The sequence below is a fragment of the Heptranchias perlo genome, chromosome 29 (assembly GCF_035084215.1).
Source record: "Heptranchias perlo isolate sHepPer1 chromosome 29, sHepPer1.hap1, whole genome shotgun sequence".
Lineage (NCBI taxonomy): Eukaryota > Metazoa > Chordata > Chondrichthyes > Hexanchiformes > Hexanchidae > Heptranchias > Heptranchias perlo.
In genome coordinates this window covers 28,292,134-28,580,491 of record NC_090353.1, presented here as the reverse complement: position 1 = coordinate 28,580,491, position 288,358 = coordinate 28,292,134, and the positions used below count along the sequence as shown (strand labels likewise).

Genomic DNA, 288,358 nt, shown 5'->3' with positions numbered 1-288,358 from the left:
CAGATGTGCCTCTAACACAGGTCGGTAGCACTGTGACCCCCGCTGCCACAAGCCCCAATAAGCACTTTGAAGAACAAATAGCCATTTCTCGGGTCACCACCTGAACAAGGATATAGCACTATTCTCCGCAACTCCCCACCCAGTGCCAAAGTGATAATGAACCATTCGCACCACACCAGCAACCCCCTTCACCACTGCTTCCATACCTTGCCAGTACTTCCATACTCACAACACATCACCCACAATTTTAGAAAACCCTGGAACCCTTCTTCCACTTCTCATAATCCAAGGGCTCTCATCTCCAATACTCCCACACTCCACCACTCCATCCCACTGCTCCCACTATCAAATCACATCACTCTCCTTCCTTCTTATTGCTTCCATATGCCTCGTTCCGACCTGAAATCTGGAACATTTCTGACTTTCTTTCTGTCAATCCTGGATTTTTTTTAAAAAGAAACAATGGGACATAAAATTCTATATATAGCAGTTCCTTAAATGATCATCATGTAAACTCACCAGTATTTAGACTTTGTAGCCTTAAAAGGACAAGGGCCTAAGAACAAATAGTCTCTAGTTGACTCAGGAAGGCCAAACAATTACACCTAGCAGCCTTAAAGAGACATACTAAGTTATACACAGCTGCACTGTAGCAGCAGAGTAACACATTTGGGTAGAGATTCCGCTTTGTGTGCAATCGGGAAATTGCGCCCAAAATTGGGCTGGTTAGGTTACAGTTCAAGTTTCTGATAAAATTCATTTGCATGATCACAAACGTAAAATCTTCCATGAACCAGCGCAATTGGGCAGCATAGTAGAATGTAATCGTTTTTTTCTCACCATTAAAATGTATTCCTTGATTTATTTAAGAGTGGTAACCTGGTGCAGTTTCAGTAACACAGTTGAAAATGGATTTATCACCAAAAATAAGCATTTTTAGTAAGAGGGTCCAGTCCTCCACCTGATTTAAAAATCACTGAAAATGGCTTTTAAAAACTATACTGAACCATTTATCAGTTTCTTAGAAAATTGAAACATTTTTTGATACGAAAAACTTTTAAAATATGCCTACTAGTGCCAGTGTGCCTAAGAAAATGAGAGCAATTTGAAGACCCTTTCCGAACCAGCACTATCGGCAGAAACTCGCTATGTCGACCTGGGGGTGTGGTCAGTTTTGTGGGCATTTGCCAGGTGCAGGAACAGGTGTTATTTAAATGGCAGGTTGACCCATTTAAAGTGAATGAGTTAACACTGACTGGAAAATCTAAGCTGGCAATTTTAGTGTAAGACCTCTAACTCAGAATTACACCAACTACAATCTCCACAACTTTCAACAATTCTCTGGTGCTCCAAAGTGCAGTTGGCTGAATATAGTCTGAGTCATCGATTGTCCAGTTATGTGGTCACAATTACAGTCACCGAGAATCATGTGCATCCGACCAACAATTATACCCTCACAAGTTACTCAATTACACATCTTGAATAATAAAACTTAAGAGCTGTAATTAACTAGAACATTCTGTAACTGAAATAAACAACCAGTCATTTTTTTTTACAAGAACAACAATAGACTAGAAATTATTGCTGGTGATTTTAATGGATGAACATTTGACATGTTCATATGGCATTCCTCAGCCTGCTACTTTAACACAGGCATTAAGAGATTTACTTTTAATGGGTTAATGTCTCTGCTAATGTAGTTAATGGAAGGGTGTCGTATGACTATATTAAGTATTCACTTGTTTATATCATCAATTATAATTTCTAGGCTAATGTTCTATTAACAAATATTGCTTCATAACGCAATTCATCAAATACATCCACAATTATTTCATCCACTCTTTTAGCCTTACCCTATATACATCTTACTCTAGTAACCTTCACGTTCTTTCTTTAAACAAATACTTGAATGCTCTTATGAAATTAATTTGTTGTTACTCCACTAGAACAGTCAGTTCAAATTTCTACTTCCTTTTTGTAAGAAGTGTGCTAAAAAAACTCTGCTCCTTGATCCTTTCTTTCAAAGGAGATCCATCTTACAATATTGAAGTTTGCTATTAGATTTCACCTTGTAAAAGACATAGGAACAGGAGTAGGCCATTCAGCCCCTCGACCCTGTTCCACTGTTCACTTAAAACATGGCTGATCTGTATCTTAACTCATCCACCCTCCTTGGTTCTGTAACCCTTAATGCCCTTGTCTAATAAAAATCTCTCAATCTCAGTTTTGAAATTGTCAATTGATCTAGTCTCAACAGCTTTTTGGGGGAAGAGAGTTCCACATTTCCACAATTATAATTATAAAGTATTAAATTATAAACAATTATAAAGTGGGAACTGTTACAAATTGGGCTGTCTCCTAAAACTCTTCACTCAGAACTGCAAAAAGGCGTTTCCATTAGCAGATCTTGATAATATTATCTGTAGCTTACAGGTTTAGCCCTGTCATGTCATAGAATCATAGAAAGTTATGGCACAGACGGGAGGGCATTCGGCCCATCGTGTCCGTGGCGGCCGAAAAAGAGCAATCCAGTTTAATTCCACTTTCCAGCACTTGGTCCGTAGCTCTGTGGGATACGGCACTTCAAGTGTACATCCAAGTACTTTTTAAATGAGTTGAGGGTTTCTGCTTCTCCCACCCTTTCAGGCAGTGAATTCCAGACCCCCACCACCCTCTGGGTGAAAAAAATTCTACTCACATCCCCTCTAATCCTCCTACCAAATTCTTTGAATATATGCCCCTTGGTCACTGACCCCTCTGCTAAAGGAAATAGGTCCTCCCTGTCCATTCTATGTAGTCCCATCATAATTTTATATACCTCAATTAAATCTCCCCTCAGCCTCCTTTATTCCAAAGAAAACAACCCCAGCTTATCCAATCTAGTCTCATGGCTAAAATTCTCCAGCCTTGGCAACATCCTTGTAAATCTCCTTTGTACCCTCTCTAGTGCAATCACATCTTTCCTGTAATGTGGTGACCAATCTTTTATTTCCCCAAAGACAATGATGACCAAGCTGTGGCTTGTGGATAAATTCAAGTCCTATTCGAATTATGTGGGCTTGGAGGTTTGGAAAAGACTGTGAGTAAATCCTAAGTCAGAGCACTCAAGATCTGTTCATATACACAGTTTGATATAGGGAACTGGTGCCATTTACCTTTTAGATGGGTTTTGCTTTTGAGGAAAAAGCAGCATTATGACATTTGGAGTCAAAACATGCCAAGGCTTCTTCGACAGCACCTCCCAAACCTGCAACCTCTACCACCTAGAAGGACATGGGAACAACACCACCTGCACGTTCCCTTCCAAGTCACACAGCATCCCGACTTGGAAATATATCGCCGTTCCTTTATCGTCACTGGGTCAAAATCCTGGAACTCCTTACCTAACAGCACTGTGGGAGAACCTTCACCACACGGACTGCAGTGGTTCAAGAAGGCGGCTCACCACCACCTTCTCAAGGGCAATTAGGGATGGGCAATAAATGCTGGCCTTGTCAGCGACGTCCACATCCCATGAAGGAATAAAAAAAAGATAAATATTAATATTAATAAAACTGTTTTAATGCAAAATACATGGCATGTCCTCCAGCATCTAAAAACATGAAACACCTCAGTGTTTCATTGAAGCCTTTCATCAGAATGTATGGAATAGTGTGCAACAGGACTATTGGCTACTCTTTTAAGTACCAGAGATCCATGTGAGTTGCCCACCACATGAATCAGTCCAATATAAAAGGGAGGAAACCATATTGTTATGACTCAAAAACAAAGAATTACAGCAAATAAACAGTAATACAGTACTTGACTTACACAATGTTGCACAAAAACTACCTAGAAAATAATAAATTATCCAAAATCTTAGGACTGGATTCTCCTCTGTGATCTTTCCTGAAATCGGGCAGGATAGCAGCAGACACCGAGGGAAAATTCCCTAGTGAGGTCTCACTGCTCAGACTTGGATTTCCTTCCCCAACCGTTGCATGTAAATTATGTCAGGAGTGGGACCTGGGTCCTTGATGGATTTTCCTGGTGTCTCCCCTCTTACCACCACTTGCTAGTGCCACCATGTAAAAGGTGGTGATAGGTCCTGTGAAGGTCCTCCTTGCAGTGGCCTTTAAATGGGAAAAACGGGTGGGTTGGCAGTAAAAATTTTAAAAATCTAAAACCCACCTCCAACCCGACCACCTCCAGTTTTCACAGAGGCGGGACGAGAAGCGGGCGACCAACCCGCTCTCAGCAGTCAGTAAAAGCTTTCAAGGAGGCTGCGGGCATCCATTTTTACAGATTTTTTATTTTTAATCCCTGGGGGTCGGGATTCCCGGGCCTTCCACTTCACGCCATGTGAGAGGAGGTGAGGAGGTGAGGAGGCCCGAAACTGCAGTTAAGTGCCTTTACAGCATAGCTTGTGAACCAGGAGGAGCAGGAGTGCTTCCTCCAGGGCCAACAAGCCCACGTGCAGCGACCACCCCCACGCTCTCTGACCCCATCTGATCTCCGACACCCCCCACGATCTCCGATCTACCCCCCACGATCCCTGACCCTCAACCCCGATCCCCCGATGACTGAGCCCCCTGACGACAGAGCCCCCCCGACCCCCATCGATGACTGAGCCCCACCCGACCCCCCCCAGATGACTGAGCCACCCCGACCCCTTCCACGATGACTGAGCCCCCTGACCCCCCCCACCGATGACTGAGCCCCCCCGACCTCCCCCCCCAGATGACTGAGCCCCCCCCCCGACCTCCCCCCCAGATGACTGAGCCCCCCCCGACCTCACCCCCAGATGACTGAGCCCCCCCCCGACCCCCCCCCAGATGACTGAGCCCCCCCCCGACCCCCCCCCCCAGATGACTGAGCCCCCGACGACTGAGCCCCCCGAACCCCCGATGACTGAGCCCCCCGACCCCCTTCGATGACTGAGACGCCCGACCCCCGTTGACTGAGACCCCCAATGGCTGACACCCACGACCCCCCCAATGACTGACCACAACCCCCCAATGACTGAGCCCCTTGATGACTAAGCCTCCCGACTCCCCCCGATGACTGACCCCCTTACCCCTCTGACAATTGAGCCCCCAACCCCCCCGATGAATGGGCCCCTGATAACTGACCCCCCCCCCAATGACTGATCCCCCCCCCGATTACTAACCTGCCTGACCCCTCCGATGACTGTCCCCCCTGATCCCTCGTTGTCTGAGCCCCCTGACCCTTCTCCGATGACTGACCACCCCCCCGATGACCCTCCCCCAATCTAACACTTACCAGCTCATGTCCTCTTCCTTCCTCTTCTCCCGTCCGACTGAGGCCAGCCTGTCAATCAGGCCGACCTGTCGGGCAGGAAACATATACAAAAAAATAAAACATGTCTTTACGTCAAAATTGTAAGGATGTGCGGGAAACCCGTACTTCCTGGAATTCCACCCTCCCCAACCCACCCAATAAAATCATGCCCCTCATCTCCCTACCATATGGCCACTATTTATTTTCCTTTGTAAGGCCTCAGTGTCTGCTGGGCTGCTGCTTTTCCAATCACCAGGCCTTTTCTTCCTCCATTAAAAGCCCAATTGCAGCAGCACCAGTATTTTGTGCCTGAGCACTGGTGGGCCCGTTCTTGGCAGCGGGAGTCCTGCTGGGAGCCCACTGTGAATATTGAATAACCTTCAACCTCGGGGAATGGTTTCTTTACTCTTCTTCGAAATAGTGCCATGGGATCTTTTACATCCACCCGAGAGACCAGACGGAACTTCAGTTTAACGTGTCATCCGAAAGACAGCACCTCAGACAGTGCAGCACTCCCTCAGTGCTTCACTGAAGTGCAAGCCTGGATTATGTGCTCAAGTCTCTGGAGTGGGATAGGAACCCACAGCATTCTGACTCAGAGGCGAGAGTGCTACCATTGAGTCCAGGCCGATACGTTGAGGGCTGAATATACACTACAGAAATAGCTAGATGGCACAAGTAACATAAATTGTCTGAATTTAATTTGTAATTCTTTCACTTCTGCTTTGACAATAGACAGGATTCTGTCCTGTTTTGCATCATGTTGTGTTATGTATTTCATGAATATGAATAATGGGCAGATATTGTACAAGCATCAATCTGCGATCTGTATTTCCTCCTTAGAGTGATCAACTAGCTTTGATAAATCAACTAGCAAAGTTGATTTATTTATAGAATCATAGAATAATACAGCACAGAAGGGGGCCATTTGGCCCATCGTGCCTATGCTGGCTCTTTGAAAGAGCAATCCAATCAGTCCCATTCCCCTGCTCTTTCCCCATAGGCCTGTACATTTTTCCTTTTCAAATATTCTGCTAGCAATGTTTTAGGTCTCTGCCCAGGTAGAATGGAACTCTGCTCATCAGATATATTCAATGTTAACAAAGAGGCAACTGGATCGCTGGCCTTTGCCAAGTTAAAAATAAAGTTTATAAAGTTCTAGAGCAGCCTTATTGGACTGGCTGGGAACTTCTTAAAAGTTTATTTTGTACTGGCTGCAGTTATATTACAATTGGTGCAAAGCCATAGTGTTGTGATGCTACTTCTTCAAGGTTGTGTTACAACATTCAATCTGGGTAACCTCATATTAGAATTATATCACACATATCATCAATGTGAAGTAGTTTAAGCTTTGGTTCAAACTGTGTACTAAAACAGATCTGAAATGTAACAAAGACCCTAGTGCTGCAGCAGTTTATTTAAAATAATTTAAACTGGAAGACCTAACAAAGAGTAAGTTACAGATGTGCATGCAGTTTTGTGCTGGTTTTGGCCCAGCATGTGCGTGAATAGCAAAAATAGAGGGATCCATGCACATCTGTAATTTATCCCCAGACCATTGTGATACTTTATAATCGATATCAGGCATTTTTCCTCTTGTTAACATCAATTAAAAGTGATCAGTAAGGTGTCAGAATGAATGAAGTGCACAGGTAAGGAAGTTCTTGTTAATGAAGAATATCGGGCCTGATATCAACAGCATAATGAATGTGTAAAAATAGCAGTGCAAAATTTGTAGATGATTAACCTTAAATTCTGCTGTTAGATGGTACAATTACAAGAATAACTTTTTTGAGCAAATGCATGGGAAAAAAAAATGTCGCACAAATAACTGGGGTGAAAATTAATTTCAAACTGGAAGATTTGAGCACAGTGACAAGAGAGAAACCTTGTGTTAAAGCTCACAAGTGGATATTTCCCTGAAATCTGGAGTTAACATTTCATGAAATTAATCACTAACTGTGTTCTTCTTTCATGAAAGCAGGCCAGGTGGGGAGGGAAATTCTCCTGTTGCCAGCTTCTAATAAAACTCTAGCATGGTGTGCATTAAAAGTCATTATATGACTGGACTGCCTTCCACAAGGTACTAGAAATTATGACTGCAGAATGCTAGAAAGTGTATCAAAGTACACTAAGCTTCAACTTTGGATTATTTTTCACTGCTGTTTAGAGCAATCAATATATTGAAACAAATTAGACCAAACTCTGCAGGGCAAAGTTTGATTATGAATGCTTAATGTGCTCTGACTGAATTCCTGAGTCCACTATTTTAATGTAAATGTTGATTTATTTGAAATAAATCAAGTGATGATTGCATAAAAATACCATGCACAGGTACTTAGTATGAGTGCATTAAGCATTTCTATGCGAACTTTGTTGCTTGGAGTTCTATAGTAAAAACGTATCTGCCAACATTCGAAAGATGAAAAAAGCTCCATGGGTGGTTCAGTTGATAATGGATAACTGAGCCTAAAGACTAGGAGGTCCAAGATTCAATTCCTTGCCTGTGCTGAGTTAGCTGATCTCAGCCCCAGCAGCAGTAGGTGAGCTACAATTGAATTCAATATCCCTGGGCTAGGGAGAGGAAAAAAATTAGACAAGGTTCGGTGACCTGTGCTAGAAAAAGAGTGAACATCAGAAAAATATAGGATCAGACAGCTGAATAATCTGCCATTGCTCACTGTCTGTACTCATACCATGAAGAATTGCTTGGGTGAGATATCAGAGGACAGTTGGCTCCCATGGAACTGTGCACTAGCATGGGTCAGTAACTTATGGAGCGGAGGGAAGAAACTTAGAGGAGGAAAAAGATGAAAAGAATGAGCAAGAGGTTGAACTAACAATGTAAAATGCAAATACCGTGTAGCTCTTGGGGGTAATTTTGACTTTGTGCGACAGTGTAAGACGGGTGATAGCGAAATCAGCAGCTCATTTTACACCTCTCCTGATTTTTTATTTCTATTGACTTCAGTGGAAATAAAAGTCGGGAGAAATGTAATATGGGCTGCAGATTCGCTATCACCCATTTTACACTCTCGCACAAAGTCAAAATCTACGCCTTTGAGAGTTAATCTGTGCATGTGGAACACTCCCTGGTGCCAATCAACTCTCAAAATAGGGTAATTTAAGCTCCCGCTGGGCTCCCCACGATTTCCTGATATGTCCTGCTAACCAATGAGTCCCCATGCTGACAGGGAGCACTCATAAAATTTCCCCTACTTTTTTCTCCTTTCAACTAAACTCAGCTGATTTATGCTATTCACTACAGACATTAAAAAAGAAAATGGAGTCATGCTGGAAGCCTGCTTGAGATTCCCATGCCAAAATCGCAAAAGTTGTCAGATCCAGTTACATGAAATACATTAATTACTGTTGAAGGTAAAATGGGTAAGAGACCTGCTGACTGTGCGAAGGAGGAATAAAATGGTAACCCTTATATTCTCAGCATAATAGCTGCAATTCATTTCCATGTAAGTTTATTACATACAGTAATTCATATGATAAATATCCTACTCTTTGTTAGATTTTACAGCCCCTGTAGCAGGAATTAACTGAAACTAAATATTTATTAATTCAAAAAAATATGGTGCATCAGTGCCAGCTTATTTCAGATCAATAAATACAGTTGCTTCATGTTTATTTTTGATTTTGTTTCCTGAAGCAACAGTTCTTTCCAAAAAAAAGATGTATTAATCATAATCCAATTATGCCACATCTTATAGTCAGAATTCAACTAGTGTCTTTCTAACAGGGCAGTTTCATGCCTTTATTTTATGCTGTGTTGTCAACTACACATCAGGCATCACGAATAGATACCTAAGTAAGAGATATTTCATATAACACTTCATAGGAACCATCAACAGACTACTGAAATGTACGTAGGACTATGGTGAATATTGAAATGGTAGACATTTCCCCTAATGGCTCAGTGGGAAACTTCAAAGGATTGTGTGGTGCTAAGACATACAAACTAGCAAGTTGAATGTTCGATTCCTGGTTTGCGCTGAGCTACCTGATCTTAGTCAGGTTAACAGTAGGTACAATCCAATTGCTACAACAGGCAAGATTTGCCTCTTTCATGTGTCTGGGCTCAGCATCCCTCAGGTGCAGAGAAGAAGCAAAAATGGTGGAGACCTGTTACATCAGGTCTTTCCTTTTATTTTACTATCTTGGGATTTCCTGAGGCTTCACCAATGAATGTACCTAGATCTGCGCCTGTATTAGGCACAGGCCTGGTGTACCTACTTAAATAAGGCGGAAGAGGGCATTCCTAGCCTACTGCCTCATTCTTCCTCAGTGCCCGTTGGGTGCCCCAACAGATGGGTGCTTGAAGATTGTTGGTACAAGGTGCTGCCCACATCTTCTGTAGGCAGAAGGGTCTATGAGGGCCCTGGGCCCAGGCTGAAGATTTCAAGGGCAAGGTAAAAAGTTAAAGGTGCAGCGGGCACCCATTGAGGAAAATCTACCCTAACATCTCTGAGCTAACAGAAGAACACTGGCCAATTTGCAGTTCTTCATGCTGTCCAATGATTCCTTCTGGATAGTGTGTATGCTTGGATATCAAACAAGGACAAGGATGGGTTTGGATGCAATGGCTCCCAAGTTTGAGGAGCCTGTTGGCATTCCCTGTCTGGGGTGACATATGAAAAGGGCTACTTGGGCAAAGTACTGGAAGTACCAACTCTTAGAGAATTGGAGCCCACTATATGACAGAACCTTCAGGGGAGAGGGAAGAAGAAAAGCAGGGCAATTTAAAAATTGGTGGGCACAGAAAGAAAAATGGGAGACATGGGATGGAGATGTTGATCATGCGAAAAAAAATTAAAATTTTGAATTGGGTTATGCGGAAATGGTGCAACTAGCTGATACTTGCGTATCAATCATATCATGGCTATTGTGTGAGAAGAGGTACTGTAAGCTGAATTACTGAAAAACAGTTTTCTAGCCTTGAGTAAAGAGATGTTTTAATAGCTGCTGAAAGATAAAGTTTTTGAAGTGTTGGCCCCTTTATTATGTTTGTTATTTTGGAAGTAATGAAGGTTTTCTGAAAGAGTTGAGTTTGTAAATTGATCCATGGAAGAGGGAGTTCACCATTGATTCCAAAGATGTTGAGGAAGCATTATGTTAGCAATTCACAGCGGACAAAAGGCGGCATGATGAGATGAATCTTCATACTTTGTGCTGGTGACAGAACTTTAACATTCAGCACTCACAATAGCAAATGATGTTAACATGCCTTGCCATCTTTAGCACCTCAACATCTGTCATCATGCTTAATATTGCCTTCTGTTCTCTTACAGGGCCTTCAGCGACTGCCGTGACAGCGGAGGACAATTCCTCAGTGGACCTGCTGGCCTCTGAGGGGGCACCATCACATTTAAGCAAGCCATCCACCAGCGCAGATACAAACACCTCGGTGGGTCCCCATCCTCACTTAGTTGGGGTCGCACATGTGAGCACAAGCAGATACTGGTGGCACCACACACGTGAGCACGAGCAGACACTGGTGGCAGGGGCAGCTGTGGAGAGTCCATGTCGATGGGAGCACTCTTCTCCAGGCTCTGCTCAGCTGGACACAGATGCTGAACTCTGGGGGCAGCAGCACATTTGCCAGGTGCAGGAACAGGTGCCACACGCACTCTCTACAATCGCGCAGAGGATGGAGGAGTCCAACTCCTGCATGAGTGGAATGGTGGCACAGATACAGGAGGGAATTTCAGATTCCTCACAGGCACCAAAACCCAGAGGGCATAGGCCCAAAGCATCTAAATCAGTCAGGGCATGAACAAGAGCAACCTGCCACTACCTCTGCTGCAGCCACAGGGGAAGCACCATGTAGGAGTACTCGTAAGCATAACGCAAAGGTTTTGTGAGCACAAAGGGGATGCACAAGGGTGTTGATGGATGGTCATGTGACATTAATAAAAATAAAAACCATTAAATATTATTATTATCACCACTACTGCTATGTCTTGGCCATTCTTGACTGGCTTGTGTAATAAGTCCCTTTTGTGAGGTTCACCATGAACACCCACACTCGATGCCACCCATTGGGTCACTCTACAGTGGGGGTATGTGTAGTTGCATGACTATTTTGTGCAGGGGGCGGGGGAGGGGGCTGGTGTGGCCACTCCTCTGTCCAGGTGGTGAGGACTGGACTCTTCACACTGTCTGATGTTAGGAGATCAGTTCACATATCAGTGACTTCCTGGCCTCACGAGCAGCCAGATGAGCCGCTGTTCTGCCCATGGGTTGTTCCTCCTCCTCTGCCTAATTTTCCTCCTCCTCAATATGGGTGGCAGATGTGGATGGGGCTTTCTCCAGCGGCACCTCTCTCTTATGCCATGTTGTGCAGGGCACAACAGACGACTATAATGCATCCCACTCTGTCTGGTGCATATTGAAGCGCTCCCCTAGAATGATCAAGGCACCTGAAGCGCATCTTGAGCAGCCCGATGGCATGCTCAATTGTACACCTGGTAGCGATGTGGCTGTCGTTATATGACGCTGTTGCTTAGTGGTGGGTTCCTCAGAGGTGTCATGAGCCACGTGTGCAGGGGGTATCCCTGGTCCCCAAGGAGCCAGCCCTTGTGTGTGTTCGATGCGTGGAAGAGGGGCAGGATGTTGGACTCCCGGAGGATGAAGGAATCGTGGCAGCTGCCAGGGTATCTGACACACGCGTGAAGGGATCTCTTGCGGTGGTCACAGATGAGCTGAGTGTTGGAGTGATAGCCCTTCCTGTTGATGAACAGTCCTGGCTTGTGTGGAGGTGCTCGTATTGCTATATGGGTGCAATCGATTACACCCTGCACCCGTGGGAAGCCAGCCACAGTGTGGAATCCCTCTGCCCTCTCCGTCAGGCTGAGGTCATCCATGGGGAAGTTGATATAGAGCGAGGCCCTGCGAAACAAGCCTTCGATGACCTGCCTTATGCACAGACAACTGAGAGACCCCGGCGATGTTCCCGGTGGCACCCTGGAACGATCCGGAGGCGAAGAAGTTGATGGCAGTGGTGACTTTGACAGCGACAGGTAAGAAGATGCTGCTTGGGCCAGCCGGGAGCAGCTCAGCATGAAGGAGGCTGCAGATGTCCACGACTACCTGGCGACTGAGTCTGAGCCTCCGTATGCACTGCTCCTCAGAGAGGTCCAGGAAGCTGAGCCTCGGTCTGTAGACCCTGTGGCGAGGGTAGTGCCTCCTGCGACGCCGCTCTCTCTACTGTTGCCCTCCCTGCTGTTGTGCAGGTGCCTGTGGCGCAGCACTATTTTGTGGAGCTCCATGTGGCAGAGGTGGACGGCATGCCTGGCGAGGCTGATGATGTTGCTCGTCCTCGGATGAAGTGATGAATGCAACTATGGCACCCCCCATCCTGACGGTGTGAGTTTGAGGGGGTCCGCAAAGTAGGTAAATGTGTTTGCACAGCAGAGTTTAGGGTATAAATTAATAATTTGGAGTGGAAAGACAAATGTGTTGCAGCCATAACTTTGTCTGAAGTGACAGAGTGCCCTGCTGCAATAAATGAGGTATTCCCCCCAACTGTCAAATAATCTTTTGCATCTCCCACTGGCTGCTGACTGAAACATGTCTGCTCCAACAGGGAGAGTTTCCCACAGCACGGGAAACACGCTGAAGGTCCATCAAAATTGCACCCGTTATCTCTAATTTATTTGGACTATATGTATAATAAGCATTTTGTTGCAGCAAGTGATCTGCTTTGCTCTGAAGGCATTCCCTACATTCAGGAATTTTTTTGCAAAAGAATAAAAAGGTACTCAGGCAACAAATTGCACTACAAGTGCTAAGTGTAGCCATTCCTAGGATGACACATCACATGCAAAACCATTTGCCCTAGTCATAAGTACATCTTTATATTTGTTGAGGCTGAAACTGGACAGAAAATGTTACAAGCCGCAGCAAATTTTCAAGTGAAAATCTATTAAAAAATTGGCTGGGAATCATTTTAAGATTTGGGAGTTACTATTAAAATCAGGTTAGTAAGAACTTTGGCCTTTAAATTACATTGCAGGATAATAACATACAAGTGTATTAAATGTTCAGATGGAATATCCCATGGTATAATTTGAAAGCATTTAAGAATCACTTGCAAGTGGATTGTAATTAAATAAATGCATTCTAATGAACAGAGAGAGCAAAGTCTGAACAGTTTACAAGGGCATGATTTTAATATGGAGACAGGAAGGGAGCGGGGAGGAAGATAATCGGACGGGAAACCAGAAAGTTAAGTTGGTGGTTGCGACCTTAATGAGAGCAATAAATTTTACTTCCGATTGACTTACTGATTGACAGGCTGGCTAGATGCTGGGTGGGAATCAGAGAGGAGGGAGGGAGAGATCGTGAGCTCTGGAGGACATGGGGATAGGGGTTGGGCCGTGGACTACATCGGAGGGGCTGGAGGGGCCGTGCAGGACATCACGAGCTGGAAGGTGATCAGGTCATCAGAAGATTGGAGGATGTCGCCAGGAGATCGAAGGGCATTGAGAGAAGATCGGAGGTCAGGAGAAGTCGGAGCTATGGAAGGGTCTTGGCCAATCGGGAGGGGGCGGGGCTCCACCATCGGGAGGGGGGTGGGTGGGGTCAGCCAAGGGGTTGCGATCGGCCGATGGCAGGGGTCCAATCTCACCAGGTGAGCATGTTGGGCTTGGATGAAGGACTCCTGCTCATGCTGGCCCACAAGCAGTGCAATAAAGGCACTCACCTCATGGATCCGGCCCTTCCCACCTGCTTTCACCTGATGTGACTCAGAAATGATGGGAGGTAAGGTTAAATTCATTTTACATTTGTAATACACAAAAAATTAAGTGCCTCAACTATTTGCAATGAGGTACATTGCCCCTTTAAGTATCGGTCTGCCGGCTTTAGGTGGGGACGGTACTTCCAGGTTTCTGATGCGCGTGCATCATAGAATCATAGAAGTTACAACATGGAAACAGGCCCTTCGGCCCAACATGTCCATGTCGCCCAGTTTATACCACTAAGCTAGTCCCAATTGCCTGCACTTGGCCCATATCCCTCTATACCCATCTTACCCATGTAACTGTCCAAATGCTTTTTAAAAGACAAAATTGTACCCGCCTCTACTACTGCCTCTGGCAGCTCGTTCCAGACACACACCACCGTTTGAGTGAAAAAATTGCCCCTCTGGACCCTTTTGTATCTCTCCCCTCTCACCTTAAATCTATGCCCCCTCGTTATAGACTCCCTTACCTTTGGGAAAAGATTTTGACTATCTACCTTATCTATGCCCCTCATTATTTTATAGACTTCTATAAGATCACCCCTAAACCTCCTACTCTCCAGGGAAAAAAGTCTCAGTCTGTCTAACCTCTCCCTATAAGTCAAACCATCAAGTCCCGGTAGCATCCTCGTAAATCTTTTCTGCACTCTTTCTAGTTTAATAATATCCTTTCTATAATAGGGTGACCAGAACTGTACACAGTATTCCAAGTGTGGCCTCACCAATGCCCTGTACAACTTCAACAAGACATCCCAACTCCTGCATTCAATGTTCTGACCAATGAAACCAAGCATGCTGAATGCCTTCTTCACCACCCTATCCACCTGTGACTCCACTTTCAAGGAGCTATGAACCTGTACTCCTAGATCTCTTTGTTCTATAACTCTCCCCAACGCCCTACCATTAACGGAGTAGGTCCTGGCCCGCAAGCAGTGCAATTTAGAGTAGATCCTAATGTGCCTGGGTTAAACCCGGAAGTTCGGGATGTGGTCCCGCTCTAAAAATCAACTATTTTTACTACCCACCTGCCCCCAACCCATCGGTTCTTGAGGATTAAAATTATCCCCCCAAGTATCAGCAGAAACTGATCAGTGTCTGTGGAATTATAACCCTGCAATTTCCCAGAAATTTATTTTTGTTTTACATGATACCTGTAGAATACAGATTATAAAATGTTATCAACTAGACAGTTAGCGCGTAGTAATTACATCCAGTGGAAGTGACGTATGCAAAGGTATAATGTGAATGTGACAAGTAACATGGCATTAAGTGTTTTATTTGGAATTTTAAATAATACTCCTGCATATACAGTAAATAATTCTTATGCAATTTGCTATTGTCATTAATTATTTTGGTAGTACAGTGAAGTGTCGCTTCTAATTTGCTTGCAACCCAAAACTGTGATAATAGTACTGTGAAGTGCTGATAATAAAACAGCTGTCACTCCCACAGAATGGCTCCCTGAGAAAAGAGTTTGCCTATGATTTAAAAACCCATTACGTCATAATTATTCACTTGTTTGTGGTATCTGTTACTAGGATTTTTGTAAACATTTTGATTACAAAATCCTAGTAACAATTTAAAGGGAAGCGCTACTTCTCAGAGACCAGTAGGTACTACTACGCATCTGGCTTATAAGCTGCAGGGACTCAAACCCAAAGGAACCTGTGTATGATTACAATGTTCCCAAACTGTGAACTACTGCAATCAAGAAAATAAAATAAAAATTCTCATTTTAGCTGTGTTACTTTAACCTTTTATGCATAAGTGCTCAACTAAATGACATCTTTATTTTCCACAAATTTCTAATAGTGAAAAAGTTTATAGATAAATGTCTTAATTTACTGTACTACATAGTGTTCTTAAAAGTGCTCTCCAGCATATATGTTAGTCTAGGAATTAATGTATAGGATAATAGCATGCAAAGGCTTAACACATTCATATGGCATTACTTTGGCCCTAAAATTACACTGTGGGATAGTAGCAGATGAGGACTTTGTGCACTCATTCAAAATTCCCCTCTCTGCTATTTTAAGGGAGGTATTAAAATAAATTATCCAATAGTGTGATGTCAGGGACTTTATCCGCTATTTTAATGGCAGAGTTAACCTATTTTTATTTAAATAAATAGCAAAACAATGGGCCCGATATTAGAAGGGCAGCGGGTTGGCAGCGGGGGGGGGGGGGGTCGACTGGGCGCGTTACCCACGCACTCAGTGAAATCGGGGTGCTCCGCACGCAATCGCAGCTTGATTGAAGGTACTTGCCTTTGCTTCCGGGTTTCGCGCTGGAAAGCTGCGCAGCGGGCAGACTGCGCAGGCGCATCATAGGATATCAGCTGGAGGAGCACTATTTAAAGGGGCAGTCCTCCACTGACTGATGCTGCAGAATATAGGCAAAATTACAGCATGGAGCAGCCCAGGGGGAAGGCTGCTCCCATGTTTAATGATGTCTTATTGGATGGGGTGAGGAGGAGGGGGAGGACAGAGATCTTCTCCCCGGCGGGTGGGAGGAAGCGGCCTGCCTCTGCCACCAAGGCCTGGTTCAAGGTGGCAGAGGAGGTCACCTGCACCACCAACATATTGCGCACCTGCATACAGTGCAGGATGCGCTTCAATGACCTAAGTAGGTCAGCCGAAGTGAGTACATTTACTCATTCCCCTGCACACCGTCTGCCACATCACCGCCCCCACCCCACATCTCCTTCTCCACTGCCAACACTACTCTATCACATCACTCCTCACACCCACTCAAAGCTCATCCTCATCTTACCTGCACTTACTCACCTCGCCAGTACTCATCCCACCACTACCACTCAACCCAATCCTCATACAATCTCATGGCTGTATCTCATACTCACCCTCTCATGCATCTCTTTCACGGTCAGCCTGACTCAACCTGCCACTACCTGTGCTGCAGCCACTGGGCATGTATCACATATGTGCAGTAGGAAGCGTAAGGCAAACATGTCGTGAGCATGAAGGGGATGCACAAGGGTGTTTGAGGGTTTGTCATGGTTTTTACTTGTATTTGATTTCTGATCAACTCACATTACATGTTATATTGTCACCACTACTGCCACGTCTTTGCGAATATTGTCTGGTTTGTGCAATAATGCCCTTTCCTGAGGATCACAATGAAGACCCACACCTGATGCCACCCATTGTGTCACTGCAGAGTGGGTGTAGGTGTATTTGCAGGGCTCTTTTGTGCAGACGTCGGCGATGTCCTCGGTGGCACCCTGGGAGGATGCGAAGGAGAAGTTGTTGATGGCAGTGGTGACTTTGACAGCGACAGGTAAGAAGATGGTGCTCGGGCCAGCTGGGAGCAGCTCGGCATGAAGGAGGCTGCAGATGTCCACGACTACATGTCGAGTGACTCTGAGCCTCTGTGTGCACTGCTGCTCAGAGAGGTCCAGGAAGCTGAGCCTCGGTCTGTAGACCCTGTGGTGAGGGTAGTGCCTTCTGCGACGCATCTCTCTGCCGTCGCCCTCCATCCTGCTGTGCAGGTGGATGTGTCACAGCTCTGTGTTGTGGAGCTCCACGTGTCAGAGGTGGACAGCATGGCCGGTGATGCTGTTCGTCCTCCGAGGAGGTCATGACTGCAGCTACGGCCGCCCCCATCCGGAAAATGTACATTTGAGGGGGTCCGCAAGGTAGGTACATGTGTCTGCACACCGGGGTAAGTGTGCAAGTTTGTGAATTTTATTGTTAGGAGGAGGGTGGTGGAGGCCAAACTTTGTCCAAAGTGACAGAGTGGCCTCCTGTAATGAGTGAGGGTCTCCCCCACTCCCTCCCAACACCTGTCAAATGGACCTTTGCAGCTGCCACAGGCTGATGGCTGCAACACGTCCATTTCAACTGGGAGCGTTTCCCTCAGTGCGGGAAACAGTCTCAGTTGCTTTGAAAATCCCACCCCTCCTAAAATATCAGGTCTGCAAACTACCTGAAGTACCTATTTAATTAGTTTAAGTGGCATCCCGCCGGCTTTAATTGTCACTGGGGAACCCGGAAGTGGGCGGGTTGGAGCTGAGCCACGAATCCGCCGGCTCGGGGGTCCGAAAATCGAGCCCAACAAAACAGTTTTAAAACTATAGGGGTGGATTTTCTGATCCTGGCACTTGGGCCACTGAACCACTCAATTTAGGAATGGCACACTCCATTAGATTATCTCAGCCTGATTATTTATTCAGTGTGAGCCCGCGACCTGAATTGGGTGTCATTTGAGGTGGTAGCATGGAAGCACAACACAGTTGCAGCTTAAAGGGCTCCTCCCACTTCAAATTAAAGCTGTTCTGATTTCCTTCTGCAGGAAGCAAAATAGGTGGCAGGAAATGGTTGCAGTTGCTGAGGAGTGGTGCAGCACCCACAAAGGGTGGTTCCATTCAGAGCTATGGAGCTGCGCCTTCGGAGACTCAAAGAAAGATTGAGAAGATTAACTACTGTGCAATGTGGGGAGAGACACGGTGATATAGATTTCCGCCTGATTTCACAGCCTTTGCCTGCCAGCTGGAAAATCTACTCCCCTATGCCTTTAAAGAAATTAAGAGATGAAACTAGACATATATCTTATTGGAATTGAATATGGGTGGTATGGGATAACAACATACTGAGATGACCAAATGGGAAGGTACTCACATTGGCAGGATGTGACTAGTGGAGTCCCGCAGAGATCTGTCTTGGGGCCTCAATTATTCACAATATTTATTAACGACTTAGATGAAGGCATAGAAAGTCTCATATCTAAGTTTGCCGATGACACAAAGATTGGTGGCATTGTAAGCAGTGTAGATGAAAACATAAAATTACAAAGCAATATTGATAGATTAGGTGAATGGGCAAAACTGTGGCAAATGGAATTCAATGTAGACAAATGTGAGGTCATCCACTTTGGATCAAAAAAGGATAGAACAGGGTACTTTCTAAATGGTAAAATGTTAAAAACAGTGGATGTCTAAAGGGACTTAGGGGTTCAGGTACATAGATCATTGAAATATCATGAACAGGTGCAGAAAATAATCAAGAAGGCAAATGGAATGCTGGCCTTTATATCTAGAGGACTAGAGTACAAGGGGGCAGAAGTTATGCTGCAGCTATACAAAACCCTGATTAGACCGCACCTGGAGTACTGTGAGCAGTTCTGGGCACCGCACCTTCGGAAGGACATATTGGCCTTGGAGGGAGTGCAGCGTAGGTTTACTAGAATGATACCCGGACTTCAAGGGTTAAGTTACGAGGAGAGATTACACAAATTGGGGTTGTATTCTCTAGAGTTTCGAAGGTTAAGGGGTGATCTGATCGAAGTTTATAAGGTATTAAGGGGAACAGATAGGGTGGATAGAGAGAGAGAGAAACTATTTCCGCTGGTTGGGGATTTTAGGAGTGGGGGCACAGTCTAAAAATTAGAGCCAGACCTTTCAGGAGCGAGATTAGAAAACATTTCTACACACAAAGGGTGGTAGAAGTTTGGAACTCTCTTCCGCAAATGGCAATTGATACTAGCTCAATTGCTAAATTTAAATCTGAGATAGATAGGTTTTTGGCAACAAAAGGTATTAAGGGATATGGGCCAAAGGCAGGTATTTGGAGTTATATCACAGATCAGCCATGATCTTATCAAAGGGCAGAGCAGGCACGAGGGGCTGAATGGCCTACTCCTGTTCCTATAGGACATGATGGTGTCAAAGTGGAATAGTAAAAATAAAATGTAAATATTTTAGAGGTCTGCTTGATTACCTTTGAGAATCAGTGAGTACTTATGCAAAGACTTCCCTTGGGACACTTAATAGGTGAAGTAGAGTCTACAATATGGAAGGTTGTCTATGCTCTGTTTACAAATTGGGCCTTTCTTGTTCAAAGCTATCTTATGTCCTTAAGTCTGCAAAGACTTTTGCTGGAAATAAATGTCCTTCAACATAAAGAAATCAGGCCTAAACAACAACAAATGGTACTGCACCAATGAAAAGCAATGTAGTAAGCCAAAAAAATATTTCAAACAAACTCTGAAAAGTGCTGCTTGTCTTGAACAAGCCAACTCTTAAAAGCTAGGCCTTCCAGGTAGCTATATGTCCATTTTAGATGGGGAAGCAGCATTATGGAAAAAAAAAAGGTGAAATCTGGTGTGGGACCAATTTGTAAGCTTACATAGGATGGTATAGCAACCTCAAAAGAAAACTGAAATTTGTAAATCACAAAATGTGACACACATTGGAAGAGTGGACCTTGTTGCTGTGACCCATGCTACTGACCAGCAAGGCTCTGCATTGGAAGCTGAGCAGTATAAATTAACCCTATAAATTGACTGGTTGCAATGTCTTTCATGACATTGTGATGAGCATTAGTTTCTGGGGAGCTGTGCTTTCTCAAGCTATCATACAACAATATAGCACCTTTAACATAGTAAAACGTGCGAAGGCACTTCTCAGGAGCGTTTTCAAACAAAACTTGACACCAAGCTGCATAAGGAGATATTAGAACAGGTGACCAAAAGCTTGGTCAAAGAGGTAGGTTTTAAGAACCGGCTTAAAGGAGGCGAGCAAGGTAGGGAGGCGAAGAGGTTCAGGGAGGGAATTCCACAGCTTAGGGCCTGGCTAGCTGATGCCATGGCTGTCAATGGTGCAGCAAAGAAAATCGGGGATGAAGCCGTTATGGCATCACTCCAATTTTAGGATAGGTAGGGCTCAGCGATGAAAGTCTAAGTGCATTGATTCTAGATTTGGCTGTGTTACACTGTGAACTCGGTGCCAAATTTACCCTGTTATGTGCATGAGCCGAATTACATAGTCATGGAATAAAAGCAGCGTAAAATATCTACAAGGGGTATTGAGTCCGCTCTAACTGTATGAAATTCTGTTTGCAATTTTCATAATTCAGTGTTTAAGAACACATATGGAAATTGTGGACTGAGGTTTCTAGGGTTTGTTACCTCATTTTGGATTCTTGGTTGACCTCCATAAACCAACTCAATTAAAAGGACTCATTTAACTCGACTCATCCCAAAGATATCAAAGACTGAGTTTTGAACATAACTAATAATTATCTATTTCTAAATAGTCAAGAATAAAATTATTGCTAAAGTGATCATCACAAACAGAACAATAATTTGGTTTCAGAATTACAACATATTAACTGTGTTCAACATATAACTGAATTCAGAATTGCTGTACGACAGCCTTTAGCTGGGTTCGGCTTAATATAGCATATCAATAGATTTCATTGTCAATGATTACAGTATATAGTTGATAAAGCTAGCTGTTTTCAGTTTATGGAGCAGAAGTACAGTAACCCCAGATATCAACCATGTTCCATATCAAAACACTTCCTGTTTTAAGTCTATATATAAATGACATGAAAAATGTAAACTTTCTTCTGGCAGCAGTTCTGCTGTATCAAAACAGTTCTGTCTTCTTCTTCCTTCCTGATTTATCTTCCTCCAACACCCTACACTTACACACCATACTGTACTTATGTGATGTGGAGATGCCGGTGATGGACTGGGGTTGACAATTGTAAACAATTTTACAACACCAAGTTATCGTCCAACGATTTTTATTTGAAATCTACAAGCTTTCGGAGGCTTCCTCCTTCCTCAGGTAAATGTCAAGAGCTCCTTGAAGCCTACGCATTTATACATATAGAACAATACATGGTGTTTACAGACTGCCCCTGCAACTGCCTGTTGCCAAGGCAATCACCGTGTTCAGACAGAGAGGTGTCACCTACAGAACCCTCGAATACACATTCAACAAAAAAACAAACAGGAAAAAAAACAGAGAGAGAGGCTGAAACATCCGGAAGGCAGAGAAAGCCAGCAAATGACCCATTATATTAAAAACAGATAATATTTGTTCGCTGGTGGGGTAACGTGTAGCGTGACATGAACCCAAGATCCCGGTTGAGGCCGTCCTCATGGGTGCGGAACTTGGCTATCAATTTCTGCTCGACGATTTTGCGTTGTCGTGTGTCTCGAAGGCCGCCTTGGAGAACGCTTACCCGAAGATCGGTGGCTGAATGTCCCTGACTGCTGAAGTGTTCCCCGACTGGGAGGGAACCTTCCTGTCTGGCGATTGTTGCGCGGTGTCCGTTCATCCGTTGTCGCAGCGTCTGCATGGTCTCGCCAATGTACCATGCTCCGGGGCATCCTTTTCTGCAGCGTATGAGGTAGACAACGTTGGCCGAGTCACAGGAGTATGAACCATGCACCTGGTGGGTGGTGTCCTCTCGTGTGATGGTGGTATCTGTGTCGATGATCTGGCATGTCTTGCAGCGGTTACCGTGGCAGGGTTGTGTGGTGTCGTGGACGCTGTTCTCCTGAAAGCTGGGTAATTTGCTGCGAACGATGGTCTGTTTGAGGTTGGGTGGCTGTTTAAAGGCGAGTAGTGGAGGTGTGGGGAAGGCCACACCTCCACTACTAGGCCTTCCCCACACCTCCACTACTCGCCTTTAAACAGCCACCCAACCTCAAACAGACCATCGTTCGCAGCAAATTACCCAGCTTTCAGGAGAACAGCGTCCACGACACCACACAACCCTGCCACGGTAACCGCTGCAAGACATGCTAGATCATCGACACAGATACCACCATCACACGAGAGGACACCACCCACCAGGTGCATGGTTCATACTCCTGTGACTCGGCCAACGTTGTCTACCTCATACGCTGCAGGAAAGGATGCCCCGGAGCATGGTACATTGGCGAGACCATGCAGACACTGCGACAACGGATGAACGGACACCGCGCAACAATCGCCAGACAGGAGGGTTCCCTCCCAGTCGGGGAACACTTCAGCAGTCAGGGACATTCAGCCACCGATCTTCGGGTAAGCGTTCTCCAAGGCGGCCTTCGAGACACACGACAACGCAAAATCGTCGAGCAGAAATTGATAGCCAAGTTCCGCACCCATGAGGACGGCCTCAATCGGGATCTTGGGTTCATGTCACGCTACACGTTACCCCACCAGCGAACAAAAGCTATCTGTTTTTAATATAATGGGTCATTTGCTGGCTTTCTCTGCCTTCCGGATGTTTCTGCCTCTCTCTCTGTTTTTTTTCCTGTTTGTTTTTTTGTTGAATGTGTATTCGGGGGTTCTGTAGGTGACACCTCTCTGTCTGAACACGGTGATTGCCTTGGCAACGGGCGGTTGCAGGGGCAGTCTGTAAACACCATGTATTGTTCTATATGTATAAATGCGTAGGCTTCAAGGAGCTCTTGACATTTACCTGAGGAAGGAGGAAGCCTCCGAAAGCTTGTAGATTTCAAATAAAAATAGTTGGACTATAACTTGGTGTTGTAAAATTGTTTACAATTGTACTTATATGTCACAACCATTGTTGGACTTCTCTCTTGAGTTGAGTTTGAATACAATCCAGCAATCCTAACTTACACATATCTCTCCTTCAAATTGCACTTACTCCTGAATTAAAACTTAGGAAAGGTAAAACTAAAACCTGGGCAAGAATGACGCTTCCAGATTTTCAAGATTTAAACATTAAATGAGTCAGATTGCCTGAAGTAATCACCTGTCATCAAGGTTAGACTTTCTACTAAAACTATAAAAACACGTTTTAGTACTCAGCATCAAGAATGAGCACTTAGAATGTTTATTGACATCAACGTGGTTCCAAATTTCTGCTGTTAAGAAGCATTCTTTATCTGGTGAACCCTTGCTTAACAGAATCCCTCTAAGATTAGTAATTTGACTACAACAACAAAATGTATTTATATAGCGCCTTTAACATAGTAAAATGTCCCAAGGCGCTTCACAGGACAGTTAGCAAACAAAATTTGACACCGAGCCACATAAAGAGATATTAGAACAGGTGACTAAAAGTTCGGTAGGTTTTAAGGAGCGTCTTAAAGGAGTGGGGGGTGGAGGTTTAGGGAGAGACTTCCAGAGCTTAGGCAGCTGAAGACATGGCTGCCAATAGTGGATTAAGGCCCAGGTCTCTTTCAATTCTGGTTACCAGGTTCCTAAATCTTTGCAGATGAATTAATGCTACAGTGTCATGTTAGCCACATCCTACTAATACACATGTTACATGTGTACTAGTAGGATCACAGTGCTGGAAAGGAGACCATTGAATGTTGAAGATCCTCTTAGAGGAATATTCCAGTTCTGCAAGAGATCAATGAAGCAACAAAAAAATTTTATGCATTCTCACAACCCAAATGTTCTAATGATACTATAAATAAACCTCTTTGATCTCTAGATATTTTGTAGGGGTAGATGTAGCAGTAAGATCTTTTATAATTAAGCTATGCTGTACATAGTTCATAAAATATATTTTAAATCATTAGAGATCTATATCTCAAAGGAACTATTTTGTTTTTGACTATGAAATCGCATTGCAGAGTATGCTTTGGGATTTAATCAATCTTTTTTTAAAAAAAGGATATTTATTAATTGTACACAAGAGAGGTTCATTCACAGCATTGGTTGTTGGAACTGTCAGCTGGTTCTGTATTATCACAGATACAATAAAATTAGCTAATTTAAAACTAGTTTTTCTTTCCACACCACTATTAGCAGCAGACTGAAGTCTCCTGTTTATCTTCTTTCCTTTTCTGCAATGTGTCGTCCCCTCTCCCTCTTCTGAAGGCATTGACTGGGATCATGGGGTAATATTCCATGGATGCTATCCTGTACCTCACCCAGATAAACATTTTTCACGTGTAAGCCTTGGCACTGAAGAAGTCATTTTCCGATTTTGTACTTCCAGCAGGGAGTTTTGCCAATCAGGAGCGCAAATCGTAAACTTGGGCACACACCTGAACTTGCAACAGGCTTTTGTGGATAGGGAGGCTCCCTGCTGGGAGTGCAAGGACAGAGAATTGCCCCGTGAGCTTCAACCAGTTACTCTACCATGGGAGTTATTACAGAAAAACTTGATTGTGTCCACCTCTGATGTTCGTGCATGTGCTCTTCTCACAGGGTTGCTGAGTAACAATCTGGAGAAGGAACACTGGCCAATTTCCCCCATTATAAACCAGGGGCACTGAGGCCAATTGTAGAACTCCTGATCAGCACATACTGGAGGTCCAACCTAGGGCCTTTCTGAACTGTACAGTTTAGCTATTCAAGAACTATGTTTCTTCTCTACAGGATATATTTCCACTGGGACTCCTGTATGAAGACCTAATGAACTCAGACTAAGTTCCTCTATGCATTTTTACAGCAGGCATTAACCCAATTATTTTGAATGCATTAACACCTGGAGTAAAAAAGAGCCCAGAAGATCTTAGTAGGAGTGTGTTAAACATTTGTACAGGACTAATGCTGATGGGAAAATATAGTTTTATGCCACTGTACACAGATAGAAATATTCAGCTGTATTATGATGACTTTAACATATTAAAAAGGTTAACATTTACTTGTAATCACCAAAAATAATAGATTCAATCAATGTTAAACTAAAACTTACATCTGGTTTTAATTAAATACATTTTACTATACCAATTAATTATTACTAAGGCAGTTATGCTGTCATAAAATTGACATCCTCCGTCTCTCATTCGCTCCTCTGTTGTGCATCCTGCTCATCTATTAAAATTGCTGACTACTTGTGTAGCTTTTAGAATTAAATTTATGTGTTTAAAATTAAGTTTATGTGTTCGTGTTTCATTTGGTGTAATAAAATCGCAATAAAATCTGCACTGCTTTATGGAGAGCAGATGAAGTGCATCTGTGAAACCAACCTGACAATGAAAGGTTTATGTTTTATATAGACTTTTGAAAAAAACTCAGACATGCTGGACGAATTACCACATTATATGTTAATTTATATCATTTGTATGACAATGTATCTCATTTATGAGAGGTAATATAGAAGATATTTGATTAATAATCCATAATTCAGATGCTTTGATATAATTACTCTGCAAAGACCAGACTCAACATTGTGTACACTATCTGCAGGACCTGGGAACAAATGTGTTAGAAGACACCACACTTTAAGGAATCTGATCAGGCAAGCCAATCGTGCAATGGGTAGACCCTACTCAAGACTGCATACCACAATATGTTGCTTGTCAATCTGTTCCATGTTCACTGCTCACCCATGATAGCCCTCACATCTCATACATACCCATACCACAAAAGGGCACATATTCAAGATGCAACATACAATTGAAAGTCTTGCCACACTCACATCTTCCAAGGGTGTCATGCTTCAAGTCATTTTAACACAACCTAGTTGCATAATGCATAGTCACTTATTGGCACACAGGGTTGAGTGCACGTCTGTCGTTGTAAATGTACTGCTTCAACTCCCAGCATTTCAAAATTACTTTTCTGTCTTTGACAAGATGACACATTGAGAGCACTTCTGTGACCTGGAGAAAGGTAGCCCTGGTGGAGTTCAGGTAGTGAGGGCACACTCCACCGACAGCCAAAAAGCTGTGGGTGGGGTTCATACTTGGGTAACACCAGTTTGGGGTAAACCACCTCAGATGCAGGCACTCCAGTGAAAAAGGGATGAATAAAAAATATCAAAAAATGCAAATTAACAAAGCAAGATTGACAAAAAAATGCAGCTAACTAAATGCAACAAAAAGTAGCCAGAAGAGCCAAAAAAATATTATCACTCCCAAAACAAGTCAACACATCTTTAAGAAAACTCACTGTGAAAGTCCAGAAAATGAAGCTCAAAATGTGCCTGTATCATGTTAATTGTATGGTTTATATCAATGAGTGTTAATTGTATTCAGGTGGTGGGTATCAATTGGGTACTCTTGTATCCTTTTTATAGGAGAGCTTAGGTAGGGTGTGTGTTCATAAAAATAAATATATATAAAAAAATAAAATAATATAATATAATATAATATATAAGGGCAGTCTCTATGAATAAAGCCTTGGAAACAACTAAAGACCAGGCTCTAGTATTCTATCTTTCACTACATGGCTATCCAATTTTAACATATCACAGGGGGCTTTGGGAACTTTGACTTTCCAGTACAAATCTAGGCAATTCTAATGGATATTCCTTCCTTCCTCCCTGTGTGTGTGCGTATATATATAATATAGTATATATATATATAAAATATATACATGCCAATTAGACAAAGGAGTCAGCCGAGTGTGATTTCATTGAATTGATCACACTAAAAGCATTAAATAAGCAGACTGATAGACTGGCATTTCCTCAGCATACCAATGGTCACAGATATTCAATAATATGAATTAAAATCATTTCTATATTTTCTGCATGATTAGAGACACAAGTATAATGTTCTAAACAAAATTAATACAAATTAGGAGAACTTTCAAAAAGAATGAAATCACTGTAGCCTTACTTAAAAATAATGAAATGTTAGTTCATCAGGTTGGAGGATTGCTTTTATATACCTAAAAATAAATAAGCCAAACTTTTGAAAATATTGAACTAACTGTTAGCTTTCCCTCTTTAAAATTTCAGCCACAGGACATATTAGTATTAATGAATTCCTGTTTATGCATTATGTCCAAATGCAACACTATTTTTAATGATCTCTCTTCCTTATTTGAATGATGGTACAGTCCTTGCAGAATTTCCTTCTTTTAAGTTAACTCGTCGTCTTCTCTTCTAGTTTTTGTTTTCTCTCTAAGGTGCACACATGAATGAAAGAGATTCAATTGCCCTAACCATTCACTTAATAAAATAAGCAAGCAATGCAAAAGTTTAGAGTGTAAAATTTCACTTGACAAACCTGTTTTTAACTTTCCTGGAGCAAAAATGTCCAACCACACAAAATGAAGGATATGGAGAGCCAATCCTCGCTTATATATATTTTGAGTATGTGATGAGCTTGCACTGCTAGACTGTCAACAGCCTCAACCAGCAACAGCACAACCATATTGCAAAAACCTACCACTGTGTATATGGAAGACACACTCCTTCCATTTTAGAATCATAGAATCATAGAAATTGACAGCACAGAAGGAGGCCATTTTGGCCCATCGTGTCTGTGCCGGCCGAAAAAGAGCTATCCAGCCTAATCCCACTTTCCAGCTTTTGGTCCATAGCCTTGTAGGTTATGGTACTTCAGGTGCATATCCAAGAACTTTTTAAATGCAATGAGGGTTTCTGCCTCTACCACCCTTTCAGGCAGTGAGTTCCAGACCCCCACCACCCTCTGGAATATTCCAACCATCTCCCCCTCACTGATCATGCTTATGCACAACTGCCGTAAACCATCATAAAATCTTCTTGCCGATCCCCCTGTGAGTTTTCCAGCAATACGATATCATCTGCAAAAAAGTAGCATAGCAATGCTTTCAGAAATGCCTGAATTTTCCATATCTTCTGATCTGATTAACAAGTGAAATTGGGTAGATCTGATCAGAAAACTGGGTGGAGCTCCATATTACCAGATCTCTGCTCACTTTTATCCTACCCTGTTTTATGCCATCATTTTCAGACCATCTGTTTTGGACAGTTACATGAAAATAGCATTAAAAAGGTATGATGATGTCATTTGCCCATTTTCCCTCATTTCTACCCTTCTGGTGCTATTTCATCTTCTTGCCATTTTTGGAAGGTTATTTATGTTTTTATGTCTTTGTAATTAGTTTATCTACCTCAGTGCCATATACTGCAGGGCTGCCATTCCCCCCATACTATTTCACATCGGGCATAATGGGTTCCCCATTGGGAATTCGTCAGTGTCTTTGCTTTTTGGAAGAAAAGGAGAAACAAAAGGATCCTAGTCTGGTTAGTCAGCACCAGAGGCACAAAGCACCCACCTGCTAGTAACCCCACACTAGAAGATATAGGCAGAGGTACACATACGCACATTTGTTAGAGGAACAGTTCCTGCAGAGGCTTCATTTTACAAACAAAGTCATTATTAATTTATGCCACATGCTTTGTATGGACCTACAGCACACCTCCACCACAGGCACTGCAGTGCTACTGGATGTTAAGAGGTCAAACCAGGCTGTCATTAGAGATCTCACTAAGAATAGCAAATTAGTTGTGCATAGATGCACAAAGCAACTCATGGATGCATAAAGCACTAGCTCAGCATGGCTAATGATCTACAGGAAAGGACACCTAATGATACCAATAAGTAACCAATCATATGCCTGTCAAAACTGGAGAGGCAAGCTTCTCCAATCTGGCACCCAGACCTATATGACAGCAATCTGAACAACCATGGAAGCACAGACTGCCCTTAGGGCCTCTATCATGGGGGCTTCCACTGCAGAAGTCCCTGGAGTTGCCATACACTCCATGGTGGATTGTAGTGTTGTTAAACCATCCTCTAATGTACTCTGCATACCCAGCCACTATATGCAGCACACAATCTTAAATGTCTCTTGATTGCTCCAAAGAGGTTTCAGGTTATGCTTTCATGGTCATCTGCTTTCATTATCAATTCTTTTTGTCTTTGCAGTGTTCTAAACACATAAGACCATGCCACATTACGGCCAATTCAATAAAAGGAGCAAAGCACTGGTATGCCATTAAGATAAATAATTCAAAATAAATTTTTAGTTCAATTAGTTTATTAATAATCCTTTAAATAAGATGTCAGCAAGTAAATTTTATAGTTTAAAGCCAATACAAAAAGAAAACAAGTAAATATCTTAGGAGTTATAACGAACAATTTTAATAGAGGCTTTGGTCATGGGTTTTGATTTTATTTATGATTTCTTCATTGCTTTATGAAGCCGTGGTTTCAATAACTTTCAGTCTTCCACGTGTTAACATGTTACTGAGGGGACCTGTGCTCAATTTGCCCAATTTTGCAAGGTCACCTCATTTGAATAATTAGCATAAGGTCCCAGTATAGCTTTGGTAGTTGACCCAATGGGAATACACAAAATCTGGCCATCAGTATTTAAAAGCATTTAAAAGTAAGTGGCTGCATATGTGTGCAAATGATGTTTCAGACTTTATAAGGCTTCAAATGAATTGCACATACTACTCAGCCTTTGTCAAGGCCTGGGGGAGGATGGAACGAGAGAAGTGACAAAGAAAAATGAAATGGAAGAAAAGCCAATATGGAGGCATGAAATGGTGTCTGTGGACAAGTGGATAGCTGTTTAATGGTTGGCAAAATGGATATGTAGCTGGATAAGGTGGGTGTGAGGAGTAGTGACCCATTTGGTACTTCAGGTCATCATCCCCAGAGGACAGTGATGCACTTTGCCTGTCAGAAAGTGGTAGTCAGACTCATTATATAATACATTGGCACCAAGTGTCGCATCCTGTATTCTTGGGAACTGTGGAATTTGGGAAGCATTCTGTGCCTTGTTGAGTTGATGCCTCCTTTGCACAGGGAAAGTGAGCCTCTTGCAAAGAAGACCTCTGATACTTGCTTGATGCTTCAGTGGACAGCCAACTGATTGATTTGGCATATGTCACTAGTGATGGCTTGGAAGGATCCAGTAGCATAAAAGCTTAACGCACACTGTCTCAGTGGTGCAAGTTGACTGCAGATGGGCTTTCAAGAGATGGCATAGCCATGTGGCCAATGCTTTGTGAAGAGGAGCCCATGAATGGAGTCTAAGACTGTAAATATGGGTCCTGGGGTAAGGATGGTATGGACATAACACCTCAGGTATTGCATCTATATTTGTTGTCCTCTGATCTAAACCATACAGCACTATTAGAACCTCGAAAAGAATTCCAATTCTCATCAATTTGGTGTTATTTCAATTGCAGGGGTAACTAAGAATAATGTAGGAGGATATTGACAAAAAATTAACCAAAAATGCAAACATTTTGCACTCTCCTATGTACAATAGTGATACAGGGAGCAAAATGCAACCAAATGTCAATGTTAAATGAAAAAAAAATCAAGTTTTATAACAGTAATCCTACTTTTGGAATCCACTTTGAGTAGGCCAGGTCAAATGATTAGTTGTGCTCCTCTGTTGTATGAGTGATCTCAGCACTGGAGAAGGAACAAGCCAAAAATATGTGAATTCTGGCAATGGGTCTATTTGCATCAATCTCGTGCGTCTCCCACAGCTCAATTATCTCTTTGCCATAAAATGTGGTGTGCATGCGACTGTGGGCCCATTTTATGAACACCTCACATCCTGAGGCTCCATGCTGGAATGGGAGGGAGCTGTACAAAATCAGCATAATTATCTCCCTTGATGACTCAGCTGGTTAGAAGAGCAAGTAGCTGAGTCATATAGACCAAGAAGGCTTCTGGTTTGATCATTGGTCTGTGCTGAGTTAGCTGATCTCAGCCAGGGTAGTGGTTGCGGCACTGCAATTAACTTATAAACTCCTGGGATAAGGAGAGACAATTGACCAGTACCTGCTTCTGATCATGATCCAATGATCTTTGTTGGAAATACGAGTGTGTCGATTTTGGGTGAAGACAGAATCAGGCTCAGCTGTGATGCCTCTTGTAGTTGATAAACCCACTGGCACTCTGTATACAATTATGCCTGAAGAATGGCCATTTGGGTGAGGTACTGGAGGGTGCCTGCTGCCTGTGGAAGTGTACCCCAGTGAGGAATAAATGCCTGCAGGAGAGGAGAGGAGAAAATTGGCAGAAAACAGAAATTAAGCAGACAGAAAAGATTATTGTCATTAACACTGTTAAGTCACTGTTAATTATACAGCTGTCTGATTATATTGTCAATGAACCCTGTTCATGGTTAAGTTTCTTCATGTACACTACACAGGTGGTTTGGACCCTCAATGGGGTTTACCGTGGAAAGGCAGAGTGCAGGTTCATGCCCAAATTCCTGATATGTTGAGTTACCAATTTTAATTGTCCTGTTCTGAATAGGCCCCAAGTACTTTTCCACAAGGAGGGAGAGAACATTGGAGGAACAGTTACCTGGAATGTGTTCATATATCACCAAATGGACATTTTAAGAGCAACATTGGCAAAGGTCTAGGAGCAGATTACCCTGCCAACCTTTCAGCTGGGATAGTACAGGAAGCCCAAAAAAGTGGCAGAGGAGAAAATACTTTTAAAAAGTGGTATGTTCTCTTGATGACACAGCAAGTTGATTCATTGGGTAGTTGAGCCATACTAACCTGGCTAATCTATTACTTTAGAGATATCATTAAAATAATAAATATATGCAAAACAGCACTGTACTGCTAAAACTCCTACCATTCTTCCCAACCATCAAAATCCCATCCTTAAACTGCATAAATCCGCTTACCTTAAATGATCTTTTAACAGACCCTTTCTAAACTAGTATCACCATGGTTACAGTGACGTCTTACAGGCCCCTCATACTCACAAGTACACTTTTGAACATATATCAACATTTTAGCCTGTAAAATAGATTAGGCCACTGTGGTACACAATAGGAAGTATGATCAAAGGCAGAGCTTATCTTGCTATATGAGATGAACCACCTCTGCCATCTCTGGCTGGGGTAATTGAGTCACTAAACTCTCAATAATACTTCACAATCTCTGACCATGTCTTTGATATTTTAAATGTTAATACTAGAGGAAACCAAGCTTTTTAATTACTAGTGGCGTAGCTACATTAAATATATTTCAGGCTTTACATCTTTAAGCGTTAGATTAACAAAGTATAAAATATTCATGAGCGTGAATATGTTCCATTTATAGTTCCATCCCAGAATGTTTACAATGAGATGTGCTGTTTTATTAAAATATTTCTGTTCATGAGTGTTTACTTTCATTAATCGCTTTTAATTGGGTTTAAATACAATGCCTAGCGACAAATGCAGCTGTTCCTTTAATTAACTATATATGAAATATTATATGTAACAACTTTTACCTATTTGAGGTTCCTTGGTTGCGTTCAGATTGTAGACTGACCAATCCCCATCAGAAAATGCAGAACAGGTCAGTCAGTATTTGAAAGACAGAGATCAGTTATTGTTTTGGGAGGGATAGAAAGAACACAACGAACCAAAGGACTTTACAGCCAATGAAGTACTTTTGAAGTGTAGTCACTGTTGTAATGTAGGCACATGTGGCAGCCAAGTTGCACACAGCAAAGACCCACAAACAGAGATGAGATAAATGACCAGATAATTTGATTTGGTGATGTTAGTTGAGGGATAATCGTTGACCAGATTACCTCACTTGCTCTTTAAATAGTGCCATAGGATCTTTTTACATTCACTTGAGAGTAGGCAGTGCCTTGGTTTAATGTCTCATCCAAAAAGGCAATACCTCCAACAATGCAGCACTCCCTCAGTACTGCACTGAAGAATCAGCCTAGATTACGTACGAATTTTTTTGGAGTGGTCCTGATCCCACAGCCTTCTGTTTCTGCTACCACTGAGCCAATGCTGACACTTTCGTTATGACTAAACTGCCACAGTCAAGTAGGAGAAGCCCCTTTATAGGACTAACTGACAAAAGCAAAGAGGGGAAGGAAGAACAATTTATAAAGGTCAAGATAACAGAAATGCTAATCATTTTCAAACTGGCAGCTAAAGGATTTACTAGCTGGTAAATAAACTTTAAAATGCTGGAAAGAGATGCAAATGGCTAAATACCACGTTACCACACCACTGTTAGGTATATGATTAAACAGAGTTCCAAAATGGGAAAGCAGAATGTAACATTTATATGGGGATCAGACACATTCCAATTACGCCTCTCTTTGAGCATACATGTACTGAAAGCCTTTCCATTTTAATTTTAGCTTGTAGTACTGTAGCCCATACAGTATACAATGCTGGAGGTTGTAACACTTGATTTCTATCAGGCTCTAGTAGGAGAATTTTCTAATGCTTACTACCATTTGCTACTATATATATTTAAACACACAAACACAATGAATAACATGTACATTTTATACAAATTGAGATAAACTAATTCCTATAATTTTCACTTTTGTTATCTTATTGTTCATTAATTATGTGGTTATTTGCATAAATGCTAATCACAACAATCCTTCAACAAGTGCAGGCAGAAATCAGCATTTGGTTCACACATCACAATAGCCACAATACCTCCAATTTATTCCCAGTGACACTGAACTCCTGACAGACTCTAAAACAATTTAACGACATGTCCTCAGCTCCCTCCTGCAGTTCTCTTGTTGTTGTTCATCCTTCTGGTCACTCTGTCTCACATCTTGGGAACAGTATGGAAAAAAGATGAAAAAGACCATTTGACCCATTAAGCCCACTTTTCTAGTGGGCAATTTATGCTATTGTGGACTTTTCCAACATATTTAATTCCCTGAAGTGGGTGAGTAACCAGAGGTAGTGCCACCTGGCAAAAGGTGGGAAATGGCTTTCCACAAGGATTGGTGTTGGGACCATTGTTGTTCGCCATTTACATAAACGATTTGGACTTGAGAACCGTAAGTACAATTTCAAAATTTGGGGACGACACCAAATTGGAGGGTATAGTTAATATTGAGGAGGACTACAACAATATACAGGAAGACGTTAATAAATTTGCAGAATGGGCATCTAATTGGCAAATGAATTTCAATATAGACAAGTGTGAGGTATTACATTTTGGTAGGAAGAATAAGGGGGCCATATACAGCTTGGATAATTTTTTCAAAATTTGTTCATGATGTGGGCATTGCTGCCTAGGCTAGCATTTATTGCCCATCCCTAATTGCCCTTGAGAAGGTGGTGGTGAGCCGCCTTCTTGAACTGCTGCAGTCCGTGTGGTGAAGGTTCTCCCACAGTGCTGTTAGTTGGGAGTTCCAGGATTTTGACCCAGCGACGATGAAGGAACAGCGATATATTTCCAAGTCGAGATGGTGTGTGACTTGGAGGGGAACGTGCAGATGGTGTTGTTCCCATGTACCTGCTGCCCTTGTCTTTCTAGGTGGTAGAGGTCGCGGGTTTGGGAGGTGCTGTCGAAGAAGCCTTGGCGAGCTGCCGCAGTGCATCCTGTAGATGGTATACACTGCAGCCACAGTGCACCGGTGGTGAAGGGAGTGAATGTTTAAGGTGGTGGATGGGGTGCCAATCAAGCGGACTGCTTTGTCCTGGATGGTGTTGAGCTTCTTGAGTGTTGTTAGAGCTGCATTCACCCAGGCAAGTGGAGAGTATTCCATCACACTCCTGACTTGTGCCTTGTAGATGGTGGAAAGGTTTGTGGAATCAGGGGGTGAGTCACTCGCCGCAGAATACCCAGCCTCTGAACTGCTCCTGTAGCCACAGTATTTATGTGGCTGGTCCAGTTAAGTTTCTGGTCAATGGTGACCCCCAGGATGTTGATGGTGGGGGATTCAGTGATGGTAATACTGTTGAATGTCAAGGGGAGTTGGTTAGACTCTCTCTTGTTGGAGATGGTCATTGCCTGGCACTTGACTGGCGTGAATGTTAGACAATAAGAGTCCAAGTGGAGTAGAGGACCAGAGTTGAAGCCCATGGAATAAAAGGGGCAGAGGCAGCATGGATACGAAATTGGCTAATTAACAGGAAACTGAGAGTCGTGGTGAACATTTGTTTTTCGGACTGGAGGAAGGTATACAGTGGTGTTCCCCAGGGGTCGGTACCAGGACCACTGCTTTCCTTGATATATATTAATGACTTGGACTTGGGTGTACAGGGCCCAATTTCAAAATTTGCAAATGAAACAAAAGGTGGAAATATAGTGAACAGTGAGGAGGATAGTGATAGACTTCAAGAGGACATAGACAAGCTGGTGGAATGGAGGGACACATGGCAGATGAAATTTAACGCAGAGAAGTGTGAAGTGATACATTTTGGTAGGAAGAACGAGGAGAGACAATATAAACTAAAGAGTACAATTCTAAAGGGGGTGCTGGGACAGAGAGACCTTGGGGTATATGTGCACAAATCGTTGAAGGTGGCAGGGCAGGTTGAGAAAGCAGTTAAAAAGCATACGAGATCCTGGGCATTATAAATAGAGGAATAGAATAAAAGCAAGGAAGTTATGATGAACCTTTATAAAACACTGGTTCGGCCACAACTGGAGTATTGTGTCCAAATCTGGGCACCGCACTTTAGGAAGGATATGAAAGGCCTTAGAGAAAGTGCAGAAAAGATTTACTGGAATGGTTCCAGCAATGAAGGACATCAATTACGTGAATAGACTAGAGAGGCTGGGGTTGTTCTCTTTAGAGCAGAGATGGTTGAGAGGAGATTTGATAGAGGAGTTCAAAATCATGAGGGGTCTAGACAGAGTAGATAGAGAGAAACTGCTCCCATTGGCGGAAAGGTTAAGAACCAGACGACACAGATTTAAGGTGATTGGCAAGAGAACCAAAGGCGTCATAAGGAAAAACTTTTTTACGCAGGGAGTGGATATGATCTGGAATGCACTGCCTGGGGGGGTAGTGGAGGCAGATTCAATTATGGTTTTCTAAAGGGAATTGGAGGTAAAAAATTTGCAGGGCTACGGGGAAAGGGCGGGGGAATGGGACTAGCTGGATTGCTCCTGCAGAGAGACGACATGGGTTCGATGGGCCGAATGGCCTCCTTCTGTGCTGTAACCATTCTATGATTCTATACATAAATCACTAAAAGTTGTGACATGTGTTAATAAGGCCATAAAAAAAAGCAAATCAAACACTGGGGTTCATTTCTAGAGGGATAGAATTGAAAAGCAGAGTAGTTATGTTAAACTTGTATAGAACCTTGGTTAGACCACACTTGGATTACTGCGAACAGTTCTGTTCTCTATATTATAGAAAGGATATAGAGGCACTGGAAAGGTGCAAAAAAGATTTACTAGGATGATACCAGAACTGAGAGGTTGGGCCCGATGTTGCCAGGGCTGCGGGTTCTCGGCGGGGGGGCTATCGGGCACGTGGGTAACGCGCCCGGCGAAATCAGTCAGCTCCCCGCGCAATCGTAGCATAATTGGATCCACTTACCTGCTCCTCCGGGTTCCCCACTGCTGATCTGCGCGTCGGGCGGGCTGCGCATGCGCAGTAAGATCTGTCAGCTGGAGGAGCTCTATTTAAAGGGGCAGTCCTCCACTGACAGATGCTGCAACAAACAGAAAAAATCACAGCATGGAGCAGCCCAGGGGGAAGGCTGCTCCCAGTTTAATGATGCCTCACTCCAGGTATCAATACACGGGGTGAGGAGGAGGGGGAGGACAGAGATCTTCCCCCCGGCGGGCGGGAGGAAGCGGCCTGCCTCTGCCACCAGGAAGGCCTGGCTCGAGGTGGCAGAGGAGGTCACCTGCACCACCAACATATCGCCCACCTGCATACAATGCAGGAGGCGCTCCAATTACCTCAGTAGGTCAGCCAAAGTGAGTACACTTACTCTTTCCCCTACACTCCGTCTGCCACGTCATCGCCCCCACCCCACATCTCCTTCTCCACTGCCAACACTACTCTGTCACATCACCCCTCATACCCACTCAAACCTCATCCTCATCGTACCTGCACCTACTCACCTCGCCAGTACTCATCCCGCCACTACCACTCAACCCAATCCTCATACAATCTCATGGCTCTATCTCATACGCACCCTCTCGTGCATCTCTTTCACGGCCAGCCTCACTCAACCTGCCACTACCTGTGCTGCAGCCACAGGGCATGCATCACATATGTGCAGTAGGCAACGTAAGGCAAACGTGTCGTGAGCATGAAGGGGATGCACAAGGGTGTTTGAGGGTTTGTCATGGTTGTTACTTATATTGAATTTCTGACCAACTCACATTACATATTACATTGGCACCACTACTGCCATGTCTTCGCGAATCTTGTCTTGTCTGTGCAATAATGCCCTCTCCTGAGGATCACTATGAAGACCCACAACTGATGCCACCCATTGTGTCACTGCAGAGTGGGTGTAGGTGTATTTGCAGGGCTCTTTTGTGCAGACAGCTGGGAGACGTCGGTGATGTCCCCGGTTGCACCCTGGAAGGATGCGGAGGAGAGGTTGTTGAGGGCAGTGGTGACTTTGACAGCGACAGGTAAGAAGATGGTGCTCAGGCCAGCCAGGAGTAGCTTGGCACGAAGGAGGCTGCAGATGTCCACAACTACATGTCGAGTGACTCTGAGCCTCCGTGTGCACTGCTGCTCAGAGAGGTCCAGGAAGCTGAGCCTCGGTCTGTGGACCCTGTGGCGAGGGTAGTGCCCTCTGCGACGCATCTCTCTCTGTGGTAGCCCTCCCTCCTGCTGTGCAGGTGGATGTGTCACAGCACTCTGTTGTGGAGCTCCACGTGTCAGAGGTGGACGGCGTGGATGGCGAGGCTGGTGAGGCTGGTGATGCTGTTCGCCCTCCGAGGAGGTCATGACTGCAGCTACGGCGGCCCCCATCCGGAAGATGTACATCTGAGGGGGTCCGCAAGGTAGGTACATGTGTCTGGACACCGGGGTAAGTGTGCAAGTTGGTGACTTTGATTGTCAGGAGGAGGGTGGTGGAGGCCAAACTTTGTCCCAAGTGACAGAGTGGCCTCCTGCAATGAGTGAGGGTCTCCCCCCATCACCTGTCAAATGGACCTTTGCAGCTGCCACAGGCTGATGGCTGCAACAGGTCCATTTGAACTGGGAGTGTTTCCCCCAGTGTGGGAAACAGTCCCAGTTTGCTCTAAAATCCCACCCCTCCTCACATAATCCCTTAATCAGGTCAGTTAATGACCTGAACAAGCCAAATAAATACCTTCAAGTGGCATCCCCCTGGCTTTAATTGCCTGCGGGATTCCCACCAGCGGGGGCTGCGTGCGCACGCCGGCGCGTCAGCGGGGAACCCGGAAGTGCGCGGGTTCGAGGCGGGCTCCGGTCCTGCTCCGGGATTTCCCGATTTTCGGGGCCCCCCCGCCAGGAACGCACCCAATAGCGGGTGCTAAAATGCTGCCCGTTATACCTATCAGGAAAGATTGAGTAGGCTGGGGCTCTTTTTTCTAGAAAAGAGAAGACTGAGGGGTGACCTGATAAAGGTCTTTAAGATTATGAAAGGGTTTGATAGAGTAGAGTATAGATGGTGTTTCCACTTGCGGAGGAGACAAGAACTAGGGGCCATAAATAAAGATAGTCACTAATAAATCCAATAGGGAATTCAGGAGAAACTTCTTTACCCAGAGAGTGGTTAGAACGTGGAACTTGCTACCACAAGAAGTAGTTGAGGCGACCAGTATAGATGCATTTAAGGGGAAGCTAGATAAACACATGAGGGAGAAAGGGATAGAAGGATATGCTGATAGGGTTAGATGAAGTAGAGAGGGAGGAGATTTGTGTGGAGCATTAACACTGGCATAAGACCTGTTGGGCCGAATGGCCTGTTTCTGTGTGTACATTCTACATGATTCTATGTAAGTATGTAAAAAAGATGAAAAAGACCATTTGACCCATTAAGCCCACTTTCTAGTGGACAATTTATGTTATTGTGGACTTTTCTAATTTATTTAATCCCCGAAGTGGGTGAGTAACCACAGGTAGTGCGTTCAAGAGGAGAAAACTCTTCTTTATCCTCAAAGTTAATCAAGCCAGAAACTCCAAGATATCAGTGTAGCTTTTTAACCCTGAGCTGCTGTATTCCACAGGTGACACTCCCATGGACAAATGCCATACTGCTATGTAGTTACTTCATATCCCAGGCCTACACTGATCCCCAGAACTCTCAGTCCCTTTTATAATCAGTCATTAATCCTAATCCTTTATACTGAATTAGTCAACACAGCACTGACTAGATTTTATGGGAGTCTAAATCTTTATATCTAATATCCTGAAGGAAAAATAATCAATTATCAGAAATAAATGGAGAAAAGCAAAACATTGTTAGTGATAATTCTTTTCAAGGAATCCATTTCTGTACCAATAATTAGATGTCTATTCGCCTATGTTTTGGTTAGGTAGTGAAGATGCCTGTGGGGGTAATTTTGGCTTTGAGAGATAGTGTAAAGCGGGCGATATCGGATCAGTCACGTGTTTATACATCTCTCCCGATTTTCCATTTCCAATACTAGTGTTAAACACTCAAAGCAATAGTTACTTAGCTTGTCCTTCCTCCTTTTGAAAATGAAGTGTAACATTTGTTGTCTTCTAATCCTCTGGTACTATCATCTAATCCTGTGAGTTTTGGAAGATTATAGCTAATGCAGCCCCAATTTCTTTGCCTTTGTTAATACCCTTGTCTGGAAACTCTCTGGGCCAAGAGATTTGTGTGCCTTCAATCCCATTATGTTATCCATCACAATTTTTCTGTTTACACTAGTGCATGTATGGTTCTCCCACTCACTAATCGCTAGTCTTTCCTGAACCTCTGATACTATATCCTCCTCCTCTACTGTGAAAATTGAAACAAAATGTTCATTTAGCAATTCTGCCATGTCCTGATCATCTACTATTGTCATACCTAATTCAGTTTTGAAGAGGTCCATCTCCTCATTTGCCACTTTTTCTTGATGCATTTATGGAAACCTTTGCTTGACAGCGGCATAGAGTTTGCTGTGGAGAATATCATTCACTGGGAGTTTTTAAGATGATTCAGAATTACATATGAACAGTCCTTAGCCTGTTAATTATATTCAAATACATCAATTTTTAAATTCTGTTCATGTAAAAAAAAAACTCAACTTAATGTTGCCAGGATTTCTGCAACTGCAGAATCTAAGACTCCTGCTGTGATTATTACTAGCAATAGCTGGGAACTGCAAAAAATGATTTTACAACATATGTTTTGTTTTATGTTTTATGAATGTGTTAAAACCAATTAAATTAATTCTTTTTTTACAGACTAACAGGTCTCCTGTGCCATTGATTGTGGTAAATTACAAGATACTGTTTTATAGCAACCAGTTTGTTGTAATTTGGAGAGTGGGTTATAAATGAAAACTAATTTAGGAATTGCACCAGAATTTGATAGGCCCCGTATTGAGGAATTATTTTTTAAACAGCGAGTTCTGGAATGCACTGCCTGAAAGGGTGTTGGAAGAAGATTTAATAATAACTTTCAAAAGGGAATTAGATAAATACTTGAAGGGGAAAAATTTGTAGGGCTATGGGGAAAGAGCAGGGGAGTGAGACGAATTGGACAGCTCTTTCAAAGAGCCAGCACAGGTACGATGGGCCGTATGGCCTCCTTCTGAGCTGTATCATTCTATGATTCTATGATTCTATAAGGACAGGAACGTTACACCACATAGTGTGCAATGTTCTGCCACCCAGGGGTACCTTTGAATAACATGTCCCCTTTCTTTATGCCCACAAGGCCCCATTGTTGTAAGTAAGAATATCCTGGAGTCAATTCGAGGTTAATTTCTTGTTGGCACATCTGGAAGTAAATTAAAGGATATCTTCTGTTGCTGGAAAGTTTCTCTGAACCTGGTCTAATTTCTCTTTTTTATATTTTTTTTAACACAAACACAGAACTCTGTATATGTGATCACTGGGTTTTTGGCTTAATGGCCTTTGTCATAGGCACTAAACCCAGTGGAGAAAATAAAAAATTCAAGTGGCAGCTGCAATCACTGTTGCAGACAGAAGTTAGATTTCTCTGTTGAGAATTTTTGTTGGTTTCAAACTTGTTAAGGCCAACATTATTATAAACCAAGCATTCACATATTACAGCAATGCCATTAGGCCTGCTGTCCCAACTTCCTTTGGGAATAGGAACTTCTGCATCCACTAATCATCTGTCAAGTGAGGTATGTTCAGCTCTGAATGCAGATGCAAATACTTGAGTAGCAGTAAGTGGGCACAGGGCATCCCTTGCAGCTTGATTGGTCCTTTTTCTTCCAGCCACCTCAGATGGGGAATTCCCATTGGGAAATCCTTTGGTGTGAGTGAGGCTTGGGGGTGGGGGGGGGGGAGGTGGAGAGGAAAGAAATTTAGAACAATTTGGCAGAAAGGCTCATGAGAACCTGAGTCAGCAGAAAAGAACGCAAAAATGTAAAGAAAAATAGTTAAGAAAAGGCTGAAATACACTTAACATTACTGTGTCCTTTCCATGACTTTCCATATATCTTGGACACCCACTTCAAATGAGCATGTGTTAGAAATGATGACCTGCATGCCTGAACGTTGGGAAATGGTGCACGGGATGACCCTGCCTTCAAATTAATATTTAAATGAAACTCGTACTTGCTTGAGGTGGCACTTAATACACTGGCTTGCCCTGTCAATGGGAAATTCAGCATGATGCAAAATAGGCGAACATGTGATGTAATGGCTGTCTGCCAATTTTACCAATAAGATATGCCTGTAAATCTGTCTGACCTCACTGGAAAATCCAGGCTTCAGTGTCAAACCTCGCACCCGAATAATGGCCACATGGGCAAAGTACCAGAGGCTCACTGAAGCCCGTGGAATGATACGCCAGCAAAGAGCCAACTCTTTCAGGAGAGAAGAAAATGAGAAACAAAATATTTCTTTTACAATGTTTTGTGAATTTTTGTCCTTATTACAGTGAGTGCTGGAAATGGAACACTTGGTTGATTACTTTTTGATCAAATTTTACACTTTTTTAACCTTATTCTTCATTTATACTGAAGTCATCAATTTTCTCTTGTTAATTAGAGTCCTGTATATTTTGCTTTCATTAAAACAAACACTTTTATTTTATGAACCAGAGCATTGATATGTTGGTTCAGTTTCATGCTTTGCTGCCTCCATGGGTGATGAAGTATTCCATCTCACTAGTGCTAACCGTGACAATATACCTTAGATTATCTTACCATCACTGAAAGGACATATTGGTAGCAACTTCCATCTCCTGCCATCCATGTTGTGCAGGAGTGTTATTCAGCTACAATGTGTAGTCCAGGTTTGTCCTTTATATTTAATCTAAAATTGAAGCAGAAATTTGTGCAATTTAACAGGTAGCTTCTGCTTGTATGTCTTGTCTTACTTTGGGCATAAAGAAGCTGAGAAGGGAATGTGATTAATCCATTTGTCACATTAGCAGTGGAAAAAAAATACTGAAAATAATCTGCAGAATATCATTTGGGGCATGCATTTATAGTCAAATCCTAAATTTAGGAAAAAGATTTTCCCCTGCTTGTCAACATGAAACTTGAAGGCATAATTTATACATTGAAGGCATCAATAGCAAGATAAAATACCATTCATATTACAAAAATTCCAATCATTTCACAAAACGGTCATAGTGTTGCAAAAATGTCATTATGTTGTTTCCATGTGACATTATCATGACAATGATGCTGAGCTCTTCTCAGAGGACTGATGATGTGGTCTCTAGGTGCTTCCTTGCCTGTGCCGAAATGAGATGACAGCACACGATTATGTGAGCTTACCTTATTTAAATATTTTAGTTGCGCTTTCGATGCATAGATCATAATGTATGGGGCGGGAGGAGGTGCCACAGGGGTCAGGGTCTGGAATATTAAGATGCTAGCAGCAATGCAAGGGCTGCTGTAGAAGGCTGCTTTTTTTATGTGGTGGGGCACAAAATTCCCATTGGCTGTTGGAGGCCAAGTTAAAGCTGGGCCACTAAGTAAGCGTCACCATATACCAAGGAAATGGAGCAAAATTTTAAATTTTGTTAGGTGGGCCTCCCCATCAACACCTGTTGAAAATGGGCAGCAAGCAATTTGAGCACTGCTCAAGTGCTCCAGCTAGATTATGAAGAGGCCTCCTAATCTAAGTAATTTTGGGGCCTTGTACACTGTCAGTACACATGCTCCTAGCATGCTAGGCATCCCCCGCCACCCCAATACACCATACGCCAAGCACATTGGGTACACTGTAGACCTCAAGTCTCTGTGCCCAATAATATGGGATTCTGGTAAACAAAATGCTGCTTTGCTTCAGGCATCTGCCACTGCATTATTGTCCCCGTGGACTCTTTCCAACCCAATTGCTGGGGCAGTTCCTATAAAAAAAATAATTGGACCAAATCAAGAATGGAGTCTCCCCAGTGACTGGCTGGGTTTGCTATTTGCAGTTGGGTTATCTGTTGGAGGAATGTTAAACTGATGGTAACAGGAGTTCTTTCTCACATTTCTCAAATGTGTTTCTTGGCTTGAACTAAAGAAATGTATTGATAGCATCTATAGAGGTGGCTATAACTTACACCATCCTATGCTGTTAACCGAGGGAGACAGCACAGACCACAAGGACGGAGAAGGTAAAATTGGAATTGGGGTGAGGGTGAGGTAAACAGAAAAATTAAAAAAAATGCATTAGCATTTGAATTGCTAATCAATGACATTATGAGACATTCAGATTTAAGGTGTGTACAATATTATTCAGTGACTGTACCAGCATACTTTCCTTCTTAAAGTGCTACTGCCGCAGGAGCAGCTTGATAGTGTAGCTTGTTGGGGTACCATGCATTATGCAATTGTGTGACAGGATAGGGGGTCACTCTCTAGAGTGATGCTCCAGTGCAGTCCTGAGGGGTGCTGCATCTTTGGATGTGCTGTCCTTTAGATGACACATTAAACCAAGGATCCATCCATTTACTTTGGAAGTTCATGTGACTGTTAAAGATCTCATCGCACTTTTTCAGGAAGAACGGGGAGCATTCCAGGTGCCTTGGCCAACATTCCTCCTTCAGTCAACACCAGCAAAAACGGGGGTTAATTGGTCATTCATTTCACTGCTGTTTGTGGGATCTTGCTGCACAGACAATGGTTGCCATATTTGCATACACAACACTTCAAATTAATTCATTGTACGTGAAGCACTTTGGGACATTTCTCAGAGGCATAAGATACTATGTAAATACAAGATTTTCCCTGGGTTCATACTTGTAATCCCACACTCTGCTGAACTTTTCTTCTTAGTTGAATTGAGTGGGGACCAGGCACTTCCACAGTAGGAGAGAGGGGCGACTGAAAATCACTGGGAAGATCATCACCAGATCACTCTTGTGCATCAGCTTTCAAATGCTCAGAGGGGTACTTCTCTTCCTTCTGGGAAGACCATTAAAAAAGAATAAATAATCTGAGCAAAAGGGTCAGATTATATCCAGAGAGAGGGGAAAAAAAATCACATGTTAAAGGATGATCCTTTAAACCTGCCTTTTATTTTGAATGTCAAAAAAATTTGGCTGCACCATTGAAATTTTCAACTCATGACTTATACAGTCTTTCCGACTTACAAAATCAAAGGTCTGATTACACCGTTAGTCATGCATTGTCATTCTTTCTCAGCTGTCAGTTGTACCATTTTCACTGTGGAAGATGGTGTCATTTCATTTTAGTAAAAATTGGTTAAAATGATTCACTGCAGCAAAGTAACACCCACATGGCATGCAGTGTAGTCTCACCATAGAAACCAAGTCAGCAGTTAGTCAGAAGTGACGTCAAGCCATTCTGTGGCTACCCTTCAACATTTACATGAAAACACACAAAAAAAATGTAATTGTTCACTTTTATTTCTTGGCCTCAGTCGCAACTCCTTGCAGAGAGAAAAAGGAAAGAAAACATTATTTTGATTTTTGACTGGTGTGGTTTAAATAGAACTGGGCCAAGGCCCACCAGCATCAATCATAGAATCATACATTGATACAGCGCAGAAGGAGGCCATTCGGCCCATCGTGCCTGTGCCGGCTCTTTGAAAGAGCTATCCAATTAGTCCCACTCCCCTGCACTTTCCCCATAGCCCAACAAATTTTTCCCCTTCAAATATTTATCTAATTCTCTTTTGAAAGTTATTATTAAATCTGCTTCCACCATCCTTTCAGACAATGCATTCCAGATCATATCAACTCGGTGTGTAAAAAGCTAATTGTTTTGGAGTGAGTGAGGGAGCACGGGGTAACAGCTATCGACGGAGTCTGGTTTTAACAGAGACTATAATTGGGAATTTGGTGAGTGAGGGGATTTGGTGCAGTAAGGGGTGAGGTGCATTTGATTAGTTAGCGGAGAGGAGCGTCCCGAGAGCGGAGAGGAGCGTCCCGAGAGCGGAGAGGAGCGTCCCGAGAGCGGAGAGGAGCGTCCCGAGAGCGGAGAGGAGCTTCCCGAGAGCGGAGAGGAGCGTCCCGAGAGCGGAGAGGAGCGTCCCGAGAGCAGAGAGGAGCGTCCCAAGAGCGGAGAGGAGCGTCCCGAGAGCGGGTCACAGCAATAACAAAACAAAACTGCAGTGTGACGTCACAGGTAAGGCAGGTCGGTGGTTGGTGGTGAGTATCTCATCTTTCTTAGGACTGTGAGCTAAGTAACTTATAGCATAAAACTAATTTTAAAAAAAACTAAACTTAATTTAATAAATTAAACATGGCCAGTACTTGGTTCAACCTAAAAATAATTTGATTGGCATTGTAGTAATCAATTAAATAAATAAAATAGTTATGACAGGGCAGGAGATGTGTTGCAGCTGCAATATGTGGGAGCTACTGGACAGTTTTGTTCAGGGCGACTACATCTGCGGTAAGTGTCTGCAGCTCGAGGAACTTCGGCTCCGAGTTGAGGATCTGGAGTCTGAGCTGCAGACATTGCAATGCATCAGGGAGGGAGAAAGTTACCTGGACACTTTGATCCAGGAGACAGTCATGCCCCTTAGACTAAATACTTTAGAATTGGCACGTGGTCAGGGACAGGAGGGTGCGACTGCGAGTGAGGCAGGGTACGGGGATCCAGGAGGTAGCATTGCAGGAGCCTCAGCCTCTGCACTTGTCCAATAGATATGAGGTTCTTGCAGCCCTTGTGGACGAGTGCAGGGACTGCAGGGAGGATGAGCAAACTGGCCACGGCACCGTGGTTCAGGGGGCCATTCAAGTGGGGGGAGTGAAAAGGAATGTAGTTGTAGTAGGCGACAGTATAGTTAGAGGGATAGACAATGTTCTATGCAGCCAAGAGCGAGAGTCCCGAAGGCTGTGTTGCCTACCCGGTTCCAGGGTTAACGACATCTCCTCAGGGCTGGAGAGAAACTTGGAGTGGGAGGGGGAGGATCCAGTTGTCGTGGTCCACGTAGGTACCAACGACATAGGTAGAACTAAGAAAGAGGTTCTGCTGAGGGAGTTTGAGCAGCTAGGGATTAAATTAAAAAGCAGAACTACAAAGGTGATAATCTCCGGATTATTACCTGAGCCATGAGCAAATTGGCACAGGGTAAATCAGATCAGAGAGATGAATGCGTGGCTCAAAGATTGGTGTGGGAGAAGTGGGTTTCGATTCATGGGGCACTGGCACCAATACTGGAGAAAGATGGAGCTGTTCCGTTGGGATGGGCTTCACCTGAACCATGCTGGGACCAGTGTTCTGGCAAACCAAATAACTAGGGTGGTAGAGAAGGCTTTAAACTAAATAGAGGGGTGGGGCGAAGTTTAGATTGATAAAGAGAAAAGACAAGGAAGTAGTACAGGAAAGTGATGGGGGTAACGATAAACAGAGTGTGTCAGGAAGGGACAGAGCGTACGAACATAAGAGTGCACTAGCAAATGGGGCCGGGGTAGGAAAGAATGGTAAAAAGACAAAATTAAAGGTTCTTTATCTGAATGCGCGCAGCATTCGTAATAAGATAGATGAATTGACGGCACAAATTGAAACAAATGGGTATGATGTCGTGGCCATTATAGAGACGTGGTTGCAAGGTGACCCAAGGTTGGGAGCTAAATATTCAGGGTTATTTAACATTTCAGAAGGAAAGGAAAAAAGGTAAAGATGGTTGGGTGGCTCTGTTAATAAAGGATGAAATTGGTATAATAGTGAGAAAAGATCTTGGCTCAGAAGATCAAGATGTCGAATCAATTTGGGTGGAGATAAGAAATAGCAAGGGAAAGAAATCACTGGTGGGAGTAGTATATAGGCCCCCTAACAGTAGCTACACTGTAGGGTAAAATATAAATCAGGAAATAAGGGGGGCTTGTAAAAAAGGTAATGCAATAATCATGGGTGATTTTAACTTTCACATAGATTGGACAAATCAAATTGGCAAAAATAGCCCTGAGGAGGAATCATAGAGTGTATTAGGGACTGTTTTTTAGACCAATACGTCGGGGAACCAACCAGGGAACAGGCCATTTTGGAACTGGTAATGGGTAACGAAACAGGATTAATTAGATCTCAAAGTAAAGGATCCCTTGGGAAGCTGTGATCATAACATGATAGAATTTCACATCCAGTTTGAGAGCGAGGATCTTGGTCTGAAACTACTGTATTAAACTTAAATAAGGGCAATTATAAAGAAATGAGGGCGAAATTGGCTAAAGTGGACTGGGTAAACAGATTAGATGGTATGATGGCGGATAAGCAGTGGCAAACATTTAAAAAGGTATTTTATGACTTGCATCAAAAATATATCTCTATGAGGAGGAAAGACTCCACAAAAAGGGTGAACCAACCATGGCTAACTAACGAAGTCAAGGATGGTATCAGGTTGAAAGAAAAAGCATACAGCATGGCAAAGATTACTGGTAAGCCCGAAGATTGGGAAAACTTTAAAAACCAGCAAAGGATGACTAAAAGAATAATAAAGAGGGAGAAAACAAATTATGAGAGTAAACTAGCAAGAAATATAAAAACTGACAGTAAAAGCTTCTACAAGTATATAAAAAGGAAGAGGGTAGCTAAAGTAAACATTGGTCCCTTAGAGGATGAGACTGGGGAAATAATAATGGAAAACAAGGAAATGGCAGAGGAATTGAACAAATATTTTGTATCTGTCTTCACAGTAGAAGACACTAATAACATACCAATAATAGTAGAAAGTCAAGGGGCAAAGGGAAGGGAGGAACTAAAATCAATCACTATCACTAGAGAAAAAGTACTAGATAAACTAATGGGTCTAAAGGCTGACAAGTCCCCTGGACCTGATGGCTTGCATCCGAGGGTCTTGAAGGAAGTGGCTACAGAGATAGTGGATGCATTGGTTGTAATCTTCCAGAATTCACTAGATTCTGGAAAGGTCCCAGCGGATTGGAAAACCAACGTAATACCCCTATTCAAGAAGGGAGTGAGACAGAAAGCAAATAACTATAGACCAGTTAGCCTAACATCTGTCATTGGGAAAATGCTAGAATCCATTATTAAGGAAGCAGTAGCAGGACATTTGGAGACTCATAATACAATCAAGGAGAGTCAACATGGTTTTATGAAAGGGAAATCATGTCTGACAAATTTATTAGAGTTCTTTGAGGAAGTAACGGGCAGGGTGGATAAAGGGGAACCAATGGATGCAGTATATTTGGATTTCCAAAAGGCTTTCGATAGGTGCCACATAAAAGATTACTGCACAAGATAAGAGCTCATGGTGTTGGGGGTAATATACTGGCATGGATAGAGGATTGGCTAACTAACAGAAAACAAAGAGTTGGGATAAAAGCATAATTTTCAAAATGGCAATCTGTAACAGTGGGGTGCCGCAGGGCTCAGTGCTGGGGCCTCAACTATTTACAATATATATCAATGACTTGGATGAAGGAAAAGAGTGTCTTGTGGCCAAATTTGCTGATGATACAAAGACGGGTGGAAAAGCAAGTTGCGATGAGGTCACAAAGTCTCTGCAAAGGGATATTGACAGGTTAAGCGAATGGGCAAAAATTTGGCAGATGGAATATAATGTGGGAAAATGTGAAGTCATCCACTTTGGGAGGAAAAATAAAAAAGCAAAATATTATTTGAATGGAGAAATACCACAAAATGCTGCGGTACAGAGGGATCTGGATGTCCTCGTACATGAAACACAAAAAGTCAACATACAGGTGCAGCAGGTAATCCAGAAGGCAAATGGAATATTGGCCTTTATTTCTAGGGGGATGGAGTGTAAAAGCAGGGAAGTCATGCTACAACTGTACAGGGTGCTGGTGAGACCCACACCTGGACTACTGCTTACAGTTTTGGTGCCCTTATTTAAGGAAGGACAAACTTGCATTGGAGGCAGTTCAGAGAAGGTTCACTGGGTTGATTCCAGGTATGGAAGGGTTGTCTTATGAGGAAAGATTGAACAGGTTGGGTCTAAACTCATTGGAGTTTAGAAGAATGAGAGGAGATCTTATTGAAACATACAATATTCAGAGGGGACTTGATAGGGTAGATGCTGAGAGGATGTTACCCCTCATGGGAGAATCTAAAACTAGGGGGCATAGTCTCAGAATAAGGGGTCGCCCATTTAAGACGGAAATGAGGAGGAATTTCTTCTCCCAGAGGGTCGTGAATCTTTGGAATTCTTTACTCCAAAAAGCTGTGGAGGCTGAGTCATTGAATACATTCAGGCTGAGTTAGACAAACTTTTGATCAGCAAGGGAGTCAAAGGATATGGGGAAAGGGCGGGAAAGTGGAGTTGAGGTAAAAATCAGATCAGCCATGATCTCATTAAATGGCGGAGCAGGCTCAAGGGGCCGAATGGCCTACTCCTGCTCCTATCTCTTATGGTCTTATGGTTTCAATACGGGGCTTATCGAATTCTGGTGCAATTCCTAAATTAGCTTTCACTTATAACCCACTCTCCAAATTACAACAAATTAGTTGTTACATAAAAACTAAAAATAGGAGGCAAGACTTCACAGTTCCCAATGCCAAAATGTACTGGGCTGTGGGTGGCGGTCATCGTCCCTGACCTGCACTAAATGATTGCCCCTCCAGAACACAAAAGTCTGTCCTCATACAGCATATTGAAAAACATAATTGAATGGGTTCATTGAAGCAAGGAGTCTAAGAAAAAGCACAGAAATGCATCAGTGCACCTTTTACAGGACCCTCAAAATATGAAGCAGTACATTGTCACTGTGGAGGAAATGTCTATGGTCATGCTAATTTTACATAGAATTAGCAGCACAGAAACAGGCCATTCAGCCTAACAGGTCTATGCCGGTGTTTATTGCCCACACGAGCCTCCTCCCACCCTACTTCATCTAATTCTATCAGTATATCCTTCTATTCCTTTCTCCCTCGTGTGCTTATCTAGCTTTCCCTTAAATGTTCTATTCTATTTGCCTCAACTACTCCATGTGGTAGTAAGTTCCACATTCTAACCACTCTCTGGTAAAGAAGTTTCTCCTGAATTCCTATTGGATTTATTAGTGACTATCTTATATTTATGACCCCTAGTTTTGGACTCCCCCACAAGTGGAAACATCTTCTCTACAAATACCCCGTCAAACCTCTTCATAATCTTAAAGACCTCTGGTATGTCACCCCTCAGCCTTCTTTTTTCTAGAGAAAAAAGCCCCAGCCTGTTCAGTCTTTCCTGATAATTATGACCTCTCGGTTCTAGTATTTTTCTTGTAAATCTTTTTTGCACCTTCTCCAGTGCTTCTATATCCTCTTATAAAAGTAATGGCCATTTAAATAGCTAAAACTATAAAATCCAAAGGTGCCTGTGTATATTTAAGGTTAAAGAAAATAGCTTTTTGCGAAGGGGTTAGTAAATCTTCTGAGGTACTGTTCACAGATACTCTGAGATCTGGAGCGCAGTTTCTCATCTTTACTGAAGTCCTCCAGCAACCTAAATGCAACAGTGCTTTGCCCAACACTGTAATTCAACAACAACTTGCATTGATATGGCACTTTTAACATTGAAAACATCCGAAAGCAATTTGCAGAGGGGGCTAAAAAATAAAAGGAACAAAGGAATGATAGAGCCATGGTGGGAGAGTTAGGGGGAGTGATGAAAGCTTGGTTACCAATTTGGGCTTTGAGAAGCTTTCAAAAGGTGGAGAGAGAAGTATAGGTGGAAGGGTTTAGGGAAGGAATTCCAGAGGGTGGGGCTAGGTGGCTGAAGGCTCCATCACCAATGGTCGGGCAAAGGCAAGGGGAAATGTAGGGTCAGAGGACTGAATGGTGCAGGAAGGAATCAAGGTTGGAGGAGGTCACAAAGATTTGAAAAGGAGAATTTTAAATTCTATGCACTGGGGAACAGGGAGACAATGAAAATTAGCATGGGCGGGACTAATGGGTGAATGGGACTTAGTATGGAATAGGATATGGACAGCTGAGTTTTGAATGTTGAAGTTAATGGAGATTAATGGAGATTGAAGGATAGGAGGTCCCTAAGGAGGGGATAAAGCAACAAATTCACTGATGTATTGTACCATGACCACACATGTTGATTGCTTGATATGCCTTCTGGCAGGTGAGGTTGCAGAGATCTGCAAAGGCTGCTTGGAGAAGCACAGTTTGTTGATGCACTGCTCTTCAAATAGATCCAAGAAGCGACTTGACCTGTACACCGTTTATGCTGGGTATGGCCTCCTACAAGGACCCTCCTCAACTGCTGCTGCTACTGCTCACGGTTGCTGAGGCTGCTGCTGCTCTTCCTCCAACTCTTCCATCCAAAGGGCAATAATAGCACCCATGATAAGCAGATAGAGCTTACGCATAAGTAAAACAAAAAATTTGAGAAAGGAGTGATCTAGAAGCTGGAACCTCTCCTGGAAATCCAAACAACACAACGGCACACAGATCCTGTACTCCAACTATCTGCAGGTGAGTGCCCTTTTAAATACTGTTCCAGTGGCTCTGAGAGACCAATCCTGATACTGATGGATTGAACGCTGGCCAGGACTTACGCGTGAAAATGGCGTCGATGTCTTATTTGCATCATAGGACCTCGATTTGCATATATATACGAGGCCACTGCCTGCCATTGGTGGGTACCTCAGCCGACAAAAAAAATTTTGCAGTTAAAATGGCGGCTGGCGGGAACGCAGCAGGACGGAGCGGAAAGTATTCTGCAATGATTTTACCCACCAGGCTTTACAAGCAATTCCTTCATCAAGAAGGCAGCCAGGAAATCTGTTCCCAGGCCTCTGACACTGCTGCTCTGCGAGTGACTGATTTTTTACCCATGCCTGCGTGAAATACAAGAACAATCATTTTTCTAGTACTCTAGCTCCCAGCCTTGTATCCAGCTGCATTTTGAGTGACTTTGTTAATAGCATCTTGCTGGGCAGAATATTCCAAACATTTAGAGAAGCTTTCTTAATATTTGCTTTAAATTTTCTTTCCCTAATTTCAATTTATGTTTTCTAACCCTTTCAGTTGATTACTCTGGAAAAATATTCTGGATTTATCTTATCTGTACACTTAATGCTATATGAGGGTTAAATTCGATAACCCCCGAATCCGGGCATGGGGGTTGCGGTGCGCTCTAACCCGCGCCCAATGTTTCCGATGCAGGCAGCACGTGAGATTCGTGCTGCCGGCTCATTTCCATGATTTGGACATGCAGCCAGGACTTCCACACCATTGAGTGGCTGCACGCACCAGCAGGAGGCCCGATATGGGGCATGGCCAGCACTTGTTAAAGGCAGCCAGCACCTCTTAAAGGGGAGGTGCACAGTCAATGCAAGCAGTGGTGGATGACAAGAAGAATGGCTGGACCGGCAAGAGAGCGTGCGTCTCGGACAACATACTGGAGGCCTTGGTGGAGGAGGTGGATGAATGGAGAGCTATCCTTTACCCTCAGGAGACCCTCCAGACACCGGCTGCAGAGGTAGGGGGAGGAAGTGGCCCTGGAGGTGAATAGCAGGAGCATTGCACCATGCACGTGGACACAGTGCCGGAAGAAGTTCAATGATTTGACACGCGTGGTCAAGGTGAGTGAATGCAAGTGTCAAATGGCACATCCTACCAACTGCACCACTGCTCTATGCACGACACCCCCACCCCGTCACCCACCCACCAACGAACGCTGCCCATCCATACGTAATGTTGCACTTTGGATGCTACATCTCATCCTCACATGACTCCTGCAATCCACACACCCACCACTGACAAGTCATATAAACTGGCAGCTATTCGATCATGACAGGCACATCGCCCAAACATCTTGCGGGATTCTCACTGACACACTTCCCACCGTCTTGCAGGAGAAGGTGGCGCATAAAAATCAGCAGCACGAAAGACCTGAGGGAGGACAGGCACACCTACACGTCCTCACCCCCGCAGAGGAGACTGTGCTGCGGATCATTGGCCGGGCTGTCGCTGCAGCCATGGCCACTGGCGGCGCTGGAGGTCCCGATGATGGGGGGTCTCTGCGTGCCTAATCCTTCCTCTCGTTTCCCACATCTCCCTCATCCCACAATGTTTTCTGACGCACGTGCTGCAGATGGTCTCAGCACACACATCTTACTTGCTCCTCTTCCCACTCCACAACTCAACCCATCTCCCTTTGTCATTGCAGATACCCAAGACCTGGAGGCGGCACCATCCGAGGAGGAGGAGGAAGAAGACACAGACAACGAAGCCACACCATCACTTGATCTGACACTTGCATCCACCAGCTCAGGTACTGACACTGCACGTCCTTTAGAGGCTAGGTTAGAGGAGGGATCTGCACATGGTGAGACACCAGGCACAAGTGCGCAGGAGTCAGGGTGGGGGAAATGGAAAGCACAGGTGCCATCTTGCCAAAGGGAAAGGTCGCACAATGGTTTTGCTGCCGAGGAGTCAAATGACGACTTTGATGGGCTAGGCTACAGAAGAAGGCTGATGGGCGTACACCGCCAAATGCTTGGTGCACTGGAAAGCCAGCCAGAAAGCCTGCGCGCAATGACAAGGAGCATGGAGGAACCTCAAACTTGGCACAGGGCTTTGTGCAGAGCTTGGAGCCCATCCTTACCCACATGGAACGGTTGGTCACCTCCATCAGCACACCTGTGGAAACCACCATGATGCAGCATCTGATGACTAATGTCATGGCTTCCATTGCAGCACCAACAGCTTCCATTGCAGCACAAACCAATGTCATCAAAGGTCTGCATGCTTCAGTTGAAGCTCGGACTGTTGCTATGGCAGCTCAGACTGCTGCTTTGGAAGCTCAGTCTGCTGCTATCATGGCTCTGGGCACCACTGTGGAACGGGGCTTCCAGGGCGTCACAGCACTCCAGCAATCCGTTCTCCAGCTGATCACCAGGAATGCTGAGGCGCCGCCCCCTGCGAGTGGCAGTGGCGTCATGGCAGTCGAACCTGCTGTCCTTTTTCCGGACAACAGCATTCCTGCTCCCATCCCTGCCATTCCGCCAGTGCCCTTGCTGTTGCCTGTCAGCCAGCCAGGCCAAACTGCTGCAGGCCAAATTGGTGCAGTCTGAAGCTGGGCCCTCCTGGCCCAGAGCTGCTCGAGGTCATCCCTCAAGGCCATCTGCACGGTCCTCCACATTGAAGGCCAGCAGCCTTCCACCACTCATGCTCCAGCCACTGGGTATGCACCTCGTAGGAGCAGTAGGAAAGGCAAAGGCACATGAAAGACAGACACTTAGGGAATGCACAAGGTCTAATGTTGTATCATTGAGTTAACGCGTAACATTATAAATATGTATTTGAAGTCGCAGTTGGTGGTGGTTTTTATGTATGTGATGAGTTGTGGGAGGAAGCAATGTGTAATTATACAGATGGCTTTGTGATGTTTGTGTGGGAGAAGATGGGTGGGGAGTGTAGGACTGTTGGTGACTTGGGAGGTGTCGTTGATGTTACTGATATCGTTCATGAATAAGGTGAGCACACAGAGCCCTGACAGACAGGGCCTGTGCTCCTTGTTGCCACCTGTGTCTTCCTCCACTTTCTCCTCCGTCTCCTCCTCCTTCTCCTCAGCCTCTTCCTCCTCTTTCTCCCTCTTCTCAGCCTCTTCCTCCTCCTTCTCCCCCTCCTCAGCTTCTTCCTCCTCCTCCTCCTCAGCCTCTTCCTCCTCCTCCTCCTCCTCCTAGTCTTCCTCTGCCTCTGGCTCAGGGTCTTGCCAGATAGGCGGTGGCAAGGGCTGTTCCCTCAAAAGGACCAAGTTGTGCAGCATGCAGCATACCATGACGAATCTTGACACCCGCTCAGTAGAGTACTGCGTGACTCCACAAGAATGGTCCAGGCAGCGGAAGCGTTGCTTTAGGACGCCTATGGTGTGCTTGATGACGTTCCGTGTGGACACATGGCATTGTTTGCCTGCTCGGCACATTTGCATGCGTCCTAGCCACCTCATGAGGGGATAGTCCTTGTCCCCAGTAGCCAGCCTTTGACTTGCCGAGCTGGATCAAAGATAGGTGGGATGTTAGACTGCCGCATAATGAAGGCGTCAAACTGCTACCAGGGTAGCGGACATTGACTGGCTTGATGTGCTGCGTGTGGTCGCACACCAGCTGCACATTGAGGGAGTGGAACCCCTTTCTGTTCATGAAGATGGCTGAGTTGAGATGTGGAGCATGCATGGCAATAAAGGTGCAGTCAATGATACCCTGCACCATGGGGAAGTCTGCAATGCGACATACCCTCTTGCTCGCTCGTTCTGCTTTTCTCTGCCAAGAGGGAACGTGATGAATCTGTTGCGAGGCTCGTACAGTGCCTCCGTGACCTCCTTTATGCAGCAATGCACTGCAAACTGCAAGGTGTTGCTCACATCGCCAGCAGAGGCCTTAAACTATCCAGAGCTGTAAAAGTTCAGCGCCACGGTTACCTTGAAAGCCACAGGCAATGTTGTCCTTGCCCTGCTCTGAGGCTGCAGTTGTGGCTGCAGCAGTTGATATATCTCCGTTGTGACCTCTTTTGTGAACTGCCGCCGTCGGATGCACTGATCTTCGCTCTTGTTGAGGTAAGAGAATTGGTCCCTGAAGGCCCTCATTGAATATGGCCTCCTGCTGAGTACCCTGCGCCTCCTCCTCCACCTCCTTCTCCTCGCAGCTTGACCTGCTTTGCGTGGCCTTTCTGTATGCTCCCAGTTGTGTTCCATGCCCAGTGGGAGTTCAAGCAGGCCACCCATGGTTGCCTGGTATTTTCTTCAGTACACTGTTGTAAATGACACCAACAGTAATGCAGGACCTGCCAAACCACTCTATAAACTATGGTAACTCTCTCCAAGTATGGGAAGCTTCAACAAACACATATAATTTTACAGCAGCCAGAAGCACTAATCCAGGAACTAACCTGCAACATCTGCATGATCCCTTAAAAAGCACTGGTGGGGAGTCCTCCAGACTGTCTAAGACATGTTCAGCTGTTCATGGTTAAGACAATGCATTGGCTGGAGCGTTGAGTGCCACAATGGTATCTATCCCTTTAAATCAGTGTTGCACGCTGATCTAACGCAAATTCTCCTTACTTTACATGATGCTGACGTTCGTTATCTGCGCGTGCGCAAACGCCTTTACCAAGATGGCGTCATCATGCTAGAAGCGTGCGTGCATTCTGGACGCCAATTTGGAACCTACAGAGGCCGCATAGCATGGCACCGCATGGCCCAATTTATAGCCCATTGTACCTCATTTAATTCTCCTTTAAACTTCTGCCTAAACTATAGAACTTGACTTTCTTCAATCATTCTTCATAGCTGATTTCCTTTACACGTGAAATCATTTTTGTTGCTTCCCTCTGCACCCTCTCCAATGCATATAATCCTTTTTGTAGCATGATGACCAAATTTGAACCAGTAAACTCCAAAGGTGCTCTAACCAATGCCTTGCAAAGTCCTAGCACAACCTTTTCAGATTTGTAGTCCATTGCTCTGGCAACAGTTTAAAAAAAATTGTCCCAACCATATTGTCTTGATACTGAGGGGGAGAAATTGCGATGCATCGCGCATGTTTTCAGGGTCCGAAACGGGCGCGATGAAGTCCAATACAGCAGGGTAACATTCTGTGCCGGAAGACCGCCGGAAGTATGCGCAACGCCATATTGGTCCAGGCACTCAATAGGCGTCTGCAACGAGCATCATTTAAATATGATAATAAGGGTCCTGCACCTGAACTAGGGCCCTTTTGTTAAAATTGCACATGAAACAAAATTTCTTTAACATGCCCAGCAAATCAGGGTGGAACAATCGGTAAGCAGCTTTCACAAGCGGTCAAAATTTTAGACTGCATGTAGGTAGCCCTGCGTGCTTCCCATTAGGAAGCAGCTCTGTTTCTCAACAGGAAGGGCTTCTATTTGCTCAATGTTCAACTTGTTTGTGACCACAGGCAGTGACTCATTCAGGTCTGTACCCAGTATCCAGTAGTCGTGATGCTTTCATATCGCGCTGGTCCTTAATACCCCCTCTGTTACACCATGACCATTGGGTAGCAGACTGGTTGTTGGTGGACAAGGGCTATCCCCTCACCAACCGGCTCATGACTCCTGTCAGGAACCCGGGCATCGACACGGAGTGTCGATATAATGAGATAATATAGCACAGAGGACTCTGATTGAGCAGACTATTGGCGTCCTGAAACAACAATTCCGCTGTCTGGACAGCTCGGGAAGGGTCCTTCAGTGTAGCCCAGAGCGAGTGTCAAGTTTCATTATTGTTTGCCACATGCTCAACAATCTTGCCAACCAAAGTGGAAGTGAAGCAGGAAGATAAAGAAGGGGATGTGTTGCCAGACGATGCAGAAGAAGAGCTCGGCCCAGCAGTACAGCGAGCGGACAGAGCTGTAAGGCAGCAAATTATTGAGGAGAGATTCTCTTAAACAATCCCTCCCCTAACCAGAGTACCAACACTCCTTCTTCAATTTGACCCAGTCCTGACACCCACCATATCAATGTTCTCAAATAGTACAAATTCATGGGTGTTCCTGTTACATTGCTAAGATTATGAAGACCAACAGCTATACCAAAACAAAACATTTTTACTTCCAACAAATTCCATTCTGGATTTCACAAATGGTTACATGGCAGTTACGTTTTTACAAATCATCCTGTGCAAAGCCCTAGTGCCTGTCTTGTGTGCTGTTTTACCTATTCTGGTGCTCCTGTGATGTGGTACCCCAATGGCTACAGCTTGGGAGGTGGAAGGCTGCTGAAGTACCACTGAGGGCACTTGAGATGGCCGTGGTGGGTGACCTCAAAGCTTTGGACCTGGCAGTCTGGCCCAGTTGGCTATCTGGCACAACAAGGCTGAGAGGCTGACAGGGGAGTGGACGTGTTGTCAACTTGAGAGAGGACAGCAGGTGCCTTCCCCATGGAGCCAATGCCTCTCTCTCGAGAGTGCAGGTGCGCTGGGAGGCTCTCAAAGCCCTTATCCATGCTCTCCTTCTGGCTTTGTAAGCCAGATGAGATGCTGGACCTCAAAACCAAGATAGCAGTAGTCTGAGTTTCCATCAAAGCTGTCACCAGAGGCTCCATCGCTGTGGGTCCCCCTGCAATACTCATAGAGTTGACCACTCAATTCATGGTTAACTGTATGGTCTTGATGCCATGCGCAAAGACAGCACACTAGTTGGAGCTGGACTCCTCCATGCTCTCCGACATTGTATGCAAGTTTGCTGGCAGGCAGCCCAGTGCCCTTTGAAATACCTATGGTTTGCCATCAGTCTTCTTATGTATGGTGGGACCTCGATGTGTTCATCTGTACCTTGCTTAGCAGGGCTAGGATGTGAGCTCTCCCTCCGGCAAGCTGCTTCCTAGGTCGGCCTATCCCCCTGCTCATGCACCTGCGCGCTAGTGCTGGGTGCATTCTTCACATGCAGATCCCTCGGACCTACCCTACGAGCTATGGGCCGTGCCAGTCTCTGAGCTGGTGTCTGCAAGTGTAAGGTTGAGTAATGGCTCCTATGGTACAGTGCCGCCCTCTTCGTCTTCTTCATCTGCCTCCTGAGGGCCGATTGGAGCTTCTGGAGCTGAAATGGATAAAAGGGACAAGAGTTAGCATTTAGTGGCATGGGTAAGCAGAGACAGATGGTTGGCTTCTGAAAGCAGCAGCAATTTGCCTTGCATCACATGTAAGGATGACATCTAAGTGAGAAGGGAAAGAGGGAAAGATGGTTTAAAACGCTGAAGGACTTCTCCTCCAGCTTCGCCAGATGCCACACTCCTGACGCGCCCCCTGCCAAGATGTCCATCACCTGCTCTTCAAGTGGGAACAGCACATGGTTGAATTGTGGCCCTTCTCCTGTGGCTGCCTGCTGTCTGTTATTGGGTATGAGCTTGTCCTGCAAGAAAGAAGAAAATGTGTCAGTGTCAGAGTAACGAGACGTTTGGAGGACATGCATGTCAGGATAGAATAGTGTCGTTGGTGTGTGAAAGATGGCAGAGGTATGAGGAGGTGAATGGGCTGGATCTTGCTGGAGCAAGGCATCTTGCGGCATGACCCGTTAGACTTTTTCTGCATCCTTCAGCTCAAAAATGATTTGCGCCATAACTTGCTGGAAGTGCGAGCTGATAACGCCGTGGTGAGGGCAATGGGGCATCTGGGGTCTTAGTGAACAGCGGGACCAACAGAGTATCTCCTTAACCAATGAGATTTAATGATTGGGAAAGAAACAGAGGAATGACTGCGAAGGAGGGTGAATTAGAATCAAATCAGGTACAGAAAGAGAAATAAAGAGAGAGAAGGAAAGATTGGATTATGAGAGACAAAAAAAAGAGACAGAAGGGAAAAGTAAGAAAAAAAATGTAAAAATTTAAAACTTTATATTTTTAAAATCTCGAACAACAATTTACCACCTGAATTAATGAGACTCCATAGTTTAAATTGTTCAATTTCTGGGCCAAAGAGGTTGATTGGCATTGCATTAACAATTATCATGTTGTTAAAAACGTACTTACACTGTTAATTATCAGACTTAACTTTCCGTGGCGAGTTTAATGAGCAATTAATCTGCAAATCCAGCAAGTTCTTAAAAATAACCGGGCGGCTAAGGGTGAGATGCCACCTGTGGGAAGCAAACGGCAGACCAGCGTAAATCGACCAGTAAGTTCTGGAGATTCGCAACTCACGGCATATCTCTTAGTGCCCTGAACTTGCTGGCCGATTTGCACATTAATAACGGTGTGCATCGTTAACACATTGATATTTTTCCAGCAAGATCCAGCCCAATAGTGAGGAGAGTAGCAGTGCAAAGTGCTGCAGTAGGAGCAGGAGGAGGTGGAGTGATTGGAGGAGAGTGTTGGTTGTCGGGGTAGGGAAGAGTTGAGAGTGCTGGGGCAAGAGGTTGTGCAAGGCTAAGCAGAGAGTAATGAGGGATATGAGTTAGGAGGCTTACCTTAGCTGTCCTTGTGAGGTCATTAATTTTTTCTTACCATTGCAGCCATATTCTGAGGACAATACTTCTGGCACTCACACGCTCTGCAAACTCTGCCCACTTGTGCTGGGCAGCTTGCCTGGATAGCTTCCTACCGCCTGGTGGATAGAATATTTATAACCTCCAGCTGCCAAAACCTCCAAGCAAGATCCGAAGACCGGTGGAGGGAAGGGGAGCCCTAGCAACTTCTGCTGTGCCTGCCATTGTGCAGAATCTTCACTGACAGTTGCTGCAGCCAAAACGCACCTTCCCTTTAAGAGGTGTAGGCTGCCTTTAAATGGCATCAGCAACGTGCAAAATGGACACCCCCAATTAGGCGAGTCGCCAATGAAGAGCCTGTTTTATTTAAATTAATGGGGGGCACAAATTTGGGGCCTTCTTTGTGGCCACATGGTCGGGTGTTTGCTCCGAGACCAGTGCTCATTCTGTGCACGATAAAGCATTTACAGCCAATTTCTACCCCTGAAAATGATGAGTCTGCTATTATCCTCGGGTCCCTTTCTAAGTCTGTGTACTCATTCTACGGCTGGGAATTTGGTATTCTCAATGCACAAAGGGGTGGAGATCCATTGTGTCAAGTCTCTGCCACCTGTGTACTGATCTGGGATTTCCCATTTAACATAACTGGGCGTGCACCTGGGCGAGGTGTATACTCATTGTTAGCAATATATCGAGGCAGGAGGGGGTGGCTCTGGCCTGTTGCCTCACCTCACTCTCCTTATGTCCATTGGATGCCCCATGGGAGGGGCACCTGAAGAATCCTGGCATTGCAACTTGCACTTGAATCCCTAAAGAATCCTGGAGTCTGAGAGGACCTCGGGGAACAGCCTGAAGACTTTGCTGGCAGGTATAAACTTCTCTTTAAACCCCTCCCCCACCCTCTACATCCAAATGATCTGAAGGCCCCATTGTCGGCAGCCAGGAAAGGCTTGCAGCTGTACACCTGTTCCCTCTCCCAAGGACCAACAACAGAGAAGGCCTGCACTGGGAGAGCAGCTATGTCAGAGCAGGAAAATTGCCTGATCCTCTGTGATGATAGGCACAGTGCACCAAAGGTTGCATGTTGGCTGTCCATGGGAGCCCATAGAGATAGATTGGCCCCTCGAATCCATTCATTGTATACATTTGTCACATACTTTCTCCCCAGTGTGTGCAATGTTTGACATTTGTCAGTATTAAATTTCCTGCCCATTTGTTAACCCAATCCCATATAAGATCTAATTCCTTCTGCAATTCTTTCACTGTTCAACTTCCTCCCTTCTATTTTCTCTTAAAAGCGTTGACTCCTTGCTGGAGTTATGACTCCAGGAGTCTACTGCTTCTGCACCCAAGTGACCACTCTTCATGTGTGAATCTTGGAAGGCAATCTGGCTTTTGGGGGACATTGCAGCTGAGCTAGATTATGTCCTCACCCAATGTCCACACATAGGTACGATTGTGCAGTAGTGATCTAGAGCAGGAAATCTGACTCAATTTCTGTTCACTAACCTATTAGCAGACATGGACAGGAAAAGGGCTAAATATATTTTTAAACATATTTTCAAAAGTACAACTGAAGTTGAACACAGAACTTCATGCTTTTGCTTTCCCTGCTGGGATGCAAATGCTGGGCCTCAAGAAAGAGATAAGCATTTGTGTGCTCATCTGTTTAGTATGAAAGGGTCCATACTTAGTCCTACATATTGCTGTGTGAAAGAAAGCCTAATGAAATGGATCCAGGGACTCGAAGGAGAAAGAAAAGATGTTATGGGAAAGTGAAAGGGCAACATTATGAGATGAAGTCATCTCACGCATGTCAATCAATAATACAACTTTACCCATTGGTTTTTTATATATGTATATATATATATATATATACATATATATAGCTTGTAGCTTAGACTGGTAGTTGCATGCCTTATAAGAACATTTCAATTAGTGATTTGTAGCTCAGAAAGGCATAAAAAGTGATGAATTGTAACCGGAGTTTGAATTCGACCCGGGAAAGTTTGCACTCAAGAGCTGTATACTTGATAGACCTCATCTCCGCGAATCAGGTTCACTTGATTTGTAAGTACTTCACCTTATTTGAAACCTTATTAAACTTTGAATAAGCAAAACCTTGCTTGTGTGCGTGTTCTTACCACCATTGAATGAACTAACCTAAAGCTAGCTAGCTAACAAACCCAAGAGCATGGAGATATTTAACAGTGAAAATGCAAAGTACTAAATTAAGAAAGTATTAGAAACTTTCTTATGCAGGATGAATTTATGTGAATTTCTTGCGTGTCACTTTTCTAGGGAATGGAAGAGCAAGTTGTTGAAGTCTAGGAGTTGCAACAGCATTTTTAGCAGCCTCTGAAATTTCGAAGGGATTATCAGTCTTGACTGCTGCAATGTGGCTCTTTGGTTTAGCAAGTTCTTGAATTCTCTCAGTGGCTGTATAGTTTAATGCAGTTTCTGATACAGGCTGGTCCACTGGTCTACTGTGAATGTAGCCTGGGTAACGTCCTTTAGGCTCTATAAAATACAAAGAGTGGCTAAGTAAAAGTTTATTCGTGTTATCTTCAATTCAAAATATATCTTTTAATTGCCAAACTCACTTAATACAAATAGTTTAAAAATGCTATCCTGGTTCTCTATACATTATGCTGTAATCAAGTTTGGAGATTTCCTGTTTGTTTCAATTCTACTTGCTGTGTCACAATTTGACTGTCACACAATTTCAGTCACACCTGGATGTCACTCCTGGCTGTTAGTTTTAAGATGCATTTTAAGCTGTAAAACCATACTTACAATTATATTTACCTTTAAGTCCTCCAAAAGCTAGGTTGCACTGTAGTGTTATGTGCCACAGAGTCACCTGCTTTACTACATTTTTACTGTGGCTACGTGATCCAGGAGCAGAACAGTACACAGAGAAGTGGAAAATGAAAAAAAGGGAGCCACAGAGAAATAGAAGAACAGAAAGAGATCAGAAGAGAAAAGGGGAAAGAGAGAAATCAGCAGAAGCAAAAGCTTAGAGACAGAAGCAGAACAGAAGAGAAAGACAGAGATAGAACCATCAGATGAAACCAAGATAAGCAGAAGAGGAGATAAAAAGAGTGAAAAGCAAAATAACAGTCAAAGACAGAAGAATGGCAGGCAGGTAAGAAAAAGGCTTCTCAGGCTCACCATGAGTAGTGCCACACAAGATTAATTAGTATACCCATAAAAGTTTTGAGACATGTCCATTGCAAGGTGTCACACTTCGTCACACATGCAAATTTCTGTGTCACTCTCAAAAAAATGTTTAGAAAAGGGAAAGAAAACCAGTCATTTCTTGCTACTTTCAGTGAAACTTTTGAAGCAACACAAAATATTTTCTGAATGAACTAGAAGCACACAAGAAGGCCCACCATGCCTGTATCAGTTTTAACTCTTCAACTGGATCCCCATCTCCCTGCCCTTTCCCTGTTTCCTCTTTTATTCTTCTTTACAAATGCACATTCATAATTGCCTTTTAAATTACATTGTCGGGGCTGAAAGTCCTTGGATGTGAGATCCAGGTTGGGCACTAAAGGTCCAGCTGAGGTAGGAATTTAAGTAGGACTTCTGGTCTCCACTCAGAGTCCTACAACCTCCCAATTTGAGAGGGGATTTTTTTGTTCATTCCAAACATGACCCTGAGAAGGTGGTAGTGGACCTTTTTGAATCACTGCATTGTAACAGTTTGATACAACTGAGTGGCTTGCTAGGCCTCTTCAAAGGGCAGTTAAGAGTCAACCATGTTGGTGTGAAAACAGAGTCACATATAGGCCAGGTTTCCTTCCCTAAAGGGGATGAAGATTTTTACAACAGTCCAGCAGCTTCATGGTCATTTTTTACTGATAGCAGCTTTTTATTTTCAGATTTTTATTTTATTAGACTAAACTCAAATTCTCAAACTGCCATCCATCTGGATTATTAGTCCAGGCCTCTGGATTACTAGTCCAGTAACATAACCACTATGCTAACAAGCCCCATGACATAGAGATCCGACACAGGCACTGCCACTTCCTTTCCCATGGTCCATGATGTTGCATGGGATAGTTTCTTCCCGGTATTCTAATCTGGACCAGCAGCATTTCAGTCTTAAAGAAGTTAAATGCTCGCCTGTTTCCTTCTTTAGCTCCAGTCATATGTTCCAAAAGCCTGCTCAGCCCATTAAGTGCATGTAGCCCTTTAAATATGCAAGCTGCACCCTTCCACTAACCCCTTCCCAAATTTTCTGCCGTTGTCCCACCAACATTATTTAAATTACCTGATTTTGGAAGGGGTCATAGGTCCCACACTTACGCTGACACATCATTAACCCAGGGAATTAACACAGGGTTCTGCCTCAGAGGCAAGAATGCTGCCAACTGAGCCAAGCCGATACTTCTCAAAACTATTGAGTGAACTAACATTTTATCCTCTTGACTGGATTTCTACGATCTGATCCACATATGGGTGGATTATACAATTGATATGCATATGATACAAAATTTAAAGCAAGTTTTTTTTTTCATTCTAACTGTTAAGTCTGTGCTGCATTAAAAAATAAGTAACATTTTCTTAGTTAAGCGTTAAATTAGCATTCAAAGTAAAGATCTTTTGCATTTGCCCGTTTACTTAAGTTTAGTAATTTCTTACTTGCTAATTCTAGAATCCTATCGGTTGGCGTTCTGGTTTTTGCTTCTTCAGATATCTCATTGTCCCAGAAGGGGTAGTCCCACAGATAGGATTTCCGGGCAGGTGGATCGATGTAGGTTTTATGCCGAGCAAGCTCATCGGATCGAGGTGAATTTGAAGCAGTTAGGACATCCTCACTGATCTGATTCAAAGATTGCGACATAAAATATAACTAGAATGAAAAGGCTCAGAACTCGATGCTGATGATCTCAACAGAGAACATGCAGTAGGTGACCATTAAACTAGGAAAATATTCAACAAGTGACCGAATGTCAGAACTTCCAAGCTATTAGGGGGTTAAATTCCATTGCGATACAGGCAGCATGTTAAATTTGTGCTGCCTGCTAATTTTAATGATTATTGCATGCAGCCAATGCTAGATGCATTGTTGATTGGCTGCACACATCAGGAGGGGGCCGGATATGGGGAGGGCACAATGCTATTTAAAGGCAGCCAGCATCTCCTAAAGAGGAGGTGTATTGTGGCTGCAAATGGCTCTGAAGGCAATCTGTGGTTATATGTTGAAGAATGGCAGAAGGTGGTTGAGATCATACACCAAGATTCTCCAATGCTGCACTAAAGGCCTTTGTGCAAGAGGTGGTAAGGAGGAGGGACATAGAAATCCACAGGGCAGGGTGCAGGTAGCCTTCCAGGCACATAATGAGGAGGCAGTGGGAGGAGGTCACCAGAGAGGTGAATGCTTAAAGCATAGCTCCTCGTACCTGAGTGCAATGTAGAAAGAAGTTCAATGATCTGACAAAAGTTGTGAAGGTAAGATTGATCTACAAATGACATTTCATAACAGCTGCACCGCTAGCCTCATGAACTGTTGAATTAACACCACCCCATCCTCCACCTACCTACGACCTCAGTACTGAACACTTCAATTCATATGCTTAACCTCACCCTCACACACTCAGCAGTATAGAAAACTGCACAGCTACAATTCACATCTCACACACATAGTGGCAGCTGTTCAACCATGACAGTCACATAACCCAGACATATTGCAGAACTCTCACGAACACACTTCCCTCTTTCATGCAGGAGAAGATGGCGCATAATAGGAGGCAGCAGACTGCAACTGGTGGAGGAGCAGAGCGTCTTCATGTACTCACCCCCCTGGAGGAGACCGTCCTGTCCATTATGGAAAGGGGCTGAGTGGAGGCCTTGGCCATTGGCGACGCTGGGGGGATCACTGAGCAGAGTCTCTTCTCACTTCTTCCTTACCCCATAGACTCTGAATGAGAAGCTGCAGTTAGTGTCAGCACACACTCATTCCTCGCTCCTCTCCCCTCCCCACAAACATTCATTTCAGATCCCCAAGAAGTTGAAGCTCCTCAGTCAATGGAATAAGAAGAGAGCGATGATGAAGACGCACCATCACTTGATCTTACTCTCGCAGTCACCAGCTCAGAGACTGACACTACGCGGATTTTAGGTTAGAGGAATGATCTGCAAGTGATGAGTCACTGGGCACAAGTGTGCACGATCCAGGGCGGGGTGGAAGGACACCACAGGTGCCAGCTCGCCGGAGAGCAAGGTCGCATACTAGTGCTGTTGCAGAGGTCTCAGCTGCTGACTTTGATGGACCAGGTTACAAAAGAAGGCTCATGGACATACGCCAAGGAATGTTTGGTGCACTGGGAAGCCTGCCGTAAAGCCTGTGCACAATATCATGGAGCATGGAGGAGTTCACCTTCAACTTGGCGCAGGGCTTTGTGCAGAGCTTGGAGCACATCCTTTTCAACATCGTATGGGTGGTCACCTTGATGAGCACAGTTGTGAAACCCACCATGATGGAGCGTCTGATGCTGCCATGGAAGCTCAGATAGATGCCACGGTTGAAAGGGGCTTCCAGGGCATCAAAGCAGTCCAGCAATCAACTCTCCAACACTGATGGGTTACCCTCCTGATCACGTCGGGTATCGGACAGCCCGCCCACCTGTTGTGTGCAATTTCCGGGGTGACTCTCAAGACCTATTTAAAGTGGGGATGCACCTCTTAAAGCGAGGTTGCATCCTCTGCTTGGAGTTTTCACTGGAAGATATCCTGGCTACTGAGAGGACTAGAAGGTCTGTCTCCCACTTTCCTGATGCCACCCTGGAGGTCCTAATGGATGAAGTCAGGGCACGGATGGAAGTGCTCTTGCCTAACAGCCACAGGAACGTTCCCAAGGTCACTATCCAGCAGACATGGACAGAGGTGGCTGATAGAGTCAGTGCCATCAGCGTCACCTCAGGATCTGGAATCAATGCACAAAGAGGTTCAATGACCTCACAACAGCAGCAAGGGTGAGTACGGCTCTTTACCTTTTCACCTCTTTCAACAGATCTGACAACATTCCTTTCACCCCCTCCCACACCACATACAACAATTTCCCCCCGCCCCCCATCACATCCTTCACCATACAATCACAAGAACACACTCTTTTTCTCATTCCAAACACACACACCTCTTCCCTTCCTCTACTCATACCACACTCTAACAGCATTCTTTTGTCACATCCTAGATATTTGCAAACCCACCAACTCCTCCCAGCACTCCTTTCTCATGTCACAGTCCACAGATTTAGCTTTACACTCATCACCCATCCTCATTCCATCTTGCTTCTTCTCCAGCTCTCAGCACATGCATTATATGCACAAGCCCTACACATTGTAGGAACAGTACCCCATAAGATGTGTGAGGGAAATACCCTGTAAACTGCCTGAGGATGCTCATATAATATGGAGTTCAGCTGTTGAACTGAGTGTTGGGAAGTTAACAGTCAGTACAGGCTTTTAAGCAATTAAGCCGTAAAGTCATCATCCCTGGCTCGAGTCCAGGGAAATAGCACTTTCCCACATTTTCATCACTCCATCATTGGCAGCCGTGCCTTCAGCTGCCTAGGCCCTAAGCTCAGGAATTCCCTCCCTAAACCTCTCCACCTCTCTCTTCTCCTTTGTTGCTCCTTAAAACCTACTTCTTGAACTAAGCTTCTGGTCACCTGTCCTAATAGCTCTTTATGTGGCTCAGTGTCAAATTTTGTCTGATAACGCTCCTGTGAAGCACCTCAGGACATTTTTTACTACGTTAAAGGCGCCATATAAATGCAAGTTGTTGTTGTTGTGTCGTAAACAGGACACAGCTCCTCATGTTTGTGTGAATGATTTTGATACAAGTAAGGCTGTAAGGTGGGGGGGGGGGGGGGTTGTAAAAGTGGAGTCCACCTGTCTGGAAATCCATGCTTCAGTACTGACTTGTTGGGGATGATTGACATAAAAAGGGACAAAGCCTTCTGACACATGCCCCTTTAAGTACTGTTGCAGTTGTTCTGAGACACCAATCCCGCCAGGATTTTACTGGCGGGTCCAGCACTGGGCATCACTTCTGCAATTTTCAGTTAAAATGGCGTCGGGGTCCTAATTGTGTCATTGGACCCTGATTTAAATGTAATCATGAGGCTCCCGCCTACCTGTGAAGGGCATCATTCCTTAATAAAAAAACTGCGCGGTTGAAATGGCGGTGGATGGGAGCACGTCAGGGAAGTGCGTGACCGCCATTTTAAGCACCCACCTGCCCCATTCCCACCGGGCAAGTAGGATTAAAATCTGGATTTGAGTATTTTATATATCCAGCATTGTCATACTGCCCATGTTTGGTCCATGAAATTATTTCCACTGCTAAATTCTGGATCTTTCAGCCACTTATTAATTTTATTATGTGGGTATATATTTTTATGGAGGTGGCGCATTAACCGATATTGATTGTTTAGTCAGGTCATTTCTCTAGAACTTTTTTTTTTGATTATCGTGGTTATTTCTGGATGGATGGACCAAGATGGGCCGAATGTGCTCCCTCATCTGTAATTATCTTGTGATCTTCAATAATCTCAGGGCCTGTTGCATTCAGTAGAAGTCATTTTCATACGCACACATATACTTTGCAGTCCCCAGTAAATTATTGCAGAAATCTAGCTTTTGCCAATCGTGTGACTTTTTACAAGTTTTAAATCAAGAAAAGAAAGACTTGCATTTACGTAGTGCCTTTCACGACTTCAGGATGTCCCAAAGTGCTTTACAGCCAATGAAATATTTTTGAAGTGTAGTCAACGTTGTAATTTAGGAAATACGACAGACAATGTATGCACAGCAAGGCCTCACAAACAGCGATATAATAATCTCTAGATAATCTGTTTTAGTGATATTGGTTGAGTGATAAATATTGATCAGGACACCAGGGGGAACTTTCATGCTCTTCTTAGAAACAGTGCCATGGGATCTTTTACATCCATCTAAGAGAGCAGACAGGGCCTATGTTTAAAATCACATCCAAAGGACAGCACCTCTGCCAGTGCAGCACTCCCTCAGTACTGCAATCTATATTTTGTGCTCCAGTCTCTAGAGTGAGGACTTGAACCCATAACCTTCTGATTCAGAGGTAAGAGTGCTACCACTGAGCCACGGCTGACACCTAATCTTTTATTGAGATACTGAGGTAAGTAACCAAGACCTGTGGTGTAAAACACCACCAAGGTTGAAACAAGTAAAAGGGAGGACAAGGTAAATTAAAAAAATAGTGACTAGGTGGCACCAAACTTAAGGTTTCAAAGTCTGAAGATTGTGTGAAGAAGAAAAGACTGAGGGAGGTAAGAAGTTCCCAGTTGGAATGTCTGGGAATGAATGAATTAGAGTAGGAGAGTGTACACTCCTATAATATTCCAATAATGCTAAACTGGCAGTTTAAATGTTTTAAACCAACTAAACAGTTTATGAATGTCTCAGCTGAAATGAGAAAATGTGGAAAACTTTATTTAAAGAATGTTTCAGTCTATCTCATTGGAAATAACAAATGTTGCAAGCACTGGGGAGGAAGTTCAGGCTGTAATTTAGGGTTCTGTGGTCGATGATGTTCATAAAGCCCTTGAGTTCTGCTGTCATGGTTTATGAATGTTATCAAAATCCTACAACTGAATTATAAACTTAGAACTCCCTAGTCAGCTTCCATTATTGTTCATGCAATATATAATTTTCCTCTCACCAATTTCTCAATTCCTGCCTAGCGATGTTACTGCAATTCATTGCTGCATTTGACACTTTCACCTATGGCGCAGAAGTGAACATGGCTCCTGAATAATTAAAAGCCTGGGGAATCATGGCTATCAAATCATGAAATAGTATAGGCATGTGAACAGATAGCCACACACTTAATTCATCTGCATTATACTTCCCAGTCCTGATATGGATAACGGTTTGTGGCAGGAATGTGCAAAGCAGACTGTTTATTTTCAATTTCAGACTCATTTTGGTTTCATTGCATTAATGATATTTGTATTCTAATATTGCACAGCATGACCAGCATGTCATCTGATCTCAATGACATGATTAAGCCTGTCAGTCATAATTTCACCTATAAAGCCCCTGGAAATGACTGTTTTAAACTTTGGTATCAGTTTGCACATTATTTTGGTCATTCATCAGTGGTACCGTAAATGTAGATCATAAATCTCTAAAAGAAAATGTCAACTTTCAGAATGTACGTTGAAATCTAGAGACCTACAGAGGGCTGCTACAAAAAGAGGAACAAAGGCATGTGATCACAAATGCCTCAATGGGTAAAGACTCTATTCAATTGTGGTACTGATCTGTACAGACTAGGAAGACCCCAGGTTTGATTTCTGCTCGTCTCTACTGATTTAGATGATGTCAGCCGAACCAGTGGTAAGACCAGTAAAATTGGCCTCAGTGCCCCTGGGTGGAGGAAGAGACGCATTTGCCTGGGTTTCTACTCCTGATTACAATCCAACGACCCCTGCTGTGTATATAGACATCAGATAAGGACATGAAAAAAAATCTAAGCAATATACCCAAAGAGTACGGCCTAAATTTCCGTTTGTGGAACTGGGGCACATCTCCCAGTGCGATGAGATATCTGCCCACTACAAAATGAGCCCCTAACCCTGGTCGATCTTCTAGCCTTGGAGTCATTAATATGGGGTCATCTGGGATTCCAGCAGTTGTCGTAGTGGTGCTGGCAGCCTCTGAGCTGCAGGTGAACATTTTTAAAATTATAGAACCCCCACCCCTAGCCTATGCCATTGATTGCTCTGCTATTGATAGGCCAAGCTTTCTGCTCTTTAAAAATTCAATAGTCTCCCTCTGCTGCCATGGCAACATTGAACACTGGGGACCAACAGGCATCCCTTGGCGTCCAATGTTGCTACGGTGCAAACAACACAAAATATGTCGGAGGATGTCATCCCCTCATTTGCTTATGCCTACAATATACGGGTGAGCATATTGTATGCTATCGGAGCGTTACGAAATTGGGAAGGATGTAAAGATGAGCAGTGCATCCTGACCCATTTTCATCAAAGATTTTGGAGGGAGAGCAGGTAATCCCAGCCCATGCCTTTAAATCTCAACTAGCCTACTGAATAGGAAGGAAAAGGTTATTGGCACATCTTATTTGAAAGGGTCCAAGCTCAGACCCTCTTAAGACGATAACCCTACTGCCCGCAACTGTTGAAAGCCTGCCAACACTCCCTGTGTAGACTCACATGTATAGGATGGCTACTTGGATGAATTACAGGCAGGGGTGGACTTGCCATATAAGAAATCGGGGGATTTCCCGAGTGCTCCCAGGAATGGTTCCACATCATGGTATTATCTTTCTTCCTGTGAGAATCCCGCAGGACCCCATGCCCTTTTGGGCAAATGAGTTTGGTCCCTGGTTACAGAATAACCGCTAATGCCTGTAGAAACATACGCTAGCATGAATCACTGCCTTTGGGTAGGGGGGAGGGAGGGGTGGGTAGGGAAATCATTACAAATATCTACATGGGTATGAAGCCACCTTTATCTTAATCTCTATTTTATCTATTAGGATAACTGCACCAGCAGACAATAACGAGGCCGGTTCCATGGACTAGTGTAGAGGCCCAGGGAACACAGAACATCCTCTGCTTTGGAGCTAAAGGGAGTGAAATTCATCTTGTGCGATAACATAGAATGGGTGATAGCGAAACGACAGCTCGTTTTACATTCAGCCTCATCTTTTTTTCCATTGGAGTGTAAAACAGGCTGCTGATTCGCTATCGCCCATTCGACTCTACCGCCCAAAATGAATTTCACCCCCAAACTATCTGTTGCGAAGTATCCATGTGTGTTCACAATCTCCTGGTCGCTTTAAAAAGGATTTTCTTTCCACCTTTTTCCTCTCTTTATGGTCCCAAGGACAAACCATAAAATCAAAAAAAGGTCTAAGATGCTTTTGTTTTGACTGTGTATTGACCTCATAGCCTAGTACCTCCCCTCAGAGAATTTCTGATGGCGCTGGGTCTGACTAACTTGTTCTCAAGAAGCAGAAGACCTATTGCTTATGTCTAGAAAGTATTTAGCAAAGGTTTTGACATCTTTCTCAAGCTGGTGTAATAAGACCAAGGTGACGCTTCTTTCACATTTTAACCTGCTTACATGAAAGTTTTAGGAAGGAACTTCACATGAGCTTAACAAACAAAGGGGGTAATTTTAACCTAACCGGACAGGTGGGAAACAGGCGGGTTTGGATTGGCCACCTGTTTTACACACTCCACCTGGTTTCATTGTCCATTGAAGTCAATGGATGTAAAATCAGGTGGGGTGTAAATGGTCATCCAACCCGAACCTACCCGTTTCTCTCCCAGAAGGTTAGGTTAAAAATACCCTCAAAAAATCTGAGCATCCTTCATTGGCTATCAAGAATCTATATATAAGCTTTTCAAAAAAACCTAAATGCAACTTACAATGAGGTGAATTGTAGTCCCTAAATACAATATCAATCTATGATTGGGCTTTTGTGGATCCTCCTAGTGAGCCTCTCCTGTTTATTCAGGTTTGCTGATAGTTCAAACCTCCGCCAAATGCTCTTCCCTTTGAATTTTTATTTGTAGGTCTTTCGTTTTTTGGATGTGGGTTGAATTTTTGGGATAGATGTACGGTGAGGGATAGTCACATACCTATTTCGGTTTTATCTAATTTACTACTCTTATACCTCTGCCAACAGTAAAAAGATAAAGGATAAATGAAACTGGAAGATATACGAATAAGATAAATCTTCTGCCTGGATGGAGATGTAATGGAGGATACTCAATCTGAATGGATCAAGGATTCTCTCCAACTCAGTCCGGTAAAGTTCATGCAATGTAGCAGTCTTTCCTTTGCTAGGCTATGGGGCTGATGGTTTGGTGTAGATATGGTCCACCTTTGGTTATTATTATGGATGTGGGTGCCCTTTTCATCCCCTCCCCTCTGTAAACTTCCCATTCCTTAAGTTTGCTGATTTGCTGCGTGGGTGGTTTTTGTGATGAACCATAGCAGGGGACCTTTGTTTTGGATTGTCTCTCCTTTACTTATAATGATGGGATTCTGTTCTCCCCATTTGACCCAACAGTTGTTCTGTTCCTCAGATCTTCCATTAGTTTCTTATAACCTTCTTTATGCTTGCTGCGCTCTGCAGTATTTTTCATTCTCCCAGATTGTTCCAAATAGGAATATCTTGATAACTGATGAGAAAATATTTGTGCCTTGATTGTTAATCTTTAAATGTTTAATTGTTTTCTTGTTTGAATTTGAAATTTGCTTACTTGCAATGTTGGTTTTTGGGCATCCGTGTTTGTTAGTATTTTATTCCTGCAAAATTCTTTGGAAGAAAGAAAAAGACTTGCATTTAGTCAGACTAAATGACCTTAGGAACGAACATTCTATATTTTGCACCATTAATTTTTATTAGCTCCCTCCCTGGTTTTTCCTAACAGTAAGATCCTGTTTGTTTCCTTCCAACATAATTTTCATCTCCAAAATGCTTATTTTTGACCTGTCACTGACTTCAACGAGTGTCTTGAATTGTATGTCCACTTTTGGTCTTTGTCCATCGTTTATGATCTTAGCAGGAGTTGTGCCATTGGTGTTCATAGTTCTTCGTTATTCCATTCAGGACCTCACAGAAATGTTTCAAGCCATCCTTATTGGACAGGCTGTCAATATTACAAAAGAAAAAGGTTAGAGCAGTATTGATATTCTGCCAATAGATGTCACTAGAACACTTTGCACAGAATACATATTGTGGTGAAATTACTCTGTGGGTTAAGTGTGTGTTAATGTGTAGTAATTTGGTAGGTTAGCATTAATAAAGCATTATTGCATTTTTACTCATGTTACCAAAGTTCCTCCTGTGACTGACCTGGATTAATACACATTAACACACAGGCCTAGTATTAATCGTTTTTTTTCAACTTGTTAAGCACCAATCTAAGGGAAATGTGCAAATTTATTCAAGCTTTCACTCCATTTGACAGCATGGAGAATGAACAGACATCCTGTATGAAGCACAGTAGAAGATAATGTAATATCTTAAGGGGCTTTTAGTTTAGGTTTCTTTCTTCTAGTCTGACACATTCCAAATAGCCTTTCAGACTCTCCTGATATGCAGATCTCATGTTCACCACTTTTCTGTTAGCATCCACTGTTTGCTTCATCCTCTAGGCACTGGTAGCAGGTCCCTCCACTGCACTGTGCCCTCACACCATCTACCGTGATCAGCAGATCTTGATCCATAAATCTTGCCATGCGTCTTTCTGTGCTTTCCCTCCATTTCTCACAAGAGGTTGTGCACTCCACAGAAGGAATGGGCCACAGAGTGCCATGTATAACAGTTAAGTTGCTCTTTAGATAGTTAAGCAGCATTTTTTGAGGTGCTTTTTAATTGACTATTTGGTTATGCAATTTATTTTAACCACATCGTAATGCACCCAAGCTACATAGAGTAAAATTGGGCGTTCTGTGAATGTATTAAAAAAGGGCAATGTTTTAATTCCCATTTAACACATTGCCTATGCACTGAGTAATTTCACCCCCATCATTATTCCTTCTCAACCTTGACAATTGGGTACAATACTGGCCTCTTGAAAGCTGATTATGGGAGTCTAAATAGACTCCTCAGTTTCAATATTCTAGATCCAATAGTGAATTGTGGTGAAGCTTTCATGCACTAAACTATTAAGACTTCTTCTGGGCACCAATATTTTGTTTACTTAGTACAGATGCAAGAACAACGTTTTTGAGCTACCCATTATTGGTCACGTATTTGAGGTGCTCCAAAAAACATGGGATTTTTCTAAAGTGCATCATCAAGAGTTAATTCCGTATGTTGGATTTTTAACAGACCATTTGTTGCGAAACACAAAGAATTTGGAAACAAGGAAGGAAAGTTGGAGTTTCTTCTCAGCACCTCCATGCTACCCACTATTTGTCAAGCAGAGAGAATGGCTTTCAACCCATTAGAGTAGAGCAGCGATTGTTGCAGTTTAACACTGTAACAAGAAGGAAAATAACTCTGAACCTCTTGAGCATTATGAGGAATGAACATTTCATGAATACAGCTATGCTTCGCACCAGCAATAAACATGTTGGACCCCAACACTGGATGCAGGCTGCACTACAACTACAGTAGGGTGAAATCACTTTGCGCCGATGCAACAGTTGTAGTGTGAACGCAATCTAAATCCAATTCATAAATTTGGGGGTCTTATGTCTTTCTTCATTTGGGATTGCATTAACTGAAAACAGTCATTGGGCTTGTAAAGAATGATTTTATGTTCAGGCCGCCTTTTGCATCATGATCTATGTCTTGGCGATGTTCCCTCGTGATTTCTGATGAATGACCAGGCATGCAGAGATTGATACCCAAGTTTGAAATGATTCTATTGAGAAAATTGACTTACCCATCTCTAAATGAATGGCAAACTCAGTTTTCTATTTTTATCCCAGGCATGCTTTTTGAATAATTATCTAAAATTCAAGTTGGATTATAATTCTAATCAGAGGACGCCTAAACTAAAAGCCCTTGTGGTATTTTAAATCTTTTGGAAGCTGTTACTGTGGAATAAAGCACTGAATCCTTTTCAAATTTAACAGACATATTACATGCTATGATTAAGAAACAATATTCTGGAAATTACTGAGCCATGTTATGGTCCGAATGTCTACCATGCTCATAGCAAATTCATCTTTATTTTAACAAAGGCATTAACCTTTTAAATAGATCAACACTTCAGCTAAAATAATGGAGTGAGGAATTTCAGATAAATGTGTCAAGCATTTATATGTTAGTATTCCACAGCATAATTTCAGGGCCAGTATGTACTAACGAGTTGTGGTAAGAGAATTAAATCAAGTTGTGTACACCTACCGTAGAATAAGGTGGTCGGCTTGGCCGCCAATCCTTGTGGAGCTGTTTTGGTTTGGCTAGTTCAAGGATTCTGTCAGTGGGCGTAGCTCTCATTGTTCGAGGGCTCACAGGCCAGATAGGTGAAGAGCTACATTATAAATGTTCATGTTAGCTTTGGCTTGTTCAGAATATGATGTAATCAGATATTGATAATCTCAAATACGATCTCAGCACAGCATCTGATGGTCACTATGAAAATCTTAGATAACCAAAAAACGAATGTGTGACCACAGGCACACATAAAAACATACACATGCACACATACACATGCACACATATATAGTACAAATTATAGGCATACATTGTCAATCTATGTTTATCTGTTATGTATGGAATGGAGGGTCATAAAAAAATCGTGTTATTCTGTTATCGGTTGCTAAATATAAATCTCACTTCTCAATAATCAACCAAGTTTCAATAAGCAATTACATCTGATGAGTTTATCAGATTTTCATTCAGTTGCTTTTCAGGCAGCCACTTTACATTAAAGTTGCTATATGGGTAGAATGTTTTGTAAGAGAATTCCATTTATAAACATAATGTGGTCGGTAGCTGTCTGTCTGTTGGAATGACCATGACATCTTGATAAGATCACCCGAACACCAGGGATGTATCTCCTCTCATGAGCTCCTGTATGGCTCACATGTGTCCTGTTGCCTTATATGTATGTTGGATTGATTTTGTACATGAGATTTTAAAGAGAATTTATACCATTGAAAATTGCTCGAGGTGGGGGCAGGGAGTTATCACTGCAGCAGAGCGTGGTTCCATATTAGCAGATTCCATCTGCTGTAGCACAAAGATTTCCCCGAGGATTATGACAGCTTTACCACACAGGCTGTTCCATGAGCCATCAACAAAATGTATCTTTTTCTCATACCTGGGGAGGCTGCTATGTAGCATCTCTCTTGCACTCTTCAACAGGATGCAGGAAAAAGCTTATCAACTGATAGCCAATTCTTCTACCGGTTCTAGCTTCACAACCTTACCTGTCTTTCTGATTCATCAATGCTACTTCTACCTCTGTTTCTCTGACCTTTCATTATATGATGTCCTACATGTTGTCCCATCCCAGACTGTGTGTGTAAAATTCCCAATTTTAACCGGGAATGGGAATTGGGTGGGTGTGGTGCTGGATGAGTGCCAACCCCACCCTCACCGACCTTGGCAGCATGAGGCCTAGGAGATTTAAACTCTCAGGCCTCATCTGCTTGCCACCAGTCAGCTGCCAGTCCGACAATGGCAGGAAGTGGCAGCTAGCCGGCAGGCCGGAGCAGAATATCGGTGGGCAGGAGGCAGCCAGCTGGCAACAAAGCAACAATCACAGGCAAGAAGATAATTCCCGGAGAGGGGGTTTAAGGAGGGTCTCGCGGGAGGGAAGGAGGGAGCCTTGGGCAGGGGAAGTCTAAGCTTTCCTTGTGATGCCTGGAGAAGCACTCTTCATCATCCTGGCCCCAAAAGGAAAGTAGCCTCTAACCTCGGAACCTCTGATGACATCATCAGACCTCAATCTGCATATTTAAAGAAGGATCCCGCCGGCTTCAGGAGGGTTTCCTTGCCACCTGCTCAGAAGAACAGGTTAAAATAGAAGATGGTGGGATGGTATGGTATATCGGTGGATAAGTCACCCTGCTGATTTTAACTGCCCGCCTGCCTAGTTTCCACTCGGCAGGTAGGGTTAAAATTGCCCCTTAAGACTCATTGCAACATCTCCTAATCTAATTCTTTTCTATGACCTCAGAACTTTATGTCCCTTGACTTTCCCTTCCTTCTACAATGTACAAGCTTTGAAAACCCAAACGCGGCATCATCTAAGCACTCGTTCTTGATTTGACTCATCTCCTCACCTACTCTTTTTGACCTTCGTGGTTTCCTAATTATGGCCTCAACCTTTCAACTATATTTCTCAATTAGAAAATGCTTTTCAAAGATTGTGACTGGGATCCTTAACTTAGGATGAGTGAGGGGGGGGGGGAGACATTAATGTAAATCATGCTTCCCTGCTAGTTTTACATTGCCATTGGTCAATACTGAAAACAATTAAGAGTCTACACTGGTTCTTTTGAGAGATTAAACAGGGCAGGTTAGGTATAGGGGAAAGGATATGGCCAAACTGCCAAATAGATATGGTGTATTCAGGTGCCAATAGTGCTGGATGGAGGTGTGGCTAAAATTGATTCAATAGAAATGTGCAGAAATGATTTCTAAGATTAAGGCACCCAAAGTTCTGATACCATTTATCCCAGAATTCTGATGGAAATGGGAGATCTATGATGTGAGTCATTGGCTCATATATTCAATAACTCTTTGAGTTCTGAGCCAGTTCAACTGGACTGGAGGGAGGCTCATGTGATCCAATTATTTAAGAAGTGAAAGGAATCAGATCCCGGGAATTATAGGCCATTTAATTTGACATCAATTATAAGGGAAATGTTGGAAGGCATAATAAGGAACGTAATTTATGTTCACGTGGAGAGTTTGGCAGTTATGAGAGAGACCCAACATGGTTTTATAAAGTGCCTCATTAACATGGTTGAATTTTTTAAAGAAGTAACCAAACAGTGGTTGATGGCAGTCCAGTAGATGTTATATACTTTGATTTCCAGAAAACCTTCAACATAGACGGCAATTGGATAAGGTTACATCATGTGAAATTTGCAATCAGATATTATTCTTGATAAATGACTAGTTACAATCTTAGGACCATAGGAACATAGGAACAGGAGTAGGCCATTCAGCCCCTCGTGCCTGCTCTGCCATTTGATAAGATCATGGCTGATCTGTGATCTAACTCCATATACCTGCCTTTGGCCCATATCCCTTAATACCTTTGGTTGCCAAAAAGCTATCTATCTCAGATTTAAATTTAGCAAAGGGTTGTCATCAGTGGGAGTAAATGTATATGGGGCCAGGTCACAAGTGGAGTCCCACAGGACTTCATGTTGGGACTATTGCTGTTCATCGTCTTCATTAATGATTTGGTTGAATGTATTAATGGGACCATTCACAAGTTTGCAGATGACACACAATTGTGCACAAGGATTGGGAACTTGGACTTGAACAATAGATTGCAGTCCAATTTAAATAAATTAGGGGTGGGCCTGTGTGGCAATGTGAATAAATACAATATTTTACATTTGGGTTTGGGAAACTCCAAGCATATGTAGGGATACAACACACATAAACACAAAATTAATTTTAGCTTGTTTGCAACAGCAATATAAGTATCATTTAACACATATAAAATAATATATCTTTTTCAGGGTTATGATAAAAGTGTAATTTTGTCAAAAGGAAATAATGCTGATTGAGGTGATAGTATTGGACAATGGAACACCTTCTATTTTTGGGCACATCAGCATCCAGCACTCCAGGTTAGATATGGCACTGTTAAATACGGAGTAAATTCCCTCTCATCTGACCAAGAATAGCACCAACACTAATCTGAGAACAGCATCCCTTACTGCAATAGTTTGGTATTTTTCCATTTCTATTTCCCAGGCATGCTGTGTTCTCTCTGAGTAAGACTGATAATTCAGCGTCATTTAATGAGCTTAGTGAGCTCAAATCATGCTCTCTAAGAACTGGGCCGAGACTGTTCAAGCTCATTTCACATAGGACCCTCGTAAACAGGAGACAGACAAAATGTTCACTATTCAATTTGGAATCAGTTTGAATGTCAACCAAGAACTGAAAGGCCAATACCTAAACCACTGCACCATCCAATCCATGACCATTTTAAAAAATAGTGTATCAAAATAAATATGTTCTTGGCTATAGCAGAAAAGTTAGAACAATCAAAATTATGGAATCGGCCAATATTTCATGTGCTATTAGTAAGATTTTATACCCATGATGCACATAAGACTAGTGCCTAGAAATTGGTCCGTGCAGTGCCAATTTTTCGGGCACTAGTCGAACTACTAAGGCCCCAATATGGCGGGCAGGAGCATGCGCACAGTTCCCGCCAGAAATGTGCCGCTTGCCAAGCTGGATGAGGACAAAAAATATGTGTCCATTACCCCCGCCTGAACCAGGCGTTAGGCCCTTTGCATATGCAAATAAGGGGCCTGACACCTGTTTGAGGCTCCCTCTCCAAGATTGGTTTGCCCTGATGCAGCCTGCGCTAGCGCCAGCTGCACTCAGGGAAACCAAGAGTAGGGATTGCCTGCTAGGGCCAACCAAGAAGGTAAGTAACTTAGCTGAATGCCTTCCGACCCCACATTAAAGAAACCAATTGCTGCCGCTCCCCCCACCATTGCCGCCGCTCACCCCCCGCCCCCCCACTCACATCGCCGCCGCTACCAGCCCCGACTTCCGATCTGCCCCGCTCCCGGCTCCAACCTCCCCACTCCCAACCCCGACCCCCAATCTCCTGCCCCTCCCCCGATTCCCGGCCCAACTTCTGGTCCGGATCCCGGACTCGACCGCGGTGCTAGCGGTGGCCCAATCTAATACCACTTTTCGCTGGCAAGCTCTGAGACTGTGCTGGCTCCACTATAATGAAGCCTGAGGCCCAATATCTGGGGAGACTCATGCCTCACCATTCAGACATGACAAATGTACTTTCCACTCGTACTTCTGGGCCCTCGGGTTTGGTGTCAGAATGAGGGTGGCATATCACCAAGTATATTTGCTTTGATAAAAACTAGTTTCAAATAGAAAAACATTTTTCTCTGAGACAACTGTCCTTGACCATGATTCCTCAAATTAGAAAAACCCCCCCACAGAAAATGGGGAGAATGGCTAAGTGGGGGGAGGGGTGATTGGGTTACATGCAGAGCAATAACACAAAGTAACAAACACACATGATTTCTGTGCACCAGCAACAGTAAAATTACAACTGGAAAATTGTGCCCTTTGGGTTTGCGAAAAGGATATGGCCAAGGTGCCAAATAAATACTTTGCATCAGTAGTATTTAGTGCTGCTAAAGTTGATTCAGTGGAAGTAAGTGCAGAAATGATCTTAGGTAGGATCTATTGTTTCCTACTAAATGACTAAATATATTTACCTGCTTGACACGTAACCTTCAGCGAGCTTTTTGGGCTCACTGAGATAAACGAATCTTGGTACGTCAGCTGAAGGGAATAAAATTGTTCAAATAAGTGAAACGAGCAAATGCTGACTCCTGCCCTACTAGCTAATTTAACAACATTTTTAAAAAACCATGTGGGCGTATCTTTTCCATGGAAAAGAAAATCGGACGGAGGGTACAGTGGGCTGTCAATTCACCATCGCCCAAGACCAATTTCAACCCTCCATATTTTTCTTTTCTGGCTTAGCCCAATGTCACAGATAGCAATGGGCCTATCTCAGGTCTCTTTGTTGGACCCTTTTGCCAGACATCCCTGCTGAAAAGTGCCTGTGTAGGTGGGAACAGATCAGGTTCGGCTGCAATGTTGAACAGCCTCTCAACACACATTGCCTGTGCTCCGATACAAAGAAAGGCTGCTTGGGTAAAGTATTGGGAGGGCTGGGGAGGAGACTACAGGATCTTCATTTTTTTTGTTGGGGGTCTTTTACAGTAGCGTGATGCTCAGGTTCTTGTTAAGTCTGTCTCTTCTTCTGGGTGCAGATGGAGGGAGGTGAGGGCTGTTGCTTTGCTGAATTACTGAAATTGTCTGCACCTCATGTGAATCTTACTGAGGTAACTGCAGATCACTCAAGCAAAAGCCCCTATAGAACCATAGAAATTTACAGCGCAGAGCCCATTAGGTTCATTGTATCTGAGCAATCTAAAGCTAATCCCAGTGCCCTGTCCTCTTCCCATAGTCCTGTAAATTCCTTTGTTTCAAATATTTAAACCAATTTCTCCTTAAAAGATACAACCTCTGCCTCAACTATTCCCTGTGGTAAAGCATTTTCTGCTCCAATGACCCTCTGAAATTTCTCCTAATCTTTCTCCTCACTTCCTTAGTGACAATTTTAAATGGATGATCCCCTTGCCACTGATTCTCCAATCAGAGGAAATAACCTTTTCCTATTCACCGCAAAATCCTTCATAATTAAAAAAAACTATTAAATCTTCTCTGATGGCTTGTCTATTCCTCCAGTGGAAATAGTCCCATAATCTCAGGTCTTTCTTCATAAGTACAGTTTTGTATCCCTGGCATCATCTGGTTGAATCTATGCTGTATGTTCCCTATGGCTTTTAATATCTTTTCTAGAATGGGACATTTGAAGATGCAATCGGTACTCTAACTGTGGCCTAACCATTGCTTTGTACAAATTTATCATTACAAGAGGACTTTATGTCCCTGTTTATAAAATCTAAAATGCTGCTGAAGAGGAATAACTTGATTTGAAAGCTCTGGTAAAAGACCCTGCCATCAAACGATGATTACATTATGAGAGGGGGCATGCTGTCATCTCATACGGCAGCCTCACTACAGATTGGCACTGACACTATTTTCTTCACATATTTAAGATTAATTGATTGACTCCCATGTTGAATTTAAGCAGCATCCTCTGAGGCCAAAGACCAGAGAAAAACACTTGTGTATTACTTAAAAAGTATTGGTGCTACCGTAATACCGCATGGATTGTGGAAACTCAGGAGAACAAATTGCAATATATAACCTCAAAATGGATGACGTACATGATAAAGGTACACATTGTGGGGGGGGGGGGAAATCCAGATTAACTATCTACAACACTTGTAGTTCCTTGCTGTTTATTTTACTCAACTATTCACCTCTATGATTTATGTTTACTTCCTTCCTGCCTAAGCACGGCCATATAAAGTTAAATTCATCAGCCCTAGCTCCCAGTGGGGATTGCTGCAAGAAGGGAGTGTGGGTTGAAGAAGCACTACAGTGTTGTAACACTACCTCTCCCTTTGAGCATGGTCTCCCGGTGGGAGCGCACGGTTGGTGAATTTACCCCATTGCTCCTATGAGCTTCCAATAAATGTCACCTCACCAGAGACCTATTTTTAAGTTTAACATAATGCATTTATTATGTCATTTATCTGTCGAGTGTGCAGTATGCCATGCAACCCCCAAAGTTTCTCTTTGCTAACATACCATAAATGATGGGTTCCTTGTTGCTCCTTGATGTTTTGCCTTTGGGATATCGACTGTTAAAACAGGATACAGATTTTAGAGAAGAATAACAATGCCAGAAAATATTGTCAATCAGTAACATTATCTGTTCAACGTAGACAATAAATTTGTTAATTGTCTCGACCTTTACCGCTGCTTTCCGGGGCCTATCGCCATCTTCCCTATGGCAACTCTGGGAACTGGTGGTAAGTGAGGCGGGAAATCTTCTGGGGACCTGGGCCTTGCCCCTCCTGCCACCATTTGTATTCGGTGGGCAAGGAAGGCAGTTCCAGCAGGGCAGGAATGTCCCAGTCAGGTGGGTGAGGTGACGGTAGGCCTCATTCTCTGATGAAATCTCTTCTACAACTGCACTAAAGTGGGATAGTCTGGATAATGCAGGATTTTTTTTTACTTGTAGCCTTACTTATCAAATCATTTGGAGCCATGCAAATTTGTCTGAGATCATGGTGGAGAATGAGGAAAAGTTGGGGTGGTGAGGCCCACTGCCACCGATCTGAGTGAGATTTGCCTCACCTGTTGGAACTGCCTTCCCTGCCAACCAATTACAAATGGCAAGAAGAGGCGCAGGGCCCAAGAGGTTCAGCCTCCTGCCCACCCTGCTTACCTGCTGTGGGGAAGGTAAGCTCCGGAAAGCAGTGGTAAAGGTCTTGAGGTCCCCCTGTGGGGGAGAGGGCCTTGTAACAGCCTCGTCTCCCTCCAGTTGTCCCCAAATATTTACCTGCTGAAGGCCTCAGGCTCAGCCGAGTCCTTCAGTAAGGGCCTTGATCTTCGGGGTGCTTCTGCCCCTTTAAGGTTCCTTGCTGCATCTTCTGGTGCTACAGTGGCAACCCCGCTGCAGCACCATCGGGATATTCTGCCCTCGTACTGGTGGACTCCCTCTTGAAGGCACGAATCCCGCCAGGAGCCCACTGTACATACAAGATGAACCCTCAACCTGGAAAATGGGTTAGGGTTGTGGCTGACCTGGAGGGGAGGGTGGAACTCCTGCCCTGCTGGAATGCTGCTCTGAGGAGCAGAATCCTAGCATACGGAGTCCGGTCATTTATAACTTGGGGACATGGACTTCAAGCAGAAGGCCAGTCTTTTCTAATTGCTCTCACCAACCCATTGCTGGTTTGCCCTCTCACACAGCAGGTTCTGCTGCATCCACTTGATATATTCCTGTTCCACCAATGAGGGAAATTTAAACACAAAATAAAACACACAAAGCAGAAATCTATAGATGTGCCTGAATGTTATAAAACAGCTGTGTGAAAGTGGAAACAGTCTTGAAGCTACCCCATCATACAAAGTGGGCATTTTCATAAAATAATAGGTAAATGCACTTTGGATTTGTCAGCATTTGCATCAGGTATCAACCTACTAAGCACCCGGAGTCGACTGCCACCTATGTTACTGTGCAAAATTTCCAAGCAACGATACATGTTGCTGCAGAAAAGACAATTAATTGTGAAAATGTCTAGAATCATCGGTTAACTTAAAAGGGTAGCACAAGGCACATAGTGAGTGAGTCAGGTGGTATCATAAAAGTTTGAATTGTCTACCTAACCCAGCTGAACCTCAAGATTGTATGAATGCTTTAAAGTCTCTCAGCTTATTACACTATTTGTGATCGTGCTAATGTTAAAGACCTGGTGAGCGACTGACTTATCTCAGAGCTGGCCCAGTTGCTTAAGATGAAAACAGAATATTACAATGTTACATGTTACAAGCATCTATGATGAAAGAAAGTGGATTTCAACCATTAAATAATTCCTTCATGTTTACAGAGAATAAAAAGTTGCATAACATTCACATTCCTTATCTATTTATAGAGTGTAAATACTTTTTGAATCATTCATACCTACTCCTCCATCACACAGCTGTGAAGCTTACAGTTTTGGACAATTCTTGTGGGGAAAAAAATCACAGGGCAGATTTTCAACCTGCCGACTGAGCATAAAACTGGCGTTGCAATTTGGGCAGTTTCTATATTGGGCAGCAATTTGAAAAGCTATCCTATGTCCTTTTTTGCACTAGTACATTTTATTAATTGTAGGTAATGAACAAATGTTAATTAGCTCTTAGTAATCCACACTGTGATCCATCACTTAAGAAAAGTCTTAAAATTCACTCTTAAGGGACCAGCATAAACAGATTACCACACTGTAGATGCTAAAGTCCCTAATGCCTCATTCATTCCTTTAGTGTGCAAAACAAAAGTGGTATTATAAAAATGACCTTTCTATTATTATATAATACAGCAGCTCACTTCACTGGATCTGGACCCGAAACGCAAAGTGATTTTTGCACTGTGGGTTTGAGGTAGCACAGAGCTACTGTGCAGAGCTCATTCCTGTGGCTTCATAACAGACTGGATTATCTGAGTCCTGTCATGCCCATAGACACAAAGGGCCCGCACCAATGTCTTTATTCCACCCTGTTTTATGGCTAGTTGCTCTGTTTCTTCTCTGGCAATGTTACCTTCCAGGAGATTTGCCAGGTCGTTCTTGGAACCCATCCTTCTCTGCTCCATTTGGCTGCCATTAAAGTCTTGCATGCTAAGCACGTGACCCAGTCAACTGAAGTGTATTTGCTTCACGAGTTGAAGACTGGATTATAAATTAATGGTTTATTCCAATATATTTCACTTTAAATGAATCTGTAACTTTCCTCATACCAGGAAAATTAAAGCAGTATCTGGAGACTGCATTTTAACATATAATTAATTTTATATATCTATACATATCTTACCCATCAGCAGCCTTTGACTGACCCTGGAAAAGAACCGTGAATTTAGTTAATGATTCAAGTAAATGTTTTGTTATATTTTATGGCTTAAGTTTGTTGAAAGCCATGCTCTACCTCAGTGTGATTGAGGTAGCTTTTTCAGAGGCTACAGATGACGCATGAGGTGTCATCTAGCAATATGGAGACATGCAATTGGGAGCTAACAGACATCACGTTTGCATAGCGATTTTAAATAACATGCCACAGATCTGGAAGTGCATGCATGTCATTTCCAACTGTACTGCATGGTAATGATGGTATGCACCCTATGCTTATGCATCAGATCACGTCAACAATACACTTAAAATCTTCATAATTCATCTCCAGTAACACCATCTTCTTGAAAAGGTTATTGGCAAACCACTTTGAGAGTGTTTGCAAACACACGACACAGTGATATAAATAATACTGAAGAGCATATACATCAACGTGACAAAATAACTGTCCACTGGTATCATCACGTCTACATGTATCAGGATGGGAAAAAGAGAAAAGATGCTCAGGCAAGAAAACGAAATATTGTTAACTAGCAAAAATCAACTCCCTGAATTAATTTCCAGTCTGGTCTCATCGTTGAGAATGAATTGGTCCAGTCACTATGACACTGTAAATGGATCCATAAAAATTCCCTCTGGCTGTGATTCCTGGTGAAATTGTAAGCATTCTTTCTGAAAATATTTATGATTCCATTAGAAATACCGATCAGGGAAAATCTTCATGAACATACTTATGAAGGGGTAAATTTTTGTCTTCTGCATTCCTGGATGGAAAATTAGGGGTGGGGGGGCTTCATCCAAATTCATGATATGTATCCCCAGTGCATGAATCTTTGTGACAGGAATGGTCCATACGAACATTTACCCAATATCACTGCACATACTTACAGAGTAATTCTTCCCTCCCAGTGCATAAACATTGACAAGAAAGAACATTAAGAAGTACGAAATGAGAAAAGTCCATTTGGAACTTGCTCTTTCCATTTATCATGTACAACCTGCTCTCTCAAGGACTTTACTCAATCATGTATTTCAGAAGAAAGTGTCTGCAACTCTATCTTTTACAAAGTTAAATCAAGCAAAGATAGAAAGTGTCCAAAAATCGCCAGATCCACCATGCCGACTAAAGTGCAGGAGTCTTACTGACCTCAGCTTCTCACCTTACCAGAGAATCCAGGATCAGGGATGGGGTCATCTCATTTGAATATTGCTGGTGGGTGCCCATGTTAGAATGAGCCACCCACTGCGGGGGACTTGGAAGATGTGGCATCGACGGTTGCATGGGGTGTCACTGGCAGTTCCCTATCCCCTAAAACATGCAATTCTCCCTTGGTAAGAGAGCTAATGAAAAAGAAATTCAGGGACCATTTCAGGTCCTTGAGGCCATGACCTCAACCAGGAAACCTTGGTAGGCCCCACTTCCAATCAAGCAATAGTTTGTTTCCAGCATCTAGATTGCAGGGTAGAAAGGAGGTAGAAGCCACAGGAATCCTATTGATCACACATCCTTGTGATGTCAGGGACCTTATTTGGACAGATGGATCTTCTGTCCATCCCAGACCCCATTGGAAACAGGCTGCTGAGATACTTCTAGGTGGAGATCTGACATTTTCAGGTCCAACCTGATTTTCCTTCTCCTTGGGCCTCTGGTGCTAGTTTTACTCTGTTACATTGCACGTCAGATCCCAGTGAAATTCATAGCCAAATATCTAACTAGTTGTACATCCTCATTACGTTATTTCCTTATTTGGCTGCTGGCAGTAAAATTTCCATGTTCCTACAAGCTCAGGAACTACCATGTTCCACATAGCATCTATCCCTATTTATCCTTACATCCCTGTGCCACATTTCTAACCAGATATTTATCCAGTTCCTTTTTTAAAGGTGTTAACCAATTAACTACTTAAGGGAGTTTATCTCAAGTATCACAACTCTGTGGGAAAGAAACCCCTTCCAATATATCAAGTCGTATTGAAGGCTTGCTGCATATATAGTCTTGTTCTCTTTTTATGTCCACAATGCAAGTTACATTAGGTGTTTGCATCTACTTGTCCAGGATCAAGTTTTCCATCAATCTATTTTTCTCTAATGTAGAGCCCCTAAATCTTGAAATTATCCTTATTGCTCTTCCTTCATCCTCTCTAAATCATCAATATCCTTTTCAAGGTAGAGTGCCCAAAACTGAACACAATATTCCAAATATGATCCCACCAATGATCTTTTTAAAGATTAGAACAGCTTGTTTGACTTGTAAAGTTAAAATCAACAATACCATGCACCCAGTGGATAGCCATGTTTGAAAGGGTCAGAGAGGGTTATAATCCAACCTGTGCTCCCTGTGAGTGTAGTTACCTACTATGAGCGCATGATTACTGAATATAGTCAAAGGCCCTTGTGATGCATGATTAGCCTTGCTGATAACAGCTTGGGAGTGGTTACTGCATACTTCAGCCCTTTGAGGACAGTTTTTGTTGTTATTATTGTTGTTGTATGATTATCCTATTCTAATCCATGCTTTTGCTGGTTCAAGAAAGATCATTTTACGAGGCCCCATTCCTGGTGTGAAGACTCACTAATGGCAAGCACAGTTTTGAAAATTGGGCTATGATGCTGTAGCCTAACTCAGCTCCTTTGCCTGGAGTAAACCTCATAAAAGTATCCCCTCTGTCTTTCTTTATTTGGGTTTCATTAACTGTGAACAGCTGAGAGAGAGATCCTAAAACAAAATTTTGCACACAGAATATGTTTCACATCTTCATCTATGTAACCTTCCTTGTGGATTTTTGATGAATGATGAGGTGCATAGAGACAAATACCTAAGTTTAAAATGATTCAACAGAGACTTTCTGGAGAAATTTGATTTACTCAGTCACAAATTCATGGGTAAAGTCAATTTAAAAAATTTTTATTCCAGGCATGCATTTTTGAAAAAGTAGATTTAAAATGCAAATAGGATTATAATTGTTAACCAGAGGAGAGCTAAAAAATCTTGAATTTGTAGGCTTCCTTGTTAGTTTGGAGAAAATAAATAATGCAAACAAAACCTAATAGTTTACAGTGACAGTGTGAAATAAAATTGCACATATTTACCTCAGTGTAAATTGATCGCTCTGGCTTTACGTCTTTATGAACTGCTTTTGGCTTAGCTAGTTCACGAGTTCTGGGTGTAGGCTTAGCTTTCATTGTAGCAGGTTTCACTGGCCAAATGGATGGTCTATATTATAAATGAAAATGTTAGTTTTAACTGTCGATTACACATTACAATAAAATCTTTTTAAAGGTATATATAGAATAAAATACTGACAGTGCCATTCCTAATACAAGCACAGCATGGTCCCTGATTGTCGCCATGGAAATCTTAAACAAAAACAACAATTTGCTGATAACACGCCCGTTTAATAGATATATGTTTCCAATCTATGCCTGTTTGTTATATTTTGGGAGGAGGTCAATTATCTCACAGTTGAACTGAATCACAATGGAACCAGGGTGCTATCTGCAATTACGTGTTGATTGGCAAAATACTTTTTTTTAACATTACGGATGCTATGGTGTTTTCCTAGAAAGTTGTGTAAGACAATTCTATTTATAAGTCAACTCCATTTATAAATGTGCCACATACAATAAAGTAACTGTTCATCATGGTGCCCTGCATTAAATGTTGATTGATTTCTTTAAGCAATGGGAAAGAGAAATTGTACCAGTGAAAATCACTGGAGGGAGCGGGACACTCTCACTGCAACAAAAGTGTGGTTCCATATTAATAGGCTCCATCTGCTGTAGTACAAACATTCCCCTAAGGATTATCACAGCTTTACCACACAGACTATTCCACAAATGAAGTCTATTAGCAATATACCGTCCCAAGAGAACATTCACACTAGGATTCTTACTGTGTTAACTTATAGATCAACGGGAAGGAAAGTTAACTCATGCCTACCTGTCATTTTAAATGATGCATGATCAATATATGGTCTACATTGTTCAACTGGGAATTCTACAGTAACAACACCAATAACTCGTATTTATACAGCACCTTTAACATAAAAAAATCCCAAAGTGCTTCACAGAGACATAATCAAAAAATGGACACTGAGACAAAGAATGAGAAATTAGGAGGGGCGACCAAAAGCTTGGTCAAAAAGGTGGGCTTGAAGGAAAGTCTTAAAATAGGAGAGGGAATTGGAAAGGTGGAGGAGTTTAGGGAGAGAATTCCTAGGCGGCTGAAAGCACGGCCATCAATGTTGGGCTAAAGGGAAGGGGGAACATACAAGAATCCAGAGTCATGGTAACAAAGAGTTCAGGGAGCAAAGTTGTAGAGCTGGAGAATGTTATGGAGATAGGGAGGTGCTAGGCCACGAAACAGTTTAAATTTTAAATTTGAGGGACCGGGAGCAAATGTAGGACCGGGACTTGGTACAAAGCAGGATACGGGCTGCAAAGTTTCAGATGAGCTGAGGTTTACACAGGGTGGTGGATGGGAGGCTGGGTAGGAGAACATGGAATAGTCAAGGCTGAAGGAGACAAAGGCATGGATGAGGGTTTCAGTGGTATATAGCAGCACTCATCCCCACTAGGGAATTGTTACGTGACACTATTGTGTGAACTTGCACTGCCTTGTTTGTTTCTTGAAACACCTCCATCTTTTTGATACTGGCTGTTAATCCGCCATGTGAATCTGATGATCTGTCTAGATAGGTCGGTAAGATATTTCAGTGAATTCCTACTTGGAAACATTTGAGAACAATTACAAAAATCTGGGCAGGATAGCTCATTAGCCCTAAAAGGGCTGTTTGGAAGGACATCCAGCAGGCCATTCCTGAGTTTCCCCAGCAAGTTTGCTTCAGGGGGATTTTGGTGTTCAGGACCTCTATTAATCCCAGTATACCTGAATACTGATAGGTCTGTTTTAGTGATTGGGGGACTTGTGCTTCTATTGGAGGGATTTCTGACTTTCTATAGATAAAATCCCACCAGGGCTCAATGTTAATTTTTGAGGTGAAGTGGGTCCACGGTGTAAAACTCAGCTTAAAAAGAATTTTGTTAGAGCAGTAAAAACTGTACTATCATGACATTTATTACACGGTTTTAATGTTTTAAAAACATGTGATGGGTTTCAAACTGTACAGTAGAATTGAACTCCAGATATTGTTTGTTTTTTAAAAAATTACAGAATTCTAAATAATTAAACTATCTTTTACTGTAAATGAAAGAACACAGCATAGATGTTGCTGGGACTCAGGGAGCCGATGGAGCTTGGCAAGAATGGAGAAGATGAGGTGTGTGTGACTTTGTGCGGGATTTCTGGATTAGCTGCAGTTTTTGAAGGGTGGAGGCAGGAAGACTGTTGAGGAAAGTGTTTAAGAAGTCAGTTTTTGAGTTGATCAAGGGATGGATTCTTTACAGTTCTTTCGGTGGATACTACTGCACAGGTTGGGAATGTTTGATTATATGCTTGTAGAAACTGCTAATTCACTAGGTGCCAAAGTACTAATCACCACACTAATTATATGGTATCAAAATATAGTTCTATATAGAGGCCAGTTAAACATTGATAAGGACATGATTTTGTTTTAAGTGAGTATATTTAATGGCAATACAAAAACCTATGTCAGCACAATTACACTGATGAATATTTCTATGAAATATAACAGTTGCAAGTTGCTGTTGTGCCAGCTATTCACATCACACCACATATTGTGATCACACATACATATGAACGTTACCAACCAGCACACGCACAAAAAGAACAAGTCAGCTTATGAGGGTTGTTTGGCACAGGATGTTGGAAGACTGTGCTTTTAGTGATGCAACATAACACTGGCAGAAATGATAAAAATTATTCCGGAGAGACTTCATGAAGATCTCATGAGGCATGCAAGTGCCCAGAATTTAGTATTAATTTACACTAATTCATCAATCTTGCTGTGGAAAGCGATATGAATGCTGAATGTGTTGGATAAATAATTATTAGGGATTGTAAGGGAAATATAAGTGACCTAAGATGTACCTGATCTATGAGCATTTTAAAATAGGGCAGAGGGACATCTGATAAAAGTCGAGTGGAGTAGTATCTGTCAAAGATACGGAAACACTACAACTATAGCATTGTATTGGAATAGAAATACTCAAATACAGGATCACAAATGCTTAAGAGATTTGTATAAGATTCTCTGATGAGATGAATGGCAAACTACTGATCTCAGTTCATTGGCTATGCTTGAGAGACTGCCTATCAGTCAACCTTCAATAATCAGGATCTTTTAAATCATAATCAGAAATAGTTTTTGAATGTAGTAATATGAGTTCTGCCACTGTCTGATATTTTGGCATAAGGCTATGTAAAAACTCAGTTTTGTTATTTTACCGAGGCTTTCTGTCAATGAACATACCGTACCATACAATGGATGGAAACCTGTAAGCCTGCAAATCGGACATGCACCTGAATTGTTGATATGTGATCCTGCCACGTGATGCTCTGTGCAGGAAATACTAAAGGTGACAATTTAGCCCACTACTGATTTTCGCCAATATAACCCCAATTGTGCTATGTAATACTAAACAAGTTTTAGTAGAGTTGCAAAATTTAATGTAATCTATAAATTGCTTTTTAATTTACTTAACAGCTTCACATAAATGTCCTTGAGTGCTCTGGAAGAGTTAAAAGTAAAATTATGAAATGGGCCAGTGCTTTAAGTGCAATGAATATTATACCTCCAGTGCCATTGCTATTTTTTCCACATGAATGTATGAGACCATGAGATAAAATATCTGTGGGGATTCTCCTGATATCCCTCTGTAACGTTGGTGGAAGATCTACAGAAACCCCAGAGAAACAGTGTAAATGGCCGTTCTGCATTCCAATAACAGTAGCTATAGTTATAAAAATGTGTTAATAAATTTGTGTCCTTTGCTGTACATCTATTTTTAACTGCTAAACAGCTTAAGTATTTACCTGTTTAGTTGAAAATTTTTATTGAGTTTTTTGTGTTCGCTGAGTTTGAGGTATCTTGGAGCATTGCCTGAAGGAAATAAAATTGTTGAATTGAACAAAATCCCTGGCTAACTTATAATTAAATAAGAAACTGTAAACCTATGGATTAATTCACTGGGCTAGTACAATGACATAAATAAATTCTGTCATCCATCTCTACAGAAATTTGTCCCAATATCGTTTTTTGATGGCAGCACTAGGAAGCCAGATTTGGTGCTCTTCAGTGGGACTAAACTAATGCCCTTAGTCTTGCATACTTTTTTTTCTCTCCAGAACAGCTGCAATGTCAATCAGACTGGCAGACAAGGTGTTTGAAAAGAAGTTACATTATAATTCAGGTTTTAATTCTTTTCAATAACTGTCCTGATGGTTTTCTAGGCTGTAAATGCATCATTACCTGTGGTAGTGAGGAATCCAGATCTGTCGACCCAGGTTCGATTCCCAGTCTGTGCTGAGTTAGCTGATGTCAGCTGGGGTTGCAATGAGAATGCTACAACTGACCTTAGCATCCCCAGGTGGAGAATAGACAATCAGCCAGTTTTCCCACCGTTGGGATGGGAATTTCCTTGGAGCTGCTCTCATTCCGATGCCGTAAGTGCGGCGGAAACCCTGTTTAGGTGCGCAATTGGGGCTTCTGCCACACTTCCGTGAAATTATGGCAGTGGAGTGCGAGCAGCTCCAAGGAAATTCTCGGCCTTGATCACCATCGAGAGATCCCTGTTGGGAAATGTATGTGTGTGGACATTAGTTTAGGACAGGATTGGGCTTGGCTATAATGCCCTCCTTAGTCAACTAGACAATTGACACATACACATGAAAATGGGTCACTTGAGTTGCTGGTGCCCATGAAACCCTAACATGAGCCCATGTTCTGAAAGGATGGCATAAAATTGGGTGGGGGGAATATTATTGTGCTTGTTTTTAGAATTATACTATTACTGCATTTTTTCTTTTTTTTCCTCAAAAATAATGCAAATCAATCATCACCTTATTGTATTAGATTTTTACTGATGTATTATTTCCTGCCAGGACAGAGTAAATATCTGTATCCATATTATTTAAAGTGCATTTAAATTCTGGTTGGGCCTGCGGTCAAGTGCAAAACCGAAGGGAAAAAACAGGTTGAAAAAACACCTGTGAAGCTGGGTATTCTGCGGCGAGTGACTCACCTCCTGACTCCCCAAAGCCTTTCCACCATCTACAAGGCACAAGTCAGGAGTGTGATGGAATACTCTCCGCTTGCCTGGATGAGTGCAGCTCCAACAACACTCAAGAAGCTCGACACCATCCAAGATAAAGCAGCCCGCTTGATTGGCACCCCATCCACCACCCTAAACATTCACTCCCTTCACCACCGGTGTGCACCATCCACAGGATGCACTGCAGCAACTCGCCAAGGCTTCTTCGACAGCACCTCCCAAACCCGCGACTCTACCACCTAGAAGGACAAGAGCAGCAGGCCAATGGGAACAACACCACCTGCACGTTCCCCTCCAAGTCACACACCATCCCGACTTGGAAATATATCGCCGTTCCTTCATCGTCGCTGGGTCAAAATCCTGGAACTCCCTTCCTAACAGCACTGTGGGAGAACCGTCACCACACGGACTGCAGCGGTTCAAGAAGGCGGCTCACCACCACCTTCTCGAGGGCAATTAGGGATGGGCAATAAATGCTGGCCTCGTCAGCGACGCCCACATCCCATGAACGAATAAAAAAAAATTTAAAAAATCAGCAAGAATCATTGGGGATTCTTCAAAGCTCTCAAACTCTTCACTCTGCCTAACTAAATTGACTGGAGGAGCAACTGCACCCGTTTTATATGGGTCTATCTTTCCCAGGCAGTAGTGGCGCAAAAGTAGGAAAGTCTGAGGCACAGTGCCACCAGGCATGCTCCGATGTAAATGGGCCTGGCGCGGTTTGGTTGGCCAGGTCATCAAAGCTGACAAAAAGATCGAGGAAACTCATGTCTAGCACATTAACGTCAGATAAGCGGCTAATGCGCCAAACACGAGTTTCCTCACCTGTTCTAGCGCAATTACAGCGTAAGTGCTGAAGATTGCAAGGGAATTCAGGGCCATGGTCATGATATCATTACACATAACCATGAGAGTGATTCATCACCCCACTGGGATAGAATTTCTGCTGTGATTCGCCTAATTGTTAATAATTCGCCGAATCCCCCACCATCAACATCCTGGGGGTCACCATTGATCAGAAACTAAACTGGACCAGCCACATAAATACTGTGGCTACAAGAGCAGGTCTGATGCTGGGTATTCTGCGACGAGTGACTCACCTCCTGGCTCCCCAAAGCCTTTCCACCATCTACAAGGCACAAGTCAGGAGTGTGATGGAATACTCTCCACTTGCCTGGATGAGTGCAGCTCAAACAACAGTCAAGAAGCTCGACACTATACAGGACAAAGCAGCCCACTTGATTGGCACCCCATCCACCACTTTAAACATTCACTCCTTCCACCATCGGTGCACCATGGCTGCAGTGTGCACCATTTACAAGATGCACTGAAACAACTAACTAAGGCTTCTTTGACAGCACCTCCCAAACCCGCAACTTCTACCACCTAGAAGTACAAGGGCAGCAGGCACATGGGAACACCACCACCTGCACATTCTCCTCCAAGTCACACACCATCCTGACTTGGAAATATATCGCCGTTCCTTCATCGTCGCTGGGTCAAAATCATGGAACTCCCTATCTAACAGCACTGTGGGAGAACCTTCAGCACACGGACTGCCTCGGTTCAAGAAGGTGGCTCACTACCGCCTTCTCAAGGGCAATTAGGGATGGGCAATAAATGCTGGCCTTGCCAGCAACGCCCACATCCCACGAATGAATAAAAAAAAATTGTCCATTGTAACTCCGGTAGAAGATCCACGGAAACCTCTGAGAAACGGCATAAACAGCAACCTAAATTATTGGCAATTGTTTTTACCTATGTTTGCAGCACTTTGAAGGATCAACATACAGCAACATCATGTACAGAAGTATAGAATTGATTTCTCCACTCCAATGCATTCCTAATTTAAGCAGTGCTTATGTGAGGAGGCATCAAGCACAGGACAAAGCACCTCCTCCCAAAGAAATGGGAAAAAATTGGGTAAGACATTCATAGCAGGCTACTGTCAGATGTTTCCAGACAGTGATAGTGGTAGTGGTCTGGGACTAGGCTGCTCACAAATCCAAATGATTGCAGGAGACATAAAGCCTTGTAGGGGCTGGTAAAGGGGAAAAGAGCATTACCATATAAACTGATATACTTACACAGCTCTGCTGCAAGCAGAGAGGTTTACTGTAACTGTCATAGAGTGCATTTTGCTTGTAGGCAATTTTGACTTTTCCTACCTTGTTCATTAGGTGTCCCACATGGCTCATAGAATTCTGTGATAAAAATGACAATATACTTCTGTTATTTCTGATCTTGGAACATTCTACTGGACATATGCAGACCATGTTGCCCTCCAGAGGCTAAGGGATCTAGTTCTTTGTGCTTGGCTGTTGATTTACAAATGGTGAGATAAAACTCATAGGGGCAGAAATTGGACCTTGGTGTGCCCATTTTATGCCTGTAAAATGGGCGTAATGAGTCCCAACTTCTGGACCAATGTCCCATGTCCAAAGGATGCCTGAAAGACGTCCGAGCTGATATCGAGTCGCGCAATTTTTCAGGCTTCGCTGGCAGCCACTGCAAACAGGCATTAGACCCCTTACATATGTAAACAGCAGAGGAAGGAATTTTAGAAGAATGCTTTAAGCATTTGTATACTGGTATACCAAGGCAATGAACGTTTAATAATGGGTTAACAATTTTTAAAATAATGCATGACTGAATTTTTCTTGATGCTCTGAAGACACTGACATCGCCGGAAGAGGCCACCACTGACATCATTGGCAGACAGAGGGCACACCACATTGGAGATGGCCAAGCTGGAAGCCAGGCACAGCAGGGTGTTTGGACAACTTCCCTTCCTTTTCTCTTTCTACTTAACTGTCTCACACACATACACACACACACACACACACACACAGCATAACAACCTGTTGGTGCATTGCACTGCCACTCATCTGCTTCTGCTTACCCTTGCCATGACGTGCTGACCCTTGTTCCCTTTTTCTAGGTCCATCAGGTGACTCAGATGTTGTAGTTACACAGACTGAGGGGGGAGAACCCTCCAGAAGATAAACCATCACTCACTTTCACCCTTTTGAGCACCAGCACAGAAATCGACACCCCAAGTGGCATTGATAGTGAGTTAGAGGGGATCTGCACTGGGTTATTCACCAAGCACCAGTGTGCAAGAGTAGGAAAGTACGGCCAAGGTAACAGCTGATGTTAGCTCAATTGTTAATTTTAAATCTGAGATTGATAGATTTTTGTTGACCAAAGGTATTAAGGGATATGGGTATATGGAGTTACGTCACAGATCAGCCATGATCTCATTGAATGGCAGACCAGACTCGAGGGGCTAAATGGCCTACTCCTGTTCCTGTGTTTCTATGACTGCAGGGTCAGCTCACGTCCTAGTGCAGCTGAAGAGGATAGAGATGCAGACTTTAGAGACCTAGCCTTTAAAAGAAAAATGATTTCATGTGCACCACCAAATTGCTCAATGCATTGGGTTGCCAGCCAGGGAGCTTCAGCAACATGTCAGAGAGTGTGCAGGAGCCCACCACCAACTTGTGTGGGGTTCTGGTGCATGGCATAGACACTCTGCAGTCAACTATGGAGCATGTATGTGGTCACCTCAATGGATGCTACTGCAAGAATCTGTGGCACCAGTATTAGCATCTCTCAGGGATGCTCATACCAGGGCGGTGCAGGCTTTGGTTCAACCATTTCCTCCGTCTTGGACAGGATGGAAGACTGAATGGATAGAGGCTTCAGTTTGATCACAGATGTCCAACAGTTTGCTCTCCTGCAGATCAATGGGAGTTCTGAGCTGCAGCCAGATAGCAGGGGGCAGTCATGCAAAGGGAATGGAATATGTTGTCATCCCCCCAATGCCTGCCCTGGTGCCAGAAAGCCAGCTGGACCAGATTGCCCCAGGAGATGCTGAGTTACTGCAGTTTGCAACCGGGCCCTCTCAAGCCCCTAGAGGTTACTGACCCTGAACTCCTGGAGGTCAGTGTCCCATGGTGTTTGAATACTTTTGGAATCACTTAAATCTACAAACTTCAACTTTTCTATTACACACCTTCAACTCAGATAAATATAACAGAAATTTTAAACATTCTGAATCAGTTATATAGTTTTCAGATAAACACCCAGCCTCTTTGTGGCACATACCAGTATTCCTGGACAACCTGTTCTTTGCAGATGTTTTGCCTCTGCGATTTGATCGTCTATCAAAAGACGATACAGATTTTAGTAGATAACAACTTTGTCAACAAAACATTGTCAATCACAGCCTAAAAATTATTGCCTAAAAATGAATGTTGGTGATATTAATGGTCAAATACTTAATGTGTGTCCATGGCACGTCCATTGTTTTAAATGGGTGTTGACCTATTTATTTTAACCCGCTGCTGAAACAGCAAACAATGGAATGTTATATGAATGTGTTGAGCACTCATTTGCTACTATCGCCAACGGTATTTTCCAAGCTAATTTGTTCCCCGCATACGATAAATTGCTTTATGCATTCATGCTTGGTATTAATTGAAATAATGAAAGCTTTATAACAAAAAAAACCGGACTTTGTCCTTCACTAAAACCTAATCAGAATTCCACTATCGATGAACTAATCGTTCTGGTGAAAATTTTAGGCATAGGTAAATTTGGACAAATCCAAAACCTGTTTTCCTTTTTCTCTCCAATTCTCGCTGCTTCTCTCCAGGTCATTGGTTTGCTAGGGTACAAGTTCTGTGGGCATATCACCCAAGAGGCCATTCTTTATATGTGAGCACAGGCAGTAAGTGCTGGTAAAGTTCCCTGATCAGCCAAGCCCGATTCATTCCTTATCAGATGTGTATAATTAGGGACTTTCCATCAGGAGTCACCGCTCAGCCTACAGGAGTGGGAGCCATGTCTGATATTTCCCTTCCTAGGATAGGGGCTCTGGAGTCAACAGCATTGCCCTTGCTGCCTGAGATCAGCTAATTTACCACCGACAGAGGACTGAACGTGGGACCTTCTGTACAGTAGAGTTTCACACTGAGCAGTTGATTTATGAACCCGAACTACAGGGGCAAGCGGCAAACTCAATTTCTTGCTACTAACAAGCTGATTTTACAAATTGTGCATCTGCTAGGACGGGGGCCGGTTTGTAACATGTGTAATCTGGTCATTGTTGAACAGTACCTGAAGCCCCACACACTGCAAGCAAATAATCGTTCACATCTATTAATTCACCTTCCCACACAACAGGTTTTGCCATATCTATTTAATCTATCCCTTTTCTACCAAGAAGTGAATTTAAAACTGAAAATAAATTGCTCACTAAATGAAAAAAAACCTATCCACGTGCATGCATTATGCAAAGAGGAAATGTTGGGATTTAAAAGTGATCATGAAATCAACCCATAGCATATCAGGTCAGTTTCATGAAATAACAGGACGTGCTTATAAAGTTTGTCACAGTTTGCATCTCACTCAGGGCTGCTGCAGTCAAAGGCAACTGCAATTTATGAGTAAACCTTCCCCCAGACAAGATTATTGATTGTGCTACAAGATATGTGTAGAACTAGAAAATCCGCGGGGGCACGATCCTGGCAGTTACGCAGGGATAGAGCCCCTTCCCTGTAGAACTCCGCCGCTGATCCAGCGGAAAATCACATTGTCGGGAAGAGGACTCCATGAGCAAGCAATCAGTGGTTTGGGAGTGTATCTGCCCAGGATCCCAAAATGCTCCCGTAATCTGGTTGCGATGCACCCCCTGGTAAATTAACCTACTGTCTAGATTAACATATAAACAATGGCAACTCGGTTGAAGTAATTTCCCAACACGTTGGAGAGCAGTGAGAGAGCTGGCGGGAAGGGAAGAGAAAAGGATAAGGGCGATTTTTTATTCTCCAGAGGGATCATCTAGAATGGACTGGGAGAGTCAGCCAGTTTGTATAAGAAGGATTGGTGGGAGGAGATTTAACATCAATTAAGAACAGGATATCACAAGGGAGAGATATTGATATTGATAAACTCGAACCACCTAAGATCTTGTCTACACTGACGGAAAGGATATGTATTTCAGAGGTGAAACCCTCAACTGCTGAGAGATTCAGTTTGGACTGTGATCTGACTCCGTTAACAATGACCAGATTACACATATTACATATTATATATATCGCAATGAAGTGGAAACTGCTTTGATGTTACACTATAGTTGGAGTATAAACCCACTTTGAGATTCTCTCTATACCCTTTTAACAATTCAATTTATAATGGTGTCGATGTTTCACAACCGTTTCTGTTCTTTTGGCTGAATACAGTGCTAGGTGATGGAATTTAAAACATAATACACGCATCTATGATGTAAGAAAATGCAGCCCAACCCAAAATACAGTGGATTACATTATAGTTCTCTTATCTCTGTAGTTTTACATGCCTTTTTGAATCACTCAGGTCTAATTGTACTTTGCAAAAGTATAGCACTTTAAAGCTTATCTTGGACAGTAGCTGTAGAAAAGTGCACGAGCACTGGTTAGTCACCACTAGGCAATAAAGTAAGCAGATAACACCAGTTAATTATTACTAGTGGTCTGGACTGGTGTGCCACATTCAAGAAACACTTAAGACCCACTCTTGAATGACCTTGGACCAGAGTATGGAGCGGTTGATGCTGCATTTACTATTTATCTTTCACCCTGACAAAGACCCTCATTCATTTCTCTTTCACGCCTGGTGCTACGGTTCCAGTGTCATATACTACTTATTTGCAGCAACAGGCTAGGGTGGGGATGAGGTGGATGTTTGGTGTACTTTAAATGCCAAAAAAAAACCTAACGAAAAGATAAGCAATTTCGTTCGTTAGACAGAAGACTGGATTACGATTAACAGTGCAGGCCGTTAACTTTCATCTTAAATCCATGCATAACTTTCTTTTTGTTTTGGAGGGGGAAGGGGGTGAATTAATAGAAGTAGCTGGGGCTGTTGTACTTTACTTATCTCACCCATCGCCAGTCAGCGGGCAATCTGGGCGATCGGTCTGAGTGTCCATTGGCTGCAGGAGTGACTGCAAGAAACAACAACCGCTAAACGCGGTTACTTCACAGATGGAAGTCAGCTAAATTGTTTTTGATGCTGTAGGAATGTTCATCCCTGTCCGTCGCCTCTGGGTGACTGATGTAAGGCGGTGCAGACACTGCAGATGATGCATAGGTGTGCTGCCTAGCAACAGGAAGACGCACCGGGGGGGTTGCTAGGTAATGGACGCTGAAAAGGATGGTCACGTCAAAATTTAATAAGCCGGTTGTTTTTGAAGCCTGCAAGTGTCTTATTTCCAGCAACACGGTAGGATGGGGATGAGATGGATGTTTGGTGAACAGTACTTCAAATGATCAGGTCAGGCCCGCAGCACGCTTCAAATCTTTAAAGTTGATCTCCAATAACACTCAGTTAAAGGGCATTGTGGTGTAAGAGTGATTAACAAGCCTTTTCGTGTATCTTTGCAAATAAAGAAAATAAAAAGAAACAGAGAAATAGCGCCTTTCACGAGGTCCCAAAGTGCTTTGCAGCCAATGAAGAACTTTTGTAATGTAGGAAACACGGCAGCCAATTTTTGCACATCTAGGTCTCACAAACAGCAATATGATAATGACCAGATAATCAGTTACCCAGGACACTGGGGAGAACACCTCTTCTTCTTTCAATAGTGCCATGGGATTTTTTACCTTCACCTGAGAGACTGAGTTGAAAGACAGCACCTCTGACAGTGCAGCACTCCCTCAGTACTGCACTGGAGTGCCAGCCTAGATTATGTGCTCAAGTCTCTGGAGTAGAGACTTGAACCTACAACCTTCCAACATCAGAGGAGAAAGTGCTACCCACTGAGACATGGCTGACACCTAGATGATGCAGCAACATAATCCATGTCAAAGCAAGTATGGTAACATTATTGCATCGAAATGATGCCAAGCAGTCGGATATCACTCCCCCTCTAAGCATATAAAGACTTTAATTAAGAGGGTGCTTTTTTAAAAGCAGTTTACATATTTTTATAGCTTTATCGACTTGTACTAGAACTAGGGGGCATAATCTTAGAATAAGGGGCTGCTCTTTCAAAACTGAGATGAGGAGAAACTTCTTCACTCAGAGGGTAGTAGGTCTGTGGAATTTGCTGCCCCAGGAAGCTGTGGAAGCCACATCATTAAATAAATTTAAAACAGAAATAGACAGTTTCCTAGAAGTAAAGGGAATTAGGGGTTACGGGGAGCAGGCAGGAAATTGGACATGAATTTAGATTTGAGGTTAGGATCAGATCAGCCATGATCTTATTGAATGGCGGAGCAGGCTCAAGGGGCCGATTGGCCTACTCCTGCTCCTATTTCTTATGTTCTTATGTTCAGTGAATTATATTTTTGAACTCCTAGATCGCTTGGTTCATCCATATTCTTCAGTGCCTTTTCATTGAGCGTATATTGCCATTCCTTGTTTTTCCTAACACTTATCCACATTAAATTGAATCTTTCATCTGTCTATGTCTTCCTTTTACGGTCCTCCTCATTGTTTGTCAAACCTTCTACTGGGGGTTGTCCACAAATTTTGAGATTTTGCCTAGGGAACACCATTTCCAACCCTTCTCCAATCTGAGCAACACCCATTTACACTAACTCTTTGGTTTCTTCTCTGTCAACCAATTGTCTATCCATGTTGCTATATTTCCTCTTATACCATCTGCCTGAATTTGTGTAACAAGCTTCTTTTGATACACTTGATCAATCGCCTACTGAAAATCCATATACACTATATCTCCTATATTCTCTCTATCCATCCAATAAGTCATTTCTATTAAATTTGTCAAACATCACTCTCTTTGACAAATCCATGCTGCCCTTAATTAACCCATGCATTTCTAAATTCTCATTAATTTTATCTGATATTAGACCAACTGGTCTATAATTACCAAGTTTATCCTTCTCTCCCTTCTTGAACAAAGGTGTTACATTGATGACTCACCAATCCCATGACACAATTATGTATGTTTAAGAAGGATTGAAACATTCTGGCTACAGCCTCTGCTATCTCCTTTCTCGCTTATTCAACAGCTTAGAGAGCATGTCATCAGGGCCCAGTGATGTAGAGCTCTGCTAATTTATTCATACCAAATCTTCCTTGATAACACACACTACAATGCAAACTTGCCATAGCAACCAACATAGTGGAATCACAGCAGAGTTTTTTTGGAGTCAGCTGCTTTTGAATCTGAGTCTGCTCTCACACTACCCAACATAGCAACACCACCCCTTTAAATACTCTGTGCAGACATGAATTTCTGAATGGGCCATCTGTGGAATTAACAAATGTGATGGAAATAGGCTGGACTATGAATTTTCTAATAAAAATACTTTATAGATATTTTCAGCAGTCTTTATATGGATTTAATTTTCAGATCTGGAATGCATCTCACAATACTATTCATGCTTTTTGAAAGGAACAAATTAGATCACTTGCCTGGGAAATGCTACACAGTTATTGTAAAAGTTGACTGAAAGAAAGTTTTAAACAAGTGCCTTTAGTCAGATAAAGTTTGATAAGAAGGTAACAATGAAAAAGGCCATTTAACTCCTTTAACTTGTCCTTCATTTAGAACCTGCACAAAGCATTTTTCTTCTTCCTGAGTCTCTAGCACCAAGCTATGTATCCCTCTGAAATTACCCCTGGCTTTTTCCTTTTTCAATACAATCAGTGCACTAGGTGGCAGTCTATTCCATAAATTAACAATTTAGTTATTCAGATGTTGCTCCTTAAGGAAGGGTAGGGGGTGTTGTTTCTGCACAGGTGCTATCCCATCTATTTTGTTTGAAATAAATTCCACATATCTCCTACCTATTAAGACATATCCTTTTTCTTAAAACATTGTATTTTCAGTCCATGTGAATCTCAAGTGGCTCCATTAATTTATAAAGAGCCAGCACTTCAAACTGGCCTGCTGGCAATTTCAAGCCATCTGACTCTGGAAAAACCACTGGCTGAATATGCAGCAGCATCCAGACGATAGTGATTCCTCCAGCATATAATTTCAGTCTCAAGTTTTAAAAATCATACTTAAAAAACCTGAAATTCCTCTGTGATTGCATCGTTGTCAATACTAATCGAGTAGATCACATTAGTTTCACATCAGTATTGTATTACTTTAACAAAAGGAGGGATAAGAATTCCTTTGGTCGATATGTGTAGAAGCATTGTAAGTGCGTTTGTGTAGGTTTTTGCTGTCCATTGCTTCTTGTGAAATTGTAAGCACCTCCCAAAAGATTGTGTTTATGAGTTGTTTAGAAATACTGAACAGCAGTCTTTCCAATACTTTTACCATAGCTACACATAGCAACCAGAGGAAATCTTACCCCAGAAAGTTTTAAACCCTACTTCAAATGTATCTTATCTTGGACATGTCTAATGCACAGTAAAATTGTGTCAAATTGTAGAAGCGATTACTTTAGTCAAGTCCTGTCTGGCCAACAATCATCCCTCAACCAACAACACCAAAACAGATTAATTGGCTTCATCTCATTGTTATTTGAGGGACTTTGCAATGCTCAAATTGGTTGCTGTGTTTGCCTACTAAACAACAGAAACTACACTTGGAAAGTAATTAATTGGCAGTGAAGCATTTTGGGAGGCTGTGAGGACATGAAATATGCTATATAAATGCAAGTTCTTTCTTTTTTTAATTGGTGTTTTATACATTGCCTGATAATGCGTTACTGTTGTTACTAGTTAGCTGCAGAAAAATAATGGCAAAAATGAGATGAATGCCTTTAATAATGATTCTGCTACAAATGCTAATGATTGGTAACATTGCTACAGAGAGGACAATTCTACTTCATTTCATTGTTCACCACTATTTTATCCATTAACCTAGCTGTATCCTCCACCACTTTGGAAGTTGGATTGCTACATTTTTCTACATTTATCTCAATATAATCAGAAGCAAGATTGGGAATGCTGTTAATATTTTCTATAGTGAATATCTTTTTACACATGAATAACTTCAAAGCATCTGTCCCACTGTTCATCTTCCACTATTTTACCCTTTAGTACACTTATGCTCTTTATTACCTTGCCTGTCACAAACATACCACAATAATTTATTTTTAATTATCCCAATGCCTATTGCAATGTTCTTTTCTCTTGATAATCTCTTTAGCCTCTTTTATTTTACTTCCATATATCTTCCACTCTTTGTTCTCCTTTTCTGTTTTCATAATAAATTACTTAAATATAATTGTTAGTTCCTTTCTGTTTACATCTTCAATCCTCCTTCTCTGTGCAGAGTGCTGATAGCATATTTGCTTTAGGTAGTGAGTGAGAGACATGACTGCTGATTTTCCTTCCTCCACGTGGGAAGGACCAAGCCCCTGTTTGGCATCTCCCCTAGTGGTATGGTTGAGATAAAAATGCATTTGTTCTGGGAGTCAGGTGAAAATCCCATGCCTTGCCTTCTACACAATGCAGGACTTGGAGTACCAGTAAGGCGCATCTGGTACTTTTTTCTTTCACTTCCCTCCACCTTTGCATCTTTCGCATTTTCAGTGTTTTCTTCTCCTTCCTGTTTTATCATTGTTTTGGTGTCTGCCTGATCTTTCATCCTCTTTTCTTTACTTATGTCCCTTTCTCATCTTGTTTACCAATGTAACAGCACTCAAAGTGTTTTGTTCAAGAGTCAGCACAGTTGGATGTTGGAGAAAGCAGTTTCAGTGGCAATATGCATTACAGTGCTCAGTAGGGTCAATTTTCTGGTCTTTGCCTATATAAGGTACCTTGCCATGGACCAGGACTTTGACAAGTTACCTAGTAGATGAGCAAACCAAACTGATGTATCACAGGGCTGCGGGGGGAAAGGTTTGTGCCCATAACTATTAACACTGTTAGTTTTCAATCTCAGCCAGGTCTTTAGGGTAGATGCAGAGTGGATGAGAAGCAATTTGGCAGTGGCATGGAGATGCAGTGGGGAAAGTCAGGATGTGAATTATTTTCTAGCAGTCAGGATAGCATTGATGAAAAAGCTGTGCTTTTTCTGAGGCGCTGACACTGAAGGGTATAAATAAATGAATGAGAAAAAATATAAATTGCAATACACTTAAAAAATTTAAAGAAGAAATAAGGCTTACAGCAGCTCCATCAATTTAACACTCCATTTTGGAGGGTTCTGTGCATACATTCCATTTTAATTCAGGGTGAATAATCCAAGAGGCAGAAGAAGGAACCTGTGACAGTCCACCATTGGTGACCATGCCTTCAGCTGCCTCGGCCCTAAGCTCTAGAATTTTCTCCCTAAACCTCTCCGCCTCACTACCTCTCTCCCCTCCTTTGATGCTCCTTAAAACCTACCTCTTTTACCAAGCTTTTGATCACGTGTCCTAATATCTCCTAATGCAGCTCAGTTGTTTGATAATAGAATTAAGGAACAATAGAAGAGCTATTATGCTATTGGGTCTATACTATAGGCCACCAAATAGAATCACAGAATCATAGAATCATAGAAAATTTACGGCACAGAAGGAGGCCATTCAGCCCATCGTGTCCGCAGCCGGCCGAAAATGAGCCACCGAGCCTAATCCCACTTTCCAGCACTTGGTCCATAGTCATGTAGGTTACGGCACTTCAGGTGCACATCCACGCACTTTTTAATTGAGTTGAGGGTTTCTGCCTCTACCACCCTTTCAGGCAGTGAGTTCCAGACCCCCACTACTCTCTGGGTAAAAAAATGTTTCCTCAGCTCCCCTCTAATCCAATTACTTTAAATCTATGCTCCCCTAGTTATTGACCCCTCTGCTAAGGGAAATAGGTCCTTCCTATCCACTCTATCTAACCCCCTCATAATTTTGTACACTTCAATTAAATCACACCTCAGCCTCCTCTGTTCCAAGGAAAATAACCCCAGTCCAATCTTTCCTCATAGCTAAAATTCTCCAGTCCTGGCAACATCTTCGTAAATCTCCTCCATACCCTCTCTAGTGCAATCACATCTTTCCTGTAATGTGGTGACCAGAACTGTACGCAGGACTCAAGCTGTGGCCTAACTAGTGTTTTATACAGTTCCAGCAGAACCTCCCTGCTCTTATATTCTATTCCTTGGCTAATAAAGGAAAGTTTTCCATATGCCTTCTTAACCACCTTATCTACCTGTCCTGTTAACTTCAGGGATCTGTGGACATGCACTCCAAGGTCCTTCTCTTCCTCTACACCTCACAGTATCCTCTCATTTATTGTGTGTTCCCTTGCCTTGTTTGTCCTCCCCAAATGCATTATCTCACATTTCTCTGGATTGAATTCCATTTACCACTTTTCTGCCCACCTGACCAGTCCATTGATACCTTCCTGCAGTCTACAGCTTTCCTCCTTACTATCAACCACATAGCCAATTTTTGTATCATCTGCAAACTTATTAATCATGCCTCCTACATTTAAGTCCAAATCATTAATATGTACTACAAAAAGCAAGACAAGGGATCTAGTATTGAGTCCTGCGGAACCCCACTGGAAACATCCTTCCAATCACATAAACACCCGTCGACCATTACCCTTTGCTCCCTGCCACTGAGCCAATTTTGGATCCAACTTGCCACTTTCCCTTGATCCCATAGGCTTGTACTTTTTTGACCAGTCTGCCATTTGGGACCTTGTTAAAATAGCTGAAAGGAGAGAGAAGAGCAAATTTGCAAGCAAATTACAGAAAGATGCAAAAACTATAGAGTAGTGATAATGGGGAACTTCAATTATCCCAATATAGACTTGGATAGTAACAGTTTAAATGGCAAAGAGGGGGAGGAATGTATACAAGAGAACTTTCTTGATCAGTGTGTTTCCAGCCCCCCAACGAGGAAGGAATGGGTAAGAGTGATCATAATATGATAGAATTTCACATGGAATTCTAGAGTGGCGTACTTAAGTCTGGAACTACAGTCTTAAACTTAAATAAAGCCAATCCCATAGGTGTGAGGGGTGAGTTGGCTAAGGTAAATTGGGAAATTAGATTAAAAGGTATGACGGTAGTTAAGCAATGGCAAACATTTAAATAATAATTCATAATTCTCAACAAATATACATTCCATTGAGAAATAAAAACTCCATGGGAAAAGTGATCCATCCGTGGCTAACTAAAGAAGTTAAGGATAGTATTAGATTAAAAGAAGAGGCCTATAATGTAGCCAAAAAGAGTAGTGAGCCTGAGGATTGGGTGAGTTTTAGAACCCAGCAAAGGATAACCAAAAAATTGATAATGAAGGAGAAAATACAATATGAGAGTAAACTAGCAAGAAATATAAAAATAGATTGTAAGAGCTTCTACAAGTATGTAAAAAGGAAGAGAGTAGCGAAAGTAAACGTGAATCCCTTAGAGGCTGAAACAGGAGAAACTATAATGGGGAATAAGGAAATGGCAGAGATGTTAAACAAATATTTTGTGTCTGTCTTCATAGTAGAAGACGCAAAAAATACACCAGAGATAATGAGGAAACAAGGGTCAAATGAGAGTGAGGAACTTAAAGTAATTAATATTAATAAAGAAAAAGTACTAGAGAAATTAAGGAGACCAAAAGCCAACAAATCCCCTGGACCTGATGGCTTACATCCTAGGGTTATAAAAGAGGTGGCTGCAGAGATAGTGGATGCATTGGTTGTGATCTTCCAAAACTCCCTAGATTCTAGAATGGTCCCAGTGGATTGGAAGGTAGCAAATGTAACACCGCTATTCAAGAATGGAGGGAGAGAGAAAACAGGGAACTACAGGCCAGTTAGCGTGATGTCAGTCTTTGGGAAAATGCTGAAATCCAATATTAAGGAAGTGGTAACAGGGCACTTAGAAAATCATAATATGATTAGACAGGGTTAACATGGATTAATGAAAGGGAAATCACGTTTGACAAATCTATTAGAGTTTTTTGAGGTTGCAACGAGCAGGATAGATAAAGGAGAACCAGTAGATGTAGTATATTTGGATTTTCAAAAGGCATTCGATAAGGTGCCACACAAAAGGTTGTCATACAAGATAAGGGCTCATGGGTTTGGCGGTAATATATTAGCATGGATAGAGGATTGATTAAAGGACCGAAAACAGAGAGTAGGAATAAGCGGGTCATTTTCAGGTTAGCAGGCTGTTACTAGTGGGGTTCCGCAAGGATCAGTGCTGGGGCCTCAGCTATTTACAATCTATATTAATGACTTAGATGAAGGGACCGAGTGTAATGTATCCAAGTTTGCTGACGATACAAAGCTCGATGGGAAAGTAAGCAAAGAGGATGACACAAAGGGCACTTGGGCATGGGGGCCTGGATTGCCCCGGGGCATGGGTGGGCACGGGGCCACGGGGGGAGTCAGTCATGGGGGGAGGGATTGGGATTGGAGGTCATCGCGGGGGTCCGCGATCGTTGGGGGAGGGGTCACAGATCGGGGGGTCCGCGATTTTAAAAGGGAAAAATGGGTGGGCTGGGGGTGGGGATGCATTCAAAATCGCAACCATTTTAGACCCGTCCCCAACCCACCCACTTCCGGTTTTCATGGGGCGGGACAAGGGGCGGGCGACCATCCCGCTCCCAGGAGACAGGTTGGTGATTAAAACATTTCAAGGAGGCTGCGGGCCTACATTTTTCCAGAGTTTCCAATTTCATCCCTGGGGGCCGGGATTTCTGGGCCTTCTCTTTTATGCCACGTGAAAAGAGGTGAGAAGGCCTGAAACTCCAGGTTCTGGCACAGGTTGTGGGCCCGAGGAGCAGGAGTGCTACCCCCAGGCCCAACAAGCCTACCTGAACCAACCCCCCAATGATCGCGGACCCCCCTCCCGATCAACCCCTCCCCCCAACGATCGTGGACCCCCCCTGATCTCTGACCCCTCCCCCCAACGATCGCAGACCCCCCGATCTGTGACCCCTCCCCCAACGATCGCGGACCCCCGCGATGACTTCCAATCCCAATCCCTCCCCCCATGACTGACTCCCCCCGTGGCCCCGTGCCCACCCATGCCCCGGGGCAATCCAGGCCCCCATGCCCAAGTGCCCCCATGCCCCCCCCCCCGGTGGCCCGCCCATACATACAAACAAAGACCTACCTGACCACGCCCTCTCTCTGTCTGCTCCCGTACGACTGAGGCCAGCCTGTTATTCAGGCCAATCAGTCAGACAGAACACCGACAAATAAAAATAAAGATGTCTTTACATCAAAATCGTATGAACGTAAGGGAAACCCGTACTTCCGGGATTCCTGTCTGCAATTTGACCCCCCCCCCCCCATCCCCTTCCTGGCTCAGGGTCAAAATCATGCCCAAAGAATCTGCGAAGGGATATAGACAGGTTAAGTGAGTGAGCAAGAAGGTGGCAGATGGAGTATAATGTGGGGAAATGTGAAGTTATTCACTTTGGTAGCAAGAATAGAAAAACAGAATATTTTTTAAATGGTGAGAAACCATTAAATGTTGGTATTCAGAAGGATTTGAGTGTCCTTTTACATGAAACACAGAAAGTTAATGTGCAGATGCAGCAAGAAATTAGGAAGGCAAATGTTGGCCTTTATTGCAAGGGGGTTGGAGTACAAGAGTAAGGAAGTTCTGCTGCAATTGTACAGGGCTTTGGTGAAACCACACCTGGAGTACTGTGTGCAGTTTTGGTTTCCAGACCTAAGGGAGGATATACTTGCCTTAGAACCAGTGCAACAAAGGTTCACTAGATTGATTCCTGGGATGAGAGGGTTGTCCTACGAGGAGATATTGAGTAAAATGAGCTTATACTCTCTGGAGTTTAGAAGAATGAAAGCCTATCTCATTGAAACATGTGAGGGCTTGACAGGGTAGATGCTGAGAGGTTGTTTTTCCTGACTGGAGAGTCTAGAACCAGGGGGGCATAGTCTCAGGAAAAGAGGTTGGCCATTTAGGACTGAGATGAGGAGAAATTTCTTCACTCAGAGGGTTGTGAATCTTTGGAATTCTCTATCCCAGAGTGCTGTGGACACTCTGTCGTTGAGTATATTCAATAGATTTTTAAACTTTAAGGGAATGAAGGGAAATGGGGATTGGGCAGGAAAGTGGAGTTGAGGTCGATGATCAGCCATGATCTTATTGAATGGCGGAGCAGGCTCGAGAGGCCGTAAGGCCTACTCCTGCTCCTATTTCTTATGTTTCTTATGAGCCAGTGCTGGATCTAGTTCTGGGGAATGAAGTGGGGCAAGTGGAGCATCTTTCAATGGCGGAGCATTTGGGAAACAGTGATCATAATATCATTAGGTTTAGAATTGTTATGGAAAAGGAACAATCAAGTGCAAAAATACTTGAAGGAGGGCTAATTTCAGTTAGTTAAAAAGGAATCTTGCCTTGGTTGATTGGAATTAAAAATTGGTAGGCAAAACAGTAATTGAACAATGGGAGGCCATGTTGGTGTTCCCCAGGGGTCGGTATTAGGACCATTGCTCTTTTTGATATATACTAATGACCTGGACTTGGGTATACAGGGAGTAATGTCAAAGTTTGCAGATGACACTAAACTCGGGAATGTAGTGAACAATATGGAGGATAGTAACAGACATCAGGAGGACATAGACAGACTGGTGAAATGGGCAGACACATGGCAGATGAAATTTAATGCAGAGAAATGTGAAGTGATGCATTTTGGTAGGAAGAATGAGGTGAGGCAACATAAACCAAATGGTACAATTTTAAAGGGGGTGCAGGAACAGAGAGACCAGGGGTGTACATACACAAACCTTTGAAGGTGGCAGGACAAGTTAAAAAAGCATATGGGATTCTGGGCTTTATTAATAGAGACATAGAGTACAAAAGCAAGGAAGTTATGCTAAATCTTTATAAAACACTGGTTAAACCTCAGCTGGAGTATTGTGTTCAATTCTGGGCACCACACTTTAGGAAGGATGTCAAGGCCTTAGAGAGGGTGCAGAAGAGATTTCCTAGAATGGTACCAGGGATGAGGGACTTCAGTTATGTGGAGAGACTGGAAAAGCTGAGATTGTTCTCCTTAGAGCAGAGAAGGTTAAGATTTGATAGAGGTGTTCAAAATCATGAACAGTTTTGATAGAGTAAATAAGGAGAAAATGTTTCCAGTGACAGAAGGGTCAGTAACCAGAGGACACAAATTTAAGGTGATTTGCAAAGGAACCAAAGGTGACATGAGGAAACATTTTTTTACGCAGAGTTGTTATGATCTGGAATGCACTGCCTGAAAGGATGGTGGAAGCAGATTCAGTAATAATTTTCAAAAGGGAATTGGATAAATACTTGAAGGGAAAATATTTACACGGCTATGGGGAAAGAGCAGTAGAGTGGGACTTATCGGATAGCTCTTTCAAAGAGCCGGCACAGGCACGATGGGCCAAATGACCGCCTTCTTTGCTGTAACATACTATGATAATGCTCCTGAGAAGTGCCTTAGGCTTCATATAAATGCAAGTTGTTGTAAATGCAACCCTTCCGTTTTATATAACAGACATCCTGTATAGTCTCACTAGGGGGCAGCAAGAATAAGATAATCAGGCACCTCAAATGTATCAGCCAGGTAGCTGTTGTTTCAGGCAGGAGAGCTGAATGACATGCATGTCTCTACCTTTGGACCAATTACAGCAACAAAAACAAAACACTTATCTTTTTCAATCTCAATAGCCTCATGCACTATGGACCTTGGCTTTTCTCCTTACTTTCTCAGTTAAAGAAAAAAAAGAAGTCTGTGCCCCTGCTGGATTTTCATATATCTTAGGGAGGTGCTGAGTGCAGTTAGCACACAAAACATAGCTAGACATAAAATTCTGGGCAGAAGGAATTAGACACAAAACACACCTAATGCCTACCCACTGATTTTACGATCTCCCCCTATCCATTCTGTAACTGCACAACTGCCACAGCTGAGTGCAAAATCTCCCCTTACATTCCCATGTGAACTTGTAGGACATCTTGGTTTGTTGTATGGCACACAGGAAAGTTGCTATCTACAAAATAAACCCTACATATCTCTTGTATCAAGATTCTTGTAATATTAGCACAGACCTAGAGATCTCAAAAGACCCTGGTCTTTAACAGGCCAGAAATATTCCAGCGGTTCACTTGTAGAGATAAACGGGAAAATTTAGCGAAGTTCTGCTCCAGGAGCAAAGCCTCATTAGATGGGAACATGAATTGGAGATAGGGTTAAAACAGTCCAGCCCCAATTCTCCGATCCATATTCGTGTTTAGCGTTCCTCCAATTCAGGAGCACAGCCTTTCTGAAGTTGTCCTAAAAAGAAAATGGAATGCTGGAAATTTGAAAAACAGAAAATGTTAGAAATATACAGCAAGTCAGTCAGCATCTGAAAGGGAAAGAGAGGTTAGCATTTCAGCTGCAACTTTGCTTGCCTTCACCAGAATGGTGAACCTAAAACACTAACGTCCTTCCGGGTGCTTGGACATTTCCAATGTTTTCTATCCTTTATAGCATTTCATTTGTGACCGTACTGGGGAAAGGTTAGGCAGATTTGTGTGAGGACAGGACAAATGTAAGAACTAGTTCCATTCAAACAATACAATTTGAGCAAAATGTATTTATTTTTGCAGAACATACCACCCAAACATTTTTTAAAAATTGGCAGAGGCTGTTAACAACATAATTCCACTGAAGGTAAAACAAGAACAAAAGAAATTGAAAAGATATTTCAAACAAAATTATTATGGGAAATAGTTCCCTGTGCCACGTGTAATGAAATTGTAAAACATGTTCTTTATAAACGGGTTTACAATCTAATTACTCATAACAGGCAAAGGAAATCTTGTTCCCCTACTCTCCAATGACAGTAACATGTATTTTAGTGTCGCATTGTATTTACTTCATAGGCTTGGGCCTGGTACATCAGGGAGCTGGTTCATTTCAGCTTTGTGATAGTTGGAAAGCTGCCTCAGTTTTGCTTGATTAGTAAAATTGCTGTTGCTATTTGCAGTGCTGCTAGCAGCTGGTGTAAAATCTCCCCTAGGTAGCACTAAGTGTATCAAGAGAGTCTGATGTCCTCTGGAATCCAGTGTTGATGGTGCCCTCCAGGTACTGGGAACCCCTAGAAAGCTGCTCATCCAGATGTTAGGGAATATTGGTGGTGATGTTTCTACCTTAGAATTAGCCACATCTGCCTGAGTTGGCCAATTACTGTTCCACTCTTTAATCAGAATATTTTGTCATTCTTTTCCTATGCGAAGATCCATAATGCAGGAAATAAAAAAAAAGGAGAGAAGATGAGGTAACTCGAGATGTAGTGATTAGGCAATGTCAAGCTTGGATTTTAAAAGCTTCTGGATTGTATAATAATTTACCGGCATTAATTGGATAATCCACAGTCATCTGTGGGAAAGAAAAGCAAGCATAATCATTATTGATATTATAGGTGATTACTGCAATTAAAAAGATTACTAGAATTACGGTCCTGCATTTATAAAAAGGGACTGCCTGCTTGCCTATGTAATATCTATCAGATTAGAATCAGCCGCTGTACTTCGCTTTCCTTAGTTTTTCATTCCTTCTCACATGAAGGTGCTTTTACAGCAGAGTTTAAGCGTTCCTCTTTGAGTGACCTCCGTGTGCCATGCTCCTACTATTACAATCGGCATCAGGAAGCAGTTTCCTTTGGCATGCTGAACTTTGCCAAGTTATACAGAGACCCGACTGGATTACTTAAGATGTCCATTCCTTTTTCCTATGTGCAATATATTACATTTATTCGTATTAAGTTTCCTCTGCCACTGTTATGCCCATTTATATATTTTATCTCTTCATTCTGTAAGTCCTTGGCAGTTTATTCATATTCAACTGCCCCCTTTTCCCTTTGGTATTGTATGCAAATTTGACTGATTTGCATTGAACTTCTGAAACTAAGTAACTCAAGTACATTAGAGACAGCTGAGCTCCCAACACTGATTCCTGGGGAAGTGCATGTGACACTAAGAAGGTGTTGGCTTCTTTATTTCTGACATGGTACATAAAGAGTTCAAAACCAGCTTCGCTCATAGAAGTCATAACAAAGCTTAATACAGTTGTTGCAACAATTAGTCAGTTTGTCTGAAGCAAATGTGTGAAGGCAGGTCAAGTTACCCATTTCAATTCAAATACAAACATTGTTATGCTTTTTTTTAGCACTTTTCTACTGAAAAGATGAGAAAACTAGTTACTTTTAATGTCATTTTCTTTTTGAGTATAGTATAATCAGACAAGCTAAAAAAAGGCTGGGATGATAGATAGTTAAGGTACTAATGAACTATCTTTAATGTTGTTTCCCCATAGACTGCAACTAATCAATTCCTTAGCCTGTTTTGGCAATCAAACAACACCTCACATTCATTGCATTGCAAAGTCTTTGATCCTTTTTTTGGCTATGAATAGAGAGACACAAGTTAAAGGCTGGAACACAGGCTGACTGAGAGGGCTTTTGAAACAGAACACTGTGCAGGTAGTTATGTTTTTGGAAGCAGAAATGTGTGAAGCAGTGAGGCCTGGTAAAAGGCTGTGAGAAGGATACTATGCAGAGGAAATTAGTTTGTTTGAGTTAAGTAAGATGATCCACTGATGTGGGGAAGCATAGCATGCTCATTATTTTTGTATCATTACGCATAGATGAGTTATGCAATTGAACTAAGTGAATCTAATCATAACTCTAGCTCCATATGTTCACTCACTATGAAATAAAACAGCTTACAAAACAGCTTGTCTCACCAAATGTTTGCTCAGTCTGCCTTTAGAGAGATTGAAGAAGTACACTCTTTAGACAGAGAGTGGTAAGAATGTGGAACTCATTACCACATGAGGGAGAAAGGAATAGAGGATATGTAGGGTGAGATGAAGTAAGGTGGTAGGAGGCTCATGTGGAGGCTCATGTGGAGGATAAACACAGGCATAGACCCATTGGGCCGGTTTGCCAGTTTTTGTGCTGTAAAATTCGATGTAATTCTATGTGCAAAAGATACAAATATCCAGTTCAAGTCACAAGGGGGTACTATTGTTACACCTCTGGATTACACTGTAGATATAGGGCAATGTGACTCAACTCCCATAGTAGTAAGAAACTTAGACCACTAATGGGAGTAGTTGACACCAATGAACCCAATAAGGTAACTACAGCACACCAGAATTTGTAACAAACATCTTTTGGGATTTATTCAAATATGTATTGGATTGGGAGCTTTTACTTAAATTTGTTCAGTCCTGGTCACTTTTTTGAAGCCCCTTATCTGTATTTTTCAAATTGGTGAGATTGCCTGTAGCTTTCAACAAGAAATAGTCAGGCTAGCTTCTGTAGGTGGCAAGAACAGGACATGAACCACCATGTAACAACAACCACAACAACAACAACTCCTCGCATTTATATAGCGCCTTTAACGTAGTAAAACGTCCCAAGGCGCTTCACAGGTGCGTTACAAGCAAAATTTGACACCGAGCCACATAAGGAGATATTAGGTCAAGTGACTAAAAGCTTGGTTAAAGAGGTTGGTTTTAAGGAGCGTCTTAAAGAAGAGATTTTTTAAAAAAAGATACAGGCAATGTAAGGAAATCAACATACTATAACAATCCACTGGAGGGATACACTGAATGAAGATATAGTGCTCTACTAAAGATGCTAGAAACTGAGGGTATTCTCCCTTAAAAGGAGCCAGAATCTATGTGAATTCTCCTTATAAAGGTGCTAGAATCTGCCAGAATCTGTTGGAATTCTCACCGGGAGGACAGACCCACCTAGAGGTGGCGGTACAGTGATATACAGTCAGGAGGGAGTGGCCCTGGGAGTCCTCAACATTGACTCTGGACCGCATGAAATCTCATGGCATCAGGTCAAACATGGGCAAGGAAACCTCCTGCTGATTACCACCTACCGCCCTCCCTCAGCTGATGAATCAGTCCTCCTCCATGTTGAACACCATTTGGAGGAAGCACTGAGGGTAGCAAGGGCACAGAATGTACTCTGGGTGGGGGACTTCAATGTCCATCACCAACAGTGGCTCGGTAGCACCACTACTGACTGAGCTGGCCGTGTCCTGAAGGACATAACTGCCAGACTGGGTCTGTGGCAGGTGGTGAGCGAACCAACACGAGGGAAAAACTTACTTGACCTCGTCCTCACCAATCTACCTGTCGCAAATGCATCTGTCCATGACAGTATTGGTAGGAGTGACCACCGCACAGGCCACGTGGAGACAAAGTCCCATCTTCGCACTGAGGACACCATCCAACGTGTTGTGTGGCACTACCACTGTGCTAAATGGGATAGATTCAGAACAGATCTGGCAGCTCAAAACTGGGCATCCATGAGGCGCTGTTGGCCATCAGCAGCAGCAGAATTGAATTCTAGCACAATCTGTAACTTCATGGCCCGGCATATTCCTCACTCTACCATTACCAACAAGCCAGGGGATCAACCCTGGTTCAATGAGGAGTGTAGAACAGCATGCCAGGAGCAGCACCAGGCGTACCTAAAAATGAGGTGCCAACCTGGTGAAGCTACAACTCAGGACTACATGCATGCTAAACAGCGGAAGCAACATGCTATAGACAGAGCTAAGCGATTCCACAACCAACGGATCAGGTCAAAGCTCTGCAGTCCTGTCACATCCAGTTGTGAATGGTGGTGGACAATTAAACAACTAACGGAAGGAGAACGCTCTGCAAACATCCCCATCCTCAATGATGGCAGAGTCCAGCACGTGAGTGCAAAAGACAAGGCTGAAGTGTTTGCAACCATCTTCAGCCAGAAGCGCGGAGTGGATGATCCATCTCGGCCTCCTCCCGATATCCCCATCATCACAGAAGCCAGTCTTCAGCCAATTCGATTCACTCCACGTGATATCAAGAAACGGCTGAGTGCACTGGATACTGCAAAGGCTATGGGCCCTGACAACATCCCGGCTATAGAGCTGATGACTTGTGCTCCAGAACTAGCTGCGCCTCTAGCCAAACTGTTCCAGTACAGCTACAACACTGGCATCTACCCGACAATGTGGAAAATTGCCCAGGTATGTCCTGTCCACAAAAAGCAGGACAAATCCAATCCGGCCAATTACCGCCCTATCAGTCTACTCTCAATCATCAGCAAAGTGATGGAAGGTGTCGTCGACAGAGCTCTCAAGCAACACTTACTCACCAATAACCTGCTCACCGATGCTCAGTTTGGGTTCCGCCAGGACCACTTGGCTCCAGACCTCATTACAGCCTTGGTCCAAACATGGACAAAAGAGGTGAGGTGAGAGTGACTGCCCTTGATATCAATGCAGCATTTGACCGAGTGTGGCACCAAGGAGCCCGAGTAAAATTGAAGTCAATGGGAATTAGGGAGAAAACTCTCCAGTGGCTGGAGTCATACCTAGCACAAAGGAAGATGGTAGTGGTTGTTGGAGGCCAATCATCTCAGTCCCAGGGCATTGCTGCAGGAGTTCCTCAGGGCAGTGTCTTAGGTGCAACCATCTTCAGCTGCTTCATCAATGGCCTTCCCTCCATCATAAGGTCAGAAATGGGGATGTTCGCTGATGATTGCACAGTGTTCAGTTCCATTCGCAACCCCTCAAATAATGAAGCAGTCCGAGCCCGCATTCAGCAAGACCTGGACAATATCCAGGCTTGGGCTGATAAGTGGCAAGTAACATTCACGCCAGACAAGTGCCAGGCAATGACCATCTCCAACAAGAGAGAGTCTAACCACCTCCCCTTGACATTCAACGGCATTACCATCGCCGAATCCCCCACAATCAACATCCTGGGGGTCACCTTTGACCAGAAACTTAACTGGACCAGCCATATAAATACTGTGGCTACAAGAGCAGGTCAGAGGTTGGGTATTCTGCGGCGAGTGACTCACCTCCTGACTCCCCAAAGCCTTTCCACCATCTGCAAGGCACAACTCAGGAGTGTGATGGAATACTCTCCATTTGCTTGGATGAATGCAGCTCCAACAACACTCAAGAAGCTCAACACCATCCAGGACAAAGCAGCCCGCTTGATTGGCACCCCATCCACCACCCTAAACATTCACTCCCTTCACTACTGGCACACAATGGCTGCAGCGTGTACCATCCACAGGATGCACTGCAGCACTCGCCAAGGCTTCTTTGATAGCATCTCCCAAACCCGCGATCTCTACCACCTAGAAGGACAAGAGCAGCATATACATGGGAACAACACCACCTGCACGTTCCCCTCCAAGTCACACACCATCCCGACTTGGAAATATATCGCCGTTCCTTCATTGTCGCTGGGTCAAAATCCTGGAACTCCCTTCCTAACAGCACTGTGAGAGAACCTTCACCACACGGACTGCAGTGGTTCAAGACGGCAGCTCACCACCACCTTCTCAAGGGTAATTAGGGATGGGCAATAAATGCCGGCCTTGCCAGCGACGCCCACATCCCATGAATGAATAAATTAAACCCTTGGATTTTCTCTAAATATCTATGTGCTGCTCTAGTAAATGTGGTACTTGAATAACACATAAGAGCATCTGGTTTTTTCATTGGCACTGTATGCTGTTTCTGACTGATGGCACGAGCATGCTTCTATTTACACTCAGTTCATGGGAGCATTAGCACTCTAGAATAGTACAGAGTGTCAATCTGGACAATTATCTTTTGAATGTAGTTTTCTTATTGGTTGTCTCCCCTCCCCTCCTGTCCTGAGGACAATGACTTCTTGCTTGGGTTTTGGTCACCCTCCAGTACCTCGGCAATGTTGCCATCATTCATGTGTGAGCACTCAAGTCAGTGTTGGTGGGCTATTCAACCATGGGGGTCTCACAATCAAGTTGGCCCTGTTCTCACCTAATATTTCTAGACAATGATTATTCGTGGGAACCTGATTCAATTTTCTCTTCCTCACCCAGGGGCACTGAGGCCAATTGAGATTCCGTAATTCAACGCAGATCACAAATTAATCCTGGGATTTTCCAGATCTGCATAGCCTGATTTCCATCCTAATGATTTTAACCCCCTTTCTCCCAACCCTAACTTCTGTACTGAAATTATCTGAACAACTGAGATGTGTTTAAGGGTTCTGACTAATTACTAAAATGTCATATTAATTTATATTAAATAATATTCAGGGTGGTGGAAGCAAATTCTATAGTAAGCAGATTCTAAAGTAACTTTCAAAAGGGAATTGGATAAATACTTGAAAAGGAAAAATTTGCAGGGCTATGGGGAAGGAGCGGGGGAGTGGGACTAGCTCTTTCAAAGAATCGCCACAGGCATGATGGGCCAAATGGCCTCTTTCTGTGCTGTATGAATCTATGATTCTATGATTTGTTAAAAGATTAATAGCCCGTTAAATCTGTTTCTAACACTATACTTGTAACTTTCAATTTAATTTCCTACATGTACAGTATATATACATCGACATAACTGTTTTCAATTCTTATATTTCAGACATTGGTCAATTCAATTATTGTTCCAATCCATTGCATCATCTGCCTGTGTCTCTTCCTCTGCTTTCAATCACCTTCTCTTCACAGCCAGAAGAGAAGGCCTACCAGACCACCTCTACTGAGTGCTCGGGACCAGCTGAGGTGTATACCGATTACTGAGACAAGCTAACGAGTTGCTTATAATTTATAGCATTTGAAAGGACAACATCAAAACTTAGCTCATTAGCATCCTAACCACCTTTCATTTTTATTTAAACATGTGCAAATACACTTTGCTTTAATAACTCAAAATTTAAAATTTACTCCTTTTCCAAATCTTTTCTACAGAAAAAAAATAGAAAAATGTGACAAGCGCTTTTTAGGTACTCAAGGTGTCCCAAAGCACTTCACAGCCAATAAATTATTTTGAAGTGTAGTCACTGTTGTTATGTAGTTCAACATTTTGATTGCTTCAGTCTGGGAAATTTAGCAAATGCAACAATTATTGGTATTTCATTATATTTTATGTTTAATTTTACATTATATTTATATTTTGTTTTTATACTAAATTTAACTTTTCTCCTCTCCTCCTTGGTCCCTCATATCCCCCCTCCCCACCACCCGACCCACTCCATGCATCAGGTATTATTTGCAACTGAAAGGGTAAGCGGTAATCATTCCCTACACATTTGTCAATATTACTACTGAGGCAACCACTAGGAGCTTTGTGATGGCAACCTGGTCCCAGCCAGCATTTGTAACCATCCCTTTACTACACACTTAAGATCTGGAGCCTGCCTTGAGGAGAATCAGGGACACTAATCCTTGTCCTACTGTACTGGGGCACACTTCGCTAGAGCAACAATTTTAGTCGGGATAATTTTAGTTCAAATAATTGGGACACAAAGAGTTAAACAAATACCTTCCTGGGGATTCCTAACTGTTTTATCAGAAACGTAAGCAGAAAAAAATGTGTAGGCAAAAGGCTGTCAGCTTTCCTGTAAACCAGTCAAGATAAGATGTGAAAAATCCGCTTAAAATATACAGTGAGTACAAATAGCATTGACATTTTAGATTAGTTTTAAAATTCAGTTAAAGCATAGCAACTGTGGTGTCACCGGCAAAACCGCTGTCAAGATAATTGCCATGGCAGTGTGGGAACTTTGTGAAGAACCATTTCTAGGGGCTGTGGGGGGTTTTACCTGAGGCTGACTTTTGAGCGACAGACACCAACAGACTGATAAATGTGTCTTGACCGAGGCGAATGGCAACAGCAATAGGTCACAGGGTTAGATAACTCTGCAACCCCATCGCTGAGCAATAAAGAGATTTTGTTCCTCACACAAGGAATTTTTAACCTGTCACTTTACTGAGACAGCAGGGAATTCAAAGAGACAGAGCAGAGGGAAAAAATTACTGCTAATCAGTGATTAAAAAAAAGCCAGATTCTGTTAGGAGATAAAAAGAAACGAGGGTAATGATCAGAAAAATGCCATGACTTTCATGCCCGATTCTCTAGTCCACGTCTTGGTGAGCAAGGCTCTACATCTGGAGCTTCATCTCTCCAAGTTTAGCCTATAATATATAATTTATTAACTGCTTACACAAGGAGTACCACTATGTAATCAAAGTGATAACTTACTTACCTTCCAGGCAAACCCCACACTATAGATATAACTGCATAATGTAAATCCATCCCAGCCATCAATAAACCATTTTGCCCCTAATTTTATCATTGTACATTGTGCATAAATTCAAAATCAGTTCTTCACCTGATGTTGAGGTTATGCCCTCACTAGATACCATTAGGGTGAAAACACATTGTACAAAATCAGCATACAAATACATTCAAATGAAAGTCTGAATGTAGACATAAGTAATTTCATTCTGATTTGGAATCAGATGATTGGTGATATTTGTTGAGGGAGGATTAGTCAGGGAACTGAGACTATTCCGTGCTCTTTCAAATAGTGCCTTGGGATCTTTAATGTCCATCTGAACAGGTAGGGTCTTGTCCGAAGGACGGCACCGACAACAATGTAGCACTCCCTCAGTAATGCACTGGAGTGTTAAACTAGATTACATGTTCAGGTCCTGGAGTGGGACTTGAGCCTACAATCTTCTGGCCAATAAGCAAGAGTATTACAAACTGAGTCAAGTTGATATTATATGGGACAGCGTGCCCCAGGGTGAACACTGAACCTTTACACCTCTGCGTTATATTGGAACAAATACAGGATGCCACTGTGTACTCCTGATAGCCCTGCAAAATGGAAACACCCTTCACTGGCAGATCACCATTGACCAGAAACTTAACTGGACCAGCCATATAAATACTGTGGCTACGAGAGCAGGTCAGAGGCTGGGTATTCTGCGGCGAGTGACTCACCTCCTGACTCCCCAAAGCCTTTCCACCATCTAAAAGGCACAAGTCAGGAGTGTGATGGAATACTCTCCACTTGCCTGGATGAGTGCAGCTCCAACAACACTCAAGAAGCTCGACACCATCCAAGATAAAGCAGCCCGCTTGATTGGCACCCCATCCACCACCCTAAACATTCACTCCCTTCACCACCGGCGCACTGTGGCTGCAGTGTGCACCATCCACAGGATGCACTGCAGCAACTCGCCAAGGCTTCTTCAACAGCACCTCCCAAACCCGCGACCTCTACCACCTAGAAGGACAAGGGCAGCAGGCGCATGGGAACAACACCACCTGCACGTTCCCCTCCAAGTCACACACCATCCCGACTTGGAAATATATCGCCGTTCCTTCATTGTCGCTGGGTCAAAATCCTGGAACTCCCTTCCTAACAGCACTGTGGGAGAACCGTCACCACACGGACTGCAGCGGTTCAAGAAGGCGGCTCACCACCACCTTCTCGAGGGCAATTAGGGATGGGCAATAAATGCCGGCCTTGCCAGCGACGCCCACATCCCATGAACGAATAAAAAAAAAAAAAAAAAAATATTACTCAGGTTAAAACTATCAATTTGAATTTATTGCCTGGTGTAAAATTTTACAGAGTCAAGAATAATTCCACAGATAAAAATAACAATAGTACTTAATACTATTTTTGAGACAAAACAACAAAGCCTTTCCAGATTTTTGACATCCATTGATAATTTTACTCAAAGTTCCACCTCGTCAAAGTGCCTCATGTGGCTCACCTAGTGAATTAAAGCGAGTCCGCCTTTATCTTCAGCCTGGGAGGGCTTTGAATATAGAGCTATCAATCAAGCCACATTCTGAAGACACAGGAGCTGCCTCTCAGATGTCTGATATGAAGCAGATTCCCACACCTCAAGGACAAAGCAAATCTGCCACAATAGACAAGAATATTACTATTGGGACAACGCCTGGTAGGACAGCCATTGTAGATAGCAGCATTGTCACAGTGACAAACTTGCAACATTATCTGAGGAAATAATCAAACCTGATTTTGAACTGATGAGGGACTGCTTACAGACAAAGACATAAACCAAGGTGGCACATCCTCTTTGAATATCAATCTCTACTCCAGACAGGCAGGTGTTGATTACATTGTATGCAGACGCTCGCATGAAGACTAATACTTAATAGATGCAGCAACATTCATGACTTCCAATTAAAAAATCCCAGTTCCTAGTTGTAACTATTAATCCACATAAAAATGTACAATATAGAAACTTTTGTGATTTGAAAATGAACAGATCTGGCACCATTGTGTGATGTCAATGCATTTGTTTGACATTCTTCTGCAATTTTAACACGGGTATAAACCCATTTATTTTAAATAGTCTCCACTAATATAATGGGCAGAGGGATGCCATACGATCACGTTAAGCATTTTTCCACTGATATCATCGGCAGTAATTTCTAGGCTCAGATGTTTATAACTGTGTGTAATTTTATCAAGCTGCTGGAGGCAGATGTACAATTGATTACATGAACTGACTTGTTACATGTGATGGGTCTGTGGCCCATGACTGCTGGAATCTTTTTTTACAATTTACAATGTTGTTAGTGGAAATACATCCAATCTTAAATACAACCTAAGGAAGTTTTTATCGGAAACTAATGTAATCCTCACATACTCAGGGACTATACTTATAAGACTGTCTCTTGGGCTTGTCAACAAAGTGTAATTAAGCGATGCAACAGTGTTAAATCAATGAGTGACTGATTCCATATTTGCAAAACAATGGCAGGTGTGGAGTGACAGCACAAGCAGACTCTTGAGAGGTGAGGTTTGCTTGTAACATATGATACCTTAGTATTTGCCTTCTGGGTCCCATAGTGAGGGAACTAACAATGTCTTTCACTTCAAAGGTTTTAAATCATCTTAAGTTTGATTTAAAAGGATGATATCCATTTTCTGATCATTGTTGTATTCCTTCAGGTAACAATATTATTAGAGAAGAGGCCTATGGTGCTTTAACCTTTTGATCTGATTCTGAGAGAGCAACTTCCAGGAGCCTTTTCCCCCATTTATATTTGCCATTGAGTGTCAGTCTCCAGAGGCCTTCTGGGCTGTAATGCAAAATAGGAGGGTCAGTTCTAATGTGCATTAGAGGAGTGCAGAGGACGTAGACCCCACGTTTAGCTTGCTGAAGCAGGGGGTGCATATTCCAGTGGTAGATTCATAGTCCCACATTTCCTCTGCAGATCGGGTCACATATATTTGAATGCAGCTGATGACAGGATGTAAATACACCTTTAGAAGAAATGTAAAATTGGCACGCTGGTCACAAATGAGTGGAAAACTGGTACATTGGTAAAAATAAGTGGTAACCTAAAAACAATATATATGATACAATTAGTTGGGGAGCTCCAAAGGTTCTGGGACTCCTATTTTTCAACCTGTTGTTCATTGAGGAAGAAAAGGCCTCTTCATTACCAACTTTCTCCTTCCCTCATCCCCAAAAACAAAGGCACACCCATCCTACATTGCTAGCATTTCCTGCCAGAGAGAAAATAGGAGCTATAGTTAAGGTCTGAAGTTGTTTAGAGTCAATATAATGGACAGAGGGCTGCAAAGTGCCTAATAGAAAGATAAGTGTAGAAAGCTTAAAGACAGAGAGGTCAGAGTGGGAGTGGGGCAGAAAAATTGAAGTGACATTCAGACAGGGAACTCGGGGTTGCCCTTGCAGACAGAAAGGAGGTGTTCAGCAAAGCAACTATCCCGTTCACTTAATTCAGTGATGCAATTTGCAGCAAAATGCGTCATTACATCACTTGCAGCTGACATTACCGCAACAAAAAAAATGAGTATGTCAAGTGATTTGTCATGAAATACTATCCCAAAAGATCCTGGGGTCAAGTTTCTGAGTGATAGCCAGTCTTGTGCAGATAAAAATCACTTGCCCTAATAATGACCAGTGTTTCAGCTGTTCTTCCTCCTTCGTGACAAAGACAATGCCTCTTGAAGGGGTTGTGTGGAAAATAAATGCTGATCACATCTTTGGCCGAAGGCTAGGTCAATTGAAAATTTCAAAATTGAGATTAATAGATTTTTGTCAGGTAAGGGTATTAAGGGATATGGAACCAAGGCGGGTAAATGGAGTTAAGATATAGATCAGCCACAATCTAATTGAATGGCAGAACAGGCTCGAGGGGCTGAATGGCCTACTCCTTTCTAAAATGTTATGTCCTTCAGAACATCACGCTGCACTGAAAGCTTTTTCCTGTAAATGATGTGCTAATGTGACTCAATTATATTCACAACAATTCATGTGTAATTGACCAGTCGATAATTAAAATAAGGATATAGCCACATTTAAAAGTACTCGCAAAACACCAATTGCATTAGGCCAGTTAAATGCATCCAACTAGGCGATGGTTGTGGAATAAACGATAAATTACATGATGATGCTATTTTTAAACAGGATTTTATTATTTAGACTGTGAATAATGATGTGTTCAACTCGTCTAAACCAGGTTGGGCAAAGAGGCTAATAACTTGTTGAAGTGAACAGAGTTGTACAGATTGCAGAGATGAACAAACAAATGAAAATTAATTGCATCAGCATACATAAGTTTTAGAGGTAGAGGGTTTGACTTTTATAAAGGAGCTCTGCCATGACTGGTAAACCAAGCTCATAGGAACAGGCTCTTCATGTTCTCAGGGCCCTTTATTAATGAAGTGGGACATATTAGTAATGTATGCCACTACCCTGCTCACATTTATTAACAGCTGACTTTGCCGGGCCAAAAGTCATTTGTGAGAAGCGACAATTAGCAGAACATTTCCCTTGAGTACTCACTGTGTCAAGAGCACAGATAGTCTGCCCCTCCCACGCACCCACAGCAGAATTCCTTTCAAAGGTCCAGCTCCCCGAATGGCAACCGCTTGTAGCGAGTGATGCGGCAGATATATTAATTTTGCCTGATAAGACCACAGGTCTCTTTAGGGCTTGAAGATATAACTCATCTTCAGATTATTCTCCTGGGAAACAACATTTACTAAAAATGTTTAAAAGAAACATTTTGGCCAAGGTCACTGTAATCTTCTCCTTTAAAAGCAAATATTCACTCACAGGCAGCAATTACCACACTTACAACGGCTATATTTTAAAGGAAATTATTTTTCAAATGTACAATAAACTATATTTATAAATATATATATATATATATATATATATATAAATATGTAAAAAAAGGTGTATATAGTTGATCTTGGTTTTATGAACATAAGCTTCAATTTTATGAGGCTCTGCCATCCATGCAGAGTTTCGCTGCGGGTGTGCAAATCGGGCACGATTGGCCGCAAGCTGGATTTTGTCACTGGCACTTTTGGTGGGCGAGGCTGCACTACTGGCAAAGTCAAACTGAATTTCCAAGGAATTATTATTCAAATATGGTTCCACACTGAACTTCACGAGGTTTTCCTGAGCTGTGCCCAGTGTTCTCCTTGCTCACATAAGTTGGATGTATCACCAATCCACGGGCCTGGTCTGTTTTAATTATCTTCTTACAGCTGGGTTGTTGGGACAATTGGGCTTGAAAGTTGCATTTTCTTGTGTGACCTTTCATTTCAGTTGTGGTGCATTTTGTATTTAAATTTACTTTTTTGTCTGTGCCTTTTTCTATTTTTGCAAGAACAATTGTTTTGCTTCCAAGACTTCTGCAGCTTTCCCCCCTGCTGTTGCTACTACCCTTTGTAACTTGCAGCTAACAAAGTTAGCTGAGAATTGGATTTCCTTTGGATGTTCCCATTGTGACACTTGATTTAGGAACAGAGGAACAAGAATAGGCCCATTCAGTCCCTCACGCCTGTTCTGCCATTCAATTAGATCATGGCTGATCTTATCTCAACTCCATTTAGTTGAGGAAGATAATTTCAGGAGGGAGCATCACATTCAGGTACGATGACACCTCAGGAGGTACTTATCCACTCATCAATACTTCCACATCCATATTTATAGATCCGACAATTGTACTCGGACATGTCTGAGGAGACTTGCCTTCACCACCTTTGCCTTCTATGTAGGTTGTGACAGAGCTATGCCACCTGCTCCGGGTTGACCTGCAGATAATTTCAAGAATGGGATCACTCTTTACATAGCTGTGTAGGTCACCATTAAGCTTCTATGCTACAGGATCCTTTTAGGCCACCACAGGTGACATCTGCCAAATCGGCCAGTCTGCTCTCCATAGAAGCAAACAGCAAGTGTCAGAAACCATGTTTGCCAGGGTAGATATCTTCATAACTTTCCCCATGGAAAGCAGACAACAATTGGAGAGGGGACGGAATGTTTTCAATGTGGCAGGTTTCCCAGGAGTCCAGAATGTTATAGACTGCACCCATGTGACCAGTCCACATCCCTCCTTGTGCAAGGGCATTGCAATGCAGCATGCATGCTCTTTCTGATGGCAGTACTGGATCACAGCAAAACTTTGAACACTGTGCTGCAAACAAGCTGTTAGGAAGCCCCATTGGAACTGTGCCCTGCACCTTTTGTGGAATAAAAGTGTTGGGAAAGGAAAATGGTTATCTCTGTGTTACGTCCCTGAGGTACAGCAACTCACCCTATCTTTCTTTGCCTCAAAGAAAAATTGGAGACATTTACTTTATCAGTCCTTCTGATACCAGCATATTTTTACTTCATTTGTGCCCAGGTCCTCAGTGCGTTAACTCCATTCTCGCAGCTTGCACCTTAACTTTTACAGCAGGGTGGCTTTCTGCAGCAGCACGGCCTCCAAGGTGCTCTTTGTAATTGGGGGAAATGTTTGTATAGCAACCACAAAGTGAGCTGTGCAGTAACAACTGTGTTGGCACTGCAGAAACTCTCTTTCCATTTAAAGGTGAGCAGCAGCCCTTTAATGGCAGCAGCTGCCTGACCGGATTTCCTATTCCCTAAACAATGCCCTGCTGGCTGGCATCCCTGTGCCCATTTTTCCTGCATTAGTGAGCCCATTACAATGAAGGGTGGGCTAGCCTCGTAAGATTTGGCAACACCAACCCTCTTCACTCCCGGCAGAGGTGCACAAATGCCACAGGCAAGTGCAGACCCAATTGTGTCAGTCTCCCAAAATTTGGGCTACATTCTTAAAGCTGCTCAAGCGGATTTTGTATTGTAATGATTTAAAACTTTAACATTCTAAGACTAGAAGTGTAGCCACAATTTCTTGATATCCACAGCCTGTGGATGAGACTCCCCACTGATATTGTAAACTTGGAAAATTAACCATGGTAACCACTTAGAAGGTGGGTGCTCTTCAGATATTTGACTCATTTTGATTTCTGCTACATAACTTTTAGGGCCCATAGTATGAAATCCAGAGAGGTGGATATCTTAATCAAAGTCACACCATTTGCCAGTAATTTGTCTGCAGTGAAAAGTGGTATGCACCAGATTCAATTTGCACTGAAATCAGCAACCAGAAACCACAGTTAAACTGCACTTTGTCTTTCATTACCATGTAAAAACCATCTTGGATCGCTGCAGAATCTGCATTATAGCTGTCTTATCAATGAAAGGATACGTTTAGACTTCTAATTAACCAGAACGTTCACAACCATGGCATCCTATTTGACCCTGAGATGAGCTTCCGACCACATATCTGCTCCATCACCAAGACCGCCTACTTCCACCTCAGTAACATCGCCTGTCTCCATCCCTGCCTCAGCTCATCTGCCTTTGTTACCTCCAGACTTGACTATTCCAATAGTGGTCTCCCATCTTCCACCCTCCACAAACTTGAGCTCATCCAAAACTCTGCTGCCTGTATCCTAACTTGCACCAAGTGTTGTTCACCCATCACCCCTCTGCTTGACCTACATTGGCGCCCCTTCTGGGAATGCCTCAATTTTAAAATTCTCATCCTTATTTTCAAATCCCTCCATGGCCTCACCCCTCCCTATCTCTGTAACCTCCTCCAGCACTACAACCCTTAGAGATCTCTGCACTCCTTCAATTCTTGCCTCTTGTGCATCCCCGATCTTAATTGCTCCACCATTGGCGGCCATGCCTTCAGCTGCCTAGGCTCTAAGCTCTGGAATTCCCTTCCTAAACCTCTCTGCCTCTATAGCTCTCTCTCCTCCTTTAAGTTGCTTCTTAAAACCTACCTCTTTGATCAAGCTTTTGGTCACCTGTCCTAATATTTCCTTATGTGGCTTGATGTCAAATTTTATTTGAAAATCGCTCCTGTGAAGCGCCTTGGGACATTTTACTATGTTAAAGGCGCTATATAAATGAAAATTGTTGTTGTTGCTGGTGGAAACCGCACTGACTTGTGGGCTTCAGTGCTCTGCTGAGAACATCTAACTAAAAAGATGTGCAGCAGTAAATAAATCCAAGAGCTGCAACTTTTTTTAAAGTCTGTAACAAAGCTGAAGCAGATGTTTCAGAACTGTACAAAAATGGTAAAGGAGAAGGAAGGCTTCAGGAACACTAAACATATGGAAAATTACTGACATGTGTGCAGGCAATATGGGAAACTGTAGTACATCTTGTAGAAGAGGGTTTGGTAAGTCAAATGCAGAAAGATGGAGAGTGATGATAGTGAAGCAAGAGATTGAATTTGAGAAAGAAACTTCATGAGGTAAATTTTCATCCTCAGTGCTCTCAGCTCAGAGTGAAGTAATGTGGGAGGTTGTATTCTCTGGGTGAAAAATAACCTGTTCACCGTCAATATGTACATAGTGTCTGAGATTCTTCTCTGTGGTTTCGCCCTAATGGAGAAGCCTACTACCACCTCACTGCCCAACCTTTATTTACTTATCCCCAACAGAACCGCATCTGGCTTCTCCTGCCCAGCCCACCGCATAAAAGGTGGCAGAGCAGGGAGCATGGGACCCCAGCAAATTTCCCTTCCATTCGCCAGTGTTACCGCCACCTCTGGGGCTGCCATGGGATAGGTGGTGGTAGGCCCCAGGAAGCGGCAGTAGCAGCCCTGAAGTGGGCTGGAGGGAGAGTGGCTTGTCTCGTGACAGCAATTCTGATCTTTTGTGGACCTTCTGCTCCTTTAAGGTGCCTGCTGCAGCGCCATTGAAATCTTCCTGTTGGGCACCGGCGGACCCCCTCTTGGTGTTGGGAATCCCACTGGAAGTCCGCAATACAGCTCTAATGAGCTGCAATCCAAGGAAATTGGTTGGGCTTGGGGTAGAATTGAAGGGGTGAACAGAAGTCCCTAACCACTGGAAATCTGCCCTGAAGAGGAGAATCTTGGCCAGCTAACTTCAAATCTCTCTGACTGAAGGATAAATAGCACCGTGAACAGACTAGTTTCTCAGGCAGCCAAGTACAAATCAGGTTTATTAAGAGGTACATTTAAACAAAATCAAGAGGAAACAAAGCAATTACAATAAACAGAACAGCTGATTCTCATACAATAAAGGGAATACTTGACTTCTCAGCAGTACTTTAAACCCATTTCAAAATAATGAACATCTCCAAACTTTAATAATCTCACCAATTAGACAGGTATGAAGAAAAGCTTAAACATAAAATCAGATATTCATGGACTGTCTTCATTAGCTCCAACTCATTTAACTGCCTGGCAAGGCAGAGATTCTTTTTAGAAGCTAGATATGAGAAGTCTAAATTGAAACAAAGGCATACCAAAAGGCATCTTTCACAATTAGTCAAGAAAACTGTGGCAAAGATGTTTATAGATTAATTATAAATGACTCATTGTAAAGCACCTCCTGCAATAACAGTATCAAATTAGGTTTCACAACTATCAAGAAAGAAGTCCAGCTACTAACTTCAGCCATTTGATACCTTTACGACAAAGCAGAGCCAAGTGTTTGGTAAGCAGGCCCTTCGTTGCGACAGACAGTCACAGTTGATGGCTCTTTGAAGGCCTGGTACCATAATACGTGAAATAAAGTGTAAAATTTGGCAGGTTACAACCCATTGATACTTATTAATTACTTCGGTCACCTGGAAGGGGTGTTAATCTTCTCTCACATGTCTACTAGTCTATCTAAACAGAGGTGAGTCATCTGCCTTTAAAATGGTAGTAAGCCTACGAGCCAGAGATGTAGGTTCTCTCCATTACAGAGAAATTAAATCAGTGGAGAATTTTTACCCAAAATGCAGTTTGTAGAAGGCATTTTAAAGTGGTCAAATTGCTGATACACAACAGATTCTTAATTATTAAAATGACATTAACTGAGAGGATATACTTATTAGGAAAGACTAAACAGGCTGGGGCTTTTTTTCTAGAAAAGAGAAGGCTGAGGCTTGACCTGATAGAGGTCGTTAAGATAATGAAAGGTTTTGATAGGGTAGACGTAGAGAAAATGTTTCCACTTGTGGGGGAGTCCAAAACTAGAGGTCATCAATAGAAGATAATCACTAATAAATTCAATAGGTAATTCAGGAGAAATTTGTTTACCCAAAGAGTGGTAAGAATGTGGAATGTGCTACCACAAAATGTAGTTGAGGCGAATAGCATAGAAACTTTTAAGGGGAAGCTAGCTAAGCACATGAAGAAGAAAGGAATAGAAGGGTATGGTGATAGGGTTAGATGAAGTAGGGAGGGAGGAGGCTCATGTGGAGCACAAACGTGTGGAGCACATCGATGTAACTCGATGAAACAAGACAACAACAAAAATGACTTCAACTGAATTGTGTGAAATGACAATGGAGCACTGTCTTTATCAGAGTCATAGAAATATTATTGCATGTTATGATGATGAGGTCATTCATGATGAAAAAGGCTAATGTCTCCAATGCTAACATATATAGTAACATAGTACTGTTTTAGGCAGGATGATACGATTGGTCTATCTAGCCTATCGGTTTAAGCTTTCCATTGGGTTCCTTACCTGTAAAGCGCTGTGGGACATCCTGAGGTCATGAAAGGACTATTTAAATGCAAGTTCTTTCTTTCTTTATCTGGTTCTAGAACTAATACCTTGCATCACCTTTCCTAACAAGAATTCAATCAGCCCACACTCTCTTCACAATATCGGCAGCCGTGCCATCAGCCTTCTAGGCCCTAGGTTCTGGAATTAACCTCCCTAAACCTCCATGCCTGTCCACCTCCTTTAAGACCCTCCTTACAACCTACTTCTTTGACCAAACATTTAGTCATTTCTCCTAATAGCTCCTTCTTTGGCTCAGTGTCAGTTTTTGTCTGATTATGCTTCTGTGAAGCATCTTGGAACATTTTTGTGTGTCAAAGGCGCTATATAAATGCAAGTTATTGTTGGCTATATAATGCCTTTAATGTAGAAAAATGTACCATGTGTTTCACAAAGGCAAAATCAACCACACATCAATACAGCATAATACTTTGCCATCTATCCCATGGCCATGCACCTTGGAAAAATCAATCCGTTGTGTGAGACAATATCAGATGCCTTCCTAAAATCCAGGTACGTAATATCCACTGCCTCACCCTCATCCGCCAGGTCTGTTACCTCCTCAAAATAAATTGGTCAGACACGACAAGCCCCTTCTGAAACCATTCTGGCTCTCTCTAATCAAACTCTGTCTTTCAAGGTGAATGTCTATGCTGTCCCTCATCAAAGTCTCTAATATTTTCTCCACAACTGAGGTAGGGCTCATGGGTCTGTAATTTATCATTTGCCTTTTTTTTAAAGATGAATGGTTGCATAGGCTACTTTCCAATCCATTGGGATGTTACCAAATTCCAATGAGCTTTAAAAGATATCAGTGAGAGGATTTGTAGTACCTTGGATGGAAATTGTCAGAATCTGAAGCCTTGCTTACTTTAAGTTTCATAAATCATTCTACAAAACCTCCCATTTGTGATATTAAAGGTTCTCTCCCTTATAATAGTCTCAACTCAGGCATTCCCACTCCCCTCAAAGGTTAAAAATGATCTCTCAGCGCCAGAAGTAAGAACAGTGCCTCTAACTATGATGGCTAACAGGTACATTGCAGGCTTGTGGAATGGAAGTGGGAATTGTTTCCTGTGGTTCCCCCCAATAGAAAATCACTACAAGCAAGGTTTAAAATCAAATTGAGCAGTGAGGTACCTACTTTAATTTGGGATGGTACTATCACCTCCTTTCATAATTACTAAGTTCTATTAGGATGTTCTAGTGTCCTGAGGTGGTTACTGAGCTTTTTTCACTTTTGCTAATTCCTGTTCTCTACCCTCTGTATTTCATTTAATACCTAATATACTTCCCCTCTTATCTCTGGTCCTTTTCAAATCTAGTAGTTTTCTGCACTTGGGCTTTACCTAGGTTTTCCAATTCAAAAATAAATGCAATACTGATTCTAGTACATGCTTGGTATTATTTTACTTTCCATTGAGAATCTCATGTACCTCTTTCTGAAAAACACAAGCAACCTTCAAATCTATATTCATTTTAGGACACAGATTTTTCCCTCCTTCCCCATACATTTCTTTGTCAGCCTCATGCATACATACAGACATTGTCTTGACCTTGGCATGTACTGAGCCACAGCGAAAGTTCCTCCCTCCATCTTTCTCCATTACCAAACTTTAGTAACAAATTCTTCGCCCAAATTATAATTCAGCACCCAGCTCTAATGAAATTGATTTAATAATCAGTGACAGGATTGTGAGCAGTGGAGGACATACACTGTGTCCCTAACACTGTCAGATGTGGCACTTCTGACTCAAGTAATTAAAAGAAGCTCGATTCACCTCTCAGAGAGTGATAAATATATATGCTGATCAGACAGAGAGATATGCCCAGTAATTTGTTCCAATCTTTAACACACACAATCTTCCCTCCCCACTTTGCCTAATACAAATGAGACCAAACAATGAAGGCGTGATTTAATTTGCTAGGCATATAAAACTCTGTATTATATATGTATATTAATCAGTTTACTGGAATGATTATTTTTATCTGTCAGAAGTAAAGACATCTAGCTGAGTAGAATTCTTGATTTACATTTTCTACAATGGGCAACTGCAGAGCATAATGGAACAAATGAAGTGGGAGGAACTCACTTTCTTAACTAAAAAAATAACATTAATAAAGCAGATTCCCTCAGTTTGATATTTCAAGCAAAATCTTAGAACATAAGAACATAAGAAATAGGGGCAGGAGTAGGGCATACTCGAGCCGCGAGTAAAAGTGATCTTTTACAGTGTATTCTAATTTCTCAAGAATTACCAAAGGAAATCTTTATGAATGCATTTATGATGGTGCTACACACAGTGATCAGAGAATTTCTATCCTCTCATTTCAATGACTAGAGATTCTTGTTGGGCTTTTGGTTTTCATTTAGAATATTTCCCTCTTCTTTTCACCATTTTCTCTCCGTGGTAGCTTGGGCTGTGATATAGTTCCATAGACACTGATAGTTCTGGGATACCTTGCCAAGGAGCCATTCTTCATGTGTGCAACGATTGACTATCAGTAGACCACTCAACCATGGGGACATTACAGGCAAGCTCACTTCTCTCCTCGTCTGACAGCCAGACATACATGCTTGTCACGGTGTCACGGGATAATGACGAGTATTGGAAACTCTGCCAGTCTTTTCCTTCCCTAGCCCAGGGACACAGAGGCTAATTGTAGCATCCTCATCACTACCTCAGATGAAATTAGCTGGCTCAACACAGAATTTGAACAATTTTATGATGTTCTGATAGACTCGTATAGAAATCAATTTAAAACTCGATATTTCAAGATTTCAACTCTTTTGCTTGATATACTTATCCTTTTCAGATCCATGTCATTAAGTATTAATAGAAGTGTTTAGACTTTTTCAGATTTGCAGAAATTTCTCTGATATAAAAATTTCAGTTATCGCAATGATAAAATCTCTGTACCTGGGACCAGAAATGAGATGTTAAACTGAGGTCCTGTCTATCTATTGTGGTGATCCAAGTGAATATTAAGTTTTCTTTGTGTCCTAGTCAGTATTTACCCCACAATCAACTTCACTAAAAACAGACCAACTGGTCATTATCTCATTGCTGTTTGTGAGACCTTGCTGTATGTAAATTAGCTGTTGCTGACTACATAACAACAGTAACTACAGTTCAAAAGTAATTAATTGGCTGTGAAGCACTTTGGGATGCCCTGAAGGTGAAAAGTAATTATATAAATGCGAGTCTTTATTTCTTTAAACTGCACAAGATCATCCAATGGTTACAGAGAAGGGCCATTCGGCCCATCCAGAATGACCTCCAAGTCCACCCACTACATCATCCAACAAGTTTATCCCTTCAGACACTGCTGGATTGCAAGGATCAGTGAATATACTCATCATCAGCAGTCCTTCTGCATTTGGATCAAATTCTATGCATGAAAGGTTGACCTGGTGACATCTATGATGCGGCCATGGGCTCAATTTTAGCCCCCAAGATCAGGTGGATTGGGGGCAGGGGGGAGGTGGCAGCAGGCAAAATCGTTTTTGGGAGCCGGCAGACATCCCAGCTAGAACCCGCCCATTTTTGCATTATACTCAGACAATCTGTGTGCGTGCACACAGCAGTCGCCAGGGAGTCCCGCCCTCACTTAAATCCAGCGGGCCGATACTTAAAGGGGCAATGTACCCCATTGAGATACTTAAGGTACATTATATTTTGTGTATTGGACACTTAAACTGATTTTAACCTTACCTAGGTGGCTTTCCCATCACTTCCGATTCACACCTGGTGAAAGCAGATGGGTTGGCCAGATCAATGAAAAATACACTAATAAATTAAATAAAATGACATTTTCCATTGTAAAAAAAGTTAACAAACATTCCTGAAAACCAATGCTGCCTGGATTGCTCCCTCCACCCCCAATCTCCGATGTCTCCTGGACCCCCGCCCCCTCTGATCTCCGATGTCTCCCCCCCGATCTCTGATGTTCCCCCCCACTCCATCTCTGATGTCTCCCTCCCACCTCCGATCTTCGATGTCTCCCCCCCCCCCGTTCAATCTCTCTCCCAACGGCCAATGAGGTCTCTCTCTCTCTTTCTCCCCCCACTCGGATGTGTAGCTCCCCTCTGCCGACAGGCAGCCAGCCTGATTGACACGAAACCTGGAAGAATTAAATGATTGGTTTTGTTTAAAAAAATATAAAAATTTGTTTTAGCTGTTTAATTTAGTACTTAGGGTTAATATTAAAGTTATTCCTGATAGATGAATAGCTTTATTTCTGTAATAGAGGAGGTAATTTTAACTTTGGGCAATGCTGTAAAACGGGCGATATCGAATTAGCTGCCCATTATACACCATGCTCGATTTTCCTTTCCGTGGAAGTCAATGGAAGGGGAAAATCGAGCGGGGCACATAACAATGGGTGAATTTGGCACTGCCCATTTTACACTGTCGCCCAAAGTTACAATTACTCCCAGTGTTTTTTTTCCAACAGCACAGTTGGCCCAAGGAAACAGAAGTCTAAGGTTGGAATTTAAACTGCACTGACTGAAACTCAAACTGGTGTAAGGCAGGATTCTCACACTTCAGGGCTTTAGAGACTCATAGAGAGTGTCCTGAGTTATACTGGTACCTTTTTGCATCCAAAAGCACTTTGAATTGATGTGAAAGCAGCAGTATAACTGTACCCTAAGAATTAATACAAATGTACATTATAGCAACAGACTAATAAGTTAAGCACATCATGAATGTTTGACAAACTAATATCAGGGAGGGAGTTGGGCATGGATGCTTTACATTGATGGTTTCTAAGGTATTTTGTGGATATCATACACTATGCCAGAACTAGGTAACTGTACATAGAGTTAATTCTGCGGTATGCCTTCATTTTATCTCGTCTTATTCAGAGGCTTGACCTAATTTCAAGCCATACAATCTAATCTGCATCCCTCTCTAAGTGACAAACTGCATAGGGCAGAGTGCTGCCACTTATTAAGTACTGCAAGTCTGTAAATTGCTGTAACCTACTGACCAGCCAATTGTCCATGGTGTGCTAAGGTTCATTCATTCACAATCTTTACAGGAATCAGTGGACAGGAGTACCTGACAGTCTAATTTATGATATGTGCTGATGTGACTTTGCCAGGTTCTTATACAGACAGATTGGATTACTTGCAGTTCAAATAGCAGCCTGTGACAGAATGGAAGCCGGGCTGTAATAGCAGCCTGTGGTAAAATAATACAATAGTTACCTTAACAGAAAAGGAAACCAAGTCTCTGTAAGTAATTAACAAGAAAAAATGTGATCATGTAATGTGCTAATATAACGAAAATAAAGTAACTTTCCCACACCTCAAAACCCTAGGATATCAAATTACAAAGAATTTACAGCACAGAAACAGACCATTTGGCTCAACTGGTCTGTGCCGGTGTTTATGCTCCACACGAGCCTTTTCCCACCCTACTTCATCTCACCCTATCCCCCATCATCATACACCTCTGCACGCCATCACAGAATTGCAAGTCATGAAGAGGTGGCCACTCTGACCACCAGGAAATCGGAAATAACAACAGAAATGCTTCAGATGATTTCTTTCATCAGAAATGTCACAGTCAGACAGTAGGAGTCCCTCTACAGGGATGACTTAAAAAAAAGAGGTGAGGGGACAAAAAGAACTAGAGGTCATGAGTTCTGGGAACCAATTGACATGCATAACTATATACTGAGCCCAGATATAAAAAATAAACAAACCAATATCGTATATAGCTTTTTTTTTGGAAGTGCTGATGCCACAAGCCCACGTGACAGATGAACATTGAAAAGTTTCTGTTGCCAGACCAAAAATAAAATGGTGCTGTGCAGTTAATGACAAAAACCACAGATTGCTCACTGTTCACATCTGCTGTTACTTTCCTGAAGTACTATTTAGCACACAAACGCATTTGGTACTGAAAAGAACCCCAGCCTTGTGAGTTTTGTACGGACAGGATGCAGATGATGTTCACTCATCAAATAAAACTTGTCAGAAGGTTGAAGTAGAGATCAATGCTGGAAGTTGAAATAAAAACAAACTTCTGCTGGAAATACAATGTAGATTTGTCAGCATCTGTAAAGAGAAAAGTTTTAAAAACCCTCCGAGATCTCTGCGCTCCTCCAATTCTGGCCTCGTGCGCATCCAGATTTTAATCGCTCCACCATTGGCGGCCGTGCCTTCAGCTGCCTAAGCCTTAAGCTGTGGAATTCCCTCCCTAAACCTTTCCTTCTCTCTACCTCTCTCTCCTCCTTCAAGGCGCACCTTAAAACTTCTTTGACCAAGCTTTTGGTCACCTGTCCTAATATCTCCTTATATGGCTCGGTGTAAAATTTTGTTTGATAATCATTCTTATGAAGTGCCATGGGATGTTTTACTATGTTAAAGGCGCTATACAAATGCAAGTTGTTGTTGTTGTTGCTGTTGTGAAGGGGGGATTTTAACTCTACCTGCCCGGCGGAAACTAGGTGGGTGGGCAGTTAAAGGCCCTGGGTGGAAAGCTGCCTGGATCCCGCCATTTCCAATTTTAGTGGATGCGTCTGGACAGGCAGCTGGGCCCCCAATCAAAGCCGGTGAGGTTTAAATTCACATTTGCTAATAGGGTTGCGATGACATCAGCCTGTGTGCGGAAGCCGCCATGGTTTTCCCACCAGGTGAAGGGCAGCGTGAAGAGGATCGGGAAGCTGAAGAGGCCCTCCGGGTAATTTTTGTACTTTCTTTTGTGGGTCCAGGAGGAGGAGGACTTCCAGGCATCACAAGGAATGTTGAGACCTTCCCTCCCATGGACCCCATGGGATTAAGAGTCTGTAAAGAGCTTTTTTTAATCTGGAAAGAAACAAAAATGTACTGGATGGTGTACAAAGACATTTCAGATATTAAAAAGACCAAAGGGGTTGCACCTCTAACTCCTGATTTCAGCCAAAGATTACAAAGCTAAACATAGATGAGAGAAGCTATTCACTCCATCTAGCTCTCCTTTTAGAAGCCTACAATTCGCTCACCCCCACCATAACACCTAACTGCATCTTGAATAATTCCATAGTTTTTGCCTCCACTATCCGGAGGATCATTCAATATATTAGCTACTCGGATGTCAGCCATGGCTCAGTGGTAGCACCCTTGCCTCCAAGTAGAAGGTCATGGGTTCAAGGCTCCCTCTAGCAACTTGACCATGTAATCTAGGCTGACACTTCAGTGCAGTACTAAGGGAGTGCCACACTGTCAGAGGTGCCGTCTTTCAGATGAGATGTTAAACCATCTGCCCCCTCAGGTGGACGTAAAAGATCCTATGGCATGATTCGAAGAAGAGCAGGGGAGTTCTCCAGGTGCCCTGGGAATATTTATCCCTCAACCAATATCATTAGAACAGATGAACTGATCATTTATCTCATTGCTGCTTGTGGGACTTTGCTGAGTACAAATCAGCTGCTGCATTTCCTTACATTAAAACAGTGACTATATTTCAATAAGTACTTCATTGGCTGTAGAGCACTGTGGGAAGTTCTGACATCATGAAGGGCGCTATATAAATGCAAGTCCTTTCCTTTCCTTAGAGGGAATAGCAATCCAGGCTGCATGTCTCAGCATCTAGAGCAACACTGGCAGAGATCTGGGAGCAGGTTGTTTGCCCACCCTGTCAGCCGGGCTTGGGAAAGAGAAAGTTTTTTTAACTTGGTCTGGTAATTGCAACTTTAAAGGATTTATGCTAGTACTTGAGAAGGTTTTAAGATGCACTTCATTCCTGGAACGACTGTGATTAATGCTGGGGGAATGTTTGACAATCTGTTTGCTCTAGTTTTAAATTGGTCATAGATTTACCCTTATTTTAAATGCATTGTTAAAAATTAACCCACGACACACATGGGTTCAGTGATGTGATGTTGTCACTCTGCCCCAATGAGGTCATTGTTTGCACTTTGCTTGCAAATGGTGTGAGTTGTCTTGTGGGAAGCTGTTAAAAATAACATTTGCTTCTTTGTATTCTGACAAAAGGTCGCCAGCCACAATATTAACTTGTCTTCGCTTTTTGGATGCTGACAGATCTGCTGTGTATCTCCAACATTTTCTGTTTTTGTTTCAGATGTCCGGAGTTTTTTTTTATCTCTGGCCCCTTTAAGTAGCTGTGATATACTAAACTAAACTGACTATTTAGCAGAGGAGTATAAAGAGTGATGTGGTCGGCTAAATTTTTGTCAACTCCAAATATATTCTGTTCATATCAGGCAGCAAGTGCTAATATAACAAGTTATATTAAAAGGAATATAAAATGCCAGAGTGAAGAACTTACATTGTTGCCTAAGAAAAAGCAAAAGTTCTTGGAGCTGGCAATATAAATCTACCAGTTTATTATGAAGCTGTAGAAAGTGCAAAACAGATTTCCTAGTGTTAGGCTGAAGGAGATTAAACAGCCTGCCCCCTTGTCAACTGGTCATAAGTACCAACGTAATTGATAACTTTCCCTCATTGCCACACACAGTACCTCTTTATAAACTTAATTACCGCAATCCTTTGCAGAAACATCCATACTTTCCTTACTTAAGATTCAAATTACAATGGTGAGCAAAGGAGAGAGAAATGATGAATTGTGGCATGTCGCCCACCTTCTCATCACAGTATGAGCAACTATGACATGGCGTTTGCTCAGTTAACGGCTTAGATTAAAGTGTTTATGTTAGTGACTGACAATGATAAAATTAGTAATACAAAATCATAAAATGAAATGGAACCTTATGTAGAGTGCCAATTTAGCATTTACATTTATTATAGAAAGCAATATTTCACCACATTTAAATTTAGTTTCTTTAGTCCTCTTGGAAGTATTGTGTTTAATCAGAACAGCACATGAAAAACTATGGGCCATAAATTATACTGTGTGGTACTTAATGTGTTTCCCTAAAACTCCTCTCTCTGCTATCTTAGCAGAAACATTAAGCCCTCCCCCGCGATGTCCGACTCCCCCATGTGATGTCCGACTCCCGCCCCCGCGATGTTCGAATCCCCCCACGATATCCGACTGCCGCCCCCGCTATGTTCAACTCCCCCACATGATGTCCGACTCCCCCCACCGCGATGTCCGACTCCCCCACGTGATGTCCGACTCCCGCCCCCGTGATGTCCGACTCCCGCCCCCGTGATGTCCGACTCCCGCCCCCGTGATGTCCGACTTTGCCCCCATGATGTCCGACTCCCTCCCCCTCGATGTCTGACTCTGCCCCCCACCCCCGCGATGTCCGACATCTCCTCTGTGATTAGACACCCCCCCACAGCCTGTCAATCTGGTTGGCTGTCGGGCGCGAAACCTGTTGAAAAAATTAAAAAGATGTCGAGCCTTTAAATTCGGCAGGACGTGTGGGAAACCCTTACTCCTGTCCAAAAATCCTCCCCCCATTCTCTTCCCGGCTCCGAGTAAATATCGGGGCCATGGTCTTTGGCTGCAAGGTAAAACTCTTTTGTAGAATTGAAAGGAATGAATGGCAAAATGTATTAGCTGCTGAGACAATAAAATGTGGTCATCACATTGCGGGTAGTTTTATACTGATACTTGTTAATAGCTATGCTGACCATAGGTATACTACCAGCTCTGAATTACACTCTAGCCAGGGAAAATAGCTGTGTGCAGAGCTCCATTGATCAGCATCCAAATGCTGGTTAAAATTTAATGGTAAATGAACAGCCAACAGGACAGTCAGCTCTCTTAACGTTAAAAGATTAAAAATTAAAATTAAAAAGTTCCTGAGCTGTCCAGTTCTGGTGTGAAGCTGAAGTGATATAAAGATTACCTCCTCAAAGTGGTCTCGCACCACATGACTAAATTCCATTTGAGTGACTTTGCACTGGAATTACACTGCACAGCTCGCATCAACACAAAGCCAAAACTGCTCTGTATTGACAAAAAATGTGGAGAATAACAGGTTATAGAATATGAAAGCACTTGCAAGTTAAATACCTTTGATAATATGTACCAAGAACTTCATTATACTGTACTTAAAGTAAATATGATACTGATCTGTATTAATCTAATTTTATATGATGTGTTGGTAGAACATGTAATATTGATTTAGTGTCATTGTTACCTACTATTCATCTTGAAAACTTTGACATAATCTTGCAGGCCCAGTTTCAAACAAATTATGTGTTACATATTATTCTTTTAAGTATGATCTCCCATAAAATCAAACAGCAAATATCCTATTACATGGCTGCTGTGAAGTCAGATCAAGTTTGATGTACAGATTATGATTTGAAAAAGAAAGACTTGCATTTATATAAAGCCTTTCATGACTTCAGGATGTCCCAAAGTGCTTTACAGCCGATTAAGTACTTTTGAAATGCAGTCACTCTTGTAATGTAGGAAATACAGTAGCCAATTTACGCACTGCTAGGTCCCACAAACTGCAACGTGATAATGACCAGATTAAATCTGTTTTAATGATGTTGGTTGAGGAATAAATATTGGCCAGGACACTAGGGTGAACTCCCCTGTTCTTTGTAAACAATTTTACAACACCAAGTTATAGTCCAGCAATTTTATTTTAAATTCACAAGCTTTCGGAGGCTACCTCCTTCCTCAGGTGAACGATGTGGAAATGAAGTCCTCGAAATGAAGTCGCATTTATAATTCACAGAACAATGCTTGGTGATAACAGACAGTTTTTTCAACTGCCCGTTGCCAAGGCAATCAGTGTGCAGACAGACAGGTGTTTACAATTGTCAACCCCAGTCCATCACCGGCATCTCCACATCATCCCCTGTTCTTGTTTGAAGAAGTGCCATGGGATCTTTTACGTCCACCTGAAAGGGCAGACGGGACCTTGGTTTAAAGTCTTATCCGAAAGACGGCACCTCCGACATTGCAGCATTTCCTCAGTATTTCACTGGAGTTTGGATTCTGTGACATAGCTTCAAAGAAACACACAGACATACAAAAACTATATCCATATACTTTATTATTTGCAGTGACCGGCATTTCTATTGAACTCAGAATCAACAATAAAAGTGAATATATATCTGAGTCCTAATTTCTTTATTGTGTAACTGGATGAAATGATATTATTGTGAAATCACTTCAAGTTAGTACTGAAGATGTGAGCACCACCCTTGCTCTAGTCAGTTTAAGAGGACCAATGTCTCATGAATCAATGAAAATCCCTGTTTCGTCACAGATCTGCTCAGGAAACTAATTCTATTAATTTCACTTTTGAAAAGAATTTATTGCAGCTGAACTACAGTAAGTTTCAGGATCACTGAGGGTGAAATTAGACTTTGGCAGTAGCACAAAACGGGCAATAGCGATTCAGGCAGGTGTAAAACGGACTGCCAATTCGCTATCGCCCATTTTGCACTACTGCCAAAGACAAATTTCACCTCCACTGTCTGTTAAAAGTGTTTATGGGAGTACTTTAGATTGAAAATACTCTCATTTGAGATTGATGTAAATGCTATGTATTTATATATCAGACAGAATTCAAATTTTAGTCAAGGGATTTTGGACAGGAAAGAATAGTAAAGGTAAAATCCGAGCTTTCATTGAATTACTTTTTCCAGGGCTATCAGAACTTGTAATCATAGGAAGTTATTGGGTCAGCTTGGCTCAGCTGGTAGCACTCTCAGTCAGGAGGTTGTGGATTCAAGCCCCATTCCAAGTCTTGAGCATATAATCTAGACTGCACTTCAGCGCAATACACAAGTACTGCCACATCCTTTGGATGAGATGTTAAACCAAAGTCTCATCTGCCCGTTTAGATGAAGATTATAGATCCCATGGCACTATTCAAAGAAGAGCAAGGAGTTCTAGTGTTCTTCTCAACATTCCTTGCTCAACCAACACACCAAAAATGAACAAAAGAATTGATGATTCATTTAATTGCTGTTTGTTGGGTTGTGCTGTACAGACAATGGCTGCCATGTTGGCACACATAACCATAGTACTACACTTCAAAGTCATCAATTCAATGTTAAGTGCTTTGCGATGTTTCTGAGAAACCTGATAAGGGGGGTAATTTTGACTTTAGATGATAGTGTAAAATGTGCAATATCAGCTCAGCCACCCGTTAAACACCTCTCCTGATTGCCATTGACTTCAATGGAAACAAAAATCAGGAGAGATGTTTAATGGGCGGCCGAATCGACATCGCGTGTTTTACACTATTGCCAAAGTCAAAATCACCCCAAGGTGCTATGTAAATGCAAATTATTTTTTAACTTCTTCTGTTATGACAGTTTCAGCAGAGGAAATATCTGTAATGTTTTGCAAGGGATAGGCCTGGTTGATTTTAAATAATGCTTTTGTTAAATCAGATACATGTGATTATCCAATTTCAGTCCTATCATCAGCTAATACTGATGCTTGGATTTTCTGTATTTTTAAAAAATTCCTCCCCTGTTTCCTGTTATCCATACAAGCTGTCATAAGCCTTTTAATTAAAGTTTGCTTTATTTTCTGATCATAATTGGATTTTACATTCTTTGAAATATGTTTTCTGGAAATGCTGACACAATTTAAATAATGGGAGTGAAATTAATCTTCGGCAGTAGAACAAAACGGGCTATAGCTAATCGATAGCTTGTTTTATATTCCGTCTACTTTTCTTTTCTATCGACTTCGATGGAAAAGTAAATCAGGTCGGGTATAAAATAGGTCGCCGATTCGCTATCGCCCATTCTGTGCCACTGCTGAAGACCAATTTCATTCCCAATGCATCCACTGTAGAATGAAGGATCGGAGCTGGAAGCCTAGGCACTCCAAGATGATCTAAAAGTTAACGTCCAACCAAAGGAAAACTGCATGCTTAACACGGCTTTATTTACACTACACTGCTGTATCAGCCATTTCTACTTTGCATTGACACTAAAGTTGTAGTGTAAATCAGCGTCAGGGGTTGTTGACCTGACTCCAAAGCAAAGCATAGAGAGACTCTTTGAGAGGATAGTGTCCCAGTGCTTCAGTTTGACACTTTTTAAAAATTTCAAAATATGCTTTATTCCATAAAATTTGAAGATACACATGGTTGACATGCAGTTCAAATAAAGGGTACAAAATGCAGTACAGCAGTTCAAAGCAATACAGTGCAGATCATATACACTATGATCTCATTGTTACAAATTTAAAAACACAGTACATATTTTCTATACATTCTGTACAATACAAGATGGGGTGGCTTTACACGGTGGCCTTTCCCCATACAGACTTTGCGGAGGTCGCATCTCACTTCAGCATGTCCCGCAGCACGTACTCCTGGACCTTCAAATGTTCCAGTCGGCAACACTCGGTTGTGGATAGATCCTTCAGCTGGAAGACCAGCAGGTTTCGGGCGGACCAAAGGGCCTCCTTCACCGAGTTGATGGTCTTCCAGCCGCAAGTGATATCTGTCTCAGTGTGCGTCCCGGGGAACAGTCTGTAGAGCACACTGTGTTATCAAACTGTTTGGGATGAACCAGGACAGATACCAACGCTTCTCCCCACACCCTCTGCGCAAAGGGACAGCCCAGAAGGTAGACGACGGTCTCCTCCCCACCACAGCCTCGAGGGCAGCTTGCAGTGGCGCTGAGGTTCCATGCGTGTTGGAAGGACTGCACTGGGAGGGCCTTTCTCACCACCATCTAGGCTGCATCCGGCGATGAGATGTTTTGCTAAATGGCACCGACCGTCTGGTCGGGGAAGAAACCAATCGAGTCCGCCCGCTCCGTTCCTTGCAGGACTCTTAGAACGTTTTGTGTCGACTGCTGTCAGACGGCCTTGTGGCAGTTTGATACTACATGGAGTGTAAATCCAGCGTGGTGTCAAACTTGGTGTAAGCAGTGCCCAGCTAGTCCTTTAGACTTCTTAGACACTCTTTACACCTATGTGCAACAGATTTAAATGTTTGGACAATAGAGATGCCTCTGTCACGACTGTCTAAATAGTTAAAATTTCGCTCTGGGAGAGGAGATCTGCACATGGATGTAAGTAGAATTGAAGTACCAGCCAGGCAGTGTAAACAGGATACTGCCTGTCTAAAACCTGAACTGCAGCTGTCAGTCTCAGACCAGTCTGTAAGTGTTCTCTAAATGCACCCTGAAACTGGCTCTGACTCTGAATTAACGCTGCACTTACACTAAAATTGCAGCATTATTACATAGTAAAACTAGTGCTACAGTCACAGTTTGAATGTAACCTGAAGCACTTTTTCTTAATGGGAGAACATATACTGAAAATAATCAATATATGAAGCATAGTACCACACACTGTTAATCATTAGATTAATGATGAATAATTACTGGCCATGCAAAATATTTTAGAATCATAAATCATTGTGTAACTTTATGTATTATCTACCAATTTAAATTTTGACATTTCCCAACATATTTATAAAAAAATCAAAGCATCAGATTTGCCTTAACAAAACAATATTGTATTTATTATTAACATAATTGCTGCAGCATGTTTTAGTAGCAATAGAGGTTGTTCTATGATTTAAGTTTGCAAAACCCTGTCACTTTTCGACATTCAGTCTAGAGATTATGTTTTCTGTAATTTTACACATAAACGTATGTTGTTAATACTGCGGGAATAATGTTAAATTCATTTTTGAATTGTGCTGTATATTTAATAAGAGGATCTGCTGAAAAATGCAACCTTACCTCCAAGCTTGCAAGGAATTCCCCACCCCTTACAATTTCACTAATGAAGAGGCGGGTCTCAACTATCGACTTTTCAAAGCCACCGAATGGGAGTGAATCAGGAATACAGACAGAAAGGGAAGTGCAGGAGTTTTCTAAACACACTGGTATTTCCCAGTCAACACCAGCAAAGCAAATATCACCTCCTTCGGAAACCTGAGAAACAGCTTCAAATACCACTACACCTGATTCCAGAGTGGGGAGAAAAAGGAGTTCATCATGGGGGATTTGGGAAATCCCTGTAAAAGTAAGATTGCCTTGTTTTGTTTTCAAAACTGCCATTACTTTGCTACAAAATTATTTTTAAAAAGTGAACCCAGCAATCCAAATGAGTGCAGCTTTTTTACATACAGAGAAACAGATTGTATACTTTACATAGTTTGATTGACATGAGAATCTTTAGGATTTCAGCTGTGCTCCTTAAGTGAGTTCTCATTATTAGAAGTGTACAAGTTATTTGAAACTGTTAACATTGGTGAAATATGATCAATATAAATTTGTTTTAGAAGCTATTTTATTTGTATATTAATACTCACATTTCACTATGCTGATAATGGTTAAATCTGCATATATTCTGTCACTGGGTTATTCCTGGTATGTGTATTTAGAATCTTGATGAAACTATTCAAGACAGACTTCCATGCAACAATAAAGGATGTGTTATTTTATAAATAGTATTGCTCTAAACAATATATATTGCACTATTCTGTTGTTTGGGACCAGTGTCGGCAAAAGTTTTATTTTGTATAGCTTAAAGCAGAGAGCATTAATTATTAGGTCCAGCTAAAAAGACTGGAAAGCATAAATATTTCTTACTTTATATCATTTTGCACCTGTTTTTTGTTCTCTTGCAACTTTTGGTATTTCTTTTGATTTACTACGTTACCTTTGAAAGCACTGTGATTGTTTCATTTATATGTTTTTGATAGCACTGATTAATCATATTATTAATTTTTTTAAGCGTATTCACCAAAAAGATCAAATTACATTTTGTTGAAAGATGGTATGTATGGGGTTTGCATTGTGTTTAAAACGCTATAGGGCAAAATGATTTTTTGAGAATGAAAGGTGAAAATGCTGGGATTTTAGAGCATTGACCAATGTACACACTTGAGGTGTCCTGTCAAATCCCTAACCAGTTTACTCAAGGGATGAACAGGAAGAATCCTAACTTAAGTTCTGGGAAGCCTGTTCCTAAATTGGTTCAAATTGCACCAGTTAGAAATTAATCAATGCTTGAGATGTAAGCCACACATCACAATTTAAAATTCTAAATCAACACTGCTTAACCATTAAGACAGAGACTTCACATTTTAGTCAAATGTATATTTACACTAGATGCCATTTAGGCACACACTGTTAAAATGAATAGTTGTTAATATTAGTACTGTATCAATTGAGTTATTGTAAAGTTCCCATTGGTTTTTTTCTCTGAATTACTGATAATAATTTCAGAATTTTGTTAAAATTTCTGTCAAGTGGTTTAGGAGTTCAGGTACTTTATTCACAGAATACTAACAATAACTATAGATTTTTTGTGTACAGAAAACTGCCTCACAGCACTTTAAGGAGTGAAGAAAAGTGAATTCCAAGTAGGTGGGAAAGGGGTGAACACAGGAAACAAGTTAGGGAGTGAAGCCAAAAACACAATCATTGGGCAAATTTTATTTTAATTTTTGGAATAAAAATAGTGAGGTAGAAATCTAGGTTAATACTGACTTGGGTGCAGTTTGCATAAATCTAAATATATGTTTGTGATGATGAAGGAATTAAAGGACAAATGGTGCATCCTAAGCAGTACATGGCTAGTAGCAGTCTTAATGACATGCTGTACTGATATATGCATTTTCCAGTGCATTTCATAAGAGTCACTGACCACTGGATTGCCTTCCTCACAGGCAAATGGCACACTCCTATTTGCATTCTAGTTAGGGACAGATTGAGTAGGAGAGGCTGAATCTTTTATTACATTTATTTTTGGGCTCGGTAGATAAAGACTGTACTACAATCTCTCCAAGAGCGAGAACACAATCGTGAAACTAGACAGATGCATTTGATGCATTATGATTTAATTATGGCCCTTTGTGTTTTTGCTTTTGGCTCACCTTTATTGAAGAATGGTCATAGCATGGTCATTTCACATATTGTACAGGTATTAAGTATGAAAGCTGCATTTTAAGGGGTTTTATGGAGATGGCGATTTTTTTCATACATAACAAAAATACAAAAACAATCACTGGAGTTAAATGAGTTAAAATATCTGTTTGGCCTTGAGCTTATTATTGCCATTAGTGCCCTTTAAAGGAAAAAACGTACAAGGAGATTCGTGTCCTGAAGTTAGATGGATATGATCTGCTCCATATTGTGAAGGGGTGGAGTTTGAACAACACAGTGCAGCTTTAAACTGTGCACCTAAACCTAGTCAACCGTGGCTCATTGGTAGCACTCTTACCTGAGTCAGAAGGTTGTGGGTTCAAGTTCCATTCCAAAGACTTGAGCACATAATCTAGGCTGACACTTCAGTGTAGTATTGAGGGAGTGCTGCCTTTCAGATGAGATGCTAAACCAAGGTCCCATCTGCCCACTTAGGTTGGTGTAAGCGATGCCATAGCACTATTCGAAAAAGAGCAGGGGAGTACTATTGGTGTCCTGGCCAATATTTATTCCTCTACCAACATCACTAAAAAATAGATTATCTGGTCATCATCTCATTGCTGTTTGTAGGACCTTGCTGTGTGCAAATTGGCTGCCATGTTTCCTTACATTAAAATAGTGACTACACTTCAAAAGTACTTCCTTGGCTGTAAAGCGCATTGGGGCACCCTGAGGTCAGGAAAGGTGCTATATAAATGCAAGTTATTTTCATTTTTCTCTTTAGATGCTCAGTTGGCATGCCACAGCAGACTGTTTAAACAGAGGAACATGGATAGTTTCCAGTATAATGTTCTCAATCAGTATCCCAACTTTTATAGTGCTACAATTGTCAAAATCAGAATTGATATCAATCTCACAGGCAAAATGAAAGACTGAACATACCTGCTGCTTGCACCTTCCAAGGCCAGGGTGACTGAAAATCATTTTTCCTTACATGATGTATACAATATTTGTACCAGTACCATATAGAGTATAGGTACATTTATATATACTGCATGGTTACAGAGTACATGATTGTGTACGTGAAGGTAAAGAGTTAGTCAACTTGCTTAAATGTGACTCAAAACATATCATTGGTTCTCAAGACCAACAGGAATAATTGTAGTAAATAAGTTAATAACGATAGCAGATAATCAATGGCATCGCTCACAGTGAGTTGGAGGTTTTATTTTGGCAAAGTGCAGCATAGTGCTGGAGTGAGAGTGGGGATGAGTGTGCATGGCTGCTGAAAGGATTTGGAAAGAAGTTTTGTGAGAAATGTGCTCAAAGATAGTGAGTTGTGTTTTTAATTAGTTCCTGGAAATTAGTGTTCACTTATTAGGTTTCAGATAGATAAAGAAATCATTTTAGTCCTCTCACAGGCCACAGTTACATAAATAAATCAATCAGTGCAGGTCATAGGAGAGGGTGGAGGAAGCACTGACTTTTCACTACCAAAATGGATGTTTGGTCCTCCACATCAATTGTTTCTCTGTAGCTTTTCCATTTTTTCAGTCCTCTCCCTTACACCATTGGGCACAAGAATCAACCAATTTGGCTAACAATTTTATTCAGCTATAAAGGTGGTTTCATCGAGGCCAGCTCATCACTGTCAGATACAATATCAAGTGGGCAGAGTGTTTAAAAAATAAGCATCTTCTCAAGAAACAAAAAGTCACAGATATTATAGTAGAAGAGCATACATTTAACTGAACTGTATTACGTGGATTAAGGTAAATAAACCAGGTTACCTATTTTTTCCAAACAATCTTTCTAAACACAGCTTTAAACATTAATATTTTGCATTTCAGTTCCTTCCACATTTCCTTCTTGGTTATCAAACACAATGGAGTAGAAATCCATCTCGAGCAGTAGTGTAAAATGGGCAATAGAATTGGCCACCAGTTTTACACTCCGCCTGATTTTCTTTTCCATTCGAGCAGAGTGTAAAACGGGCTGTTGATTCGTCATTGCCTGTTTTGCGCTTCTTTCCAAGACAAATTTCTACCCCAATGTTTTGAGCTAAAGTAATATAAATTATAATTCCTTTCAAAAATGTCTATCTACAGTATCAGATAGACATATCAACCCATCTATTTGGGGTGCAGGTTTTTATAATAAAAAAATCAAGAAATATAAAACTGAAGAAATGTTTAAGCTAATTTTTAATTTTTTCTTTTACCAAACATCTCTGTAACAGTACTCGGTGTTACCGAAAGGTTCTGTTTAAATAAATGTATTTAAATTAATGGCTTTTATTCAGAATTCCCTTCCAAATTTGAATGATGGTCCATTCCTTCCAATTTTACTGCTCTTCCATTAATTGTTTTTCTGCTGGTTGTTTTCAAATTCTCTCGTGGAAACATAAATAAAAGAAATGTAGCTGCTGTAATCATTTAGAATATAATGCAAAAAGTTAATCGTGGGCAGAGCGTGCCAGAATTCGCAATATGCACTCTCGGCACACGAAGCCAAATACTGAGAGCACTAAACACAACATTTTACCTTAATGTTGCTAATGCATATCAACCAAAAGAAATATTCCCTGATAATCTTTAACACCCTTTCACTTGTGTCATAACATCTCCACCATGCTCAGCGTATGTACAGTATAACAGTTTAAAATGATTAAAAATAAAATGTAGATAATAGAACAGAGAGTTATAGATGACTAGAGAGGAGTTTGATGCAGTAATTCAATTTCAAGGTTCTTCTGACTTTCATAAATCATTTGATTGAAATACTGCTGTATAACTCACTGCCACCTATCTATCTGTCTAATTTAAGACAGAGATATGAAGGATGTGTCGTAGGCAGCAGTGAGGTATAATAAATATCTCTACAAGTGATGCTGACTAGATAACTCACAAGTAAAAATGTAACAGAGCATTATGCCCAGCCTTGTGAGTGAAGAGATTTGTCATATCAGGCTGCTGGCCATGACATATTTGATTATTATGACAGTCATGTGAACAAACAGTGGTGGAAGTGAAATTATGCTTCTACAGGTAAAATATCAGAATTACAAACCATTTTCCTAGATGACAACTACAAAAGTATTGATTGATTTTTTTTAAACCACAAGATGACATGATAGATAGAGATGAGGAAGGCCACTCAACCCATTTTAGCTCATCCATCCAAAAAGACTCGACAGCCCCCTATCGTGGCGTCCAACTCCATTTCAAATGATTCTAGGGCAATTGCCTGCACTACTCTTCTTGAAGTCCATTCCATATGTTGACACTTTTTATATGAAGAACATGCTGACATCAGCCTTAAATTTGCCTTTTACTAGTTTAACCTTATGTCCCCCTATCCTATTATCATGGTTTAGTTCAAAGCAATTAGACCAGATCTGCCTTTCCATAATGTTTGCTATCTTATATACCTTTATATATAGACTATTATATAGTCATCTCTCGGTTGCCTCCTTTCAAGGCTGAGAAATCCAGTCTTTTCTCATAACACTAGGGATCAGCTTTGGGCTTCTCTGAACTGCCTCCAGGACTTGAATGTCTCCTTCGTGCCTAGGTGACCAGAACTGGAGATAGTCCTCGAGGTGTGATCTGGCCAGAGCGCTTTACAATTTGACCATGACTTCCTCCGACTTGTACTCTACTGTTTTGGCTATATAGTTCAGCATTCTCTTTACATTATTAATTGCTGCTCCACCATGATTGGTACGTTGAGCGTCAGCTCTACTAAAATGCCTAGATCTCTTTCAATTTATCCGTAGCAACTTCATCTTTAACTATTTAAAAACTGCTCATGCAGTGCTTATGCCACCTATATTTTCTTACCAATCTATATTTGATGTGCTTACCTGCATATTTTGTCTAATTAATTTTATAGTTTCCAGGTTGTCTCCTCAGATTCAATTAGCCCTTCTAATTGTCTATGAATTAGACCAGTTTGCAACAGACCTTCTGTTTCAAGTTATTGATCTCAATTAGAAAGACAATTGAAATCATATAATAAGTGCTATAAATGAAATACATCCTGGCCAGCAGTTGTATTATAATTATTTATGGAGAGACTGTAAAGAAGAAAGAACTTGCATTAATAAAGTTCCTTTCGCGTTCTCTGGATATCCCATCACACTTCATAGCCAATGAATTACTTTTGAACGCAGTCACTGTTGTTATTGTAGGTAAACATAGCAATTAGCACACTCATGTTCTTCCAATTTGTGAACTACTTAGATAGCCTCACCCGTGGAGGTACCTAACATATTACATGGCCAACTAGAGAAATTAGTAAATGTGTCACTGTACCATCACTGGATTTTCCCAACCCTATATTGACCGTCCACCCACACTAACTGCCCACTCTACCAATCACTGGTTGCCAATCATAGCAGTCACACTGACTGTCCATATTACTGCTCACACTGATTACCAATCATACCACCATGCCATCCATATTGACTACCCTTCATATCATCCACATTGTATTCTAACCAAAACGCCTATACTGATTGTAAGCTGTACTGTCACCCTGTCCTCCCACTATACCACCTACATTGACAGTTCATCATGCCACCCACAGTGTAATCTTTCAATACCACTTACACTGACTGCTTCTCATACCACTCATATTGACTCAGAGGCGATAGTGGTTCTAGCCTCACTGCAGGACTTGAGCACATAATCTAGGCTGACACTCCAGTGAAGTTCTGAGGGAGTGATACATTGTCGAAGGTGCTGACTTTTGGATGGGATATCAAACTGAGGCGCCACCTGTATATTCAGGTGGGTGTAAAAGATCTCTTGGCACCACTCAAAGAAGAGCAGGGGAATTCTCCCACTGTCTGGCCAACATTTATCCCCAAACCAACATCACCAAAAGAGATTAACTGGTCATTTATCTCATTGCTGTTTGTGTGACCTTGCTATAAGTAAACTGGCTGCCTCATTTTCCTACATAACAACAGTGACTATACCTTTGCTGTGATTCACTTGGATTATGAAAAATCCTATATAAAGGCAAGCTTTCTTTCTTTTCTGACTGCCCAACATACTACCCACTGTGTAGTCCCACCATATCACCCCATGCTTTTGGTAATTTGAGACCTGATTCAATTAAGGTGACCAGAAAGTCTGATCTCATTACAGTGTTTTCTAAAATGTTGTACTGCAGGGGGAAATTCAGTGTCTGTATGTGTTGGCTGTAGTAAACATATTATGGATCCGTATATTCTGAGAGTCTATCCTGACCTGGAGTGGCATGCAACCTGTCTCAAGTGCGTTGAGTGTAACCAGTATCTGGATGAGAACTGCACCTGCTTCCTGAAAGAGGGCAAAACCTACTGCAAGACTGATTACTTCAGGTGAGCAATAATCTGTCATCTCCTTGTTATTATTCAAATCTTTATTAAATACTAGTCAACATCCCATAATGTTGCACATGAGGAGTCAAGACCAAGTGCAGTCTTCAGGTGAAATGGGGTTAGAGGGCAGGTCATATATTCCATCCTTATTTTTATAGTTTCATTATAAATTTCTACATTCACATTTAAAATGAAAACTGCCTATGTAAACTTGTCACACTGTAATTATACTGTCCTGCCAGTGGTGGTGCTACATAGCCTCTACATGTGAGGGTGTAATTACAGTGTGACAAGTTTATATAAGCAGTTTCCATTATAAATGTAGACATAGGAATTAATAATGGAAAAATTTAACAGAAGTAATCATTTTAATATACTATAATAGGTCGTTGCACATGTGCTGATTATGAATATGTATCACACAACCTGTAAAGAAGTTGCAGTTAAGACACAATAAATTTCAATTTGCCTTAGTGCATGCAACCCATAATGTTCAGTTCATTTATTTTAATGGATTAAAAACCATGGGCTGCGCATGCACGATTTCCCAATATGCGCTCTTGGCAGGCAAGGCTCCGTACCTAGAACATGCAAGTGGAAGATTTACTTGACTTACTTGTTGATGCTAATAATTGGTCTTGAAGCCATATTGAACATACTATAAAACTGCCTGTGAAAACCATATGGATTGTAAAATTGGGTTTAAAAATTGTACAAAGACACAATCCTGAAGGATTACCTTGAAAATCCTTTCATTTTATTCTGTATTATATGCTGCAAGTGCAAATGATACCCAGGTATCTAGGGAGGTAATATCATATAAATGTGGCAGCTATTACAAAGAATGTTGTCAGCACATTAGCCAGGTCATGCCAACCATCTATTTGGTATTTTGCTGCAGCCACATCATTTAAATGGAACTCTGGGGCTTAATAAAATGTACCAATAAAAACATAGAATCTACAGTACAGAAACAGGCTATTCAGCCCAACTGGTCTATGCCTTGGTTATATGCCACATGTGCTTCTTCTCACTCTAATTACTTCTTTCAACCCCACCCCTATATCCCTCTAGTCCCTTTTCCCTCATGTATGCATCAAGCCTCCCCTTAAATGCATCAATGCTGTTGGCTTCAACCACTCTGTGTGGCAGCAAGTTCCACGTTCTTATCACTCCCTCTGTAAAGAAATTCCTCTGAAGTTCTTTATTTGAACTGTTAGTGACTATCTTATATTTATGCTCCCTTGTTCAGGACTCACCCACAAGTTGAAACAGTTTCTCCATGTCCATTCGATCAAACCCCTTCATCATTTTAAAGACCTCCAGCAGTCTCGTCTTAGTCTTCTCTTTTCCAGAGAAAAGAGCCAAAGCCTGCTCAATCTTTCCTGATAGTTGCACAACATCAATATATGTGTAAAAATCTTCTCTATATGTATATCTATTTATCTGTCTAATCCCTTTTTCTTTTCTCAACTTATTTTTCCTCCCCTTTCTTTTCAATAAGTCTCTTCACACAACCTGTTTTTCCTGAAGATGATGAGAGCTGGACAATGCTGCTCTATGGGTTGTTAGGAAATGTGCAACAGTGGACCCAGATCATTGGCCCTCTGATCCTAGTAATGGAAAATCACTAAAATGTACAGACATGGATTTATTGCTGCCATTAGCCCATTACCATCTGCCTCGCACAAAAACAGCATCTGGAATGTTTTTCATAATAGTATTTGCATAATTATTGCATTTTTCCAACAGATGCCGCTGGGAAATGGTTAACATTTAAGCTGCAACCTTTCTGGGTCATAAGGCAATGCAGAAAGAACATTCTTATCTGAAACCATACTAGTACATTCTTCCAGATGTGGGTGGGTAGGCAGCATGTCACTAATCAGGTACATGTGCTTCTCCGGAATGTCATCCAGTGCTATTACTCCTTAGATTTGGGTCTGTCAGCAGCTAACAATAGTACATTGTAAATTGCTGGAATATATTGATGCAGAATAACAGATGTTCAGGAGTGAATTACAGATGCATGCAGCACTGAGTTAGTTTTTGGTCAGCTATTTAATCAGCTTGAAACCCAAAATCAACAAGCAACCCCATGTGTGCCTATAATTCATGCCAACCGTCTGTTATGTTGTACAGTGTGATCCGTTCATCTAAAACTACCATCATTTCAGGGCGAGCTAACTATAGAGGTGAGGATCCATGGCAATTGAGAAGCAAAGAGTATATGACATCATAAATGCAACATCAGAACAATCATCTGGTATCAGGGTATTACAGGAAAATAAACTTCACGGTTGGACATAAAACAGTGACAGAGATCTATATGTATTTTTTACATTTCGAAATAATGGAGTGGATAATGAGTCCAAGTGCTGCACCACTGGTCCGAGTACTGTATAGGTGCTATGTACGACTGCACACAAACGGTCTGACTTCACTGAATAATGTGAGGTCAGTTCATTTGCATAATTTACTGCCACTGCAGAATTGCCCGGGCCGCATTGTCAGCGTGTTCCCGGCATTGGGGATTAACTGGCGAGCAGGGGTTCTGGGGCGGGGCACAAAGCACAGGGGTGAATTATTTTCCGAACCTTTTTGGCAGTGTAACCACCTTCAAATAGCTGCTGTGCAGTTTGAGTGCTGCTTAGCCAGTTCAGCTGCATTATGGGGCAGAGACATCATAACCAAACCCAATCCTGGGCTCAAACAACACTCACATTGCTGTCTTTTTTTCCCCTTGCCTGCCTCAGGTTCACGAATGCCAATTGTAGGGTTTGAAGTTCCATTGGACATATTTTGGAGCTGAGTTGCGTTAGTTGGAGACAAAACGCTTGAATAATTTTCTTCAGCGTTAAGTAATGTAGCCTTAAGATGTTCTCTGAGACCGAAACTATACCACAGCATTACTCTCCTCGTATTTTTTTGATGTTCCTTAGAAAATTTTCTGTGAGATGTGCTCAATGTCAGGCTGGACTGTTATCCTCAGACCTGGTCCTCAGAGCTAGAGGGCTCATCTATCACCAACAATGTTTCTGCTGTGTAGCCTGCAATCGGCGGCTTCTGCCTGGGGATGAGTTCAGATTGCAATTAGACGGACCCTACTGTATTGAAGATGGCGGGCTTCCAGATCCCAGCTTAAATCAAGATGATCCTTTAAGCTCTGTATCAGACATTGGCAGCTCGTATCTATCAGGTTAGTTGATGTTTGTGCTCAAATTGTATCACACAATCCCTAGGGTAGAAAGGTAATACTAATACTAAATAATATGTGCACTTATCTGGTGCCTTGTCAAGCCCACAGCACTTTGCAGTCCCATTTGTGCCAGGTCTATATAACAGAACTGCTTCAAGTAGAAACCTTCCTGTAAGATACTTGGATTGCCTCTTTTACTGTGTTTGCCCAATTCTACAGCACCTACAACAGCACAACTGCACTTGAGGTTGTAAAATAGCATTGGGCAACGCCAGTTGTTTACAGTGGTGACATTGCTGCCTCTGGACGAGCCGTTGGATGCTATCTCTTGAGATGATTCTTTGCCGCTTGAGCAAAAGCACTGAGGCATCATTTGTATTATTGCATTACCACCAAAGTGTGGTGACAGCAATGTAGTTAAAGGAGATATCAGAGAGATGCAAGGATGGTTAGTATGGGAAATGGAGATGTGACACCAGTGCAACAGAAGGTGCTCTTCAAAGGTTGCCTACAACCCTCTAAGATCTCTGTGCTCCTCCAAATCTGGCCTCTTGCGAATCCCAGATTTTAATTGCTCCACCATTGGCAGCCCTGCTTTCAGCTGCCTAGGCCCTAAACTCTGGAATTCCCTCCCTAAACCTCTCCAGCTCTCTACCTCTCTCCTTTATTAAGTTGCTCCATTAAACCTACTTCTTTGACCAAGCATTTAGTCACCTAATATCTCCTTATGTGGCTCAGTGTCAAATTTTGTTTGATAATTGCTCCTGTGAAGTGCCTAGGGACATTTTACTATGTTAAAGGCACTATATAAATGTAAGTAGTTGTTGTTGGTGTTAAAGTGTGTTATCATAGAGTAAAAAGACTTTTATCTTACATTGATCCAGTCCTAGAGGTATGCTGATATTACAAATCTCCCTTTGCCTCAAAATGTTATTTTTTAAAAAAAAAACATTTCTGCTTCTCATTAGAGAAATTCATGACCTGTCAGTCAGCACTGCGAGTTCCAAAACACCCTGATAAGATAACCCGTGTGCGGACTGTGCTGAACGAGCAGCAGTTGCTCACATTACGGACCTGTTATGCTGCAAACCCCCGACCGGATGCACTTATGAAGCAACAGCTCATAGAGATGACAGGACTCAGCTCAAGGGTCATCAGGGTCTGGTTTCAGAATAAACGCTGCAAGGACAAAAAAAAGAATATACTGCAGAAACACACAGACCAGTGCGACAGGGACAAAGCAGTAAGTGTATGTTATCTTAATCTGTGTGTAACAATAGTATTAGCATTTTTTTTCTTTTATTCTACTGATTTGCTCCTCTCCCCTCCTTACTCAGGCACAGTTCCACCAGTGCAAGTTATCTTCCAGTAGCTAATTCAAGGAGCCATTTTTCACATGAGCCTTAACAGTGTGTGTCAACAGGCTGTTTGACCATGGAGGGCATCATAGCCGATTCCAGTCCCGTTGTTGCTTGATACCCACACATGCCAACTTCCAGCAGGGGTCCCTGATAGCAATTAGGAGTGGAAAACCTGGGCAATTTTCCCCCTCTAACACCACTGAGGACAGCTTTGGCACTCCTGCCACTGCCTTGAACAATATGTTAACTCAGCAGACCAGGGATCCAACTAGGAACCTCCGTGGTCCAAATGGATCAGCTGCTTACTGTATAAACTGAGCAAGCTATGAAGGAAGCCTGCTTTTGTATTCGCAACTTACCTTAATGCTGACATTACCACATTGCTCCATTTTCTAGTTTAAAAAAATCATTCAAGGAATTTTTTATTTGTCCTTTTTGCTTTTAAAATATTCTATAGGATAAATTTTGTGAGGCCCCATAGGTTGTGTGATATTGTCCTCACCCAATATCCCTGAATGTAGACTTCTAGCAGGAGTCACTGGAGAGCAATCACCCTAGGGAACCCTTGGTCAAATTTCCTATCCTTGAATGAGGATACTGAAGCTGGTTATAATGCCCAACTGTTGCCCCAGCTAACTCAGCACAGATCACAAAAACTTAGGACCTCTCAGGAGAACATTTACACTGAACCATTACATAGGAATGTATAATGGGGATGAAGATGTGGTTAATTAAATCTCTGGTGCTCCGATGCTGCATGGTACTAGTGCCATTATGGAATTAAAATGACAAGAGCACTCTATGTAGTCACTGATGGCAAATTTGGTAGCAAATTAAAATGTCCAGTAAGATTGTGAATTATCGCCCAGACGTACTTAAGAAAATGGCAGTACTTAAGAAAATGGCAGTACTTGACGTAAACCGGCCACATTATCTGTTGCTTTGTCCCTGATAAGCAGTTTCCAAAATAGCAGCCTGTCACTTCAGGAGAGAACAGAGTGGCAGATATGACATAATGGGAGTATTCAAGCATTTGTAAGTTTATAAAAATATTTATTAAAATGGAATGCACAATAGACGCAGCTTAAATAAACAAAATTATCCCCATAACTATTGTGGAAACAGAAATATCCAGCCCATTCCACTAGCTCAGGATCTTACTTTTGACTTGGTGGGCCCGATTTTACCAGGGGTGCGGGTTCCCGGCGGATGGGCACGCCCGATGAAATTAGTGGGTTTCCCGCGCGATCGTAGCAGGCAAACCACTAATTGGAGCCACTTACCTGCTCCTCCGGGTTCCCCGCTGCTGATCTGCGCGTCGGGCGGGCTGCGCATGCGCAGTAAGATCTGTCAGCTGGAGGCGCTCTATTTAAAGGGGCAGTCCTCCACTGACAGATGCTGCAACCAATAGCAAAGATGACTGCATGGAGCAGCCCAGGGGGAAGGCTGCTCCCAGTTTAATGATGCCTCACCCCAGGTATCATTAGATGGGGTGAGGAGGAGGGGGAGTACAGAGATCTTCCACCCGGCGGGCGGGAGGAAGCGGCCCGCCTCCGCCACCAGGAAGGGCTGGCTCGAGGTGGCAGAGGGGGTCACCTGCGCCACCAACATATCGCCCACCTGCACACAGTGCAGGAGGCAGTCCAATGACCTCAGTAGGTCAGCCAAAGTGAGTACACGTAGTCTTTCCCCTACACTCAGTCTGCCACATCACTGCCCCCACCCCACATCTCCTTCGGCACTGCCAACACTACTCTGTCACATCACCCCTCATACCCACTCAAACCCCATCCTCATCTTACCTGCACCTACTCACCTCGCCAGTACTCACCCCGCCACTACCACGCAACCCAATCCTCATACAATCTCATGGCTCTATCCCATACTCACCCTCTCGTGCATCTCTCTCACGGCCAGCCTCACTCAACCTGCCACCACCTGTGCTGCAGCCACAGGGCATGCATCACATATGTGCAGTAGGCAGCGTAAGGCAAACGTGTTGTGAGCATGAAGGGGATGCACAAGGGTGTTTGAGGGTTTGTCATGGTTGTTACTTATATTGAATTTCAGAACAACTCACATCACACATTATATTGGCACCACTACTGCCATGTCTTCGCGAATCCTGTCCGGTTCGTGCAATAATGCCCGCTCCTGGGTATCACTATGAGGACCCACCACTGATACCACCCATTGTGTCACTGCAGAGTGGGTGTTGGTGTATTTGCAGGGCTCTTCTGCGCAGACGACTGAGAGACATCGGCGATGTCCCCGGTTGCACCCTGGAAGGCTGTGGAGGAGAAGTTCGGGAGGGCAGTGGTGACTTTGACAGCGACAGGTAGGAAGATGGTGCATGGGCCAGCCAGGAGCAGCTCGGCATGAAAGAGGCTGCAGATGTCCACGGCTACATGTCGAGTGACTCTGAGACTCCGTGTGCACTGCTGCTCAGAGAGGTCCAGGAGGTTGAGTCTCGGTCTGTGGAACCTGTGGCGAGGGTAGTGCCCTCTGCGACACATCTCTCTCTGCGGTAGCCCTCCCTCCTGCTGTACAGGTGGATGTGTCACAGCACTGTGTTGTGGAGCTCCACGTGTCAGAGGTGGATGGCGTGGATGGCGAGGCTGGTGAGGCTGGTGATGCTGTTCGCCCTCCGAGGAGGTCATGACTGCAGCTACGGCGGCCCCCCATCCGCAAGATGTACATCTGAGGGGGTCCGCAAGGTAGGTACATGTCTCCGGACCCCGGGGTAAGTGTGCAGGTTGGTAACTTTGACTGTCAGGAGGAGAGTGGTGGAGGCCAAACTTTGTCCCAAGTGACAGAGTGGCCTCCTGCAATGGGTGAGGGTCTCCCCCCCCACCTGTCAAATGGACCTTTGCAGCTGCCACAGGCTGACAGCTGCAACATGTCCATTCGATCTGGGAGTGTTTCCCCCAGTGTGGGAAACAGTCACATGTTGATCCAAAATCACACACAGTCCCTTAATCAGGTCAGTTAATGGCCTGAAATAGCTAAATAAATACTCTCAAGTGGCATCCCGCTGGCTTTAATTGCCTGCGAGATTCCCACCAGCGGGGGCTGCGCGCGCACGCCGGCGCGTCAGCCGGGAACCCGGAAGTGGGCGGGATCAAGGCGGGATCCGTTTGGGATCCTGGATTTTCCGATTTTCAAGGCCCCCCCGCCGAGAACGCACCCGATAGCGGGTGCTAAAATCGGGCCCGGTGTCTCACAAGTTCTGGGGTTTACCTCAGTTCTGGAATAAACTTGATACTTCTCTGTTCCGCATTGTGTGTCCTCTACTTAACACCACAAGAATATAACATCAGCTGACATTGGCCGAGTGGCTCTTACATTCTTCTTTAATGCACTAGAAAAGTATTTTATTTTTCTCAATTGCTTGCAATTCCGAAGAATATTTGTCAAATATAGTGTGATATGTACGGTATTTGCATATTGTTAACCGAACACTAGATGACCCCCTGATCGGAGTAAGCACATTGTAGCAATTACATTTCTCTTGCTTTCCTTTGTTATTCTTTGGTGGAATGTCCAAGAGGGTCTTAAAATAAAAGTCGTTAGTTATTACCACATAGATTAGAGTGTTTCTAAGGACATAACATAGTGCAATAAATGGGAAGTTTGAACTGCTTCAAATGAGGCATCAGTGACATTTTTTCTCAAGAAATCTATTCTGTTTGATTTTTCAACAGAATATCCAGGGGTTGGTTGGGACTCTGATGGTAGCTACGAGTCCACTACCGCAGGAAGTCGATTTACAGTGCAACCCTGCAGAGATACACAGATACCGGCCACCATGGGAAGACCACAGTGACTTTACACTGCAGGTAGGCGCAACCACACTACGGGCACATTTCCAGCACACACCTGCCCCCTGTAGCTGGAAAATCAGGCTCAGCCACCATGGATTGGGTGGCCCAGGCACCAACCCCCCCTCCCCCTGCCCCCCAAGCCCAGCCAGGTCCCCTTTAGATCCCTGTAGATATATTGAGCCAGGCAAATGGGAACTCCCAGTGTGGGAAATCCCCACCCCTGGCTTTGCCCCCTGATGGCATTTGCCTTTTAAGGGCCAGGTGGAGGTTCTGCCCCTTACTAGGAATGTTGGAAAATCCCTGAAACTACAGAGATTCTGCATAACCCCACAGATTTTTGGGGTCAAGATCTCCTCGGATCCTAAATTGTGTCCCCCTCTCCCTTTTTTCTAAAGATAATCACCTCTACATTCTATAATATTTTCTTCAAGAAGGAGGCAGTGTAATCTTCTTTGTACACATTTCAGTACTTTTTTATTTTGAAGAAATTTGTCCGTTTTTAAAAAATAAATGTATTTTTTTCACAGACAGGCTTTTCTGGAGGAAGATTCCATTCAAATTGCAGTAGTAGTGAGGTCTCGTCTCTTAGTTCTCAACTCTCTGACACACCAAACAGTGAAGAATCTCAACCATCAGATCTCTGACTTAGTCTGTATCCTGCTATATGTCAACCCGTCACTGAAAAACCTACAGAATGGATTTCAAATCTGAACTTTGCAGTAAGATGAATGGATGTTCATACTGCTCTTGGCAGATTAAGAAGTTTAATTGAAAGTGGTGAAAAAGACAACGTCTTTGACTGATACCACTATAAAATGTAAAGAAAATCCCCATCCCATTCAGAAAAATTAAAATGAGGTCAATGCTACATTCTAAGATAACTTGTCCCATTCAGAAAAATAGCTAGACCAATACCACATATTATCCTAACACTGTCCTGTTCCCCACTTCTCCAGTTTTTATATATGCACATTGCACTCTTTTGTCTACAGGTTTGCATTACTTTCATCCTTCTTGTACAAATACTGTAATTACAATAGGCAGCATTCTATGAATGAAGCATAAATCAAATGGATGGAACAAAAACATTAACAAAATAATGTTAAAGAAATAAGTCAAATGACCAATAAATGTGGACTTTCTCCGCCCCTGCCTTAGCACATCGGCTGCTGAAACCCTCATCCATGTCTTTGGTACCTCCAGACTTGACTATGCCAATGCTCTCTTGGCCGGCCTCCCAACTCCCACCCTCCATAAACTTCAGCTCATCCAAAACTATGCTGCACATATCCTAACTTGCACCAAGTCCCATTCATCCATCATCCCTATGCATGGCGACCCACATTGGTTCCTGGTCCAGCAACACCTCAAATTTAAAATTCACATCCTTGTATTCAAATCCCTCCATAGCCATGTCCCTCCCTATCTCCTCCAGTCCTACAACCCTCCGAGATCTCTTGCACTTTTCCAATTCTGGCCCCCTGTGCATCCCTGATTTCCATTGTCCCATCATGGGCAGCCGTGCCTTCTGCTGCCTATGTCTTGACTTCTGGAATTCCCTTCCTAAACCTCGGCCTCTTTACCTCTCCTCCTTTAAGGTGCTCCTTAAAACCTACCTATTTGATCAAGCTTTTGGTCACCTGTCCTAATATCTCCTTATGTGGTTCGGTGTCAAATTTTGTTTGATAACGCTCCTGTTAAGCACCTTTGGACGTTTTACTACGTTGAAGGCGCTACATAAATGCAAGTTGTTGGTGTTGACTGTAGCTACCGTTTTGCTGCAGCCATGATAAATGCCACGATAAGAATGGTTTAGTGAGTTAACCTTCCACTTACAACTGAGTAGACAGTATAATGCCTGCCTGCATTTTGTGCATTCTCCATAAATTGTTTTAGACCATTGCAGAAAAATGAATTTGTCTGTAAAATTATGGTAAGAAATTTAATCCTACTTTTCAAAACAATTTGATCTTATGGATGCCTTTACAAAACCATTGGCCAAAGAACAGCAAGAAAACAATTAAAACTCAACTCATTTTATGAGTGGCAGCAATGAGCATGTCAAGAGAGTGTTGTGCTGAAGCAATATATGAGTCAACCTGCTGCCTTCTCCCACTGGTCCCAGGTTTTAAATGTTTTTCTCACCTGTTTCTATTGCATGGCTGCGTTGCTCTGACATGCAGTAACTACATTCACTCATCTGCGATGTCTTTACAGCCATCAGATCACAAACTCAATTGGTTGCACAACGCAAATCATGCAAATAAAGTTGCAGTTTAGTAACACACTACTTTCTTAGACTGCAGACACTAGCTCTTGCCTGTGGCCTCTTTATGTTTGATCATCTATTAGAGGAAGCACTGAAGTTTGAAAGCTTTGCACCAGACCTCAAGCTACTAGCTGTATCAATGCATTGGAGAGAATCTATGTGATTGATAAGTCACTAACGGGTGCAAAGAACCAGTTTCCTTATCACTCAGAAGAAGATGTTGAAAAATTAGCATATTTTCAATTATGATCAATAACTATATTGGTTATTAACTCTCTTAGGATTCATTTTCCATTGTTGTCTGTATAGTCTTCAGTTTTTAGTTTCAGTTACATTACACAGCAGGGACATTAAAGACATTTGGGTTCCATTTCCACTAGTATCAGACTGATTTACATGTTCACATAAAATTTTTTGTAACAGAGATAATAATTCTGCTTCTGTAATCCTGACACACGCCAGAAACACAAATCGTGAAGTTGTCCACCCGTAGCCCACGATTTTCCATCCATTAAAATGAATGGTAGGAAAATCATGGGCTAGCGGTCTGCAATTTTGCAATATGCATTTCTGACATGGAATGGGAGTGCAGAAGCAGAACTTTTACCTCACAGTCATTAATCTGTTTAAAATAAAATTATAATAATGGGCTAATGATGCACCACACAAGGGGATTCTATGCAAGTGAGTTAACCAGTTAGTACCAGAAGAAATGAAATCCTAAAGTGTCTTTAATGCACCTGGTTAAAATTAGCAGGTTAATGACTGCATTAAAATAGATACCAAATGGATTTTACATGAGTTTTTTAACCATTATAATACCAGAAAATATTAAACCCCTTTTTGTAGAATGTTTCCAAAATAGCATTTATTCCAAAATCTTTGTTTCATTATGGTTCTTGGATATTTATTTACTGATTTATTTATTCCCAACTGTTTCTAATTTGAATAAACTTTTGATGTACACAAGAGAATAAAATAGTTTCTGTAAGTCCTTTAAACAGAACGAAGCAGTTTGAAAACTGTACTCCTTCACAAAACTTTGAATTATGCATCAGTGCCTGTGAGATGCCCGGAGAGATGTTTTGCAGTCTGTGAATTGCGTGTCATCGAAGTGATGATATTTGGGTTCCATTTCCACTAGTATCAAAAGGGAAGTGCTGAGATCTGGAACATTTTTCTACTTTTTACACCTAAAGTCAGAATCGAGTATACTCAAATCAGGTAAGTACGAATTATGAATGGCATCACTGGTGGAAGGTATTAAAAGGTGTTATTCACTTTAGTTGTAAAGATTATAGCTAATATTTCACAAGTGTGAAATGTCTTTGCAGGGCACAATAATAATAAAGTTTTAAACACCCTAAAGGCTTAATCAAGATTGTACTCACTGATAAAACAACCTTTGCATTCTAAGATAACCTCTTGATTGGATGGCAATGTGCAGTAAGATCAAAGAAGTAGAACGGTTACAGTTTTAAGCAACTATCAAGAGTTCTGACTGCCTACATACCTGAAATAAAATTACTGATAAGCCGCGTTAATTGTTAATGGTTGTAAAGTCTAGGCTCATTTCTTCAAATGTAGTCATTGTGATATGGCTCTTGTGTCTTTATTTTAATCGCACAATAGTATTGATAACATTGTATAGATATGTAGACTTACTTTAATGAATTATCTTGTAAGTAAGTACAGCATAAATATCAGCTAATGCAAATAAATAACAAGGTTATGAATATTTTATGAAAGTATTGGATATGTGGCAGACTGCTCAGCAAACCAGGCAGTTGCTATCATAGTAGGTGTTGCAGCTGATATGTTCGTCCCTGGAGTCTGCTCCAGCTGAACTCTCCTCACATCATGTTTACAGATAATTGTAGGTTTGACTCCTCTTCAAGAAGAGAGTGCAGTCTATTTGCCATCACAAAATCACTTTTTTGTAAGTTCACTATGAATCACCGTAACTCATTTATTATGCCCATGGCTAAAAATATTAATAAGTCCCTGGCTGTCTAATGTCCAAGCATGCACTGTATATTGTGATCTAGTGACTAGGCATTTGATTCCTGGCCATCTAGATGTCGAGTTACCCCCCACTATGTCCTAGTAGTGTTGCTAGGCTGATTAGGTCATGGGGATGTTTGTATTAAATGAAGCAGTAATTATACACCCTCTCTGTATAATAACAGAGAGTTGTGTGTCCATATTGCTGGTGGCATAGATAATTTTTCACATTGCTATCAGTGAGATTGGGTTTGGCTCTGTGGCTTCAGTTTTTCTGACTGTGGATTTCTACTAAAGTACCAATATACTGCAAGGCACATTTACATCAAGTAATTCGGGAAAATCTCGACTAATGTTTGCTATCAATATCATGCAGCCAAATACCTGATTACCAATAAATGTTTACTGATCGTGTATGCAAGACCAAATCAGACAGACTATATCCTTTTGAGAGAGATAAGGCAACCGTCCAGTTACCACAGACAACAGTATGTTCTCAGAATGACAGATAGTAAGTTCTTCTCAAAAATATCCTTAAAGGGAGAGAGATCTGACCTGATAAAAGGAGGACAGAGATGATCATAAGTAGTCAAGAGAGCGAGAAGAACTAACCATTTGATGAACCAAGAACAAAAGCCATGATAAAGGAATGAAGCAAGTTGCTGCGGGCCTATATGCTGATCCAGTTTGATAAGCGTGAAACCTGCGATGAAGAACTTTTCCCAAAGAATCCATAATCTGCTTCAGATGTGCAGTATAATATGCCTTAGAAATTCTATCACTTGAGTCCAGGTCTTAGAAAACATCTCCTTGAAATGCACCAGCAATTACAGTATCAACTAACGCTGGCAACTTTAGACTAAGTGCTGTTTGAAGTCTCTGATGATGCTTTTCTCATTATTTGCTCTGATTTTATCCTCTATCGCAGACCAATCTTTTTAACACACACCTTAATACTCAAGAGGTTTGTAGTGTGCAGTTGACCAGAAGGTGGGGGTCAAGTCACAGAAGAAATGTAAACAAAACTGGATCAGACATGTTACCCCAACCGACAAGGAGGCAAACCGAAGTCAAGAGGGTGTCTCTTCACCGGTGTCAGGTAACCTGCACACAAAGAACTGACAGGAAGCTCTTGAAGCTTTTGTTGGATCCCAAGTTTTGAGTAACCGAATTAAAAGCTGACTAAACCATCTCTTTTCTAAATAAAGAGGCTCCGGATATTTTGGTCAGATACAGTTTCAGCTTTTTGGTGGTGTTGGTGCTGCTGGGGTTGGGGGGGTGGGGGCGGGGAAATGGACGCTGATGGAGATATAGCTTTAGTTTCTTTGTTCCTTCAAATTTTTATGACACCATCACTGTCTATCATTTTAAAATTAGCTACTGATATAAATTATACACAAGTTTCAATTCCATCTTTTCAACATAATTACAAGAAATTAATAAGTGAGTAAAATGTAAAAGTATTTGATTAATGTTTTATGATCTGTATGTCATATAAATGTTGATTAAAATTATTTCTAAAATTGTTTTTCTAAATCCATCCACATAAAAAACATAATCAAAATGCCTTCTGCATCAATAAGTCAAATCCTAGCCATCACAGGTTCTCTGAACCCTGTATTTCATGAGTTAGAGAAAGAAATTATTAATTTTGGGAAGGGTGAAGATTCATACTTAACAAGGTGAATGACACAGTGCTAGAGAATGCTATTTTTTTCCCCTCTTTTTGCATCCTTTGTCACCATGAATACCCAGGTTGAACATAGCAGTTACCTGCACGATAAAGCTTTAACCACACTGCCTTAAGCACAACCTTGGAAGGACAGCCCCCACTGCTCCAATATGAACATTTAATTCCCCACTTCAGGAACCTCTGTAAAATTGCCAATTAGTGTTAAGTTATGGTTAGTTTAATACAGTGAATAGAGGCCCACCACGATCTGGATTAAGGCTGTCTAAAAATGATTCGATTCAAGATTGTTACACTCATCCCACTGGGACCTAAGATCCAGTTCACTCTTAAGCAGGTTGCACACATAACAGATAGAAAGCAAAAGAAACCTGTTTGACCTCCTTGAAAGTATTGGTTGAGGGATACATGTTGGCCAAGATACAGTCCGCCTCTTCTTTGAATAGTGCCGTGGGATCTTTTACGTCCATACGTGAGGGCAGAGAGCTTATCTGAAAGACGGCACCTCCGACAGTGCAGCATTCCCTCAGTACAGTACTGATCTATCAGCCTAGATTATGTGCTCAAATCTCTGGAGTGGTACTTGAACCCACCACCTTCTGACTGAGAGATGAAAGTTCTATCACTGAGCCAAGGCTGACAATTTAGAAAAAAAGCTCTGGGAAATTTCTGTCTGACCCTCAAAGGCGATCAAGTAAACTCCAGGAGATAATGATGACTGGGAGACATGAACTGCAGTGATATACCTACTTTCTATATGTAGATATGTTAGCCACTGTCAGGAACTCATCCAGCTCTTTTCTGAATACTTGCACCGAATTCTGCACGCACTGTACATGACGGCAACTTACTCCAGAGGCTGAGAACTGCCTTCAAAAAGAAATACCCTTCATATTTAACCTAGTTCTGTGTTTACATAACTTATACTTACGTTCCCTGTTCCTCCCTAACCTATCAAACATGAATTGCCTTTTCCACTTGGACCGAGTCTAATCCTTTCATTATTTTAAAGTCTTCAATGAAATCTCCTCAAAGTTTACTGTTTCTAAAGTAAAAAAAAACATCTCTCTTAGCCTATCCTGGTAACTGAGAACTAGTTATCAATCTAGTGGCACTACTCTGAAACTTTTCCAAGGCCTGTCTATCACTCATCATGTGTGGGGACCAAAACTGGACACATTATTCTAGATGTGGCCTGACTAAAGCCTTATATGGAGAAAGGATAGTATTTCTGGCAATTCATCATAACGTCCTATTTGCTTTTACAATAGCCGCACGGTACTGGTCATGGATCTTCAATCACTCATGCGCTATAACTCCCAGATCCTTCTCCCACTCAGCAGCCTTGTACATGCAACCCTACATGGTGTAGACACGCTTGGAGTTGCCCCTGCCCAAGAGCATCAAGCTACATTTATCCATATCAAAAGATATCTGCCAGTTACAGGACCATACCCTCATCGCAGCTAGATCTGCCTGAAATTTATTTTTTTTCCATGAGAAGCATTAGAGTTAAATAGAGGGTGAGTGTTGGAGTCATTTTTTAAAAACTATTTACTATTGTGCATTTATAAATAAACAGCATTACTGAAAGTGACTATCAAATTGTATCCTGCACATTTGTTTTTCTTCCCTCTTTCCTGGAAGGCTCCAACTCATCCTGGGATATGGTTGCCTGGTACTTGCAGTTGTCCAGGTTTTTGCTCAAGTGCCCATTGTTCATGTGTAAGCCAAGGCCCTGAATGTTGACAGTGGGGGATGTCTCAGCATTGCCCAATCCTGGCCTCACCCAATATCCATACACTTGCATTTTTCAACACAGTTTACCGGATAGTAATCAGCAACTGCATCCATGACTTATCTCTCCCCTCCTAGGCTGACACTTCAGTGTAATACTGAGGGAGTGCTGCACTGTCGGAGGTGTCGTCATCTTTCGGATGAGATGTTAAACCGAGGCCCCGTCTGACCTCTCAGGTGGATGTAAAGTTTCCATGGCACTATTTGAACAGGGGGGTTCTCCTTGGTGTCCTGACCAATATTTATCCCTCAATCAACATCACTGAAATAGATTATCTGTGTGCAAAATTGGCTGCCGTGTTTCCTACATTACAACAGTGACTGCATTTCAAAAGTACTTAATTGGCTGTAATGCGCTTTGGGATATCCAGAGGTCGTGAAAGGCATTATATAAATGCAAGTTCTTTCTTTCTCCCCTCCTTACTCCAGAGCCAATGAGGCTAATTTAGTGCCCCTATTACTGCCCTGGATGAGATCAGTTAACTCAGCACAGTCCAATGATCAAACCTAGCAAATTCCTGGTCTGCGTAGCTCAAGATCACATAAGACAGATCATTTAGTCCAGATATATGAATCCTGACAGTTCTTTGACAAGAATGAAAGATTCACCATTCACAAGTGCTGCAGGCATAATGTTTTGTAACAATCTTGTAAAAGTGAAAGAAACCTTGAACTCATCTTTACAGATGATATATTCAGTTTATTTTCTAGCAGCTCATCTCCTGGTGAAACCTTAAGTACAACTTTCCTTAGGCTCATCTTTAAATGAAGTTTAGAAAAACATGCCCAGCTGAAGAGTACCAATAGTACATCAAATGCATGTGTTACCACTTGTATCCTTAGATGCAAATGGATCCATCCATAGGATAAAAGGATCTTAAATTCCACTAATAATATAATGCATATGGTAAAGAACCCATCAACTCTATAAACCATAAAATACAATCCTGGTCTGCATACTTCAGCTAAAATATTGGGCCAATTACAGTGGGGCTAATGGCGCTCGTTGTTAATTATATGTAAATGGTACAGCAATTTCAGGCGAGGAGCAGATGCATGGTTAAATGCCAATACCCAAGTTCAAGTTTAGCAGCTCCACTGTTAGCTTCGTGAAAATGGCATTTCGCTGTCTGCCTCATCATTGACATGCATTGACTGTTATGAAGTTGCTGTGTTTGCGTGGTAGACATGAACTAAACTCGCCACAGAAAGTTAAGTCTTGTCATTTCAAGTGTAAGTACCCTTTTAATGACATGAAAAGTGTTAATTACTGCCAATCAACCTCTCTGGCACTGAAAATTAACTATTATATGTGTGGAGTCTCATTCCTTCAGGTATTAATTGTTGTTGGAGATTTTAAAAATGTCAAATTTTAAATTTTTAAAAAAACTTTTCCTTTATGTCTCTTTTGTGTCTCTCTCTTAATCCAATCTTTCTTTCGCTCTCTTTATTTCTCTTTCTGTACCTGATTTGACCTTGAATTCACCCACTCTAATTTACATTTCCTTCTCAGTCCTTACATTGTTTATTTCTCAATCCTTCAATCTGATTGGTATGGGAGATACACAGTTGCTTGCCCTGTTCACTCAGGTCCCAGATGCCCTGTTCCCCTCGCTGCACCGTTGTCAGCTCACACTTTCAGCAACTTGCCACACAAAAATGTTAAAACCTAAACATGCAAGGGCATGTCTAACTAATGGCAGAGGCCGTTACATCGAAACTACAGCACAGAAACAGGCCGTTCGGCCCAATTGGTCTATGCCAGCGTTTATGCTCCACATGAGCCTCCTCCCTCCTTACTTCATCTAACCCTATCAGGATACCCTTCTATTCCTTCATGTGCTTATCTAGCTTCTCCTTAAATGCATCTATGCTATTTGCCTCAACTACTCCTGTGGTAGCACTTTCCACATTCTTACCACTCTTTGGGCAAAGAAGTTTCTCCTGAATTCCCTATTGGATTTATTAGCGACTATTTTATATTCATGACCTCTAGTTTTGGACTGCCCCGCAAGTGGAAATATTTTCTCTACGTCCACCCTATCAAAACCTTTCATTATCTTAAAGACCTCTATCAGGTCATCCCTCAGCCTTCTCTTTTCTAGAGAAAAAAGCCCCAGCCTGTTCAGCCTTACATGATAAGGATATCCTCTCTGCTCTGGTATCATCTTTGTGAATCTTTTTTGCACTCTCTCCAAAGCCCCTATATCCTTTCTATAATATGGAGACCACAACTGTGCACAATACTCCAAGTGTGGTTTAACCAAGGTTCTAAACAGGTTTAACATAACTTCTTTGATTAGATGCCCTGCTACTGCAAAATTTGTCCTATCTTCCTTGAGCATTCCTTTAATTATACCCAAATTCTCCTCCAGAGGGCAGTAGTACACTAATTTATGAAAGTTCAGGTTGGATTTCAATGAACAATAAATTCCAATTACTGACCATAACATCCCAGCACAGCAATTTCCTTGACCTCGCTAAGGTTATCTTCAGATTCTTCTGGGCAGGGACGCAGCTACTTACGCACATGGTGGCTCCACCTCCTTTTCCAGAAGGAAAGTGGATACAGTCTCCCTAATTTCAAACGTTTCTACTAGGCAGCTTAGCTCCAGGAAACCATTTTCTGGAACAAGATTTTCCCAGAAACCCTATGGCTGGGCAAGGAGGTGAACCAGTTCCTCTGCCCCCATCCGAGATACCAATAGCAGACCATGTATTTGCAGGTTAAATCTGAATTCTTCTAATAACAATGACTGGAGTGAGCAATGGAATTGGAAAAACCCTGTTCATCATTACTCAGCATTTGCTGCACCAGGGATTTCAAAACAGCTTAAAAATAATACGATTACCTACAATTCAGCATGCACGGTGTGCTCAGCCCGCAGGCTCAGCTCTAGTTTACTCTCCGCCTCTCCAAGCTGGTTCAGAAATGTAGCAATTTTTGGGAGCATTCGCCTTGTCTAATTTTAAGGCTCCATAATTGATCACAGAGCTTCAATTGTAAATTAATGTTATTTGTAAATGTTCAATTATAATGAATGAGTAAAACATGAAAATATAAGGCACTTAGCAAAACAAAAATTGGGTAGATCTTGATTTTGTGCGATAGTGTAAAACAGGCGATAGTGAATTGAGCGCCTGTCTTACATCTCCCCCGATTTTTATTTCCATTGACTTGCGATCACCCATTTTACACTATCGCACAAAGTCAAAATCTACCCCATCTGTTGATTATAAATCTATTCAATTTTTTTGTGTCTGCCTGAGTGGTCATGTGCAAGCTTTTTGATTGGTTTATTGTTTCTACTTTGAAAAACAATCAATTAGATGCTAAAAAAAAAAATCAGCTCCCCTTTTAATTGGTTGTTTTTCACAGTAGAAGTACTGGACAAGTCAGATACTGTGAAAAAGAAATTCAGCTGTCCTGTAAACATACATAAGGAGTAAACACTAATTTACTTTTATAAGACCAACCAGCATGTGCCATTGTCACCTTACTTGTCCTTCCAGTTTGCTCTGTTCTTCTTCTGAAGGGGTACAGTTCAACAGGTGCCAGCTGTACCCTTGCTCAAGAAGCTTTCCGTCATGTGTGACCTATTCAGTGAATGTTGGCAGGCTTCTTTTGTTGGAGGGCTTCATCGAGGCCAACCTCGATCATGCCTTCACCCAGCGTTGACAGCAAAGGTCACTGGATAGCAATCAGGAGCAGGAAACCTGGCTGATTTTCCACTCTCCAGCCTAGGGGTGTTGGGATTGATTATAGAACCCTAGGTGAGATCAGTTAACTCAGCACAAACCAATGGCATTACTAATTGAAAAACAAACATAACCAGATTTGATGAATAATCCAAAATAGAAGCAAAATTGCAGCTATTTTAAGTACATTTTTATCATGTTGTATAATGTAACGTATATCAGTATTAACACAGATATTCGTAGAGTAAATTTAAAGCAGCATTTTTCTCTTCAAAGAGTTTCATCGTAATTTCTAAAACCAACAACTTTTAAAAATAAAAATGTCAGCTCTACTCGCCTAAACTATTGGTGATTTATTCCATTGTTAATTTTCTGAAAAAAGTACAAATAAATGTACTATTTTGTTGAAAACTTCTAGTGGTTAGTTTTCCCCAGTCAGCTTCTAGCTCATGAACTGAGCACATAGCTACAACTGAAAACTATAATTAAAAATAACAGTCTTTAAACTCTTTAATATGCTTGAGCTGTCCGTTTTCCTCCCGATTATCTCTTCTTTCTCAGTCATGTTTGTTTTTTTTCTGCCCAATCTATCTTTTCTATACATTTTTTTTTCTCATTTAATCCTTCTGCTGACTATCTTCTTCCTTCTGGCTCCCAGCATCTATTTTAGGCCTTGAAATTATGTTAGTGGCGAGCACAGGTCGGAAGATTGTAATCCTATCTCCGCTACCTTGTTTGCACCAGTGAGGCTCCACCCCAGGAGTGCAGCCTCGCAAAATTACCCTCGATGTCTTGATCCGAAATTCCTTTCTCTATTTTAGCATTGGAACTAACTCATTTATGATAAATGGGTTATGTTTTCATTAATATAGTGGAGAGGAGAATCTCAGATGAATGTATTAAGCGTTCATATGCTAGTATCCTGAGGCATAATTTCAAGGTCTTGTAGTTTTCGATGTTTTTAATTTAGTGGTTTACAGTTGATGTTACAGTAGCAAAGCTATTCCCAACAGCTTTATTGCTGTAATTTTAGTGTTCAGTGTCAAAACTCACAAAGCTTGCTGTCCCAGAGAGACAATCATTTCCTTGAACCTGCCAGTAGTCTAGGACTTCAATGTGGATTTTCATGTGATACCTATCACATTATCAGTCTCTACACACTGGGAGGCCATATTGAAAATGGGACAGATAAGGAAGGCAACATTTGACTTGGCAAACCACAACGACAACTTGCATTTATATGGCGCCTTTAACGCAGTAAAACGTCCCAAAGTGTTTCACAGGAGCGTTATCAAACAAAATTTGACACTGAGCCACATAAGGAGGTATTAGGACAGGTGACCAAAAGCTTGGTCGAAGAGGTAGATTTCAAGGAGCGTCTTAAAGGAGGAGAGCCATGATGTGGAGATGCCGGTGATGGACTGGGGTGGACAAATGTAAGGAATCTTACAACACCAGGTTATAGTCCAACAGTTTTATTTGAAAATCACAAGCTTTCGGAGCTTACCTCCTTCGTCAGGTGAGTGAGTGAAGGGTTCTAAAATCGCATAGCATATATTAGGCTGGGAGACGATCACAGCAATCAAAGGTGTCGGTGGTGTTCAGACAGGTTAGCCACGGAAAACATTACATCCCAGTATACTGAATACACAATGGGTCAGATTACAAAGACAGAGAGAGAAAGAGACCCGAAAGGCGGAGAGAGAGAGAGAGAGAGAATGTCCAGTTTTATTAAAAAGATAACTTTTTTTTCCGCTGGTGGGGTTACGTGTAGCGTGACATAAACCCGGTTGAGGCCGTCCTCATGGGTGTGGAACTTGGCTATCAATTTCTGCTCGACGATTTTGCGTTGTCGTGTGTCTCGAAGGCCGCCTTGGAGAACACTTACCCGAAGATCGGTGGCTGAATGTCCTTGACTGCTGAAGTGTTCCCCGACTGGGAGGGAACCCTCCTGTCTGGCGATTGTTGCGCGGTGTCCGTTCATCCGTTGTCGCAGTGTCTGCATGGTCTCGCCAATGTACCATGCTCCGGGGCATCCTTTCCTGCAACGTATGAGGTAGACAACGTTGGCCGAGTCACAGGAGTATGAACCATGTACCTGGTGGGTGGTGTCCTCTCGTGTGATGGTGGTATCTGTGTCGATGATCTGGCATGTCTTGCAGAGGTTGCCGTGGCAGGATTGTGTGGTGTCGTGGACGCTGTTCTCCTGAAATCTGGGTAATTTGCTGCGAACGATGGTCTGTTTGAGGTTGGGTGGCTGTTTGAAGGCGAGTAGTGGAGGCGTGGGGATGGCCTTAGCGAGGTGTTTGTCGTCATCGATGACAGGTTGAAGGCTGCGGAGAACATGGCGTAGTTTCTCCGCTCTGGGGAAGTACTGGACAACGAAGGGTACTCTGTTGGTTGCGTCCCGTGTTTGTCTTCTGAGGAGGTCTATGCGATTCTTCACTGTGGCCCGTCGGAACTGTCGATTGACGAGTCGAGCGTCATATCCCGTTCTTACGAGGGCGTCTTTCAGCGTCTGTAGGTGTCCATCGCGTTCCTCCTCGTCTGAGCAGATCCTGTGTATTAGCAGGGCCTGTCCATAGGGGATGGCCTCTTTGACGTGGTTAGGGTGGAAGCTGGAAAAGTGGAGCGTTGTGGGATTGTCCGTGGGCTTGCGGTAGAGTGAGGTGCAGAGGTGCCCGTCTTTAATGGAGATTCGTGTGTCCAAGAAAGAAACCGATTCTGAGCAGTGAAGAAGTCGTGCTCGAACTTGTGCACGGAACACACGGAACAGCCATGGGGACCAAGTTCGCACCCCAATACACCAACATTTTCATGCACAAGTTCGAGCACGACTTCTTCACTGCACAGGACCTCCAACCAACGCTATACACCAGATACATCGACGACATTTTCTTCCTATGGACCCACGGCGAAGAATCACTGAAGAGACTACATGATAACATCAACAAGTTCCATCCCACCATCAAACTCACCATGGACTACTCCTCAGAATCGGTTTCTTTCTTGGACACACAAATCTCCATTAAAGACGGGCACCTCAGCACCTCACTCTACCGCAAGCCCACGGACAACCTCACGACGCTCCACTTTTCCAGCTTCCACCCTAACCATGTCAAAGAGGCCATCCCCTATGGGCAGGCCCTGCGAATACACAGGATCTGCTCAGACGAGGAGGAACACGATGGACACCTACAGGCGCTGAAAGACGCCTTCGTAAGAACGGGATATGACGCTCGACTCGTCAATCGACAGTTCCGACGGGCCACAGCGAAGAATTGCATAGACCTCCTCAGAAGACAAACACGGGACGCAACCAACAGAGTACCCTTCGTCGTCCAGTACTTCCCCGGAGCGGAGAAACTACTCCATGTTCTCCGCAGCCTTCAACATGTCATCGATGAAGACGAACACCTCGCTAAGGCCATCCCCACGCCTCCACTACTCGCCTTCAAACAGCCACCCAACCTCAAACAGACCATCGTTCGCAGCAAATTACCCAGATTTCAGGAGAACAGCGCCCACGACACCACACAACCCTGCCACGGCAACCTCTGCAAGACATGCCAGATCATCGACACAGATACGACCATCACACGAGAGGACACCACCCACCAGGTACATGGTTCATACTCCTGTGACTCGGCCAATGTTGTCTACCTCATACGTTGCAGAAAAGGATGCCCCGGAGCATGGTACATTGGCGAGACCATGCAGACACTGCGACAACGGATGAACAGACACCGCGCAACAATCGCCAGACAGGAGGGTTCCCTCCCAGTCGGGGAACACTTCAGCAGTCAAGGACATTCAGCCACCGATCTTCGGGTAAGCGTTCTCCAAGGCGGCCTTCGAGACACACGACAACGCAAAATCGTCGAGCAGAAATTGATAGCCAAGTTCCACACCCATGAGGACGGCCTCAACCAGGATCTTGGGTTCATGTCACGCTACACGTAACCCCACCAGCGGAAAAAAAAGTTATCTGTTTTTAATACAACTGGACATTCTCTCTCTCTCTCCGCCTTTCGGGTCTCTTTCTCTCTCTGTCTTTGTAATCTGGCATGTAATGTTTTCCATGGTTAACCTTTGATTGCTGTGATCGTCTCCCAGCCTAATATATGCTATGCGATTTTAGAAGCCTTCACTCACTCACCTGACGAAGGAGGTAAGCTCCGAAAGCTTGTGATTTTCAAATAAAACTGTTGGACTATAACCTGGTGTTGTAAGATTCCTTACATTTAAAGGAGGAGAGAGAGGTAGAAAGGCAGAGAGGTGTAGGGAGGGAATTCCAGAGCTTAGGGCTAAGGAGCTGAAGGCACGGCTGCCTATTGTGGTGCGATTAAAATCAGGGATGAGCAAGAGGCAAGAATTGGAGGAGCGCAGAGATCTTGGAGGGTTGTAGGGCTGGAGGAGGTTACAGAGATAGGGAGGGGCGAGGCTATGGAGGGATTTGAAAACAAGGATGAGAATTTTAAAATTGAGGCATTCCCGAACCGGGAGACAATGTAGGTCGGTGAGCACCGGGATGATGGGAGAACGGGACTTGGTGTGAGTTAGGATACGGGCAGCAGAGCTTTTGGATGAGCTCAAGTTTATGGAGGGTGGAAGATTGGAGGCCAGCCAGGATAGCATTTGAATAGTCAAGTTTAGAGTTAACAATGGTATGAATGAGGGTTTCAGCAGCAGATAAGCTGAGGCAGGGCAGAGATGGGCGATGTTACGGAGGTGGAAGTAGGCGGTCTTGGTGATGGAGTGGATATGTGCTCGGAAGCTCATCTTGGTCAAATGGAACGTCAAGGTTGCGAACGGTCTGGTTCAGCCTCAGTGAGTGGCCAGGGAGAGGGATGGAGTCGGTGGCTAGGGAATAGAGTTTGTGGCAGGGACCAAAGACACTGGCTTCAGTGACAATGGGTTAACAGAGTACAAGTTATTTTACTCTCTTTAGCTAGGATAACAAACTTGTCTGAACTCATTGACACCTCCTTTCCCTTTCATATGTGAGGCAATAGAAGTGCTAAGAGGATAAATTTGCAGATAATTGAAAGGCCAGACAGATTCCATGATAAAGCTTCCTTAGCAGCAAGTTAGGCCTTAAACTATAAAAAGAAACTGAAAGCTTTGCCGTCACTTGAGAGACTGCTAAAATGTGCACTTCAGTTAGGGTCAACGGGTTTAGTTCAGTTAGTTTGACAAAGGGAGTAATTTTTCTGACTTGCCACTTCCAGCAGGGAATCTCATTTGTTTGGGAGCAATTATTAGTAATTTCAGTATGCACTGTACTTGAAACCATTAATTTGAATCATGCTAAGAAAGAAAGGAAGGTAGATAGATCTCAATTCCTCTGAAAAGCTTTTTATTTCCCTCGGAGGACAGCCTATCTTCACAGCTCCACATTTGGAAGCCAGGAATAATCACTTTCTTCCCTGAATCTCCATTCAATGTCCTTTTGAAAACTGTGAACAATGTTCTAAATATGTCCATACCAATGAGTAAAATAACCTGTGTGGCAGAATCAAACGCCCTCAAGACACATCCCAGTACATGATTAGATTTGTTGACAACAGCCTTGAGTTGACTGGATATTTTTAGCGGATGATTGATAGGGAAAGAAATAAAATTATAATCACAAGGGAACTATTTCCTTTCTAACTTTGCCAATGGATTTTTCATTGTGTGTATATATATATATTTGTTTTCTCTAACAAGCTCCATTGCATTATAATTCTAAGTTAAATTCCATCTAACATTCTGTAACCCATTTACTTAAAGGGAAAGATTTTACCCAATTGTAACATGCTTGCTCCAGGGGACGGTCAAATTTCATTTCTTGTCTACACTGATACATGCACTCAAGACTCCTAGATAAGAGTTCAATGTTCTTGTCAACTTTTATTTTCTTAATGCTTCTTACATAATTGTTGAGCTTCGTTGTAATTATGTGCTAATTTGAAGCATCTGAGAGAAGCTATACATCCTCTAGGATTTTTTAAAAATGTATAAATTCCAGTTGATTTTCAACTTTTATTTTTAAGTCCTGTGAGATGTTTGAAGAAAGAAGTTAACGTACAACTTGTGTTCCCAAAGTAAATCAGACTTTTTCATAATTACTGAATAGTTTGGACTCCTCTGTATCTGGTTATAATAAGGTCATCAAAAAGCAGCAATTTCCATTCTAATTATGTTACACTACATTATTGTACGCCTGTGAGGTTTGGGTTAACACTGGAAAATGTTGGCACAGTAGAAGCATCACATGCTATTACATGGTTAGATGGATGATTTATTAATAGTACAAATCCCATTACATGCACTGAGGAAACTTGCCAGGGTCTCAGACTAGAGGCAATCATGGATGGATGAACCTTTTATTGTACTAGCATCAGTGAATATGCAACAGGGAAGGGATACCTCTGACCACAGTTTGAAAGCAATTGGAAAAGATCGCAGTTTCACTGAGGCCAGGCTGAACTGGTTTTGTTTATGCAGTACAATAATAAAAATTACAATATTTTTATATAGAATAAACTATGAGTTGGGATTTACCAAGATGTAAACCGCCGAGCAGCATCAAACTCTACAGCTTACAAGCTTGAAGGGGAATGGGTGAGATAGTCAGACATCAAGAGGTGTAACACTATTTAATAAAAGGACTCTCCCTTTAAGATGGAAATGATGAGTCAATTGGTATGATGGGTGAAGCAGTGATTCTGACTAAAGTGGGTTAAAGGCTTGAGGGTGGTTGTTAAAGAGATGACGGTACTCGACACACACACACACACACACACACACACACTTTCTCACGAGAGAAAACCCCTAAGAGAGCTTGTCTGACTTACTCAAATGGAGGGAGCTAAGACAAAACACCATAAAAGGCATGAGAGGACAAAAATCATGCTGCAAGACAATGCCTTAAGAAATTGAGTTGCAACAAGACTAGACCCAAAACCAATGATTAAACAACATGGCACTCATTCCACGTGGTATGAGGATCCATCAAACTAGGAGGTTATTTATCAAGAATATGGTACCAATTGAATGGACAGGCCTGACATTGGCTAAATATGGTATCAGTAGGTTGTGGCATGAGTATAAACACAAATGATAAATGTTATACTTTAGGAAAGATCATAAAATAATAAAAATAGCAAGCTGAACTTGATGCAGATTGTGGTGACATTATAACATCACAGAAAATATGAAGTTGTTTATAATTGTAATGGTTGTAAGTATAGAGATTTCAATAGGTTAGGTCTCTTGTTCATTGGGAGCAGTAAGAAAGCTACGGGGATGGCAGTATTCTGATTTTCTGTTGTAAATGCTTGAAGGAACAATAACTGTTCAAATTAAAATATTCAATGCTCAATATAATTTATTATACCCATATAAACAAAGGAAGGGGTTAGGTGGAAATCAACCACGAGCTTTATCTCAGCATTATTCCCAAAACGCAGCCATGAGGTCTGTGGTGTGAAGAGTATTTGGCCATTATGCCCATCCCTTCTGAAACTCTACACCAAAACCACTGTATCATGTTAGCTCTCTCTCTGCTATCAAAATGCTCCTGAAAACCTAATCCTTCTGCCACACCTTCAATTCCCCCTCAAATTCCTTCCTATCTTCACTAATCTATTTTAAGTGGGTCAGTAAATTGAGGATTTCAAACAACCAAGCTACTTTCAAAGCAAGAATAAAAATAATATAAATTAAATGAAAACAATAAACTTGGAGAAAATAACGTAAATGCATCCTGCGGTGGTCAGTGGGCAAGGAAGACATCTAGTGAACAGTAGACATTGCATGCTGGTGCAGAAGGATCAATTGGACATGAACTAGAACTCAAAATATAGACAAATAGTTAGTGGTGATCATTTGCATCTAGCAACTCTGATGGAAGACTTAATAGGCCTAGGAACAGACTCCCATCTGGAAGCTCCCTAGTTCAATCCTTGGGCTGTGCTGAATTAATCAAATCCTCAGCCAAGATGACAGTGAGAGCTCTACCATTAGCTAGTGTCCATAGGCTAAGAAGGGCGAGAAAACAGTCTGGGTAGCCACTTCTGATCACTGTCCAGTGACCTTTGCTGAAAGGTCACGTGCGGACAGGTTTAACCTCAGTTGGGATACCCCCTATGTTCAAATAATCTGCTCACATTAACTGTCAAGATTCAAGCATGAAGAATGTCCACTTGGATGAGATGTAACCACCCAAGGAAATGTAACCTGGCCTCACTTTTAGGAGAGGAGACAAAGAAAACTGGAAAAAGAAAGTTTCAAAAGTAACATCGTAAAAGATGTTTCAGAACAAAAAAAAAAATCACTACCGAGCTAAAATGCATGGGTAAATTCACCGATCCTAGCCGGGGATGCAGGGTTGGAAATAGTGTTATAGCCCTATCTCTAATTCACATCGTTATTGAGAGTGGCTCCCTATTAGAAATGGGGGATCAGTGAACTTATCCATCAGTATGTAATGAGAACTTCTGTTTCAACACAGTGAATGTACAAAGGGCCTTTACAGCATTTTTGACATTCTATTGATATTTATAACTTTTAGGGATTTTGCTATAAGTCTTGAAAAGGAATTAACCAGGCTTTATTGGTTAAGGGGGCCTATTTGATAAAACTGGATTAGGATCCCTTAACACTAAAGAAGTAAATAATTAGTGTCTGAGGCCCAATTTAATATATCATCACATATTGCAAACCAATATTAGTTTCCGTGGGGCAATTTTAACCCTATCCGCTCAGTGGAAACCAAGCAAGAGGGCAGTTAAATACGCCCACGTTACTTACCTGCCCTCAAGCTGACCAGATCCCACCAAATATAATTTTTACGCAGGCTTCCACGCCTAAGCCGTCCACCCAAAGCTGGAGATAAATATGTAGATCAGCGTTCAATAACATCATCAGGCCCCAACTGCAATTTTAACCTAGGCTAAATCGAGTCAAGACTCACAGGGAAGATTAAGCAGCCCAAATACGTAAGTTTTTTACTTTCCTTTGTGGGGCCAGGAGGAGCAGTCCTGCTCCTCCTGGCCCCACAAGGAAAGATAAGGCCTTCCCTGCCACAAACTCCTCCCATCCCACCCGAGGCCCTCTCTGAACCCCCTACCCCACACTTACAGAACGGCGGGAAGTGGATTGGCAGTATGAAGCCCAGGAGTTAAAATAGCTCGGGCCTAATTTATGCAGCGGTTCACCTCGCCAGCCTCCCACCCAAAAGCTGCCTAGGGTTAAAATCGAAAATGGTCGGGATCTGAGCGAGTAAGTAACCTGCTCATTTTTAATTACCCAACTGCCCGGTTTCTGCTGGGCAGGTAGGGTTAAAATTGACCCCTTCATTTCTCAAATAAAGAAGAAAAAATGTTAGGTGTTTTTCAATAATCTAGTAGGCACGTACAGAGCTCCATTTTCCCTGGTAAGAGAGCAAGAATGGAAACAGCAGTGCATGTCGGGTCTATCGGCCATGCTTCAGTCCATATAATCTTTAACACTGCAAATGTTGTGTGAAGGCATTAGCGGCAGGGATGTGAGGATTTTAGTGTATAGTTATACTGCCACATTTATGACGACATATAGTTTTTTTGGCACGAAATGTCATAATATAACTTGGTGTTGGATCCTGAAACAAGCAGTGTGAGAACTTACAAAAGCCATGTCACAAGTATAATGTGCTGTCGTATCTCATAAGTGCCCGGGTAGCATTGGATCTTTTTTATAAAATTATTTTTACGCACACCAAAGTGAGGGATGTTAGTGTTGGGAAATGGAACTTGTCAATGGGGATTCAGGCATCCAGTGTCAGAACCAAGCACCCCCAGGTCAGGTATAGCACAGTCAGAAGCAGAGTAACTCCCTGCACACTGCTCCTAGGAACATAGGAACATAGGAACAGGAGCAGGCCATTCAGCCCCTCATGCCTGCTCCGCCATTTGATAAGATCATGGCTGATCTGTGATCTAACTCCATATACCTGCCCTTGGCCCATATCCCTTAATACCTTTGGTTGCCAAAAAGCTATCTATCTCAGATTTAAATTTAGCAATTGAGCTAGTATCAATTGCCGTTTGCGGAAGAGAATTCCAAACTTCTACAACCCTTTGTGTGTAGAAATGTTTTCTAATGTCGCTCCTGAAAGGTCTGGCTCTAATTTTTAGACTGTGCCCCCACTCCTAAAATCCCCAATCAGCGGAAATAGTTTCTCTCTATCCACCCTATCTGTTCCCCTTAATATCTTATAAACTTCGATCAGATCACCCCTTAACCTTCGAAACTCCAGAGAATACAACCCCTGAATGAGACTGTCAATTAGTACCAAATTAGGAATTACTTTGTGCTGTAGAAATTGACACTGCCCAAACTAATTGATCTCTCATAGTCAACAGTCTTTCATTCCATCATTCAGGGCTGGATTTGAACCCAGAAGTGAAAGGCCAATGTCCAACTCATTGCACCACCCAGTTTCCTTTTAAAGCTTTTAATGGAGTAGTTTTAATGCTGAGAGAAAGTGAATGCTCCAAATCACCCTTTCCTAACATTAAAACGAATTGCCGGGGAAGTAGACCTCTGTGTGTGCATCAAGCGTGTATGTGTAGGCTGTTGTTGTTGTTCCTGGGTGAGAGTCAGACACAGGTCAACATTCGCTGTAATAAGATTCTGCTGACTATGCGTATCAGCCAGAAGGTACCAGTGTCGGGTAATGTAACTGACTTTACTTGTGTTGTCTTGAACCCCACTGAACAAAGCCATTAACACTCACTTTGCTTGGTCATCGTTAACATTTCCACTCAATCATCCTAAAACAAGAATAAGGTTGGTAAGACCAGGTAATTGTTACCAAGGTAACTTAATGCCTACTTTGGCAATAATCTTAGTTACGTGAAAACAATTCAGTACTTTTTGTTTTAAAGGCTGAATTATAAAGCCTTGAAAATCACCTTTAACAAAATTGCACAATGCTTCATTTATACTTCACTATTACATTTTAAATCCATAAGTTTGCCCTAAGCAGGTTTAATGAGTCTTACAACAGTGGAACATTCATCCACTTTTATGTGCATATTAACCCTTTCACATTTATTGTGGTATTTCCTGCATCGCTTCACTTGTCCTTGTTAGCCTTCAGGTTCATGCTGCTGCCAGGCAAACAAACAGTTACTTGCTATTTCTTTAAAGCTGTTTGAACACACTTGTGTCACAAGGCAAGGTCCCAACCTCAACTGTTCCATTGAAATAAGTGTTGAGCAGAGCTGACCTTTATCACACATACAGTAAATGGTGGGTGTGTCACGCAGACTCTGAGCAGTCACATCAAGAGCACCACTAGCCAAGGGCTGGAAGCAAGTTTTGTTGACCAGCCTTCCAGGGGCTCCTCATTCCCCAATGCACTGACTTCAAAATCTTCATCCTTGTCTGCAAAGACCTTCATGGCCTCACTCCATTTCCAATCTCCTCTGGCTCGACATTAAAGTTCACACCTTCCATTCTTCTGAACTACTATGCACCCACCCTCCCTCCACTCCACCATCAGTAGCAAAAGCCTTCAGCCATCATGGTCCTGCTCTCTAAAACTCTCTTTCTAAACCTGTCCACCTTGCTTCATCTTTCCCCTCTTCAAAAGGCTCCTCAAAACCTACCTCTATGACCTTGTCTTCGAGCACCTCCCCTAATCTTTCTCCCAATCTCTGCTCAGTGTCCAGAGCTTTTCCTCACTCCTGTGGAGTGCCTCATGTTATTTTGGTACATCAAAGTTGCTACCAAAATGTGAGTTGTTGTTGAATTTTCCATTGCAAAGAGAGGAGAGAAAAGGGGAATAAGTGAGTACAAAATTTATTATTTTTTTAAAATTTAGTCACTAAATAAAACAGGATTATAACAACAAGGTCTAGATGGAGAAAAGTACAATGAGGTCAAACATCTCATGGCAGTAGTTGTTGACAGCAGAAAAGCTATGGCTCCAAGCAGAAAGCTGACCTTCTCATGGTCCTGTAGTTAACACTGTATTTGAACTTGTACATACAAGGGGCAGAGTTCCAGGCATTGAGAGTTTTATGGGCCAAAGATACAGTGGGGTATAAATTTGTCTCAGGCAGTGGGGCAAAACAGGCGGTATCGCATCGGCCGCCCGATATACGTCTGCCTGATATTCAGTCCTATTGAAGTTCATCGAACTGCATATTGGGCGGGGCCTAGAACAGGCAAGCAATGCGACACCGCCTGCTTTGCCCCACTGCCCAAGACAAATTTCTACCCATGTGTGAAGCTTTGCTGCCAGCATTTTATTAGGTAACAAAAAGAAAGTTATGCATAGATTATGGTAACAAGGAAATAGAGCGTGAGGTCAATGTTTTCACTCCCTATCAGTGTATCGCATGTATACTGATTGATTTTAGTCACTGTTCTTTGATATTTCAGTTGTTAATAACCTGTGGCGTCTCAATAGGACTTTCCCAATATAAAGCTATCTGTCACAAAGTCACACTGGCAGCTAAACCACTAGATGGCACTTCATACGCTTCAGAACCCTGGGGGTAGAGTTTCTGCTTTGGGCGTAATCGAGAAATTATGCTGGTTAGGTTACAGTTCAAGTTTCCGATAAAAAATCATCTGCATAATCAAAAACATTAAATCTTCCATGAACCAGTGCAATCGGGCAGTGTAATAGAACGTAATTGTTTATTTTTTGTTCATTCCATTCAAAATTGCTCACTGATGTATTCAAGTGTGGTAACCTGGTCCAGTTTTATTACCACAGCTGAAAATGGGTGATAGTAACATAGTAATATTTTAAGCAGGAGACAACCATTGGTTTATCTAACCCTTCCAGACCTCCGTGATTCTGGAACTAATTGCTCTGTATCCCCGTTCCTAACAGGAATTCAAGTCCTTTTTTAAAACCTACCATGACTTTCTGTTCCACTACTCCCATTTGTCGTGTGTTCTACAATTCAATCACCCTTTTACTAAAATAATTGCCTAAAGTTTCTAATATCTTTTGGCACCTTTAACTTTAAAGATGGCAAATTGAAAGAAAAAATACTTTGGAGTGATTTTAAATGAATACTTAGAGAAAGCCACTTTTTGTGGTTGTTACTAATATCTTTTTGAATGTTATTCACAGTGCGTGCTGATGACTTCATCCAGGGATGTTGGCACAGAGCAGTTATTGAGCCTGACAGAATAACAATAGTACATTCAGGGTTGTGAGCAGTACAGATTGTCAGAAAGGCAATGAAAATGCATTTCATTACAGTCAAATAGAAAAAGGAGATGCATCAATGCAGATTATATCTTTCAAAATAGGCAGTGATGCTTGAAATATTTAATCTGGAAATGAATGTTTCCATTCATACACATGCAATTGTGCAACAGATGGAGTACAGTGTTATAGAAAAAGCTTCTTAAAATTATGTTTCAAATACGTGTTGTGTAACCTTGCTGTAGTTATCTTAATTAAAACTTGCAGTGCAGTGATTATTATGATCACCCTTGGCAGTTTATGCAAAATCATGCATGTGTAAAATTCTAAGTTGTTCTTAGAATCATAGCTGTGCAATTGGGAATTTTATTGGGGGCAGAGGGAGATAGTTGGAAGGAAAGACTTTTGATTACGGCCAGCTTGTTTCAGTTTTGGAAAAGCTGAACTTCATACAATTGAATTCGACCAATGTTAGGGCCTGAGCTGATATTGGAGTGAAAAGGAGTGAGATTCTCTGAAAGATGTAGGCCCCGATATTAGCGGGGGGCGATTGGGCGCGTGGCAAACCCGCATGATCCAAACTTACCGTTTCCGACGCGATTGCACATTGATTGATAGTGGTTTAAGTCCTCTCCAAGTTTCACGCCCAGCAGCTAGCCTGATTGACAGGCTGGCTGCCATCAAGAGCTACATTGGGAGAGAGAGCCAGATGTCATCCAGCGCTGGAACGGAAGACCGGGGGGAAGAGGGGAAGATCGGGAGGGGGGGAAGAGGTTGAGATCGGGGGGACATCGGGAGGGTGAAGGGGGGGACATCGGAGCATATTTCAAAAGGTAGGTGCATTTAGTGTTTTCACTTCATTGCATGTTTTTTTATTTAATTTATTTTGTTTCTTGTCCCCGATCCAGCCCATATCAAAAGCAGTGGGCAAGCCGCCCAGGTAAGTTAAAAATCTTTTTAATCCCTTCATTTGGCACAGGTAAAGTGCCTTAAGTACCTCAATGAGGTACATTTGGCTCTTTAACTGTCATCCTGCCGGCTTTAATTGCTAGCGAGACTTACGTTTTCTGGTCGCCCGCGTGCATACAGGTGGGTCACTGGGAAACTCTGAAGCCGGCAGGCTGGTGCCGGCTTCCGAACCGAACGGGATTTCCGCGATTTTCAGAGCCCCCACCCCACCCCCGCGTTTGCCTCCTAAAATCGCCCCCGTAGTCTCTTCTTCAGTTTAGTGTCAATTTGGGCCTTATCACCTGATTTACACGCCAAGCCCTGGATTTTCCTCTCAAATACTACCTTTTTTTTTGTAAGGTACAAGAAAATGAAAGAAAACAGGGCAGAGATGCCTCCTACTGAATGCCTACTCCTGGAAAATGGCCACAAAATTTTTTGTCCTCTACTGTTTGCCTGCCCAGCTATACATAAATATTGGCGGGAAAGTGGGATTTCATGGAGCGACCCATTTTCTTTAGTCACTGCCCCAGCTTCACCTCCCAGGAACCACAGCAACTTGCATTTATATATTTTTTTTATTCGTTCATGAGATGTGGGCAACGCTGGTGAGGACAGCATTTTATTGCCCATCGCTAATTGCCCTTGAGAAGGTGGTGGTGAGCCGCCTTCTTGAACCACTGCAGTCCGTGTGGTGAAGGTTCTCCCACAGTGCTGTTAGGAAGGGAGCTCCAGGGTTTTGACCCAGTGACAATGAAGGAACGGCGATATATTTCCAAGTTGGGATGGTGTGTGACTGGGAGAGGAACATGAAGGTGGTGTTGTTCCCATGTGCCTGCTGCCCTTGTCTTTCTAGGTGGTAGAGGTCGGGGGTTTGGAAGTTGTTATCGAAGAATCCTTGGCAAGTTGCTACAGTGCATCCTGTGGATGGTACACACTGCAGCCACTGTGCGCTGGTGGTGAAGGGAGTGAATGTTTAGGTTAGTGGATGGGGTGCCAATCAAATGGGCTGCTTTGTCCTAGATGGTGTCGAGCTTCCTGAGTGTTGCTGGAGCTGCACTCATCCAGGCAAGTGGAGAGTATTCAATCACACTCCCGACTTGTGCCTTGTAGATGGTGGAAAGGCTTTGGGGAGTCAGGAAATGAGTCACTCATCGCAGAATACCCAGCCTCTGACCTGCTCTTGTAGCCACAGTATTTATGTGGCTGGTCCAGTTAAGTTTCTGGTCAATGGTGACCCCCAGGATGTTGATTGTGGGGGATTCGGCGATGGTAATGCCGTTGAATGTCAAGGGGAGGTGGTTAGACTCTCTCTTCTTGGAGATGGTCATTGCCTGGCACTTGTCTGGTGCGAATGTTACTTGCCACTTATCAGCCCAAGCCTGGATGTTGTCCAGGTCTTGCTGCATGCAGGCACGGACTGCTTCATTATCTGAGGGGTTGTGAATGGAACTGAACATTGTGCAATCATCAGCGAACATCCCCATTTCTGACCTTACGATGGAGGGAAGGTCGTTGATGAAGCAGCTGAAGATGGTTGGGCCTAGGACACTGCCCTGAGGAACTCCTGCAGCAATGTGCTGGGGCTGAGATGATTGGCCTCCAATAACCACTACCATCTTCTTTTGTGCTAGGTATGACTCCAGCCACTGGAGAGTTTTCCCTCTGATTCCCATTGACTTCAATTTTACTGGGGCTCCTTGGTGCCACACTCGATCAAATGCTGCCTTGATGTCAAGGGCTGTCACTCTCACCTCACCTCTGGAATTCAGCTCTTTTGTCCATGTTTGGACCAAAGCTGTAATGAGGTCTGGAGCCGAGTGGTCCTGGCGGAACCCAAACTGAGCATCAGTGAGCAGGTTATTGGTGAGTAAGTGTCGCTTGATAGCACTGTCGATGACACCTTCCATCTTTTTGCTGATGATCGAGAGTAGATTGATGGGGCAGTAATTGGCCGGATGGGATTTGTCCTGCTTTTTGTGGACAGGACATACCTGGGCAATTTTCCTCATTGTCCGGTAAATGCCAGTGTTGTAGCTGTACTGGAACAGCTTGGCTAGAGGCGCAGCTAGTTCTGGAGCACAGTGCACTCAGCCATTTCTTGATATCACGTGGAGTGAATCGAATTGGCTGAAGACTGGCTTCTGTGATGGTGGGGATATCGGGAGGAGGCCGAGATGGATCATCCACTCGGCACTTCTGGCTGAAGATGGTTGCAAATGCTTCAGCCTTGTCTTTCGCACTCACGTACTGGACTCTGCCATCATTGAGGATGGGGATGTTTACAGATCCTCCTCCTCCTCCCGTTAGTTGTTTAACTGTCCACCACCATTCACGACTGGATGTGGCAGGACTGCAGAGCTTTGATCTGATCTGTTGGTTGTGGAATCACTTGGCTCTGTCTATAGCATGTTGCTTCCGCTGTTTAGCATGCATGTAGTCCTGAGTTGTAGCTTCACCTCATTTTTAGGTACGCCTGGTGCTGCTCCTGGCATGCTCTTCTACACTCCTCATTGAACCAGGGTTGATTCCCTGGCTTGTTGGTAATGGTAGAGTGAGGAATATTGGCCATGAGGTTACAGATTGTGCTGGAATACAATTCTTCTGCTGCTGATGGCCCACAGCACCTCATGGATGCCCAGTTTTGAGCTTCTAGATCTGTTCTGAATCTATCCCATTTAGCACGGTGATAGTGCCACACAACACGTTGGATGGTGTCCTCAGTGCGAAGACGGGACTTCATCTCCACGAGGACAGTGCGGTGGTCACTCCTACCAGTACTGTCATGGACAGATGCATCTGTGACAGGTAGATTGGCGAGGACAAGGTCAAGTAGGTTTTTCCCTCATGTTGGTTCACTCACCCCCTGCTGCAGGCCCAATCTGGCAGCTATGTCCTTCAGGACTCAGCCAGCAGTGGTGCAACCAAGCCACTCTTGGTGATAGACATTGAAGTCCCTCACCCAGAGTACATTCTGTGCCCTTGCACAGTAGTACAAAACATGGAGGAGGACTGATTCATCAGCTGAGGGAGGACAGTAGGTGGTAATCAGCAGATTTCCATGCCCATGTTTGACCTGATATTTCATGGGGTCTGAAGTCAATGTTGAGGACTCCCAGGGCCTCTCCGTCCTGACTGTATATCACTGTACTACCACCTCTGGTTGATCTGTCCTGCTGAGTGGGACAGGACATACGAAGGGATGGTGATGGAAGAGTCTGGGACATTGGTTGAAAGGTACAATTCTGTGAGTATGGCTGTGTCAGGTTGTTGCTTGACTGATCTGTGGGACATCTCTCCCAATTTTGGCACAAGTCCCCAGATGTTCATGAGGAGGACTTTGCAAGGTCGACTAGGCTTGGTTTGCCTTTGTCGTGTCCAGTGCCTAGTGGTCCGTCTGGTTTTATTCTTATTATGACTTTTTTTGGAAGATTTTACAACTGAGTAGCTTGCTAGGCCATTTCAGAGGGCAATTAAGAATCAACCACATTGCTGTGGGTCTGGAGTCACATATAGGCCAGACAGGGTAAGGACAGCAGGTTTCCTTCCCTAAAGGGCATTAGTGAACCAGATGGGTTTTTATGACAATCCGGTAGTTTCATGGCCACCATTACTAATACTAGTTTTTTTTTATTCCAGATTTTTATTTAATTAATTGAATTTAAATTCCCCAGCTACCAGCAGGATTTGAACTCATAACTCCAGATTACTAGTCCAGTAACATAACCACTATGCTACCATACCCCTGAGTATATAGTGTAGTAAAAATGCCTAAGATGCTTAAATCTGCATGGACAAGGTATTCAAGGTGTTTTGACAGGTGGAGTAAGTTGTTCAGCATGATTATAGGGCCTGTTTTCTACATTTTTTTCAATTTGAGCTGCTCTTCTGTTAATCCTGGCCCTTTCCATAAGTATTCTTTTGAAGAAGGGCAGTGTTCAGGATATCATTTTTCATTCTGTTTTTGGCCTGCCCCTTCAAGCAGCTACAGTGAGTGAAATGCTGCAGCTACAATATGGTGGATTCCCAATGGAGGGTGCAGGTAGTGCAGGGAGCTGCAACTATATGTTAACCGGGTCCCATCAAAATGGGATGGGATCACAGCGGGGTTTGCCTGGCAATGTGAAGTCTTGCCGGTGAGAGAAATCAAGGCCCACCAGTTTACTGTAGGTGCGAAGAAGAAACTGCTTCACGCCAATACTAAACTTGTAATTTGAATGCACCGTAAATTCATTCATCCCCAATACCAAAAAATTGCAGTACCATCACCACAGAAAACCTTTAGGGTCATTTTTTTGGGAGTGGGTTAGAACTTTCTTTTCATCCTCTAAGATCTGGTATGAAAATAAGCTAGCGGTAAGAAGATTGGAGCAGTCTCAGCCTCATTGTTAGTTAGCATGTGTCGACAGCACAAAATTGTCCATTGTTCAGTATGAGTTGGCACTAAATTGACAATATCAATTGGTGCAGTAAAAGGTGAAAGGTTCAGCTGGGGCAAAAGGCAGGGTACTCTACATTTGGCCTCTGTTATAACTGACCTGATAATGCTTGATGCTGACATAGTATGGGTAATCTCATGATCCTACACTGCAAGTAAGGAGCCGCACTCACGGGGAATACAATTTGGAGAATTTGAGCTGCAGTATTATAGCCATGGGCTCGATTTTCAAATGAAAGTCCGGGTGCGTTGGGGGCAGGAAAAATCTGTAAAATCCCGAGTGGGTAAGGAATTCGGCTCCGAACCGCTGACTTTCGCGTCTCACACAGACGCATCTATGTGCGCGCGGGGTTCTGGAATCCGGAAGCCCCGCTGGCAAGACGATATTTAAAGAAGCAAATGTTAAGGTACTTAATGTATTTGTAACATAGTAGGTAGTTATAATGATTTTCAACTTAACTGGCGACTTTCCCACAGCTTCCGATTCACGCCTGGTAAGGGCCGGATCAGGCAAAAATAAACAAAATATATTAAATAAAATAACATTTTGTAAAGTTAAAAAAATAAATAAACCTATCTTTCAAACGATCTCACCTGCACCCACTTGCTCCGATGTCTCACCCCCCCCACCCCGATGTCTCTTCACCAAAGTCTCCGAATATCTCCACCCCTCTTTGATGATGTCCGATTTGTCCCCCCCCAACCTGCCCACTCTCTGTTCCATCGCCCAGTAAGGTCTCTCTCTCTCTCTCCCTGCCCACCCCACTCCGCGTTGCAGCTCCTGTCAGGCTGACTGCTGGGCACGAAACCCGGAAACAAGAATAATGAGCATCAATTACCTCGCGATCACATGGGTTTTATTATCCGGGTTTGCTGCGACCCTATTGACCCCCCGCTTCCATTTGAAAATCGAGCCCCATATCTCTGACCCACGAGGTCGATTTTTAACTTGCCGCCCAGATATAAAAATAGCATTGTGGATCAGTTGTCCATTATAGGAACTGCACAATTTTGATCACCATTGCAATCAAGGTGAAAATCTACCCCATGGTCTCAGCAATCGCGGTTCCCTACTGAGAGTGTGGAATTACCCTTAATGTTCCACTCCCCAACAGTAACATTCCTAATCTTGGTTCACACTCATATGTTGAACATAAGTAATCTTTTAACTTTCTGAGTTGACTTACACATTGACTAGCTACATTGTAGACTAAAGCAAGCCTTTAATTTCTAACACAAGTATCTTAGAGACCAAATAATACAGTTCGAAAGCCCACACTCCATTTAGCAGTGTTGGCAATCCAACTGTCGTTCAAATCCTCATCATTCCCTTGGTTGAACTAGTTAGCTTTGAGCACATGTAATCCTGTGACTTTCTCTCTTTCTTTTAATTTCCTATCAAAATAAAATTCCATAAACCAAGAATGCATCGATGTCCCTGTAGTCGTTTTGAAGTTAACCAGTGACCTACTTTATAAATCTACATTACAGTTGTGCTGTGATGAATAATAGTCTGTAGAATAGGAGAAGCAAAGTGAAGCCAAAACTATAGAAAGACTTAAAATATAATGAAACACTGACTGATTGGCACAGCATGCAAAAGTAAGTACTTATACTTGATTAAATATTTTATAAATGTGCAAAAGGTAATGAAAAGAAATAAGTTGTCACAGCTAAGCCCTCTGCTGGAGGTCACCAAGAGAAAATAGCATACCAGTAATGTCAAGGGAGATCAGTGGCTCGGAAAGCCATTGACCTCTTTTGCTTGTCACATGCACTAGATTATACAATATTAACTCTTACCTTGCCAATAAAATAACGGACAGGGATGTGTAGACCTGCTGCCAAACTGAACTAATGTCAAATATGCTACAGGTATTTGAAAGGACAGGTATGCGCCTTTGTGAATGTGTGTTGAGCTGCATGGGATCTCAATCAGGCTGCACCAAACCTCTGTGTGTGTGTGTGTGTGTGTGTGTGTGTGTGAGCGTGCGCGCGCGCGTCCCACTCACAGCATACAACGCCGTTAATAACAGCCGGAGCACCAGTAGGTACGAGCTTGAGATCAGTACTCATTGAATCATGCAACACAGAAGGAGGCCATTTGGCCCATCATGCCTTTGCCAACTCTTTTAAAGAGCTATCCAATTAGTCCCATTCCCCTGCTCTTTCCCTATAATCCTGCAATTTCTTTCCTTTCCAAGTATTTATCCAATTCCCTTTTGAAAGCTACTATTGAATCTGCTCCCACCACTCTTTCAGGCAGTAGATTTCAGATCATAACAACTCATTGCAATAAATAAATTCTCCTCATCTCCCCCCTGGTTCTTTTGCCAATTATCTTAAATCTGTGTCCTCTGATTACTGACCCTCCTGCCAGTGGAAACAGTTTCTCCTTATTCATTCTATCAAAACCCTTCATAATTTTGAACACCTTTATTAAATCTTCTCTTAACCTGCTCTGCTCTAGGGAGAACAATCCCAGCTTCTCTAGTCTCTCCACATTACTGAAGTCCCTCATCCCTGGTACCATTCTAGTAAATCTCCTCTGCACCCACTCCAAGGCCTTGACATCCTTCCTAAAGTGTTGTGCCCACAATTGGGCACAATCCTCCAGCTGAAGCCTAACCAGTGATTTATAAATCCTTTGGGGATTTCAAGAGTAATTACTATGTATGAAGCACTGCTCTTTGATATATGTAATTTTATTTACAGTATTCATCTATTCCAACATACAGAAAGAATTATTTGTAAATGGATTTCCAGAAGGCATTCGATAAAGTCCCTCATAAGAGACTGTTAACTAAAGTTGAAGCTCATGGAATTGAGGGCAAATTATTGACCTGGTTAGGAAATTGACTCAGCGGCAGGAGACATGGAGTAGGGATAATGGGCAGGTACTCAAATTGGCAGGATGTGACTAGTGATGTCCAACAGGAATCTGTGTTGGGGCCTCAACTATTCACTGTATTTATTAATGACTTAGACGAGGGGATAGAGAGCCACATATCCAAGTTTGCCAATGACACAAAGATAGGCAGCATTGTGAGCAGTGTAGATGGAAGCATAAAATCACAGAGAGATATTAATAGATTAAGTGAATGGGCAAAACTGTAGCAAAGCTAGCACAAAGGAAGATAGCAGTGGCTGTTGGAGGCCAATCATCTCAGCCCCAGGGCATTGCTGCAGGAGTTCCTCAGGGCAGTGTGTTAGGCCCAACCATCTTCAGCTGCTTGATCAATGACCTTCCCTCCATCATAAGGTCAGAAATGGGGATGTTCGCTGATGATTGCACAGTGTTCAGTTCCATTCGCAACCCCTCAAATAATGAAGCAGTCCGAGCCCGCATGCAGCAAGACCTGGACAACATCCAGGCTTGGGCTGATAAGTGGCAAGTAACATTCGCACCAGACAAGTGCCAGGCAATGACCATCTCTAACAAGAGAGAGTCTAACCACCTCCCCTTGACATTCAATGGCATTACTATCGCCGTATCCCCCGCCATCAACATCCTGGGGGTCACCATTGACCAGAAACTTAACTGGACCAGCCATATAAATACTGTGGCTACAAGAGCAGGTCAGAGGCTGGGTATTCTACAGCGAGTGACTCACTTCCTGACTCCCCAAAGCCTTTCCACCATCTACAAGGCACAAGTCAGGAGTCTGATGGAATACTCTCCATTTGCCTGGATGAGTGCAGCTCCAACAACACTCAAGAGGCTCGACACCATTCAGGATAAAGCAGCCCGTTTGATTGGCACCCCATCCACCACCCTAAACATTCACTCCCTTCATCACCGGCGCACTGTGGCTGCAATGTGTACAATCCACAGGATGCACTGCAGCAACTTGCCAAGGCTTCTTCGACAGCACCTCCTAAACCCGCGACCTCTACCACCTAGAAGGACAAGAGCAGCAGGCACATGGGAACACCACCACCTGCAAGTTCCCCTCCAAGTCACACACCATCCCGACTTGGAAATATATCGCCGTTCCTTCATCGTCGCTGGGTCAAAATCCTGGCACTCCCTTCCTAACAGCACTGTGGGAGAACCTTCACCACACGGACTGCAGCGGTTCAAGAAGGCGGCTCACCACCACCTTCTCAAGGGCAATAAATGCTGGCCTCGCCAGCAACGCCTACATCCCATGAACGAATAAAAAAAATGGATTTCAATGTAAGCAAGTGTGAGGTCATCCACATTGGTCCTTAAAAGGATAGGTCAGAGTACTTTCTAAATGGTGAAAAATTTAAAACCGTGGAGGTCCAAAGAGACTTAGGGATTCATGTATATAGATCCTTAAATTGTCATGTTCAGAAAATAATCAAAAAGGCTAATGGAATGCTGGCCTTTATATCTAGAGGACTAAAATACTATGGGATAGAAGTTATGCTACAACTTACAAAGCCCTGGTTAGACCACGCCTGGAGTATTGTGTTCAGTTCTGGGCAATGCACCGTAGGAAGGATATATTGGCCTTGGAGGGAGTGCAATGTAGATTTACTAGAATGATACCTGGACTCCAAGGGTTAAACTACAAGGAGAGATTACACAAACTAGGGTTGTATTCCCTGGAATTTAGGAGATTAAGGGGTGATTTGATCGAAGTTTTCAAGATATTAAGGGGAAGTGACAGGGTAGGTAGAGAGAAACTATTTCTGCTGGTTGGGGAGTCTAGGATTAGGGGACATAGCCTAAAAATTAGAGCCAGGACTTTCACAAGTGAAGTTAGGAAGCATTTCTACACGCAAAAGTTGGTAGAAGTTTGGAACTCTTCCGCAAAAGGCAGTTGATGCTAGCTCAATTGTTAATTTTAAATCTGAAATTGATCGATTTTTGTTAACCAAAGGTATTAAGGGATATGGGGCTAAGGCGGGTATATGGAAATAGATCACAGATCAACCATGATCACACTGAATGGCGGAACAGGCTCGATGGGCTAAATGGCTTACTCCTATTCCTTATATCTTATATGTCCAGTTCTTACTTAACATCCTTAAGGATTTTAAAAGGACAGACAGACTTTAGCAACAAATTAATACATTGGGCTGGAAATTCCGTCCAGCCACTCCATTGGTGGAAGAGTGGCAGAGTGTAACCCCTGTCCACCCATATGCTTGGCTGTCAAGCCACTCCTAAATTGCAGGGGTTTGCCTGGTCAAGGTGAGCTGCCGGCACTTGCAGGAGTGCTTCAACAGCACCCACCCCAGTCTAACCTTGTAAGGTGAAGTGGCCCACAGTCACTCTGCCTGAGATGCCCCAGACCATTCCGAGCTGAAAGAAAAATGGCTGTGTAAGTCTTCCACTCCAAAAGGAGCCATTTTGCCTCAGTACATAAAATATCATCCCAGAGGGGATTGATTATCAAATCAATTTGGGGCCTTTCTAAATGTCTTAGCTGGCAAGAATACCACTTAGGCCTTTTAAAGGCATAAAGTGTGAAATTCCCAGGGTAGGCCAGGAGCTGCTCCCGACACGCCCCCTTGACGTAAAGGGAGTTGGACTGAAGATCCATCCATAGCTCCTCCTACCGGAAATGGTAACCTGGAAAAAATGCGGTGGGATCCTGGTAGAACTGGGTTCTGCCCCATTTTCCAGCCTCTCATCCAGAGCTCTGCTGGAATTCTATTTTGGCTGCATTGTAATTTACAAAGTATAATGTTCCTGGCCTTATAGAGCAGCACATCTTCTGATTTACAATGAGCTGCACCTCAGGAGATTTTCTAGCATTTATAAAAATCTTGCAGCAAGCACACGACTGTCACACTTTGTTAGATTCAAAACAGCCTTCAATTTTTTTTTTAAAAAGCTGGGTATTTCATCCTAGAAACTATTTTGGAATCTGAAATTTACAGACAATTTACTGATCTCTAAATGACCTCAGCTCATTTACAAGCAAATACAATTACCTGGATTCTTCTCGGGAGTACTGGAGCAATGGGACAGGTCAGTTTAGCAGCTGAACATCACAAAAGTGCTCTGCACCACAGACTACCCATTGAAGATCAGTTCTTAATTCAAAAGTATTATTATAAATAGCTGTATACAGAAAGGTAGATCTTTCCTGTGTCTTTTAAAAACAATTAGCAGATAGCTATTCAATGTATGTAGAACAGATCTAAATCTCTCTATTATACACAATTTGTTAAAGTGTTAGTGTTAGTGTTCTGAAATCAAGATTAAGCACTAATGTTCAACTGTACCGTTTGGGATGAATGCTTAGTGTTGGATGGGTGACCTCTGCTTTAAAAACTGGGTACTGGATAAGCTGTATAAATTCAGCCTGTGCTTGACTCATTCACCTCACTTGAAGGATGGAGTAGGAATAGAGCAGTTAGAACTGATATAGCTGGATAAGTAGCACTGACCTGTGGGTGTCTATCTGTAAGAAGGAGGTACAGAAAATGTACCCTAAACAAATTAATAATTAGCGGCGTTACAGATTATTTTCTTTTAAATTGTTTTCATGAATATTATATGAACCCAACTGCTGACTTCCCAGAGATAAGAACATAAGAAATAGGAGCAGGAGTAGGCAATCGGCCCCTCGAGCCTGCTCCACCATTCAATAAGATCATGGCTGATCTGATCCTAACCTCAAATCTAAATTCATGTCCAATTTCCTGCCCGCTCCCCATAACCCCTAATTCCCTTTACTTCTAGGAAACTGTCTATTTCTGTTTTAAATTTATTTAATGATGTGGCTTCCACAGCTTCCTGGGGCAGCAAATTCTACAGACCTACTACCCTCTGAGTGAAGAAGTTTCTCCTCATCTCAGTTTTGAAAGAGCAGCCCCTTATTCTAAGATTATGCCCCCTAGTTCTAGTTTCACCCATCCTTGAGAACATCCTCACCGCATCCACCCGATCAAGCCCCTTCACAATCTTATATGTTTCAATAAGATCGCCTCTCATTCTTCTGAACTCCAATGAGTAGAGTCCCAATCTACTCAACCTCTCCTCATATGTCCGCCCCCTCATCCCCGGCAATGTTGTACTTAGATGTTGTACTTAGTGCTCCAACATCATATTCAATCAAATCTCAAAAGCTTAATTTAAACACCATTACTCTTGTAACTGTACAAGATGAATTGTGTCAGAAAAGAATATCCTTGGAAATGGAGCTCCTGAGATTTGAAGCGTCTTATGTACAGTGATCCTTTTTTGTCCTGAAAAGCTATTTGGTAGAATTCTGCTTGTACTGCTGGATGGAAAATGCTGGGTTGACCTACATACTTCACAGATCTTGCAGGCCTGCATTATAAAAAGCTCTCAATGGCAGGGCTTTGATAAATAGTTCAGTCACTGTATTTGTAGGGCATAAGAATCAGGACTATTGTACTCCAGTGCACAAGCTGGTTTCATTAAAACCTGTTCCTTTTTTGCATTTTTATTTTATACTAGTTGATCTCCCGTGGTATTGCACACAACGGAGTCAAGGCCAAGGACACTTTTCAAGTCAAGCAAGTTCGGAGATAACTGAACCAAGGGAAGGGAGAGGATAGGAGGCAGATGCAGGTGGGTGGGGAGGGGGCAGGAAGGAAAGGGAGAGATGCATGTTAAGCTGTGTTACAAATTGCCAGACTCTTCTAAACTTTCTGGTACTAAAAGACTATTGCTGATTAAGTCACTGGTTGATTTTCATCTACAAGTGGCAGGGTGTGCACGGTGGCTATTGTTGTACTTAGAAGGCTGAAATTAAATGGATAAAGCATCCTGCAATGTATGTTCACGGAAACCTCACCATGACAGGTATGGAGGCAGAGACCAGTATTATCCATTGTGGCACAATCAAAGAGGATGTCCCTATAATCCAAAGAATCCTGGAGTGAGGACAGCTCTAGGGACTTCTGCACATGTCCCTCAGAACAGAGGCTGCCTCAAGCTTAACTCCATTGATAGATTGAGGAATTATCTTCTAGGGTTGGGACTGTTGGAAGTCTAGGTTTCCTGCGTTGCAACCTTATGAGCCTGGCTTCCGGGTTTGCCTGGTGTTCCTCCTCCTCCTTAAACAAATAAATCTTAGATGGGAATTTCCATGGGGAAAAACATCTTGCAGCCTTTCCCTTCATTATAAGGAAATTACCCAAACAAGAAAGTCTTGACAGAGTTCTCTAAATAAAGCCAGTTTTGTCAATAAAAAGAAAAAAAATTGATAAAAGACCAATCTAAAGTAATGTGTCTTATCTAACAGCACAATGAAACACAGAAATTCATCTTTAGGTATCACCCTTCCTCATTTGCTGTTAAAAGTTACCTATTTTATAGTACCATTCAGTTAGATTGGCACAAATCCTAGGGTGAAAATGACAGAATTTAGGACTGACGATGTCATCCTGGCCTAAACCCATCATTTTCCTGGCTGCACCTTAGCTAGGGCAGGTGCATCTAACACCTTTCCTCACTTCTGGCAGAATTTAGGACAGAACTTAAATGAAGCATAAAACCAGTGAATCAGCTCTCCTTCCCAGGTTCCAATTCCACACCCCCTCGATAGATCCACCGGGTTTTTGCTCTACCAAGCCATCAGAATTTCAGGGCCTGTATGCTTTGTAATGCTAACCATTAATCTTTCCCTTAATCACTGATCTGTTTGTCTGGCGTTTGGCCAGTAGGTCTAGCTCCAGTTTGACTGAAAGTTAGATTTCGCTGGCAAAAATGCAATTGATGTTCATTTATGACAAGAGAGTGTTACAGTGTAAAGTGACTACAAGTAAACGTGTTTTTTCATGGTTGAAATATACAATATTGTACATTACACAGATCATCTTATAGCTTCATTGTCGAACATTACCTATTAAATATCAAATTAACTGAAAAAGAATGCAAATAAGGGTAAATTTGCCACAGTTCTGCACATATTGTGGAATGTTGGTAGCAGCATAAGCAGGGCCAAAAATTGAGCCACTGATCTTGTGCACCCAATTTTCTGATGGCCATTTTCCCTACCACAAAGTAGACCTTGCTGTAAACTGGACTAACCCTCATTTACATGGTAGAATTGTGCTAATAAGGTCCCGTGCCAGATTGTTTTGACTTCAGATGAGATTCCACCCACAGCAACATCCTCACTCACAGAAAATTCACACGTCTCTGTGAAACCGGCCCAGCCTATTTTGAAACTTCTCTTAAAGTTGCCTTGCTGTTTTTTTCTGCAACGATTTCAGCAGATTCATTTGGCTGAGCAACCTTTAGATATTACACATTGCATGAGGGCTTCATTTTGCTGAAGCAGAAATTTAAGCAAGGCATATTTGCCTGCAGTATTGGCTGTTAACTGCTGCAGTCATAAATGCAACCAAGCAAGGTAGGAGGAGGGAATATCTGGCGTGAAGTGCATTTCCAGCATTTTCTGATTTACTTTATAAATGGTACCTAACACATTTTTGTACTATTGTACTCATTGATAATACTATTGACCATTCAGGGGACCACAGCAAAGTTTAAAAATCTCTCCTAATGCAATTTTATAATTAGAGAGGTACATACCTCATTATAAAAGGAAATATTGTTGTAGAAAAACAGTAACAAAAGAGCTCAGATGAAAAACTGGACAGCAAAGGATCAGAGAAAACAAAGTGTAAAGCATGGACTGCACTTCTCAAAATCTTGACATTGTTGTACACTTCAATTATTTAACAAACATGGAGTAAAACGCCTGCCTAATAATAGACTACTCGGTTGATATCAAGGACATATACAGGTTGTTGATAAAGGTGGAAGCAGGTTGTTAATCCCTCGACTACTGATAAGACTGGTCATGTGTTTTCAATCCCTGGAACAGACTTCTTTGCTTATGCCCTCATTATATGATACACATATGCAATCCAATAAATAAAGATTTGAGTGCTTAGATACAAGGCCTGATTTTAAACTTAGCCCACGGGGTGGATGGGTGATTAAAATGGCGGTCGGGGGATTTGCCATTTTAACTGCTGGAATTCTAGCAGTGTGGAGGCCGCCCGCCTGAGGCCTAATTAAATTATGAAAATCGCAGCCTGATGACGTCATCTGTGCCATGACGCGATTTTAACTTCAAACCGTGGGAGGCCCGCACAATGCCAAAGCCGCCAGTGAAACCTGACGTGAGGAAGCAGTGTGGCCAGAAGCGGCTTAGGGGAGTTCAATTTTTAATTTTTTGGCACCTTGGGGTCCACGAGCAGGAGGGCTCCTCCTCCCTGCCGCAGTCTTGCCTCTCCCTCTCCCAACCGGGAGGCTCTGTAACGCCCTCGCCCTCCCCACAGTCCTCCTCCCTCCCTGAAGAAATATGAGTTTTGTTGCAGAAGCGTGAAACGCTAAATAAGAATCAATGCCCAGGATTTTGACTCTGAGCCGGGAAAGTGGAGGCGGGGGGGGGGGGGCGCGGCAGGGGGTCGAATCGCGGACGGGAAACCCAGAAGTACGGGTTTCCTGGACGTCCTTATGATTTTGAGGTAAGGATGTCTTTTATTCTTTTTTTGTCAGTTTGCCGTCAGGCCGGCCTGATTGTCAGTTGGACTGGAGCAGAGCAAGGAAGAGGACATGAAAAGTAAGTCTTCAGGTAAGTCTTAGATCGTATGGATGGGGGGTGGGGGGCATGGGTGTCAGTCACCGGGAAGGGCTTGTAGGCAGGTAGGCTTGTTGGTCCCGGGGGAAGCACTCCTGCTCCTCCGGCTCCTCTTCTGGCTGTGCCAGAAAGGCATTTACCTGCAAATTCGGACCTTCTCGCCTCCTCTCACTTGGTGTGAAGAAGGCCCAGGAATCCCAGCCCCCAGGGGATGCAATCTCAAAACCTGAAAAAAATGGAGGCCTGCAGTCCGTCCCTCGTCCCGCCCCGGTGAAAACCGGAAATGGGCGGGTCTGAAATTGTTGGAACTTTCAATGCACCCCCGCCCCCCCCAACTCACCTGTTTTTCAGTTAAAGTCCTGCCTAATAAGTGTGAAGTACAACTAGAAATACAGTAAAGCATATTGTGGATATGGAACAGAGTCCAAGTTGATTGCTTGAGTCAAGAAATTAAGGGGGCAGTTGTACTGTCATTTTTGCATTTCCCTTTCATGGTGATGATTATTAACAGCAAAACTCTAGAGTTGGGTCCCACCTGACTCTGAAGACAGGATGTACAGGAGGCCAGTGCCAGAAGACTTGAGGGCGTGGGCTTGGATACAGGGCTGGAGGAGGTTGTAGAGATAGGATGGGACAAAGCTGTGGAGAGATTCATAAATGTGAAACAAGGATTTTATTTGGTAGTTATTCCTACGTCTATGGGCTCAATTTTAAACCTAAATTGCGGGTGCGTTGGGGGCTGCGAAAATTGCAGAAATGCAGAGCGGGTTCGGAAGCCGGCTCCAACCTGCCAACTTCCGAGTTTCCCACAGACACACCTGTGTGCACGCAGGCATCCCGAATCCGGAAGTCCCGCCAGCAATTAAAGCCGGTGGGATGATAGTTAAAGAACCAAATGTACCTCATTGAGGTACTTAAGGCACTTTACTTGTGACATATTAGGTTGTTATAACGATTTTTAAACTTACCTGGGTGGCTTTCCCATGGCTTCTGATTCACGCTGGTGAAACCAGGGTGAAGGGCTGGATCAGGCAAAAAAGAAACAAAATAAATTAAATAATCAACCACTGCACAAAGTTAAAACACAAAATCAACCTACCTTTCCACCCTGCTCCGATGTGCCCCTCTCCAATCTTCCACTCTCTTCCCCCCCCACACCGATCTTCCACTCTCCCAACCCCCCCCTCGATCTTCCACTCTCTTCCCCCACCAACCGATCTTCCACTCTCTTCCCCCCCAACCGATCTTCCACTTTCTTCCCCCCCTCCACGATCTTCCACTCTCTTCCTCCCGCCCACGATCTTCCACTCTCCCCCCCCCCACGATCTTCCACTCTCTTTCCCCCCCACCACGATCTTCCACCCTCCTCCCCCCCCACGATCTTCCACTCTCTTCCCCCCCCCCACGATCTTCCACTCTCTTTCCCACCCCCCCACGATCTTCCACTCTCTTTCCCCCCCCCCACGATCTTCCACCCTCCTCCCCCCCCACGATCTTCCACCCTCCTCCCCCCACCACAATCTTCCACCCTCCTCCCCCCACCACAATCTTCCACTCTCCTTCCCCCCACCACGATCTTCCACTCTCCTTCCCCCCACCACGATCTTCCACTCTCTTTCCCCCCCCCCACGATCTTCCACTCTCTTTCCCCCCCCCCACGATCTTCCACTCTCTTTCCCCCCCCACGTTCTTCCACTCTCTTTCCCCCCCCCCACGATCTTCCACTCTCTTTCCCCCCGCCCACGATCTTCCACTCTCCTCCCCCCACCACGATCTTCCACTCTCTCCCCCCGCCACCGATCTTCCACTCTCTCCCCCCGCCACCGATCTTCCACTCTCTCCCCCTCCACGATCTTCCACTCTCTCCCCCTCCACGATCTTCCACTCTCTTCCCACCCCCCCAACGATCTTCCACTCTCTTCCCCCCCCCCACGATCTTCCACTCTCTTCCCCCCGCCCCACGATCTTCCACTCTCTTCCCCCCCCCCACGATCTTCCACTCTCTTCCCCCTGCCCACGATCTTCCACTCTCTTCCCCCCCGCCCCCAATCTTCCACTCTCCCCCTCCCCACCCTCGATCTTCCACTCTCCCCCTCCCCACCCCCGATCTTCTGTTCCAGCACCGGATGACGTCTCACTGTCTCTCTTTCTCTCCCTCGGCATTGCAGCTCCTGTGAGCAGCCAGCCTGTCAATCAGGCTGGCTGCCGGGCGCGAAACCTGGAAAGCACTTTAATTACCATCAATTACATTGCGATCGTGCCAGAAACGGTAAGTTTTTTTTAAAATTCGGTTTTGCCACAAGCACCTTCACCCCCGCCCCCCCACCCACCGCTGCCAACCCGCCACCATTTCAAAATTGAGCCCTATATTTCCAATCACCCCAAATATGTCCATAAAGGTGAAGAGAAACAGTTGTCTCCTCTAGTGCATTATTCTATTTGATTCAAATGCTAAACTAAAGCATGGCAAAATCTCTATTAGAGGCTAGGTACGGCATGCAGATTCAGTGGTCACATTAGTAATTTTTCACAAGGTTAGCATGTGTAGAGGACTTTCCATTTCATCTTATCTAGCCCGAGACTCTCATCAATCATCTGTTGCATGAGGGATATTGTAATGTGTTTACCATCCCAAAGCTCATTCTCAGTGCTGCTGACCTGAATACTTTATATTAGGATACGGATAGCAGTTCTTATTCAACCATAAAATGTGTCATAGATCATACATTTAAAGTGAACTAACTGGAATGAGAAGGGAAATGAGATGGAAGCAATTTCATAATTGTTTTAAAAAGTTAAAAAATAAACCAGGCAGCAGTACCAAAGAAATCGACTTTGGGTTGGAAAAACCCATTGAGGTAGTAATTAAAAATACCCAAACAAAAATAACATGCAACTGAAGTGGTGTTATATATATATGTACTTTTAACACAGTGCTTGGCACCATCCCTACTGTGTACTTCAGTGAATCTCCTCAATATATAAATAGATCTTGAGGAAACATAGGCTTGAGTGGTGGGGGTTGTTTCCTGCCGTCCTGCCAGCTGTAACAATGTACTATAGGAAGCTGTTCTAAATTGTTATAGGTAAGCTGTGTTTGAAGTGCCAAACCGAATTGTAATTGTCACCTTCAGGTTCTTGTTGCTTTCTATAATTCTAGTTCAAATGCTTTAAACAAAGTTACAAAGGCTGTATAAAGTAGGACAGAAAAAAAAATCAAGGACCCTGGTGTATGAGAGGTTATCGCATTTATTTTTAACAGATTAATGTCTCTGCTAAAATAAGAGATAAGAGATAAAAGAACTTCAGATAAAACATGTACTCAAGTATCCTACTGTATAATTTCAGAGCCAAATTTATGACTACAATAAATTATTCTTATATATTGACTTTAGCAAAGCAAAATGTTCCAAAACACTTCACAATGGACACTCAGCAGGAATGAAGAGAAGAGTTAGGAGAGATGACATAAGATGTAATCCATCAGATAGATTTTCAAGAGTATTTTGAAGGTGAGGAAAGATGTAACAAGATGCTAGGGTAGAGAGCCACAGGCATTGATTGCCCGCTGGCATCTCACCCAAGTGACCATTCTTCATATGTGTACCTAGAAAGTTAGGCAATAGCCTATTAACCTACAGGGCTACGAACCAAGTGCTGGAAAGTGGGATTAAGCTGGATAGCTCATTTTCAGCCGGCACAGACGTGATGGGCCAAATGGCCTCCTTCTGTGCAGTAAATTTCTATGATTCTATGATTAGACGATGGGAGGCATTACACCCTGTTCTGACCAAATATCCACACATGTGGACTTCCAACAGGGGTCACTAGAAAGGGATCAGAAGAAAGATGCTTGGTTACTTTTCCCCTAACTCAGTGGCACAAACATCAATTGTAGAACCCCTACTGTTGCCTCCCAGAGCTATTTGGGAACCAGTCCTGTTTGGTATACTAACCACCTACATAGAAGAAAAGTTAGGGAGAATAAAAGAGGAAAAAAAGACAAATGGCAGGGAAGAAATAAAGCTTTTAAAATGTTTTAACTTTATTTTGAAATTTAAAAAAAATGTTAGTCATGTATGACATTAATGTTACAGTACAAAATACAACCTTGAGATTTCAGCAGCATAACTACTGTAATATTATAGGATTGATCGGACCAGTCTTGATGCCCACAAGGGTGCAAAAAAACATGTTAAATCTTAGCCCATTTTCAAGCTCTAGTGAAGCTTGTGCTTGCTGGCCTCAAGAAAGTGTACCAATTTTTTCATAACAAAATGCTGCATACTATGCATTGGGCGAATGGGCCCGTGGATCCAACCAAGAACTACTGTCTCCGTTAGTGAGGTTCACGTCGGCAGTGGAGTCTCGCAAAATTGACCCTCATACGTACACATATCCATAGCTCCGCTTTTCCCAAGTGCACTGTGGTGCGCTGTAGTCAGCATCATAGCTCAGTGCTGCCAGCTTCGCACCATTATAAAGAAGGTACTATTGTCAAACAGGTACCTAAAGTGTATAAAAGCATCACAAGCTTTAATAAATTGTCAAATTTCATCGGTTGTGCACTATATATTTCTTTGAATACCTAAGCTGTTGGCATGGGAATCACACATTCTCACAGCGCACCATTCCACTCCTGCTTAGTTACTTACATAGCAATTAGGCAGCAGATCACATTTGAGTGCACAATGGCTACAAAACGAGATTTACTGGCACTCTGCTGTCTTCAATAATTTTTTTTTATAATCTGAAGTTGTTTCCGGGCTCCAGAACATGCATATACTGTTGATATACGAGGGGAAACCAACCAACTGTATCTTGCTGAGTGGTGCTTCTAGTTACATTGTAATCAAGGGGCATCTTTCTCTGCCACCAAAAGTAGGGAAACCAGACTTACAGTAGCCTGAAACTAGCATTTCTTATTTAATACACCAAGCTGTCAGAGGTTTCAATTCACCTACTCAGATGCACTAGAATCATATCACTTATTATCACCCAAAGGACAAACAGTAAGACATCACTTGTGAAATTACTGGGACTCATGGAAAAGTTGTGTTAGAATGTATCAACAACTCTACCAGTGTTGATCACAGTAGGGTTCTTATCTGACATTAAGATGAACAAACTGATTTTATTTTCAAGTTAAGCCACTATCTGTGTCATTACTATGATTTTTTCCTCGATGTTCAAATCAGTAATATAATAATTAAGATTCCCTGCATTGCTGTTAGTATAATTGGATAATAGTATACTTTGCTAAGCTTAATTCCCTTTAATGTTTGATTGTAGTCAACACCACAAACATTGCATAACAAGGCTACATGCTGCATCTTGGAATAACAGTGTCATACAAGTTGCTTAATTATCTGCAGAAGAAAAGGTTGAGCAATCCAAAAGATACAAAAAAGCCTGATTAGCTGATATTTTCTCTTAAAAGTGTTGCTTTCATGTTATTTTTCTTTATAGGGCATTTCAAAGTGTGAGATCTGTTTGGAAGTGATGGGAGCCACAGGACATTTAACTAACCAATGCTGCTGTACAAAATTTAGCTTCACAGGTCCAGTTGAAAGCCGTCAGGGTGCCTAAAAAAGAATACCGTGCCAATATAATTAATAATAAAAATAAAATGTGTTGACTTCTGCTGGAAACATGCAAGGATGCTGGGTGAGTACACAATTGGGCTTGGCTGTGATGCCTCCCAGAATAGTTTGTTGACACTCATTGTTTAGATACACACAGTAAGAATGGCAACAAAGCATTTCTGGCACCTGGACAAACTGCTCCAGGATGAGTCACCATCTTCATTAGAAGAGAAAATTGGGAGTATCGTACAAAGACGAGATTTCATAAGTCCAATATTGCTTGCCTTAAGTTTACCAAATATATTTAGCTGAAAAAATGTGTGCCTTTATTTCATTAAAATATTTTTAAAAATTATATTCAGAATTAAAATCTGGCATATTTTGATTTGAATTATTCTGGAAGTCTCATTGTCAGATTTAAATTTTTTTTAAGATCAGTTAATTTATGTCAGTTTCATTCTCTGAAATAAATTCATCTCCATCTATTTGCATTCACTGTACTGCAAATTTTATGATCACTGGCAATTAGTTTTTTTTAAATTGCAAAGCAGAAGTGAAGGCAATTAATAGAAGAAAAGATTGCAAATCAAGAAGTAGTGCTTAGATTATGCTAATTTTGGGTTGTAAATTGTAAAAGGAAGTGAAAACTGAGGGATGGAGTTAAGCAGTTCCACTGTTTGGAGATCCTGGAAATATTGAATTGTAGTAGCAGATGGTGCAATGGGTATTGATTTTAACACTGCGATGATGCAGAGTAGGACAAATGTATAGGTTGCCATATTTAGAGCTTGAAAGGACAGTTCAATGGAGCAATGATCAGAGCAGTCAATACTGGGGAAATATTGAGAATGAGATTTATATCCAAAAAAAGTGTTACAGATTAACCCGAGAGCAATACTTATTTTAAGAGTGAGATGGATGAAAATAAACCACATTTTTAAATGAACACGGGAGTCTCACTCAAAGTGAGTCAGTTTTGACAGCTCTAGCACATTATAGTAGAGGTTGACAACCAATTTTCTAAAATGTATTTTTATTCTCCAATTTCGTGCCCTCCTATTCTAATGGCACGAACTCAGGCTGGGCTACACTTCCACGGGCTCCAGTGGTTCTCTGGTATATGCCGAGTGGCCATCCTGTCAGCAGCTATTTGGCTGCAGAGGGGAGTCAGAATCTAACTAAATCCTATCCTCACCAAGCTGTACAAGCCACTATCCAGCAGAAGATAGCAATCCTTTGTTCATTCGGCTACAAGTAGACATAATACTCCGTGTCGAGGTACTTACATCCTTTTATGCACCTAATAACAGGTTGATACAGTAATCTCCCCCCACATATCAAGGTGCTGGTACTTACTCTTCCCCTCCCCAGACGGATGCAACAGCCTGCTGCTGATTTCTCCTCCTTGCTGCCCGATTACAAACTGATGCAACAACGCCCTGGTCCTGCCGATTCCTAGTTTCCACCCACTTTGTTCTCCTGATCACCGTGCCCAGTCCTGCTTGCTGTCCCTCCACCCTCCCATAACCCGCCTACTGTCAATCACTCGCTTCCTGTCGCCCTCGCGCACGTCGCTCACGTCGGCAGCGGCGACGACGACGCGCGGGGGGAGATTGCACCGGCTGACCGCGAAGAGCAGCCAGAGGACACAGAAGCGGCGAAGGAGAGGAAGCACAAGGGCAGCAGCGGGCTCTGACTAAAAATTAACAACTAACAGCAAGAGCCACAAACACCGAAATGGGGTCGACGACGACGACTCTCGGCATCCTGATGCTGCTCTTTTACAGTGCGAGCGCTTACACAGGTAAGGGGCATAAAACTCCTCGTCGCGTTCAATAGTCCCCCCCTCCCCCTCCTCTCGATAGGTTTGGTTAAATTTAATTAAATCATAAACATTTTGAAAGTTCAAATACATTTTCCACCTTCATCAGCCGTTGGCCGGACCGCCGCGTGTCGTGTTTTTAAATGAGGACGAGGCCTCCTTTCTTTCTTTTTGTTCTTTCCACCACAGAAGGGGATTAAACGCCGCACTTTACCTTTGGATTAAACCGAAAGGGCCGATTTTTTTTTTAAATCCGAACATTTCACCGGCGGCCGGAGAGGAGCCATCGCCGCCCTCGATCGGTTTTGTTTTATTCACGCCCGGTCGTTGCCGGAATAACCGGTCTGAGCCTGTTTCTAGGGACGGCGACCCAGCGCCACCAAACGCCCCCGGTTCCCTTCGCCTTTCGAAATAGAGCGGTTCTAAACAACCTGGAACCTCATCCACAACAACTTGCATTTATATAGCACCTATAATGTAGTAAAACGTCTCGTAGCGCTTCACAGGAGCGATTGTCAAACAAAATCTGACACGTGAACATGGAGCTTAGCATCTGCTCTTGCAACCATGTAATTTTATGGGCCGGTTAAAGCGACAGTCATTCATCTGTACTCAATTATCTTATTCCTAGTAGGCTTTAATGTGCGTGTCTCCGTTTTTAGCTCGGAGTCTTAATTTTGTAGTTCCCTTTGTGGTTATTGCAAAGCAAACGCGGTGTTGACTTTAAGTGTTGGAACGTGGATTTAAGGTTACTGTATAAAGTTAAACATTTTATGTCAATCAGTATTTGTAGTGGCATCTTCTTGCTAAATTGTGGCAGTTAGAAACAAGGCTAAGAACTCACTTCAGATTTGTATCCGTAGTTCAGCAATGTCAACATCTTTGCAGATACCCACAGTTTAAAATGTAATTGAGTAGCCCTTTAGCGTGTGTTTCACTATTCGATGTACAAGTGTGCGATCACTTGACATGAAAACTAGTGTATAAAATTGTCTCAAACAGGAATTTAATGATTCCCTGACGAGGCATTGCTGTGTAAACGCACAGCAAGTTCTCGACCAGTTTACTTGCTTCAGCAATGGTCGGCGGACATTTTTCTGGGCTGATGCAATTGGAATTTCCATGATGATGAATATTAGTGTCATGATTCTTTTTAAATTTAGCACAATTACTGTTCAGTGTAGGGAAAGTTGAGCACAAAAAGTTCTGAGTTATAAATCAGAACTAGGTCAATAATGGCTTCAATGCAGACGGCTTTACGTAAGAACATAAGAAAAATGAGCAGAAGCAGGCCTCGAGCCTGCTCCGCCATTCAATCAGATCATGGCTGATCTTCAACCTCAACTCCACTTTCCTGCCTGATCCCCATATCGCTTGATTCCCCTAGAGTCCAAAAATCTATTTATCTCAGCCTTGAATATACTCAATGACTCAGCATCCAAGCCCTCTGGGGTAGAGAATTCCAAAGATTCACAACCCTCAGTGAAGAAATTCCTCCTCATCTCAGTCTTAAATGGATGACCTCTTATCCTGATACTATGCCCCCTAGTTCTAGACTCTCCAGCCAGGGGAAACAACCTCTCAGCATCTACCCTGTCAAGCCCCCTCAGAATCTTGTATGTTTCAATGAGATCACCTCTCATTCTTCTAAACTCCAGAGAGTACAGGCCCATTCTACTTAATCCTTACAGGACAACCCTCTCACTTACTTAGTAATCCTTTAGTGCAAAGGTCCACAGATGACAAGGGATATGGGCCAAAGGCAGATATATGGAGCTAGATCACAGATCAGCCATGATCTTATCAAATGGCGGAGCAGGCACGAGGGGCTGAATGGCCTGCTCGTGTTCCTATGACAGACTAGCACCTGAATCTATATTGAATCATGGAAGGAGGCCATTCGGCCCATTGAGTCCATGCCGGCTCTATGCAAGAGCAGTCCAGCTAGTCCCACTCCCCCACCCTATTCCTGTAGCCCTGCAAGTTTTTTCCTTTCACGTACTTATCCAGTTCCCTTTTGAAAGCCATGATTGAATCTGCCTCTACAACCCCCTCCCCCCCGGCAGTGCATTTCAGATCTAGAACCACTCCCTGCATAAAAAAAAGTTTTTCCTCATTTCACCTTTGGTTCTTTTGCCAATCACCTTAAATCTATGTCCTCTGGTTCTTGACCCTTCCACCAATGGGGACAGTTTCTCTCTATCTACTCTGTCTAGATCTTTCATTTGTAAACAATTTTACAACACCAAGTTATAGTCCAGCAATTTTATTTTAAATTCACAAGCTTTCGGAGGCTACCTCCTTCGTCAGGTGAACGATGTGAATTTTAAATACCTCGATCAAATCTCCTCTCAACCTTCTCTGTTCCAAGGAGAATAACCCCAGCTTCTCCAGTCTATCCACGTAACTAAACACCCTCATCCCTGGAATCATTCTTGTAAATCTTTTCTGCATCCTCTCAAGGCCTTCATATCCTTCCTAAAGTGCGGTGCCTAGAACTGGACACAATACTCCAGTTGTGGTCAAACCAGTGTTTTATAAAGGCTCATCATGACTTCCTTGCTTTTGTACACTGTGCCTCTATTTATAAAGCCCAATATCCCGTATGCTTTTTTAACCGCTTTTCTCAACCTGCCCTGCCACTTTCAATGATTTGTGCGCATATACTCCCACATCTGTCTGTTCCTGTACCCCTTTTAGAATTGTGCCCTCTAGTTTATATTGCCTGTCCTCGTTCTTCCTACCGAAATGTATCACCTTGCATTTTTCTGTGTTAAATTTTATCTGCCATGTGTCCGACCATTCCACCACCCTGTTTATATCCTCTTGACGTCTATCTTTATCCTCCTTACTGTTCACTACACTTCCAAGTTTTGTCATCTGCAAATTTGGAAATTGTGCCCTGTATATCCAAATCATGAATATATATCAAGAAAAGCAGTGGCCCCAGTACCGATCCCTGGGCAACGCCACTGTACACCTCTCTCCAATCCGAAAAACAACCGTTCACCGCTATTCTCTGCTTCCTGTTACTTAGCCAATTTTGTACCCATGCTGCTAGTGCCCCCTTTATTCCATGGACTTCAGTCTTGATGACAAGCCTATTATGCGGCACTTTATCAAACGCCTTTTGAAAGTCCATATACACCACATCAACCGCATTGCCCTCATCGACCCTCTCTTTAACCTCATCAAAAAACTCAGTCAAGTCAGTTAACACAATTTGCCTTTAACAAATCCGTGCTGACTTTCCCGAATCAGTCCACACTTATCAAAGTGACTGCTAACTCTGTCCCGGATTATCGTTTCTAAAAGTTTCCCCACCAATGAGGTTAAACTGACTGGCCTGTAGTTGCTGGGTTTATCCTTACACCCTTTTTTGAACAAGGGTGTAACATCTGCAATTCTGCAGTCCTCTGGCACCACCCTCGTATCTAAGGATGTCTGGAAAATTATGGCCAGTACCTCTGCAATTTCCACTCTTACTTCCCTCAGCAACCTAGGATGCATCCCACCCAGACTGGGTGACTTATCTACTTTAAGTACAGTTAGCCTATCTAGTACCTCCTCTTTATCAATTATTAGCCCATCTAGTATCTAAACTACATCTTTCTTTCCTGAGATTCTGGCAGCATCTTCTTCCTTGGTAACAGTAGATGCAAAGTACTCATTTAGTATCTCTGTCTCCATGAGTAGATCTCCTTTTTGGTCCCTGATCAGCTCCACCCCTCTTACTACCCGTTTACTATTTACATGATTATAGAAGACTTTTGGATTTCCTTTTATGTTTGCTGCCAGTCTATTCTCATATTTTTTGCTCCTCTTATTTCCTTTTTCACTTCCCCACTGAACTTTCTATATTCAGCCTGGTTCTCACTTGTGTTATCAACCTGACATCTGTCATATGCACCTTTTTTCTGCTTCATCTTACTATGATACTACTATCTCCAGTAATACTTATGGAGTAGCGGAGGTTTCGGTAGGGTCTAGACAAGCGACTACTTACCCTGGTTATCTTAATTTATATAGCTCCAAAGACTGGTAAATAATACCGACTTGGTTGCAAAATGTTTTACCAGTGCTGAATAGGGCATAAGGAACGTAATATATGGGGCAGATATTGCTTGGAAAGGAACAGTGAGCTCAACAGCGCTCACCATTGTTAGTGGCGAAATCAAGGAGTAAGTTCTGGCGTTTGCACGTGCGCAGTGAAACGCGGCAATCCGGAACTTGCTCCTGTTGGTTCGCCTGCAATGTGACAGCTTTGAATTAAAGGTAAATCGCCGGCTGCAATCAGTGAAATCATTGAAAAAGCACCAACTTGCTCATTTGCCCAGCTGGAAAGTAAGTAATATCGCCACAAAACAGATACATCTAAAAATACTAGATCTAAACTAAGTCTTAATAATGCAGCGCGTCCTAATGCCAGACAACTAAAAATTAAATTAAAAAAATGTGGCGTGTCATTACTCATTTTAATAGTTTTTGGTCATAAATTTTTAAAAATTAAAAATAGATTTTTTTTTTACTTTTCCCTTCTGTCTCTTTTATTTAATTCGGTTATTTCTTACCCTCTCTTTTTTCGCTGTCTATAACTGTTTTTACAATGACTTTAATGTTGTACCTTTCACTTCCTGGATTTCACGTTCCAGGCCTGCAGTAACAGTTTCGCAGCTTGTCAAAGATGCTGCAGTTTGATTGGTCGAGGGGAGGGCGTGCTCCTCTCGCCTCTCCCACGGGCCCTAGCTTCGCTTGAACTAACGCTGGGCTCTTCTCCGCTTCCTATTCGAGGAATTGCACCCAGTAAAGACCATGGTAAGTTAGTGGGTTAGTATAAATCTATGGAGTGGCGAGCACTGTTGGTTTGCTGCTCCCAGCAATTTCTGGACCAATATACACTCATAATCCAATAGACCCCACAGAAATAATTGTTCCCTTTTTTAGTTGAGTGTTGGATGAGGTCAGTCCAGATAAACCTATTACTGTACAAACTACTGATCCAGTTGTGAAAGACTTACTTGAATTAACTGTCAAGAAAGGAACATTTCATGAATAACCATGAAAAATCTATCATTTATATTTCTGTAGATCTAACCTGCTGACTTCACAGATCGCATCAGTTAGCTGGTGCTTGTGGAATGTTTTATCTTTTTTCAGCTGACCTGTTTGAGAAACAAAAGCTGATATGTCTGTCTATAAAAACATATTGAACAATGGAACAGTGTTAGAAATTGTAATGGTGTTTAACTTGTCTGCTGAGGGAATGTCTAATCAGTCGCTAAAGGGCAAGTTACGTAGGGATATTTTTGTATTAGGCCCCGGTTATTCGGCCCTGCCGTGGAGTCTTGCTTACAGCGAGTTTGGGTCAGAAAATCTGGCCCCAATCTCTAGTGCCCTATATGTGTTATGCCCAATTTTCCAGTGGGCTATTTTGGGCCAAAAAATAAGGGCATGCTACCAGCATTTGCGGGCCTCATTTAAATGATTTAAAACATGTCTGCTCAGTTCTCTGACTTCGGGTGTTGCCCCCCCTATAGTGTGCAGCATCCATATAAACTGGGTGCATTGAGTTGTGGGACTTGGTTTGCTCAAGCAAGCTTTTTAAAGGTGCAATGACACCTGAGGCATTTGGTCTGTACCTGTCACTACCCTAGGACCCACACCTACCTGGATTTGTCACAATAACAGCTGTCACTGAGTCATACTGTCTGCTGCAGGATTGGCTGCAGACATCATGCATAATAGTCACTTTCCATAGAAAGAAAGAGTTACAATGATGTGAAGTTTTCATGCCACCTCAGTCTTGCATTCCATCACAAGAGACTTCCCACTTTTGGTGCACCTTCTGAAGGAGGACCTCCAACCTTTCATCATCCAAAAATAGAAGGATTTCCCACATGCTTAGCTGTACCATTGTGAACAGTTAGACAATTTTTCTGACTTCTTCACAACTTCCTTCTTAATGGTGCACTGCAGCCCTTTAAGAGCTGCTGGATTTTCTACACCCCATCCAAGTATACTACAGGTCAAGCTTTTCATGTGCCAGTAGCCTATTTAAATTAGGAGGGCCATCTGTTGAAAAATTCAGCCTTGCTGTACCTTTGGCACGTGCTTGGGCCATGGATCATCTTCACCCCATTTTTAATAAAGAAAAATTAATTGGAGAAGTTGCCAACTCCCTTGAATCTTTGCAGTTAATATTTCATCAGGAAACATTTTTAAATGATACAGTTGTATTTTTAAAATGTAGAAATGTGTATAATATGCTATGGTGTTTATGTTCTGGAAGCTCTGCATTATTGTAGAAGAGAATTTTAAATACTGGTTTGATTTGTTCTCTGAGATGTACCTTTTAATTATTAATAGAAACTGCTTACATGTTAGCTAGACAGGCCTTGAGTATTCTCATCAAAGTTAGCCACAGTGTTGAAAAAGAGTGCAAGTATTGTACCTTTTTTAAAAAAAACTTGGATATAAAAACACCCCTTTCTATATTTATTACAGTAAGACAGTTCACACGACCTGTTTCTGTTTGAGATAAATAAATGTAGCAAGCTTTGAAATAAACACAGAAGCAATTCGTAAGTTATTCAGAACTATCAGCTGAACTGCTGTTTGAATGAGGATCTCACCCAGTTTGGCTGTGTTGCCATAGTTATTTGCATTCTAAGTATATTAAAAGCAGATCATAGGTACTGTAGATATATTATCCTTTTAAAGGGCTAAATACATTGCTCCATGTTAATAACTACATTGACAGGAATGGAAAATTGAACTGGGTAGGTAGTGAATCAAGTACAGTAGGAATGAGAAATGGCCTATCCAGTACATTTTATCTGAGTCCTTGTTCTCAGTTTAAGGTAAATATGATTCTGTTGTCACTTCACTGCATCGCCCACACTAGAAGCCCATTGTGTTCTCAAATAATTAAACAGATTCTCTGTCTATTGTGGTAGCTTAGTCCACGAAGTCACAACTCATAATGATAAAAATTGTGCTGCAGTTGTAATAGTGCTTGCAAAGTGCTATTGTGAAGAATGATGCAACATTTATTTCTGCAACTTCCTCCATTCAGTCCAGTTGAAGGATCCCTTAACTCCATTCTTTGTTGTCGTCATAGAATGAAATGGAGGGAAAATTCGAATCAGTCACTGGATGATTTGTATGCAATGTAATTACCTGTGAGAATATCAACTGCCTTTCTTTTGTCTGTTGAATGATGTATGTTAGGTATCCAAGATGCTTACCTGTGGATCAAAATCTCCTTTGATCTGGCCTAGGATAGAGTTGGTTCCTAAATATTGGATTTTTACCAATTGGGAACATTCTTTTTACTGTTAAGCATCGATCTTTACCAGTCCTTTGGGTGAGCAACTTTAAAGAGCTGAAACTTCCAAATGTTTAAGTTTACTGGGAGGATTGGTGGATCTGAGGGTTTTTATTTTTTGTGTATGGCGATAGTGAATTTTTGTTTATTGGGGCTTTCATTTCTAGGTAATCGTATGTGGTCTACTCAGTGGTTTAGACATTTGGACCCAGCACCCAACTCCAAAAAGTTGAATGTTCCTGGTATATGTAATTGGCAAATATAAGAAAATATGAAGTTCTTTACATTATGATTCCTAATCTTAAGATTGTGGCTTTTGGTTTAGTGCAAAGAATTCCCTGAAGTACAGTACTTTCATTTTGGAACATAATTTGTGACATTCAGTTTGTGTCATGACTCAGTGGTAGTGCTGGTGCATAGTCAGAAGGTCATGGGTTGAAGCCACATTGTAGGACTTGAGCCTTTGAATTGCATAGAGGTGAAGGTATAGATGGATGTTAATATTTTAAAATGTGCTTCCCAGTATCTTATTCCTGCCTCACCATCTCAAACAGCAATTAAGCAAATACTCTATGAAATAACTTATGCAGTGTTATAATTGGTAATGTAAATCCTGATTGTCATTAGTCAGCAGTTCATTTGACATCAGAGTATATTGGTATTGCTGTTAGTACCCGGAAGCAGCATCGAGCAGGAAGTAATGTAACCCGTCTTGGTGTCACATGCTTTCCCATATGAATGTGTTGCAAAATAATTGTTTGTACAATTTTATGTCACGTATTTTAACTAAGCACAATAAGAAAGATAGTTTTTGGTGAATTGTAAGCCATTGTACCTGGCACCCAACTCCAAAAGGTTGAATGTCCCTGCTACATGTAATTGGCAAACATAAGAAAATATGAAGTTCTTCACATTGATTCCTAATCTTAAGATTGTGGCTTACAGCTGATTTTTGCTTTTGTGCATGGCACAATTATATCCATAATTATAATTAACTCCATTGTACCAAATTCTGTCTTGCCTTTCAGATTTTTGCCTTCATTTTCTTTGTACACATTTTCAATTGAATTTCTTTCAAATGATGTGTTTCATGTGCGGTGGCAGCTTCCTGTCAGGAGCTACACTTGAGTGGCCATTCATTATATGTTCCATCAGTCATTAAGTACAACACCATTCTTTATGTGTGAGCCTCAAAAGCAAATATTGGCTGATGGCTTACTCAACTATAGAGCACTCACAGCCAAGCCTGTTCATACCCATTATTCCTCCAACAGGAGTTTTGATTTGTGCCACCAACTGACCGTGCTGGACATCAGAAATGGTTCACTAATATAGGCATCAGATTTACAGTTCTGTAAGATGTATCCAATTTGGAACTTCTGAATTCTCGCACTGTATTCTCTCCCATGACTGTATTGGATTGTAACATCCGCTGTTCGTAGGACTGAAACACAAAATGGAGTTGAGAAGATTGAGAAAGAGTGATAAAGATGGATAACTGAAAGGTATACAGTATGATTAATACAACTATTAAATTATAGCTAAACATGGTGCTTCAAGAGGCCTTCCACAGAATCTTGGGCAGTAATGCTTTTTGCCTTAGCTTCTGTACAGTAGTGTGATTAATAAGTTATTGTATACAAATTCAAATAACTGAACAAGCTGGTCCATTAATGAACATCTTGAATTACATTTCCCCCTGGATGACTCGGCCTCCTAAAACAGTGCTGCTAGCTTTCGCTCTCTTCCACACGCTGCCTTCCCTCTGGATGCTTCCTGCTCTAAAGAGTGTCAGCGTGAGCACGTTCCTCAGAGGTGCTACTAAGTGTGTCAGCTTGAGCTGATGATAAGTTGCAGTTTGAAGAAAGGAATATTCAGACATTTAAAAAGTCCCAAGCTTTAGAAATCTTGTGGTAAAAATCCAATTTTCTGCTGCTACAAGTATGTGGTGGTAGTAATAAATGTAATCAATAGGCAAATTAAAGCACCCAGTGATTTTATTAAGAAGCCTTGATTATGGCCATTTACCAGAAAGTAATAGAAAGAGTGCTTGAGAAAATGATGCCCCATGAAGTTTTTAAGTTTGCACATACTGTACTGTATTTTTATGTCGACAGTTTCATGTTCCTTAAAAGTAAAAATGAAAGCTCTCGATATACTCATTCCTCTAATCGATCGATGGCGCATCCACCTGGGCCCCAAATAGTACTGAAAAGAAAAAAAATGAAGAATTTTGAGACACCTGAAGGAGTGAAGTGTGAGGAATGCGGTGATTAGAAGAACTACTGACTAACCTGATGACCAGAGAAATTAGAATGGAACTATTTGGACCCAGAAAGGATGGAAAATGACAAAAAAGACACGTAAGAGACAGAGATCACAAGGAAGGCCACAAACTAGTGGCACCGAGACAGATGACTGAAGACCTCCTGCTACCATCTGGTCAGCTATTTCATATTACTTCCTGAATTTGCTAATCCCACACTTTGGGCTCGATTTTTGGACCTCCGAGCTGGCAAGTTCGTGGCGGGGGGGGGGCTCCGAAAATCGGGGATTCCCGGGGCGGGTCCGGAGCCCGACTCCAACCCGCCCACTTCCGGGTTCCCCAGTGACGCGCTTACATGCGCACGCAGACCCCGCATGCGGGACTGCCGGCGGGATGCCACTTAAGGTAATTATTTTGATAGTTCAGGTCATTAGCAGACCTGATTGACATGATATTTTCGGAGGGATGGGATTTTCATCTCAACTGAGACTGTTTCCCGTATTGGGGAAACACTCCCGGTTGAAATGGACGTGTTGCAGCCATCAGCCTGTGGCAGCTGCAGAGGTCCATTTGACAGGTGGGTGGGGGGGTGGGAGACCCTGATTGCAGGAGGCCACTCTGTCACTTTGGACAAAGTTTGGCCTCCACCACCCTCCTCCGAACAAAATTCACAAACTTGCACACTTATCCCGGTGTGCAGACACGTTTACCTACCTTGCGGACCCCCTCAAACGTACATCTTCCAGATGGGGGCCGCCGTAGCTGCAGTCATGACCTCCTCGGAGGACGAACAGCATCGCTGGCCACGCCGTCCACCTCTGACACGTGGAGCTCCACAACACAGTGCTGTGACACATCTACCTGCACAGCAGGAGGGAGGCCAACCGCAGAGAGAGATGCGTCGCAGAAGGCACTATCCTCGCCACAGGGTCTAAAGACCGAGGCTCAGCTTCCTGGACCTTCCTGAGCAGCAGTGCACACAGAGGCTCAGATCACTACATGTAGTCGTGAACATCTGCAGTCTCCTTCATGCCGAGCTGCTCCCGGCTGGCCCGAGCACCATCTTCTTACCTGTCGCTGTCAAAGTCACCACTGCCCTCAACAACTTCTCCACATCCTCCCAGGGTGCCACTGGGGACATCACCGACGTCTCTCAGTCATCTGCACAAAAGAGCCCTGCAAATACACCTACACCCACTCTGCAGTGACACAATGGGTGGCATCAGTTGTGGGTCTTCATATTGATCCTCAGGAAAGGCATTATTGCACAAACCAGACAAGATTCGCAAAGACATGGCAGTAGTGGTGACAATATAATATGTAATGTGAGTTGATCAGAAATCAAATATAATTAAAAACCATGACAAACCCTCAAACACCCTTGTGCATCCCCTTCATGCTCATGACACGTTTGCTTTACGCTTCCTACTGCACATATGTGATGCATGCCCTGTGGCTGCAGCACAGGTAGTGGCAGGTTGAGTGTGGCTGACTGTGAAAGAGATGTATGAGATAGAGCCATGAGATTGTATGAGGATTGTGTTGAGTGGTAGTGGTGGGATGAGTACTAGTGAGGTGAGTAAGTGCAGGTAAGATGAGGATGAGCTTTGAGTGGGTGTGAGGAGTGATGTGATAGAGTAGCGTTGGCAGAGCAGAAGGAGATGTGGGGTGGAGGCAGTGATGTGGCAGACGGAGTGTAGGAATGAGTAAGTGAACTCACTTCGGCTGACCTACTTGGGTCATTGAAGCGCCTCCTGCATTGTATGCAGGTGGGCGATATGTTGGTGGTGCAGGTGACCTCCTCTGCCACCTAGAGCCAGGCCTTGGTGGCAGAGGCAGGCTACTTCCGCCTGCCCGCTGGGGAGAAGATCCCTGTCCTCCCCCTCCTCCTCACCCCATCCAATAAGACCTGGAGTGAGGCATCATTAAACCTGGGAGCAGCCTTCCCCCTGGGCTGCTCCATGCTGTAATTTTGCCTATTTTCTGCAGCATCTGTCAGTGGAGGACTGCCCCTTTAAATGGGGCTCCTCCAGCTGACAGCCTACGATGCGCCTGTACAGTCTGCCCACTGCGCAGCTTTCCAGCGCAGGAAGCAAAGGTAAGTACCTTCAATCAAGCTGCGATTGCGTGTGGAGCACCCCAATTTCACTACTTTCTTCTCATCTTGTTTGGAGTCTTTTTAATCTCTGGTTGGCAATCATTTTGTAACCTTCCTTTAGGATTTGTTAATAATAACCTAATCTGAGTGTTGCTTTTTAGTGTCATTTGAACTTCTCAACTAGAACTGGTTTTTAAAAAAAACACAAATTTCAGACTTTTGCATCATATTAAGCCCCTCCATTTTGTTGCTGCTCTGCACAGGATCGTGACACTTGTACTGCACAGAGCATTATGTTGTATGGATCAATAACCCAGAGTCAAAACAAAACATTGCCTGCAGCTTTTTTGTCTGCGATGCCACATGGTGGATTTTTAAAATGTATTGCTTTGCCAAATGCTACACTTATGTAATACTTGTATCTCTGTTGTCTGCTGTTAAACATTAGAAACCCATAAACTCAGCAATGCAAGCCGAAACCTCAGTGTCTCCCTTTCCTAAAACCTTTTAGCTTATGTACGTTGTGACTTGGTTTGATAGTATTGGTCCAGTGACTATTTTGGATTATTACTATCCAATCTGAATGTGAGCACGTTGACATGCTGATACAAACTGGGTATAAATGTGCACGCACATGTCGAATGTTGAACAAGAGGTATTTCTGGAATCTGGATTATCACTTTTATCATAACTGTTAACTTCTTTGCAATGCTGTTTCAGATTCACTGTTAAATTGAGTCCTGTCTGTTTTGTGTTTTACACTTGGTAACTTAAATCCAGTATTTCTGATGGGATAAAATTTCCACTGGAAGATAGGAACAAGAGAAGGCCATTCAGCCCCTCAAGCCTGTTCTGCCATTCAATTAGATGATGGCTGTACTGCAACTCCATTTACCTGCCATGACTCCATATCCTTTAGTACCCTTACCTAACAGTGTTCAGAGAATTGTGACACTTAGCCTGTTACATACATTTAGGCTTGGTTTGAAGCTGAAAGTATAATTCCAGTAACCATTTATTGTGGATTGTTGCTGAATTACAATTCAAAGGACTGTATTTCACAGAAGTTTAATAAATTAATGTTGTGACCTTGCTCACATCTTCGGTATGACAGGATTTCATTCTTTCCCATTGCTGCTTTTCGTGACTTTGCGCATATTTTGTATGAAAATATTGGTTCAGAATTTGTGACCTTTATGGGTATTGCAGTCATAGGTGTTACTTTGTAATCCAAAGATTGTAGGAGTTTTGTTTTAAGAACATTAACAAGGTCTCTTTTGGAAAATTACAGGAGTGCTGGAATTCTTCAACTGTCATTTATAATATACAGTACTGATATAGCCCTTACTAGCAAATCATTGCTTAATATTTGATGGCTTTGCCAAAAAATTTAATTTTATGATCTATGGAGGCAATAACAGAGTTATGGGAAGGTTATTATGGCTTGGTATCTTTACATGAACAAAACTCAAGGGTACCTAATGGGCCCAAGGTGACTTTCACAGCAGCAAACAACAGCTCTGATTTGTGAGCAGTGAGTGTTAAGGCAAGAGTAGGATCAAAGAGCATGTATTTATTTCAAATATTTTAGATTGCTCTTGACAAGAAAAGGCCAATATTTGAAGGAAAATTGAAATTTATTACAGCAAATTCTGACTTTGTCAGCAATTTTTTGCTGGGTGAATAATTAGTTAGAATTTTGGTGATAACATAAGTGTAACACTTTCAGTCACGTTTCTGTCCCTCATAATCATAGTCAAAATATTTAACCAAATTTTTGTTACTTGCCATTGGCTTACTCCACATGCCTGATCTTGGTTCTGCTGGTTCTCCTATGCTTTTTGCTGCCTGGGACTGCAGTGTAAAAGCTTTTTTTTCTCTCTCTCTCTCTCTCTCTCTCTCTCTCTCTCTCTCCCCTCACCCATTTCTTCCTTAATTTACCTACAAGGATAGGTTTTGTGTGGGGTTGCTGAAGTTGGTTTTCCCTTAATGGTACAGAAAGTTGCTTACCCTGAAGGCACTTATGAGAATCTTTTCCCCTGAGTGATGTACTTGGCTCCAATGACTTACTCACATAATGTGGAGATGCCGGTGATGGACTGGGGTTGACAATTGTAAACAATTTTACAACACCAAGTTATAGTCCAACAATTTTATTTTTAATCCCACAAGCTTTCGGGGGCTTCCCCCTTCCTCAGGCGGTGTGGAAACCTGAGGAAGGGGGAAGCCCCCGAAAGCTTGTGGGATTAAAAATAAAATTGTTGGACTATAACTTGGTGTTGTAAAATTGTTTACAATTACTCACATAAGGCACTATATTTGCACTAGCACCTGCCATTTCTTTACCGATGCTTCTACCAACTTTTCCCATAAAGGCTTTCACTAAATTACTTTCCCACGCTACTGCCAAATCCTGCTTCAGCCAATATCCACTGTGCTTCTGGGTCTTTTTCGACACAACTTCTTATCAGATCTTAACTCAAACCATCCTTGACATAGAAACTCTCTAGCCCTCAACTTCCCCTTGAGAAATGACATTGCAGTTCATAGGAAATTTTCAAAGATTACCACCCAACAGATGTCCCCTTCATTTGCTGCACATAGATAAGAGAATGAACTCCAAATTATCTAATAACACAAAACAGTAATTAAATTTATCCATCAAAATGAGCCATTTTCTAACTGTTATTCATAAGCCACTATTATCTTTACTTCACAGCTGACCAATATTACTACAGCACACATTTCTCCTTTTTTCCACCAACTATAACTAAATATCAGATATCAACACAGAAGTCTACTAATTTATTCTATATCCCCAGTTCTGATGCATGCTTACCGGTTTGCAATATCTTACACTGAACTGAAACTCCACTTTTGACATAAGTACCTGTCCGTCCAACCTTAGCATGCCAGAAATAGACGTTACAAACTATGGTCCATGCCCTGCGGTTTTCCATAGCAGATCTACAGGTAGTTTTTAAAAATATATTTAACAGCTTTTTTGGTGCTGTATATTCTGTTCAAATTAGATTTTTTTTTACAGCTTGTATTTTTGGAGGGGGGCTGGATTTGGATCTTAAGACATTATAGAATCTTTCTCCAAGATATTCCTTTAAAGTAACGCACACCAGACTTTTGCCAATGACTATAAAATTAAACAGAAGGCCAGTACAAAGTTTAGAAGCTTTGTAAATATAGATCTAGCCAAATAATGAACTGTGATCAGAGATAAGCGTAGTAAATAGAAAATGTTTTGCACATTTTGTATTTTGTTTCCCACGTGACTATTTAAATCAAACATTGAAAAAAAAAACTGTTTCCACTTCAATATATTCTTTCTATTGTATGGTACGTTCTTGAATAAATGAGTAGGCAATATACTTTTGTCAAACTATTGTGCTGCTCATTCCAAGGAAGTAAGTGCATGACAGCAGACATTTCTACTCCTCCCTTTGGAACAAAAGTGTTTATAAAGAAAGTTTGTAATAAAGGGAGTATGACATTTTTTATTTGTATTTCACTATGGATAATGATTTACCCAATTCTCAACATTGATTGTGAATTATGAGCTCATTCATATATTGCATATTTTCTGTTAATAGTAGAAAGCATTCATGAAATTTATGGAATGAGTAATAAGGTTTATTCTGTGCGAGGTAAAATGTGTCTTTATTTTCATATAAGATATTTTAAACTGCATTTATTCTTGATCTAGTTAACATTTATGTATTAACATCCATTTTATATTGTGCTATGTTTTTGCTTAACTATTTGCTGCTTTGTTTTCAAAGCCACAATTTTTTAGTTTTTATGAACTGATGAGAATGGAACAAAACCATCTCCTTAGTGGTATGATAAAGCACTAATTGGACTGACATTTAACCTAAGGCAATTAGGAATATTCCTATCTCCAGTTCTCTAATGGAGTAAAATATTTTAACCCATGCACAGTACTGCATTGCTTGTTCACTGTTTAGTAGCTGCAGTTTTATTTTTGCTTTTTATAAAATTTGTTATCTCCACAGCGGTTCAAGAAGGCGGCTCACCACCACCTTCTCAAGGGCCGTTAGGGATGGGCAATAAATGCCGGCCTCGCCAGCGACGCTCACATCCCATGAACGAATAATTTTTAAAAATTCCAGCATTCTACAGTTACACATCATCCTTAGCAAGTACTAAGTCCATGTGAAATTTTCATATGTCCACTGGAACTGTATGTCCAGCAATATAATTACTAAATTTTGCCTTCCAAACTTGGGTTGGATTAGTTGACTATCATACAAGTAACACCTTTGCTAAATTTGATTGTTTTTTAATCCTTGTTTTCTAATCCATATGGTTACCAATGTGCCAAATAAGCTCAGTGACAGTGCCACTGCACAGTTTTGGAGTGCTGAGAGCGCTGACAATGAATGCAGGATCCAATAGTACATTGGAGAGATGCTGAAGGGAAACTAATTACAAGCTGACAACTTTTTTTCAATTAGGAAATTTATTGAGGATAGGCTCCCACATGTGTGGGTTGGAGGGGTAAGGTTTGGGTGAGAACTTCCCTTGTAGTATTCCTTTAATGCTGTTGTGTGTTCATCAACTGAAACTTGTGGCTTAAATTTATTTTATTTTCTGTTCTGTTGCAAATGATTTTTTGTTGCAGCTGGCTTTATAAAGGCACCTCTGTCTGAAGTGAAGCTAATTGAAGACAATGTAGAATTGAACTGTGAGGTAATTGGAAATCCCACCCCTGAAATTCAGTGGTGGTGCATCGAGGGCAATGATTCTGAGGTCATGTCGCAGCTTTACGATGGTGCGCGACAACAGCGCGTCAAAATCAACTCCAGCTACGACCTTGATGCCAAGAGCTCCATCAACATCATGAATCTAAGTATCGAAGATTCTGGCACATACGAATGCAGAGCCAGTAATGATCCCTACCGCAATGATTTAAAAAAGAGCCCTAAAATCAAGTGGATTCGGTCTCAGGCAACAGTAATAATCATTGAACGTGAGTGGCGGTTGCCAAGTCGAGTCAGAGATGTTTACCAGTAGCTTAGTCCAAGCGCCTGGTATGCATTTCGCTGCCCCTTTTGCCATCCTTCTAGGAAAAGCTCCTGGCACCTGCATTGCTGTCCTGTGATCAAACCCATACCAACCCTTCTCTACCCTGGCCGTTATCCTGTTTTTATCCTAAGACTTGTTGCAAGGTTGTGAGATTGTTTTCCCAACATTTGGGTGTTGAAAGCAAAATGAATTCAATTAAGTTATGATCACTTCCACTAGAACAACGTTGAATATTGCTGATGGGTGGCCAGCTGTCTAATTCAGCTGATGAAGCACAATATTGTGACTGATTTATATTTGTGTTTTATTTAGTCAGTATGTTGAAGGCTTGTTTAGGCCTCTCCAAACAATTCTAGACCCAGTAATAGGGAATGTTAGACAACTGGCTTACTATTTATAATTATGGTAGTACAACATGGAAAAATGTAGGTTGCCTTTTTGTAATGTTACAATCTCACACTCTGTTACTGGTCAAGTTTTACCTTTACAACCAGAAGATGGCACCTGAAAGCTTTCCAGGACTATAGGATGGAATTGCGTATCCTGTAGTTCCTGACAAAACCATGCACTTACTCAATCACTACCTTGTGATTGTGTCATTTTGATGTGTGTAATGGCTGCCATGTTCTTCCCTAACCTCCATACTCCCAACTTTGTGAACGTCAAAGACTCCTTTATCTCCTCCTTGTCTTAGCCTATGCTGTAGTGCCCTTACATTTTGCTGGTTGTGTTACAGTGGCTAAATATTACAGTGCAAACCTTTTTTAATGGGGAAAAAAAACTGAATAAACAAGACCCTTAACCCCTCAGTAATTGGACATGGTTATCACTAATGGATGGAATGGACATTGATATCTGTTTCTGTTTAAGAGCAGCAGCCAGTCTTTGTTAAGATACTGATATTGCTGTATGTTAGTGAGGGTGCTGACGACAATTGACCTGTTTTAAATTGACTTTTTTAAGGTTTTGCAGAATGGTCTCTGTTTAAGTACCATGCACACTTTTTACTAAAATGTTATTTTCTGCACACAGAAAGTGAAAGAAATTGATAACCGGACTGTACCTTAGCAGATAGCCTAAATGTTCTAATTGATTGTGTAGGTTAGACTTCATGGCAACAGGGGGGAATGATTTTTATCTGAAGTTTGAGAACAAAATCTTTGGCACACAACTGCAATAGCTTGATTAATATGATGCTTGCTATATTTCTATTCTACTGGTTACACCTAGACCACAATGAATATGGCTTGAATTATTACATTAGTTGATTTAACATTCTGGACTGATCTTGCACTTTCTTTAATCTGGTGTGAGACAAGCTGGTCAGTGAAAAACTACTTTTGACTATTATGTGGAATAACATGATGGAACTTAATGTACATCAAAAAATATCATTGGAGGGATTTTTATTTTCTATGGCATTATGAGCCACATTATGGAAAAGTTGATCGGGAGTGACTACAATGTTTCCTAAAACTAAATGGCCAAGAAATTAGATATCCATTAAATAGGTTGCTTGGGGGAAAAGAAGAGGTTTGCATTTTGCCGCTGTGATGAGCTTTAGCAGTTTACTTTCTCCCCTTGAACTGATTAGTGCAAAATATGTCTCAACTAAGCAGTTGTTTGTTCATAATGTTAGAAAGCTGTGTAATAACATAATGTTTTATTTCAAAAGAAATATGCTTCATTTAGTTCACAGAGCAAGCTTTCACTTGACTACCTTTTGAATTTTGAGCTATGAACTGGATTGATAACTGTTTAACTTTACCATTCATGTTTGTAAATTGTAACAAAGCTCGCCAAATTACTTTGAGTTTTATTGTGATCTATGCATTACTTCCATGCAGTGTTTAAAATGTGGAAGTAAACATTGAGTGAAGTATGGAAGCTTGATTACTGCTAACATTTTCATGGTTACTTGGTCTCTACATTCACTTAGTTTTCTTTCAAGTCTGAAACCTGTTCTTTCTTTGCAACCAGACCCTATAATTGTTACGGATCCTCCATTCGTGGATTCAGGGGAAATTTTAGAGGAAACGATACTTCGCTGCAACCTGACAAATCCACCTTCTGCTATTACGGGGCATGTGTGGAAAAAGGATGACCAGGATATCCCAGGCACCAATGATGCTGACCAGTCAACAGTTATGGAATACAAGTATGCATCAGTATTTTCACTCCCAGCACAGTTCAGCCAGCTGAAGTCTAAATCCGTACTTAACAGTGAAAAATTAGTAACATTTTTGTTTTTATCTTAATTCTATATTTCCAATAGTAAAACCTGTCATATAGAGAATCTCTAATTAGAGTACTTTCTTAAACTAGTTCTGTACTGTTGCAGTGCTTTGTCCCTGTTACTGTTCTCCTGATTTATGCTTCTCCCCATAGTTTTTGCTGTAAGGGGATGGACATTGTTCGGGATACTGTTCAACTTTGTTTTCTCTGCTTATCACCCCTTTCACTGTGTGACTTGCTGCTTGTTTGTTTTTCTTTCTGACATTTTCAGTTAGTGTTGTTCAAATGGTAGAGTAAAAGTAAGACTTGGGCCTGCTAACAGCTAGTAGTATAAATTTAGACAGAATGTCATGTCTTAAGGATTATTGACCAAGAGCATAGTCCTATTTTATCAATTGAAATGTCAAAATTAATATACAGCAGCATAATCTGAACCAGCACAGTCCAGTATAATTGCTGTTACCATTTACTGCCACAAACGCATCTATTCAAAATTGAACTGATGCAGAGATGTAAAATGTGGGTACGTTTTGGGGACAGGAGAGAAGACTTTCCTTATTCTGTTTTCTCCATATGTGAATCCTTCTGTGTCATTTAACCAAAAAGATATTTTCACAGTATTTATAAATATACTGGGTTTTGATCTAACATTGTACTGATCCTTGCTACATTTGGCACCTTTATTGGTAATCCGTTGAAAGGGTGCCTTTTAGTGCAGTGGTGTGCTCTTGGTCCAGTCTCTTCTAGTTAGTATTTTTATATACTTCTGCATAAAGTTAATTTGCATCTGTATCTTGATGCTGCCACTGGCAATAGATTCATAGGTATGTGCTGCATTGATCTTTTGTAAGTCCACCTGTACTTTGGCATTGCTGTGGGATAATGCTACTAGAGGATTTGATGTGCAAAAGGTGACCTATCCTTTGTTTGGGATGGATATCCCAATGGTGGGGTGGGGGGTGGGTGGCAGTATTGGTTAAAGAAACAACTACGGCTGGGAGGAGGGGCGATATGTTAGAAGGATCATCAAATGAAGCCATAGGGGTTGAGCTAAAGAACAAAAAAGGGGCAGTCACACTGCTGGGAGTGTACTATTGACCCCCAAACAGTCAGAGGGAGATAGAAGAGCAAATATGTCGGCACATTTCTGAGAAGTGCAAAAACAATAGGGCAGTAATAGTAGGGGATTTCAACTACCCTAATATTAACTAGGATACAATCAGTGCAAAAGGTATAGAAGGTGCAGAATTGTTAAATTGCATCCAGGAGAACTTTTTTAGCCAGCACATAGCAAGCCCAACAAGAGTGGGGGGGGGGGGGGGGTGCAGTTCTGGATTTAGTTTTAGGGAATGAAGCTAGGCAGGTGGAAGGAGTATCAGTGGGAGAACATTTTGCTGGTAGTGATCATGGGCCCGAATTTAGCAGGCCTGCGGGTTCCCAGCGGGTGGTCCTCCGGGAGCGTGGTCAACACGCTCGGCGAAATTAGTGGGTTGCCCACGCGATCGTAGCAGGCAACCCACTAATAGGAATCAATTACCTGCTCCTCCGGGGTCCACGACGCTGGCCTGCGTGTCGGTCGGGCTGCGCATGCGCAGTACGATCTGTCAGCTGGAGGCTCTCTAGTTAAAGGGGCAGTCCTCCACTGACAGATGCTGCAACCAATGGGACAAATTGCAGCATGGAGCAGCCCAGGGGGAAGGCTGCTCCCAGTTTAATGATGCCTCACCCCAGCTATCATCAGATGGGGTGAGGAGGAGGGGGAGGTCACAGATCTTCCCCCCCGGCGGGCGGGAGGAAGCGGCCTGCCTCTGCCACCAAGAAGGCCTGGCTCAAGGTGGCAGAGGGGGTCACCTGCGCCACCAACATATCGCCCACCTGCATACAGTGCAGGAGGCGCTGCAATGACCGCAGTAGGTCAGCCGCAGTGAGAACACGAAGTCTTTCCCCTACACTCCGTCTGCCACAACACTGCCCCCACCCCACATCTCCTTCGGCACCGCCAACACTATTCTGTCACATCACCCTTCATACCCACTCACACCCCATCCTCATCTTACCTCCACCTACTCACCTCGCCAGTACTCATCCTGCCACTAACACGCAACCCACTCCTCATACAATCTCATTGCTCCATCCCATACTCACCCTCTCGTGCATCTCCCTCACGGCCAGCCTCACTCAACCTGCCACCACCTGTGCTGCAGCCACAGGGCATGCATCACATATGTGCAGTAGGCAGCGTAAGGCAAACGTCTCGTCAGCATGAAGGGGGTGCACAAGGGTGAGTGAGGGTTTGTCATGGGTGTTACCCATATTGAATTTCAGAGCAACAAACAGCACACATTATATTGACACCACCACTGCCATGTCTCCGCGAATCCTGTCCGTTGTGTCCAATAATGCCCGCTCCTGGGTATCACTATGAGGACCCATCACTGATGCCACCCATCGTGTTACTGCAGAGTAGGTGCAGGTGTATTTGCAAGGCTCGTCCACGCAGATGACTGAGAGACATCGGCGGTGTAGCCGGCTGCACCCTGGAAGGATGCAGAGGAGAAGGTGTGGAGGGCAGTGGTGACTTTGCCAGCGACAGGTAAGCAGTTGGTGCTGGGGCCAGCCAGGAGCAGCTCGGCATGAAAGAGGCTGCAGATCTCCACGACTACGTGTCGAGCGAATCTGCGCCTCCCTGTGCACTGCTGCTCGGAGAGGTCCGGGGAGCTGCGCCTCGGTCTGTGGACCCTGTGGCGAGGGTAGTGCCCTCTGCGACGCGTCTCTCTCTGCGGTAGCCCTCCCTCCTGCTGTGCAGGTGGGCGTGCAACAACACCGTGTTGGGGGGATCCACGTCTCTGCGGTGGACTGCGAGGCTGCTGGTGCTGGTCATGCTCTTTGTCCTCCGAGGGTCTCCACACACCACCCAACTGGCAGGTGTTGGTCTGAGGGGTTGTGCAGGGTAGGTGTATGGTTCCTCTGACTGGGGCTGCGGTTTCGTGTCGGTCTGTCCTCTAGCTTGGCGGGGGGTGGTGGAGGGCAGGGGTTGCCCTATGTGACGCGGTGGCCTCCTGCGTGGGTGAGGGCTCTCCCCCGTGGAGCGCACCTTGGCACCTGCCACAGGCTGCTGGCTGCAACACGCCTGGTTGGAGGGAGACTGTTTCCCCCAGTGTGGGAAACTCACTGCCTTGAACCGAAAATCCCACACTTCCTCTTTTGACAGCTGCTTCAGCTCATTAACTGACCACAACGAGCAAGGTAAGTACTCTCAAGTGGAACCCCGCTGGCTTTAATTGCCTGCGGGATTCCCACCAGCGGGGCTTGCGCGCGCAGCCCCGCACGTCAGCGCAGTACCCGGAAGTGGCCGGGATTTCGTCGCGATCCGGTCACGTGACCGGAGATCGGGATTTTCGGGGCCACCCCGCTGGGAACCCGCCGGAAACACGATCCTAAAATCGAGCCCCATAATTCAGTTAGATTTAGCATAGTTATGGAAAAGGACAAAGATAGAACAGGAGTAAAAGTTCTAAATTGGGGAAAGGCCAATTTTACTAAGCTGAGAAGTGATTTAGCAAAAGTGGACTGGAAACAGCTACTTGAAGGTAAATAAGTATCAGCAATGGGAGGCATTCAAGGAGTTCAGAGTAAACATGTTCCCACAAAAAAGGGTAGTCTTGCCAAATCTAGAGCCCCCTGGATGACGGAGCATACAGGGTAAGATAAGGCAAAAAAATGGAAGCTGATGTCCGAGACCAAGAGCTCAATACTGCAGAAATAGTTTGAGATGCCAAGTGTAAAAAAAAATTGTTATTTAAATTATCGTAGTGAAATAGCAAAAAGCAGAGGTACGAATGGATTAAACAGTCACTTGCTGTTTATATACAGGATCCATGAGAAACTGATTCTTGACATTTTACTCAATACAATATAGGAGTTAAAGATTGACAATCTCTAAAATAGCTTTTGTCACTTGCATTGTTTCTTACTGAAGGAGTTGCATTATGAGTGCTGTTTCTATAGAGGGTTGCTTGACATCTCAGTAACTATCACACTTAAAATACTGTGCACACTTCTGGTCTCCATATTACAAAAATGATAGAGGCACTGGAGAAGATGCAAAAAAGATTTACAAGGATGATACCAGAACTGAGAGGTTATAACCATCGGGAAAGATTAAACAGGCTGGGGCTCTTTTCTCTAGAACCTAACGGAGGTCTTTAAAATTATGAAGGGGTTTGATAGGGTATACATAGAGAAGATGTTTCCACTTGTGGGGGCGTCCAGAACTAGGGGTCAAATATAAGAGAATCACTAATTAATCCAATAAGGCATTCAGGAGAAACTTCTTTACCCAGAGAGTGGTTAGAATGTGGAACTTGCTACCACAGACACATTTAAGGGGAATCTAGATAAGCACATGAGAGAAAAGAATAGAAGCATATGCTGATAGGGTTAGGTGAAGTGGGGTGGGAGGAGGCTCGTGTAGAGCATAAGCACCAACTTAGACCAGTTGGGCCGAATGGCCTGTTTGTGCTGTAACTTTTCTTCAAATATGCAGTTTAACTGTAGCCAAAACAACATGCCTTCGAATTTTCTCTTTTGGGCATAAGACCACCTCTAGGAGGTAGTTTCATGCCATTTAGGCTTCATTAGTTGCAACTGGTATGAAACCAACTTTTTAAAGTTTGAAAATTTCTCAGGGTGTTCAGTGGACCACCTTTACATTTAATGTTAAGAAAATGCCAACAGCAGAGTTGTCTCCTTAATTACCTAAACATTTCACCCAGAAAATCCATAATTGTTGTTAGTATAGTTGTTTTGTGCTATAGATGCAGTATCTTCATGTACACTACTTTTTCCTTCAGACTGACTGCTGTTGATGCAAAACACTCAGGAGAGTACAGCTGTTATTATTTCACTTCACCTGCTGTCAACAGCACCATTCGTGTGAGAGGTAAGGCATTTTTTGTACAAATTCTTTGAACTGAACAGGCTGAATAAAAGTACAAGTTAGGGTGCTGCCCAATTGCCATTGTAGATAAGTGCAAATCCTTTCAAGGGAGGTGGCGGTAAGAGGAGAACATCTCTTGGCACCATCACTAATTGCTACCACTTTTGGCTGCCACTTTTGGTTGCTGATAGGAAGCAACCAAAGCTGTGTTAGTTTCTTACTTTGTACCTGTTGACTGAATGTGACACTGTGACTTGGAGGGAGGAGGTGACTGAAATGGAGAAAATTCTAAAAGGGGATGAACAAAATGACTAGACCAAACTAAATAGCCACATGACTATGGCTTAATTGTAAACACCTTGGGGCCCAGTTTGTGCCAATCCTATCAAATCTGATGGAGAGTACAATATTCCTGTAACCACTGGAATTACACTGCTGATGGCAGACATATTTTGTGCTTTAAATTTAAATATGGGACATTCTTAGGACAAGATGAACCTCTAGGCCATCCTCAGAAGGAATCTGAGAAGACTGGATAATCAGAGGCAGTAATGGTACTATATAGTTAAGAATACTATCCTGTCAAGCATATTGAATTATGTTTACTTTTCGGCAGGCAACTGAGAAAAGTATGATTTTAAAATGTCTGCTTTGATTGGAGACTGCCACCTTATTTCCCTCTAGCAGAAGCAATCTATAACTTTGATCACAAATGTAGATGGGACTGATGACATTGGCCAATTCAGGTCATTATTTATTCCCTTAACCCTTAGATAAACACATATTGAACAGATCTGCAAGTTGAATGGAGAATACACCTCCTTGTGATGGTCCCTGGCTGATCAGGAACCATCAATTTAAGAGTCCATTCTCTCTGCTGTAGCCATTTAATGGCCCAATATGCCTATTATTTTGCAGTGCCGTTCAAGGCAGCTACTTGGAGTAACTTGCTAGCCTTAAGACTTAGAGTGCAGCATTGCCAAAGCATTGGTCTCAAAAATTGAAATTAACAATTACAGCCTTCACTCCCACTTCCATTTACTGTGCTACTGCGATAGATAATTTTATCTGTATGTGATAGTTGAACAAATGGGGAATTAATTACATCTTCTAAGTTCCTCATAGCTTCATATACAGATACTGAACTCCTTTATGACTTCAATTCTATTTCTGACGAAGCTTTGTAACACAGTGGGGTAGATTTTCCCTCTGTGTGGTCTGGACACCTGATAGTACCAACGGGAGTCCCGGTTCATTTGACAGCCGTGCCTCATTAACATACGTCTGACAGGATGCAAGTGGAATACAGGTGCTCCGGGGCAGCCAGCCTCGGGCGCAGTAAAAGGTAGGTCGAGAGGAAGGGGGCGGTGGTGCAGCAGCAGCCCAGGTTATGTTGGTGGTGCCCGAAGGAGCACCCCTGGTCCTCCTGGCCACACAAAAATAAACAAAAACTTACCTTTGGGCTCCTCTGGCTGGACTGCCAGTTGATACTGGATGGAGTATGTACCCAGGTCAGTCTTAAAATAACATTGCGGTCATATTGACATTATAGGAACTTAATTTAGGTGGCTGAGGTCCTGACAAAATGGCGACGGTGGGAACGGTGAGGTAAATTTTTCCCTGCAATTCTCCTGGTGTTACCACCCCATTTCCACTGGACAGCAGGCTTCAATTTCTTCCCCCATTCTTCTGTTCCAACTCTGGTATCTTCACCATCTGTTGCCTAAGAACTAACAGTGGGATTTGGAACGAGGTCTCGCTTGCGGTAAAGTTGGGAAGTGCCACTTGATCAAAATGACTGTGCAGTGGCATATGTTTCCTATTATGTTACATTTATACATTCAGAAATGAGGAAGAGCAAGTAATTAACATTTGTATCTGGCACAGAGGTAATTCAGAATACAGTACCATGAAATAATGTAGTTAGTTCAAGAATCAAACTTTTTAATCTGTTACGGTACCTGCCAAAGTGGGTGCCATGAGAAAAAACTGAGATCAATTTAAAATGAGTAAATTGTTTATTTTTAAACTAGCTCCACCTGGTGTGACCAACAAGAAATCTGAACATGGAAACGAGGGAGATGTTGGAGTGCTGACATGTAAGAGCAGCGGGTATCCACCAGTTGAGAACTGGTCATGGTCCCGGCGTACTAAAGCCGGTTATGAGGTAAACGGGGACATGATTAAATTACTGTTGATCATGGATGACCAACGTACTTCTGCAGTTTGATCCCACTATTTCAATTTTTTTTAAACTAAAGCGTGTTTTGAAATGTTATTTACTCTTTTCCCATGGCTTTTTCTTCCATGAAATGCAGTTCTTCCGGTGGATGGAAAGCTTTCATCAACTGTTTAGATACTTGTTTTATCTTCCTGTTGGAGCCAGCCACTGAATGAAGTGCAGCCATTACAGAAGTCTGAACGCGGTTGTTCTGTATTATGATTCAGCTTGTTTTTGTTACAAAGTTGTAACATTAGAATTGGATTCATGAGCACACTACTGCACTTTTTGTTCTAACATAATGGGAATCTCCAGTGGGTGAAAAATGACATTAAAATATATAATTTTCAGTATGAAGTAAAGGGAAATGTAACTTTTTTAAAATCCGGTAGCCATATTTTTTTTAATTGCTGAACATCAGTCTGAATTGATCCATTTTTTTGTTTGGTCATCAAATAAAACATGGAAATGAGGGAGATGTTGGAGTGCTGCCATGTAAAAGCAGCGGTTATCCATCATTTAAGAACTGGCAGACAAAAGCCAGCTGTGAAATAAACAGGGACATGAGATAAACTTGATCAGGGGTTTCTGATATACACAGAAAAGACCTTCACTAGAGTTGAGAAAATCGTGACTGTTTTGAGTACTGACTTTTGTTGCTTACTGATTTGAACTGAATGTTTTAAAGGAGCATTTGTTTCCAATTTAGTTTATTGTCAATGGAACAAGGAATTTCCACATCAAGAGTGCAGGAAATAAGACTGAGTTGCGCATCAATTCTCTGGATATTGAGGAAGACCAAGGAGATTACTACTGCAATGCCACCAATGAGATTGGTACAAAAGCGGAGACCATTCACTTTCGGGTTCGTGGCCGTTTTGCTGCTCTCTGGCCCTTTTTGGGAATAGTTGCGGAGGTGATTGTGCTTGTTGCAATTATCTTCATTTATGAGAAAAGGAGAAAGCCTGATGAAATTTCAGATGGTAAGTTAACAACAAACTTTAATCATTTGTAGTGTATATGATGTGCTGACTGTTCGCAGTTTCAAGAATATTAGAATAACTTTGTCTTAACCAAAGTTGACCAAGAGGAGTGTATCCAGTCTCATGGGCTGAGTTGCTAAACAAGTTACTTTGAAATCGGATCTTGAGGATCTGTTTGGTCCTCTTAAAATCTGTCTTAAAATTTTGAAGAGGTCCCTCAATTTACATTGAATTTCTCTTGCCCTGTTCTTTCCAAGTCTCATATACCACTGAATGGCATTACAGATTGAATTCGCAGCGCAAGGAGCATGCTTAGAATTAACCTATGATGCCTCAACCATTAAGAAAGAGGGAGAAACAATTTTTTTTTAAAGTTTCATTTTGGAGCTTAAACTTTTGAACAAAAGACTCATTGACATTTACATAATTTTAAGCTCAAGTGAAATGTGTCTTAAGATAATTGATTTTGCCAAAACAAATGGGACATGATTCATTTCCTGCAAGATATCTTCTTAAAATTTCTACAGATAAAATCAAATCAAGCATACCAGTCAGAGTAATTGGTATTGGCAACCAGATAGGTGTATAGAACATCTTAGAATCTTAGATTGTGGTGAATAAATTCTCTTCTTACACATAAAAAACATAACTTTTAATTTCTGTATTTGTTTTCTTACATTTTAACTTTTGTGTCAGTAGAATTTTTCTCCTCTTTCATGTGTTGCTCAATTACCTGTTGCATGTTTTGTTTCTGCGATGATCTTCTTTTCCCCCCTTCCCTCAATTTTGCCCTTTATCTTCAATGCCTTATTTCAATTGTAGTGGGGTGCCTTATAATGATGCTGAGAAAAGTAGCAAGACATGAAAAGTCCTGTTATGAGATTGTTGTAGGAGATCAGGGTCAGAAACAGAATAGCTGGAGAGTGGATGAAAAAGCACTAAAATAGAGCAACCAAAGGACTCTGGGTTTGGATTTCCACAGGGGTTCTCTGATCAGCAACAGATCAGTGGAAATTGCTGTTTCTTTGTGGTATCTGCTGATCTTCCACTGAAGTTATGTGGGTGATTGGGAGAATCTACTCGGAAATTATTGGTGACTTTGTATTTCTACGGGGCACACAGCAACAACTTGTATTTGCATAATGCCTTTAACTTAGTAAAACAGCCCATGGTGCTTCAGAGGTGTAATCAAAAAAAAATATGCTGAGCCAAAGGAGGAGATACTAGGACAGGTGACCGTAAGCTTGGTCAAAGAGTTTGGTTTTTAGGAAGGGAGAGATAGAGAGGCGAAAGACTTTATGGAGGGAATTCCAGAGGGACACTCTTTATTCTCTCAAAAAAATATGTTGGCACTGATTTGTCACAAAGCAACCTTTTTAGCATAATTTATAAACAATAGGTTCTCTCTGCTTTACTCTTCTGGCAAGGCTTGGAACTTGCTATGAAAGTAAACTTATAGGACTGCTTCAGCAGAAATAAACAAATTCACCTTTGCCTTCTTTTAGTTCTATTTTAATCCTGTATAAACAAAGTAATAGATTTGTCATTTTTATTCTGTATATGAGCAGTGTCACTAATTTAAATGGACCAAAAGGTTTTACTTCATGGGATTCAAGCATTTTTACTTGTGTTTTGAGCAATGTAGTCTGTGATTCTGGGTGTTACCTGCTGCCCTTGCTGAAATAGAAACAGAAAATGCTGAAAATGCACATCTGGCTAGTGACAATCTGAAAGAGAAAAGAAAGGTTAATGATTTGGGTATAACCCTTTGTCAGAACTTCGATTCTGACAAAGGGTTATAGACAAAATATTCATTTTTTTTTAACAGGTGCTGCCTGATGGAATGTGTATTTCCAGCATTTGTAATTTTTTTAAGTTTGTACAGTTGGCTTGCTTGTGAGAGATCTGATTTGTGAAGCAGGACTTGGTGTTGTGCATCCTCCACCTGTTAGCTTCCATCTGTATTTATTGTTGATGCAGTCAAAGCAAAAGGCTGACTTGTACTTGGTCTTCAATGCGAAGGGATAGTTAGTGGCTGAGTAAGTAGGGTGATGGGATGAGCTTGGGGGTATGCCATTACATGAAGTATTTTCCTAATACTGGGATTGATATCCTTCAAATGGTGTATCCAAATCTTTTGTAGTGAGTTGGAGCTTTTTCTTTTTGTCTTCCTTTGCCCCACCCAAGTCTCCTGGTAGAGTTTGATGCAGCGATAGTCCCCACCTCCCTCCCCTCCATCTTCCACCTAAACAGCATCTAGCCTGATGGTAAACGCATTGCTGTAATGCATTGTAAATGGCCAATTATGTTTTTCATTGTTAAGCAGTTGCACTGTAATATTTTGTGTTTTATAGAAAAGATAACTTTTTGCATAGTAGTACATGGTTACAGTGGTACAGCATGTTATTTGCATTACTGAGTGTCTGAAAGTTTACATTGGTGATTGTAACAAAGTACTGTTGTTACAGGCGCCAACTGTTCAATTATTCAAATTGGACATAATAATTTCCGTGTTCATTGAGAAAGTGAAGTGTACAAACTGTCAGCTATTATAAAGCACAGTGCTTCCCATAAATAGCAACGTTTTTGGAGGTTGCAATAATCCTACTATATTTTAAAATTGGGTAAAGCAGGACAGTTGGAATGTGGTTCCCACAATCTGCACATTCTTATGATGCCACTAAAGAGGGGATTTTACACACAATTATCTGCTTGAGCTGCCTTGACCAACAGTTCTAAGTGTTCTAAAATACAGAAAACTGAGAGGAGCAGGAAGTGTGCAGATGTGTTCCTTTTAACATTTGTAATGTGATACATAGGACAATATTTCTCCTAAGTTTAAATTTTGAGCAGCATATGGCCAGAGTTACGGGAATACACTTGTTATTCAGTTTGGCTTGTTATTGATGCTTATGTCAAATAGGGTAGCCCCTGGCATTTTAGGATATATTGGGGAGGGGAGGGTGTGTGGAGGGAGTGAAATTGGTCTTTGCCGGTAGTGCAAAACTGGCTCATAACACATCGGCAGCCCATTTTATACAGTACTCAGTTTTGTTTCCATTAACTTCAATGGGAAAGAAAATCAGGCACGGAGTAAAGCAGGCTGATGTTTTGCGATGAGCCTGCTTCGCGCTACTGCCAAAGACCAAGTTCACCCCCAAGCTATTTGGTTACAGATTGTGTACAGTGTGGTTGCCTTGCAGCCGTTGAAAACTTTGGAGCATTGATATTTTAAGGCTTCTTCTGTTCACCAACTCCCAGTATGCGCAGTATAAGGTCTCTCTCTTTACTTAATTGAAGCAAAATGCTATTCCTTGATGAAAAATGTTTTCTTTCTCATTTGCTGCTGGTTCATATCCTGCGGTAAGTGGAATAAAATGCATGTCAGTCTGAAGCGACAGACCCCATTACCTGAGTCGCTCAGAATCCTGCCATCTCTGCACAATTGTGCTTTTCATGTGTTTAGCATTAAGTTACTGTAAATTGAATAAATTGCTGGTTCAACTGACATTTGTCTATCGCTTCAGCATGATGCTGTAAAGGCATTTTATACAGTGATTCTTCGTGCAAACTAAGTTGAATGTTTGTTTCTCAACACACCTCATTTTTATAATTTAAGAAAACATCCTGAATGGACAATACAGAAGATAAAATTAGTACCCACAGCTGTAAAGTCAACATAAGGATACATGTAAATTCTTAGCATCCTACATTTTCTAACCTAAATTCAGAACAGTATACAGTATGTTATCAAAGTTTCAGTGATTGCATCACATCCCGTTAACCTTTCAGCATGTATATCACCGTCCATTAATAGTATCTGTGCACTGTCAGTCAGTCTCCATACTGAGAGCTGCAGATGGCAAACATTTAACAAAAAAATGGAATAAAACCATCTTGTGAAGTCCATGGTAAATACAGTTATGAGGTGCTGTGACATGATTTCAAGGCTTTAGTCCCATTATGTTTTGTCAGTTGGTTTGTATCGCTGCAGTGGAATAACCATGTGATTACTACTAGTCTTGGTAATATAAATAACTGCACCAGAACATAATTTTTTTAAGACAACATTGCTGAAGGATAAGGAAATTTGTTTGGATGGGAGGAAGAGAAGTCTGGCATAAACTATTGCTACTACTTCAGTTTCCACAGAAATATTGGCAGGAAAAGGTACATTGTAGCAGTTTTTGCTTTCCACCCTCAACTGACTTAACCTCTTCAATTTATACCTTGCCGGAGAGGTCTGATAAAATATGTTCGCCTAATTGCTGGCTACTATGGATTCAAAACTATTTTGGTCAAACCAAATTCCTTTATGAATTAAAATTGCCAGGAGAATATTTTGCTGGCTACAGGAGAAAGTCAAACTGTATGCCAAACATGTTTCACATTTAGTTATGCCTTTTCTGTAACAAGTCAATTTTGGTCAGTGATGGTAGTTTTTCGATTTACAGTACTGATAAAGTGGAAACAAATGGGATTAGGCACAAGGCACATTTACCTAAATTATAATTGGGCCTATTTTTAATAGGTTTTGGCATTCACAAAATGTCTCCAAATTAAATCTCATTTTGAATAATTGGTTTTAAAAATAATCTTGTGCTAAAATTGTGTGTGTATTTCAAGCAAAAAAAAAACTTCTATGGATATTATAATTGTGGGTTTTTAGAGGATTCAAAAACCTTGAGCCTAAACTTGTATCCCATATTTGGGGTGAACAATGCTAAACAGCTTGCCGTTAGCACAATACTGCTGCAGATCTGCAGTTCTACTTTAGTGCTGATTTTAGGTACAAGAAATCGCTGCTTTTTTGCTTACAGGGTTACGGTTGTAGGTTTGAGAACTGCAAATCATAGCCTCAGTAGCACAAAAAAATAGGAATTTTTATTCGTTTCTAGGGAACAAATCAGTTACCGCAGTAAACATGTTTGAGGCCTGAAGGTTTGAGAGACGAACAATGTATTATAAAATTAAGGTATAGTCTTGCTGTCACGAAATTGCTGTGAACACCTCGAACCAATTACAAAGGATGTCCTGCAAAGTCACTTCTAGGGAATCTGCCAGAACAAGTGATGAATGACGGTGTGCATATCGTCTGGTTATAATGTAAAGGTGTATTTCGATATGTGATATGCCACAGTATAGTGGCATTTGGTTTTTAATGCATTTGTGTTCTGTCTTTCAACATCAGTAATTTATTCTGTAGTTTTAAAACTAGAAAACTGTCGTCTTAACAATCTGCCATTTTGTAGTATTGAGGTGCTTTGATCGTCGTGGCAGAAATATCTATCACTGTTTTTCGCAGAGTAACTTTGTTACAAAGCTGAACTGCTTAAACAGTCCTTTTTTTTTGAAAGTTGAATGTGCCAAAATAAAATATCAGCTGTGAACTCATTGACTATCTTAATGTACCTTTATTAAAGCTTGTCCCTTTTTTGTGTTTGCATGTGAATTTGATGTTAATCAGATGACGAACAAGGATCGGCACCCTTGTAAGTTTACCCAAATGATTTCATGTTTACAAAGTTTTTTCTCATATTAGCCATTACAAGCAGCTTGTTTCACTGAATTTTAACAATTTTATAACTTCTTCTGTAGGAAAAGTAATGCATCCATAAATCACGAGGATAAAAATGTCAGGCAGCGAAACTCCAACTGATCTGATTTTATCCTTCACGACAGGTCAGTGGATTTTTTTAATTAAATGGGTACATTTTTGCTCAGTCATTTAAAGTATTTTCTGTTTCACAAAGTTCCAGTAACATATTATTCTATTCACTGCCTCGATTTGCATGGAGATATATCTCACCTCATTTTATCCTAAAATAGTACTGCAGAGTCAAAGCTGTCACTTTATTTTGTTTTAAACATTTTTGTTGCATTTCAAGCATAACAAAGCACACTGTCCTAAACTGGTATTTGGTGAAATATTTTAAGGGGGAGCACAACCATATAAATTTAGTGACCCTTATATCTTTTATATGAAACCATAATAACGGAATATCAGAACGTCCTGACTATCCTATCTGCTTGCTGCATTAGGCAACCCCTTCATCTGCATAGTTAACAAATCACCCCTTTACAATGAAATGGCGGCTGACCTAATCCATTAATTCGGCTCCCACTTACCGTTGTAAAAGTAACACTTGTTGCTGTCCATTTATTGGAAATCCACTTTGGAGACAGAAATTACAAACCCAAGATGTTTTCTTGGTTTTAGAACCACTTTAAACATCAGTTCTGTTTGAAGTGAAGGCAGAGATAATAAAAACATAATGCCCGCCATGTATGTGCCTGCTGCCATTTTTGCGACAGTGGGTTGTGTGATATACCTGTGTCCCGTCTTGGAGCAGCGGAACATTTCATTATAATATTTAAATCAGGCTCCCACAGTGCAATTGGGAGCCTGATAAATTTAATGTTGTTGGCCGAGTCTCCCATGGGTTGGGAAACCCGGAAGCAAAATGGAGATAGCAGCAGCTGGCTGCAGAAGGCAAGTGCTTTTTGGAGCACTCCTTGTGAGCCAGGAGGAGCAGGCGTTTCCTCCCCCCAATCCCTCAAGCAAACCTTTGGCCTCCCCTTTGCTGATCACTACCGTAATCAGCCGACCCCTTCCAACGCCCAATCTTTCTTTCCCTCCCTCCCGATTGCTGGGCTAAGACCCCCCCCCCCCCAAGCCCCGATCTTTCCCAATTGCCGGGGACTGTTCCCAGCGGTCCCCGGCTGCCGACGTCTACCGCTGACTTTCCCGCCCGGCAGCCTGTCAATCTGTTCAGCTGCCAGCCGGGAAACGGAATTTTAAAAACTGATAATGAGATCCTGCTGTTAAATTTCAGGACCTTCGCGTGTGTGGGATTTCAGGGTCTCTTCACCCCACCCGCAACCATGCTCCCCCACTCCCTCCCTGCCTCCTCGTAAATATCGGCCCAATGAGTTTTGTAAGCATGAGTGTCTGAAGCCTTCCTTTTCCCCTCGGACAGATAGTGAAGTAGTTTTGTCACTTATCTGTTCAGAACTTCTGAAGTTGTTGGAGCCAAAAGTTTTCTTTTAATATATATAAACTTGAAATAACTGCTGCTGCATTCTCACGGGCAGTTGTTTCGGAAAAATATATTTTTTAAAAAATGTTTGCACCACATTTTCCCCTGTGAACCAAAAGGAAAATGCTGCAGATGCTGGAAATCTGCACAAAAAAATTCTGTGATGTGGGAGGGTGGGGAGATCTGTACAGTTAAATGGCAATTAAAAAGTGCTTCATGACCTACATAGGGAGGATGGGCGGGATTCATGCCTTTGTGCTGGCAATGATCATTTCTAAATATTTTTTTACTGCTGTTCTCATTTACTGTGCTGTTAAAATTCCCATGGACCATAATTGGAGCAGAAGAGGGTGAAAATTTAAATGTAAAGAGCCATTTTTTAATCAGCTCTGCACTATGAAAGCTTCATGATATAACACATTTTCAGTTATATAGTTCTTAGATTGTGGTTTTTCTAATAATTGTAACACTAAAAGGAGCATTTATGTTGAGCTGGGCGCCAAGATCAAATATTGTTGATTTTTGTAAATAAAACACATAACCTTGTAGATTAGTTGCTCAAAGGGCAAGTGAGAATTTTAAATGAGGTAAGAACAAGCTTGTATCCCTTGAACTAAAAGGCAGAACATTTTATGTAGGTCTCCAGTTTCTATGATTCATTATGTCATTACAAGTTACCATCCACCTTTAATTTCCATTTTTCTATAGGAAGTTTTGCAGGTGATTGTCGGTTTTATATGGAAACCAAAGAGCAAAAAAGAGTTTTCATCAGGCACAAAAATCTGAACAACAATGATCAAAGCAATTACTCAAGATAACTAAAAAATGAAATGTAATTTTTTTCCCTAGGAGGAGGCCTGTACAACTTTAAGCAAGACTACAGTGTGGATGGGTTTTGTAGTTGACATGGAGAATGTCATCTTCAACATGAAATAAAGTATTTGATCTATTCACAGATCCTAAAGCTTTCGGATCTCTACTGTGTGAACAATTTAACTGCTGGTGCCTTTCAAACCACTGTATAATGCCATTGGCACCAGCAGTCAGTTGGTTCAAGGGACAGTATATTATTCTAGGCCTAACTAGCCTGTACAAACTGGACTAAAATGTTCCTGGTAAAGATTTGCTTTTTCTTAGCAGTTAAGACTGAAATCTGTGTTCTGTTAAATATAAAAGGTAGCTAATGTTTGTCATCCTGCTATATATAAACTAGAGATTACTATTATTATTTTGACAAGGCTGGAATTTCTAAATGCAAATGCTTCACCCTCCAATTTATCATTTGTAGACCCAATAGTAGTGGTGCTGTCTCATTAATATCGTAGTTTCAATCCTGCATGCTTAAATTTAGATATTGGCTTTTGCAGTACATAGTGTGATGCTGGTGAATTGCTCTAATGTTTTCAGGTTGTTCCCACTAGTATACTGATACATTACTAAGAAAATGGTATGTTGGTATTTAAATTCAGTGTTTGGGGGAGTCTTCAATTAGCAAAGTTGATTATTATGAATAGAGACCTTCTGTAAAGTGGCTTGGTAATACTCTAGTCTACCCCTTTATCTTAACAGTTGACGTTTAAACAAGACAGCGAATTTTAACTCCCTCTGCCCGGCAGAAACTGAACAGTATAGGATTTAAAATCAAAGTGATAGACCTACCTCTGGTTTTATGCCCCACTGCCAGTTTCCTGCTGTTTGTTTGTTTAATTGTCGGCTCAGGAGCCTGTATGACTTGGGCAGAAGCCTCATGAATGCACTTAAATCGAAGTCCTATTGCGTAAATAGGACCCATACGTCATTTTTACGGCCTACCATAGATATCTGCTCAGTAGAACCTGTCAGCCAAGGATTGCAGGCCCTCAAAGGTAGGTGAAAAAATTACTTTTGTGGGGCCAGAAGGGGCTAGAGTGTTCCTCCAGGTCCTGTTTTTAAAAAAAAAATCTAGGCTGCTGCCACTCTGGGCTTGACCCCCCTGCACCGAGCTGGCCCGAATCCAGCAAGTTGCATTGAGACACCAATTTGGGGTGAGCAGCTCGCGAGTTCTATTTAAATGAGGCCCGGCACTCCCAGGCAATCGGCCTGCACGTTCCACAGGCTGTCACCCACCCATTTGATAAAATACACCCTAAGTAGTCACTTTATAGCTCTCTGGTTTCCAGTGTAAAAACCACTCTAATGGAGGCTTAAAAATGCTAAATATACTTGAGTTGATACATGCTAATGCTCTTCATTATTGACCTCAAAATGATTGTCAACTCCCCCTCCTCAATATTATTGGTAAGATTGTGTATAGTCTTGTCTATAGATTAAACTATTTTCTTGTTTTACAGACTGCAATTCCTAGTAGACTCTGCAGCTGAATTATATTTATAGCACAGTGCATTGCTACTGTACTGTTTTAGTGCCATTGTTGATAGAGCTTGATTTGCCAATATTTTTGTTGCCCCTTTGTCCAGGGAAGAAAATGCCCAACTAATATGGTGATCATCTTGTTGCTTGAGGTTTCCTCCTTTTTAACCTTCAAAACGTGCTCCTCTGAAGGATCATCTTTCATCAGAGTTTGAAGTAATTTTGCTCTAGCCACACTGCATGTTAATTTTGTGTTCTGTATTTGATTGATTTTTGAAAAATGATAGGCACAGCACAGTTATTGTCAGTTTGCTTTTATTGAAATCCTCACTGGAGTGCAAAACCCATAGAAATTTATCTGACTTGGGATTGTACAACTTTGTATAGATGGAGGCAAGTTTATAGTATTTGGCCATCGTACTGTACCAATGTTTGATTGTGTTAAGTGTAATGCACTAACTTTTCTGTGCTGAATCTGTACTGCTGAAGTATAATTCTTTTAAAAATGAAATTAGATAACTTTTTCAAATTTCTCATGTTGCCACACCGCCTCAACAGTATGTGATACCTCTGTCAGAATTCACATGAATAAAAATCCTTTGATTTTGTCAATTTACTCTGTAAAATTGTGTTTTATTAAACTTGATTTCAGTCTTGGAAGATCCCTTTTCCCCATTTCAGATGAAGGGGGTAGTAATGTGTCTAATGTGTTTGCTCGGAATTGGCTTATATAAATACATAAATATGGCACCTGGATGACTCCGTGGATTAGGCATATTGCCCTGCCACTTCTGGGACTTGGCTTTGAACCGAGCCTGCATTATTAACATGAAAGTTTTTGTTTTATTGCCTTCATGAACAGTAGGATATTATGCTATGTTGGTTAACTGGCTGGGTTTTCCGAATTATTCAGTTTGTTGATGACTGCTCCGAGTTCAGCATACAGCCGATGTTTGTAGACCACAGAAGTATTCTGGTGGGTTGGTGGAGTTAAGATGAAGATCAGCCATGATCTAATTGAATGGCAGAACTGGCTCGAGGGGCTGAATGGCATATATATGTTCTTCCTATACTCAGAAACTGAAGCTCGGCTAAAATGTTTTGAATCTGCCTATTCAATGATAGTTTTAATTTCTGATGACTGGAGGAAACCCATATCAGAAACTAACAAACTCAGCCAATGTTAAACAACTACTTACTGCGTGTAGGATATATTTCTCAGGATGTCAAAGACTGTCTGCAAACTTATAGATTCCCAGAAACTTAACCAGTATGTGTGTTTACAACCTGTAACATTGACAACTAATTTGCAAAGCTCTGCGGCAAATTTCCCCACGTGTGCACTTGACATTACTACTTTCATCACAAGCCTGCTCTTCATTAGGAGTGCTGTGGGATATTTTACTAATGACGTGTAGGGTGAAATGAATGAAGAGGATAATTAGATTAATATTTTAGATATAATCTTCATTATTTTTTGTCTGCTAACCCATTGGACCTAAATACTGTCTTATTTTGGATGGAAGTAAGCTTTTATGTGTAGTTTAATCCTTTGTTCTATTTCTTCTGCTATTTATGTTGTATCAATTGGTAATGCAGCTATTTCCATAAACTAGGAATTAGAATCATAGAATCTTACAGTACAGAAGGAGGCCACTCGGCCCGTTGTGCCTGTGCCGGCTCTTTGAAAGAGCTGTCCAATTTTTCCCCATAACCTTGCAAATTAGTCCTCAAGTACATGTCCAGTTGCCTTTTGAAAGTTTGCATGGAATCTGCTTCCACCACCCTTTCAGGTAGTGTGTTCGTAATCCGAACAACCCTCTGTGAGGGGAAAAAAATATTCTCCTCATTTCCCCTCTAGTTTTTGCCATTTATTTTAAATCTTATGACCTCTGGTTACTTGACCCAATTACCTTACCAGAGGAAACAATTTCTCCCTATTTGCTCTATCAAAACCCCTCATAATTTTGAATATCTCTATTAGGTCTCCCCTTGACCTTCTCTGCACTAAGGAGAAGAATCTCAGCTTCTCCAATCTCTCCATGTAACTGAAGTCCCTCATCCCTGCTGTCATCCTGGTAAACCTCCTCCGTACCCTTTCTAAAACCTTGGCATCCTTCCTAAAGTGCCCAGAATTGTAAACAATATTCCAGCTGAGGCCTAACCAGTGATTTGTAAATTTTTAGCATGACTTGTTTTTGTATGCAATGCCCCTATTTACAAAGCCAAGTATCCCATATGCTTTCTGAACCGCCTTATCAACTTGACCTGCTACCTTCAAAGATTTGTGAAAATGCACTCCCAGGTCCCTCTGCTCTTGCAACCCCCCCCCCCCCCCCCCAAAATAGTACCAATTAAATTATACTTCCTCTCCATGTTCCTCCGAAAGTGCATAACTTCACACTTATCCGCATTAAGTTACATCTCTCGTGTCTGTCCATTTCACCAGTGTGTCTATGTCCTACTCGTGTCTGTCCATTTCACCAGTGTGTCTATGTCCTACTGAAGTCTGCTACTATCCTCGTCACTACTACATTGCCAACTTTCGTATCATCCGTAAACTTCAAAATTGTGCTCCTTTTATCCAAGTCCAGGTGATTTATATATAACAAGAAAAGCAGCAGTCCTAATAGCGACCCCTGGGGGACCCCAATGCATACTTCTCTTCAGTCAGCGAAACATCCCTTCACCACTAATCTCTGCCTGCTATCCCTTAGCCAATTACATACCCAAGTTACCACTGTCCCTTTAATTCCATGTGCTATTTTTTGAATAAGTCTGTTATGTGGTACTTTATCAAATGTCTTTTGAAAGTCCATATATACAATATCTACTGCACTACCTTCATCAACCCTCTGTTATGTCATCGAAGAACTCAATCAGGTTAGTCAGACACGATTTGCCTTTAACAAATCCATGCTGGCTGTCCCTTATTAACCCATGCTTCCCCAAGTGAGAATTAATTTTGTCTTTGACAATGGTCTCTAGTAGTTTTCCCACCACTGATGTTAGACTGACTGGCCTGTAGTTACATCTTTATTCAAAAAAGGAAAGATAAACCTGGTAACATCTGAACAGTGGTGTAACATTTGAATCATGCGGTATAATTAAACTCCAGTCTAGTACCTTGTCTCGATGCTGAACCCCTCTAGTCCACCAGAGGTCACTGTTTTATATAGTGTGAGCTAGCCAATATAAGATTCATATTGTACTCCCCATGTGTGAGACTGAGATATATACAGAATCTCCTCTGTCTGAACAAGGGTGTTATTTTCAGGTGTTTATATTTTGGTCATTATTTTTATTTATATAACATGACACCAAATCAACTGAGTTGAGCATTACACACTTAATGTATTACTTAATCACATGATCAAAAATAAACTTGGTTTCTCCTGCAATTAAATTCTTTCAGTCTGTCTCTCTCCCCTACCTTCCCCTCTCTATTCTTTGTAAGGATCCTTTCTGGCAAATTAATTTTAATATAGATAAGTGTGACTGGTGTATTTTGGTAGGAAGAATAAGGGGGCTACATACTCCTTAGAAAATAAGAGTAAATGGCAAAGGGATCTAGGGGTACAGATACACAAATCACAAAGTAGCAACATGGGTTAATAAGGCCATTTTTTTTTAAAAAAGCAAAGCACTGGGCTTCATTTCTAGAGGGATAGAATTGAAAAGTAAAGAGGTTATGTTACACTTGTATGGAACCTTGGCTAGACCACACTTGGAGCACTGTGCACCATTCTGGCCTCCATCTTAGGCTATAATTTGCTGTGGCAGATTATCTAAAGATGTCTGCCGTTAGTTAGATTTGCCCTCACACATTTAGGTTTCTAAAATTTTCTGTGGTAAGTTGCTGCAATTGTAAGGTGATAACATCAAAGCGAGGGAAATAGGCATCTGGGAATTTAGTGAATGCATTCAATGCATGTCAACGGTGAGGCAGACAGCGAGATGCTGTTTTCACGAAGCTAATGGCAGAGCGACGTATCTCAGAAACTTTTGGATTTCCGCGTTTACCCACACATCTGCCGCCACCTGCAGTTGCTGCAGTATTTGTTCCCAAATAATGGCGAGTGTCATTAGCCTCGTCGTTATTTTGACAGCAAATTATGGCCCATTTTAAAAAGGATATAGAGGCACTGGAGATGGTGCAAAAAAGATTTACAAGGATGATGCCAGAACTGAGGTTATACCTAACAGGAAAGATTGAACAGGTTCTTTTGTCCAGAAAAGAGAAGGCTGAAGGGTTACCTGGTAGAGATCTTTGAAAGGGTTTGATGGGGTAGACATAGAGATGATGTTTCCACTTGTGGGGGAGACCAAAACTAGGGTTTATAAATATAAGATAGTCATCAAAAAAGAATTCAGGAGAAACTTCTTTACCCAGGGAGTGGTTAGAATCTGGAATTTGCTACTATAATGAGCAACTGAGGCAAATAGGTTAGATGCTTTTAAGATAAAACATGAGGTAGAAAGGATCAGAAGGTTATTTCTGAATTAGCTGAAGTTTATGAAGGGTGGAGCTCAGGAGTCCAGTGAAAAGAGCATTGGAGAAGCCATTACTCAAGTTCAGGAAGGTGTGAATTAATGGTTTGACAGTGGTAGAGTATAGGCATAGACATTAGCAGGAAGTGGACCCAAGGCAGTCTTGGTAATGAACTGGTCTGGGGTAGAAAGCTCAGCCTGGATTAGATAGGATGCTGTTTGATTACCTCCTGATATTCGTCTAAGAGCAATCAAGAAAGTTGATGAGAGTTGGGACAGAGTAAAAAGAATCAGGCTTGTGCTGAACTGCATTTTAAAGCTTCAAATTGAGCTTCATCCCCTTTTCAGTTATGTGCAAAGTTAAAGCGATGTGACACTGTGCCTTTACTCACATTCCTGAATGTTTGATACCAGGCCTCCTCTTGGAATCTCTGGAGATGTGAACTGATCCAAACAGGATAAACTATTAATTAGGGCAATCTAATTAGTCCTAGTTGAGTAAACAGAAACTTTTGAGTAACAAAGGCGCAAGATCTCTGGTCTCAAGTTGCTGGATTTTTTTTAAGCTGTATTGCAGTACAATTATTCCATGTGCATCCTGAGATTTTATAGTTAGTTTTAGGCTGAACCTTTTTAAACCATTGCTTTACAGTTTAAATGTAATAGTTTTGAGGGAAAGAATGGACCCTTAACTTACCAAAATGTTTTTTGGATATTCCATTCCAAATGCACTACACGCTGACAGCTCCTGCTTGTAGCACTGAGATACAATTTATAAATATAGTTTAGACACAATACCTGAATGACCACAGCCAATTACTGTGTTCAGCTTTCCATACAACATAAATGTAATGGACCAGAAACCAGATACTTGTTTATGACACAAGTAGTGTATAGCCTTAACATCAGATTTGCAACCAGGCTTGTCCACTGCGCATGCGCAGTGCTCAAAAATTCATAGCACCAGCTGAAGGAACCCACGTGTGTGGGACAGTAGATTTTTGTTTCAGGAGTCTGGCAACATGGGAGAACAGTGCCCATAAGTCATGACTGATAGCGGGACACCACTGTGGAGCACCGCTGACACAAGGACTGAAGCAGTTCAAGAAGGCGGCTCATTACTACCGTCACAGGGGAACTAGGGATAGGCAATAAATGCGGCCTTTCCTGTGTCACCCACATCCCAAAAACAAATTTTAAAAACTTATGCCTGGAGTGCAAAAGAAGGTAAAAGTGCCACCTATTCACCACAGTCACTGAAATCCAAATCTACACGTTTATCACCTCATGCTGATTTCTTCCAAGCTTATTGTTTGCGTGTGCACAAAAGCCAGCTTCCCCATCACTTCCGTTATCAGCTGATGTTGTGTCGCACATAACTGGGTGAAGTTGAGACAGAGAGTTAGCTGATGAGTTCCGGCAGTCTGATCAGCCTGAATCTTAGTTTTACAGCCAGAGGGTCAAACTATAGACCAGTTAGCTTAAGGTTGGTAGTAGAAACATAATGGAATCTTTACTCAAAGAAGTGATAGAAAGATAGCTAGAGAATGAAAATATAATAAAGAATAGCATGGATTTCAGAAGGGAAAGTCATACTTGACCAACCTTATTGAATTGAAGAAGTAACAAAGAGTAGACAGGGGTAATGTAGTAGATGTAATATATTTGGATTTTCAAAAGGTCTTCGATAAGATACTGCATTGTAGACTCATGGCTAAGGTCAGAGCATATAGAGCCAGTAGACAGGTAGAGTGGATAGCAAGTTGGCTACAAAGCAGAAAACAGAGAGTAGGGGTTAAGGGTAGCTAGACAGACTGGCAAAAGATGGGAAGTGGTGTTCCATAGGGATCAGTGTTAGGACCACTGTTCACAATTTACATTAATGATTTGGACTCGGGAATCGGAAGTACAATTTCAAAATTTGCAAACAACACCAAATTGGAGGGTGTGTTTAATACAAAGGAAGAATGTTAAATTCAAGAGGACATTAATAAACGTGCAGAATGGGCATATAATTGGCAAATTAATTTCAATATAGATAAGTGTGAGGTGGTGCATTTTAGTACGAAGAATAAGGATGCCACATACTGCTTGGATAATAAGAGTCTAAATGGGGTAGAGGAGCAAAGGGATCTAGGGATACAAATCACTAAAAGTAGTGACTCATAAGCCCATAAAAGGCAAATCAAGCACTGGGGTTCATTTCTAGAGGGATAGAATTGAAAAACAAAGAAGTTATGTTAAACTTGTATAGATAGAATCTTGGTTAGAGCACATTTGGAGTATTGTGCACAGTTACGGTCTCCATATTATGGAAAAGATTTAGAGGCATTGGAAAGGGTGCAAGAAAGTTTCACGAGGATGATACCGGAACTGAGAGGATATCCTTATCAAGAAAGGCTGAACAGGCTGGAGCTCTTTTGTCTGGAGAAGAGAAGGCTGAGGGGTGACCTGAAAGAGGTCTTCAAAATAATGATAGGGTAGACATAGAGAAAATGTTTCCACTTGTTGGAGAGTCCAAAACTAGAGGTCATAAATATAAAATAGTCACTAATAAATCCAATAGGGAATTCAGGAGAAACTTTTACCCAAAGAGTGGTAAGAATGTGGAATGCATGGCTACAAGGAGTAGTTGAGGCAAATAGCATAGATGCATTTAAGGAGAAGCTAGATTAGCACATGAGGGAGAAAGGAACAGAAGGGTATGCTGATAGGATTAAATGAAATAGGGAGAGAGGAGGCTCGTGTGGAGCATAAACACCAGCATAGACAAGTTGGGCCGAATGGCCTGTTTCTGTGCTGTAGTTTCGATGTAACTCACTGTAAACTGAGGAATTGCAAAAGAAGAAGCTGCATCGCTGGCTGTACATAATATCATAAATTGCTTTCAAGGAGGATGAGGATCGGTGTCTACCCTCCTGGAGGCAGCCTCCCTTAATGTAAAAATAATTGGTTGTTTTAATGGTATTACAGAGGGATTCAGGGATCTGACTGCTCTCTAGTTACATGGATCTGAGATTTAATTGGATTCTTAATCTGGAATATGATGGATTCAAGGTACAAAGGTTTCTGGTTTTACAACGTGGTGCTAGGTAGGACTTATACAGCACTATATACACACAGATACATAAAACCTAAACAATGTAAAAAGATATCTTGAATACTGCTGCCCTCTTGTGGCTTTTTAATGTGAGAAAACAAATGCTCCCATATGGAGTGGACAGGCTGGTAAATTAAAGAATAAATTCTTCATCCTACTGTTCCTATCAGTAGTTTGTTTATGCTGCATGTGTTAATCTATCCATTTTTTAAAAAAAACCCATAGTATTGACTATTGCATTTACAGAGGGATCTGAGGTACTCCTCGGAGTCCATCTAAGCTCACAGCCATCTGCAGTAATTAATTGCTACCAATTTGAAAATCTCTTGTACAAACATTTCAGCTCCTAGGGCCAAAACAGAACATTACTCCAATAAACTCAGAAAATGCAGGTTAGGCAGCATCTGTGGAAAGAGAAACAGATTTAGCGTTTCAGGTCGATGACATTCCGTCAGAACTGGAAGAAGTTAGAGATTTAACAGTTTAGAAGTAAATACAGAGCCAGGGAAAGTGGGGGGGGGGAAGAAAGGACAAAAGAGAAGGTCTGTGAAAGGGTGGAGGGCAGGACTCATTAAATGACAAAAGGGATGATGGTGCAAGGCAAGGAAGGTGGTAATGGGACAAGTAAAGAAACAAAAGATGGGGCTAGAGGAGCTGTAAATGGCAACAGCAGAACCATTACCAGCACTTGCTGTCTGAAAAAATGGGAGCGGTGGTTATGATCTGAAGTTATTGAAATCAATGTTGAGTCCGGAAGGTTGTAAAGTGCCTAAACGAAAAATGAGGAGCTGTTCCTCGAGCTTCATTGGAACAGTGTAGAAGGCCAAGGGCAGAGAGGTCAGAGAATTAAAATGGCAAGTGACCGGTACCTCAGGGTCACTCTTGCGGATTGAACGGGGTGTTCAACGAAGCGATCACCCAATCTACATTTGGTCTCCCCATTGTAAAGGAGACTGCATCGTGAGCAGTGAATATAAAATACTAAATTGAAAGAAGTACAAGTAAATCATTGTTTCACCTGAAAGGAGTGTTGGGGCCCTGGACGGTAGGAAAGGAGGAGGTGAAAAGGCAAGTGTTGCATCTTCTGCGCGAGTACGGGAAGGTGCCATGGGAAGGGGAGCGGGTGTTGGAGGTGCACCAGGGTGTCGCGGAGGGAACAGTCCCTTCGGAATGCTGAAAGGGGAGGGGAACACGTGTTTGGTGGTGGCATCACGCTGGAAAGAGCCCTTGACCGAGTTTGTCCCATTTCCTGCACTTCTGCCCTCACCCCTCCCTTTCCTCCCAGAACTACGATAGGGTCCCCCTTGTCCTCACCTTCCACCCTACCAGCCTCCACATTCAACAGATCATCCTCCGCCACCTCCAGCACGATGCCACCACCGAACACATCTTCCCCTCCCCTCCCCTTCCAGGATTCTGAAGGAACTGCTCTCTCCACGACACCCTGGTCCACTCTTACATCACCCCCAACACCCGCTCTCCTCCCCACGGCACCTTCCTGTGTGAGCGCAAGAGATGCAACACCTGCCCTTTTACCTCCTCCCTTCCCACTGGCCAGGGCCCCAAACGCTCCTTCCAGATGAAACAATGATTTACTTGCAATTCTTTCAATTTAATATACTGTATTCGCTGCTGACAATACAGTCTCCTCAACACTGGGGAGACCGAACACAGATTGGGTGATTGCTTTGTTGAACACCTCCATTCAATCAGCAAACGTGGCCCTGAGCTTCCAGTCGCTTGCCATTTTAATTCTCCATTCCACTCCCACTCTGGCCTCTCTGTCCTCAGCCTCTTACACTGTTCCAATGAAGCTCAACGGAAGCTCGAGGGACAGTACCTCATCTTTCCATTAGGCACTTTACAACCTTCCGGACTCAGCATTGATTTCAATAACTTCAGATCACAACCACTGCTCCCATTTTTTCGGACTGCAGGTGCTGCTGTTACCATTCTGCTGTTGCCATTTACAGCTCCTCTAGACCCATCTTTTGTTTCTTTACTTGTCCCATTACAACCCTCCTTGCCTTGCACCATCATCCCTTTTGTCATTTAATCACTCCTGCCCTCCGCCCTATCACAGACCTTCCCTTTTGTCCTTTCTTCCCCTGCTCTTCTTTCCCTGGCTCTGTATTTGCTCATAAACTGTTAAATCTCTAACTTCTTCCAGTTCTGACGAAAGGTCATCGACCTGAAACGTTAACTCTGTTTCTCCCTCCGTGGATGCTGGCTAACCTGCTGAGTATTTCCAGCATTTTCTGTTTTTATTTCAGATTTCCAGCATCCGCAGTATTTTGCTTTTGTTATGGCATTGCTCCAAATCACAGTGGTAAGATGGTGTTCAATATGAAGACAGATAAAGGATGGAAAGTGCATCTCCGGGCAAAGTTAGCACTCATTCTCTAAAGGGACTAGAGAGACAGAGGGGGGTTATCGAAGTTTAAATATATGACTAAGTCAGATACAGTGTGTCACTTAGACGTACGAGAAGTTTCCCTCGGACTAAGAGAAGTGTGATTCGAGTCAGTGGTCCAAATACAGCTACCAGCACATAAAGTGGATCTACCCAGGAGTTGAGGATTCAGGAGGGAATGGATATCGCATCTCCAGACAGTAGTGCATCACTCAAGTCCCAGGAGGCTGACACCATCATCCCAGAGGAAGGTAAGGCAGCCAACTCAGAAGGATGAGGTTGTATAAATTTCTGGAATCATTGCTAAAACTGCAAGCATATTAGTAATTAGCTGAACTAATTAGACTATAATATGTGCATTAAACTTGCTATCTAATGCTGTTCACTTGTTAGCTATACGAGTAATCATAAATTAATTTCACCAATTTATATCAATCTTGGATACAGAGCTTAAATATCAAGTTATAATTAGCAAGCCAGTTACTGCTGAATTCTTTTGACCTAGCTGAACTGCCTTTATAATCACCATTAATCATTCTGTCAGCTAACCGTATCTACTAAAGACTTTGCATACGTTACTTTTTAAGTTTTAAATACTGTTAATTTAGATCATCAGGTGTTAATAAAGAATGTTAATTCATGACTTTATGACAGTCAAGGATCAGAAGCTTCAAGGGGAAAAGAAAAAAATATATTTTTAAAAAGTTTTTTTTTATTTTTCTAATTCATACTCTTTACCATCAAAATCTCAAGAATATTGTATCTGTGCACCTCTAGACTGTACTCTCAGTACAAGCAATAATGTTCTTAAATCAGGTATAAAGTCTATTTATGCTGACCAATTAGATTCACTTTGTGGATGCACATGGAATAATTGTACTGTGGAGCATACAACTTAAAGAAAAGTCCAGCAGCTTGAGTCTAGAGAGCTTGCACTTTTGTTACTAAAAAGCTTCTGTTTTCTCAACCAAGAATAATTAGATTGCACTAAGGTAACGTTTCCTACATTACAACAGTGCCTATACTTCAAAAGTATTCAAGGGCCCCTTGAATTCTGCACCATTTGACGACCAGATTCTGTGACAACTCCAGCCAAATGCTGCAGATTCTGTGACAAAGCCCTTCTGCATTTGGGGCTATCTAATAAATATCTTTAAAATACTGTATAATACAGTGCTAAAATAGTTCCTTTTGTTTTGAAAAAAATGCATTTCAAACCATTTAAAAGCAGTTTATTGTCTTTAGCCTCCGAGGCCATAGGATAGCTGCCTGTTATCACCTGTTTGCAACCTCAATGTCCTATTTGACTCTGAGCTGAGCTTACTTCCACCTTTGTTTTTATTTGTTCATGGGATGTGGGTGTCGCTGGCAAGGCCAACATTTATTGCCCATCCCTAACTGCCCTTGAGAAGGTGGTGGTGAGCCGCCTTCTTGAACCGCTGCAGTCCGTGTGGTGAAGGTTCTCCCACAGTGCTGTTAGGTAGGAAGTTCCAGGATTTTGACCCAGCAACGATGAAAGAATGGCGATATACTTCCAAGCCGGGATGATGTGTGACTTGGAGGGGAATGTGCAGGTGGTGTTGTTCCCATGTGTCTGCTGCCCTTGTCCTCCTAGGTGGTAGAGATCGCAAGTTTGGGAGGTGCTGTCGAAGAAACCTTGGCGAGTTGCTGCAGTGCATCCTGTAGATGGTACACACTGCAGTTACGGTGCGCCGGTGGTGAAGGGAGTGAATGTTTAGGGCGGTGGATGGGGTACCAATCAAGTGGGCTGCTTTGTCCTGGATGGTGTCGAGCTTCTTGAATGTTGTTGGAGCTGCACTCATCCAGGCAAGTGGACAGTATTGCATCACACTCCTGACTTGTGCCTTGTAGATGGTGGAAAGGCTTTGGGGAGTCAGGAGGTGAGTCACTCGCCGCAGAATACCCAGCCTCTGACCTGCTCTTGTAGCCACGGTATTTATGCATGGCAACCTTTGTTAATATCGCCTGTCTCCACTCCTGCCTCAGCCCATCTGCTGCTGAAACCCTCAACCATGCTTCTGTTACCTCCAGACTCGACTATTCCATTGCTCTTCTGGCCAGCCTTCCATCGTCCACCCTCTTGAGCTCTCTAAAACTCAGCTGCCTATATCATAATTCGCACCAAGTCCCATTCATCAACTATGTGCTTGCTGACTTACATTGGCTCCCGGTCCACCAATGCCTCACTTTTAAAATTCCTAACCTCATGTTCAAATCCCTCCAAGGCCTTGCCTCCTCCCTATCTCTGTGCATCCGCCACTTTCTTCACCCCACAATTTATGACTGTGACTTCAGCTGTTTAGGAACTAAGGTCTGGAATTCTCTCCCTAAACCTTTCCAGCTCTCTACCTCTCCTCCTTTAAGACATTTCTTAAAACCTATCTCTTTGACTAAGCTTTTAGACACCTGTCCTTATATCTCCTTTTTTGGCTTGGTGTCAATTTTTGTCTATGCTCATGTGAAGCGTCTTGGGATGTTTTACTACATCAAAAGTTCTATATAAATGCAATTTATTGTAGTTATTTCAACTAACTTTTCACGAGCTAGGTGAGACAGTTAAGCATTCGCTGGAAGCTAAATGGTAACCAATACCTGGCATACCAAAACCCAGTGTTCTGATTTAGAATGATGTCAATTGACATCAATCTTCTAATCTCCATGGGCTGGATTTTGCTGTGAGCGACAGATGAAAGGCGAGGGCTTGCCCATGGACTTTCTATGAGCTTTTGCACGGCAACTTCCTCTAAACTAGACAACAAAAAAGCACGGCGTCTTCTACAGGGCATCTGGGGCCTGTCTGAACAGGGCAAGCAACCGTGTATCCCTTTAACCAATCAGATTGAAGCATCCTTAATAAGCTGCACAGAAACTGAACCAGGAAGTGTAAGTTAGACCAGTTAATTCAATGTCAAATCAGGTTCAGAAAGCAAAATAAAGAAAGGGTAAGAAAGAGTGAATTAAGAGACAGAGATAAAAGAGATAGAAAGAAAAAGTAAAAAAAGGAAATATTTAATTTTTTTTTAAATGGCCAACAACAATTAAAATCTGAAGGAATGAGATTCCACACTTGTTAAAGTTAATTTTCAGTGCCTGAGAGGTTGTTTGGCAGTCATTAAGACTTGCTATCCCATTAAAAGGGTACTTATATCAGAATGGACAAGCCCTAACTTTTTCTGGCAAGATTAGTCCATGTCTACGACATCAGTGCAGGAACTTCACACTGTTCTATTCATTTGAATGGAAAGCCAGGCGGCGAGATACTGTATAGCAACTTCAGGATTTCTGCATTTAACTGTGCATGTGTGCTCGCTGTTGCTGTGCGATTTGCACAGAAATAACAGTGAGCGCTGTTAGCTTCAGCGTTATTTTTACAGCAAATCTGGCCCCATGCACACTGCACATTTGACCTAGGAAGCTTAAATTAATGAGGTTATGGGATGCCAATACAGTTGAAGTTTGCAGACTTCAAGTGCAGGTGAATTACACAAGGTGTGAAATATATGGGATGAAGGAGATGCATATCAGTTGTGATTAGAAGCTGTGCTACAGGTAGTTGATATTATCACACGTCCCATAGCCCTACAGACCAGTTAAGAGAAGATACAGCAATAATGCTGTTGATTTCATTGTTGTTGATTTCATTCACAATCACTGTGCTTCAAAGTAATTCAATCTATATGAATCATTTTTGGACAGGTCTGAGAAACTTGATAAGGTGATGGAAGTCTTTTTTTTAATCTTTTCATGAAAAGTCACAAGTAGCATTTAAAATTTCACTTTAAATGAAATTGCTCTATTTGTGCTTATGTAAGGAGTCTTACAACATCAGGTTATAATCCAACAGCTTTATTTGAAATCACAAGCTTTCGGAGGCTTCCTCCTTCGTCAGGTGAGTGTGGGATTCCATAAAGGTACAGCATATATAGTCAGAGAACAATGCCTGGTGATTACAGATAATCTTTCCAACTGCCTGTTATCAAAGCAATCAAAGGAGTTGAATGGTGTTCAGACAGAGAAACATTACATACAAGACTACTGAATAAACAAACGGTCAGAACACAAAGACAGAGAGAGAGAGAGAGAGAGACACCCGAAAGGCAGAGAAAGAGAGAGAATGACCAGTTGTATTAAAAACAGATAACTTTTTTTCGCTGTTGGGGTTACATGTAGCGTGACATGAACCCAAGATCCCGGTTGAGGCCGTCCTCATGGGTGCGTAACTTGGCTATCAATTACTGCTCGACGATTTTGCGTTGTCGTGTGTCTCGAAGGCCGCCTTGGAGAACGCTTATCCAAAGATCGGAGGCTGAATGTCCTTGACTGCTGAAGTGTTCCCCGACTGCGAGGGAACCCGCCTATCTGGCATTGGTTGCGCGGTGTCCGTTCATCCGTTGTCGCAGTGTCTGCATGGTCTCGCTGATGTACCATGCTCCGGGGCATCCTTTCCTGCAACGTATGAGGTAGACAACGTTGGCCGAGTCACAGGAGTATGAACCATGTACCTGGTGGGTGGTGTCCTCTCGTGTGATGGTGGTATCTGTGTCGATGATCTGGCATGTCTTGCAGAGGTTGCTGTGACAGGGTTGTGTGGTGTTGTGGACGCTGTTCTCCTGAAAGCTGGGTAATTTGCTGCGAACGATGGTTTGTTTGAGGTTGGGTGGCTGTTTGAAGGCGAGTAGTGGAGGCGTGGGGATGGCCTTAGCGAGGTGTTCGTCGTCATCAATGACATGTTGAAGGCTGCGAAGAACATGGCGCAGTTTCTCCGCTCCAGGGAAGTACCGGCCGACGAAGGGTACTCTGTTGGTTGTGTTCCGTGTTTGTCTTCTGAGGCGGTCTATGCGATTTTTCGCTGTGGCCCGTCGGAACTGTCGATCGACGAGTCGAGCGTCATATCCCGTTCTTACGAGGGCGTCTTTCAGCGTCTGTAGGTGTCCATCACGTTCCTCCTCGTCTGAGCAAATCCTGTGTATTCGTAGGGCCTGTCCATAGGGGATGGCCTCTTTGACGTGGTTAGGTGGAAGCTGGAAAAGTGGAGCATCGTGAGGTTGTCCGTGGGCTTGCGGTAGAGTGAGGTGCTGAGGTGCCCGTCTTTGATGGAGATTCGTGTGTCCAAGAATGAAACTGATTCTGAGGAGTAGTCCATGGTGAGTTTGATGGTGGGATGGAACTTGTTGATGTTAGTGTAATCTCTTCAGTGATTCTTCGCCGTGGGTCCATAGGAAGAAAATGTCGTCGATGTATCTGGTGTATAGCGTTGGTTGGAGGTCCTGTGCAGTGAAGAAGTCGTGCTTGAACTTGTGCATGAAAATGTTGGTGTATTGGGGTGCGAATTTGGTCCCCATGGCTGTTCCGTGTGTTTGGGTAAAGAACTGGGTATCGAAGGTGAAGACATTGTGATCCAGGATGAAACGGATGAGTTGTAGGATGGCGTCTGGAGATTGGCTGTTGTTGGTGTTGAGTACTGAGGCTGTTGCAGCAATGCCGTCATCATGGGGGATACTGGTGTAGAGTGCCGAGACGTCCATCGTGGGGAGAAGTGTTCCTGTATCAATTGGTCCGTGGGTGCTGAGTTTTTGTAGGAAGTCTGTAGTGCCGCGACAGAAGCTGGGGGTTCCCTGTACGACGGGTTTCAGGATGCCCTTGACGTATCCAGAGAGGTTCTCACACAGGGTTCCGTTGCCTGATACGATAGGACGTCCAGGTGTGTTGGATTTGTGTATCTTTGGGAGGCAGTAGAAGTCTCCCACGTGGGGAGTACGTGGGATGAGAGCGCGTAGGATGCTTTGAAGGTCTGGATCGAAGGTCTTGATCAGTTTGTTGAGCTGGTGGGTGTGTTCTATGGTCGGATCTGCGGGTAACCATCTGTAGTGTTCCTGGTTGTCCAGTTGTCGGTATGCTTCTTTGCGATAGTCCGTTCTGTTCTGTATGACGATGGCTCCTCCTTTGTCCGCTGGTTTGATGACGATGTTGCGGTTGGTCTTGAGAGCGTCGATGCCGTTGCGTTGTGCTCGGGTGACATTCTGGACTGTCTTGTGAGTGCGGCTGATGAATCTGGCGTTGACGCATCTCCTGACAGCTTGAGCATACATGTCAAGATTAGGGCAGTGACCCTCCGGAGGAGTCCAATTTGACTCTTTCTTCTTCAGTTGCTGTACCGCGGATCCCTCTGTCTGCTGTTCCGGATCATTGATTGTCTCATTGGGTTCGCTGCTGAAATCTTGGGATTTGTGGAAGAATTCCCGGAGCCTAATTCTCCTGATGAATTCCTCTGTGTCCGCCACGAGACCGATTGGGTCCATTTTGGTGGTGGGGCAGAAATTGAGCCCTTGGCTGAGAACTTCGATTTTGTCTGGTTAAAGGGTGTGGTCGGACAAATTGACGATAGACTTCCCTGTGGTTGCAACCGTGGTACCAGGGGAGGCTTGGTTGATGTGGTGGTGATGCCGAGTTTCTCAAGCTTCCTGCTCTTGGTTTTCATGTAGGCAGCGTAGTTCCGTTGCCTCGTCTGTTTGGCGGTGTCTCGTAGCTGGTCTGCTGTGTCCTGAGTACAGGCTGAGAGTATGGACTCTATCTTGTATGTAATGTTTCTCTGTCTGAACACCATTCAACTCCTTTGATTGCTTTGATGACGGGCAGTTGGAAAGATTATCTGTAATCATCAGGCATTGTTCTCTGACTATATGTGCTGTACCTTTATGGAATCCCACACTCACCTGACGAAGGAGGAAGCCTCCGAAAGCTTGTGATTTCAAATAAAGCTGTTGGACTATAACCTGGTGTTGTAAGACTCCTTACATTTGTCCACCCCAGTCCATCACCGGCATCTCCACATCATATTTGTGCTTAGCAATTTTGTATCTTTTCCCAACAAACAGTTCAGAATGAATAAATTTCCCACCCACTTTTCATGCTTGTGACCTCTATTTTCTGTATTAAACACATAACTTTAAAACAAATCAGAATATTTTGAATAAGAAATGTAAAATGCTGGTTTGCATGCCTAACACATCTTTTTTGATGAATTGCTCTATTCAACTTGCGTCCAATTTGATTGCAACTTTGAACATTTGCTATGCAAATTATATCCATTTATTTAGCAGTTTTCTTAATGATAAAAATTATTCATCAGCACATCAAGTGCACAAATCCATAGTTGAAAAAAATCAGGAACGTGCTTCATTCAAGTTGGTGCAGTGAACGAGTCCATCACTGTGGTTTGATAAACATAAGTGTGTTGCCCAGGTTTTCCACATTGGTAATTTTGGTCGGGCTGTCCTGGTCCTGGGTCTACTACTTGTCATCTAGCCAGCCCAAATTATTTTCATGAAGGTACATTGGTGGCCAGTTACAGACCAGAATTGCTGGAGATATAAAAGAAGAAAAAAAATCAACCAGTAAAAAATCTGCAATAAACATAGCATCTGGAAAAGAAAAGAAAAGATGGTTTTCTTTAGGAAAAAATCTTATATCGATCCTCTCTTTTGGATGGTGAATAATATATGGCCTAGGGAGGATCTAAAATGGAGGAGAGGTGAGGCAGAATAAATTCAAATGGGGAGTTTGCTTTACATGAGCGATCACTAATTTTTGCCCTTTGGATGTGTGATACTCTAGGTATGTTGCCCAGAAATGTGATACTTTTGAGGTAGTACGCCTTAAAGGTGTGATGCAATGGATCTGCACTAGATGCAAAACTTTTGATTATGTAGATATATAACCGTTACTTTTAACCATAAAAATTAAGCCTGGTCTATTATTGCCAAGTGTCATGGCTTACATTAATGGCTAGCACACTCCATTCACTTGAAGCATGATGACATCCTCACTGACAAATTAAATTTGTGATTTAATTGCCATAAGATTAACATAGTTTATTCTACAAAGGACTATCAACAAAGTACATTGTTCTGTATAAAATGATTCCTTCCTTTTCAATTTTCTTTCAAAGTGGTTAATGTCACTATCTTACCATGAAGGTGACCCTCTGCTGTATTAGGGTGAATCTTAGTGCTGCTAATCTTCCATTTTATGTAATTGGTATCTCAACAGGGGAAAGTGCCTGGATATTGAAAAACTGAACAGGAAATTGAAAACTTCTTGGTTTCAAAGGCATCCACTTGGATGAAGCTTTTTCTGCATCACTTGTGATAATGAAGTGGTTCATTACTGAACTGCTTGATTCTGCCTGGAACAACTTGCAGTAATTGTTAATACTTCAAGTCATGTGTTCCTTGAATCCTTTGAGTATCGCAGTATGTCTTGCTCATGTCAACTTATCCTGAAATCTCTTGTATTTGATATATTTAGGTAATAATGAATACAAAGATGTGTATAACAGGCAGAGTTTTTAACACCACAGTGCCTGTTTTGGGATGATTGAAATCCATGTCATAAAATAGATGCTGGTAAAGTTCTTGACACCCAAATATCGTCAAGGGCCATATTTTCCTCTGTTTAATAATTACAGTTAAAAAGTAGATGTTCATAAACACTGGTGCAGTATTGCTAAGAAACTTCTTTATTCTTTGCATTTTCAAGCATTCTAATTTTTTTTTCGTGTGAGGAATGCTTTATAAATGTAAGTTGCTGGTGTTACTCCTATGCAAAATGATTTTCACTTGTTAAGACCATGTTAAAAGCCAAGTTTGAAAAATTCATGCAGAATTACACAGGGTGACGGTTAATTGAAAAGGAATTATTTAGCTCGAGTACGGACCTGAAGTTAATGAGCTTATTAAAGCTAAGATTTTGAAGTATCATCATAGTAGTGACAGAAGTGAATAGTTCAGAAGAGTTTTTTGCCCCAGATCATGGGTATAATTGCCATTGCCAGACATCTCATCTTGAAGCAGGAGACAGAGGGTAGCAGGAGGCATATGACTCACAACAGGCACTACCTAGGCATTGGACATGCTGGAGGGTAGTGTATGAGTAGGCATAGGCTGCGACTGAGATGTACCCTGAACTTCAGTATGCTGATTATTAATGTGGGTATGGTAGTAGAATCTTAGACTAGCCGCACTGGTATTATGAATTCATAATCCCACTATGGCAAATTGTGAAACTGAAATCAATAAATCTGGTAATCTGTGGGCTGACACCAGAAAAAAATGATCTTCAAAGTGCTTGAATTTTGTAAAAACCCGAGTTGTTCACTAATGTCCTTTAGGAAAGGGAACCTGCCACTCCTCCTGGTCATGCCACACACAATACAGGTTGACTTTTAAAGCCTCACAGTTGTAATAGCAATGGCTATCCTTCTTTCAAAGCTAACATTTTAATGAAGCCTGATCTGCACTATTTGTGCTAATGATGTTCTTTGTTAATCTAGCATGCTCCAGGCCGAGTTGTCTTGTGTCATCTTGCATTAGTTGATGGTGTTTTAGTAGACTGGGACCTGAACTGCTTGCAATGTTCTTGGAATTTTTCATGGGTTCAGCCTGAAGCAACCTTGACCTGTTTTCACTGCATGGCACTGATGCATTCCAGTAGGAGTTTAGAACTCTCAGTAACTAAATTATACTTTGAACAATGTGATGGAGTGAGCATTGAATAGAGAATGTCAGAGGTTAACAAGTAATAGATATCTCATAGACTCTCAATTGACTGATTTAAAGTTCGCGCAGGATTCTGCTCTGTTAGTGTATACGCTGATCAATGTAGATTTACTGCAAGGCTGAAACTGTAAACAAGGAATAGATACATATGAAAATGAGCCCAATTAATACTAAACTGATGAAGATTTACAGTGCTTCAAGAGAAAATATCTTGTTGGAATATGGAGTTGTGAATTAGGAACTGAATTATCAACGTTATGTAGTCTGATGTTCAGGACTGAGGCACCTGAGCTAACAGTTTGCTCTTATTGGAAAAGATGGCACAATATTCAGACAGCAAGCAAAACTACAGCCAAATTCAATCTCAAAACCACATTGGGGACTTGGAGTTGATGAAGGCTGGAAATGGGTAACAGAGAGGATAACACAAAGGAGGCTTATGTTGGGCCACAGAAGAGATTTGCAATTGGCAAAAACTCAAAATGTTATACTGAGAAATCTAACTGGACATATCACTTAAAGAGGCCCAAGACAACGCAATAGCTTAATCATCACTGTTAGCAATATCAGTGGATGAACGCTGGACACATTTTTATGACATTCCTCTGCTCGTTTCCTACATTACAACAGTGACGACACTTCAAAAAGCACTTTGTTGGTTGTACAGCACTTTGGGACGTCATGTGGTCGAGAAAGGCCCTATATAAATGCAAGATTTTCTTTCTTTCTTACTTTAGTTTAGCAGAGGTAACAACCCATTTAAAATACAACATTACAATGATCTTGTCTGCAAGTCTATTTCAGCACAATCTCATGGACCCCACCTCAAGCTTCTTTGTTCTGTTACTGACAGGAGAAAGTCCCTCAAGCTCACAAATTCACCTAGTTCTCACTTTTAATGGCATCCCATTGATGTGGTGCAAGAAACAAGTGGGCAAAGCAACTGCAGGACATTTGTCTCTCTGAGCAAGTGGTGGATGGGTTGTGCAGAGAACTGGGGAAACACCATAAAATGTAGATCCTCTTTCTACAATATTATGGTTTACAAAGTTAACCGAAACCTTTGGTGAGGTTGTCCTGTTCTCTCCTTGGGTTTCCATTATTCTCTGTTCTCAAGTATTATGCACATAATTTATTATTGATATGATGAAGACAGATTGTGTTATATTAAACTAGAAAAAGCATGGAACATACCACACCTGTGTAGTTTTTAAAAAGTTGCATCTTTTGGTGAATTTTTATGCTTCTTAAGGTATATTACATGAATCCTGTGAAACACAACACAAAGAAACATAAGAATTTTTAGGCATAAAACGACCAAGGTCCATCTAGTTCACCTTCTACCATTCTGGCAGTCGCATGATATAATGTTAATGGAGTTTTTGACTAATCATAGCAATCAATCTCTATCAATTAGTCTAAAACAGACCCAGGCTTGAGGCGAGGAAAACCCCAGTGGTGGAAAGCTTTGGGAACTGTAGGTTCAAAGTCACCTGTTCCTCCCAAGCATGTTCCACTTACCAGAAGTCATATCTCACCTCTCCACATTTAGTGCGAAGTGTAAGAATCAAGCATTTGCAGGTGAAGTATTTCACAGCCAGATGCAAAGTTCTTTCTGCTTCAATAATTTGCCTTAGTGTACCAGTGTGAATTTCCTATTTGCATCATCCATTCTTGTGGCTCCTCTGAAGTTGACAGCTTTTGCTGAATGGCAGACAATTTTGTACTGTGGAACTGGATTGAAACTGCTCAAATTCCTTTTACTCAGGACTTACAGCCAACAGCAACAGAACTCCTTTGATTCCTGTCTGTCTGTGAAGAGAGAGATAAATAGAGCAAGCCTTTTTGAAACACCTAGGCTGCAAGGGCAATCAGGTTTTCAAGCAGAGAACTGCAAAGGCTTTTGGCAATCTTGGAAAGTCAGAATTGTTGAAGAAACAGTTAGAAGACATTTTGTGTAAGTCAAGTAAGATGACCTCCTAATGTCGGGAAGCATGGTGTGTTCTTTATTTTATAACCATATTAGATTAGCTGTACTGATTTAGCTAAGTGCATCAGGTCATAGCTGTTGCTCTGTATGCTCACTCGCTGTGAAATAAAGTAGCTTAACGATTCGTGTCAATCCTCACCTCACCAAATGTTTGCTCGGTGTGCCTTCAGGAGAATTAAGAAGCGTTTATGTGAAAGACACGGGTATCCAGTCCAGATGGCAAGGGGATATTATTATGTCATGTCCCTGGGTTACATTGTCAGATATAGGGCATAAATGTAAGATGCACAGACTGCGCACGGGAGTGACTGATGCCACTAAACCCACAAAGATATCTATGGCAGATCTAAATTTGTAACAGTAGGTTTTGAGGAGTTTTTTAAAGGCAGAAAGGGAAGTAATGTAAGAATATTGGGAATAGGGACAAATTGATATTATTTTCTTAATGCTATTAACCATCACGCTCTGCATGCTGTGCTGGGTATTTTGTTGAGTGTGCTGCTTATTTTGCTGAATTGTAAAATACTGACCATTGACTAATGACTGAACCTTGCCGCCCTCATTGTGAGGCAAAACAGCTATGTGATAGAAAGAAGAACAATGATCCAAAGATAGCGATAAGAATGGGACAATGGCGAGTTAGCTAAATAAGTAAGGTTTGCATTCTGTGAAAAACAACCCTATAAATCTATTAGGGTCTTGTGAATAACAATTCCGTATATGGTGTGAGGATCCGGCCAGGGGCCTATGAAAACACAACATCTCCTGGGCTCATGGCAGAGGATCCAGAGAAGCTCATCCAGCTGTCAGAAGAACACATGGCTGTCAGAAAACTCAAAATGACCATGCCGCCAACTTAATTATGAACTCCGCTTAAAGATGAAATGGGGTAATATTGTTTTAATCTCTATTATTACTGTCTTCTAATATTGGATACTTTTACATGTTTGATTTGACTATTAATAAATGAGACATTGATTACCATTTGGCGTCACATCCGAATCTGTTATAGTAGCAAGGCAAGGAAGTTAAAGGAGGAAGTTTCAGAGGGTGGGGGCCAAGATGGCTGAAATTTCTGCCCCCAAGCGAGGAATGCTAGTGGGAGAGGTGCACAGGGGGCTAGAGTTGGAGGATGTAAGGTGCAAGCTGGGACATAAGGCTGGAGGAGGTTACAGAGGCAGAGTGACATGCGGCTATAGAGGGATTTGTAAACAAGAACAATGATTTTGCATTTGCTGCCAGTGGAGACCCATGAGGACAGGTGATAGGTGTGCAGGACTTTGTGCAGATTTTAACTCCCAGGCCTCAGTTGCATGTCCCAACACTGATTTCCATCCGAAGCCGGTGGGAATGACATCACCGTGGCAGAGGAGGGCCAAGGTATCCTTGTGGGGCCAGGATGAGGACTCCTGCTCCTCCTGCCCCAGAAGGAACCTTAAAAAATTTATAAAAAGACCACTTGCCTGGGCCTCCTGTGGCCAGGATTCTTGCTGCTGTTAGCTTTCGACGGTTGGAGTTTGCGGGACTTAGGTGGTTAAAATGCCGTGCCCATCCCGATGACGTCATCAAGTTGCAACACTGCCATTTAAATTAAGCCCTCATTTCTATGGGGTGGGTGGCCTTCTTGTGCCTGAGTTCAAGAAGTAAAAATGGTGGGAGCGGGTGGGAGCACATCAGGAATATAACGCGAACCCCTCACCTCCCCTCTGACCCCCCCCGCCATCTTAATCCCCTGCCTGCACTGTTCCCTTACATATTTCTCTTGTTGTTGTTCAGTTGGAAATTTTTGCCAAGCTGCACAGTGTGGGTAAATAATATTTTTTAAAGTTCAAAGCACCTAAATAGCTATGATTTATCTTCATCGTTACTTGGTTTCAAAATGCTGAAAAATCATTTCAGTTTAATTCAACTGAACAATGGAGTATGTTTCCTTTTCTGAAAGTAGCCAGTTTATGTTCTCCTCTGCATATATTGAAAGTGTCTTTAACCATATTTGACCTCTCCGCCCCCAATCATTTAAGGCAACTGCTGTGTCAAAATGTAATTTAAATCAGTGGATAAGGAGGCAGATACATGTATAGAATGTAAATATTTGTATAATTTTAACAAATATGGGAAAGTTTGTGACAAGGGAGATCTATCGGAGAAAGAAATGTGGCTGGCCTGTGATGTGGCAGTGTCAAACAGTTCACACCATTTCCAGGAATTTATCCAGAGATAATAAGGGTAAGTTATGTTTTTTTAAAGTTCAAAGCACCTAAATAGTCACAGAGCACGAGGGAGCTGGAGGGGTGGGGATTAGAAAAGGATGCTGCCATTCCTGAGCAGAGACTGTGGAGATGGCTGCCCTTGACTGATGAGCCAGTGGACTCAGATCTTGTGGCTTCTGCTCTGAACAGAAGGCTGTTTAATGAGCATCACATCTATTCGCGGGCACTAAGGTCCATCTCCCAGGATGTGTAGCAGATGGCAGGGGTCATGGTGAAGATTACTGCCCTCACATGTGGCAACATCAAGGAAATATTTTCCTTGTTGCAGATATCAATGGAGCAGGTGGCACTTATTTCTAGCCTTCAGACACTTGGCGCTGGTTTTTGAGACCACTAGATCTGTCTTCCTACTGATCAGTGGCTACCCTGATCCTGAGCCCAGTACCAGTGGCATAGCAAGAGCCCTCCAACATGACACAGCTCTCTCTTAGGATAGCAGCACATACCCAGCCTCCTGCCAACTTGGTCTTCTCTTTCTCATATGCTCCTTTTGAGTCTCCTCCTTCTCTTCCGTCAACGTGTATCCTTTATTCTGCGTGTGGGTCGAAAACTTGCAGGTGATAACTTATTCTGGCAGTTTGAAGTGCAATTCAGAGGAAGAAAAAAAAATTGAGAAAGATGTAGGCAATGCTGAGATTTCAGCAAAATTTCTACAAGGTCAGAGCTCCTTTAAATTAAATACTTTCACCAGGACCACCCAGTGAAATCGGGGTGCTCCGCACGAGATTGCAGCTTGACTGAAGGTACTTACCTTTGCTTCCGGGTTTCGCACTGGAAAGCTGCGCAGCGGGTGGACTGCTCATGCGCAGCATAGGCTGTCAGCTGGAGGAGCCCTATTTAAAGGGGCAGTCCTCCGCTGACTGATGCTGCAGAAAATAGGAAAAAATACAGCATGGAGCAGCCCAGGGGGAAGGCTGCTCCCAGGTTTAATGATGCCTCACTCCAGGTCTTATTGGATGGGGTGAGGAGGAGGGGGAGGACAGAGATCTTCCCCCCGGCGGGTGGGAGGAAGTGGCCTACCTCTGCCACCAAGAAGGCCTGGCTCGAGGTGGCAGAGGAGGTCACCAGTACCACCAACATATCACGCACCTGCATACAGTGCAGGAGGCGCTTCAATGACCTAAGTAAGTCAGCCGAAGTGAGTACACTTACTCATTCCCCTTCACTCCGTCTGCCATATCACTGCCCCAACGCCACATCTCCACCTGCACTGCCAACACTACTCTATTACGTCATTCCTCACACCCACTCAAAGTTCATCCTCATCTTACCTGCACTTACTCACCTCGCCAGTACTCATCCCACCACTACCACTCAACCCAATCCTCATACAATCTCAAGACTCTATCTCATACTCACCCTCTCATGCATCTCTTTCACGGTCAGCCTCACTCAACCTGCCACTACCTGTGCTGCAGCCACAGGGAATGCATCACATATGTGCAGTAGGAAACGCAAGGCAAACGTGTCGTGAGCATGAAGGGGATGCACAAGGGTGTTTGAGGGTTTGTCATGGTTTTTACTTATATTTAATTTCTGAACAACTCACATTACATATTATATTGGCACCACTACTGCCACGTCTTTGCGAATCTTGTCTGGTTTGTGCAATAATGCCCTTTCCTGAGGATCACTATGAAGACCCGCAACTGATGCCACCCATTGTGTCACTGCAGAGTGGGTGTAGGTGTATTTGCAGGGCTCTTTTGTGCAGACCTCGTACTTGACCTCGTCCTCACCAATCTACCTGTCGCAAATGCATCTGTCCTTGACAGTATTGGTTGGAGTGACCATCGCACAGTCCTCGTGGAGACGAAGTCCTGTCATCGCACTGAGGGCACCATCCAACGTGTTGTGTGGCACTACCACCGTGCTAAATGGGATAGATTCAGAACAGATCTAGCAGCTCAAAACTGGGCATCCATGAGGCACTGTGCCCCATCAGCAGCAGCAGAATTGTATTCCAGCACAATCTGTAACCTCATGGCCCGGCATATTCCTCTCTCTACCATTACCAATAAGCCAGGGGATCAACCCTGGTTCAATGAGGAGTGTAGAAGAGCATGCCAGGAGCAGCAGCACGCGTACCTAAAAATGAGGTGCCAACCTGGTGAAGCTACAACTCAGGACTACATGCATGCTAAACAGCGGAAGCAACATGCTATAGACAGAGCTAAGCAATTCCACAACCAACGGATCAGATCAAAACTCTGCAGTCCTACCACATCCAGTCGTGAATGGTGGTGGACAATTAAACAACTAATGGGAGGAGGAGGCTCTGCAAACATCCCCCTCCTCAATGATGGCAGAGTCCAGCACGTGAGTGCAAAAGACAAGGCTGAAGCGTTTGCAACCATCTTTAGCCAGAAGTGCCGAGTGAATGATCCATCTCGGCCTCCTCCCGATATTCCCACCATCACAGAAGCCAGTCTTCAGCCAATTCAATTCACTCCACTTGATATCAAGAAATGGCTGAGTGCACTGGATACAGCAAAGGCTATGGGCCCCGACAACATCCCAGCCGTAGTGCTGAAGACTTGTGTTTCAGAACTAGCTGCGCCTCTAGCCAAGCTGTTCCAGTACAGCTACAACACTGGCATCTACCCGACAATGTGGAAAATTGCCCAGGTATGTCCTGTCCACAAAAAGCAGGACAAATCCAATACGGCCAATTACCGCCCCATCAGTCTACTCTCAATCATCAGCAAAGTGATGGAAGGTGTCGTCGACTGTGCTATCAAGTGGCACTTACTCACCAATAACCTGCTCACCGATGCTCAGTTTGGGTTCCGCCAGGACCACTCGGCTCCAGACCTCATTACAGCCTTGGTCCAGACATGGACAAAAGAGCTGAATTCCAGAGGTGAGGTGAGAGTGACTGCCCTTGACATCAAGGCAGCATTTGACCGAGTGTGGCACCAAAGAGCCTTAGTAAAATTGAAGTCAATGGGAATCAGAGGGAAAACTCTCCAGTGGTTGGAGTCATAACTAGCGCAAAGGAAGATGGTAGTGGTTGTTGGAGGCCAATCATCTCAGCCCCAGGGCATTGCTGCAGAGTTCCTCAGGGCAGTGTCCTAGGCCCAACCATCTTCAGCTGCTTCATCAATGACCTTCCCTCCATCATAAGGTCAGAAATGGGGATGTTCGCTGATAATTGCACAGTGTTCAGTTCCATTCGCAACCCCTCAAATAATGAAGCAGTCCGAGCCCGCATGCAGCAAGACCTGGACAACATTTAGGCTTGGGCTCATAAGTGGCAAGTAACATTCGCGCCAGACAAGTGCCAGGCAATGACCATCTCCAACAAGAGAGAATCTAACCACCTCCCCTTGACATTCAACGGCATTGCCATCGTCGAATCCCCCACCATCAACATCCTGGGGGTCACCATTGACCAGAAACTTAACTGGACCAGCCATATAAATACTGTGGCTACAAGAGCAGGTCGGAGTCTGGGTATTCTGCGGCGAGTGACTCACCTCCTGAGTCCCCAAAGCCTTTCCACCATCTACAAGGCACAAGTCAGGAGTGTGTCGGAATACTCTCCACTTGCTTGGATGAGTGCAGCTACAACAACACTCAAGAGGCTCGACACCATCCAGGACAAAGCAGCCCACTTGATTGGCACCCCATCCACCACCTTAAACATTCACTCCCTTCACCACCAGCGCACAGTGGCTGCAGTGTGTACCATCCACAGGATGCACTGCAGCAACTCGCCAAGGCTTCTTTGACACCACCTCCCAAACCCGCGACCTCTACCACCCAGAAGGACAAGAGCAGCAGGCTCATGGGAACAACACCACCTGCACGTTCTCTTCCAAGGCACACACCATCCCGACTTGCAAATACATCACCGTTCCTTCATCGTCGCTGGGTCAAAATCCTGGAATTCCCTTCCTAACAGCACTGTGGGAGAACTGTCACCACACAGACTGCAGCGATTCAAGAAGGCGGCTCAGCACCACCTTCTCAAGGGCAATTAGGGATGGGCAATAAATGCCGGCCTCGCCAGCGACGCCCACATCCCATGAACGAATAAAAAAAGATGACTGAGAGACGTCGGCGATGTCCCCGGTGGCACCCTGGAAGGATGCAAAGGAGAAGTTGTTGAGGGCAGTGGTGACTTTGACAGCGACAGGTAAGAAGATGATGCTCGGGCCAGCCGAGAGCAGCTCGGCATCAAGGAGGCTGCAGATGTCCACGACTACATGTCGAGTGACTCTGAGCCTCCGTGTGCACTGCTGCTCAGAGAGGTCCAGGAAGCTGAGCCTCGGTCTGTAGACCCTGTGGCGAGGGTAGTGCCTTCTGCGACGCATCTCTCTCTGCCATTGCCCTTCCTCCTGCTGTGCAGGTGGATGTGTCACAGCACTGTGTTTTGAAGTTCCACGTGTCAGAGGTGGACGGTGTGGCCGGCGAGGCTGGTGATGCTGTTCGTCCTCCAAGGAGGTCATGACTGCAGCTACGCCGGCCCCCATCCGGAAGGTGTACTTTTGAGGGGGTCCGCAAGGTAGGTAAATGGGTCTGGACTCCGGGGTAAGTGTGCAAGTTGGTGAATTTTATTGTTAGGAGGAGGGTGGTGGAGGCCAAACTTTGTCCAAAGTGACAGAGTGGCCTCCTGCAATGAGTGAGGGTCTCCCCCACCCCCGACCTGTCAAATGGACCTTTGCAGCTGCCACAGGCTGATGGCCGCAACACGTCCATTTCAACTGGGAGTGTTTCCCCCAGTTCGGGGAACAGTCCCAGTTGACTTGAAAATCCCTCCCTTCCTAAAATATCAGGTCAATCAGGTCTGTAAACGACCTGAAGCATCTGGTTAATTACTTCAAGTGGCATCCCGCCGGCAATTAAAGCCAGGAGGAGTCCCATGTACGGGGGCTGTGCACGCATGTCAGCGCGTCACTGGGGAACCCGGAACTAAGAGGGTTGGAGCCGGGCTCCGGACTCACCCTGGGGACCCCCGATTTTTGGAGCCCCCACCGCCGTGAACGCACCTGCTCGGGGGTGCGAAAATCGAGCCCAATGTCTCTTTTACATATATTTACAAAGAACTTACAGAACAGAATCAGGCCATTCGGCCCATCAGGACCATGCATGTGTTTATGCTCCACACGAGCCTCCTCCCTCCCTACTTCATCTAACCCTATCAGCATATCCTTCTAACATTGTATGTTGCACAGAATGCAATGGGTGCACTAATCATGGGAATTTTGACGTTTGATATCATCCCCTTGTTACTGTTTAATCAGAACGGTAACGCTGCAAAAGGGATGGGTGGAAGAAGCATTGGCTCTTACATCAGCAGGTAATTGTGTCGGGGCTGAAATCAGCCAGAAAACCAACAACAAAGAGTCTTACTCCAAAATCCACAACGTCAAAGGCCATTGCCGCCGTTATGTCCTGAATTTGCTAAAAATAACAAGGAAATGCAGGGCCAACTTCTTTATCATATTTTATGAAAAAGAATTAAATGCTCTTTGACCAAGTACGTATGAAATCTCATAATCAGACTCTAAAATTGCCATGATCATAAAATCAGCAAATGGAATGAAAAACTTAGAAAGAACCTGAATTTAAATTGCATTTTATAAATTCCTCAGATGTCCCAAAGCACTTTACAACCAGTGAATTACTTTTTGAAGTGCAGTCATTGTTATATAGATAAACATGGCGACCAATTTAAGCACAGCAAGATCCCACCAACAGAAAATGAATGAATGAGCAGATAATCTGTTTTGGTGGTATTGACCAGGACAGAGGCAAACTCCCTGCTCTTTGATTAGTCCATGGGATTTTTAATGTCCACCCAAGCAGGCAAATAGGGCCTTGTTTTATCAGCACCTCTGAAAGGTGACACCTGTGACAATGCAGCATTCTTTCAGTGCTGCCCTGAAGTGTCAGCCTAGATTATGTGCTCAGGTCCATGGTGGGGCTTGAACCCACAAATAATCACATTAGTAAATAGCGTACATTGTTAATGTGTGCAATTCTATGCAAAGTAATATTTCTAGCTTTATGATATACCCATTTCCTAAAAATGCCTTATCATGTCCTGTTGAAACATGTTTGTTTTGCTATCTAGTTTGAAAGACATAGTTTGATGCATTGGTCTTGCTTGGACATGTTCGATAGATTTCTAAGCAATCTCAGACAAATTAAATTGTATAGTGCCAGACGGTGTCTGAAGAATCTGTTAAGCACGTCTGATCTATTTCTCTTGGCCACCAATGGTTTTCCTATTTATATTTGATAGACTGCGCAGTTCAATTCGAAGGTACATGAATCATGTCAAGTTGCACTGTGCATGATATAGTTTTGGTTTTAAAAACGTGGACTATTTTATAATGGCCATAACGTGTAGGTCTCTAAATCAGAATTCTAGAAAATTCTCTGAAGGCAGCAATTGTGAGATTTTGTATGTGACTTTCCATCCTAGGAAGCTTATTTTTTAAACTGCCTTTTTGAATTGCACACAAGCTTTAGAAATGAACAATTTCTTTTAACAGCAATTAAAATTAATTTCACAAAATGTACTTTTTGCATTTTTTCTGAAAATTGGGGGCAATTTAAAGAATTTCCACACTTTTCCAGTTTTGTATTTCCTGATTTATTATTATTTTGACACATTGAGAGGTATTCCTAAATTAAGCACATAATGCCAATGGATATAATCAGAAAAAAAAAACGTTGAGACCACCATCTAAGCTTTGTTCCATTTGACACTTTCGAGATACATAACCTTTCAATCCCTGCTGAATCACTACTTCCCTTTTAAATGATTCAACTGATTCAGGCCAAGTGGCATTCTGTTCATAAGTCATAAACTCAAATTGTATTGCAAAATAATTTGCTTTAATTAATTCCTCCCTATGCACATTAGCCTCAACATTTCTCGGTATGCAATCTCAGCAGTTACTCTGGGCCCGCACTGAATGGTGCCCTCCAGCACTGACCCTGCCATAGCTTGGAGCATCAGTGGGTGGGCATTTTCATTGGGGTAGGTGGGGCAAGCACCCCTACAGGCTAATCTTTGGCACCTGCCTGTCCCATGCCCATAGAAACTTGGATGCCCCTTGGTGGAGAAGAGCCCTTTTCCCTGACTCCAGCACGCTCTCGTTGGTCCCCAAGCAAGAGGGCTGAGTCAGGTAAAATTTTTTACCTGTTGGGTTCAGGCGTTTGCCAGATCGGGACCCAAAGGGGAAAAGGGAAGTGTCCTTGTAGGCTGGTAACCCTCACCTCACTGGGCGTAACGGCTGTTGCTACTCGGCCAGGTCCCAATTTAGGGAGTGCTTGCCGTTGGCCCCCAGTCCTGACTTGTTATTTGTTTGTAAGGGATGGCTAGAAGTTCCATGCCTTACAAGTGAATTTGGAAACTCCTAGATACGGCAGAGATCTAATGTAACTGGGACCCTGCTGCTTCTTCGGGGGCTCTGTCGGTAGTTACGTCGGAAAAGCGCTGGAATGCCTGTAAAATTTCAGGGCTTCCATATTTTAAAAATGCCTTTATTATAAATCCAAAGTGGAAAAAATGTCCGCAAGGCTAGCAAACTAAAAAACGTTGAACAGAATATTGAAAATGAGAACGTTTTTCAAGTAAGAAAGTTGAAAATGGCATTTTCCCTCTGATTTTCAACACAGAATACTAAAAAAAATTCACAACCAGTTAAAATTGCCAGTTAAAACTTTCAACGAGCAACGAGTGGCAATCTCAAAAGCCGTTGGAACAGTGAAAAACTAGCTCAGTGATTCCCCAAGTCTAACTCATTCTTTCCCAAGGCTTCTGCTATAAAACTCCTTAATATTGTCCACTGTCACTTCCTCCTACACTTTACAGGCTTTTAAATCTAAACTTGATGTCATCTAATTATTAATTTTGAATCACAGCCTTTTCAGCCCTTTGAGAGCTATTGTCACATTTAGCATTTTACTGAAGTGTGCCATTTATTGTATTGTTTGATAAGTATTTTTAAAGGAGAAAATATTGAAAGTCAAACTTTTTGGGGGGTCATTTCATTTTATTGCTGCTGCTCACAGATATATTGGTAGATTGATTTCCAGTTTGTGCAGCAGACAGATCTATTGGGAACTAAATTGAGACTAATTGAACACATATAGAGTGTCAGCAGAATTACCCATGCTGACAGCTACAAGTTAATACATGTTGAAAATTTGTAGCCAAAGTACTTCAAGGCCCAAGTATGAATTGTGTAATGTTATTTAGTGTATGTGATTGCATATCAAGGGTAAAAACTTGCACCTCCTGACCTGGAAGATTTGAGATGCAAAGTCAGAGATTTGCATCAGGTTGATATAAATCATATGATACTAACAATGTATGTTTTGGAACTCAGTATAAATGAAAATCGGGAGAGATATATAACGGCTGATCTGATATTGCCGTTTTACACTATCGCTCAAAGACAAAATGACCCCCATTGGTACTGATTTTCTTGTTAATTTGTTTGGGGCTATTGGCTTGCCTGGTTGCTGTGAATACAGGGGAGAAATATATGCCCTTATGAGCATATGCCCAATATTCCCTCCATTTAAATTCCCTGGGAACTCCATCCATTACCCCCATTAAAGTCATAAGGTTTGCTGAGGCTCAGAAAATAGTCCCAAAACTCTCCCAGTTAAAGATAATCAATCAGGGAGGAGATTGATTACCTTCAAAAATGGCCTGCTGAAATTGGGAGCTGAACATATAAAAAACTTGTCTTTCTGGGCCCTTCCTGGCCACCAGAACGCCATGCAGCTGCTTCACCTTTGTTGCCGGCGGACCAGGGCCGCTGATGCACTCTTACTGCATGATGCACCTGAGAAGAAGGCTCACCACCACCTTCTCAGGGACAATCAGAGATGGGCAATAAATGCTGGCCTTGCCAGCAATGCTCACATTCTGAGAATGAATTAAAAAAATATTATTGCAGTTATTTTCAAATTGACATTGTGTGCATACTCTTAAGCTCAATCTAAAACTTCCAGAAGCTCATGGGACTTTGCATTCCTGCTAGACAGCTATAAAAAAGAGCAACAAAATTTCACTCTTATTTAACCATGCACTATGAGAAAGAAAGAACTTGCATTTATATAGCGCCTTTTATACATCCCAAACCGCTTCATAGCCAATGAATACTTTTGAAGTGTAGTCACTGTTGTAATGAAGGGAAACGTGAACACCAGGACAACTTTCCTGCTCTTCTTTAAATAGTGCCATGGAATCTTTTACATCCACCTGAGAGGGCAGATAGTTTAATGTCTCATCTGAAAGATGGCACTTCTGACAGTGCAGCATTCCCTCTGTACTGCGCTGAAGAGTCAGCCTAGATTATGTGCTTAAGTCTCTGGAGAGGACTTGAAGCCATGACTCAAGAGATTTCTGACTCAGAGGCAAGAATGTTACCACTGAGCCAAGGCTGATACCAAGGAGTATAATGGAAAGTCATTGTTAAATGATTCGGCAAATATCTAAAGCTGACAAGGTAGTGGTATATTTTCTACATTACCTTTGTAAATTAAGCTAGGCTAATCAAATTGTTCCATTAAGTTCTCTGCTAGAAAGTTGTGAATTACAGAAAATCAATAGATGATAGATTCAGTTATAACAGTACCGAATCACACTGATACCTGTTTTTGTTTTTCTTCAAACAAGTGAACTTTAACATTTTTAGACCCAAATGAAGAATAATAAGAATATCTACATTACATTGAATGCAATGCTCATCAAAAGATCCACAATGCACTAAGTATATTAGTGTCATCATAAATCTTCAATACTAGCATTTCTAGGCTAATGGTTTCCCTTCATTTCAATGTACAGTGAAAACTATCTTTACCAACTTTGGATGAAAATTCAGCTTTAGATAGGCAGCAAAACTAACTTTTCTGAAACTGAATCATAAAATGTAATTCCATGTTGCCATTTGGGCTGTTTCCCAACACCTTCCCCATGTTCAGAGCTAAACTGTAGTTTACATTAGCAGACTGATTCTCTTATGACTGAAACCTGTGTCTTTATTCTTTGCCTTATATATCATAGGGCAGAGTTTCCTCTTTTGGTATTGAGTGTTAAATAATCGCTTGGCCAGAGTGGATTGAGGAAAATTGAGCAGGGAAGATCATATGCTGCTAACGGAGCCTGCCCAATTTTCTATCCACAGGCAAGATAAAGTTCAAGACAAAAATCAAACGTGCATTTATACAAACTGTGTTGGCTGTCTAAGAGGCAGAGACCTTGGCCTGGTTTTCATTTCCGTTATGCCCCAAGATTGGGTAACAGAGTGATAGGTTTGGTGGAACCTCCCATTTGAAATGGGCAAGAGCTTCATTTGACAGAATGACATGTCCAATCTATGCCCAGGGAATTACCATTCAGGGTTGCTAGGGACAGACAATCCAGGCCAAGATCATTGAAAGGGCACAGAATGATAAGGTAAGTGTTTTAAAACCATTATTGAGTTTTTTTATTAATTATTTGTTTCTTATCCCTGCTGGCACCTTGTCTTTCATCAGCCTTTGTGCCAGTTGTTCTTAATTGTTATCTTTTTGACCTCAGCACATTAATGGCATCAATGGGCCACCCAATGAGAATCCTCTGAGCTGTCATGTTTGAAAGAAGAGGAGGGACTACTGAGGGATGTCAGGTAGGTCAGACTACTTACGATGTGCTCCATCCCCTTCCACTGACACTCACTTACCTGCATGTGTAGCGTGAGGTGAAATTACCTCACTTTGGCAGATGTTGTACTGATGGATGCTTCCCTTCCCTAATGGTGACCCTACAATATGTAAATGCCTAAGCCATTATGCTGGATGGTTCTTCAGAGGCACTGTAATCAAGCATGTCATGCTTTACATGGTGCTGCATGAAAGAAGCCACTCCAGAAGGATCTAGAGCCAGCACTGCCTGATTGGCTGCACCCTCTAAGATGCCACCAACCATTTCTGCAGGGTCTAGCACACCTACCTTGGCAAAGACTATGAGAATCTGTCTTCTCAGGGTCTGGGTCAGTAGAGAGGCAGTTGCAGGGCTATCTCATCTGCTGTAAGGCATCTGCAGCTATCATGCAGCATTGGGCTGGCACATGCAGGGACATGTCAGGTCAGCCAGGCTTGAAACTTGGCCACTGTTCCTTACAAGCATAATGCAATGCTGATTTTTGGGGATGCTACCATGGACTGGCATAAAGAGCAATTCTCCTCGCAAGTACCTCATACAGCACTACCACCATGTTAGTGGCCACCTGCTCCTTTAAAAATACATTTTTGATGGAACAAGTGATTTATGAAGCACTGTTGCAAGGAGTGGCACAAGTAAATCTGCCCTGGGCTCAAGCTCCAACAGTTCCTCATATCTATTGTTCCCAGGAGTCACAGCTTTGTTTGAAAAGCCAATAAACTATTGATAAATAGTAAACTGCTGCTAAAAACATCATCTTAGATACACAAAAGCGGTCACATGAGCCTGCAAAGAGCAACAATAAGCAGTAATCCCTTCAAACCTACATCATGCTGCTTCAGCTGCATGAAGCACATTGAATATGCACAAGCTAGGCAGATTATTTTATTTAAAACAAGGTTTTTTTGGTGCAAAAATATATTATATAATATCTGGGAATAAATGTAAAGGCTTTTATTTGATTTTGGGTCTATTGTTATTTATATCCATTCAAGCTTGGTTCTTTTTCACTTTATGTTGTAATCTGAGCCTATCAATTGAATTTCAGCCTTGTAATTTACTCCCTAATATCTACTTCCTGGAGTAGCACCCCTGGAATGGAAAGAAATAATGAGCCAGTGTTCCAAGGTTCTAATTGCTTTTCAGTGACCCCCCTGTTGGAAAGTGTGCATGTGGGGATTTTGGGTGAGGACAGGATCAGGCACAGCTGTGATACCCACCACAATAGAATAGCTTGTGGACACACACTGTATAGGCTCAGTATGAAGAATGGCCACTCGACAAGGTACTGGAGGGCTACCAGAATCTGTGGACCTGCACCCCAATTGTAGGGCCTCAATTGTTGACCAATCTGAGATCAGCCAACCGACCACAGATGAAATCTGGCACCACATTCTAGTCTCTATGATTTGACATTACACTGAGTGGACAAAAAAGGTATTTAAAAACACCCAATAAGTTTGAACGGTTTAAATAAGTAATGAAAGCCTAGCGCCTTCGGGAAAGAATTAGCAGAAAGAGCCTCTTTTTCATGTTGTTAGCTTTTAGTATTTACTCTTTAGTTAACTAATTGAAGAAGGGTGGTTGGAGGCTCACGTGGAGCATAAACACCAGCATGGACCTGTTGGGCTGAATGGCCTGTACATTCTTTGTAATTCATTGTAACTAAAGCTTCAGAGCCTAGAAATTACTGTGTGATATTATTGTACATAATAATTTCTAGGGTCATCACTTCATTCTTTTGGCCAAGCTTTTAGTCACCCCTCCTAATATCTTCTTCTTTGGCTCAGTGTCAATTTTTGTCTGATTACGCTTCTGTGAAGCGCCTTGGGACATTTTTCTATGTTAAAGGCGCTATATAACTGCAAATTGTTGTTTGTTGTTATCACTATTGAAAGCAGGAAGCACACTACACTGTAATGTTACCTTGCTGGGATACTTTGACGCTGATGGTACAATGTGAAGCTGATTCTAAACAGGGAACACAATCAATAGCAGCAGAGATTTATTTCAAATATATATTCTAGAAATATGATCAGCTTTCGATGCCTGACTGGTAAATTCTGCAATTTGATCCACCCCCTTGCCAACCTTCCAATTCACAATGTGCACAAGGTTCAGAGGTGAGCCAATTAATGAACCACAAATGCTGAATTTAATATCCGTCTTCCAATATAAGTAGTGACAAACAGGAAATCCATTAGTTAACACAGTGATAGCATGAAACCATCTGACTTTGATTACATTTTGTGCTAATGAGTTCATGGATGTAATTTAATGTGACCTGAATGTATTAATGCATTAGTCTAAGGTTACCAATAACTTATATTGCCTTCCAATTATTTTTCCTGAACATCGTAATGGTATTTTCAACATTTTTTATTGAAATGATGTAAATAAATATTTTGTGCTGTCTACAAGTGTTTTTTTTATATGTTATAATTTCTATTCTATTTATAAGATATGATTCTATCTATAAGACATAATTGGCATGCCAAAGTAAAACCTCAATTGTACCAGTATTTGGTGCAAACCTATTCTTAATGGTACTGGAGAAATGCTTCATTGTGGAGGGGAGTCTGATCAGATAGAACAGCCCACTGACATTCACTGACCGAACTCACACTTAAAGGATGGCAGGTTGGGTACCAGATGGTCCTATAGTATACCTTATAAGTAAGTCTCCTGATTTATCTGTGAGAGTACTAGAACAGTTGTGCTAACCCTCAGTCTTGCAGGTGGGCCTCCTGACTGCAAATCCTGCATGGAGTAGTACGGCCAGTAAGTTTGCTTCTTCTTTAGGGATTGGGGCAGGCACAGTTATCCAGGATCCTCATAAGGTACTTGATGGCACCCAGTGAAATGTGCTCCAGCAAGACTCAGAGCCTTCAGGATAGAAGGTGAAATGAGAGGCAAAAACAGGTGAAGAAAGGAAACATGGTGCAACCAGGAGAAGGAAGAGACAGCCCAGGAATGGAAATGGCAATGACTTGGTAAGGGTAGAGTGATTTGAAGCAGTGCCATAAATAGGGACACAGTAGTGTGGAGAGAGAATCGACTGTCTGGCTCGGACACTATCTGTGGTGGCAAGCAATGTTTGTGGAGAATTGGGAATTTGTAAATTAAACATTGATGGCTTTGTTGAAATGAATCTTAATTTAAACTGGATCTCATTTTTATATTTGATTTTTAAAAAGTTATATTAAAAAACCCTTGTATGGAATATCCTTATGGGAAATGTGGGGGGGGGGGGCGTTCGTGGGTGGGGTGCATTAAAGCTGCAATTTGAAGCCCACATTATAAATTAAATTGAACATGTATACTGATTAGAATTGGAAGAGAGGCATATATAAGGGGCAAGGCTAAGCAAAGGACTGAGAAATTTTCTATTGCCTAAGCTTATAATGAGTGCATTAGCAGAACCACAGGAGAAAGAAAAGAAAGACTGCATTTATATAGCACCATATCACATTTCTCATGGAACGGTTGGTCACCTCCATCAGCACACCTGTGGAACCCACCATGATGCAGCGCCTGATGACTGTTGTCGCGGCTTCCATTGCAGCACAAACAGATGCCATCAAAGGTCTGCATGCTTCATGTACAATGAATTGCTTTAAACTCTAATGACTGTTGTTAAATAGGCAAATGCAATTGCCATTTTGAACACAGCAAGATCCCACAAACAGCGATGAGATGAACACCCAGTTAATCTGTTGCTGATAGCGTTCTTTGAGAACAAATGTTGGCCAGTACAGAAATGCTCCCGGTCGTTGAGATGCAGGCAGCACGTGAGATTCGTGCTGCCAGCTCATCTCTATGATTTCTGTGTATAGCCAGCGTTACCTATGCAGTTGAGTGGCTACACGCACCAGCAGGGGGCCCGATATGGGGCGTGGCCAGCACTAATTAAAGGCAGCCTGTACCTTTTTTTTATTCGTTCATGGGATGTGGGCATTGCTGGCGAGGCCAGCATTTATTGCCCATCCGTAATTGCCCTTGAGAAGGTGGTGGTGAGTCGCCTTCTTGAACAGCTGCAGTCCGTGTGGTGACGGTTCTCCCACAGTGCTGTTAGGAAGGGAGTTCCAGGATTTTGACCCAGCGACGATGAAGGAACGGCGATATATTTCCAAGTCGGGATGGTGTGTGACTTGGAGGGGAACGTGCAGGTGGTGTTGTTCCCATGTGCCTGCTGCTCTTGTCCTTCTAGATGGTAGAGGTCGCGGGTTTGGGAGGTGCTGTCGAAGAAGCTTTGGCGAGTTGCTACAGTGCATCCTGTGGATGGTACACACTGCAGCCACAGTGCGCCGGTGGTGAAGGGAGTGAATGTTTAGGGTGGTGGATGGGGTGCCAATCAAGCCAGCTGCTTTGTCCTGGATGGTGTCGAGCTTCTTGAGTGTTGTTGGAGCTGCACTCATCCAAGCAAGTGGAGAGTATTCCATCACACTCCTGACTTGTGCCTTGTAGATGGTGGAAAGGCTTTGGGGAGTCAGGAGGTGAGTCACTCGCTGCAGAATACCCAGCCTCTGACCTGCTCTCGTAGCGACAGTATTTATATGGCTGGCCCAGTTAAGTTTCTGGTCAAAGGTGACCCCCAGGATGTTGATGGTGGGGGATGTCAAAGGGAAAGTGCACTATTGATGCAATCGGTGGAGGAAGACAAGTGGAATGGCTGGACCTGCAAGAGAGAAGGAGGAAGACAGTGATAATGAAGCCACACTGTCACTTAGAATCATAGAATCATAGAAGTTTACCACATGGAAACAGGCCCTTCGGCCCAACATGTCCATGTCGCCCAGTTTATACCACTAAGCTAGTCCCAATTGCCTGCACTTGGCCCATATCCCTCTATACCCATCTTACCCATGTAACTGTCCAAATGCTTTTTAAAAGACAAAATTGTACCCGCCTCTACTACTGCCTCTGGCAGCTCGTTCCAGACACTCACCACCCTTTGAGTGAAAAAATTGCCCCTCTGGACCCTTTTGTATCTCTCCCCTCTCACCTTAAATCTATGCCCCCTCGTTATAGACTCCCCTACCTTTGGGAAATGATTTTGACTATCGACCTTATCTATGCCCCTCATTATTTTATAGACTTCTATAAGATCCCCCCGAAACCTCCTACTCTCCAGGGAAAAAAGTCTCAGCCTATCCAACCTCTCCCTATAAGTCAAACTATCAAGTCCTGGTAGCATCCTAGTAAATCTTTTCTGCACTCTTTCTAGTTTAATAATATCCTTTCTATAATAGGGTGACCAGAACTGTACACAGTATTCCAAGTGTGGCCTAACTAATGTCTTGTACAACTTCAACAAGACATCCCAACACCTGTATTCAATGTTCTGACCAATGAAACCAAGCATGCCAAATGCCTTCTTCACTACCCTATCCACCTGTGACTCCACTTTCAAGGAGCTATGAACCTGTACTCCCAGATCTCTTTGTTCTATAACTCTCCCCAATGCCCTACCATTAACAAATGTAAGGAATCTTACAACACCAGGTCATAGTCCAACAAATTTATTTTAAAATCACAAGCTTTCGGAGATTATCCCCTTCGTCAGATGAATGAGTGA

General features: G+C 42.5%; 3 protein-coding genes across 5 annotated transcripts; 2 read left to right on the top strand and 1 right to left on the bottom strand.

The window, feature by feature from the left end:
- Positions 1-62,940: 62,940 nt before the first annotated feature.
- Positions 62,941-205,240, bottom strand: LOC137299689 (sperm microtubule associated protein 2-like). The gene is made up of 11 exons (XM_067968628.1): positions 205,236-205,240; positions 204,870-204,973; positions 96,802-96,837; positions 93,396-93,462; positions 89,531-89,654; positions 86,409-86,431; positions 83,637-83,689; positions 81,623-81,689; positions 76,566-76,698; positions 65,325-65,505; positions 62,941-63,191 (listed from the first exon to the last, which is right to left on the bottom strand). The coding sequence occupies exons 1-11, from the start codon at positions 205,238-205,240 to the stop codon at positions 62,941-62,943; spliced, it is 1,044 nt and encodes a 347-aa protein (XP_067824729.1).
- Positions 148,009-166,894, top strand: LOC137299782 (insulin gene enhancer protein ISL-1-like). Its single transcript, XM_067968720.1, has 6 exons — positions 148,009-148,133; positions 155,162-155,351; positions 158,294-158,550; positions 159,519-159,793; positions 163,616-163,750; positions 164,263-166,894. The coding sequence occupies exons 1-6, from the start codon at positions 148,106-148,108 to the stop codon at positions 164,377-164,379; spliced, it is 1,002 nt and encodes a 333-aa protein (XP_067824821.1). The 5' UTR covers positions 148,009-148,105; the 3' UTR covers positions 164,380-166,894.
- Positions 205,241-211,500: 6,260 nt separating the features above from the next.
- Positions 211,501-248,872, top strand: bsg (basigin). 3 transcript variants are annotated; one of them, XM_067968363.1, is made up of 8 exons: positions 211,501-211,723; positions 230,474-230,651; positions 235,582-235,670; positions 237,701-237,834; positions 238,598-238,871; positions 244,339-244,363; positions 244,470-244,553; positions 246,761-248,872. In XM_067968363.1, the coding sequence occupies exons 1-7, from the start codon at positions 211,657-211,659 to the stop codon at positions 244,528-244,530; spliced, it is 828 nt and encodes a 275-aa protein (XP_067824464.1). In that variant the 5' UTR covers positions 211,501-211,656; the 3' UTR covers positions 244,531-244,553; positions 246,761-248,872. The 3 variants fall into 3 exon arrangements, with proteins under 3 accessions (XP_067824464.1, XP_067824466.1, XP_067824463.1); XM_067968365.1 differs by lacking the exon at positions 246,761-248,872 and adding an exon at positions 246,620-246,754; XM_067968362.1 differs by having other exon boundaries at positions 211,502-211,723; positions 248,368-248,872.
- Positions 248,873-288,358: the final 39,486 nt, after the last annotated feature.

Coding starts and splice junctions, on each gene's coding strand:
- LOC137299782 (XM_067968720.1), top strand. CDS start 148,106: ATGGGGGATTTGGGAAATCCCTGTAAAA. Junction 159,794..163,615: donor AGTGCGACAGGGACAAAGCA/GTAAGTGTATGT, acceptor ATTTTTCAACAG/AATATCCAGGGGTTGGTTGG. Junction 163,751..164,262: donor ACAGTGACTTTACACTGCAG/GTAGGCGCAACC, acceptor TTTTTTTCACAG/ACAGGCTTTTCTGGAGGAAG.
- LOC137299689 (XM_067968628.1), bottom strand. Junction 93,463..96,801: donor TGGGACACCTAATGAACAAG/GTAGGAAAAGTC, acceptor TATTTCCTTCAG/GCAATGCTCCAAGATACCTC. Junction 76,699..81,622: donor GAAGGTTACGTGTCAAGCAG/GTAAATATATTT, acceptor TTTATAATGTAG/CTCTTCACCTATCTGGCCTG.
- bsg (XM_067968363.1), top strand. CDS start 211,657: ATGGGGTCGACGACGACGACTCTCGGCATCCTGATGCTGCTCTTTTAC. Junction 230,652..235,581: donor TCAACAGTTATGGAATACAA/GTATGCATCAGT, acceptor TTTTTCCTTCAG/ACTGACTGCTGTTGATGCAA. Junction 244,364..244,469: donor GAACAAGGATCGGCACCCTT/GTAAGTTTACCC, acceptor CTTCTTCTGTAG/GAAAAGTAATGCATCCATAA.